Source organism: Aedes aegypti, chromosome 2 (genome assembly GCF_002204515.2).
Source record: "Aedes aegypti strain LVP_AGWG chromosome 2, AaegL5.0 Primary Assembly, whole genome shotgun sequence".
NCBI classification, from domain to species: Eukaryota; Metazoa; Arthropoda; class Insecta; order Diptera; family Culicidae; genus Aedes; species Aedes aegypti.
The window spans coordinates 167,964,779-168,208,571 of NC_035108.1; the positions used below are offsets into that span (position 1 = coordinate 167,964,779).

The 243,793-nt window shown below is 37.2% G+C and overlaps 2 protein-coding genes across 3 annotated transcripts; both read right to left on the minus strand.

Moving 5' to 3' along the window:
* Positions 1-115,147: 115,147 nt before the first annotated feature.
* On the minus strand, positions 115,148-207,226 carry LOC5574038. The gene is made up of 9 exons (XM_021843073.1): positions 206,763-207,226; positions 198,076-198,527; positions 187,353-187,643; positions 184,558-184,725; positions 175,236-175,387; positions 155,214-155,852; positions 141,818-142,029; positions 141,436-141,731; positions 115,148-115,885 (listed from the first exon to the last, which is right to left on the minus strand). Exons 1-9 carry the CDS (start codon positions 207,189-207,191, stop codon positions 115,534-115,536), a joined length of 2,991 nt encoding a protein of 996 aa, XP_021698765.1. The 5' UTR covers positions 207,192-207,226; the 3' UTR covers positions 115,148-115,533.
* Positions 207,227-218,478: 11,252 nt separating this feature from the next.
* LOC5574042 (cell death-inducing p53-target protein 1) lies at positions 218,479-243,384 on the minus strand. 2 transcript variants are annotated; one of them, XM_001661082.2, is made up of 3 exons: positions 242,931-243,384; positions 219,363-219,644; positions 218,479-219,295 (listed from the first exon to the last, which is right to left on the minus strand). In XM_001661082.2, exons 2-3 carry the CDS (start codon positions 219,641-219,643, stop codon positions 219,190-219,192), a joined length of 387 nt encoding a protein of 128 aa, XP_001661132.1. In that variant the 5' UTR covers position 219,644; positions 242,931-243,384; the 3' UTR covers positions 218,479-219,189. The 2 variants fall into 2 exon arrangements, with proteins under 2 accessions (XP_001661132.1, XP_021698766.1); XM_021843074.1 differs by lacking the exon at positions 242,931-243,384 and adding an exon at positions 236,386-236,400.
* Positions 243,385-243,793: the final 409 nt, after the last annotated feature.

Here is a 243,793-nt window from a genome sequence, read left to right on the forward strand (position 1 = left end):
GTGTTCATGTTTATATTTTTGGCTGATCAATAGAAGCAAAATGAGTTATCTGTGTAGTGGTGCTTAAATAATATAGCATTCAGAAATATACTACACAATTATAAACATTCGTATGAGAAGAATAATTTCAAACTATGAGCGCTCTTTTCTCAATGCCTACTAATTCCATATGGGACAGTTATGCTTTTATGGGCAGTTTACCTCTCACCTGAGTTCTATTCCAATATATCTTCCTAGTTAAGTACACGATGCAGATAGACCATTATGTTTATCCATCTCTCCATGTACAAAAAAAAGCTACAACACAATCGAAAGTAAACGATATCGATTGCTTTACTGGGATTTTCTGGTTTTCTTATCGCTTTACCAACCGGTTGTTCGGTTCTCTAGGAAACCATTTACGTTTGTCTCGACTCAACTCGAACTACAACTCCGATGGCCGCAATGCTACTGTGTGAACAATGAACAATGGAACTCCCAGCTTGGATCGGATTTACGGAATTGATAGTAAAGAACTTTATCGACCATTTTATTTCACTTTTTGCGGAAGATCGAATTTAAATTGAATTGCTGCGACAATTCAATCGCAGCGCACTCTGCTCTGCTTGGAGTCAGTGATAGAATGCGATGTGGCCAGGTTTTCGTCACACTGAGTTCTGGTTTCCTTAGTACCAACGTTTTGCTACAGTGCGTTGTTCAATACACTGAAATCAAATTTCATGGTATGTGATTCGATGGTACTAAGTATCCAGAATTATTTGTAGATTTACTGTCCAAATAAGTATTTCAAAGCTATAGCATCACAACAATTACAAAAAATAGACAGCTGTATTAGTAGCTAAAAAAACTGAAGTGTTCGATTTGACAGTTAACTTTAGATTATTCTAACAAATTAAACAAATTAAAAATTAAAGTTTTTTTTTTATTTCACATGCCAGCTTTTATGCCAAACACTGTCGAATGCTTTTTCTATGTCTAGAAGAGCAAGACCAGTAGAATCGCCTTCAGATTTGTTGGAACGGATCAAATTAGTTACACGTAAAAGATGATGAGTGGTTGAATGTCAATGTCGGAATCCAAACTGTTCATTGGCAAAAATTGAATTTTTGTTGATGTGGACCATCATTCTGTTCAAAATGACCTTTTCAAAAAGTTTACTGATTGAGAAAAGCAAGCTTATTGGACGATAGCTGGAAACTTCTTCAGGATATTGTCTGGTTTTAAAATTGGTACAACCTTGGCATTTTTCCATTTGTCAGGAAAATATGCCAAATGAAGACATTTGTTAAATACATCGACCAAGAATGAAAAGCTACTCTCTGAAAGTTTTTTGATGAAGATATCAAAAATTCTGTCATCGCTAGGGGCTTTCATAAATATATGGATGTTTTAAACTTCTTTCAAATTTCGACCACGCAAAAGTTGGGCTAACAAGTTCGAATTAATCTCGCATTTCTCTTTTCACGACTTAAAAATGGTAAAACATTGAGAATGCAGATATTTTGCCATAATTTCTTAAATCAGGACCACTTTGTGTTGGTTTGATTTATGATCGACACGTTGATGATGCTTTAATCAACTGAACTTTCCCACTCACTACACCAAATTCAGAGTCGAGACAAAGTCAACTTTCTGATGGTACAAAAATAGCTCCCCATTAAATCCGCCCCACCTCTCCCTCAGATGATTTATCGGTCGATCATTAATGGGGCGTACGAATCGGAAAGAAATAGACAGATTTTTCCTCTGCGACTCCCCTTTCATTCTATTCGCAACTCAACGCGCGAATGGAACGAGGGAGATATGTATGATAAACGTTCAAACCGTTCGAACGCATCTAGGCGGAGATGAAAAATGTGATTCCACCCGGAACAATAAGATTAGGGAAAACAATAAAATGATGATACTCGATCACCTTTTTTCGGGCTGGTATCAGCATCGGCGTGTTTCAAACTCGTCGGAGGTCAGAGTGTCATAAGGTAGATGTATTTTTTAAACTCATATGTTACCTAGTATTATTGAAAACATAAGATTTATTTGTAATAAAGTGCCACGGGCAAGTGGGACCTGATAAACGATAGTACAAACAAATTGTTCAATATAATTTTCAACGTCAATATTTTGCAAATCCAACAACAGTCACATTTTGACAACATATTTGATAGAATTTGAATCGAATAATTTCAAAATTAAGAAAACCTCAGAAGAAAGTTGTAAAATTAGCCATTAGACACAGTTACTTCGCTAAACTGGGCAAGTGAGACTTTAAGTCACCTGAAGAGATCAAAAATGGAATGAATGATTTACTTGGATTTTCCACAGTTCAAGAAACGATCATGAAAAAGAGAACCCAATCTGGCACTCGTCGGAAAAGGCTCTCTCAAGAATATTATTTAGTTCACTTTAACAAAAGTGATCTAAATAGTATTAAAGCTTTAGAAAAAGCAAAACTTGTGTTTGATGTTCGAGTGACATTGGAACATTTCCAGAACCCCATTCATTACCGTCGTTGCCAAAAGTGGAGTCATGGTACCAAAAGTTTTCGCATGGATGCTAAATGCATGATTTGTGGGGGTTCTTCTCGTGCTAAGGTCGTCTGTCCTGTGAAAGAAGATACTAAAAAGTTTAAATGCGCAAATTGTGGGGAAACCATAGTTTCAACTATTGGGATTGTCCTTCGCGTAGACGAATCGTTGAGGCAGGCAGATTAGCGGTAAAGTTTTTCGTTCCCGAAATTTCCCTGGAAGAACTCAAACAATGCTCATTTTTCAGTTAACGATCGCGTGCCTAAGAGTTGACCCATCAGGTGAATTATAATCATGCTCATTCACATTTCTTACGTCCGGTAGCCTATCTGTCAAGATAAGCAACACATATTAGAGTTTAAAGGTATTTGCTCGCCTTACTAGTGATCTTAGTATTTTATTTATTTCAAAAAAAAAGTCCGGTAGCCGTTCGAATCTTTTAATTTTGAATGGATCTACTGTTCTAATTGTTGCAAATCATATGGGAAACCCCTGCCGCTACAGTCAACTCCTATTTCGTCTCTTCATTAACGGATAATTCCAACAGAAAATCATCAGAAAATACACCTACTTTTAGTAAAATGCCTCTGATTTTGAATTTTTAACTGAACAATTCAATCAAAGGATTGATGCAATGTTTAAAACCACCACAATGGCTCAAGTAGTCCAAGTTGGAGGTTTTAAAAATCATGCCGTTCCTTCTGAATCAGTACAGATTTTTTTTTCTGTTCGGGATGAACCACTGCGACCAGTTTTCTTTGATCTTTTGTGGTATACCCGTGTCCTTTGTTTAGTGCATGTCGTTGTACTCCATTACTATTGAGAAATAATGAAGTAGTCGTTTTTTATACAAATATCATTCTCTATCATTTTGCATAGAGCCTCTTTAGAAAAAGATACCGCTATTTATACCTTTTGGAGAAAACAGTTTGTCATCATTGAACTCTCAAAAGCGCGCCTCAATCAGGTTCGGCCACTAAGCTGGTTGAATGATAAGGTTCAAAGTCGTTTTTTGAAACTGTGAACAGGTTTCATCGCATGAGACATTTAGATTCCTTGAAACAAAAAGCTTATTTTAGAATTTAAGAGGTCTGCTACTCCACTGATTCGGAATCGTTTCCCTCCTAGATATCGAATGATGAACTCTTGAACTCGGAAAGAAATTGTCTCATGAGTTGAACCCAACCTCAGATACTGATTGAGCCATTTTTCCACTTCGACCTCTTCATCATCTAGGACAAATAGGTGGGTCTTAGTGGCTATAAGTATTCACAAGAACAGATACAACAAGAGTACAATATGGTAGATCTTATTCCGTAACGCACCTCGAAAAGGTGATCTACCCGCGTTACGGGTTTTCAGTACAGATACTTGATGTCAAACAAATGAATAAGGTGTCATCTGATGGCTCCAAAACGCCCTCAAACTCGTTTCGTGTAACCTCTTCTGGGTCAGCTCTTCCCGATGTCCTCGAGATTGGGCTACTTCTTTTACCTGTCCGTCTCTATAAACCGACTGTCATGTATTGCGAAAAGTGTCAGCAGTTGGGCCACACCTCTGCGTATTGTTGCAACAAGCCTCGTTGCAGTAAGTGCGGAGTGCAATATGTGGATCCACGCATGCCCGATGTTTATAGAGCGGGAGCAGCATACCATTCGGTCTTCGCAGCAGCAATCGAAGCGGTCTTACGCAGAAATCCTGAAAAAGATTGCTCCGATTGCTGTTCCACCAGCTCAATCTATTGCTAACAATAACCTCTTTTCATCCTTGCCTATAGATGATCATGGCTCTGGCTCTGAAGATGGAGAAGAGTACACTGTTATTAACACAGGAACTAAGAGGAAGCGAGCCGTTGCAAAGCGGCTCAAGCAATCCCAGCAAGCTTCTCAAACTGTTTCCGATCTACAGGTTCTTCGGCCATCTCTGGAAAAATCAAGAAGAGATACAAACCGTACCAAGGTTCCACCTCCAGGTTTCAAATACACAGCTGGAGACTTTCCATCTCTTCCAGGACCATCTAAAACCCCAGATGTCTCAGTTTTCCGCTCAGATAACCAACGACAGTGTTGACCAGACTCATTTCCCCGAAATTCAAATTGTGAAGCCATGAACTGTTATAACTGTGCGTTGTATTCCTGGGATGAAGGGGGAGGTGGTTGGGATTGAGTGTTGCACATGGGATCCGACAGTTTCGATCTCGGTGGGCCGCAATTCAAGTTTCGGTGAAATGATTCGCACTCACTCACTCACTCATTTCATTTCACCGAAACTTGAATTGTGGCTCTCTGGGATCAAAATTGATCGATTTTGTGTGCAGTACTCAAGCTTAACCATCTGCTTTTCTATCTTAGGAGGATGATTGTAGTAGTTCGTGGCTTCGTAGTTCGGAAAATGTTATTTTCGGAGAAATGAGTCTGAACAACACTGATCAACGAGCTTGTTAACAGGGAAGTAGATATGAAAATGTCAATACTTCCGGAACAATGACACTTTCTGGGTTGGTGGATACCACCTTCAAAATGTTGAAAGTCTCACCCGCTATAAGAAATCTCATAAATATGATGCTTCCTTTGGTGAAACCTCTTCTGAAGCGACTGGCTTCAAACTGGCCGATTCTTGATTCTTTCATATCCTTCGATGGCTAATTTATCCAACGAGGTCGGGGATATGATCGAAGTACTACAGTAGAATTCTAGAAGTATTATAAGAACCGCTGTGACATATTTGCTTTTTGTGAAACATGGCTAAATTCTGATGAAGATGTCTCTTTCCACGATTTTAATATTATTCGCCTAGATCGAGGGGATGGTTATGCAGTGGCGTAGCTAGGGTTTACGGGGCCCGGTGCGGAGTCAAATTCGAGGGCCCTTCAAAATAGTAGTGTGTGCCAATTGACAAGTCAATCAATCAAAATACTAAGAGCTCATTTACAAATATCATATCGCTAAAGGGGGTGGGTGTCGCGATGATGTTATAGTTCATACAACATTTGAAAAACATTCTAACAAAAGGCGGTACGAAGGGTGGGTGTTAAAAATGACCATTTTTAGCGTTATGAAATTTGTGAATGAACCCTAATATATATCACAATACATCACATCAACATAAAGATTTGTGATTGAAAATAATGGACCTTGCATTCATGGATTGTTGAAGTCGTTTTTATGTCATTGAAGAGTAATATGCCGATAAGATCATTTCAAGGCTGATAGCGGCCAAGTGTCTTGAAAGACCTGAAAGGATGAGACCAAAAAGGAATTGAACGTTTCAATATGGATTCCTCAAGTAATCTGACCAGAAATCTCTCAAAGCGTGTTACCAAAAGTTTCTGTGGGATTTAATGATTTTCTTCATCAATTTCATCAGGATATACAGTCTCCCCACAGTTATGGATCAACTAAGCGTCATTTTTCAGATCAAAATATGATTAAAACACATGGAGACGCTGTACAAAACAAAATTACCTCCCTGGCACTGCATAATATAGTTGTTTTTGAGAATACACTTCAAAATACCCGGTAATTTACGAAAAAATGTCGTTTTTGATAGAAATTGCAAACGATGTCCACCCCACAGATGTGGATCAGTGGGAGAGGAGGATCCCTATTATGGATCAAATCGACTCATATTATGGATCAAAACACTATAACAGCAATTTATCTGCGAGGTAAACGAATGGTGTGCTAGTGAAAGCATACGTTTTGGCGTTTGTTTCGGAATCGCCTTATCTTTGATTCATTACTGTGGTATGAGTTTCAAAGCCCCACAATAATGAATCAACGCTTCTGGGAAAATGGTTGACAATTTACTTCCTACGGACGGAAAAAATATGCTTAAGCATATTACATTTGATTTCGATGCTGTACGGATTTATGGTTCACGTAGGTAAAATGTGTTCTGCGAAATCGCAACACTATTTGATGAGATATTCCCGTTTTAATCCAATTCTGATCCATATCTGTGTGCTATCCATAACTGTGGGGTGACTGTAATTCAGGTTTTTTGCTTAAAATTTCCTTCAGCAACTTATTAAAAGTTTTTTTTAAGAATACATTGAGTATTTCTTTCACAGGCTTCCCAAGTAATTCATGACTTTCTCTAGCTTGAGGAATTCAGCCAGTTTTTTTTTCAATGACACCCCCAGAATTTTGTTTCTAATGATTCTCCTTAAAATAAATATCCCAAAGAAGTCCTCAAAGCATTCTTGCAAGATTTCTCTAGGAATTTGTCCAAGAAGATGCCAAGGAATGTTTTCAGAAATTATTAGAGGGAATTCCATAATCCTGAAGTTTATTCTAAACGAAATCTTAAAGTTATAATTGATGAAATGTATGAGAAGTCTTTCAAAAACCTCCAGATTTCTTCTGGATTCTTGAGAAAGTCTTGGAGAAAAAATAATGACTTTCCTGAAAAAGTAATGAAATAGTATTTGGAAAGTCAAATTTTCTAGAGGAAATCGCTGCAAAATTTTGAGTGGAACTCTAAGAGGAATTACAGGAAAAATTAATGTAGCATTTTGTGATTTTAACAATACCTAAATGTGGAATGTACTTCAAATCATGAAATCTTTGAAAATCTCAATTTTTTGGAGAAATTTAATAAAAAATTTCTAATATATTTGTGTAATAATCCCTGAAAGGATTTATGTTGCTATTTCTGGGGTAATTTGTTGAGAAAGTTTTGAAAGGTTGGATCTGAAATCAACTGGAAATGTTTCTAAAAAAATGCCATGAGAGCTTTTCAAGGAATTCCTCTATGATTTCTCGATATCATTTTTACACGAATTTCTTCATTGTATTCTAGCATTTTTTGTTATTTTCTTGGAAAAATTTGCGTAGAAATATTTTCTAGATAACTTAGTGTAATATTTTAGGAAATCGGTACAAGAATTTCTTAAGGAACTTTTCTAGGAAATCCTTTAAGAATTTCTGGGAGGGTTTTGTTATTCCGTTATTAGACTTCTGGAGCAAATTTTGAAAGCATATGTTGAGAATTCATTGAATAGGCTATTCAATAAAAAACCTACAGGAAATTTCAAATTTGTGTTTCTTGTGTTTCTAAACTTTCATGAAAGATTTTCACAAATATTATTCGTTACAAACACGGAAGATAAAACGGAGTCTTAGACGAATGTGACAGTGAAAGAACTGTGACAGTCCGTGAACCCGTTCTCAAGCCATTTCGTGACATACAAACACCATTTCATTTTAGGTATATAGATTTTCAAGACCAATTCATGGGAGAACTACCAGAGAAATCTGTATAACAATTTTGGAAAAGATCCTTGAAGAAGTGTTCATACCTATTCCTGCAGAAAGTTCTGAAATAATCTCTGGAAGAATTCTTGAAGATGAAAATCTATGAGCTTGTGGAGTAAAAGTTTAGGAATATCCGGAACCTCAAAAATTTACATTAAGATCCATTGCAATTCAAAAAATAAAGTTCTTATAAAGATACTGTTTTGTGTAAAAAAGAGACTTTTATCAATATGCTTTGGTACTTTTCAAAAATATGAATGTTGAATAATATAAAATGTTGTGTACAATTATTCTTTTTGGCTTTTGGTTCAGGATATGGCTCATAATAAAGCCTGTCCACGATAAATTTCGGACACTGATGGCGGGTGTACCACAGAAAGTTCGAGAATTTTACAGAAAGAAGGATTAACATCCTTGTCAACTGTTTATTTTGTAGATATAACTCTTTTATTCTGAAATAAACTATTGTTTTTGTTGAATTATGAGTAACTTTTTTTTGCTGCAATTATTTGGGTGTCCGAAATTTAACGTGGACAGGCTTTAATATGTTCCCAAACCTTTCTGACCTCCTCAGGCTCAAGTTATAGAGGGCCCCTAATATTGGATGATTAATAGACCAATGTATTTTTGAATCCAAAACCACGAAGTTCTATTAAAAAATACTGTTCTTTAGCATTGACATACGCTACTTTTAACAATATACAAGATGATTTAGGGGCCCTTTCCCGTTACCGATTCAGGTCCTCTCAAAGCCTGATTTTCTTTGCCTCTATAAATTTTTGATTGCTAAAAATTTAATTTTGTATATATGAGAAATTTTTACCACAATTTCGGGGCCCCTAAGAACTCGGGGCCCGGTGCGGACCGCACCCACCGCACCCCCCTAGCTACGATACTGTGGTTATGGAGGAGTGCTCTTGGGGATCAACAAGCTCCATTCCTTCTATAGAATTGACTTCCCCTCGATGACTGGCACTGAAGTAGTGGCATGTCATATTACCATACGAAGCAAAAGTTTCAGCATATACATACCGTCTAATGCCAGAGTATCTCGCAGAGATCTTTTGTCCACAGGCTGCGCTATGCCAGCGCCATGGTTGATCCTAGGAGATTTTAATTCTCACGGTACAGCCTGGTGGTCACCAAAGGACGACAACCGTGCTATATTGATATATGACCTCTGTGACAACTTTAATTTGTAACTGGGGAAGCATCACGAATAAAACCTCCAGATCCTCCAAGCATGTTGGACCTCTCAATCTGCTCGAATTCACTATCATTGGATTGCACGTGGAAATTTATTCAGGATCCCCATGGTAGTGATCATCTGCCGATTAAAATCTCAATTACCAATAATTCGCGTCCAGTTCGTCAGATCAACCTCGCGTATGACCTCACCAAGCACATGGACTGGGAAAAATACGCTGAGATGATTGCCCTATTGGTACATGGCTCTTAAGGATAATCCTTCTTCGAACACATCCCACGGTAGTTGCTTCCCAGCATTCTGCAGTTCTACTATATGTTTTGATCTGACCATGAAGTAAGAAATCCATGGAATCCCAGATCCACTCCGTTCGGAGTATACACCACTATTTTTTTCAAACATATTCGGCCAAGTCAGCAGTGACAAAACGTTTCAGACCGACGGGTCAAAAACAAATGATTCCACTGGATTTGGTGTATTTAATGAATTTCATAGCGTCGCATTCAAACTTCAGAGTCCATGTTCCGTATTTGTCGCAGAATTAGCGGCAATACACTACGCATTAGAGCGAATTGCCTCTCTTCCCTCTGATCAACACTTCATTTTCACGGATAGCCTTAGCTCAATAGAGGCTATTCGTTCAATACGATCCACATTGAGTGCTCTATCGAATCACAATGTCACCTTGGTTTGGGTCCCTTCTCATTGCTCAATTCCGAGCAATGAGAAGGCGGACTCGCTCGCCAAGGTGGGTGCTATGGAAGGTGATATTTACGAACGGCGTATCACCTTCAATGATTTTTTACAATTGCTCGCCAGCAAGTCATGATCAGTTGGCAACAAACATGGGATGAAGGGAATTTGGGCAGGTGGTTACATTCTATTCTATTCTATTCTATTCTTTTACGTGTAACAAATTTGATCCGTTCCAATAAATCTGAAGGCTAAGGCTATTCTACTGGTCTTGCTCTTCTAGACATAGAAAAAGCATTCGACAGTTTTTGGCATTTTCCAGCATACATTATTGGATTAATTCAAATTTATCTGTCAAATCGTACACTTCAGGTTAATTATCAAAACTCCAGGTCCGAAAGATTTCCTGTAAGAGCTGGTGATCCTGAAGGCAGCATTTTGAGACCAATAGAGTTAGGTGGGGCAAAAGTTCGAGCTTAGTGGTATAATCAAAGTTTCCAGGCAAACAATAGCAGTTAAAACAAAACAAATACCATACACTCAACCTTTAACATATTGGCTATAATTTTGCTGAACAAACTTGTGTCCAAATATTTACCCATTTTTAGTTATAACAGTTTCAAAATTTATTGTCATAGTCGAACTTTTGCCCCACCGGTGGGGCAAGAGTTCGAATCTAGTGTGGGGCAAAAGTTCGCTGGCTTAAACACAATATATCGATCCTTTTATGACAGGCATACTTTACACCAGCCGTAAACTTAAGTTTGCCGAAAAATACACACTAAAATTTCATCAAAAAATTTGCCCAAAACCGGGTTAATTGTAATATACTCAAAAAAGCCGTTTTTTGCAAAACTAAGTGGAAACGTAAAATTTTGGTGACAGTTTTCACACGATCAGACAAATTTAACTAAATTTGAAGATAATATGTGGATTTTAGGCAATTTGAAAATTTTTCCGTGATTTTATACATGGGTCGAACTTTTGCCCGCTGATTCGAACTTTTGCCCCATTATGGGCCAAAAATTGTTTTCAAGCATTTATGCAAAACCTAATACATTTCAAAGCAACCTTATGATAGGCCTAGAAACGCCCTTACATAAAATATTGAAAAAGATTTTATCTTCAATTGGTTCCATGCTACGAAAGTTTGACCAAAAATCACAATATTCACGTCGAAAAAACAACAAGCCATAACTTTTCCAAATCTCAATCGATTTTTATGATATTTGGAGTTAAAGTCTCTTACTTGAATAGCATTCGAACCACAATGACATTTATAAGATTTGTTTTGAATTGAGCTAGAAATCTTAAAAAGAAACTCTTACCCCACTCGAACTTTTACCCCACTTTACTCTATTATACAATATTATCAAATCTGACGTACCGGAATTACCTCAGGGATGTCAAAAATCTTTGTTTGTGGATGACACAGGCCTCTCCGCCAAAGAAAGAAGCCTGCGTGTCATCTGTAGTAGATTGCAAAAAAGTTTGAATATTTTTCTTCATAATTGCAAAAATGGAAGATTTCTCCTAAGGCTTCCAAAGCTCAACTTATGATATTCCCACGTACACCAAAAGCTCTTTATTTGAAGCCTTCAAGTAGACATGTAGTCACGATGGGTGTCCGGCCATTTGGCCGAATTATGAACCAAAACAATCTAATTGCTACAACACTGATATGTAGGATTCAAAAGAGCGGCCCAATAACTGTGATGGGCTGGGACGTCATGTTTGTTGAGAATGATAAAATCGATTTGTCAATTCATGATGAAGTTGGGATCTCCACACATCGCGTAAAGACTGTTAGCTAATTATTGGTTCGTCTCTGGGTTACCAACGGTGTGCTGAAGTTGAAATTGTTTTCAATTATTTATTTAGAAATTTTTCCTTCTTCAAAACATAGGCTTTTTTTCGAGTTCTATTGGTTTCATTGACAATAATTTCGCTTATATATTAATTGAAAATGTTAGTCATCGGCAGTTCTTTTGGAATATACTGATATAACCATAATATGCATTACACATGCTTATGTTCTCATAGAATATGTTTCCTTCATTTAATAAAAGGCTGTTTTTTTCAAGAGAAATTTCTCATACTTATTGATAATTTCAGCTTATATTTTAATTGGGAATTTTGCCTTCTTTAAATCATCGGCAGTTATTTGTAGTTATACTGATTATTTGCATTACACTTGCTTATATTTTCATAAGAGATCGTTCCTTCTTTTGACCAGAGGCTAAGCTTTCAAGAGAAAAGTATTCCTCATAATTATTGGAATTAGGGTTTACATTCATAAACAAACTTATTCAAAACAGTACAAGATTTGGGGATGTCACTCTCTTTTAAAATTAAGATAGCAACGTGTGAATTGTACTTTAAACCGTGGTTTGCGTGAGGCAGTAAACAGAACGACTCGGTTTACACTCATTCAGAATAAGCCATAATTTCGTGTTGGCAAAAGCTGCATGTTAATGTTATTGCTAGATTCTTGAGAGATCGAAGCAAACCGATCCGGCAGAAGGACGAATAAGTCATAAACCATTTTAGTCACTGTTAAAACGCAATGCATACAATCTTTACTAGCAGCTATTACCGCTAGTTGAGAAGTGAATAGTTGCTTACATTTAGGATGCTCTTCATTTACCACTGACTGTTTCTAGTAGTGACACTGAAGAGCTAATTATTTGTATATCAATTCTTATTCTTTTTTAGAAATAAGCTGTTCTATGAAATTAAATTTTGTAAATTCATTACAAATGCATGCTAACAGTAGTTCACTATTGTTTCCATATTCGGCCAAATGGCATTCGGCCAAACGACCCTTTCGGCCAAGTGGCGTTCGGCCAAATGACACGGAGCCGTCACGATGACAGGGATTCCAATACATTGGTCAAATGAAGTTAAGTATCTAGGGGTAATGCTAGATAAAAATTAACTTTCAATAATCACATTGAGGGCATTCAAACCAAATGTAACAAATATATAAAATGTCTGTATCCAATCTCATATTGCCGCAATAAATGCGTTATATATCTAGGTTGAGTTAGTTTGAATTATTTGAAAGCGTTTCTTTCTCTTATAAGCAGGTGAAATCAACTCACCTGTAAAAATTCTGAACTGCTACGGCAAATGAAATGTAATATGTTGTTACCAAAAAGGTAATACAAGCTTAATTTAGTTTTACAAATTTAGCTTGATAGTGTTGCTTAACACAGAACACCTATGAAAATATAAGAAATGAATATAATGTTTGAAATGATACTCATAAGTTATAAAAAAGGGAAATCCCAACAATAGAAGTATTGGGTATAAACCTGAACGACATAGTTTGCTTCGCAGTCTAACTCAATTACTGACACTTGTTCCATTCTGTCTTTGTTTGAAGAGACTATTCGCTCGAAATTTGATGTCCAGCTCTAGCAAACCCAAAAGCGAACCTTCCCCTTTGGGAGGTAAAAGGTTGAACACAGCACCACTTCACAGATGCTGCTCTCCCAAAAATAATTTTCGCATAAATCACACATCCGAAGCTGTTTTATGGCCTTGCTACCTGCTGGTGGTGTGTTTTCCGAAATGAAACCATTTTCTTTCGGGGGTCAGTGGTGAAATTGGCGTTATTTTCTTTCCCGTCACTTCCCGCCACGTGGTGCCATAACTCATATTGGAAGGGTTCCTAACGTTTTGGGAGAAGTGTAGTTTGCCTAAGCAAATGCCACCAGCGCAGCGTTTGGAGGTGATTATTTTTCCATTTCAATTCCGTTTTTTCTCTGAGTTATATCCGTTACATCACGCGTGCGGGATCTACTTCCCATTATAATAAGATGATGTGTCAGGTATTCCTTTATGGCATGGCCCTTCTGGAATGAATGGGTTGGTTTACCGGAGAGGTAGAAACTATCTATTATCCCGTAGCCTTTGATCCTTAAGGTCTTTAATCATTTATCCATATATTCAAAGTAAATTTTAAAAATCTTCTATTCGCATGGCTGCAGGGAATGTAACCTCGAATGTCCTCTTTCTTCGTTGTTAAAGAATGGAACGTGGCAGCATACACTTACGACCATCCAATATGGAAAAATCAATTTATCGGATGTTTACTTTCAATTTCTACATATCCTTGGGTGGACACGCGCCGACCATTTTTCAAGAAAAGATCTTGACTAAGTACATCGAAGTAAGAGTTACGTCGAAAAGGCAAAAAAAACACGTCGTGGTTTGAATTTTTTTATTAGGTATTCATGCTATAACTAGATACTTGACATTGCAAATTTATAATCACCATCGAATTTTAGTACCCGTTTCGATGCCTATTTTGAACACAGGCTCAAAGTAACTTCAAAAGCACAAAATAGACATGAATAATAAACTATTGGTTGTACTGATAAATGAGGGCTTAGAAAATGCCTGAGATCCTAGGCAAATGCGCATTACAGAATGCACGCAATACAAAGCATCTCAAAGTCAATTTTACAGCATTTGTGTTGATTAAAAACAGATATGCACAGAAGAGCCCGATTTTATGTAACTTTATGTTTTTAAGAGAGTGATGACATGCATTATTATCGATGTTATGAAAAATATTTGTATTTACACAATAAGGAAACCTTCTGCGATATTGCAAATTGTATGCCGAGTTATAAAATTTTGAAACTCGCCATACTAAATGGAAAGTAGGGTAAAGTGGGAACGTTTTGACCGAATTTTGATTTCAGAGTTTCACATCCATAATCATCGGTAGATTGTAAATATTTCAACTGATATTCGTAGAAATACAAGAAATGATTCCACTTGCTTTATTAGCATTAGCATTATAATGAAAGTATTGCAGTTTGTGCAAATTTAATGAAATTATAATATAATATAATTATATAAATAAATTTCACATGAATAGAGAACAATATTTAGAACGATCGACGATCAATGATTATACTGCGGAACACTTGTTTGTCCCAAGCACCAAAATACCGCTCTGTAGTTAATTTAAGGTTGCTGAGTTTAATCGTGCAATTTAAAACAAATTGTTTGATAAATCACACTTGAAACTTCATTTAAACACCAACAAATCCAGTTGTTGTCGCACATAATAGCATCTGTGGTGGTCAGTATCGGTCCTGGTCGGACACATATTATGTGACATATGATTGTTATGAGACTGAGAAGACGATAACCATGTAAAAGTGCTATATGAACGTAACATTTATTCAACCGTTAGCTGTTACACATATTTTTCTGTATTATTGCTGAATTTATTGGAAACTTCTGATTGATCACCGGACACTTGACAATGATTAATGTATTGTATACTGTCTAACTTCTGATCAGTTACCATTTGTTTTTTAATACGATATGCTCGTATATTGGATTATGATTATTCTAAACTGTTCAATTAGGGAAAGTGTACCAGTTATGTCTATAGTGGTTCCCTATTTGGCCATACGTGTTTTCTCGAAGACTTTTACATTTTCAATATTTTTGAATGTGTTAACATCAAGATATATTTGATATTAAACTACCTAACCCTCTAATACCCAAATTTTCGTTTTCGATCTAAATATTATTTTTCGTTATCTAAAATCATTCTAAACACGGTTTGGGCAATGATTCATTTTTCTTCGCAAGTTTATGAATTTTGGTTTTTGATTTTTATTATTTTAATTTTGAACATCACTATCCTTCTCAATTTTTTTCTTAAAGCCTCTTCTGATAACTGATTTTTGACAATAATAAAAATTTGAGTTTTTACTATACTTTTAAAAATATGGTTTTTTAAATTTTTTTCTGGAATATTTTTTATTTTCCGTGTAACTAACGGAAAAACAGATTTGAAATTATTTCAATACCATCAGGCTCTTCCTCTGTGATAGGTTGATCGTAGAAAAATATAAAAGGTACGATTTTTTATAATACACGTTAAATGAATCCCAGGCATTTGTAGGTTATATCAGAATGCAATTTTTCAAACAATTTTCAATAATACAAAAAGTATCAAAAATCATAAAAAACTTTGCTTATATGCTTGTTTTGAGTCAAGGTTTAAGCCAAAAATAAAATCATTTTAATTTCCGAGCTACGAAAAAATACACAAAATTCCAAAGTGTACCCCGTCTAAAGGCGGGGTTGGGTATTAGAGGGTTAAGGTGAAGATGAATCGAAGCCAAAGTTCAAATTTTCAAGAGCATGGATCTGGAGAACCAAACATCCATTTAAGATGAAACCTTAATCGATTGGTTACTAGCTGGTGGTGACCAATCGATTAGGTTTTCAGCTCAAACGGATGTTTGGTTCTCCAGATCCGTGCTCTTGAAAATTTGAACTTTGGCTTCGATTCATCTTCACCTTAAACACACAGAATGATTTAAAATTTGAATATAATTAAATTATCACGTATGGCGAAATAGAGAACCATTATATCCATAATTGGTACATCTACCCTAATCTAAACCAGTTTTATCGTTTCTGACTGAAATTAGGCGTAAACGTCAGTGTTTTATATAACTTTGGTAACCTGTAGCTCAAAATTGTGACTTGCAGGAACATTTCTAAGAACGGTATTAGATTCAGCAACCCCAAATTTTCAAGAGACACATAATTTGAACTTTGAGATACGTAAACATGTGATTGTTGTTCCGCTGTGTCATTAGGCTAGAGAATTTCTAGGTTTAACGAAGAATATAGGTTTCATCTGAGACAAGAAAAATGTTGGCTGCCATTTTGAATTTTGTTAGATAAGTCGTTTTACACCATTGACTCACCGTTTGTTTTGAAATCAGCCTCGAAATTCAATAAGGACTGTTCATTTAAGAAAGTAGACACGTATTTTTTAATGCAAACTGTTTATTTTCGAACAAATTCATGAGTTCTCTGGAAATACATGGAAATCAAAGTAATCTCGACCAAATTCACATAAGTTTGAACATTTATTGAGCATTCCTGGATAATGCTCTGACTTTTCTCTTGATGCCTCCCATCGGGTTCTGCGCAACTTTGTTCGTAACTTTTCTTTGTGTTGCTTACCACATTTTCTTCAAAAAATCCATGGAACTTGCTTAACTTCCATCCTTCTTAAGATGTTGTTTGATTATTGCCCAATATTTCCAAATGGGGCGTAGTTATGGGCAATTCGGTAGAATCTGCCATGTTTCAACAAATTCGACTTGTTCCTTCTTGATCATCTCCAAAGTAGCTGAAGCATAGTAAGTCGATGTCAGGCCTGGCCAAAACAATGGAGGCTTGTTGTACTTTTGGTAGATGGGCAGAAGACGTTTTTAAATGCATTCAGTTCTGTAATTTTCGCCGTCGATTGAACCCGTTGTGAAAAATGTAGTACTTTTCATACCGCAGGAGCAAATTGCTTGCCATAAAAAAACTTTTTTCCCAATTTTTTCTGTTCGGATGTATTGCTCGTCGTCATAAGCATCTGTTTTTGATACAGTGTTGAAAAAATGGAATTTGGACACTTCGCGATTTAAGCCAAATCTCCGAACGGCAGCTTTTCTGAACACCATTTGTGCAGAATAAATCTGCGAGTTGCCATGTTAAACCGACCTATCGCTTGGAATTTACAACTGTTTGATGTCAACTTTCTTCTGCTGTCAAAATAAACACTTGACTACACACTGAAACAAAATTTGAATTTTTTTTCCTTGGAATTTTCACACCAAAATGTTAACAATCAGGTGTCCACTTTCTTTAATGAACAGTCCTTATGTTGAGTGCAAACAAGATGAAAAACACATTCTACTACTTAAAATCAAGATTGCGTCAAAATCCAAGATGGCCGCTAGATGTTTTTACCTAAATTAATGCTCTTATTTCACACTCGACTCGAAGAAAACACCGACGATTGAAATCATGTTTGTTTGCTGTACAAAACATGATGTTTTCATTGATTGCACTCGCCATATACGTCAAAATCGTAGAACATGATTTAGAAAATCGTTCATTTCATTGGGTAAATACCATTGGCGTAAATAGGGAGGGGCCAGGGGGGGCCTGGCCCCCCGAATCATGGACTTGGACCCCCCGAAAAAAAATGGAGAATAAATGACAATATAGTTTTCATGCACTTAACCGTGTTAAATGCATTTTGAATATAAATTTCTGGATGATCATTGTTTGACAGGCAATAGCAATATGTAATTTTAAAACGTCACATTGTGCCATACTATTTCCTTTTTGCCCTTTCCCGATATTAAAATTCATCGAAGCATATTTTAGGATTAACAGAACTAGCTTGATCCATTTGTAGAGGTATTATTAATTAGAAAACCAAAGTCTCTTCATATTTTTGAACAAGCTACGATATTTTGTGATCAATCGTTGTTACTGGAAAATGTTTGTGTATGAGAGTTATGGTAAAGTTTTACAAAAACAAGTTCTCAAAAATAAACAATGGTGCAGCAAGTGAACTTTATTCTGTATACATTTTTCGTGAACTTACGTATAGTAAGATAGTGGCGGATTCGTACAATAAACAACATCGAACTGTGTAAAGTCGTAGATGCCGCAACATTGTTTTTTTTTTCAATGTTAATTGACACCAATTTTCTGGAGTTTTTAAATCGAAACAATAATAAGAATATTTTACTAGTTGCTTTTGGATAACAAACGTAAGGTCTTGTTCATACTGAAGATTGTTTTTAGACACGCTTTTAATTCTTCTATAAGTGTTTATAATATGAACTTTTTTCAATTGTTTTTATTTTTCTTACGCAACATTTCTTGGCGTCTTACGTAGGTTATATGGACATTACATCAATTCTTTTCTTTGTCTTTGCTAACGAGATTTTTAACCTTGGGCTAGTTCATCTCGAGACCAACAGCTTTACTTCCCTTCCAAATGAAGTCGCCAAAATAACTTTTCCAAGCAACTTTAGGATTTAAAGTTTTAAACGATAACAAAAAAGGTATTATTCAATCTTTTGTTCAAATTTTGGTTTCGTGAGGTTTAGAGAAATGAATCGTTCACTACAGAAATGCTGAGCAATAATAATCCACATTTTCAAACTAGCAAGCGTTTTTATTTTTTCAAAGGCTTGGTTTTTTTAAGTGTCGGCTTCAAGAGGTTAGAATTTCATATTGATCTTGAACCTTAATTGAACTGATACATTTATATCTATATCTTGTTTTATAATTTTGCAAAAAATCTAGTTCAAATCGAATTGAAAAGGTAAATCCTGATTATAGTCTGCTTTTAAATACTTGTACGGCATCTTGGAAATATAAAACGAAAAAATGTATTTTAAATACGTTTACTATTTCTCCATAAAAGTGACATTTGGTATCTAAGAAAGTTGATCAATCGGTTTTGAACGATTTTTCGGTTTTTATCTACCTCTGAATAAAAATGCGCCACTATAATCGGTTCACAAATATGATCGAAACAAGCATTGTTAAGTTATCTAAATCCTTTACGATTTTTATCTCTCATAAGAAGGGGCCGCGGCCCCCCTCAAGTCTGATGGCTATTTACGCCCATGGTAAATACCATTGCTCACCTAGTTTTTGTAGCCTATCTTACTCGGTTTTTTCTCAGTTTCAGAATTCTAAACGAGCCGTGCACTAATGGTGAAAAAACGGTTTTTCTAACAAATTTCAAGATGGCAGCTAAATTTAAAATGGTCGCCTAATTTATTTTAATTTCAGATGAAAGCTATATCCTTTCTCTAAACTATGCCACTCAGTTTGCTATGTTTTCCAAGGGAAATATGAGACATATCACGTGAGGAAATACCTAAGATTTATCGAAAAAATGAGCTTTTTCGCAAACTGTTAAGCTAGCTGGCGTACGAGGGGTCAACCAATTTGAGAAAACTGAAAGGACCACTCTTTGGTTTTAGCATATACTAGTGATCAGTGACATTAAATTGGAATTATAAAGATGGGTGTCGATGGCGGCCTGGTTTCAGCGAAAATTGCTCTACATGTTTGTAAAAGTATAAGATTTCTTAAAACACGATTTTTTGCTGGAAGTAAAATTATGGTATTTCAGCAAATTTTATCATAAATGGGTAAATCACTAGAGTGTCAGAGATTAATGGAATATCAATGGTGGTTTTTAAGCTCTACCTTCAGTAGAATAGTAAAGGATACACACATATAATTTGTTCATAAAAAAATGTTACATGAAAAACTAGTTTAACTTTGAAGAACAACTTTCCTTATGAGTTTATGGAACAACTGTTTAGTTCTTCAACCAGAAGCATGTTGTTAGATCTTATATTATCAAAACATCGTAGAACAGTAGTTGAAAGTTGGACAGTAAACCGGTTACGATTTCATTTATAAATAAAAAAGATAAAGCATAAACAAGGTGTCTAATGACGATTGAGCCTCAAATAAAAGTGTTCAAGTTCCAAGTTTAGTCCGAACACCAACCAAACAAGACGCCACCTATGAACATTGAAAAGAACTAAAGAAATATTTCTGAAATTCAAATCTATTGCGTCTTAGAGAATTCACCAGAATTTCCATCGTATCTCCTACTAAATTGCACCGATGAGCTAATATTAAAATTCTCAAATTAGCCAATTAAAAGAAAACAGAAGATAGTACAACCTTTGTGTGCATTCAGGTGGAAATTGCGTTCTTCTAAATTAACTCAACACTTTTTTAAGTCTGGACTGCGATTGTACATTTATTATAGTGGATTGCGTCGAAGTGATAAGTGGCTTAAGTCGGAGTGGTTTTCAAAAGTGATTGAAGTTAACTGGTGTCCAGTTTTGACTTTCTAATTCAGTATTAAATTAAACTCGGAGTAAGTTTCGAGAGTTTTAGATAAATTTTAGTGCATTTTCTGTCTTTTTGTTGAATGTTTAGAACAATTAAATTTGTCGAGTTAAATTGAGATTCATTTCGAAAGTGCCTAATATTAAGTAAGTGTCGGTTAATAAGAATTCAGGTAAGCCTAATTACATTATTGAGTGAGCAAATAAGTTAGAATCCGCGTTGAATAGGCCCTCTTTGCCCAATCAACGTGGGTGGCTAATCTGTGCTAGTACCAATCGGAAGCCCTCCTTCGGATAAGGCTGGGACTACAATCGGCCGCCACCAAGAGGCTGTGAGTTTCCAAGAACACCACCGGTCACCGAATTGCTGTGCAACATCCGCTACCAACGTCTCGAAGTTCGTGTGACATTTCGCTCGTCAATAAGTCGTCCGGCGTTCCAAAGCTCTTTACTCCACTACAAGGGGACGCCTTTACTCCGTAATCGACACCGAAGCGCGAATTACATTTTGGCTCTACCGGTCGATGGAGTAAGTTTGACCCACAGCAATTGGTGAGTAAGAACGTGAAGACTTATCGTGACGTCACAGTTTAACATAGAAAACCTGTTCTGCATATTCGTTCGATGTTCATTTTCATTTGTATTTTAAATTAAAAAGGCACAACTGCGAAGAAAAACTTTATCAAAACTACAAAAATTTTATTTGTATTGAACATTTTTTTTAAGATGGTGAGAAGAAAATAAATTGACAGCAGTCGTATAATTTAATCTTTAACTCAGGAGTTATTGCAATTGATCATTAGCTCTTCACCGTCGTCTATGCATAATGCAATTCACACAAACTCGTAGGTGGTACACTCCTAGACTATTGCAAAATTGTCGGATAAAATGATGAAATATGTAATCTGTATATGTTATTTGGCGTTTTTATTGCTTCAGAACGGGTTAGACACATATTACGTAACTTTTTTTGAAAGGTTTTTTTTTTTTTGGAAATGTTGCTATCAAACTTAGCTGAAAGCACAAATTTTGTTTGTATTTGACCGAGTTTGATCAAAATGTGTATAGAGAGTGGTTGAATATATTTAAAATGCTATTTGTACCGTCACTGTGGGTAAAACCGACACCCTTGGATTTTTCATGTTTTGAGCAGATTTTCATGCAGTTTCCACCACATTCTATCTGTACATGTCAAATGTTGTGTTACGAATGACATAACAACTGACGCTACCAATAAACTGTCAAAATAAACAACAAAATCATATTGGATAACATAGAAGATGCGGTAGTTGCAATATTTCGTTGTCATGCTTTAACTATTTCGCATGTGAAATTTTCAAAATGTCATTATTTGTTTTGCGTCTACATCATCTTTTACTATTATTTCGTAGATACAACTTGAAAGAGAATGTAGTTTTAGGTTTTTTGACAGCTGAAAAAGCAATTGGAAAAAATGTATCCACTCGGGGTAAGATCGACACTTTCATTTGGGGTATAAACGACACATTTTTTGCCTTATAATCTAACTTCAAGTAATTTTTCTTGTCGGAAGACTTTCTCTGTAATCCATGTAAGTCTTGTTTTTTCGAAATCCTTGAACTTCACGGATGGCGAACAAGTTCATGACATGAAAAATGTGACACTATATGGCGGCAAACCGTCAATAAATTTTAAAATTTTTATTTCTAGTTACTAAGTTTATACTTATTGAATTAAATTTGAATAACATTTTGCGCATTAAAGATTGAAGAGCTAATAGATTTTGAAATGTTTCCATATAAGTTAATCTAATCATTCAAACCTTGAGGTTTGACTTTTTTTATTATCTGAAAATAATTACACTCTTCTGTTTTGTTAAATTAAACTGTATTTATTTTTAATCATTTGCCACAATCATCTTCGTAAACATGCTATAAACATAAATAAATCATATCCATGTGTATTTACAATACACGACGCGAGACTGGACACAACACTTATTGTTCTTACAAACATAAAAAGGAATTAAAATTGTAAAAACAATAAGTGTTGTGTCCAGTCTCGCGTCGTGTATTGTAAATGTACGATAGTTCTTACGTTAGCACAAACCAAGAATTATGAGTCCATGTGTATTCACTCGAAATTTATAATCATAGCATAGAACCTTTGAAATTTTCACATATAATTAGTGGATCTTTGTCCTCTGCTCAATAATGTACGTAATTTGTGTATAATCCTCTTAAGGAGGGGTCATAAAAGTAAAAAGTCATGTTAAAAGAATGCTTTTTAATATGTCATGCGATGGTGATGTTTACAACGTACAAATTCTACTCAAAGTGCATGTGTCGGTTTTAACCCAACAGGGTGTTGATCTTACCCGCACTCAGAATTGTTGCACCTAAAAATGATGAAATATCAATTTGATTTAAATCACTATATAACCCTAATATATCATCCAGCGATCTCAAGGATTGATACATATATGTGATTCTACAACAATTTTAGATTTGTTTAACAAGCGAAAGCATACAAATTTTATCAATAAGCTTAGGGTGTCGGTTTTACCCCGATTTCCCCTAAGATCTAGGATGTTTTTTGATGTGCAATATTCGAAATAGTGGTGACATGACGCGACAAGAGTTATTTTTCATGTTCAAAATCATCAAAATTATTGAATAGTATTTAAATTTCAACACAATTTTTTTCATCCTCTTGCTTGGTAAAAGTGTTGAACCATATAGTGCTTCAATTTGGGGAAATATTGCATTCCTAAAGTATAAATTTTGTTATTAATTTTATTGTTACATTTTTCAATTTTTGATTTCAGCTAATTTGACGTCATAAAGGTCTAAGAAATTTGAATTTAAGTTCAATTACATTTAAGGATCGTAACAATATAATACATGAGGTATATTTTAAAATGATAAAAGACATAAAAATCTCACAAAAGTTTTTGATAGTTTTGGCCGCCCCTTTATATGCAGCCCGATCATTTTGATTTGTATGAGGGTTCCTCCAACCCGTCCGTTACTAGAGTCAGAGATTTGGGACTTAGAGTAAGGTAGGGCAAAAGTTCGACCTTAGTTGTATAATCAAAGTTTCCAGGAAAACAATAGCAGTTAAAACAAAACAAATACCATACAGTGAACCTTCATTATATTGGCTATAATTTTGCTGAACATACTTGTGTCAAAATATTTACCCATTTTTAGTTATAACAGTTTCAAAATTGATTGTCTTATTCGAACTTTTGCCCCACCGGTGGGGCAAGAGTTCGAATCTAGTGTGGGGCAAAAGTTAGCTGGCTAAAACACAAAATATCGATCCTTTTATGACAGGCATACTTTACACCAGCCGTAAACTTAAGTTTGACTAAAAATACACACTAAATTTTCATCAAAAAATTGCCCAAAACCGGGTTAATTGTAATATTCTCAAAAATAGCAGTTTTTCGCAAAACTAAGTGGAATTGTAAAATTTTGGTGGCAATTTCCACACGATCAGACAAATTTCACTAAATTCGAAGATAATATGTGGATTTTAGGCAATTTGCAAATTTTTCCGTGATTTTATACATGGGTCGAACTTTTGCCCCGCTGATTCGAACTTTTGCCCCTCTATGGGCCGAAAATTGTTTCCAAGCATTTATGCAAAAACTAATACACCTCAAAGAAATCTTATGATAGGCCTAGAAACGCCCTTACATAAAATATTGAAAAAGATTTTATCTTCAATTGGTTCAATGCAAAGAAAGTTTGACCAAAAATTACAATATTCACGTCGACAAACAACAAATAGCCATAACTTTTCCAAATCTCAATCGATTCTTGTGATATTTGGGTTGAAAGTTTTTTTTTTTTTTTTTTTTTTTTTTTTTTTTTTTTTTTTTTTTTTTTTTTTTTTTTTTTTTTTTTTTTTTTTTTTTTTTTTTTTTTTTTTTTCAATTATTTTATTAGTATCATTCCAAACATTACATTCATTTCTTATATCTAGGTGTTCTGTGTTATTTGACAACACTATCATCCTAATTTGGTAAAACAAATTTAAGATTTAATTAACATTTTGTTAACAACATATTTCATTTCATTTGCCGTAGCAGTTCAGTTTTTTTTTACAGGTGAGTTGATTTCACCTGCTTATAAGAGAAAAAAAAAACGTTTTTAATATACTTAACCTAACTTAACCTAAACATATAACGCATTAATCGTGGCAATAGAAGATTGTAACGATTTTTGCCTGAAATTATTAATGATTGTATTTGACATTTGTTCCAATGTTTCAACATTGGATATTCTATGTAACTCATTGGTACTATACTAGGGAGGAAGCCTCAGAATCATTTTCAAAATTTTATTTTGAATTCTCTGCAGAGCTTTCTTCCTGGTATTACAACAGCTAGTCCATATTGGTACAGCATACAACATGGCTGGCTTGAAAATTTGTTTGAATATCAACAGCTTGTTCTTAAGACAAAGTTTTGATTTTCTATTAATAAGGGGATAGAGACATTTTACATATTTATTACATTTGGCTTGAATGCCCTCAATGTGATTTTTGAAAGTTAAATTCTTATCTAGCATGAGCCCTAGATACTTAACTTCATCTGACCAATTTATTGGAACCCCTCTCATCGTGACAACATGTCTACTTGAAGGTTTCAAATAAAGAGCTTTTGGTTTATGTGGGAATATTATTAGTTGAGTTTTGGAAGCATTAGGAGAAATCTTCCATTTTTGCAAGTATGAAGAAAAAATATCCAAACTTTTTTGCAATCGACTACAGATGACACGCAGGCTTCGTCCTTTGGCGGAGAGGCCTGTGTCATCCGCAAACAAAGATTTTTGACATCCCTGAGGTAGCTCAGGTATGTCAGATGTGAAAATATTGTATAATATTGGTCCCAAAATGCTGCCTTGAGGAACACCAGCTCTTACAGGAAGTCTTTCAGATCTGGAGTTCTGATAATTAACCTGAAGTGTACGATTTGACAGATAACTTTGAATTATTCTAACAATGTATGTTGGAAAATTAAAGTTGTTTAATTTTACAATCAAACCTTCATGCCAAACACTGTCGAATGCTTTTTCTATGTCTAGAAGAGCAAGACCAGTAGAATAGCCTTCAGATTTGTTGGAACGGATCAAATTTGTTACACGTAAAAGTTGATGAGTGGTCGAATGTCCATGGCGGAATCCGAACTGTTCATTGGCAAAAATTGAATTTTCGTTGATGTGGGCCATCATTCTGTTCAAAATAACCTTTTCAAAAAGTTTACTGATGGAGGAAAGCAAACTGATTGGACGATAGCTAGAAGCTTCTGCAGGATTTTTGTCTGGTTTTCAAATTGGGACAACCTTAGCATTTTTCCATTTGTCAGGAAAATATGCTAATTGAAAACATTTGTTAAATATATCAAATAAAAATGATAAGCTACTTTCTGGAAGTTTCTTGATGAGGATGTAGAAAATTCCATCATCGCCAGGAGCTTTCATGTTTTTGATTTTTTTAATAATAGTTCTCACTTCTTCCAAATCAGTCTCCCAGGCATTTTCGAAAACGTTCACTTGATTGAGAATATTTTCGAACTCCTGAGCAACTTCATTTTCAATTGGACTAGTAAGTCCTAAATTAAAATTGTGCGCACTTTCAAACTGCATAGCAAGTTTTTGAGCTTTTTCGCAATTAGTTAGTAATAATTTGTTTTCCTCTTTCAATGCCGGTATTGGCTTCTGAGGTTTTTTCAAGATTTTCGATAATTTCCAAAAGGGCTTAGAGCCAGGGTCCAATTGAGAAATTTTATTTTCAAAATTTTTGTTTCTTAATTGAGCAAAACGTTTCTTGATTACTTTCTGCAAATCCTGCCATATAATTTTCATAGCAGGATCGCGAGTGCGTTGAAATTGCCTTCTCCTCACGTTTTTAAGACGGATCAAGAGTTTAAGATCATCGTCTATAATCACGGATTCAAATTTTACTTCACATTTTGGAATTGCAATGCTCCGGGCTTCAACAATGGAATTTGTTAAAGTTTCAAGAGCATTGTCAATATCAAGTTTAGTTTCTAAAGAAATTTTAACATCAAGATTGGAGTCAACATACGTTTTATATATATTCCAGTCGGCTCGTAAATAATTGAAAGTGGAGCTGATAGGATTGAGAATCGCTTCTTGGGATATTTGAAATGTAACAGGGACATGATCAGAATCAAAATCAGCATGAGTAATCAGTTGGCTACAATGATGACTAGAGTCGGTTAAGACCAAGTCAATCGTAGATGGATTTCTAGAAGAGGAAAAACATGTGGGGCTATCAGGGTATTGAATTGAGAAATATCCTGAAGAGCACTCATCAAATAAAATTCTGCCGTTGGAATTACTTTGAGAATTATTCCATGACCGATGTTTGGCATTAAAGTCACCAATGACAAAAAATTTTGACTTATTGCGAGTCAATTTACGCAAGTCAGTTTGGAGCAAATTAACTTGCTGCCCAGAGCATTGAAAAGGCAAATAGGCAGCTATGAAAGTGTATTTACCAAACTGTGTTTCAACAGAAACACCTAAAGTTTCAAAAACTTTAGTTTCAAATGATGAAAACAGTTGATGTTTTATACGCCTATGAATGATGATTGCAACTCCCCCACATGCCCCATCAAGTCGATCATTACGATAAACAAAAAAGTTAGGATCTCTTTTGAGTTTAGATCCAGGTTTTAAATACGTTTCGGTAATAACTGCTATATGCACGTTATTAACCGTAAGAAAATTAAACAGCTCGTCCTCTTTACCATTCAGAGAACGAGCATTCCAATTTAAAATATTTAAATTATTATTTGGATCCATTAGAAAAACGTAATCCAATAACAATTTGATTTGTAAATGTTACACCTACTTGGACTGCTTCAGTCATAGTGGTGGCTTTGAACATTGCATCAATCATTAGATTCAATTGTTCAGTTAGAAAATTAAAATCAGAGGCAGACATGTCATGTGATTTCCCATTGGAATTTTCGGTAGACGAAGAAGCGGAGTTACCTGTGGCGGTAGGGTTTTTTCCATTTGATTTGAAACATGTAGAATGGGTACCCATGGATCGAACAGGGGAGGAGTTCGAATTTCCTGCTACGATATCTGCAAAGGATTTACCGTGGGTAGATACATTCGAAATAGAAAGATTCGAACGGCTACCCGACGGAATAAAATTAGTTTGTGAATGAGCATGATTCTGATCTTCCTGATGGGTATGATTCATGATCAAGCGATCGTTAACTGAAAAATGAGCATTGTTCGATACTCTACCAGGCAAATTCCGGAAACGACCGTTATCGTAACGGATATTATCTTTCATCTGCCTGGCACGAGCCTCAATGACCTTTTTGCGTGAAGGACAATTCCAAAAATTGGACTTATGGTTAGCCCCGCAATTACAACATATGAATTTAGTGGTATCTTCCTTCACTGGACAGACGCCTTTGGCGTGAGAAGAACCTCCGCAAATCATGCATTTAGCATCCATGCGACAATTTTTTGTACCATGACCCCACTTTTGGCACCGACGGCACTGAGTGGGGTTCTGGTAATTTCCTCCAGGTTTCTGGAAATGTTCCCATGTCACACGGAAATCAAACAAAAGTTTTGCTTTTTCTAAAGCTTTAATATTATTTAGTTCTTTTTTGTTAAAGTGAACTAAATAAAATTCTTGAGAAAGCCCTTTCCGAACAATGCCAGATTGGGTTCTCTTTTTCATAATGATTACTTGGACTGGGGAAAATCCAAGTAAATCATTTATTCCATTTTTGATCTCTTCAGGTGATTTATAGTCACTTGAGAGACCTTTCAAGACAACTTTGAACTAACGTTCAGTTTTGTCGTCATAAGTAAAAAATTTGTGCTTCTTCTCATCAAGATGTTTGAGAAGAAGCTCACGATCTTTAAGAGTTTCCGGCAACACGCGACAGTCTCCTTTCTTTGCGATTTGGAAGGAAACCTTGATTCCCCTAATGGAGTTCAAGATCTCCTGCCTAAATCCCCCAAATTCGGAACAACTGACCACGATAGGCGGCACTCTTTGCTTCCTCACTTGAATCAAAGAGCCTGGGCGAGAGGCTGCTTCGATTTGGTGTTCGGAAAATTTGTCTAGAGCATCGAACTGATTGCTCATTTCGATACAATTATTCATTTCACCCTTGGAAGAAAGTTCGCATTCCGGAGAAACGTCCTTTCTTCCATTCTTGCCACGTGTAGTGACAGTTTTAAAACCCACTTTTTTGGAAGGAAGTTGTGAATTCAGAGATTCACCCTTCCTTTTGTTTGTTGTTGATACCATGTTTAATTAATAAACGAAAGAAGACGTGACCTTCGAAAGGTTTTTTCCCAAGACGGTGTCCAAGAAGGATTACCACCGCTAGCTTTCGCCAACGGGTCCAACGAAAAATCGAAGGCACGGGTCCAAACAAGGATCGTAAAGGGATCAATAGTAGAAAAAATAGTACTGAAAAGTACTGTTTTAGTAGCACTGAAAAGTACTGTTTTTAATTTTAGCACTGAAAAGTACTGTTTTTGTAGCACTGAAAAGTACTGTTTTATTGCTTTAGGTAGTTTTTAAGAAAACTTCCAAGAGCAGAGAGAATTCGTGTACGCACAGCACGAAGGTACGATGCGCACTGATTGGGTTGAAAGTCTCTTACTTGAATAGCCTTTGAATCACCATGACATTTTTTTTTCCTTACCGATACAGTTCTATTTTTAACTAATCTATATTTACATCTGCTTTCACTCTCTTCTGCTCTTTTGCTCTCACTCCGAGCAGGTAGGAGAGTGCTCTGCTGTTGGTCCAATCGATTTCCATAAGCCATAGTCCATTGCTCTTGCGGTGGTTCGTTTTGCCGTGTTCCTGAGTCGTTTGAGGCTAGCTGCCTGCGAAGTGGGTCAATTTGTCTCAGTCACCATCTGATACTGACGGAGGATGGATGTGCTCCCCTATGCACGGTCCTCCGTGCGGCGTCTTCTGGTGGCTGGACGGGTTATTTTTTGGAGGGGCTGGAAATTGAATCCATGACCTTCCGCTTATGAAGCGAAAGCGTAACCTCAAGGCTATGGACCCCCCTTACACCATGACATTTATAAGATTTGTTTTAAATTGAGCTAGAAATCTTAAAAAGAAACTCTTACCCCACTCGAACTTTTGCCTCACTTTACTCTATCCTTGACTCTAAGACAGAATTCTTATCAACATCCTCCAACAGTCGAAAGCTGTTCTTGCCACGTCATAGCAAAAGCTGGGGAATGGGAAAGGATTATTGCTTTAACATCTACTTAAAAAATCAGAGGGGGTTGTGTACAAGACACGACCGCATGACGTTTACTACGCCATGTGATTTTTTGCATTTGAATTTTAGTCGATTTTCATAGTTGCAGCCTTCCTTTAGTTCAAACTCCAACATAATATCGTGACGGTCCCAACATTTTAGATTTTCAATTGACACCCAGTATATTGCCGTAAGACGTAGTTAACGTCAAAAAACTCATTATTCATTATTCTTCTTCTACTTCGCATTATACGTCCTCACTGGACGGAGCCTGCTTTTCAGCTTAGTGTTCTTATGAGCACTTCCACAGTTATTAACTGAGAGCTTTCTTTCCCAAAGTTGTCATTTTCGCATTCGTATATCGTGCGGCAGATACGATTATACTCTATGCCCAGAGAATTCAAGGAAATTTCCATTACGAAAAGATCCTAGACCGACCGGGAATCGAACCCAGACACCTTCAGCATGGCTTTGCTTTGTAGCCGTGGACGTTAACCACTCGGCTAAGGAAGGTCCCTAAAAGGCCATAGGATACGTTTGGTAGACGTTCTGGTACAAATCCTATGGATTTATGCAAAATGTTGTCCACAAATGAAAATTTAGTAAGACAATATAAAACATTCATTAAATAGCGGAATAAATTTCAATGTCTCAATCATGGCTAAATTGAGTTCGATTAGCGAGAAAGTATATTTATTTCGATGCCAAACATATTGACATTAGATGGTTAGTTTTAGTGTAAGATATTAGAATATTAGTATTAATTAGATTCCTTAGACACTGAACACTCTACGTGTAAATTAAAGCCGAATTCAACCAAACGAAATGCAAAATTATAGTCCAAGTGAAATACACATCCCATCGTTAAAAATACACATCAGCCTTCATAGTAGAATTATATTCTCCAAACTGCAGTGCAAAATATGTCACATCAAATGCCTAGACCAAAAGAGCAGTAAAGCTGTACAATGTCCTAAAAGAGATGTCAAGTGGAAGCGGTGGGGAGGAAATGTAAACTTTAAATTAGATTTAGGAGATGATTTTCGGTCTACGTTATTATCCGGGGGTTCGCCTGGTTCACATCTTCTGTCTCCTTCCTTAATGCAAATCTTCTCATCTCAGTGGTAGGCTTTTCTGGTAGAACTGAGCTTCCCATGCGATGGCAGTTAGTAAGGGTGGAGGTTTTGTTCATATGGTGACAAGCCGACCAACACCTTGTCCCCGTTAGAGGTAGCCCGAATGATATTCTACGCCAGAGAAAGATAGGGTCGACACTTCACATGCCTCCTATCCCAATCTAGGAGGGATCATTCGGAAGTAGCACCCGAACCCGAACAGAAGAAAATTACTGCGGAATATCAAACTAAGGTATTCCATTCCAGATAATTTTCAATATTCACCACCTGATTAAGAGCCCTGCATAAGTCTACTGAACAATATCTAATAAGATATAATACTAAAATATGATATGCATAGATAGGTGTGAGTTATTCGCTCCTGTTCGGGATGTTGTACACACTATTCTTACTTTAATGTTGACTTTAACCCCCCGTCATGGCCGAAGTGAGATAGCATCTATGAGATCTAGGCAGTTAGGGGTGTCGTTTGTGCTCCGGGAACGACGTTGGTATATCTATGGCTTGCGGTATGGGTGCTGAAAAGGTGGCTATCAAGTTGGAGTGCATACTACTGTGGGAGATTAGTGAGCTATATCGGTTCACAATTTGTTATTTAAATTTAGTCATAGCGGTTGGAGCAGCTCGTTAACACATTCCATGTTGACATGGGTAGTGGAGTTGCAATGGCCAAAATTTTCTAGCAAGGATACAGTTCGAATCACGGTTTCTCGACTTCCAGGGGCCTAAGGTATCTTCGTTCTCTTCACATGATGTGAAAAGTTGGTCAATCAGTAAAGAAAACTCTTAGTTAATAAACGTGGAAATATTTTTTTTAAACAGGGTAAATGATGGCTTCGGCACCCTGAGGGTATTTTCGGCAGCACTAACTTATCGTCCTTGTTTAAATTTATCTATGGAACAAGAGTTAACTTCAATATCAAAATATCAATCAAAATATCGATCCTTTTATGACAGGCATACTTTACACCAGCCGTAAACTTAAGTTTGACTAAAAATACACACTAAATTTTCATCAAAAAATTGCCCAAAACCGGGTTAATTGTAATATTCTCAAAAATAGCAGTTTTTCGCAAAACTAAGTGGAATTGTAAAATTTTGGTGGCAATTTCCACACGATCAGACAAATTTCACTAAATTCGAAGATAATATGTGGATTTTAGGCAATTTGCAAATTTTTCCGTGATTTTATACATGGGTCGAACTTTTGCCCCGCTGATTCGAACTTTTGCCCCTCTATGGGCCGAAAATTGTTTCCAAGCATTTATGCAAAAACTAATACACCTCAAAGAAATCTTATGATAGGCCTAGAAACGCCCTTACATAAAATATTGAAAAAGATTTTATCTTCAATTGGTTCAATGCAAAGAAAGTTTGACCAAAAATTACAATATTCACGTCGACAAACAACAAATAGCCATAACTTTTCCAAATCTCAATCGATTCTTGTGATATTTGGGTTGAAAGTTTTTTTTTTTTTTTTTTTTTTTTTTTTTTTTTTTTTTTTTTTTTTTTTTTTTTTTTTTTTTTTTTTTTTTTTCAATTATTTTATTAGTATCATTCCAAACATTACATTCATTTCTTATATCTAGGTGTTCTGTGTTATTTGACAACACTATCATCCTAATTTGGTAAAACAAATTTAAGATTTAATTAACATTTTGTTAACAACATATTTCATTTCATTTGCCGTAGCAGTTCAGTTTTTTTTTACAGGTGAGTTGATTTCACCTGCTTATAAGAGAAAAAAAAAACGTTTTTAATATACTTAACCTAACTTAACCTAAACATATAACGCATTAATCGTGGCAATAGAAGATTGTAACGATTTTTGCCTGAAATTATTAATGATTGTATTTGACATTTGTTCCAATGTTTCAACATTGGATATTCTATGTAACTCATTGGTACTATACTAGGGAGGAAGCCTCAGAATCATTTTCAAAATTTTATTTTGAATTCTCTGCAGAGCTTTCTTCCTGGTATTACAACAGCTAGTCCATATTGGTACAGCATACAACATGGCTGGCTTGAAAATTTGTTTGAATATCAACAGCTTGTTCTTAAGACAAAGTTTTGATTTTCTATTAATAAGGGGATAGAGACATTTTACATATTTATTACATTTGGCTTGAATGCCCTCAATGTGATTTTTGAAAGTTAAATTCTTATCTAGCATGAGCCCTAGATACTTAACTTCATCTGACCAATTTATTGGAACCCCTCTCATCGTGACAACATGTCTACTTGAAGGTTTCAAATAAAGAGCTTTTGGTTTATGTGGGAATATTATTAGTTGAGTTTTGGAAGCATTAGGAGAAATCTTCCATTTTTGCAAGTATGAAGAAAAAATATCCAAACTTTTTTGCAATCGACTACAGATGACACGCAGGCTTCGTCCTTTGGCGGAGAGGCCTGTGTCATCCGCAAACAAAGATTTTTGACATCCCTGAGGTAGCTCAGGTATGTCAGATGTGAAAATATTGTATAATATTGGTCCCAAAATGCTGCCTTGAGGAACACCAGCTCTTACAGGAAGTCTTTCAGATCTGGAGTTCTGATAATTAACCTGAAGTGTACGATTTGACAGATAACTTTGAATTATTCTAACAATGTATGTTGGAAAATTAAAGTTGTTTAATTTTACAATCAAACCTTCATGCCAAACACTGTCGAATGCTTTTTCTATGTCTAGAAGAGCAAGACCAGTAGAATAGCCTTCAGATTTGTTGGAACGGATCAAATTTGTTACACGTAAAAGTTGATGAGTGGTCGAATGTCCATGGCGGAATCCGAACTGTTCATTGGCAAAAATTGAATTTTCGTTGATGTGGGCCATCATTCTGTTCAAAATAACCTTTTCAAAAAGTTTACTGATGGAGGAAAGCAAACTGATTGGACGATAGCTAGAAGCTTCTGCAGGATTTTTGTCTGGTTTTCAAATTGGGACAACCTTAGCATTTTTCCATTTGTCAGGAAAATATGCTAATTGAAAACATTTGTTAAATATATCAAATAAAAATGATAAGCTACTTTCTGGAAGTTTCTTGATGAGGATGTAGAAAATTCCATCATCGCCAGGAGCTTTCATGTTTTTGATTTTTTTAATAATAGTTCTCACTTCTTCCAAATCAGTCTCCCAGGCATTTTCGAAAACGTTCACTTGATTGAGAATATTTTCGAACTCCTGAGCAACTTCATTTTCAATTGGACTAGTAAGTCCTAAATTAAAATTGTGCGCACTTTCAAACTGCATAGCAAGTTTTTGAGCTTTTTCGCAATTAGTTAGTAATAATTTGTTTTCCTCTTTCAATGCCGGTATTGGCTTCTGAGGTTTTTTCAAGATTTTCGATAATTTCCAAAAGGGCTTAGAGCCAGGGTCCAATTGAGAAATTTTATTTTCAAAATTTTTGTTTCTTAATTGAGCAAAACGTTTCTTGATTACTTTCTGCAAATCCTGCCATATAATTTTCATAGCAGGATCGCGAGTGCGTTGAAATTGCCTTCTCCTCACGTTTTTAAGACGGATCAAGAGTTTAAGATCATCGTCTATAATCACGGATTCAAATTTTACTTCACATTTTGGAATTGCAATGCTCCGGGCTTCAACAATGGAATTTGTTAAAGTTTCAAGAGCATTGTCAATATCAAGTTTAGTTTCTAAAGAAATTTTAACATCAAGATTGGAGTCAACATACGTTTTATATATATTCCAGTCGGCTCGTAAATAATTGAAAGTGGAGCTGATAGGATTGAGAATCGCTTCTTGGGATATTTGAAATGTAACAGGGACATGATCAGAATCAAAATCAGCATGAGTAATCAGTTGGCTACAATGATGACTAGAGTCGGTTAAGACCAAGTCAATCGTAGATGGATTTCTAGAAGAGGAAAAACATGTGGGGCTATCAGGGTATTGAATTGAGAAATATCCTGAAGAGCACTCATCAAATAAAATTCTGCCGTTGGAATTACTTTGAGAATTATTCCATGACCGATGTTTGGCATTAAAGTCACCAATGACAAAAAATTTTGACTTATTGCGAGTCAATTTACGCAAGTCAGTTTGGAGCAAATTAACTTGCTGCCCAGAGCATTGAAAAGGCAAATAGGCAGCTATGAAAGTGTATTTACCAAACTGTGTTTCAACAGAAACACCTAAAGTTTCAAAAACTTTAGTTTCAAATGATGAAAACAGTTGATGTTTTATACGCCTATGAATGATGATTGCAACTCCCCCACATGCCCCATCAAGTCGATCATTACGATAAACAAAAAAGTTAGGATCTCTTTTGAGTTTAGATCCAGGTTTTAAATACGTTTCGGTAATAACTGCTATATGCACGTTATTAACCGTAAGAAAATTAAACAGCTCGTCCTCTTTACCATTCAGAGAACGAGCATTCCAATTTAAAATATTTAAATTATTATTTGGATCCATTAGAAAAACGTAATCCAATAACAATTTGATTTGTAAATGTTACACCTACTTGGACTGCTTCAGTCATAGTGGTGGCTTTGAACATTGCATCAATCATTAGATTCAATTGTTCAGTTAGAAAATTAAAATCAGAGGCAGACATGTCATGTGATTTCCCATTGGAATTTTCGGTAGACGAAGAAGCGGAGTTACCTGTGGCGGTAGGGTTTTTTCCATTTGATTTGAAACATGTAGAATGGGTACCCATGGATCGAACAGGGGAGGAGTTCGAATTTCCTGCTACGATATCTGCAAAGGATTTACCGTGGGTAGATACATTCGAAATAGAAAGATTCGAACGGCTACCCGACGGAATAAAATTAGTTTGTGAATGAGCATGATTCTGATCTTCCTGATGGGTATGATTCATGATCAAGCGATCGTTAACTGAAAAATGAGCATTGTTCGATACTCTACCAGGCAAATTCCGGAAACGACCGTTATCGTAACGGATATTATCTTTCATCTGCCTGGCACGAGCCTCAATGACCTTTTTGCGTGAAGGACAATTCCAAAAATTGGACTTATGGTTAGCCCCGCAATTACAACATATGAATTTAGTGGTATCTTCCTTCACTGGACAGACGCCTTTGGCGTGAGAAGAACCTCCGCAAATCATGCATTTAGCATCCATGCGACAATTTTTTGTACCATGACCCCACTTTTGGCACCGACGGCACTGAGTGGGGTTCTGGTAATTTCCTCCAGGTTTCTGGAAATGTTCCCATGTCACACGGAAATCAAACAAAAGTTTTGCTTTTTCTAAAGCTTTAATATTATTTAGTTCTTTTTTGTTAAAGTGAACTAAATAAAATTCTTGAGAAAGCCCTTTCCGAACAATGCCAGATTGGGTTCTCTTTTTCATAATGATTACTTGGACTGGGGAAAATCCAAGTAAATCATTTATTCCATTTTTGATCTCTTCAGGTGATTTATAGTCACTTGAGAGACCTTTCAAGACAACTTTGAACTAACGTTCAGTTTTGTCGTCATAAGTAAAAAATTTGTGCTTCTTCTCATCAAGATGTTTGAGAAGAAGCTCACGATCTTTAAGAGTTTCCGGCAACACGCGACAGTCTCCTTTCTTTGCGATTTGGAAGGAAACCTTGATTCCCCTAATGGAGTTCAAGATCTCCTGCCTAAATCCCCCAAATTCGGAACAACTGACCACGATAGGCGGCACTCTTTGCTTCCTCACTTGAATCAAAGAGCCTGGGCGAGAGGCTGCTTCGATTTGGTGTTCGGAAAATTTGTCTAGAGCATCGAACTGATTGCTCATTTCGATACAATTATTCATTTCACCCTTGGAAGAAAGTTCGCATTCCGGAGAAACGTCCTTTCTTCCATTCTTGCCACGTGTAGTGACAGTTTTAAAACCCACTTTTTTGGAAGGAAGTTGTGAATTCAGAGATTCACCCTTCCTTTTGTTTGTTGTTGATACCATGTTTAATTAATAAACGAAAGAAGACGTGACCTTCGAAAGGTTTTTTCCCAAGACGGTGTCCAAGAAGGATTACCACCGCTAGCTTTCGCCAACGGGTCCAACGAAAAATCGAAGGCACGGGTCCAAACAAGGATCGTAAAGGGATCAATAGTAGAAAAAATAGTACTGAAAAGTACTGTTTTAGTAGCACTGAAAAGTACTGTTTTTAATTTTAGCACTGAAAAGTACTGTTTTTGTAGCACTGAAAAGTACTGTTTTATTGCTTTAGGTAGTTTTTAAGAAAACTTCCAAGAGCAGAGAGAATTCGTGTACGCACAGCACGAAGGTACGATGCGCACTGATTGGGTTGAAAGTCTCTTACTTGAATAGCCTTTGAATCACCATGACATTTTTTTTTCCTTACCGATACAGTTCTATTTTTAACTAATCTATATTTACATCTGCTTTCACTCTCTTCTGCTCTTTTGCTCTCACTCCGAGCAGGTAGGAGAGTGCTCTGCTGTTGGTCCAATCGATTTCCATAAGCCATAGTCCATTGCTCTTGCGGTGGTTCGTTTTGCCGTGTTCCTGAGTCGTTTGAGGCTAGCTGCCTGCGAAGTGGGTCAATTTGTCTCAGTCACCATCTGATACTGACGGAGGATGGATGTGCTCCCCTATGCACGGTCCTCCGTGCGGCGTCTTCTGGTGGCTGGACGGGTTATTTTTTGGAGGGGCTGGAAATTGAATCCATGACCTTCCGCTTATGAAGCGAAAGCGTAACCTCAAGGCTATGGACCCCCCTTACACCATGACATTTATAAGATTTGTTTTAAATTGAGCTAGAAATCTTAAAAAGAAACTCTTACCCCACTCGAACTTTTGCCTCACTTTACTCTATCCTTGACTCTAAGACAGAATTCTTATCAACATCCTCCAACAGTCGAAAGCTGTTCTTGCCACGTCATAGCAAAAGCTGGGGAATGGGAAAGGATTATTGCTTTAACATCTACTTAAAAAATCAGAGGGGGTTGTGTACAAGACACGACCGCATGACGTTTACTACGCCATGTGATTTTTTGCATTTGAATTTTAGTCGATTTTCATAGTTGCAGCCTTCCTTTAGTTCAAACTCCAACATAATATCGTGACGGTCCCAACATTTTAGATTTTCAATTGACACCCAGTATATTGCCGTAAGACGTAGTTAACGTCAAAAAACTCATTATTCATTATTCTTCTTCTACTTCGCATTATACGTCCTCACTGGACGGAGCCTGCTTTTCAGCTTAGTGTTCTTATGAGCACTTCCACAGTTATTAACTGAGAGCTTTCTTTCCCAAAGTTGTCATTTTCGCATTCGTATATCGTGCGGCAGATACGATTATACTCTATGCCCAGAGAATTCAAGGAAATTTCCATTACGAAAAGATCCTAGACCGACCGGGAATCGAACCCAGACACCTTCAGCATGGCTTTGCTTTGTAGCCGTGGACGTTAACCACTCGGCTAAGGAAGGTCCCTAAAAGGCCATAGGATACGTTTGGTAGACGTTCTGGTACAAATCCTATGGATTTATGCAAAATGTTGTCCACAAATGAAAATTTAGTAAGACAATATAAAACATTCATTAAATAGCGGAATAAATTTCAATGTCTCAATCATGGCTAAATTGAGTTCGATTAGCGAGAAAGTATATTTATTTCGATGCCAAACATATTGACATTAGATGGTTAGTTTTAGTGTAAGATATTAGAATATTAGTATTAATTAGATTCCTTAGACACTGAACACTCTACGTGTAAATTAAAGCCGAATTCAACCAAACGAAATGCAAAATTATAGTCCAAGTGAAATACACATCCCATCGTTAAAAATACACATCAGCCTTCATAGTAGAATTATATTCTCCAAACTGCAGTGCAAAATATGTCACATCAAATGCCTAGACCAAAAGAGCAGTAAAGCTGTACAATGTCCTAAAAGAGATGTCAAGTGGAAGCGGTGGGGAGGAAATGTAAACTTTAAATTAGATTTAGGAGATGATTTTCGGTCTACGTTATTATCCGGGGGTTCGCCTGGTTCACATCTTCTGTCTCCTTCCTTAATGCAAATCTTCTCATCTCAGTGGTAGGCTTTTCTGGTAGAACTGAGCTTCCCATGCGATGGCAGTTAGTAAGGGTGGAGGTTTTGTTCATATGGTGACAAGCCGACCAACACCTTGTCCCCGTTAGAGGTAGCCCGAATGATATTCTACGCCAGAGAAAGATAGGGTCGACACTTCACATGCCTCCTATCCCAATCTAGGAGGGATCATTCGGAAGTAGCACCCGAACCCGAACAGAAGAAAATTACTGCGGAATATCAAACTAAGGTATTCCATTCCAGATAATTTTCAATATTCACCACCTGATTAAGAGCCCTGCATAAGTCTACTGAACAATATCTAATAAGATATAATACTAAAATATGATATGCATAGATAGGTGTGAGTTATTCGCTCCTGTTCGGGATGTTGTACACACTATTCTTACTTTAATGTTGACTTTAACCCCCCGTCATGGCCGAAGTGAGATAGCATCTATGAGATCTAGGCAGTTAGGGGTGTCGTTTGTGCTCCGGGAACGACGTTGGTATATCTATGGCTTGCGGTATGGGTGCTGAAAAGGTGGCTATCAAGTTGGAGTGCATACTACTGTGGGAGATTAGTGAGCTATATCGGTTCACAATTTGTTATTTAAATTTAGTCATAGCGGTTGGAGCAGCTCGTTAACACATTCCATGTTGACATGGGTAGTGGAGTTGCAATGGCCAAAATTTTCTAGCAAGGATACAGTTCGAATCACGGTTTCTCGACTTCCAGGGGCCTAAGGTATCTTCGTTCTCTTCACATGATGTGAAAAGTTGGTCAATCAGTAAAGAAAACTCTTAGTTAATAAACGTGGAAATATTTTTTTTAAACAGGGTAAATGATGGCTTCGGCACCCTGAGGGTATTTTCGGCAGCACTAACTTATCGTCCTTGTTTAAATTTATCTATGGAACAAGAGTTAACTTCAATGTACTCAACATATTCCTTGAACTATAATCTTGCATGTAAATCACATCTTTCACAAAAATATTATATAGCATGGGTTTTATCATTAAATCAAATAAATGCTTACGAAATTATAGTCATTCTTGAGCTGACGAATAAAACAACACAAGAACAGCTTACAAAAATTCACCACTTTAAGAGGTCCAATTCTCAGCTCACATGCCAATTTTTTCACACAAGCTACGCACCGATCACTTATGCACTATTGAACTTTTGATTTGTATATAAAGCACTCGAAAATACTTAATTTTTATGCTTTAAATCACAAATTGAAATTAATGCACTTTGATTTCCTCGGCAATCAATTTTTATTACTGGACTAGGTTGCCAGAAAACCATATTCAATTGCGGTGTATTTATTATTCACGATTTAAATTCACCGAAAAATAGAACACAACTAATTAATTTATTGGAATTAGCCAACAAAGCATGCATTGGTAACAATTGAGCCTTTTAATACTTTCTTACTAGTAGATTGTAGGGCATAATCTTCAATATACTGAGAAACATATAAAATATACGTCTTTTAATAGTTCAGCTATTTTGGCAACACTCCTGTTGTTCTACAGGCAATCAAAGGATGATGTTTTTGTGTCAAGTCATAAGTGAATTGATTTGCAAAGGGCCTATTCTGATTTTCTCATACACTGAGAATAATAGGAACGCAAATCAATTTTACTGCCAAAGTTTGGATTTTGATCCGAATGGATCGAACAATATTCATAAACCAGAAAAAAATCGTTGAACATTGAAAACAAATGTGCAAGTACCGTCGTTGGGGGTGAGATTTGGCCAAAAATGCGTAAGTCCTCATTTATTTTTGAACAAATTTCGCAATTTGACTTGATGTGTTCGGCTAAAAAAAATAATATGTATTCTCATTGCAAAAATATATTTCACGGTAGCCTCAGGCAGGCATCAAAATTATCAGATAGACGATGATACTGTCATCTATCTGATAGACAACTGATACTACCAGTTCAGTCACATGATACAATCACTTCTTGTCCATCCTGATAGTATCACCACAGACAAACAGACGTAACACTGACGAAATTTCCATCGACCACTCATTTAACGATCATTTCAAATTCGCTATGTTACAAATCTCACAACCAGAGGTGCGCGCATCGTTTTTCTTTGCTGTTTGGGCACGTCAGGAGTAAATCATCAATGTTAACTTCCTTTTCCCAATCAACCTAGATAGCCGCGTAGTGTCGGTAGCAGTTGTTTCAACTGGCTAAGAATTAACACTACGGACTGCCTGTTCCGGTGGTAAAAGTCGCCCTCTACAGTATTATGCCCTTCCTGTGCTACCCGAAGCAATGGTGCAGGTGACCTTGTGTTTCTCCGAGATAATCTCAAGCCTGAGGCTAAATAAGGGTGGGATTATTAATACATTGTATTTTAGTTTAAATTTTCACCTCTATGGTTTCGCATTATGCGTTTTACGCAGTGTATTCTGGCCTTTGGTGACTTTTAAGAGATACCGATCTGGTTTTTGTTCGCTGCTGATCTTTTTCGTTCTGAGATTGGGGCATTTTTTTAAATTATCGGACAGGTTTGGGCCGGAGGTTCTCCGATTTGCATGAAATTTTCACCAGAGGTAGATCTCGTGGATACATGACCAAAAGTGAAATTCAAAAAAAATATAGTGGCCTATTTTCCCGGAAAACTCTACATGAATTTTCACGATTTCCCTATATACCTTAAACTTTAAAAATTCATATCTCCTGAACTATGCATCGTAGAACAAAAGTTTTTTAGTGAAATCGAAAGGAAATTTCCTCAGCGATCTATTAAAATATAAAAAGAAAAACATTTCCCAGAAAATTTTTCACCATGGAGAAAATTGTCGGAAAAATAGCGAAAAAACTATCGTCTGTATCATGAAAAAATTTCAAAAAAATATTTTTTGTTTCATCAATCCATACTCTAACTTTCGTCCATAGACGCCAAAGTGGTATCTTTTACCGTTTAGGCGACAGAACTGAAAAACCAATGACCACCCGCGCGCTTCCCATAGAAAAATGTGTTCTATTGTGGCCCTCATAACCGTGCGTTAACGGCGGCAGTAATTTACACGCATTGTAAGTGTAACGCAGTAAACCATCCTTCCCTTTCCAGTCAGAAGAAGCTTTTCGTCAATCGGAGCACTCTCCATTGGTCTGTTGGGTGTTTTGTATGTCCTTTATACGTAACCTTTACTATTGATACTAACAGTCTTTAATTGAAAACGATCCTAACATTTAATTATATTGCTAGTGATATAGGTAATAGATACTGACCCTCACTATCATATAGTTGCCAAGAAAAAGGGATAATTATGCAAACATAAAATGCTATTCGTAATTTACTTGCTTTTTCAAATTTTGTACAATTTATCGAATAATTAGATAATGAACTAAAAGCGCGCGAATAAATTTTCTATACAAAATGATATGTTTGATATAAATTCTGATTGTTGCTTGGAAGAATATATGTATATGTATATAATATCAATCAACCGTATAACATTCAAGGACGCCATCTATTGTTCCATTGTTGGCTGTTGTGGAATATTCCACTGCCAGTCAGCGTGCAGCCTCTACAGTTGGCGCCAACCCAACAGTGCGCCTAACTGTATTGAATGTTTTGTCAGTCCGCATTGTGCGCCAATTTACTTGTAAGAATGTATTTTCTCTCGTTTTCCCACCGAGTAGGCATGCTGCCTCTCAGTGGCAATAAATCTATTAAAGTGAAAGTGGTTCGTTTGATTTGTCGTCCGTTGTATCGTAAAAGACACAATGTAGGAAAGGCCGAAACAATATATTTGCAAGAGTGGATCTTGAGATTTGATCCTTCAAACGTTATCATAACGATTGATTGTAACAAGAACTTCCCGTGCGGCTCTCATAGAGGCTGTTAGCTTTAATACTAAATAACGTTGCTGATGAAAGGCACACAAAACACCCAACAGACCAATGAAGAGTGCTCCGATTGACGAAAAGCTTATTCTGACTGGAAAGGAAAGGATGGTTTACTGCGTTACACTTACAATGCGTGTAAATTACTGCCGCCGTTAACGCACGGTTATGAGGGCCACAATAGAACACATTTTTCTATGGGAAGCGCGCGGGTGGTCATTGGTTTTTCAGTTCTGTCGCCTAAACGGTAAAAGATACCACTTTGGCGTCTATGGACGAAAGTTAGAGTATGGATTGATGAAACAAAAAATATTTTTTTGAAATTTTTTCATGATACAGACGATAGTTTTTCTGCTATTTTTCCGACATTTTCTTCCATGGTGAAAAATTTTCTGAGAAATGTTTTTCTTTTTATATTTTTGATAGATTGCTGAGGAAATTTCCTTTCGATTTTACTAAAAAAATTTTGTTCTACGATGCATAGTTCAGGAGATATGAATTTTTAAAGTTTAAGGTATATTGGGAAATCGTGAAAATTTATCTAGAGTTTCCAGGGAAAATAGGCCACTATAATTTTTTTGAATTTCACTTTTGGTCATGTATCCACGAGCTCTACCTCTGGTGAAAATTTCATCCAAATCGGAGAACCTCCGGCCCAAATCGTCCGGTAATAAAAAAAAATCCCCATTGCGAAAAGCTTAAGGTGATTATAGAACGAAGCCACACCTCAAATTTTCAACAGCACAAGACTTGAGAACCAAACAGCGCTCCGCGTTGATAATCTATCCCAGTGGTCACCATCAGCAAGCAAGCATTTTGATTGGTTTTCAACGCGAACTGTTTACAGATTCTCCAGTCTTGTGCACCAGAAAATTCAAAGTTTGGCTTCGTTTTATAATCACCTTAATCCTGCCTAGTTTGGGTAGTGGCTACGGCTAGGATAGCTTAGTTAGATCAATCTCAAGCATAAAATGTCAGCAACGATTAATCTTTAACCTTATGTAAATGGTACAGCTCAAGTGGCGCTAGTTCAAAAACCTTACTTTTGTGAACTTTTATCTAGGTAACCTAGTGGACCCAGTTTTTGATACTTTCAGAAACATGAAATGGCATACTCGCGTGCCATGCCTCGTACATGCGTGCTCGTAAATAGCGCTGACGTCGCTACACTCATTTCTGAGTTAACAACCAGAGATGTATGTGCTGTCAAAATTGATATTTCTGTATGTGACCTCAACAGGAAATACGTCTTTCGTTTAGTGGTGTATTTACCACATGATGAACCATCCCCAATGGATGATTTCAAACGAGTTGTCGTTCACTGCCTATGAAAAGGCCTTCTGCTGATTGTGGGCAGTGATGCTGATATTCATCACATCATCTGGAGCAGCTCAGATATCAATTTGAGAAGCTCCAGTCTGATGGAATGCTTAAGTAGTTCAAATCTTGGATTACTTATTGTAGGAAATGGCCTACATCTCTATATGAACATAAGAATGTAGATTCGCAGACTTTGCATTTGTTATACTCCACAAACTGGGAATTGGTTGTGACCAAATTCCATGGATTTTCCCCGTCCATTGGAAATCCTAGTGATTTGGATGTTTCCACTTCCGGTGAATTAGGACACAATTGTCCTTGCTTCGAGTGATCTCATAATTGCTTGCCACTTTGCTCATAGGAAATGTTCCTCACAACTCCCTTCGCGAGACGAGTGGACGTCTGTACATTACTGAGCCATCCCAAAGGTGGCTAAGTATTTAACAAATCTGTCAAAGCATAATTGCAGTCGCTTGGTTACAACCTTGACTGGCCACTGCCGACTCAACTATCACATGGCAAATATTCAGTGTGTTGATACATTTGTGTGTGATAGTTGTGATTCCGATCATGGAACTTCTGATCGCCTGATATGTAACTGTCAAGATCTCGCGTAATTGCGATTCCAATTACTTGGTAAACACTTATTAAGTGAATCTGAATTCAGAAGCCTTAATCTTCGGGACATTCTGTTATTCTTAACCCGCTGTGGTAATGAGCTATAGGCTCTCTTTACGCTCATGCGTTTTGCAGTGCCCTTTTTAGGGCGCTGTTCGAACCCATTGTGGTATGGAGCTACATGCTCTCATTTCGCTTATGCGATTTTCCCTCTTCAGGTGCGCGCATCGTTTTTCTTTGCGTTTGACGTTTCACACTACCGCCATCTGCCGGTCTTGTTGCACGAAACACCTTTTCGTGCAACATGCTCACCAGATGATGATGGTGTAAGCTGGGCGATGGATTTTGAAGAAATTTGTTCTAAGTGTTACGTCTGTTTGTCTGTGGTATCACTGAGAGAATGGTTCCTATCAGAGATAGAGGATAGAGTAATAGTATCCCTATCCCAAAAAAATCTTATGATGATACTGTCAGCACAACATCTCTCAAATAACAATGAAAGAGGTTCTATCTTTATCAATTGATAAAAATAGAATAAAAATTGTTGGACGATGGGTATAGAAAATTAATTAAATTCCATATTTAGCAATCCAATGTGGCAGCTTCATGGGTGTAAGAATTATTGGAAACCCATGAAATATGAGTATTTTCGGAACGGGCACGATGAGGATATGACGAAAATCGATATCCGACGTTATTTTGAAATCCAAGATGGCGGCCTCCGGATTAGTAAAATCATTAAATACCCATGCAATATGGGCATTTTTGGAACGGGCGCGACGAGGGGATGACGAAAATCGATGCTCGACGCCATTTTGAAATCCAATATGGCGGCATCTGGTCAAGGAAAATTGTTGAAAACCCATGCAATATGGGTATTTTCGGAACGGGCGCGACGAGGGGATGATGAACATCGATATCCGACGCCATTTTGAAATCCAAGATGGCGGCAACAGGTCAAGGAAAATTGTTGGAAACCCATGCAATATGGGTATTTTCGGAAAGTGCGCGACGAGGGGATGACGAAAATCGATATCCAACGCCATTTTGAAATCCAAGATGGCGGCCTCCGGTTTGGTAGAATCATTGAAAACCAATGCAATATGGGTATTTTTGGGACGGGCACGACGAAGGGATGATGAAAATCGATGTTCGACGCAATTTTGAAATCAAAGATAACGGCCTTCGGATTAGTAAACTCATACCTCGATATAACGTAACCTCTTTATAACGTAACTCAATATAATATGAACAAAAACATGATTTATGAATGATTCATGATTTCCGTCATCCCTTCATCGTGCCTGTTCCAAAAATACCCATATTGAATGGGTTTCAATGATTTTACTAAACCGGAGGCTGCCATCTTGGATTTCAAAATGCTGTTCTCAGTGTAGTCTGTATTTTTCTGCATTGGCCCTTTCAACGAGTAGAACATAATGAATTACGTTCAATTTCAGGCATTGTCAACAAATACGAAAAGTTACCAATACATAACTTAGTTGTTGTACATTTTTGGATTGCCGAAGAGAACAATTTTTTTACCGACAATAGTTATTGCATTGACGATAAAAGAACAAGTGCCTCGTGACTTTGGTGAGGAAAAATAGACGATTTAGAGCACAAATAGTGTTTTGAGCATAATAATTAATAAATGAAGTGTGCTCAAGTATAGTTCAGGTGTCTCCTGTTAATTGTTGTGCTTGGTTGTATAATTGCCTTCCTAAAAGCTCAACTTCTTAGGTTACCGACAATACGTAAGTTCCCCTAAATAAATAAATAAATAAACAAATAAATCTCAACAGATCAACTGCGGCTGTCCCGTTGAAAGGATACATAATGCACAAGAACCGGATTCCTGCTAACTTTAATTGAGTTTTCAGAAAAGAAGAAAAGCAAAAATAGTAATAAAATTTGCTTAAAATCGTATTGGGGTATCACTTACAGGTTTATTTACATGCTTTGAACTGGAAATTCTTAGAACTACAGTCGCCTCTCCACATCTCGAAATCGAAGGGACCATCGAGATAGGGAGAGATCGAGACAAAGAACATCAATTTTATTAACACCAGATTGAAAATCACTCCGTTACTAGGAAACTAATAAACAAAAAAACTTCATTTCGAGTTTTCAAATTGTTCTAAATCACTTAAATTTGGTCTAGTAACCTTTGATAATGTTCATATCGACATATGGACAGAACATTAGGAACAAATAATCAACAAGAACACATCGAGATATGAAGATATCGATATATGGAGAGAGAAATCGTATGTAGAATGAAGGGACCGAAGCAGTCATCGACATATGGAGAGATATTGAAATGTAGAACATCGAGATGTGAAGAGTCGACTGTAATTTACTACATAGAATGTCAAATGTTTAAACGTTGGAGTAATTTTCAAACAAAACCATCAATATTTTAATCGTATCTTATTTCAAGCTTCTTGGTATTGGGTTGATAACGTGATGAATTTGTATTTTAATCATTTTTCTATGTCATTCAAACCAGTTTTATCAATCAACAACTACCATTGCCAAAGCAGTAGCACGGATTTCAAGGATTCATGCCTAAGCGCACTGGAAGCAATGCGGTATCAACAGCAGTTAGATTATTCAGAGTTTTTATTACGTTATCCAGTGATTTTGTTGTCTTGAGGTACTGCGCCAAGTGTTACCAAACATATATTCTGTCCACAGCCCATTTCTTTTATGTGCAATTCTGCATGTGCATCGAAAAGCATCCAAGTGCTTTCCAGTTCGAGGTCCGTTGTTTAGAAGAAGGCATCGTTATTTATGCATTAGTGCTAGGCAAACTATTGATTTTCTTTCCTGCAGCTGATACCTATCGGGGGAAGAGGTCCTCGTTGATACCGGGTGCCGTCCAAACATCCTCCGGAACGATCCAAGAAAAAAAAAAGCAACTGAGTAAAGTCACAAACAGACGTAACATTTAGAACACATTTGATTGAAATCAATTTCCCAGTTTGCACCGTCATCATCTGGTAAGCATGTTGCACAAAATACTGTTTCGTTCAACAAGACTTACTTAAACTAAAAGAAAAACTTTGCGCGCGCCTCTGGTTAATGTATAGAAATGATCGTTAAACGAGTGTTCAGTGAGAAATTTAATCTGTGTTACGTCTGGTTGTCTGTAGTAAACTGTTTACAGCCTGGCAGTGCAGAGAGGAAATGTAATTTTCCAACCAAGTTCAAGCCAGTGGGGCCAAAAGGCTGCTCGGGTGGACCGGAGAGAAAAGGCAAATATTTTTGCAATTTTCCCTGCTGCAATTGCAGGATGATTGCTTCCCGGCCAAACTCATATTTTCGGACTGACTTGACCGAGAACCGGTCGGTGCTGTTTCTTAAAGTTATGCTTGCGCTACATATTGATATAACCCACTCTTCAGCTATGCGAATATGCATGAATCGTATTGTTGAATGTTGCAGCCTTGATCGAATGGGCGAAATGGTCGTAAACAAGTTTGGATTTTTTATTCGAATGTTTCGCAATCACAACGCTGACCATCGATACCAATATTTGTTTTATGCAGATAAGAAACAAATTTCGGGCTGAACAATAACGAGAGCTGGTCTCATTGTGGAATGTCTAAGCGTATGCGATATGCAGTGTTTTATGTCCATACGAAAAACACAAAATTTTTATCATTTTTTTTTCTATCGGATTGATTTAAATTTATCGTGTAATTACAAACAAATAATATCTGAAATGAAAGTTTCAGTGCTATTTTGTATGCTTGGTGGATTAGATCACAGAAAAATGATAAATTATACTTTAAATTGTATGTAAACATCAATAGAACCAAAGTTTTATAAAACTTTGACGACCTGTAGCTCAAAATTATGACGTGCTGGAACATTTATAGAAATGACATCAGATTCAGCAACTCTAAATCTACTAGAGACACATAAGTTTATCCTTGAGACACGCAAAAATGTTATTTTTGTTACGCTGTGTAATGCGTTAAACAAAATAGAACTACCATGCCCACACAGTTACGGATCACCCACAGTGACGGATCACTTTGGCGTTCAACATCGGATAACTCGCTTAAAACATAAACATTGATGTAAAACATATTTTTCCCATGTTAAACTATTTGTCTTCTACCATTTGCAATGTTAAGCACAACATTCAACCGCTAAATAACTGCGTATTTGACAAATGTTTAGTTGGTACCACACAGCTATCATTATATGGTCGTTTTCTGTAAGAAGTGCCGTCAGCATTCATAAGCTCCCACAGGTGGTAAAATTCAAATGTTATAGCATAAAACATGCTCGTTCGCCTCTATTTAGTATGAATTCATCTTTGGAAAACATTTTTCTTGATTGTTGATTCTAAATACCGAATATTAGCACTTCTAACTAGTGATCCATAATATGGACCAGGAAATGATTGTTTACCACGGTTATGGATCACTTCCAAAGAATGTAGATTTCTGCCATTTTAAGCATTGGATTCGACAATTTTAGGCAATAGCACTAAGGATAAAACTAATAAAACATCAAGGTTTGCAAATTTCATTTTTTTTGCAGACAAAAATGGGTGGAAAACTTGATGTGGAGCGACAACAGTATATGTCTCAGTTACTGCAATGCAGTATCACAACAAAATGGCATTTTACCCTTGTTTCTAGCTCAAACACTGTTATTTTTGCGGGTAATATGTGACACATTGTTAACTTTCGCCAAATCATGCAATACAGATGCATTGAGTTGAAAATCTCTTGATTTTGCGCACTGATCCGTAATATGCCACAATTTGATCCATAATATGAAAATTGATCCATAATATGGTTTTCAGAAATCGATACAATTTTCAATTTTTATGCAATTTTATGTAAATATTACACTCAAAACAGTTAACTAACCGAAGTTACAATTTGAAACGATTCAATTCGTGCTTTTAAAATATAATTTTACGTTTTCCATATCGTTTTATTGAATTTTATTGGACTCCACACTATTTGATCCATAACTGTGGGGTCATGGTAGGGGAACTTACGTATTGTCGGCAGCCTAAGCAGTTGAACTTTTAGGAAGGCTATTATACACAACAACAAAGCACAAAAATTAACAGAAGACACCTGAACTACACTTGAGCACACTTAATTTATTAATTATTATGCACAAAACACTATTTTGTTCTCTAAATCGTCTATTTTTCCTCACCAAAGTCACGAGGCACTTGTTCTTTTATCGGCAATGCAATTACTATTGTCGGCAACAAAATTGTTCTCTTCGGCAATCCAAAAAAGTACAAAAACTAGGTTATGTATTGGTAACTTTTCGTATTTGTTGACAAAGCCTGAAATTGAACGTCACTCATTATGTTCTACTCGTAGAAAGGGCCAATGCAGAAAAATACGGACTACACTGAGAACAGCATTGCAGTTATAAATAGAATAGCTGAGAGTCATATTGAATACACAACGTAACTCTTCAACATCTAATCCAATTTCTCTCGCCGTTCCCTTACGGTACCTATCCATCTAGTATTCATTGCTTTCTTCTCCATGCTCCCTCTTACTTCGAGCAAAATGGACCGATATGCCGATAAACAAATTCACAATAGCTTTATTTATCGTTTTAGCATCACCCCACATCAAGGCGTCGATAGACGGAATCTATGACAAAAGGTCGAAAGAACAGAAGGTCGAAAGACAAAAGGTTGAAAGGACAAAAGGTCGAAGAACAAAAAAGGGGAGACAAAAGCTCGAAAATCATTTTTCAAAGAAGGAAAAAATTCCCACCAAGCAAATCATTTTCGTCCTTTTGTCCATAAACCCGATAGACGAGGAGAGTGCGCACGAGCCTATCGATCACAAGGTTCTTGGGTCGATTCCATGTAACAGGCTTCAAATTTATCCCTCTCATTTACCATTATCACGTCTATCTTTTGATACTATGGGTAGTGATAGGGATACTATCACTTCTTGAAAAATGAAGAATAGAAGATAGACTATATTATCTCTATCAATTGATAGACGGATGGAGATACTATCAGCATTTTTTATTACTGTTGGATCAAGCATATCTTTATCATCTATCTTTGGGTAAAAATATACTATTTGCAAAATTCTATAGCTATTCTTATCAAGTAAAATCATTGAAACCCATTCAATATGGGTATTTTTGGAATGGGCACGATGAGGGGATGACGGGAATCATGAATCATTCATAAATCATGTTTTTGCTCATGTTATATTGAGTTACGTTATAAAGAGGTTACGTTATATCGAGGTATGATTTTACTAATCCGGAGGCCATTATCTTGGATTTCAAAATGGCGTTAAACATCGATTTTCATCATCCCCTCGTCGCGCCCGTCCCGAAAATACCCATATTGCATGGGGTTAAACAATTTCTTGACCAGATGCCGCCATCTTGCATTTCAAAATGGCGTCGGATATCGATATCCCCTCGTCGTGCCCGTTCCGAAAATACCCATATTGCATGGGTTTTCAACAATTTTCCTTGACCAGATGCCGCCATCTTGGATTTCAAAATGGCGTCGGATATCGATGTTCATCATCCCCTCGTCGTGCCCGTTCCGAAAATACCCATATTGCATGGGGTTCAACAATTTTCCTTGACCAGATGCCGCCATCTTGGATTTCAAAATGGCGTCGAGCATCAATTTTCGTCATCCCCTCGTCGCGCCCGTTCCGAAAATACCCATATTGCATGGGTTTCCAACAATGAAGCCGCCACATTGGATTGCTATATATGGAATTTAGTTATTTTTCTATACCCATCGTCCAACAATTTTTATTCTATTTTTATCAATTGATAATCTATCATTGTTATTTGAGAGATGTTGTACTGATAGTATCATTATAAGATTTATTTGGGATAGGGATACTATCACTCTATCCTCTTTCTCTGATAGGAACCATTCTTTCATTGATACTATCAGGATGGACAAGAAGTGATAGTATCATCTGGCTGAACTGGTAGTATCAGTTGTCTATCAGATAGATGATAGTATCATCGGTCTATCTGATAATTTTGATGCCTGGCCGTGAAATATATTTTTGCAATGAAAATACATATATATATATATATTTTTTAAATTTGTTCAAAAATAAATGAGGACTTACGCATTTTTGTCCAAATCTCACCCCCAACGACGGTACTTGCACATTTGTTTTCAATGTTCCACTACTTTTCTCTGGTTTATGAATATTGTTCGATCCATTCGGATCAACTTTGCCAGTAGAATTGATTTGCGTTCCTATTATTCTCAGTGCATGAGAAAATCAGAATAGGCCCTTTGCAAATCAATTCACTTATGACTTGACACAAAAACATCATCCTCTGATTGCCTGTAGAACAACAGGAGTGTTGCCTAAATAGTTCAACTATTAAAAGACGTATCTTTTATATGTTTCTCAGTATATTGAAGATTATGCCCTACAATCTACTAATAAGAAAGTATTAAAAGGCTCAATTGTTACCAATGCATGCTTTGTTGGCTAATTCCAATAAATTAATTAGTTGTGTTCTATTTTTTTGGTGAATTTAAATCGTGAATAATAAATACACCGCAATTGAATACGGTTTTCTGGCAACCTAGTCCAGCAATAAAAATTGATTGCCGAGGAAATCAAAGTGCATTATTTTAGTTTGTGATTTAAAGCATAAAAATTAAGTATTTTCGAGTGCTTTATATACAAATCAAAAGTTCAATAGTGCATAAGTGATCGGTGCGTAGCTTTTGTGAAAAAAGTAGCATTGGAGCGGAGAATTGGACCTTTTAAAGTGGTGAGTTTTTGTAAGCTGTTCTTGTGTTGTTTTATTCGAGTAGTGCTTCGTGAAGCCCAAGCAGGACAGTTCGGTTTTGCGTCGTCCGATAGATTTAGCTCACAGTTTCGCGCATGTTTTCGTCGCCGGAGATTTTGTTTTTTCCTGTTTTGGAGCGTCTTGCTGGGTAGTGCTTCGTGAAGCCCAAGCAGGACAGTTCGGTTTTGCGTCGTCCAATAGATTTAGCTCACAGTTTCGCGCATGTTTTCGTCGCCGGAGATTTTTTTTTTCTTCTGTTTTGGAGCGTCTTGCTGGGTAGTGCTTCGTGAAGCCCAAGCAGGACCGTTTTTACATTCAGAAATGGAATAGTGAAAAGTGAAAAATGAAAAAGTGATTTGTTTGATTTGTGTCCTCAGTACTGTTGGTTTTTGGCCGCCCGAAGTTCACCGAACCATCCGGAAGTGACATGCAGCACATAAATTTAGAGAATCAATCCGGTGAGTTTGTTCCAGTATGATACTTTTTCTTTTGTGAGCCTTCCGGATCGTTTTTGTTCGCGTCGTGGAACATCTGATCGTTTCTTGAACGGAAAATGTTATTTTCGGAGTTTGATAATTATGTTCAGATTGCGCATTCTGTCCGGGCGGGTGTAACGCAACTAACAATCGGTTGTGGATGCTTTTTAACTGTTCGATGACCCTGGAGGGATCGATCCTGCTTTTCGTATAATTTTGAGCAGAAAAACCGACTGTGTCCTAGGGTGTTTAGTTCGAACGCGCTTCCTTTCGTTTTTCGATTATCTAAAAATACAGTACCACCCAGTACAGTTTTTCACACACAGCACAGTACAGTTTTTCAATAGGCGTGATTTTTTTTTTTTTTTTTTACGCGTATCGTTACACAATCCGATGACCCTGGAGGGATCGGTTTTGCTTTTTACTGGTTGTTGAGCAAAAATATTACTGCACAATCGACAAGCATTTCGCGAAATACTATTTATACTATAAATAAGCTATTGTTTTCTCTTTTGATTGCCGGCATTCAAAAGATTAATTTGAAAACGCTTAAACAACAAATATTTATGGTCTATCGCCAGCTTTCTAGGCGAATCCTGACAATATACCTTCCCCAACCTCCAACTCCGTAGCACTTATGAGGGTGTCGCTGAGTCGGTGGCCTCTCATTAAGTAAGTGCTACATCAACATTTCCTTCCCCTATCCCAAGTTACGGTAAAGATGGGCGTGGCCGGGAATAGCGATATTCATGCTTTTAGTATTCTTGTTTATGATTTGAACAAGGTATACTCCCCTGCCTTGTTCTTGAAAGTAGTCAGGATGAGATTATTAAAAAGAAACATGAATGTTGCTAGTATCCAATCTACGAAGTATACCGTAACTACGCTAACGCTAACGCTAACGCTAACGCTGTTCTTGTGTTGTTTTATTCGGCAGCTCACGAATGACGATAATTTCGTAAGCATTTATTTGATTTAATGATAAAACCCATGTTATATAATATTTGTGTGTAAGATGTGATTTACATGGAAGATTATAGTTCAAGGAATATGATGAGTACATTGAAGTTAACTCTTGTTCCATAGATAAATTTAAACAAGGACGATAAGTTAGTGTTGCCGAAAATACCCTCAGGGTGCCGAAGCCATCATTTACCCTATATCAGTGCGCATCGTACCTTCGTACTGTGCGTACAAAATTGTCTCTGCTCTTGGAAGTTTTTTAAAACTACCTAAAGCAATTAAACAGTACTTTTCAGTGCTACAAAAACAGTGCTTTTCAATGCTAAAATTAAAAACGGTAGGGTGTTTTATGTATTTTGGACAGTGCGTTACGTGTATATAATTTGGCCACTTCCATTTGATCTTGCCGTAAATGGCCAAATTATATATGCGTAACGGTCTGTCCAAATAACTTTGATCACCCTACTTTTCAGTGCTACTAAAACAGTACTTTTCAGTACTATTTTTTGTTGACGTTGGATAACATCTTTCGGCAACATATGAGGGTACAATTCAGAAAAACGAAAAATTGAGCATGTAACGAAAAATGGTCATGTTTTGACCGTTAATAACTCAGTCATTTATCGATAGATTTTCAATATTTATCCATGAATCGATTGGAAATTTATCTACGCGTCGAATCAAATGGAGTACACTATTGATTATTAGCAACAAACTATTGAAAAATTGTAAAACGTTGACCCCTTTCTTATCTATCCAATCACGTCTAAGAACATTCCGCTTCCCTCTATAAAAGCGCACCGCACCCTGCTTCTTCCCTTAGTCTTCTTTTTGCGGTCGGACTGTGAACCAGGGATGCCAAGTCAATTTTTCAAGATATTGAAGATTTTTTGTCTGGAAAAGTCTCCGCTTATGTTGTTTATGTAGAACCTTACAAATTATTTACAAAACCTTACAAATTCACTTCAAATTTTATCTGAATCTTTCAGATTTTTGGCCTCAAAAATCTAGAATATTCCAGACAAATCTGGAAGGTTGGCAAAGCTGCTCTGAACACGGTTGGGCGAGTCATTTTCGCTTTGCGTTTGCACCCGCGTCACAGTTCAATTTGTGTCGTCGGAAGAGGAAAACGCAAGGTTGTTTTGCGGCGGCGATTCGTTGAATTCGGTTTTATTCTGTTTTCGCTTTCGAGCTGGTAAGAGCTCCTCCAAACCTGCTCAGCTCCTCGCTACCAGAGGCCAGCTGTTGATCATCACGCGGCGGCAAATCCAGCGTCCAGAATATGAAATCGTTCAAGATTCCTGAATGGATTCGCGCTTCCAGAATTGGCCCTGCAGGAATCGGGGCGCAAAGGCAAGTACGAGATGGCTGAAGAAAATCGACCAAAGCCGCTTGTTGAAGCGCCCATCGTCATCCGCACCGCAAATCTCATCGGGCGACGAGGATTGCAACCAGTGCGTCGTCAAAATGTGTCCGTGTTACGTGAATTCAACAATTCAAAATATTTCTACCGTGAAGCGCAACATTACTAGCAATACTCACAGCAACAACAGAACTGTCGGTGAATTAAATAATAGTTTTGGTGAAATTATTAGTGATTTGTGGTAAACATTTTACCAAAATCAGTAAAATTCCACCAAAGTTTACAATCATTAGGCTGCTGCAAATCCAGTGTACGGTTTGTGAAATCGCTGGCTACGAGATGGCTGAAGAAAATCAACTCAAGCCGCTTGTTCAAGCGCCCATCGTAAACCTTATCGGGCGAGGAGGATTTCAACATGTTCGCTGGCGAAATGTGTCCGTGTTACTCGATTCTCACAGTTCAATCGGCCCTTTTCAGGGCCAACAAATGTGTACTACTTCCAATAAGGCGGGATTTAAAACTGTCACTAAACGTGGTAAGAATGGAAGAAAGGACGCTTCTCCGGAATGCGAACTTTTTTCCAAAGGTGAAATGAATAATAATGATAATTGTATCGAAATGAGCAATCAGTTCGATGCTTTAGACAAATTTTCCGAACACCAAATCGAAGCAGCCTCTAGCCCAGGCTCTTTGATACAAGTGAGGAAGCAAAGAGTGCCGCCTATCGTGGTCAGTTGTTCTGAATTTGGGGGATTTAGGCAGGAGATCTTGAACTCCAAAACTCCAAACTCTTGAAAACGCGACAGTCTCCTTTCTTTGCGATTTGGAAGGATTCCCTCCAAATCGCAAAGAAAGGAGACTGTCGCATTTTGCCGGAAACTCTTAAATATCGCGAACTTTTTCTCAAACATCTTGAAGAGAAGAAGCAAAAATTTTCTACCTATGACGACAAAACTGAACATTTGTTTAATGTCGTCTTGAAAGGTCTCTCAAGTGACTAGTCACCTGAGGCGATCAAAAATGGAATAAATGATTTACTTGGATTTTCCCCAGTCCAAGTAATCATTATGAAAAAGAGAACCCAATCTGACATTGTTCGGAAAGGGCTTTCTCAAGAATATTATTTAGTTAACTTTAACAAAAAAGAACTAAATAATATTAAAGCTTTAGAAATAGCAAAACTTATGTTCGATGTCCGTGTGACGTGGGAACATTTCCAGAAACCTGGAGGAAATTACAGGAACCCCACTCAGTGCCGTTGGTGCCAAAAGTGGGGTCATGGTACAAAAAATTGTCGCATGGATGCTAAATGCATGATTTGCGGAGGTTCTTCTCACGCTAAGGACGTCTGTCCAGTGGGAAAAGATACCACCAAGTTTATATGCTGTAATTGCGGGGCTAATCATAAGTCAAATTTTTGGAATTGCCCTTTACACAAAAGAGTCGTTGAGGCTCGTTCCAGGCAGATGAAAGATAATATCCGTTACGATAACGGTCGTTTCCGGAATCATACCCATCAGGAAGATCATAATCATGCTTATTCAGAAACTAATTTTAATCCATCGGGTAGCCGTTCGAATCTTTCAATTTCGAATGTATCTACCCACGGAAAATCCTTTGCCGATATCGTAGCAGGTAATTTGAACTCCTCCCCTATCCGTTCTATGAGTACTCATTCTACTTGTTTCAAATCAAATGGTAAAAACCCTATTACCACAGGTAACTCCTACTCCGCCACTTCGTCTATCGAACATTCTAATGGGAAATCATCAAATGTACTCACTTTAAGTGATATGTCTGCCTCTGATTTTAATTTTCTAACTGAATCTAATGATTGATGCAATGCTCAAAACCACCACTATGACTGAAGCAGTCTAAGTTGGTGTAAAATTTACAAATCAAATTGTTATTGGATTACGTTTTGCTAATGGATCCAAATAATAATTTAAACATTTTAAATTGGTATGCTCGTTCTCTGAATGGTAAAGAGGACGAACTGTTTCATTTTCTTACAGCTAATAACGTGCATATAGCAGTTATTACTGAAACGTATTTGAAACCTGGATTTAAACTCAAACGAGATCCTAACTTTTTGCTTTATCGTAATAATCGACTTGATGGGGCATGAATTGACTCGCACAAAGTCAAAATTTTTTGTCATTGGTGACTTTGATGCCAAACATCGGTCATGGAATAATTCTCAAAGTAATTCCAACGGCAGAATTTTTTTTGATGAGTGCTCTTCAGGGTATATCTCAATTCAATACCCTGATAGCCCTACATGTTTTTGCTCTTCTAGAAATCCATCTACGATTGATTTGGTCTTAACCGACTCTAGTCATCTTTGTAGCCAACTGATTACTCATGCTGATTTTGATTCTGATCATGTCCCTGTTACATTTCAAATATCCCATGAAGCGATTCGTAATCCTATCAGCTCCACTTTCAATTATTTTTTAGCCGGCTGGAATATATATGAAATGTATATTGACTCTTATCTCAATGTTAACATTTCATTACAAACTAAACTCGAAATTGACAATGCTCTTGAAACTTTAACAATTTCCATTGTTGAAGCCAGGAGCATTGCAATTCCAAAATGTGAAGTAATATTTGAATCCATGATTATAGACCAAGGATTATAGGCAATTTCAACGCACTCGCGATCATGCTATGAACATTATATGGCAGGATTTGCAGAAAGAAATCAAGAAACGTTTTGCACAATTAAAAAACAAAAATTTTAAAAGTAAAATTTCTCAATTGGACCCTGGCTCTAAGCCCTTTTGGAAATTATCTAAAATCATAAAAAAACCTCAGAAGCCAATACCGGCATTGAAAGAGAAAAACAAATTATTACTAACTAATTGCGAAAAAGCTCGAAAACTTGCTATGCAGTTTGAAAGTGCACACAATTTTAATATAGGGCTTACTAGTCCAATTGAAAATCAAGTTACTCAGGACTTCGAAAATATTCTCAATCAAGAGAACGTTTTCGAAAATGCCTGGGAGACTGATTTGGAAGAAGTGAGAACTATTATTAAAAAATTCAAAAATATGAAAGCTCCTGGCGATGATGGGATTTTCTACATCCTCATCAAGAAACTTCCAGAAAGTAGCTTATCATTTTTAGTTGATATATTCCATAAATGTTTTCAATTAGCATATTTTCCTGACAAATGAAAAAATGCTAAGGTTGTTCCAATTTTAAAACCAGACAAAAATCCTGCAGAAGCTTCTAGCTATCGTCCAATCAGTTTGCTTTCCTCCATCAGTAAACTTTTTGAAAAGGTTATTTTGAACAGAATGATGGTCGACATCAACGAAAATTCAATCAGTGCGCATCGTACCTTCGTGCTGTGCGTACACGAATTCTCTCTGCTCTTGGAAGTTTTCTTAAAAACTACCTAAAGCAATAAAACAGTACTTTTCAGTGCTACACAAACAGTACTTTTCAGTACTATTTTTTCTACTATTGATCCCTTTACGATCCTTGTTTGGACCCGTGCCTTCGATTTTTCGTTGGACCCGTTGGCGAAAGCTAGCGGTGGTAATCCTTCTTGGACACCGTCTAGGGAAAAAACCTCTCGAAGGTCACGTCTTTCTCGTTTATTAACTAAACATGGTATCAACAACTAACAAAAGGAAGGGTGAATCTCTGAATTCACTACTTCCTTCCAAAAAAGTGGGTTTTAAAACTGTCACTACACGTGGCAAGAATGGAAGAAAGGACGCTTCCCCGGAATGCGAACTTTCTTCCAAGGGTGAAATGAATAATTGTATTGAAATGAGCAATCAGTTCGATGCTCTAGACAAATTTTCCGAACACCAAATCGAAGCAGCCTCTAGCCCAGGCTCTTTGATTCAAGTGAGGAAGCAAAGAGTGCCGCCTATCGTGGTCAGTTGTTCCGAATTTGGGGGATTTAGTCAGGAGATCTTGAACTCCATTAGGGGAATCAAGGTTTCCTTCCAAATCGCAAAGAAAGGAGACTGTCGCGTTTTGCCGGAAACTCTTAAAGATCGCGAACTTCTTCTCAGATATCTTGAAGAGAAGAAGCACAAATTTTTTACTTATGACGACAAAACTGAACGTTTGTTCAAAGTCGTCTTGAAAGGTCTCTCAAGTGACTATAAGTCACCTGAAGAGATCAAAAATGGAATAAATGATTTACTTGGATTTTCCCCAGTCCAAGTAATCATTATGAAAAAGAGAACCCAATCTGGCATTGTTCGGAAAGGGCTTTCTCAAGAATATTATTTAGTTCACTTTAACAAAAAAGAACTAAATAATATTAAAGCTTTAGAAAAAGCTAAACTTATGTTCGATGTCCGTGTGACGTGGGAACATTTCCAGAAACCTGGAGGAAATTACCAGAACCCCACTCAGTGCCGTCGGTGCCTAAAGTGGGGTCATGGTACAAAAAATTGTCGCATGGATGCTAAATGCATGATTTGCGGAGGTTCTTCTCACGCTAAGGACGTCTGTCCAGTGAAGGAAGATACCACCAAATTCATATGCTGTAATTGCGGGGCTAACCATAAGTCCAATTTTTGGAATTGTCCTTCACGCAAAAGGGTCATTGAGGCTCGTGCCAGGCAGATGAAAGATAATATCCGTTACGATAACGGTCGTTTCCGGAATTTGCCTGGTAGAGTATCGAACAATGCTCATTTTTCAGTTAACGATCGCTTGATTAGGAATCATACCCACCAGGAAGATCATAATCATGCTCATTCACAAACAAATTTTAATCCGACGGGTAGCCGTTCGAATCTTTCAATTTCGAATGTATCTACCCACGGTAAATCCTTTGCCGATATCGTAGCAGGTAATTTGAACTCTTCCCCTGTTCGTTCCATGAGTACCCATTCTACTTGTTTCAAATCAAATGGAAAAAACCCTACCGCCACAGGTAACTCCTACCCCGCTTCTTCGTCTACCGAAAATTCCAATGGGAAATCACATGACATGTCTGCCTCTGATTTTAATTTTCTAACTGAACAATTGAATCTAATGATTGATGCAATGTTCAAAGCCACCACTATGACTGAAGCAGTCCAAGTAGGTGTAAAATTTACAAATAAAATTGTTATTGGTTTACGTTTTTCTAATGGATCCAAATAATAATTTAAATATTTTAAATTGGAATGCTCGTTCTCTGAATGGTAAAGAGGACGAGCTGTTTAATTTTCTTACAGCTAATAACGTGCATATAGCAGTTATTACCGAAACTTATTTAAAACCTGGATCCAAATTTAAAAAAGATCCTAACTTTTTTGTTTATCGTAATGATTGACTTGATGGGGCATGTGGGGGAGTTGCAATCATCATTCATAGGCGTATAAAACATCAACTGTTTTCGTCATTTGAAACTAAAGTTTTTGAAACTTTAGGTGTTTCTGTTGAAACACAGTTTGGTAAATATACTATCATAGCTGCCTATTTGCCTTTTCAATGCTCTGGACAGCAAGTTAATTGGCTTCAAACTGACTTGCGAAAATTAACTCGCAATAAGTCAAAAATTTTTGTCATTGGTGACTTTAATGCCAAACATCGGTCATGGAATAATTCTCAAAGTAATTCCAACGGCAGAATTTTATTTGATGAGTGCTCTTCAGGATATTTCTCTATTCAATACCCTGATAGCCCCACATGTTTTTCCTCTTCTAGAAATCCATCTACGATTGACTTGGTCTTAACCGACTCTAGTCATCTTTGTAGCCAATTAGTTACTCATGCTGATTTTGATTCTGATCATGTCCCTGTTACATTTCAAATATCGCATGAAGCGATTCTCAATCCTATCAGCTCCACTTTCAATTATATACGAGCCGACTGGAATATATATGAAACGTATGTTGACTCTAATCTTGATGTTAACATTTCTTTAGAAACTAAAATTGATATTGACAATGCTCTTGATACTTTAACAAATTCCATTGTTGAAGCCAGAAACATTGCAATTCCAAAATGTGAAGTAAAATTTGAATCCGTGATTATAGACGATGATCTTAAACTCTTGATCCGTCTTAAAAACGTGAGGAGAAGGCAATTTCAACGCACTCGTGATCCTGCTATGAAAATTATATGGCAGGATTTGCAGAAAGAAATCAAGAAACGTTTTGCAGATTTAAGAAACAAAAATTTTGAAAATAAAATTTCTCAATTGGACCTCGGCTCTAAGCCCTTTTGGAAATTATCTAAAATCTTGAAAAAACCTCAGAAGCCTATACCGGCATTGAAAGAGGAAAACAAATTATTACTAACTAATTGCGAAAAAGCTCAAAAACTTGCTATGCAGTTTGAAAGTGCGCACAATTTTAATTTAGGACTTACTAGTCCAATTGAAAATGAAGTTACTCAGGAGTTCGAAAATATTCTCAATCAAGAGAACGTTTTCGAAAATGCCTGGGAGACTGATTTGGAAGAAGTGAGAACTATTATTAAAAAATTCAAAAATATGAAAGCTCCTGGCGATGATGGAATTTTCTACATCCTCATCAAGAAACTTCCAGAAAGTAGCTTATCATTTTTAGTTGATATATTTAACAAATGTTTTCAATTAGCATATTTTCCTGACAAATGGAAAAATGCTAAGGTTGTTCCAATTTTAAAACCAGACAAAAATCCTGCAGAAGCTTCTAGCTATCGTCCAATCAGTTTGCTTTCCTCCATCAGTAAACTTTTTGAAAAGGTTATTTTGAACAGAATGATGGCCCACATCAACGAGAATTCAATTTTTGCCAATGAACAGTTCGGATTCCGCCATGGACATTCGACCACTCATCAACTTTTACGTGTAACAAATTTGATCCGTTCCAACAAATCTGAAGGCTACTCTACTGGTCTTGCTCTTCTAGACATAGCATTCGACAGTGTTTGGCATGAAGGTTTGATTGTAACATTGAAAAATTTTAATTTTCCAACATACATTGTTAGAATAATTCAAAGTTATCTGTCAAATCGTACACTTCAGGTTAATTATCAGAACTCCAGATCTGAAAGACTTCCTGTAAGATCTGGTGTTCCCCAAGGCAGCATTTTGGGACCAATATTATACAATATTTTCACATCTGACTTACCTGAGTTACCTCAGGGATGTCAAAAATCTTTGTTTGCGGATGACACAGGCCTCTCCGCCAAAGGACGAAGCCTGCGTGTCATCTGTAGTCGATTGCAAAAAAGTTTGGATATTTTTTCTTCATACTTGCAAAAATGGAAGATTTCTCCTAATGCTTCCAAAACTCAACTAATAATATTCCCACATAAACCAAAAGCTCTTTATTTGAAACCTTCAAGTAGACATGTTGTCACGATGAGAGGGGTTCCAATAAATTGGTCAGATGAAGTTAAGTATCTAGGGCTCATGCTAGATAAGAATTTAACTTTCAAAAATCACATTGAGGGCATTCAAGCCAAATGTAACAAATATGTAAAATGTCTCTATCCCCTTATTAATAGAAAATCAAAACTTTGTCTTAAGAACAAGCTTTTGATATTCAAACAAATTTTCAGGCCAGCCATGTTGTATGCTGTACCAATATGGACTAGCAGTTGTAATACCAGGAAGAAAGCTCTGCAGAGAATTCAAAATAAAATTTTGAAAATGATTCTGAGACTTCCTCCCTGGTATAGTACCAATGAGTTACATAGGATATCCAATGTTGAAACATTGGAACAAATGTCAAATAAAATAATCAATAATTTCAGGCAAAAATCGTTACAATCTTCTATTGCCACGATTAATGCGTTATATGTTTAGGTTAAGTTAGGTTAAGTATATTAAAAACTTTTTTTTTTTTTCTCTTATAAGCAGGTGAAATCAACTCACCTGTAAAAAATCTGAACTGCTACGGCAAATGAAATGTAATATGTTGTTAACAAAATGTTAATAAAATCTTAGATTTGTTTTACCAAATTAGGATGATAGTGTTGTCTAATAACACAGAACACCTAGATATAAGAAATAATGAATGTAATAAGTAGATGAAAAAACCGAATTTAGTACTATACCATTTAATTCCACTAGAGTTTGTATCCTTTGACAGATACGCGTATTTCGACCTCAACTGTAAGGCCGTCTTCAGTGTCGTGTACTAGACTCGACTTGAGTCTAGTACACGACACTGAAGACGGCCTTACAGTTGAGGTCGAAATACGCGTATCTGTCAAAGGATACAAACTCTAGTGGAATTAAATGGTATAGTACTAAATTCGGTTTTTTCATCTACTTATAGGTATTCTACTAAACAGCTCGAAGATTTATTATCAATGAATGTAATGTTTGGAATGATACTAATAAAGAAATTAAAAAAAAAAAAAAAAAAAAAAAAAAAAAAAAAAAAAAAAAAAAAAAAACGAAAATTTAGTTTTTGAAAATGAACAGTTCGGATTCCGCCATGGACATTCGACCACTCATCAACTTTTACGTGTAACAAATTTGACCCGTTCCAACAAATCTGAAGGCTATTCTACTGGTCTTGCTCTTCTAGACATAGAAAAAGCATTCGACAGTGTTTGGCATGAAGGTTTGATTGTAAAATTAAAAAACTTTAATTTTCCAACATACATTGTTAGAATAATTCAAAGTTATCTGTCAAATCGTACACTTCAGGTTAATTATCAGAACTCCAGATCTGAAAGACTTCCTGCAAAAGCTGGTGTTCTTCAAGGCAGCATTTTGAGACCAATATTATACAATATTTCCACATCTGTCTTACTTGAGCTACAGTCACCCCACTGTTTTGGATAGCACACAGATATGGATCAAAGTTGGCTTAAACGGAGAATATCTCGTCAAATGGTCGGCGTTAAGTCAGAGTGGACCAAGTGACATTTTAAATATTTTGAGACAAAAGGGGTTAAAGTCTAACGCTATGTAATTTTTGAACTCGTTTAAATTTTGATTCAATATTTCTACACGTCTTTGTGTTACTTTCAAACAATATGATGTGAAGTGATAATCATGAAAAATCATAATCCAAACCTCTAACAGATCGATTTTTTGATAGACTATGTGCACTTGGTCCACTCTGATTGAACTAAAAACCACCGTTCAGTGAGTTGGTTCACTCTGACTGAACAATTTCTTGGAAAATAACAATCATGTAATGCTTGCATGGTCAAATTGGGTGCATATCTTTAAAATAAATAGATTATCAAGACCCTTCGACACCAGGATCGTAAATTTTTAAATAATTCATATAGTAAATACCGAAATCAGTGGCATTACGTTAGCTTGAAAATTAACGTTTCGCAGGGTCAGAGCATTGAAGACCAGAAATATTCAAATATGCGTTCAGTCAGAGTGGACCAAGTGAAAATCTTGAGTACCGACCGAAATATGCTGGTCCAATAAGCGGGTCCTAGGACATGCCATACATACACCATAGAACTACCAAAAACTTCTATCGGACTCTGAAATCGACTCGAAAAATGCAATAATTAATCATTTTATTGCTTTTCAACACTTGGTCCGCTCTGTCTGCACAGAATTTGTTGCAATTTCTGACCACCCATCCGAATATGGTAAATGGTCAAAAATCAAAATTAAGTGCATCGAATTAAGTAATATTTATTAATTTCTATTGATGGATAAGTAGAAGAATGATTCGATGTCGAAAAATCTGACAAATCTCCTGAAATGTTTTACATTTCCTCGCATTTCTCAGCGCGCTGATCATTTTCGCTGTTATGGTAATAAGCACTTGGTCCACTCTGACTGCATACTTTTATTGATTTTTATTGATCATTCAAAGTAAATTTATTACATATCTCTTGCAGTTTACAGCATTCGTCAAATCTGACCAAAGTGTACCGTAGGTAAGGTAATTTCGCATCTAATGAGAGAATAAACCATTTTTTCCAAGTTTTGTACTTGGTCCCCTCTGACTTAACGGCGAGAGTTAATAGAGTTGCAATTACGCAGAACACATTTTATCTACGTGAACCATAAATCTGTACAGCATTGCAATCAATCATAACATCTTCTAGCATATTTTATTCGTCCGTATGAAATAAAATGTTATCCGTATCCATAGAATCGTTGATTCATAACTGTGGGGCTTTGAAACCCGTACCACAGTTGGTCGGGGTCCTGCTAAACCGCACCAAGTGCCATTTTTTCCCAAATTGAGTTTTTTACACCAGAGGACTCAAATAACCATAACCTTTCTACCATAAAAATATCGAGTCATTTGAATAGTCCCTTGTAATATTAGATCACAATTTTTCTCTGGAAGAACATGTAAAACTGTAATTTTGTTCAGCCAGAGTGAACCATAAACCAACTCACGTCATCAGAGGGAATTCGTTTTTCTAATATACAGCAAGATTTTTTCAATTTCCCTCTATATCCTTACGTTTTATCCATTCCAAGCAACTCATAGAAACAGAGGCCAGTGGAATTGGGCAGCAATTGACTATTTGAAATTAAATATTGTTTCGGCGCCGTTAATCTATTTGCTTTGAAATTTTATCCAGCCAAACCGCACCAAGTACTGTTTATCTGAAAATCACATTTTGACATGATGTAAAGACATTGACATGCAATAAATATTGACATTTGCTTGTTACATAATGTATTAATTAATTTACACAGGAGCCGTATCGAAATAAGGAATTAATTTCATGTGATACTGTATGAACAACTGAGGTGGACTTGGTGCGCTTTAGCTGTTCAGAAAATAGCGTTATTGCCATCAAACTCCGTCAGACAGAGTGCGCTTGACTTGTTCCAAGTTTATCATCCTTCATTCAAGAGGTGAAGATAACTTAGCGTTAGCATATTAGATTACCACTCAGAAGGCACAAGTTCAAATCCCGATGAAACTTTTGTTTTTGTAGAAATTCGATAGTAATGGAAATCAATCAACTTTTAGATTCTGTGGTTATTTTTATATACTGCAGAAGTGATGACCATTTCTGGTGTACACTTCACGCATTGAACTGCGAATTTGATCAGCAAAAGTGTATTAAATGGGAAGAACTTGGTGCGCTTTGGCAGAGCAAATTCATGGTTTTCTTCGATCATCACCATTTTGAAACACATCACTGTCGTTTTGTAAGAATCTATGTATGAACGCGTGAGGACCTTGATTCAATACATATTAATAAGTTCTATGAAAATGTATAACTCGCTTATTCAAAGATATATTATGGAAAGCGCAAGAGAGCCGTTGCATTAATTGTCCACATAGATGCACAACACATCAATATTTCCAGACCTTTGAATAACAACGAATCCTTCCCAATCATAGTACATACACATTTGAGACATGGATCTGAACATGCATGGTGATGATAAACATCATTTGTCTTCAATTTCACATGTGTTGTTGAAAACTACGAAACACATCCAACCAAACCGAACCAAGAACCATATTTTTCGATTTTTGTTCAGCCAGAGTGAACTGAGTGCTTCATATGTTCAAATAAAATCCAATTACATCGATAATTTATAATGATTTACTTTTATATTTAATCTCGGGTTACTAATTGGAAACTGGTCATCGCATGTAAGCGATAAAAAAATAAAATTAATCGTCTGCGATCAACTAGTACACGATGAGAATTCAAAGTCAAATATCTCAGAATAAAGTTTTTGGCACTTGGTGCGGTTTAGCAGAACCCCGACCAGTTATGAATCAACGATAAGACAATTCCGAAAGAAACGCCGAAACGTATACTTTCACTAACACACCATTCGTTTGCTTCACAGATAAATTGCTTTAATAGTGTTCTGATCCATAATATGAGTCGATTTGATCCATAATAAGGACCCTCCTGTTCCACTGATCCACATCTGTGGGATGGACAACGTTTGAAATTTCTATCCAAACTTTTTCGTAAATAACCGTGATTTTTTATGTGTGTTCTCGATAACAACTATATTCGGCATTGCCAGGCGGGTGATTTTGTTTTGTACAAGGTCACCATGATTTGTAATTATATTTTATTCTAAAAAACGACCCTTAGCTGATCCATAACTGTGGGGTGACTGTACCTCAGGGATGTCAAAAATCTTTGTTTGCGAGTGACACAGGCCTCTCCGCCAAAGGACGAAGCCTGCGTGTTTTCTGTAGTCGATATCAAAAAAGTTTGGATATTTTTTCTTCATACTTGTAAAAATGGAAGATTTCTCCTAATGCTTCCAAAACTCAATTAATAATATTCCCACATAAACCAAAAGCTCTTTATTTGAAACCTTCATGTTGTCTTTATTTGAAACCTGACATGTTGTCACGATGAGAGGGGTTCCAATAAATTGGTCAGATGAAGTTAAGTATCTAGGACTCATGCTAGATAGGAATTTAACTTTCAAAAATCACATTGGGGGCATTCAAGCCAAATGTAATAAATATGTAAAATGTCTCTATTCCCTTATTGATAGAAACTCAAAACTTTGTCTTAAGAACAAGCTTTTGATATTCTAACAAATTTTCAGGCCAGCCATGTTGTATGCTGTACCAATATGGACAGCTGTCGTAGTACCAGGAAAAAAGCTCTGCAGAGAATTGAATATAAAATTTTGAAAATTATTCTGAAGTTTCCTCCCTGGTATAGTACCAATGAGTTACATAGAATATCCAATGTTGAAACATTGGAACAAATGTCAAATAAAATCTTTAATAATTTCAGGCAAAAATCGTTGCAATCTTCCATTGCCACGATTAATGTGTTATATGTTTAGGTTAAGTAAGGTTAAGTAAATTGAAAATGTAATTTTTTTTTCTCTTATCTTCTGAAATCAACTCACCTGTAAAAAATCTGAACTGCTACGGCAAATGAAATGTAATATGTTGTTAACAAAGTGTTAATGAAATATTAAATTTGTTTTACCAAATTAGGATGATGGTGCTGTCTAATAACACAGAACACCTAGATATAAGAAATGAATGTAATGTTTGAAATGATACTAATAAAGAAATTAAACAAAAAAAAAATAGAACTATATTACCTACCTCTTACGATGTTTCCCTATGTAAAACAGTCTTAATTTGCATAAGTTAGAAAATAATTCAATTTATAATAATGCTTTTTTGCAATTTTTTTTAAATTTTATTTTTAATATCAATTTTTTATAAAATTTTGCCAAGTTTCGTTTTATTTTCTCGTTTTGAACGGTATTTGACAAAATCATTTGAAATATCGTATACCCTTAGAGATGTCATATTAATCCAGACACTCATCTCTCCTCTGTGTCTGTCCTTTCCAGTGAAAAGATACCGATGGGGTCTAGTGATTATCCTATGATGTGGAAAATTGAATGTTTGCCATCGATGAACTGTGACACGCTTTATTCAGGGTTCGATCAAAAACCCAAAGTGTCACAAATTCGGTGCCAACCCATTCAATAACTTGATTTGCAGCACGTTTTCTAAATTACATCCACTCCCGATAAATTAAACCTAGCCTAGTCCTTCGGGGAACGGTTGGCTCGACAACGACCCTTGAGCAGGAAATTAATTTTTGGAATCGTGTATTCCAGGCATTACCATCAATAGCTAACGTACCTATCGGATCATGATGCATGCGGTCTTCCCATTGGACATAAACAGCAACAAATAGCGGTTTCGACGGACGCATTTAGGGATACTTGGATAATGTAACTGGTCAAAAGAATTTCGAACCATTTTTCGCATTATTTATGGACAGTTGATGGCTGAGCACGTTTTATTTTTTTTGTACCAAGTGTCACTTACACACTTAAAATTGATTATAACTGGAAGTCATTTCAAATTTATAAAATTGACTATGGTATATGTATCGCATATTGCGTTTTATTTTCAGATCTGTGTATCTTAATGGCATAATAAACTTTTTGCTGTGATAAATCAATACGATGGCTGCTCAATAATAATTTCGCACTAACAAGAAATGCATTTTCTTGTTACGTAATATAATGTTTGCCCCCTTATATAACATGTGTAAAAACCGCTGATGTTCGTGAGTTCATTTTTTCTTTAAGGTTTTGCGTTACAAAAAATCTGTCATATTCAGCATTATATGTTGTCATCTAAAAATAACTTTAAATGTGTAATATGTAGAATATTGTATCAACATCTGAGCGTATTTCAAACATGACGTTTGGTCAGCTCGACTCGCCAAACAGCCCTTAGTGCAACGCGACGCAGCAATAGCAACACGGGACAGTCGTTGCACTTAATTTCCCGTTGTGTGTCATTTGTGAATGTACTAATGGAATTCAATTAATTCGGAAAGTTGAATTGTTTATGCTGACAAAGCGTATTTCAGCGTAGCCTGGCGAACATCAGCTTCAGCAACGATGGTGGTAGTACAGTACTGGACAGAATAAAGTACGCAGTGGCCGTTTTTCATACAAAATGGCAAACATGTTTTTGGAAACTGTCCATAGTAAATTCAGGCCTTACTACTTGGCAATTGTGTATGGAAAAATGACTAAAGCGTTCTTCATTTTCGTCTAGCACTGTATGGAGATCTACATTTTCGGTACGCCCTTTCCTCGATTGACGCATAGTGTGGCCCTGCAATGACAGAGGAAATAGGTAAATTAAATTTAAAGCGGCATGGGGCAGTCCGGAAGGCGTCATTCGTCAGTTCCGGAGGGGGGAGTTGGCGGTAAAAGAGAGCTTAATCGGGACAAGAATTGCAACCGAAGCCTGAGACAACCGAATTGCGTTTCGAATTGAAATGATCATCAAGTATTGAGTGAAGTGTACTGAATTGAAATTAATTATGGAGCGGCCATGGGAAATTGAGTTTATAATTATTTTTCACTATAATAAAAAACTGATGGCGAGATACTCTGGAGAGTTCAGATAAAATACGGGTCAAACTCGATCACACTGAACTTATGCGTGATCTAGAGCTGCGATAAAAGTTACATGATTGATTTGTCTCCATTGATCTTCTCTTAACTTAAAATCTTCCTTAACCTAGTGATAAAGCCCAACGTTCTTCGGAAAGTTCCTGTATTAGTTTCTCTGATTTTTGTAGGAGTTCCTTCAAAAAGTTTTGCAGTTTCTCCGAACGTTCCGGTTTCTATAGTAGGTCACCCACAAATTTATCTGATAGTTCTTTTGTAGACTCCCCCAGAAGTTCTTCTCAAAGATCCCCTTATTTGTTGCGGAAGTTTCATTAGAAGTTTCTCCAGGTGATCTTCCTGAAGTAAGTTTTGTTTTTGATCTGGAGAACTCTTCTGGAAGTTGCTGTTAAATTTATCCCGAAACTTCTTCCGGAATCTTCAACAAATTCTTTTAATTCTTCCAGCAAGTCATCTAGGAATTCTTCCAGAAGTTTCTCAAGGATTTCTCCTGGAAGTTCCTTCCAAAGTTTCACAGGAAGTTTGTCAAGAAAAGTTTCTCCAGAAGCTGTTCTAGGAGTTCTTATGGGAGTTTTCCTACGAGTTCCAATGGAAGTTCCTCTTGGAATACCGCCAGATGTTCCATCGGAAAATCGTCTGATTTTTGCAACGAAATACTTCGGAAGTTACACAGGAGTTCCTCCGGAAGTTCACTAAGGAGTTCCTCAGGAAGTTTCTTCTCCATGCGATACTCTGAAACTTTCGCTAGGAGTTCCTACAGGAAGATCCGTTTGTAGTTCCTTCAGAAGTTTCCTTAAAAGTTCATTCGAGAAGTTCTGCTAGGATTTCTTCCAGGAATTTCTTCAGTTCTGGAGTTTCACTAGAAATTCCTCCGCAAGTTCCCCAAAAATATTCCTCCGCAAAGCTTTATGAGAGTTTCTTTCTGTGGATCCTCTAGAAGCTCCTCCATAAGTTTTCCCATGAGTTACTCCACTACGAGTTCTTCAGAAAGTTCCTCTGAAAGCTCTTCTAGGAGTTCCTCCAGAAACTCCTGTACACATTTCCCCGATTTTTTTTCTCTGAGTTCTTCTGTATGTTCCTCTATGATTTCTTCCAGAAGTTGTTTCGAAAGTTCTTGTACGAGTTTCACCAGAAGTTTATCTGATTCTGGAGTTCTTCGGGAAGTTGATTTAGAGTGTCTTTTGGAATTTCGTCTAGGAGTTCCTCCGGAAGTTCTCCGCAAATTCTCTTAAGTATTCCTCCGCGATTTTCTCCAGGAGTTTCTTCGGAATAAGATCTCTTCCAGAAGTTCCGCAAGGATTCACTTTGAAAATTCCACTAGAAGTTTCTCCTGGATCTTTTCCGTGAGTTAATTCTGGAATTTCTCCTAAAAATCCCTCGTAGGTTCCTCCCGAAGCTTCTCTAAAGATTTCCTCAGGAATACCTCCCAAAGTTCTGGTAGAAGTTCCTTCGAAAATTCCTATTTATAACTTATAAGTTTCGCAACCTCCAGAAATTCCACTAGAAGTTTCTATAGAAGCGGATATCTTCTGAAGTTTCCTTAAGAATAGAATTCTTCTATAAGTTCCTCCTCAAGTTTTCCCAGCAATAGCAACGAATGTTTCGCTATGAGTTTCCTCGGAAGTTCCACTAAAAGTGCGTATGATAGCTGTGGATGTTTCTTCTGGAATTCCTTCGTAAGCTTCAGTAGCTCCAGAAGTTTCCCTTGAATTCTAATAGTAGTTCCACCAGAATTTCCCCCTAAAATAGCTTAGGAAACTTCTAAAGGATATCCTCTGAAAGTTCTTCGAGTAGTTTCTCCGGAATCGATCAAATTCGGTGTTTACTCTAGTTTAAAAGTCTGAATGATCAAAAATACTCTAAAACTGAAAAATTCATCAATTCAAAATCAATTTTCGGATTTTGTTTCGCAACCCCAACTCGTTTCGCCGAACTATTGTGTAATCAACCATGAAGTGTTGAAAGGTTTGCGACATTTTGTTAATTATCAAGCGTTTTAATCGAAAATGCATCCATGAACCATAAAGGTGTACATTTTGGGTGTGTTACTATGCTCACATTTCCAATATTTATTTTATTTTATTTTTTGCTTTCATCCCAACCGTTACCGATATGGTGGGTGGAGGGCAAAGTGCAATTCCTCGACACACAAGCCCACACACACATATACAGTACAGGCGCATTTATTTAATGGGTCCATTGATGCTGTAAAATCAATTTTTAAAATTTAACGCAACGCGGTCAGTCGCAGCCAATTTTCTCCATTTGCTGATTGTGTCGACAAATGCCGCCGGTTTTGCTGCCTGCCTTGTGTGACGCAGGAAATTATTATTGATTGTTTTTATTGCTGCCCTGAAGTTTCAATATTTTATGGGGACAATAAAAAGCCAAGTGTAAAAGTATGAAGCGTTCAATCGTTGTATTTCGGCCGCACTGGGAAAAGGGGCTTCGGAATTGACCAATGCGACCTTTTGCATAAACGTACGTTTTTTACTGTTGCTTTTTCACGTATACGGCAGAATGTGACGACATGTTAAGAATAGTACGAGGACGAGGCCATTTAAAAGCTCAGCATGGTTGTTTTCAACATAAAGATTTTCATGTTGTCACTGTCATCATCAGCCAAATTCCTGGATTTGTGAATGATTTACGTAAGTTGATCGAAAAAATATTCATTAAAACGATGGATACCATGCACGGCGAACGCGTGTCTTTATACTCATGTTGCAATCGAAAAAAAATCACTGTTCACTTGCGAGTATTAAATTTAGAGGATTTTATGGTAAACACTGACGTCACCAATGAAGGTAAGGCATACAAACTCATCTACAACACCAAAATCCGTCAAATATCTCACTTCTGCAGATGGGAACTCTGTGACGTTCGGTTCCTCATGTCAGCAATACAGTAAAAGGTTCATTTAACTTGATGAAACCTCGCCAAGAATTTTTCATCAATTCATTATGTTCATGGCCGCCTCTATCTACCTTGGGCTGTGATCCACAAATCCTTTCATTTCAATTGGTCAATCCACCTAGTTCGTTTTGCCTTCTTGTTCAGGTTTGAAACGAACTCCGGCAATTTCAACAATATGGCTGGAGCCATCTTCAGGATACTTAGCTAGCCATAGAGTTTGCGAGCTTGTGGTTCTTTCTTCGCCAGCACGTATCGTTCTCCTGCACAATGTCTCATTTCCATGGATGACTACCGGTCTTATTAGCGTTTTACTTTTATATGGTACATTTGGTTTGAGGGGAATATTTCTCAACCGCAGTATCTTGTGGAGCACCACAGTAGACACAACATCCTTAGATGATGCGGCATCGTATTGTTCAACTAACATGCATCACTTTTCTCGCTCTGTGCTTCAAGTAGTTATACACATCTATCACTGTTAGAATATTTTCCAAACAATATACCGTGTTGATACGAATTGTCCGGACGCTTTGAATCGCAGACACCGACCATATTTCATTCAACAACTATTATTTCTACAGCTCTTATGCATGGAATTTAGCCCAAAAACACCGCGGAAAAGACAACTGTCCGGCTTTCCAAGCGTCCGGCAATTCGAATCAGCACGGTATATGTCACAAATAAGTCAAACTGACCGGATATCATAGAAATCGTATCTCGATGTTAGGCCCAGGATTCCGCATGACTTTTATACAGTTGGGAATTCTGCAACCAGACTCCTGAGAAGGTAACTCAAGGATAGTGGAGATGCTGTACCACCGACGACCCACTGAAGCCAGCTCATTTTTATTCATAGTACACACTTAATTTAGAATGCCGATTCTCTGCTAATTTTAACCGAGATCCGCACAGCCGAGTAGTCAGCAAACAAATTTCCTGGTATTTCAGCAAATAAAAGCCGTGTATCAGTAAATCGTGCTTCGTTGCTAAGCAACCGGACAATTTGTTAGCTGAGTCTTGGTTAAAATCGGGAAACCGAGATTTGCACAGCCGAGCTCGTGAAAAAATCTAAGTGTGTAGGGTGCAAAAAAGCTTCAAAAGCCTGACCTGTTGTGTGTTGGCACGGTGTAGGATTCACTTAACCACTAAGACTAAAACATTCCCTATTGCTCTTTGCTTCGGTATCCCCCGGAACTACATCACACAACTTCATCGGGGGAGGTATGTCCTCATGTACTTCGTCAGTCTCAGCTTCTAATTGTTCGGCTAGTTCGCTGTCGTCAAAAACACAGCTCACTACGGCATTTCTACGGTGTCTCTGCGACTACTCGTTTTGCCCAATTGGCGGTAGAAAATCTCGCCGGTGCTTTGCACTGCTTTCTGTGCGACGAGGCATTCTACTCTTGGGCTGGCATCACGTCAGTGCCCTGTTGAACTTATACTGGACGCTCACGTCCACTTCGCTACTCTACGAAGACTCGTTCTCCACTGCTGCTATTTGAGCTCACCTGGTTGACCCGTTGGATGCCGAAGTTGGTCCAGCGATTCACTGGCGCCATGACGAACCAAAACTGATTAGTGACGATCGATACTACTTGACCTAGTCCCTGACGGTGGAGCTAGCCTAACCCGGCTACGTGTTTCTTCATGCTTTGATATTGGCCTGTTGGCGCTGCGACGACTCAAACCGGTGATACTTTACGTACTACTCAGAGTAGTCCCCGGTGATGGATCTATCCTACTCCGGCGGTGGAAGATCTCCCGAACCGATGCTATGCGGCCTGATGCTGAAGTCGGCCCTGCGATTCCGATAGTGGGAAGCTTCTGGTTCACGGGCGCCTGTGACGATCATTAGCCATAATGAATTAGTATCACTTCGGCGATAACGCACATTGCCTCAGACGATATAGTGCTTGAGGCCATATAGCCATGAGCCGGAACGTACTTACTCGCCAGCTTCTCTTGATTGCATTTAATTGTAAACGCTGCAGCCCAAACCGCGGTTCCGTTTCTCAATATGGGCGATTATACGGTCATCAGAAGACGCCTCGTACTGCTTTCAGGTCCTCCAATTGTTGGGCATTATCCTAGCTACAGTATTAGCTGCGTTTCGCAGGCTTAGTCTACGTGGCTGTTGAAGTTTAACCTGTCGTCGACCATTACTCCAAGGTACTGTAGGGATCACATCGGGGCCTTCCTTAGCCGAGTGATTAGAGTCCCCGGCTACAAAGCAAAGCCATGCTGAAGGTGTCTGGGTTCGATTCCCGGTCGGTCCAGGAACTTTTCGTAATGGAAATTTCCTTGACTTCCCTGGGCATAGAGTATCATCGTACTTGCCACACGATATACGAATGCGAAAATGGCATTTTCGCAAAGAAAGCTCTCAGTTAATATCTGTGGATGTAGGCAATCAAAATTTACGTATAACGAAATCACCTAGAGGCTTTGTATGTGCAACATTTCACTTATAAGATGTCGCGAAAAGGCGTTCTATGTACAACAGTGGAGGCGATATACGTGCATATATTATGTGATGAATAATAGCATACAATGCGAGTGAATTAATTTTCTACCGAAATAACGTGTAATATTATGCGACTTAACGTATGATAACAAATGTTGGTTTGACAGCTGCTACGGATTGATTCGACTTACTTTATACGAGTGTACGGGACGAAACAAAATGTGCAAATGAACTCAGAAAAAAGCCTTTTATGCGAGGAAACTCATCAATCTGACGATTTTATCTATTGTTTTTTGCGGGTTTGATGTGATTTGCATGATTAAACGAGTTATTACGTGATCTTTTTTGCGACTTCTGGTTGTCTGGGGAAGTGCTCAAAAGAACACTAAGCTGAGAAGCAGGCTCTGTCCCAGCGAGGACGTTATGCCAAGAAGAAGAAGACATCGATGAGATTGCGTGTCCGCCGACGTTGATCTCGAACTGCTGAACCGCCTTCCAGTTGCTGACCAGCACCACCTCCGTTTAACGATGAGCCAACTGCAGCTTGATTTCAGTTATCCTCGATTCAATGATGTCTTGCGATTCCGCCGTCAGCATCTTCGCCTCCTCCATAGTCTCGCCAGTTATCACAAGAACGACGTCATCTGCGAACCCAACGATCTCCACTACATTCGACTGTGTCAAGGTTAGCACTCCATCGTACATCACATTCCACAGTGTTGGACAAAGTTGGATCCCTGTGGAACTCCCGCCTTTACTTTGGTTGACATCCGTCCCGTAAACTAGTACCCGGCTCTGAAAGTAGCTTTGCAGAACTTTACACAGATATTCGGGGACCCGCATTCTGTGTAGGGCTGCGGTGATAGTCTAGCACTGTTGAACGCGTTCTTAACATTTATCGTTACCAGCTCAGCACAGTATCGATTGCCTCTCCTCTTCTGCGTGAACGCTTTCTTCGCGCACGCGTTAAATGTGCGAATAGCATGTCGAAGTCTTTTTACTGAATCCGAACTGCCTTTTCGACAATCCGTTCTCGCTTTCCGTGTAGATCGTCAGCCTGCCGAGGATGACCTTTTTCAGAAGTTTACCAAGAGTATCCAGCAAGCATATTAGTCTATATGAAGCGGGATCTCCTGACGTTTTCCCGGTTTTAGCAGCAACAGCAACTTCTGCATCTTCCATCTGTTTGGGAAGCAGCTTTCCGCTAGACACTTCTACAACGCTTTCCTAAATATATATGGGAATGCCAAGATTGCTGCCCTTAGCTTTACATTAGGGATACCATCTGACCCGGGAGCTTTGTTCAGCTTCAATCCCTTCGCAACCGTTATCAGCAAGGCAATAGAAACTTGGATATCGGCATTTTCTTCATCTACGTCATCGTACGATGTGGGCGCCCACGCGGTGGGAGAAATCCATGCATCTGAAGCATCTCTCCATCAAATTCGTCTCCCGAGGAATCAGTTTCAGTGGACAGATCCCACCTTGACCTTACCAGCCTCGGAGTTTTTTGGCTGCTGCGACTGGTAATCGGATCGTCGCTATTTGCATACCCCCTAAGCCGGATGGACTGCGGTCGTGAGTTGCCAAGTTCATTATTATTATTATAGCTTTATTAAGGAGATTTTCAGCCCTAGGGCGGTTCATCTCCGTACCAAGTTCATTGAGTTTTGAGTTTTTCTGCCTGATCAGTGCAGTTCAGCAATAAAAACCAACTGAGCATGAAAGTCCATTGATCAAAATGAATGATGTATTGAACTTACGGCCCAAGCGCCGCCGCCGAAACGCTTCATGTTAAAATAAGATGTAGGCTTCAGCGTTATGATATACAACAACTTAAAAAAAATCATACACAACACATTGTTGGGAGCAGAGTGGGGATTTGAAATTGGCCATTTTGGCGTTAATTAATAAATGAGAGCTGGCTTCAAAACATAATTATCACAGTTTGCAGCTCATATTTTTGTAGAAATATGGTCATTTGTGTGCTAAAGTCAGGATGGGATTCAACTGCATTGATGTCTTAGTTTGACATAGTTTTGTGGTCCGTAAGATTTAATATAGTGTAATTTCAAGCATATTGTTTATCGGTACAGTGAGTTTTCATGATCGCTAACTACCGTCTTACTAAGTATCACAGTTCGATCACAGCATAAGGTCGCTTTGATTGTTCAATGCTCATGCTCATCAAGCTCGCTCAGTTCTGCAATGCCTGGCAAAGAGCATATCACTTTTCTGAGTGCACCTGGTTCTCACCACGTTTTCATCCAGCTCCTTCAGCTCTGGATCCTCCCTCACTCACCTGAGAAGCGCCGCGTCACTTGCCTCAATCACAAGAGCATCGCCCTTGAACCTCTCACGAGGTGACCGTCGCTTTTTTTTCTTCTTCGGTTCCTTTCTCTTTCGACTCTTCTCCTTACGTGCTGCGTTCTTCTCCTTCTGGCTTTTTAGGGTGCGCCAATCACTGCCGTTATTCTGCTCGCTGGCGCGCTCATTGTCGCTTCGCTGTTTTATGGGATCTTCCTGTTCTCCTGGTGTATCCCTCGTTCTTTTTTCCGAGCGGGAGGTCGGATTGTTTCTAGGCGTCTCCTGTGAAGCGGCTGTTGCATTCACAGAAATGAATGCCTTTTCAGCTTTCTAAGCTCTAATCCGCAATTCCTTTTGTCCACATTCTGCGGCTGTAACGGGGGACTTGATGCTCGTCACCAGCTGCTTGATCCTGAGGTGGACATTATTTTTGGTCTTGACGAGCTCATAGAGTTCGTTGACCTTCCTCTTTACTTCCGACAACTCAGACTACTCATGCTGCCGGTCGTCTTGAATGGTGCTACTCCCCGACTGTGTGAACACTTGACTCAGGTAGCCTACATCCCGCAGGTTTCCCGGTGGCTTACTCGGTATGCTCCATCTGCTAATGCTGGCTGCTATCGTCTGTGGTGTCACTGGCGATCTCTGCATTTTTCCACTTTTTGCGAATACTATCGCGTCTCCGTTTCCTTCACTAGATTCTCCATTCAAATCGATTATTAGCTCCATTCGATTGGGTCCCCCTTCGAGCCGCTATCTTTACTCGTTGTATATAGTCGCCTCTCGTGATCCCATGATTGTCTATGCAAGCAGGGAGGCCATGCTAGGATTGACACAATCCTCCATGGGGGTTGTGTTCAGAGCCGGATCGGCGTAAGTCAGGAATGTTACATCTAGGCCTACTACTCACCGAGGTTGGTGACGTGTTTCGAACGTACATGAAGGCCTGCCATTGTTTTAGCAGGACGGAGGCAGTCTCCTCATAGTCCTATTCGCCGTTTCAAGTTGGTATCATCCTTCCTAACTCAGGAAACAGTTAGGAACTGCCAGCCCACGACTGTTAGTCGACGTATCCCATCTATGATTCGTGACCTGTCCGTTGTTCTACGTTGTGACCAAACAGTTAAAAATAATGAAGATTACACGTCATGTAAACTTCATTTATGCGATGTAAACATGACATCATGTAAATTTAAGTCTGAAATCATGTAAAAATGTGTTATATGTCATGTAATCACTCAGAATCCTGCTGGATTACATGACATAGAATTGAAGTTTACATGACATATCATGTAAATATCCATGATATTCCACGCTCCAATTATGTGCATTATATGTCTCAGAAATTTACACGTTTCGTTCGAACTGTGCAGTATACCATAATCCGAATTTTACTGGCATCCATTTTGATTTGCCGGTCGGCACTCCAGAGAGCCCCTAGTCAGATGGACCAGACGCTCGGCCACCTCCCGAACGAAGTGATAAAGGTGGTATTCCATACTGCTGTATGTACGAGTTTCGCTTGGAAATGGTAAGAATCCCAAGCTCCCACCTGGCGCCCCCTCACTCTAGCTGATGTCAGAATGACAACAGTGCCTAGGTTGCTCTACCAGCTAAGTACACAACCCTTAGCTGGCGGTCTTTGCCATCGTTAGACCCGTGGAAGCGTGAGGTAGGGGCTTGTGAGGACCAGAGCTATGTTGGACGCTCCTTCCTGGTTGTTGATTCACCATTTTGCAACCCTGATTGGTTGATGTATGAACGCATCACAGTAGAAATCATCTTTGTGATTTGCTTTCGACTGTAATTCACCAGTATTTTAACGGTTTTCGGCTCTTTCAGTCTAGATAAGCAGCTAAAACGCCTTTTTCATCTACTTTCCTACGTTTCGGTGTATATTTCACCTCCTTCTGGGATTTCTATAGTTATGTGTTGTAAAATAAATTTGTTTTAATTATGTTCAATATTCATAAGTGTTGTGTGTATCTTACAGAGGTTGCGTTTTGTTGTTGTGTATGTGTGCGTCTTGTCCGACATGCTGTCTACAGATTTTGATGATGGCATCCCACTACGGCTAATTTACTAGATAAAACCTCTGTAAGTTACACACAACACTTATGAATATTGAACATAATTAAAACAAATTTATTTTACAACACATTATTATAGAAATCCCAGAAGAAGGTGAAATATACACCGAAACGTAGGAAAGTAGATGAAAAAGGCGTTTTAGCTGTTTATCTAGACTGAAAGACTGGTACCGTGGTGGTGTCTAGAAACAAAAGCGGCGATTCGACGACGACGAAAGTGTCTGCGCTCCGTTGGATGTCTCCAGTAGCTTAATGGAACTGACTCGAAACATTGGCGAGCATCCAAGAAGCTAGAGCAGCGGTGAAAAAAGCAGTTAAAGCAAGCAAAGCAGCAATCGTGGATAATTTCATGGAGAAAATATCACCAAGCAGCACGACAGCTTAACTGTGGTATACGGTCAAAATTTTACCGACTTCGGTAATAAAATCTTAGTGTGTAGAGAAGTAAAACGTGACACGTTTAGATAAACCGATCGGGATAGCACAGCAGATCAACACGCACTAACACTTTGAGGATTGGCCACACTCGGCTAGCACACACTTTCCTACTTAAAAGGAAACAACAATAGATGTGAGACATCTGATACGTCAATGCAGAGTTTACGAAAAGGAAAGAAAGGGAAACGAGATATACATGACCAATCTCTGCATTAAAGAAAATACTATTAAAATTTTTTTGAGATTTTTCAATGAAACTGGACTATAAATGCTTTTGTGAAGAAACTTTGAGCTATAAACATGAACCGTAAACTTAAAATCTTACAGTTACACGAATTTGTTATTCTTGCATACAATGTCATAAATACACAATCAATCTTTCTGGACAATTGCGAAATTATAGTATATTATGTTTTTTTTATTATGCCAAATTTGAGCCATTTACCGAATTATGGTTTATGAAATTTAACTTCTTCTTCTTTCTTTTTCGGCATTGCGTCCCCACTGGGACAGAGCCTGCATCTCAGCTTAGTGTTCTTATGAGCACTTCCACAGTTATTAACTGAGAGCTTACTATGCCAATGACCATTTTTGCATGTGTATATCGTGTGGCAGGTACGAAGATACTCTATGCCCTGGGAAGTCGAGAAAATTTCCAACCCGAAAAGATCCTCGACCAGTGGGAATCGAACCCACGACCCTCAGCTTGGTCTTGCAGAATAGCTGCGCGTTTACAGCTACGGCTATATGGGCCCCACCAAAACTGAAATTTAACTTTACTTATACCAAATCAAAACTCAATCAAAAATTTAAATAACGTTTGAAACTGTATAATATCAAGTTTAAAATTGTTCAAATACGGTCTATTTATCATGACATGAAATAAATTAATTATTTATGAATTATTTACAAAAATTATTGTACTCAAATATTTTTTCTTTTTTTACAATGCTGTGATACTTGAAAACAGTGACGCTGGAAGTGGGTAGGACAGGTAGGACATGTACTACGCACGAAAATACCTGGGTAGGACAGTCAAAGCATTGTCCTACCCACGATTTAACAAAAAATAAAAGGAGGTCGGCAGAAAGCTTGAAAAAATAAATTAAACCATTTATTATCTGTCTTATCATGTATACAAACTCGAGCAGATATTGAAGATTTTTTTTTGCGGAATCAATCAAAAATTTCAAGCGAAATATTTGATTGAGTTTATGCTCGATGAAACATTTTTCAAGCATTTTCAATTTCTCTTGAAAACTTTTACGATTAGCCAGGTCACTTAGATGCAGAGAAAAATGACTACACAAATTTACATAATTTTTGCTGTTCATCTATTTGTTATTTAGAAATAAATGAGGAAATTAAAACAATATCACAGACAAACAGACGTAATACTCTAATTATTTTCATCGTACAGCAGAATAGCTCCCAATTCTAATATTTGGTAGTTGGCCGACGGGCCACTCGTGGCGTTCGCATCGCTTTTGTTAGAGTTTGACGTTTGCTCACTACCGCCACCTAGTTCACGGTTGGCAAAATGAAGTATTTTTAACATTGGGTGTAAATGTTCACGTGATAATGTTTTAAATTAGTAATTGTTCTAGCTGTTACGTCTGTTTGTCTGTGAAAATATCATTGGTTGTAAAAAAAAGACACTTACGCCGTCTTCAGCCATTTAGCTGCACAGACTGTAACTTAACACTAGACAACGGACAAGCATGCTCCAATGGCACAGCCGAGAAACATTCCTGACGAAAAGTTTCAATGGCTTCAGCGGGAATCGAACCCAAACCCCATGACATGATGCGCTCATTGCCTGACGACACTGACCACACGGCCACGAAGCCCACAAAAGGCAAGCAGTTTGATTTATTTTTGTCAAATTTGTTTAATGAAATTGATTGAAAAAGATTTTTGATATAAAAAAGACTGGTATTGGTAGTACCGTAAAACGGGGTAACTTTGATAATGCGGGTAACTTTGATAGTGAGTAACCCACCGCATACTAAATGAAATATCATAATTTCTGTTAATCAGTTAAGCAAAACGAATGCAAAACTAAAGAATATTAGTATGACACTTCATGTAAGAGTGGTTTTCATCTTAATCAAGAACATTTTAGGCTTTTTATATGAATTTAAAAAAAATACACAATTTTAGCATTTTCAAAACGCTTACAAACAATCTGTTCTACGATCACTATTTGATGTAGTTTTGAATAGTTGGCCACTTATCTTTGATAGCCTAGTTATCATAGAACTTGAATACGGTTTCAAATATCTTAGCGAAAAGCATATTCACAAACTGGGACCATTTTTGTAATCTAAGTCAGAAATTTCCATACAACGTTAAACGCCTAGAGGTATGCAATGCCCTACAAATGTTCGTTATTCATTCAATTTTGTTCGAATCATACTCCATTATCAAAGTTACCCCAAAACAGAAAATCAACTTTCGATTATATGAAAAATTATATATCCATTCAAAATGAATCTTTTGCCAATTTATCGACTGTAATCGATAGCTAGGATGCCAGTACTTGTTTTAAAAATATAAATTGTAAATAATTGAAACAGCATGCAAAAATATTCAAGTTTTCTTCGAAAAAACTATCAAAGTTACCCCGTTTTACGGTAGGTTTATTTTTAGAGACTTCGTCTCTGTTTTTTATGAAAATCTCTAAGAAGTTTCTACTTTCAATGAAAGGTCTTTGGAGTGCCTATTTTAACCAAAATGGTCTCTAAAGTCTCACTGTTTCCATATTCTGAATGCATTTAATCCTGATGCGAAATTGTACAGGCTCTAAAAAACTTTCAAAGACTATTACGGGTTCAACAGGCTCTCCAAGAATTTCGTCTCAGATTCTGAAAGGAAAAGCTTCAAGAATTTGATATTGATTATATGTAGAATACTTTCAGGATCTTCCACAGGGATCTCTCCAGAAATTTTTCTAGAGATTTCTCTACCATTTCTTCCAGGAATTCTTTCAGAGATTTTTCAAAAGATGCTGAGAAGAAATTCTGCGAAATTTGCTCTAAGAAATTCTTGAGATCTCCAAAGCTACTACCTCCAGTTATTTCCTCAGGTATTACTTTGATTTTTTTTTTCCAAAATAATCCCTTATCATCTAATCAAAAAAAAAATGTTACTTTAGAAAATCTGCCAAAGATTACTACAGAATTTATTCCGAGGTAATCCACAAAAGGTTTATTCCAGAGTGTTAATAAAAAGTTTAAGGGTTTTTTTTTCAAGAAACCCTGAAAGAATTCCTCCGTCTGTTCATGTATGTTCCTTCAAGAATCCATTCTCGTTTCCTCCTTGAAATCCAAACTTCTTTGAGAGGTTCTTTAAGCAAATCAATTTTTTTCTAGATATTTTTCAAGTGTTTCTCTTGCAGTTTTACCAAACATTTCTTAAAAAATTTCTCAAAAAAAGTTTATTCAAGTTTTCAAACAAGCTTTTCCAATAATTCATCCTTTAATTCCGAAAATTTCTGTCGAGCTTCTGTTCAATGTTTGTTGAGATTTTTTCTTAGAAATTCTGCGGAATACTATCCCGAAATTCGATTGATTTTTTTTTATCTTAGCAGTTTATCTAGGAAATCGTCTAATACTTTCTCAAGTGTCCAGGAGTTATTTAAGAGATCCTTGTTTATTAAGGATTACTTTAAAAGATACTCATGTTTTATCAGAGGCTAATCTAGGATAGTTTGAGAAAAACCACACGGATTTATTTTTCTGAATAATTTCCTTGGCAATCTCTAAGAAATACTGGAGGAATTTCTGTAGAAATCTTAGAAGGAATGTCTGGATCAATTGCTTAAGGTATCTTTAGAGAAGTCCTTAGATAAAATTATTTATAAATCCTGAAAAATAATTTTAAAAGTAATTCCTAGAAATTTCTGAAGAAGTTACTGATTGAATTTCAGAAGACGTTTGGACAGAGAATCTTGGAGGATGTCCCAGGGGAATCAATGGATGAATCACTGATTAAAATCTTGAAAAAGTTATGACTTTCTTAAAAGTTTTTGCAGGAATTTAGTGGATTTCTGAAAAAATCTTTTGAGAAATACCTTATTTGTTCAAAAATCCAAGTTGAATTCTTGAGGTATCCGTAACAAAATGCTTGGAGAAATTCCTTAAGGAATAATCTCTAATAGACTCCTCTAGAAATTTCCGGAGTAATATCTGAACATTTGAGCAAATACCTGATTAAATTTCTGATTTAAATCCCTCAGAAAATCATGAAAAACACCTACATTACTGCTTGTTGTAATATCACAAGCAATTCTAAAAAAAGTCTTAGATTTTAGAGAAATATCTGCTCTGATGCTATGAAATGTCAAACTCTTATCTTATGGCTCCTATTAAATTTATTTTGTTTTCTTGGTTCCTGTTTGGTCCCTTTACAGCTTCTTTCAGGTTACTTATACATACGCCTCTATTTTTCTGTTGGTTCAGTTGGTCTTCAAGGCCCGACTAAAAGATTATTTAGTCTTGTGGTAATAAAAATGAGGGTTTCGAAGCAAAGGGGTGCCAGTGACAAAATCCTAGTTTTGCGATAATTTACTTTGAAATTTTTTTCAGTAATTTTTCATTCTATACAAATTGTATGGATGTGAAGATAAGAAGCCAGTCTTCTAAAATATTATGTTACTTTTTCTGCTGATCGGAAAAGTCACCTAAAAATATCGTAAGAACGCTTGGAAACAGTAGAATTGCATCAACTCAACTCAAAACCGACCTAAATGTCACTAACACCGCTTTGCGTTTGAGGGGCCCAAATAGCCGTAGCGGTAAACGTGCAGCTATTCAGCAAGACCAAGCTGAGGGTCGTGGGTTCGAATCCCACCGGTCGAGGATCTTTTCGGGTTGAAAATTTTCTCGACTTCCCAGGGCATAGAGTATGGTACGAAGATATACGCATGCAAAAATGGTCATTGGCATAGTAAGCTCTCAGTTAATAACTGTGGAAGTGCTCATAAGAACACTAATCTGAGAAGCAGGCTCTGTCCCAGTGGGGACGTAACGCCAGAAAAAGAAAAGAACCGCTTTGCGTTTGAGCACCTCAAATATAGTAACATTCAATCCCAGACAACCAAAATGTGCGTATAACGAAATCACCTGGAGGCTTTGTATGTGCAAAATTTCACTCATAAGATGTCGCGAAAAGGACTTCTACGTACAAAAGTGGAGGCGATTCGCGTGCATATATTATGTGATAAATAATAACATACATTGCGAGTGTATATATATTCTACCGAACTAACCTGTGATCTTATGCGACTTAACTTATGATAACAAATGTTGATTTGACAGCTGCTACGAATTGATTCGACTTTGTACGAGTGTACGGGACGAAGCAAAATGTACAAATGAACTCAGAAAAAAAAGTGTTTTATGCGAGGAAGCTCATCAATCTGACGAGTTTATCCACGGTGTTTTGCGGGTTTGATGTAATTAGTACGAATAAACGAGTTACAACGTGAACTTTCATGCGATTTCTGGTTGTCTGGGATTTCCATCCCAGGGTTAAAATTTTTCTTAGCTTCACTGTGCACAAAAAATGGGGCCCTTCCTTAGCCGAGTGGTTAGAGTCCACGGCTACAAAACCATGCTGATGGTGTCTAGGTTCGATTCCCGGTCGATTCAGGATCTTTTCGTAAAGGAAATTGCCTTGACTTACCTGGACATAGAGTATCATCGTACCTGCCACACGATATACGAATGCGAGAATGGCAACTTTGGCAAAGAAAGCTCATAGTTAATAACTGTGGAAGTTCTCATAGGAACACTAAGCAGAGAAGTCCCAGTGAGGACGTAATGCCAAAAAGAAAAAGAAGAAGCACACGAAAAGAATTTCAACGTTTGTCCTACCCATGGTTTTGAACGTGGACGCGCCTCTGCTTGAAAATATTACCTTTTCTCTGCGCCCAACAGTACTCAGAGGTCAGCAGTAGTATAATTTTGGAGTGAAAATTTTAAATTTGTTTTTGATCTTGTTTGATTTCATAATTTCAAATAAACGCTGAATAACTTCACGCCAAGATTTTTTTTTGGGTTTAAAAATTATGAATAGATAATTTTCTCTAAATTAAAAAAAAAAACAATAAATGCAAATTTTCTTAAAAAGAAAACCAAAAAAAAAGTCATTTCTTATTTAATTACTTAACTGTCGCGTGACTGCATTGCTTTAAAAATCTCTGCAATATTTGTGAAAGAAGATCAGAAAACCAGTAAATATTATTGGCAACTAAAAAATGTGTCGAGCAGATTTTCAAAATAAACCCCCAAAACCTTTCTTTTCTGTATGGGCTTGCGTAAACTTGATGAACCATTCAAGCATACTGAGTATGAAAACTTTTATATTGAATTTCGATCAGCATCTGACGGACGTTTGTGATGATAATAAATTTCAAATTCATAAAGCCGAACTGAATCTAACGGTATAACATCAATTATTAGAATACATACTGCAGAGCTTACAATAAATGCCTCTGCAGTTTGATAAATATTGCTGATCAAACCATCCTTTGTCCTCAACAGGAGAATATCCCATCGCTTTACTGCGTCATGAACAAACCCCACATATGCAGTGATAATTAGAATGCTATTTATGAAGCTGGCCAGTTCCATGGCTGCACAGGACCTACTGACACACATGTGGGCCAAATGGGATATGTAGATTCTTAATAATACATGCTAAAATTGTACGACACTCTCCGAGGCTTTGGCGCTGTCGAAACAAATTTATATCTTTAAATGGCGCATTCATAGTGCTTCATCAATATTTACTTCTGCTTATCCATTCTCCCTCACTGCACTGCTTCTAGCAGTAAAACTAGGATGAGGTAACACCGGTACACACCTGTGACATTTTCGTGTGTAAATGTCTACAATGGATGCGGAGGTCTGGCTTTTCTCCATGTTGCTGCAGCAAAGCTTCCGGATCCGGCAGACTAGATAGTCACAGCAGTGTTATAGTAGGAACTCACCATTTGCTTCGGTCGTCGTTGGAGGAAGCACTACAATATGTGGGGCATTATGTACATAAGTCTTCGCGACGCATAAGCTCTTGCTCTATGGAAGTGCTTTTACGGTGCCATTGTATAAGCTGATAGTGTGTAAAAGCAACAGCAGAATGTCGTGCCCTTCAGGCCGATGAAGGCGAAAGGGCCATCGAAGTTGCTCATGTTCTGGAGAAGTGCTGGTATCGTGGGAACTTTTCTTGGTGGGAATGGCTATTCGGATGCCAGTCAAATTGGTGGTACCGGTCTGAAAAGAAAGCACTTTCAACATTTGAGGTACGTTCGTGGGGAGGGGCTGAGTTGGAGGTAATGATTTTATTTTTTTATTTTTAAATTCAACAACATGAAAACACTAATCACATTATTTACTCATGTATTTGGTGTTACATCAATAAATTTGATAAAATCTCATTAATAATCTTATTAATCTTATAAATACACAAAATTGACTCGATTCAAGGCAGTGTCACTCCAACTTCAATTTTGTCCCACACTTTCCAGATTCTTTTGCAACTTATCAAGCCACCTTGCTCACTGTGGTCCACACTTTCTTGTACCAACCGAATTCATGGGTACATCAATAATGCTGTAGTTGGAGAAACTGAGAAAATCTGCTCGTCTTGTACATCGTTTCTACGATCTGCTATCACCCAATAACGCGTTACTGAAACTTGTTCAACACTATGAAGCCAGTTCTCAGCTCATTTATGGTGAAACAGCTTTGGTAGAAGGTAGGGGGACCTGCGGTAAAATGCGTCACTTAAGGGAGATGAAGACATCTTGCACGAACAACCGCAAAATCCGCGTAAACACGATCCGCGTTGCATTCGCGAAACTACTAAAAACACCAACCTCGGAAAAGGTAGGGTTTCATTCCACTTTGTCGTAAGCGCTATTATATGTCGTATCAAACATAAAATGTTCCACTACAGCGGATATTCAAACTTATCTGCAACATAGATTAATTTTCTAAGTGTAATTTTGTGAAAGCTGTTATGGTTCGTACCCTTGTACATCAAAAATGCAATGAAATTACTGTGATAAATAACTTGGAAAGTCGAAACCCGGCAATCAAGCTCGAGAACCTGCAAACTATCGTCCAATTGCACTCATTTGGTGCCTTTCTTAGGTAGTAGAGCGAATGGTAATCACCGGCAGCACGCCTTTTGGCCCGGTTACGGTACTAATACCTACTTTGCGGCCATCGGCGAGGCTCTGCAGGAGGCAAAATCCTTGGATCACCATACCGAAATTGTTTCATTGGATATCTCAAAGGCTCGTTCAGGAAAAGTTAGCCTGCTGAGGCTTCACCGGCCACGTTCTGCACTTCGTAAAAAACTTTCTCACCAATCGGTTTTTTCAGGTGGTCATCGGAAATACCAAATACGATCCATTCAGTGAAGATAACGGCGTTTTGCAAGGATGCGTCATATCGGTGACTTTGTTCTTGATAATGATGAACGGCGTCTTCCAAGCCCTTCCAAATGGCGTCAAAATATTTGTCTACGCTGACGACATCGTAATTGTAGCATCTGGACCTACAATCGCGGCTACACGAAAGAAAGCCCAAGCTGCCGTCACCAGAGTAGCCAAGTGGGTTTCCTCCGTCGGCTTCACTATGTCGGCTTCTAAAAGTGTCCGATGCCATGTGTGCTTATCCGGGCACAAGGTTAGTGGGCTTCCGATCAACATCAACATTCAAGCCATCCCCGTCCGTAAAACGGCAAGAATCCTCAGTGTCACCATCGACCGAGGCCTGACCTTCAAGCCCACTATGAAGGATTCAGAGCCAACTACCGAAGTCGCCTAAATTGAATGAGATCTCTATCGAGACCTCATCACAGCAACAACAGGAATACCTGAATCATCGATAGTCGCCTGCTCTACAGATGGTAAATCACATATCTCGCTATGAACAACCTCATCGACGCGCTATCCCCGATCTACAACCGATATATTCCAATTGTCTAGGAGCTGCTCTCTTCCATTCCGGCCGACGCTGCATGTGTGGAAGCCGGACTCCTGATGTGGTGAGCGAGCCTGGCGTAGCTCTAATCTTAAATTGACAGAATAAAAAATAGCTTTAGAGCAGGAGACTCATAAATTCTGTTGCGAGAAACCGTTGTCGAGATTCTACGGAAAGACTACTCAGCACACCAGCGTCGTTACACTCATGAATCTTTTTTCAAACGAGGAGTTGGAATAGGTTTAAAAAAAATTAGAATCTAACAATCAGCCTCAGCCTCCCTGGACAGTGCTCAATCTTCTCCGACGAAGCAGCTGCTTTATATGCCGTCACTGCATCTACTACTAGCCCGATAGTTATTATCACTGGCTCAGCGAGCTACTTCACAGCGCTCCAATCTGAATCCCCTCATCACCCGTAGATCCAGGGGATAATAAAAAAAAAACTCCGTACAACGTCACCATAATGTGAGTCCCAGGACATAGCGGTGTTCTTGGTTATGCAACCGCAGACTTCCTAGCATGATCCGGCCCTTCTGGCCCTCGTTACAGCACTAAGGTGCCCCCTGCCGGTAATCGACGGTGGGTGAAATCAACCATACGCCAGACATGGTAGGCAGAGTGGCCGAATTCACGAGCGAAAAATCACTGCACTGATGCTTATTTGGTCAGTGAAGGACCAAAAAATAATTTCCCGGTTAAGAACCGGCCACACAAGGGTATCCCACTATAGGGTTCTAAAGCCCTGTCCCAATTTTAGTGCCAAACGGTTAAGTTTAGGCCAAAGACACACGTTAACTAATTTTTTTTTTAAATATTTTTCGTTTCTTTAAGTCCAAAAAGCATTTTTTATGTTTCTTTAGAATTTGTCACACCCCTTGCCTTAAGCTCAAATTTTGAGTGTATTTTGTTTTCCGTGTCCCTTCTGAAATGTCAGATAGAAACAACCCCAGTGTTAAAACTAAAAGCCCTGTGGTGTTTTTGTCGACTAAGCGAACGTCTAACAGGATCTCAAGTGTCAAGGTTCATTTATGGACCCAATTTTTAAATTTAAATTCAAATATGATATAGCCGTTATTTGAGCGGGAAAAATTGCTAAAGTAGTTACAGTAACATGTATTTTCGTGTTACTAAATAAAACCAAGATTTCACTAAACATTTTAGGATCCTATTGCGGAGGAAACCTGTTCCATCGGACATGTGAGATATGTGACACGGGTAACACAGTTGAGCATTTTATCTGCAAATGCCCAGCCCTTGATGGCCCCAGACAGATGTATGGGATTTCTGGTAACATTCGTGTAGCTCTGTAGGACGATCCCTCTATTATGTCGTTCATAAGAGACGCCGGATTACAATTTTAGATTTAGAGATAGCGTCCTTGAAAAATTTACGTAATGGTTATCTACTACACTAAAACCTCAATTTACGAAGTCCTTTTTTACGCTACTTCAATTTAAGTCACTTTTTTACGAAGTAAACTCAATTTAAGTCACTTTTTTACGCAGTGCGTGAATTGAGTTTTGACAATTTTGTGGGAAATCATTGACCTCCGGTTTGGGAAAACCGTTGAAAACCCATACAACCCAACCCAAATCGTTGGAAACCCATACAATATGGGTATTTTTGGAACGGCACGACGAGGGGATGACGAAAATCGATGTCCGACGCCATGTTGGAATCCAATATGGCGACCTCCGGTTTCAGAAAATCGTTTGAAATTCATGCAATATGGGTATTTTCGGAATGGCCACGACGAGGGGATGACGAAAATCGATGTCCGATGCCATTTTGAAATCCAAGATGGTGACCTCCGGTTGGATAAAATCGTTGGAAACCCATGAAATATGGGTATTTTTAGAACGGACACGACGAGGGGATGACGAAAATCGATGTCTGACGCAATTTTGGAATCCAAGATGGCGACCTACGTTTGGAGAATATTGTTGACGAAAATCGATGTCCGACGCCATTTTAAATTTAAATTCACCTAAACCTCAATCAACGAAGTCTGTTTTTACGCAAATTCAATAGACGTCACTTGTTTTACGAAGTAAATTCATGAACATCAGTACAGATCAGTACATTGATCCATTTGCTTATATTAAGGCGAAGTAGGCCGTCATTGAAATTTGTAGTGGGCATCGATGATTGTGGCCAAACCGTCTCACGATTGCGAATTAAAGAAAATCACTAGGTTTTGCACTGACATTGCTGAAAATGTATCAGCATATTTTCTATATGTAAGCTCAAGTAGTGATACTTTTATGAATCAATATTACTTGAGATGAATGAGTTTTATCACTTTGAAATTGCAGTCTGGAAAATCATCAAGGCTGCCAAACCGAATGACGGGCTACTAAGCCTTAAGAGTTTATATTTTATGCTATAAATAAGTATCATCAATGTACAACTACTTAAGTTTGTAGATACTCAGGTCTATATATCGTGGAGTCCTCGGAAGTACAAAAACATCGACACAACTCAAAACAACACTTCGTTTGCAAATATGGACAGTAAGAGGCCTTTGCAATATTGAGGAACTATCTATTGATGATTGGTTACGCTTGTATATCCCAATGCCCATATTCGATAGAGATTTTAGAGGACCAAGGACATCCGCACAAATTCATACAATAAACCGTTTACCCACAGAAATTGTAAGGGGCCTTTGGAGTATTTGAAAACTATCTTCTAATCACTTATTATGGCCGTAGATCCAAAGGCTTTTATTCAATGGAGTCCTTGGAGCACCATATATATCCGTATAAATCAATAAAATATTCCGTTGACTTAAATGAACGGTTTAGAGACTGTGCCATATTAAAAAACTAGCTAAAGACCATTGATCACGTTTGTAGATTCAAAGGCCTCTATTCAATGAAGTCTTTGATGGACCTAGGATATCGGTACAAATTATAACAATACTCATTTTACTGCTATATATAGATAAGGGCCTGTGCCATATAAAAAAGCATCTATTGATAATTGGTTACGCTTGTAGATCCTAAGACCTATATTCGATATAGATCTTGGAGCACCTAGGACATCCACACAAATTATTTCAATACACGGTTTACTCACTTGAATGGTTAGGGGCCTGTGGAGTATTTGAAAAGTAACCTCTAATCTCTTATTACGGACGTAGATCCCAAGGCCTATATTCAATGGAGTCCTTGGAGGACCTAGGTCATCCACACAAATTATAACAATACACCGTTTACTCACATGAATGGTTAGGGGCCTGTGGAGTAATTGAAAAGTAACCTCTAATATCTTATAACGGTCGTAGATCCCAAGGCCTATATTCAATGGAGTCCTTGGAGGACCTAGGACATCCGCACAAATTATAACAATGCACAGTTTACTCACATGAATGGTTAGGGGCCTGTGGAGTAAATGAAAAGTAACCTCTAATTTCTTATTACGGTCGTAGATCCCAAGGCCTATATTCAATGGAGTCCTTGGAGGACCTAGGACATTCACACTAATTATAACAATACACCGTTTACTCACATGAATGGTTAGGGGCTTGTGGAGTATTTGAAAACTAACCTCTAATCTCTTATTACGGTCGTAGATCCCAAGGCCTATATTTAATGGAGTCCTTGGAGGACCTAGGACATCCGCACAAATTATTATTATACACCGTTTACTCACATGAATGGTTAGGGGCCTGTGAAGTAAATGAAATGTAACCTCTAATCTCTTATTACGGTCGTAGATCCCAAGGCCTATATTCAATGGAGTCCTTGGAGGACCTAGGACATCGGCACAAATTATAAAAATACTCATGTTACTACTATGAATAGATAAGGGCCTGTGCCATACGAAAAAAAAACATCAAATGATCGCTAAATATGCCAGTACATTGCAGGTATATATTCCAGGAAGTTTTTGGATGAACTAGAACACATGTTGTACTCACTTAATTACCAAAACTTGGATCTAACACTACAAACGCTTCTTAAAAGTATAACAATCTTCTAGGGTCCAGTATTGTGAGACATTCTTCTACATAGAAATGATAAATTGGCAAAACCTCGTTTTACGAACTGAGCTCCCTCGTTTTACGCACTGATTCAATTTAAGCACCAACTCAATTTGAGCACCCCCGATCTAGTTCGTAAATTGAGGTTCCAGTGTATCTGTTGTAGTCCCGTGATATACATGTTTTGTAGTAGTTTTAAACTTGTCGGATCTTTTTGTCCGTTCTGAGCGTTGGTCACATATGAAATTGGTATATATTGTGCGTCTAGCTATTCGTTGTTTTAATTCGTGCTAACTTAAAAACTCTGTAACAACTCTGTGTTCTTAAGTTACAAGACTTTTGTAGTTTTTTTTCCTCAGGCTGGCCCTTCAGGCTGGTTCTGTTTTTGTTTAACCTGACTGGGGATAAACCTGCCTACGGTAGAAAATCCCTTCAATTTAAAGTAATTCAATTCAATTAAAAGCAGGAGTAATCGTCTTGGAGAGGGATATCGTCGGACTTCGGTTGAAGAGATAGACAGCGGTTAGGACATCTTCGGACCACATCTCCTTTGGAACGCTTGCATCGATCGACATTGTACGTACCTGTTCAACTTAAGTTCGGTTGAACTGTTCCGAAACGCCATTTTGTTGTGGCATATAAGCTACCGTTGGTTCAATTTGAATGCCCTTTCTGCAATGAAAATCTTATTACACGTTGGAACCATACCCACGTCCTTGCACTGTTAATCTTGAATTTTTCAAGCCAAACTTTGCCGTTGCCATGGCCTCGTACTCTTGAAATTTGCTTAAGAGTTCAGACTTCCACAGCATCTCATACAGCACCGCGAAATAAGTATGGTCATCAATTAAGCGCACGGAATATCTTGATCCATCCGATGCTGGAAGATCGATGGGATCGCACACTACTGAGTGAATCCTTTCCAATGGCCTGGTTGGTCGATCACGAGTACCGTTGAAAAGGTCGCGACTTTGTTTCCCATGGACGCAGGCATCGCCGAAATTCAGCTTTTCTCCTCGAAAGTCAGCAAAAGTCACCATGCTGTTTATTCCCTTCGCTTTCATTCCATGATCGGTTAAATGTCCAAGCCGTCGATGCCATAATTCGTCCGTCATAGATTTACTCAAGTTTGCGGTTGGTCCTTTCAGGTCGACCTCCAGTTCATATAGTCCGCCGCTGAGGTAGGCGGTTGCTATGGTTTCTCCATATTTCTTCAATAAAGCTACCTTACCGACAAAGCTTACCTGTACTCCGACCATGACGAGCTTAAAAAGACACCTACACGTTAACGATTTGGCCTTTGAAGGAAGCACCACACTAGACAACGAACTAGCATGCAACGCCCAGTGGCACAGTCGGACAACATTCCTCACGAAAAGTTTTCCAGCCTGAAGCGGGAATCGAACCCACACTTCTGGGCTCGATGCGACTAAATGCTTGGTAACACCAACCGCACGGTCACGAAGCCCACACAGCTACGTTAGCTTCACCGGCGGTCCAGGTCTTATGCTGGCAGTCCATATTGAAATGGTCGCACTGGCCACACTTATGGAACTTGAAGGGTTTCTTGGTGTTATCACCGAAGAAATACGCTCCTTTAGTTTCACCACCTTGGTTATTTCGTTCTTAACGCTTCATGTTTTCGGTCAGCAAACGTTGCGGCACGACTTCGATCTTCAGATCTTTTTTCTGGAACGTTTTCCAGAGCGGTTACCAGTGGGTCGTAGGAATCGGGCAACGTTTGAAACATGCGGTCTTATCGGTTCACCTTTCTTTAGCTTCAACCGGTTGAGCTACTCCTGATCAGGTGTATCATCTATCCAATAGACTTGGTTGCGAACGTCGCTTCTAGGGCTTCCCACATATCTTTGGTCGACGACTTCTCACAGATGACTTCCAAACATTCGTTGGCCAGGAAACTTACATCGAGTGCCTTATGATCCACCTTAAGGTGCGATCTCCATCAGGTTATTCAAAACGCCGAGCGAATCCAAATGCATCTTCACTCTGAAGTTCCAATGTTGGAAATCAGGTCCGCCTTTAAGGCCCAAGTAAAAATGGTGCAAAAGTCAGAACGGAAAAAGCGGTTTTCTTCTTTTGAAACAATAAATTAATGGAAATAAAAACACACAGCTCTTTTATTTGCCAAATAAAAAGGCTGTTTGTTTTTATTTTCATTAAGGTAAAGATAAATCGAAGCCAAACCTCAATTTTTCAGGAGCACGGATCTAGAGAACCAAACATCCGTTTGAGCTGAAAACTTAATCGATTGGTCACTCGCTGGTGGTGACCAATCGATTAAGTTTTCACCTCAAACGGGTGTTCGGTTCTCCAGATCCGTGCTCTTGAAAATTTGAGATTTGGCTTCGATTCATCTTCACCTTAATTTGTTGTTTTCAAAGGAGAAAACTGCTTTTTCAGTTCTGAATTTTGTGCCATTTTGTCTTGCGCCTTAAGGCCTTTTGGTGCGTCATCACAAAATGGCTTCTTCTAAAATCATTAACATACTGTTATGATAGTATTGGTATTTGCAGCATCGATGAAATATAACTGCTCATCACCTGATTTTATGGAGAATTTATACAAAGAAAAATGCTTCAGGCGGTATTTCAATATTTAATCAACACCATCAGATACAGCACTATCAGTTTAGCGACAATGTACATGCGATTTATATTCTCACAAAAAATCTCCGATCTTATGCCGCATTTCATTGCCTCACACAACTATACTTGTAAATAAAAGGTGCTTACCTTTTCCAATTCTGCAGCAAGCATTTGTGTTTTGGATTTCATATTGCGTTCACTACACTTCCACTAAACAAATCTTTCATTCACTTTCCTTGAATAACACATTTCAAACGGGAATCAAATATTTATAGTTTTATTAACCGCAACACTCAAAACTATTGTGGCGGTGGTTTTCATTTGCTGCGAATCGACGTCACCGTCGCACACTGAGACATGCCTGTGTTTATAGTTTTGAATATCCAACTTTACTTCTGTTGTATTAATTTTCAGTGCGGAAAGGTTGGCCAAACCATCGAAACTTGAAACTCATTCGCGACTACGAAGCTGCTGATGTTTTCTTCGGTTTTCTGTGAGATTAACAATGAGAGAGATATTTTTGCTTTTTTTCACGCACACGATGACAGTTCCTTACGAGGTTTTCCGTTGGTGCGAGTGCTTTGTGGAATCTCTTTTTGCTTCGTAGTCGTGAATACGTTGTTTGTTTTTCGATTCTCTAAACTTACAGAAACCATCTCTACGAAGCATAAAATCATACCAAGAGTTTATCAATTTGGATCACCCAAAATAATTGAAAAGCTCCACAGTGCGATGCGTCGGGACGCGTCTATCGTGTGTGCACAATCATAGCGATAGTTGAGTACAGTGATTTCAGAGTTGCTATCTGTAAATTCATAGCATTCAATGTAGATTTATCACAAAAATCATTAACATTTTATTAAATCAGTGATCTTGTGTGTGTGTGTATACAATCCACCTCCCACTGACCGGCAGTGCTTTTATGGAAGAAAATTGTATGCATTTTTTTATTGATACCCTTCGATATCTTCATATCTGCAGACAATTTTAGCCCAGGAGATGAAAGGTGATAGCTCTACTGAAATTCCAACGACCCATTTCAAGAATGGCAGTAAATACACACACATTCTGAGGTCATTTTCATATACAGTAAGCCCCGCATGAAAACACCCAGATATCAAATGGATATCTGAAATATTTTTTTGCAATTTCTCATCGTAATAGGCTGTTTTTCATCACGCCGACCCGTCATGGAATGGCCTTCTTTCCCGCATTGTCGTATGAGTCTATTACCTAACTGATAAGCGTTTGGTAATGACTCATTACGCAACGCATTTGAGTTGCGTAATGGTTCATTACACAACGCTTTTCAGTAACGTAATGCAGCACATGTGATTTATATAAATATCGTTCTTATGTAGATAAACGGAGAGGTCTATTAAGTTTTGTTCAGGATTTGTGTAATTATCATGACTAGTACTGGGAGATGTGGAATATTTTCCGCTCCTACCTCTTCTGCTCAGGTGGAAATTCCATCACTTTTCCCTCCGATATTTACACTGGACTCAGAACAGACGATCTTGCAGCCGAGGTACATGGAGGGTGTCTCTTCAGAACAGAAATGTCTACCCCAGAATCTGGCAGTAGAGACGCAGACGATCAACGAGAGCAGTGTTCTGTGTAATCTGCTGGTGACGGTGATAGCTTCAGAAATTTCATATCAGAGTTCTCCGGTAGGAGACCAGACAGGGCCACTTCCGCTGCCGACTCGGAATCGCTCATTGTTTGGAATAATGCGATCTGAACGATGGTTTGAAAAATTGTGACAATTGCTCAGAACAACCTACTATGATCAGATTTTTTTGAACATGGCTACGGACGGCCATCTGCAGATTAACGAAAAATAATTGAAACATTATTCCTCAAGTAACCTTTCATGAAATTGCAAAAAATGTTGTACGCAACTCGGTGCAGAACTCGATTTTTACAGCACTCGTCGTAATTATCCAACTCGGCAAGCCTCGTTGGATAAACGTACGACTCGTGCTGTAAAAATCTTCATTCTGCACCTTGTTGCGTAAACTACTATTACACTTCCCGAATCGCAAATTAAATTTTCGACCCTGGCACGTATTTAGTTTCATATGGAAATAGGTAGATAAATAATAATAAAGAATGATTTTACCAGGATGTAATGCTATTTCTTCCGTTGCAACACTGTGCTTACCGCAAAATACAATACACTTTTTCACTACACTACGCACGTAACATGATCGATTCTGACCGCATCACCCGCCCCCGCAGGAGCAAGCGTCGGATCACACACTACTAAATAAACCCGCGAATCACGCCACTCTTCTCCCCCCCACTGCACTGCGCGCGACACACGATTAATCCTGCTTGACCGCTTCACCCGCCCCCGCAGGAGCAAGCGTCACGGTCAAAGGATCACACACTACTCATTTTATTAAATCAGTGATCTTGTGATGAAAAACTATTTGCAAAATGATAAGTTTTCATAATATGCAGCAAATGTTCCGAAAACAAGCATATAACAATTGGTAGAAAAATCTGTCACCAACCACCTGGCAACACCGTCATCTCTTGCAAACATAAACCGTTCCGGTGTATAACAAAAATATGCGATAAATCCAATAAAAAACAGACAAATTCCGTTGCCATTCATTAAATTATAATGTTTTCTTTTAATATGTACGATTGAAGAGTAGATTTTGATTTCTAATTTTCGTCAATCTACTAAATTTCACACGTGTTTACAAAAATATATGCTTAACACAAATGATGTAATGACTATTACATCAATGATGATTCTAATGATTCTTTTAGTTACACCCCGCTTTACCTGAAACTGTTTAGGTTTAAGTTTAAGAAAACACGTTAGTCGAGGTTTGAGTTTGGAATAATATAATACAATGAGAAGTACATAGAGTAGGCCACGGTGTACTTTATTAAGAAGGTGATATATTCCGAAAACTGACAGCTACTTGACGACGTTATTCCTATCCACCTCGAACAAATTTGTGAAAAATCTAGTGGCCCGGATGGTATATGGTACGATAGGAGTGACGTCACATGTTCATAATCAAATTCGAGGTTTACACCAGTAAAGAGCCTGCCTTGTTAATTTTAATGCCGTGGTGTAGGCTACTACGACTGGATTAACGGTTGCATTCAAGGTATCTAGAAAGGAGGTAGTCCAATATATCACGTTCTCCATTCCGCCATTTCGAAATGCTAAGTGACAGCTGGCGAGTTTGTTTTAGTTGTTTGGATATCAGAAGCATGGCGTGACAAAGTAGGTATAGAATGTTTTTTTTTGGCATATGAGTACCTGAATTTGCTCAACTGTGTAATGCATTGATAGCAGAATGAATAAAAACATTAACTCGTCGCATACAACTGTCACCGTCAGATGGCAACACCGTGGTACATCTTTCATCGGTGGACTGTCGGTGGTGGGGAGCTATTCTGAATTTCCACAATACGATAATACAATAACACAAACAATTCTCATCAAACTTTTCAAGTTTGTAATCAACTTTCCTGCGATTCAAAACACCGGAATACTATATTCAAGACGAAAATTTGATTCGTGACAAAAAAGCTCATCAGTGCTGGAGAAAATGTTCACTTCCCTGTATTTATGTTTGTTAGAGTAAACATCCCCATAGAAACGGTAGAGTAAAAACAGTATACACAAACACGCCAGCTAGCCAAATCGCCAGCTGTCACTTCCACCTTCCCCGCAGTTAACCACACCGCGCATCCACTGACTGCTTAGAACGGTAAACCTTAAGGTGAAACATCTCGGAATCCAAAGATGGCCGGCACAATGGCTGGCTTCTCCCTCTACTCACGTTTTTGAAGGCACAAAACTGGAGAAATAGTTGGCAAACGTTCCTGATCTTCTTATTTTAAGCTTTCTGCTAGTGCACAAAGCCAAAATAAAAAGTTCACTGTCGTTGGATGCTTTCTTCGCGAGATTTGTGCCTTTGAAGTTTCAGTGCAATCTTAAGAGTTGATTCCAAACTGTGTCACCTTAAATTAAACCATTAAAAATCCTAGGTTGCATAAGGTTGCTTCGTCTTCAGAAAAGCGTTCGAATTACCACATGCGTACATCAAAGTTCAATCAGGGGCCCTATGTTATGGAATGCAATGTGCGATGACGTACTGAGGCTGCCCTTTTCGACATGGTTAACATGGTTGGCTTCACTGACGACATCAGTGGTTTTTGGCGAACCGATGGAAGAAGTAGAGTTGACTGCAGGGCACTCTATCTCCATGTATGATGAATGGATGAGGTATAGTAAACTAGGACTGGCCCATAAACAACCGCAAGTTTGACCAACGGACGCTCATCTTCGCTAGTCACTTTGAATATTCCCTTAAAAGGGCATCTACGACTATAGCTATAGACACTTACTTTCGCAAAGAAAAATCGCCAGAGGTCGTTCATTGTCCTCTATAAAACATCAGAGCATCGGATTGCTTTGCAGTCTTCTACAATGTTGATCATCTTAAAACACCTATCGAGATCTGTGCTGCTGTCCAAAAAGTTGACAGTTGCGGTTGTAGAGAGGCGACTGTACCTATATTTATAGGCATAAAATATTAGTAACATGGACCAGGGATTTGAAGTACCGTATGACTTGCACCACAACACGTACTCCGACTCCGCACGCCTCTGGCATATTGACCAGCTTAGTCGACGAAACCATGTGCCGACGACAAAAGTTTGCCTGCTCATAACGTAAGGGATAAAAGTTTAAAAGCTACTAATTCTTCCTCTTCGCAAAATCCCTACCCACTCTTGCTCCATCACGACCGGAGTCTGAAGATCTTGCAGGGCTCAGCTTGGGCTTCATTCGCTCTTGCTGCCATCGAGCGATGGCATTCTATTTGCATTTTGCTGCTCTTCCATACATATGACACACCGTAAGCTGAGGCGCCCAAGATAGTACGCGAGAATCGTTAATATTTTATAACGCTAAATGGAGAAAAAATGAAACTTTCCCATCCATTTCGCTGGTGCCAGGCTGCTCGTGTTACAGGCGACGAGCGAGCACACTTGTGGAGACATGTCTGGACCGCACAATTTCGTGATAATGAAAAATAGCCAAAAGATTGCTGGGAAAGTTGTTTGATTGTGATAAAACGCTTTAAAAATGATGCAAATAATTGAAATCCTCGCATGTCCTTTAAACAAATTATGAAAACTAGAAATGTTTGACATTTTTTAAATTTTCCTCATTAGTATTATTCCAAACAATACATCGATGTATTATGTTTAGGTATTTTAGCAACACAATCATCCTAAAACTTGAATAAGCTATTTTCAGCATTCAAATAGATATAATATTAATAATAAATTGAGCTATTGTTAACATTATACAACGTTTGTTCAAATGTTTCAACATCGGAAAATCATCGTGACATCTTGCATGTCTTGAAAGTTTCAAATAAAGAGCTTTTGATTTATGTGGAATATTATAAGTTGAGTTTTGGAAGCATTAGGAGAAATCTTCCATTTTTTCAAAAATGAAGAAATAATATCCAAACTTATTTGCAATCTACTACAGATGACACGCAGGTTACGTCCTTTGGCGGAAAGGCCTATGCCAACCGAATGACTGCTTGGGACTAACAGACACTCTCAGTGTATAAGTGCTGGTGATATTCTATTTTTAGGCAACGAGGGCGCCTGCTTCGTCAGAATGCAGACCAATGTGGGGAAGGGGGAGGAAATGATGTTACACTTATTCTGGGCCCACTGTAGACCGTGGAGTCCGACTACATCTACGCCAGTTCATGCGGAAGTGTATGGATTGTGGGGAAAGGCATGTCAGAGAGGTTTGCTTTTGTGGTTAGCAGACTGTCTATGTATCAGGCGTAAGGAAAGGCATGCGCGTGGAAGAATGAAAGCGTTAGGGAAACGGTTTCTTGTCCTCTGGTTCTAACGTTTGCTATAAACGAATAGTTTGAAGCAAATTAATAATGGAAGATAGAAACAAGTGAGAGATATACAACTACAAAGTACGAGGACAGGGACGGGCCTGGGATTGAACCCATGACATTCTGCATATGGAGCAGAATCGGTAGCCATTAGACCACCAACCCCGTCACTCTCGAAGGAAAAGAAAACCTACTGAAAAACGAGAAACCTTTCCAAAGGAATCTGCCGGAGGAACTTTCTGAAGCAACATCCCGAAGGAAATTTCAAAGGAACATCGTTTGATAACTGTTGGAGGGATTTCACGGATAAACTACCAGAAAGAACTTCCTGAGAAACTACCTTGAAGAACTTCTGAATGGAACTACCAGGACGAAGTTTTCCGAGGAAAATCTAAAGGTGGAAGATTTTAGAAGAAACTTCCGGAGCTGTAATACTTTTCCGAATATGAAATTTATTAAGAATAAGAAGAAGTTGAAACATAATATCAGCTGTCAAATAATATTACCATAATATCTAGTGTGAACGGGTTTCGTGATACAGTTGTATCACGTAGCTTGTATCATGATACAACTCCTTAGTCTGAACAATCCAAGGGCACATGTATTGCCAATATGGATCATGGCAACAGAAACGATAATTTGCGTTTGCGGCGTGCGCCTTATGAAACCGACTCCTCGTTGTTTCTCTCGAAAATTGACGTGACACCGAATCAGATGTCCATCGGATGGTTGTCCATTCTCTTCGAATCGAACGTATCGACATCGTCAAACTGACAACGAGTTGGAAGGAACGCAGGGCGCATGTTTGTCTTTTAAGGTTGTGTTAGATCGAGAATATAGAGCTTTTGCACTGGACTCATCCACTTGACCGAGTAATATTAAATTCAGAGAATTCGTCAAAATACAGTAATGCATGACCTTAATGAGTAAAATATGTGCGATGATGATACACTGTTTGTGGAATTTGATTTGTGACTTGTATTTCATTCTGTTGTTCATGTTTTATTTTTTACTGAAATTTTGTTGAAAAGAAACGTTTGTAATTGTTGTATAATAAGTAGTTTTAAGATATTTAATAAGACTATTAAGAGTCAGTTGGATTAAACAAATAAATATTAAATACAAACATACAATGTTCTGTAGTTTTCATAGTTTTCTTTTACATTCAATATAAAACGCTTTCAGATGCCGTAAAAAAAAACACTGATTTTTTATACGAATATTTGTTCTTAGTTGATCGGCAATTGGTACACCGATTCTATATAGAAGACCAAACACTGAAAACTTTAGCCCAATCGAGAAACATCGATACAACATAGGGTTGCGGCTCTCGCAAAGTAGCTATTAAATCAAGAAACAATATTTCGGAAGTAGAATTATTGATACATTTTGCCGTCATGATATTGTAATAGAATTGTACATTACCAAATGCACATATCGAGTTGCATTCACTGCGACCGACCGGATGCAAACAGGCCAACCTTATCCGGTTCCACAGCCGTAATTCAAATTTAATCACTGCAGTCAGGGAGCAAGAAAAATCATAAATTGCCGAGTGCCACCCACGACGCAAACCGCAGAGGCAGAACGAGCCACCACCAGAAACCGAGCGGTTCGCCGATACAAGACGCGACTTCAGAAGCTAAATTTATGAATAGATATGCAAATTAATGCTTGTACTACACACCAAACAGCGCCCACCAGCCTGCAACTATAACGGTGTCTAGTTGTTTGCTCTCGGTGCCCAACTTAGAGTGCGCACTACTGCTTCAGGCAACGGTAGTGATAGTGCACTAGAGGTGGTAACAGTTGGTTGCGATGTTAGCAACACTTGTTCCGCGAGCATCAATTTCAAGAGCCCTTGTCGGAATATAGGGCCCACGTGGAATGCATACAAGGATATATTTTGTTGCTTGCTTGGCAAGGTTGTTGCAAATTCTTTTGATGGTGTATCAGATTCAACATGCTGCTATCGCCATGTTGAAAAAATGTGATGAGCAGAACTGGCGAAAGGTCATCATATATGACTTTCTACAATTGATCGAGATTCTCTTGAAATGCATCAAGAGCTAAACGAAAATCATCTCCTATTTCCGGATGGAGTTGCTATCATCATTCATAGGCATATGAAACATCATCTTTTTTCGTCATTTGAGACAAAAGTTTTTGAAACTTTGGATGTTTCTGTTGAAAGACAGCTTGCTAAATATACTTTCATAGCTGCCTATTTGCCTTTTCAATGCACAATCAGTCAACATTCATTGCCATCGGTGACTTTAATGCAAAACTTCGTTCATGGAATAATCCACTAAGCAATTCCAATAGCAGAATTTATTTAAGAATGCTCTTCAGGATATTTTTCAATTCAATACCCTGATAGCACTACGGGTTTTTCCTGATCTAGAAACCATTCTGCGATTGATTTGGTCTCAACCTACTCAAGTCACATTTGTAGCCAATTGGGCTACTGCTTCTGCTTCATAAGCAGAACGTCATGGGTTCAATCGCAGGCTCGTCCCTTTCCTCGTACTTAGTAGTTCTATCGTTCACTTGTTTCTATTTTTATTTATTAATCTATCACACTCAAACTATTCGTTCATAGCGTTTTCTCAAACCAGAGATAGACAAAAACCGTCTCTTTACGCTACAATTCTTCCATCATTATAGCGCGCCTTTCCTTACGTTTGATACATCGGCAGTCTGTTAACCAAAAAGCAAGCCTCTCTGCCATGAAATTACTACCTATACACCTTCCAGCATGAACTGGCGTAGATGCAAGGGTTTATCCGGTCCACTGTAAGTTAGTTTTAAATGCATCATCAATACCTCCCCTTTCCCCTCACTATTTAGCATTCTGACGTGACAGGCGCCATTATTTCCTAAATATAGAAGATCACCAGCACTTATACACTGAAGGTGTCTGATAGTCCCAGGCAGTCATCTGATTAGTTCCTTGTGTAAGTGCAACTGATCTGGATTTACTGGAGTAGCAACCAGGGGACTGTCACGGCTGTCATCCTGCATATATTTCGGCTCTTCCTCATATCGTTTTGGTACCGTAAAATCGGGTGTAATTGATCTGACGGGGTTGGTGGTCTAATGGCTACCGCTTCTGCTTCATATGCAGAAGGTCATGGGTTCATTCCCAGGCCCGTCCCTTTCCTCGTACTTTGTAGTTGTATATCTCTCACTTGCTTCTATCTTCCATTCTAAATATATCACACTCAAACTATTCGTTCATAGCAAACGCTAGAACCAGAGACGGACAAGAAACCGTTTCCCTAACGCTTCCTACGCGCACGCCTTTCTTACGCCTGATACATAGGGGGACACGGGGCAGTATGGACACCCTAAGGAATTTGCCTATTTTGACTGTAAAAACATAAATATTATACTGTTTTTTATGTGCAGTCTGCTTTTTAATGTTCTTGAGCATTTGTTAAACATGGTTACATAATCAGGAAAAAATATATTTTGTTTTCAAAAAAAGGTTTAAGAAAAGCTTATATTTGGTAGTCGCCATCAAGCTAGCGGGGCAAAGTGGACACCCCCATGGGGCAGTATGGACACCTCAATGTTTATAGGAAAATTGTGCTGCGATCGTTCTCAAAACCTCGGATAATGAAGTACATATTCAGGAAACCATAGTGACAGGTCACTGTGCCACTGAAAATATGATTAAAATCAATTTACGACATTTTTCGTAGAGATGCTTTCAATATTGCCTCCAGGTTTGTTTTAATCAAGAATTGACGATTTTAAATCGATTTGTGGTTCCACATCATAATTATTGCATTGAATGCTAAATATTTTTGGATAATTTTGTGTTTGAAGTTATATTTCTTCCTCTTCAACTACTTCCACTTCAACCAGCTCTACTTTGCCACCCGGTGTCCATATTGCCCCAACAGTATAAGAAATTTCCATATAAGTATTTCAATGTCTTAAAGCACCAGAAAAAAATCTACTATATTTTTGAATATAGCATAAATAATTGAAGATTCAATCAAGAGCTACATTATCGGTCAACTTGCAGTCATTTGCTTCTGAAACCTTATTTAGTGAGGTGTGAATATTATAATTTTCGAACCAAATAAAATCATGCTCAATTTTTCGATTTAAAATCAATATTTTGAACATTTTTTCTGAAATTTTAGTGGATAGTTTACTCTTCCGATAGGCAACTGAAATATTGTTTGCATTGAAAGTGTAAAAGTATTCGCCTATGCAAAGATACAGGGGGTGTCCATTCTGCCCCGGGTGTCCATACTGCCCCCGGTACCCCTAGGCAGTCTGCTAACCACAAAAGCAAACCTATCTGCCATGCCTTTCCCCCAATCCATACACTCCCGCATGAACTGACGTGGATGCAGTGGAATATACGGTTTATGTGGGAGTCAGTTCAATGCATCATCAATTCCTCCCCCTTCCCCTCATTGGTCTGCATTCTGACGTGGCAGGTGCCATTGTTGCCTAAAAATAGAAGATCACCAGCACTTATACACTGAGGATGCCTGTTAGTCCCAAGCAGTCATTCGGTTGGTTCCTTGTGTAAGTGCAGCTGATCTGGCGATACTGGAGTGCATCCACGGGCGGCCAATCAAGCTCAAGCTCAAGCTCAAGCTCAAGCTCAAGCTCAAGTAAAATCGGGTGTAATTGATCAGAAGGGTGAAATTGATCATCGTATCACACGATTTTATTTATTCGTAATGGAGCACAAATATCAAAGTAAGTTGCAGTAAATGAACGTTGCTTGTCGTAAGTATTGTCGAATTGTGTGTTGTAAAGTTTTTTGCGTCAAAGAATGTTTATTACTATGAAATAAACGTAAAATTTCAAAATCATGCACGGTGCAGTATTGACAAACACCTATGAACTTCTATTTATAAGCAAGGATTTGAACATGGTATAAACCTGAAAGTTTGTGAGGATGCATGAGATATATCCCCAAACCAGATTTCATCATTAAAACTCGTACCAATTTGCTCATATGGTTGAAATAATTGAATATCTGTTACATATCATTGAATTCTTTAGGAAATTGCATACATTTAAGCATTTTCCGCGTAATTCTTGAATTCAACTATTTGTTATTTCTATAAATATTGCATTATTAAGAATTTTACAAGCATATTCGGATTCAGGGAGCTCAAATTTATCATGTAGAGTTGTTTTGAAAACTATCAATAATGGCATTGACAAGTGATCAATTTCACCCCGAAATGAGATCCTCTGATTTTTTATTTTAGAGGTATTTGTTAACACTAAAATGACATTTGTTAGAAAATTTCGTTACATAAGTCGATGAGGCTCACCTTCGTACTTTGTGACAAATTCTCTAATTTGGTGAGACTGTCGTTCTAAGTAATTGCAAAAGAAACGCTTCTATTTCAGAGACGTGTCGTGTGAAGTGCCCTGAGGATAGGTAGGCTAGATGATCCTCTGAGACACGATATTTATGTTGGGCTTGGCAGGCTGGCCACTGCCATTATTCTAAACTAAACTCAATGAAGCTTTAGGTTGTGACTTATGAAGGTAGGGTAGGTTACCGCATAAACTCAAACTCAATAATGCATTTTCTTACATCTATTGTACCTGGCTAACTAATATGTTCATACAATGATCGTCTGCATCGGTGGGGGCATGGCGCGCTGTCGTTACCGTGACGAACCTTCACACCGAATAAGCTGCAACGGCCTTACCAACTCCGTCTCTCTGTTTTGTCGCACGACTCCTTGGACGTGTATCATGTATCATGGACTAGATGCACTGGTAGTGCAACAAGATGCAGAAATGTTGCATGCAGGATGTCACACGCATGCGGGGAAGATGTTACACGACTCTATGCTACCATGCGTTGAAGCCTCTTACCGTCCCTTCGTCGGTGCTGCTCGTGAAGCCAATGTAGTGGAGATGTGGTATCGCTATGGCCAGTATGGACCCTAGAACCGTATGCGAGATTTTGCAATGCAAACAAAAGGCCCTCTGGTGTAGAAGGCCTTCTTGTATATGTCGCCGATGGTCCCTTTTATGCAATACGTTTCACAATTTAGCGTGAAGGTGCTACTGATTTTACATAGAAGATGTGAAATGTACTGGATCTTCCAAGGTCTAGCTTGGCGTCCCACGTGCATGCACTGAAACTTTTCAGGAAGCGTGTCGATTGCGAATTCTATGGAAGTTATCGATCGTTAGAGACGGGTCGCAATATCGCTTTCATGCAACATTCACTTATTTTTCGGCCATGAGCACTTGACGAGGCAAAATCGAACCACACTCTTGCTTTCACTGAGGCCAATCTCGAATTTTGTAACAACTTGTTATCCTGCATTTAGTTGTTTGGCATTGTGAACATTATAGAAAAGAGACTAGAAGAACCGTGAAAAATGATCAATTTCACCCGAAATTACGGTACCCATTTTCTGGTCGGTTTGCCCCTGGGAGGGAGAAACCAATACAAAATTTATGAGCCGAGATTTTGCTGTAACGAACTGTCACTGTTATCTTATAGAGTGGACAAACATGATAAAAGCGCGTAATTCATCAAAACATATATTTGCTTTTCATCATAGTTGACAATAATCGGTTGAAAATCAATTCATAAATATCCAAAAGCAATGCCACGATAGCACCTTTTTATTTTAATTGAATATAAAGTATTGAAACACGCATATTTTTACTCTTTTCCAATAAAAATTAAAAAAAAAAAATGCACAAATAACTTTGGCCGTTTTCTCATGTTTGTCCAGAAAGATCGAAGGTGCATATCAAAATAAAACCAGCGATTTTCCTCAAGCCTGCCTTGATTGTCGTTGGTGATCTGGAATAATCTTACAGTTTGGAATAGTGTTGTTTCATTTTTCGTGTGTAGTGCCTCCCTCCCAGGTTTGCCCTAACCTTGCTCCTGATTTTCGAGTATACGGCTCATACGCTGCTAGTGCTAGATTCTGGCAATTACACATTTCGCATTGAATCGTCGTGTTTGATGACGCTTTTCATTAGTTAATGATTTTGTTTTATGTTTAACGCATCAGCGAGGTATTATTGATGTATCCTACCCATAAAAACATAGGTTTCGTCCCTTCCAAAATAATCAAAACAAGGACACTGGACGCCATGTTGAATTGATATTGGGTTGGTAAATATTAGCTCATGCCATCCCCCTGGTAGCAACCTAGTTGCGGAAGTAGGCGGACAATCTAGTTCAATCTCAAGCTCTGTATATTATCTATGACGACTGAAATTGCGAGCCGCAAAGTTAACTTGGCTGCCAAAACGAATGACGGGCTACTAAGCCCTAATAAAAGAAACTCTTTCGAGCCCACACAACCACCAAATTGATGAAATCTGATAAGCCTCTGAAACGTCAGTCTTGTAAAGTGTTTCGAGCGATGAAGTTGCGCTGGAATTGCTCTTGTTATAATTCAGCTGATCGAGCCGTTAGCTTTGAATATGCCGGTTCTTCCCTCCGGACGCTACACTCAGTAGCCTGACCACTTAGAAAGATGGCGTCTTCGGCAAAGTGGTTCAGTACCTACAGGGATATTGCTTTTGTAGTCAAGAGATTGGATATATTGGCACAAGTTTGCATGCAATATTGATTTTACAGATTTCTCAGGGACACAAAGAACGAGGTGCATGGATTGATATAATTTATGTCAGATAAACTTCATTCATGATTTTTTTGGAAATAACTATAAATACAGGGGATAGGCAAAATTTTGCCTAAATTTAAGTGCCTATAACTTTATGAAAAATTGATGAAATTCGATGCATCCAGAAGCAGTCGACGGCAAATTTGGTCTAGTTTCAGGAATTAACTTGGCCATGAATATTGGCCACCGGCCACCGGAGATATGCCGGATTTTCCGAGATCATGTGAAAATGGCAATTTTTGTGTCGCTTGTATTTTTGTGCAATGTAAAATTGTTCAGATGTTTAAAATTTTTCTAGAAACAAGAACTAATAGGAAGTTGAATGCCGGTGGACGCATTAAGATTTGTTGAAAATCTCCAGAAAAATGACCATTTCCAAAAAACTGGTTGCGGAAAATTTGGTCAGTCATGTTAGTATTACCAATCATGTAAATATTATTCGGAGCTATATCCAAGTGGCATCAATCTTCAAAATGATGCTTCCAGCAGCATATTCAGAACCATTAGATGCACTGAACACTCTATAGTAGGTTCCAGGTGCCCTGAGGAAAGTGGCCAATTAGGAACATATCTGGAATCATATCAATATGGGCATCAAACTTCAATATTTTCAAAGACGATGCTTCTGGAAGCATTTTTAGCATCATCGGCTGCCATGACTATTCTAATGTAGGTTCCAGGTGCCCCGAGGGATGTGTCCAATTTGAAACTTGGCCGGAAACACATCAATATGGGTATAAAACAACAAGGCTTTTGAAGGTGATTTTTCTGGAAGCATTTACAGAGGAACTTATTTCTATGACCACTGTATTGTAGGTTACATGTGTCCTGATGAATGCTCCAGAAACTACTCAAGAATTACTTCCAGGAATGCTCACGGCTATTTGTCCCTTAACATATACAGGGTTCGCTGTGAGAAACCATTCATTCATTTCATTTCAAACCATTGATTCTTTCAGAAATGCTATAAAGAATTGCCTTCATTTGTGTTTCTAACGGTGCAAGAAGTTTCTTTTAGTAATTGTTACAGTTAGTTTCCCAGGATTTTCACTTTAGATATTCTCAATCATTCTTCTCATGAGCCAGAACTTTTGAGGGTCATGCACAAACCATGTCACGCTTTACTAGGTAAAAGAATATTATGAAAACCCATATCGTGCCTTCTATCCACCATAAGAATAAGTATTGAGTTGAGATGATTGAGTTCGCATGTATATTGTATACAGATAACACATAATTTATTGTTTAAGCTTTCTGCTACAGTTACCTCTTTCTTACTCGATATTCCGTATCTCGATATCGAGTAAGAGAACCATAGTAAAAGTTGGTATTCATGCCTACTGCGATGGTCCCTTGGATCGCAGTTACACTGGTTTTGTGTTCTGTAACTTGTTGCCTACCTAACTCCATGGTCCCTTCAATATCGAGTAAGGGAGAGTTGACTGTGTTTTTTTTTAGTTGAATCGTGGATAGGACAATCCTTTGACTGTCCTACCCAGGTATTTTTGTGCGGAGTACATGTTCCACCTGTCCTACCCACTTCCCGCGCCACTGTACGTTATCATGTCTTCATACTCATCATATGTTATGGGGATGCACGTAATAGGAGTGCGCGTTATAGGAATGCGTTAAATAGGAGACTCGACTGTAGTTCATATTAAATACATTGATCCTCATCATTCACCCCTTTCACTTGGTAATCATTTTTGAAATCTACTCCACCCCATTCAACATAGTCTTCCCTTGGAAATTACAAGACGAGGATATCAGGACATCCGGATTTATTTATCAACGAGCCAGATTTCAGCCACCATTTGTTATGCATGGCTCTTGCTCTGCTCCTCCGATTCATCGATCCATCAGTCAACAATCAGAAAACCACTGGTTCACAAATATAAAAACAGGATGAATATGACCTCGTTATCTCAAGTACAGCTCGGTGGCTCCAGAGCCATTATTGTTATGCCATGCCACCCCGACGCACAGTGGCTGAAAACTAAACAAAATCTCAAATACTTTTCCTATATCTTAAATACTTCAACTCAGAAAAAGCCAAGTTCCCAACTCAATTGGAAGACAATTTAGCCGTCGGGAATTTTTAAAAGTAAGGATATGTAGTAATTAAAGTAATCTTATAGCACTATAATTTTCCATGCGTGCTAATATCGTGCTATTATACCGCTGACAGGTCCTATATTGACCGTATAAAAGCATGATGAGACCAAAAAGATGAATTGGCAGTATAGAGGTTATTTGGGATTTGGGAACTGTCCTTCAATTTTTATTAGGACCTATTCACAAATTTCATAACGGTTAAAGGGATGGGTATCCTTTAAATGTTGCAGCTCATACAAAATTTTTAGGGTATTCATACAAAAAGTCTATTGAAAGCGGGTATCAAAAATAGCCGTTTTGACGTTATAAATTCTTGAACGAGTCCATACCAACAAGTTGGCCCGGCAAACGTTGTATTGCATAGAAGTAGGTCATGAAAAAATCCCTTAGAAAATGTTTCTCATTTTTCTTTTTTTCCGGTTGATTTTCACGGATTTTTGAACTCACAAACACATCGCATCCCTTGATGAATTCAAAAGAGAAAGAATTTCTTGAATCCGTTGACCCGTTCTTAACCAATTTCGTGACATACTAACACCATTACATTTTTATTTATATAGATAGCAAAATTGTCACCTCTATTTGCTATAAGTTTACCAACTATGAGCAGATGATCGGTTTACTTCAATAAAGGCTTTGATTGAAATGATCATTTTTTCGGCCAATATTGACATATTTCAAGATATTGTCCGACTTTTGCATGAAAATCTCGCCACTGTGCGACGCAGCATCCAATTTTGGAATCGTTCTTTCCATGGTATCGCAGTGCTTGTGCATATCCCTTCGCTACGTTCGGGAGTTCGTCATTGATATTCGAAACATTTATTGATACAACACAACAACAGTGTGCTCACTCGAGCCCCATTGTCATATTTTACCATTGAGAGCTCAATAAATTCGGCTGTTTTTCCCCACCGTCATTGCACTGCAGCATTGGGGCACCCAATCAATTCCCCTTCTACGTGGTCCAGATTCTTCCTCCAATGGCGGCCAATGTTGATGTTTTGAGTCGGAACAATTTCCGCGGAATGTTCACAGATGGGAAATAAATTCATAGATTAATTTCCACCGTATTATATATTCTGTGCTTCACAGCAGACCTTGATTTTCAATTCAGTAAAATGAAAGGGGACGCATTTTCGGGTGCCAGTTGGAATCAACATTATCGTTAGTATTATCATTAGGTTTATTGTTGCCACGTAGCAACCTGGTGGGGAAATTATAGTTAATCGGTTGACATTGCTCGACAGAAAGCGTTTTCATTGGTTGCCCGAAAATCATGTCATTCCGTGTGTTAATTCTCATGCGCGTGAGAAATAAAAATATATAGAAAGTTCAACATATTCAGTACATATCCATTCTACTGAATGCGGTAGCTACTATAAGCAAAAGGAAAGGTCTATCTCTGAATTCACAATTTCATATAAAAAACTGGAATTTGCTAACTATGAAAAAAATAAACCATATCTGGAATTCATCGGAAAGGGATTTCTCAAGAATATTATTAAGTGCATTTTAACAAAAGTGATCTAAACAATATTAAGCTTTACAAAAAGCAAGACTTATTTCCGATGTCCTTGTGATACGGGAACATTTCCAGAAACCTGGAGAAAGTTCTTGTTTAATTCATTATGATTCGTGGTTTACGACTAACCAGCCGAGTGGAAGTTTAACAACTACAGAAAAACTAAACATTTCATAAATTTTAAATTTAAGATGAAGATGAATCGAAGCCAAAGTTCAAATTTTCAAGAGCACGGATCTGGAGAACCAAACATCCGTTAAAGCTGAAAACTTAATCGATTGGTCACTAGCTGGTGGAGACCAATCGATTAGGTTTTCAGCTCAAACGGGTGTTTGGTTCTCCAGATCCGTGCTCTTGAAAATTTGAACTTTGGCTTCGATTCATCTTCACCTTAAATGGACAAATTAATGTGAAATGAAGAACTTTTCCAGAACCCCACTCAGTGCCGTCGGTGCCAAAAGTGAGGTTATGGTACCAAACATAGCTGCATGGATGCTAAAAGCATAATTTGCGGGGTTTCTTCTTACGCTTAGGACGTCTGTCATGTGAAAAACATACCAAAAAGTTTATATGCGCAAATTGTGGGGGCAACCATAAGTCTAACTATTGGGATTGCTCTTCGCGTAAACGAATCGTTGAAGCTTGTACCAGTCAGTGGGGGCCTCCCTTAGCCGAGTGGTTAGAGTCCGCGGCTACAAATCAAAGCCATGTTGAAGGTGTGTACGATTCCCGGTCGGTCCAGGATCTTTTCGTAATGGAAATTTCCCTGACTTCCCTGGGCATAGAGTATTATCGTACCTGCCACACGATATACGAATACGAAAATGCTACTTTTGCAATAAAAGCTCTCAGTTAATAACTGCGAAAGTGCTCATTAAACACTTAGCTGAGAAGCAGGTTCTGTCACATTGAGAACGTAATTCCAGGAAAAAGAACTCGCCTTGACAAAAGGGTTGTGGTTTTCGCGAACCGACTCGTAAGATAAAACGTGACATCTCACCACAATTAGCATCTATGTAATATCTGCTAATGGCAAGTATCACATCGAATAAACAAGATTATGCTGGATCATCTTGCTTTCTGTAAAAAAAACCTAATCCATTTTGCTTCAGCAAGCCAACTCCTATATCAAATTTTCTGCAAATTGCTACCCTTCCATCGCAGTTTGGCGGTTTGGTGGATGACAAACTGTCATCTGGCTTGAGAGCTGAGCTGAGTCATTCGGTTTACATCTCAAATCAACTCTGGAAGCCAGTCGCGGCTACATCGCCGGATAACGGCATCACCAAACTCATATCGTATATGAACGCGTGATGCTGACATTGCACGTTTGCTCTCTGCCAACCAATTGGTTGAACTTATTCGGTAAGAAGCAAGTGCTCTCGGAGCTGTCGTATCACCTGTCATGGTCGTTCGGTTGATTTCCAGGGACATGATTTCACTTTACATGAAAGGAAAATAGGTGGGTACACAACTCCAAGCATACAAAACGCAACGTTCTAGGAGCTGATTTGATTGAGACACGGTGACACACAAAGCAGGCAATCGTAATCGTGTTAACCGCAAAATATTTGCCCAAAGCAATTAGGGGTTTGCGTGATTGAGGTGCTCTGATTATATTGTGAAATGGATACTTCGGAGTTGTATCCATGATTCTAGCTAAATTTCTGGTGAAATTTATTCTATCATATTTTGCATACTCATTTATCAAGATGCTCATTAGCTATGCATTGCATTTTCCTATTCTACCCGGAAAACTCAAAACTCTCTTCCAGAAGTGATCCAGATTGGTCAGGTTAATTCAAAACAATATGAAATGTTTTTTTTTTTTAATTTATTTATAAGTATCTTTTCAAACATTTAATTTATTTCTTATATCTAGGTGTTTTGTGTTAGGCAACACTATCATTCTAATTTTGTAATACTAAATTAAGCTTCTATCAATATTTTGTTTACAACATTTCAATTGTTTTAGCAGCTATGATTTTTTTACGGTTGAGTTAATTTCACCTACTTAAAACTTACTTTACCTAACTTATAACCTTAATATATAGAGCATTTTTTTCAAGACGAGCCAACCACCGCCTGAAAGTCTCGATAATAAAAGCTGTAAATTTAGATTTGAGCACAATCACCAGTATTTAATCTAAACTCATGGATGCACTGCAGCATTTTCTCTTTACTGACATGAAGCACAAACACCATACAGCATAATAGGACATTTCTCGGAGTAAATTGAACTTACATGCGGCTGAAACACTCTCGAATACATTTTCATTATGTTAAACGAAATCTGCGGCAAAGGTTTGCAGGTTTACATTTTTCGACCAATGCTCTGTAGATTACAGCATCATCGCCCAAACGAACCACAACAATGTACAATATCTCCTCTCGGCAATCGAACTCAACCAACCGAAATCAATTCAATCAACATAGGGATAAACCAAGTCATGATCCCAGAGCTGCTGTCCCTGTAGTGGTGGCTTTTGCTGCTGCGGAAAATTCCCGACATTGAATTGACGATGATGATGATGCTGCTGGTGTCTCGATGGCCAGCCGTTTTTCGCCAGTCGCAACTGATGATGCAGTATCTCAATCAGCAGTAAGCCAATGGACACGAGCGCCCCGGCCAGCAGCAAGATAAACGCCGAATAAACACTATCCAGGCCAACAATCAGATCCGTCGGTGCCATTTTGCGCACACATTTTGGCTTCGGTTCCTGCCAAACGTGTCTCTGGTGGTCCATTATGCCGGCTTCGTTCAGGCGTCGTAATCTGAAATTTTAGATCGTTCCGTGGTCAAACATGTACGTTTCGGTATTGATTGTGGAAGAAAGGGGTGGCTCCGGTGGTACCACATGTGCCGAAAAGCGAATGAACCACAATCATGTGTAGATAAAAAAATAACAATAAAGTGATCATAGAGCATTTTTAGATTGAAAAGTAAATTCACACAAATATTTTATTCACGGTTAAAAATAAAAAACATATTGTTATTTGAAAATAGTGATAGTTTGTAAAAATTTCAACACTTGTATGCATCTTACTACCAAATTTCATAAGATTTGGTCAACAAAAACCTCCCATGATAAAAATAGCAAACAGCTGATTCTTACGAGTAAGCATAATTTAACAATAATGATTGACATTGCTTATTGTCACGGAAACTTATACTGCCCCTCTTTGCACAACAGTCCCATGTTGGAAAACGACAAACTGAGAAAAAGACGATTGAAATGTGGAAACAATTTCGCTCCATTTTGAGTCTCTATTTGGCCTAAAATGGGTTATATTTCTACATATCATTTTTTGTTGAGTACACAAACAAACCTTATAACTTTCTTACACAAAAACATTAGCGAGACTGTTATGCGATTATATACAATATAATATACTGTAGTAACTAAAACTCACAGAGCCACGAAAACGCTTCTGTTCGCCTCAAAATCCGTGTACAAACCCGAGTTATACCAATATATTTGCATACCAGTCCCATCATGTTCGTCGGCTCGTTCGACAGCTACTAAAACACTCATTGTTATTAAAACACTGGCTGTGTCGTTTGCTTTTTATGTTCTTTAGCCGTAAAAAATAGTTACTGTAGTACAGTCAACTCTCCATAACTCGATGTTTAGGCGACTATCGAGTTAGGGAAATATCGTGTTAAAGAACACACAAACAGGGCAGCTTTGGTTCAAGGGGCCATCGAGGTATCCATGAAAACCCACATTTACTACACATTCTATAACTCGATATCGAATTACGGATAGTTCACTGTATGTCCATGGATGAATCACCAGATAAAAAAAATCATCGGTTTGAATGATTTCTCAAACCATATTCATGATGTGAAATGCGCTTACAGTCATGAGAGACCCAGAAGATCATTTTTTGGATAATGCAGGAATGGAATCCGTTGGAAATGATTCTAGATGTTCCAGAATAACTGATTCAGGGCAAAACTTGCTAATCTATGCTAATGCTAATCAGGCAACTTCTGTGAACCTTGGCCGTAGATCTAAAATGGCTCGTGGGATGATGCCGTGTCAAAGTCTTTCTGTATTTTCCCAATAAGCAGATGAAGAAGACGATAATCGCTGATGGTTTTTATATGAAAATCTTGCTTTCGCGTTGAAAAGTTTTTATTTTCCACACTTAGAAGCAAGTACTCCTTGAGGCAATTTTACCAAGTATCGTAAAACACAAAAATAAGTTTTAGTTCAATATTCTTGAGCACCAGCAAAGAATCATTTGAAGTAGGTATAAAACATTTGAATGCAAAAATGTATAATGAACTTTATTTAATTTAATTTTTTGTTCCTCATTTATTTTCATCCCCCTCGTAAGTATCACCCAAATGATTACGGACATAAAAGAAGATTATTATTTGTACAAGCCTTATCTAAAATGAAAATCTTTGCATAGTAGACCTGAGGGGCCTTTTTATGTTTTTAAAAAAAGAACGCGGACTCGTTGACGGTCCAAACAGAAGTGAGAAATAATTTTATTTCAATTAAAATGAAAATGTAAAATACAAATTAAGCAGCAGCTCGGCGTTGACAACAGCGCATAGTGGTACCGCCCATAGGTCATAAAGCAAAAAACAAAATGTCTTGTAAGTTACTTCTTTACCTTTTCATGGCTCAATTATGATCTCAAGATTGTAAAAACATAAACATTAATGGTATTCCTGTATAATATTCATAGTAGGGCTATGAATGATGGAGTGTATTTTTCATGTGTTAAAAATACGTTGAAAATTGAGTGATTTCAGCACTTTGTTTATTGTCTTCGCAAACCAAAATCAATTGACTTTCAATCAGATTAGATTACAGAACCATAGTATAGATGTATATCTATCACTTCCGATACATTTTAAAATGTTATGTGACATCTAAGAGTCAGTATTGATGTGAGTAATGAGGATAGAAATATACTCACTTGGTAACTACATCACTTTTTTTGAAATACGTTTTTGAATATGTTCTTAATCACATTTAATCAAACTTCTGCCATCACATGACCATATTTGAGTAGGAAAATGAACATGTGAAGGTTCTAGCTGCAAATATTTGCAAATAAGTTAGCAGGGTGCCTTCAAAGTTGTTAGTTTTTACCATTGAAGGTCATGAAAAATATATTCATAGAATTTATTGCATACCAGTATAATTGTAGCTAACTGGAATTAATGCACAAAATAATAAAATTTTCACTACTAATACTTCAGTTCACTATGAATACACTTGCAACAATGTACTTTGATTTGATGAGTAGTTTAAGTGAGGGCGCTGAGACAATAAAATCTTTATATATAGGTAATGATACAACAGCCATTCTAATATATGACATAACTTCCCAAAGTGTGGGAGGAATAAAAATGTTATTTATTTTGTACATTAAAACAAGATCTTCAACGAAATTCCATTATCTATAGATCCAGCGCTAAAAAAATAAAATTTTGAGAATAAAAAGTATATTAAGAAGCAACAATATATAAACAAATAATTCATTAATTATTTCTTAGTTGAAAGTATTTGAAACATAAAGTTAATTACATTAGGTGACATGTTCGTGATTTGGTTTTGGTAGAAATTTGATGTGAAATTGGCCTTATCAATTAATAAATATTTCAAGTATTTATTTGGTATATACATCTCTGGCACTCAGAAAGGTGTTCAATAGTTTTTTATATCCACATACTAAAAAGTAGGCTTTTGAGGCTGTGAAGCAACTCTGAGCTGGGAATCTTCTCAAGTTGGAAAAAATAATCCTGATATATTGCTTTCAATGTATAGATTGCATGGTCCATTCAACATATTAAATACTTTAGTTAATTTTGGACACGGAAGGATAGATAATTGCAAAGTCGGTTTTATGCACATACAATCATTCATATAACAGAGCCTTCGCATTATGATCTCCGCATCCTAATCAGAATTTTTGAAGTAATATGAACTACGAAATCAACCTCGACGAAGTCTTAACAGTCAAAATAATTAATTTGGCAATTTCTCATGGTATTTGCCACCGGATATTGAGTAAAATGATTTATGACCGCTTCGTAGAACAAATGGAACCACCGTGCAGCGTAGGTTCCACACGGGTTAATTGCAGCCACTAATTAAAAAAAATCGAAACAACGTGACGTTTACAATGCCGTAAGCAAGTGTATTTTAAATATAGTTAAACCTCTATGAGTCGATATCTTAAGGGATTCTACCCCATTACCCCGAATGCCATTTCCCAGAATGCCACCACCCCGAATTCCATTACCCCCAATGTACCATTACCCCGAATTCCATCACCCCGAATGCTTTTTCCCCGAATTTACAATTATCTTCACATGATGATATTGATGACATTTCCCCATGATATTGGAATTCGGGGTAATGTCATTCGGGGTGATGGATCATTCGGGGTTTTGGAAATCGGGGTAATGGCGTTCGGGTTAATGGCATTCGGGGTAATGGGATTCGGGGTGATGGATCATTCGGGGTTTTGGAATTCGGGGTAATGGCGTTCGGGTTAATGGCATTCGGGGTAATGGGATTCGGGGTAATGGGGTAGAATCATCTTAAGGGACCATCGACTCATGTAAACATCGAGTAATGGAACATAAATGCTTTGGAAAGCTGTTTGAGCAAATTATAATAGTTACCATGGAATTTTGTTTCTAGTATGGTTCCATGAGTCGATATTAACACATAGAACATCGACTCATGGATGTTTCACTGTATAATTGATTTCTCTTTACTTCGCTACACATCAGTGAATAACTAGTAGTACCGAGAGACCGAATGTACTACTAGAAGTGGTACCAATTCTGAGCCCGACCACTATGTCTTTATACGGACTTTTATGTGACTGTTATGCGAATATTTTCAAGATGGGACAACACAAGTGGCGTTTGTTTTTGCACAAGTTAGGAACAAAGGCTACTTTTTTAGCAGTTTTTAAAGAGCTTCTGACAATGTTGAGTTGATTTATGTAAAAAACGTAAATCGGTCAAAAGTCGACATGGGACTGTTATGCGAATATGAGCAGTATATCTCATATAAGTTTACAAACAGAATGTGGGAACCTCTCCTCTGGGTTATTGAATGCCAACCAAGGACAAAAATGCACGTTTCTACTCGTCAGACAAATGCATGCACTGGTATTCAGTAAGGCCACAATGAAAACCCCATTTAATCTACCTAGCGGAGAATGTACCATTCTTGTGTTTTAATTATTCCACGTTTGATAGTTTTGTTATTCAACTAGTATCAAATCATTTCATTTATTTAGTTGAAAGGATAGAATCCGTCGTGAATCCTTTCGCTTTCAATGATTATTTAAGACAGTGGGCAATATGAATAAAAAACGTTGCACTCTGCTACATGTAGCATCTACTCAAAAACAAAATCCACAAAGTTTACTACACTTTTGGTATGAATAAAAAACTTTTCGAACATGTAGTACTTACTACTTTCGAACATGAGCAGTGACTGAAGCTGCACGTTAATAAATTTCCATTTAGTGTGCAGAGTGATTCTGCACGTAAAGAACAATCTATTCGGAGTGACGCTTAAAATTAATACAATCATACATATGAAGAAAATGCATGGAATCTAATCGATTACGCGACAATTTGTACAAATTCATGAAGGTGCTGTAGTTGGACAAGATTTGTAGTGTAATTTTGCGGTTGGTCTGGTTTTCTCTTTATGTCTATGATTTTATGATGATACCATCAAAGAATTTTCTGGGTGGTTTTCGGTCTTCGCTAACGCCAGTGGTTGATGATTTTTTTTAATATAAGCTTAACATCTATGAAGAGATCTTTAGATAACAGCTATTAAATTAGGAATCACATATTTTCTAGCACCAGTAGTACTGAGATTCTGGTGAAATTGCGGTAGAATTTCGATGCATGTTCAATTTCGGAAGTTCTAAGTGTTTCTGTGATAATTCTCGTTATTTTGGTGGGGTTTCTGATAGTATCCTTGGAATTTCTAGAACTTAGAATGTAGAGATTTTTATGGGAATTGTAGTGATTCCTTTGGTAGTCGTTAGAATTCAATGAGGATCTTCCTAAAATACCAGGTTTCCCTTTAAAATTATTAAAATTCTTATCGATTTCACAAAAAATCCTATTGAAATCTATAAAATATTTACCGATATTCAAAAGGCTTTGCTTTGAAATTCCAACGGAACTGGAGATCAACAGAATCTTAAAGGTTTTTACAATCATTACAAAGATTGATTTTCAGAATTCCAAATATTCACACAATAATTCGCAGGAATCCCACCGCAATCTCAGAGATTCTTACAGAAATACGTCTCAAAGATACCCACAGAACTCCAAGAGATTAATATCCGGAATCCCATTCCCACCCTAATTCTAGAGTTGTTACCAGATTCCTAATATTTTCGCAATATTCCTAGAATGGTATTTAAGCTTCCAGAATTATCATAAAAATCCGACATCCCTATCGGAATCCCAAAGTTCCTACAGGGATTCCGGAATTCCAAAGGAAATCTGAGAATCTGAGATGTCAGAATTTACACGTAAAATTCAGAATTACATTATAAATATCTGAATTCCTACCGACACCCTAAGATTCCTAGAAAATAACATAATTATCGTAATTCCAGAATTCACATGGATATTACAAATTGCTACTGCCGGTAATCTAACTGGAATCTCAGGATTAGCGGGGTGAAGGTTTTCGTAACCTCAGAATTCCTAAGCAAAACTTAAAATACCTTCCGAAATATCAAAACTCATATCGTTTTCCCATGATTTTTACTCAAAAGTAAATTATTCCATTCAATTCCGCAATCTAAAAGCATGTGTAGCAACCTCTGAAGCTAACTACCAGTAGCTATGTAGTAAATTCTACCAACGCGTTGTATGTAGTAGGTTCGAAAGGTGTAGAAAGGAAAATGACACAAACATGTTCCACTCGTGTTCCACATGTAGCGTTCACTACCCAGAATGTAGTAAACTCAACTTTACAGCATTTTATTCATACCACCCAGTGTTAAGTCGTACACTCCCATGCATAAGTTTGGGTTCACCACCTAAAAAACATACAAAAGTGTTCTGTTCATATCTCTGTGATTACACGTCCAATTGAAACTCTCTAAGTCGCATTCGAAAGGCAAAGAGTTTTTCTTACTTCGTATGTTTTTTTTTTCCAAAAAACATTTTTTGAACTTTGTATACTAAATTTTCACTTAAAGTTGTGACATTTTTCAAAAAACACACTGAAAAATCATATCAAATTTCCTCAGCATTGGGTAGACCAAAATTTTAAATCAAAGTGTCATTAGAATCGTTATCTTATATTCTTTGAAGATACCCCACAAAATTTTGGCGGAAAAATCTGAAAAGTATCCAAAATCAATGAAACAGTCATTCAAGTCATCGTGCAAAAGTTTGGGTTCACCCCTCAGTATGGTGTATCGTGCAAAAGTTTGGGTTCACCTGAACTTAGGCGGCATCCACAAATTACGTAACGCTCTAGGGGGAGGGGGGGAGTAGGCTCAAGCGTTACGGTCCATACAAAAATTTGAAATTTTTCATACAAAAAGCGTTACGGAGGGGGGGGAGGGGGTCAAAAATTTCAAATTTTAGCGTTACGTAATAAATGGATGCCGCCTTACTTAAATCTTTGAAATCTCAAAACAAACATGTACGCACCATTTTTTGCGCTTAACAAAGATTTAAACTATTAAAATTGGTTGAAAAATGGCAGAGATATTTACAAAAATGATGTGCGTGCGGCTCAGGTGAACCCAAACTTTTGCACGATGACTTGACTGACTGTTTCATTGATTTTTAATACTTTCCAGATTTTTCCGACAAAATTTCGTGAGGTCTCCGTAAAGAATATAAGATTACGATTCTAATGACACTTTGATTTAAAATTTTGGTCGACCCAATGCTGAGGAAATTCAATATGATTTTTGAAAAATGTCACAACTTTATGTAAAAATTTAGTATACAAAGTTCAAAGAATGTTTTTGGAAAAATACATACGAAGTAAGGATAACTCCTTGCCTTTCAAATGCGGCTTAAAGAGTTTCAATTGGACGTGTAATCACAGAGATATGGACAGAACACTTTTGTATGTTTTTGAGGGGGTGAACCCAAACTTTTGCACGGGAGTGTATATATTATTGTTCATTGCAACTTACCTGTATCGTCAATGTTCACAGGATGAGTAAATCGAAATATGTTGCAGAAGGAAGTTAGTTTTCGCAAAAAAACAATTGAAATTTGTAAAATCTGGTATTATTTGTTTACGCATAAATAACAAATCTCGCCAATACAATGTACATGTGTACTTACCATTACAAATACACTCAAGAATTACGAATACAAATTTTCTCTATTTTAAAACTCTCCTGCGCTGAAAAATGATTCGCCACCTGGAGAACAAATTTTTGTTTCAATGTAGGGTGTGGCCCACTTTTTTTTTTTTTTTTTTTTATTTTCTTTATTAGTATCATTCCAAACATTACATTCATTTCTTATATCTAGGTGTTCTGTGTTATTAGACAACACTATCATCCTAATTTGGTAAAACAAATTTAAGATTTTTTTAACATTTTGTTAACAACATATAACATTTCATTTGCCGTAGCAGTTCAGATTTTTTACAGGTGAGTTGATTTCACCTGCTTATAAGAGAAAAAAAACGCTTTAAATATACTTAACCTAACTTAACCTAAACATATAACGCATTAATCGTGGCAATAGAAGATTGTCACGATTTTTGCCTGAAATTATTTATTATTTTATTTGACATTTGTTCCAATGTTTCAACATTGGATATTCTATGTAACTCATTGGTACTATACCAGGGAGGAAGCCTCAGAATCATTTTCAAAATTTTATTTTGAATTCTCTGCAGAGCTTTCTTTCTGGTATTACAACAGCTAGTCCATATTGGTACAGCATACAACATGGCTGGCCTGAAAATTTGTTTGAATATCAAAAGCTTGTTCTTAAGACAAAGTTTTGATTTACTATTAATAAGGGGATAAAGACATTTTACATATTTATTACATTTGGCTTGAATGCCCTCAATGTGATTTTTGAAAGTTAAATTCTTATCAAGCATGAGCCCTAGATACTTAACTTCATCTGACCAATTTATTGGAACCCCTCTCATCGTGACAACATGTCTACTTGAAGGTTTCAAATAAAGAGCTTTTGGTTTATGTGGGAATATTATTAGTTGAGTTTTGGAAGCATTAGGAGAAATCTTCCATTTTTGCAAGTATGAAGAAAAAATATCCAAACTTTTTTGCAATCGACTACAGATGACACGCAGGCTTCGACCTTTGGCGGAGAGGCCTGTGTCATCCGCAAACAAAGATTTTTGACATCCCTGAGGTAACTCAGGTAAGTCAGATGTGAAAATATTGTATAATATTGGTCCCAAAATGCTGCCTTGGGGAACACCAGCTCTCACAGGAAGTCTTTCAGATCTGGAGTTCTGATAATTAACCTGAAGTGTACGATTTGACAGATAACTTTGAATTATTCTAACAATGTATGGTGGAAAATTAAAGTTTTTCAATTTTACAATCAAACCTTCATGCCAAACACTGTCGAATGCTTTTTCTATGTCTAGAAGAGCAAGACCAGTAGAGTAGCCTTCAGATTTGTTGGAACGGATCAAATTTGTTACACGTAAAAGTTGATGAGTGGTCGAATGTCCATGGCGGAATCCGAACTGTTCATTGGCAAAAATTGAATTTTCGTTGATGTGGGCCATCATTCTGTTCAAAATAACCTTTTCAAAAAGTTTACTGATGGAGGAAAGCAAACTGATTGGACGATAGCTAGAAGCTTCTGCAGGATTTTTGTCTGGTTTTAAAATTGGAACAACCTTAGCATTTTTCCATTTGTCAGGAAAATATGCTAATTGAAAACATTTGTTAAATATATCAATTAGAAATGATAAGCTACTTTCTGGAAGTTTCTTGATGAGGATGTAGAAAATTCCATCATCGCCAGGAGCTTTCATATTTTTGAATTTTTTAATAATAGTTCTCACTTCATCCAAATCAGTCTCCCAGGCATTTTCGAAAACGTTCTCTTGATTGAGAATATTTTCGAACTCCTGAGTAACTTCATTTTCAATTGGACTAGTAAGCCCTACATTAAAATTATGCGCACTTTCAAACTGCATAGCAAGTTTTTGAGCTTTTTCGCAATTAGTTAGTAATAATTTGTTTTCCTCTTTCAATGCCGGTATAGGCTTCTGAGGTTTTTTCAAGATTTTAGATAATTTCCAAAAGGGCTTAGAGCCAGGGTCCAATTGAGAAATTTTATTTTCAAAATTTTTGTTTCTTAATTGAGCAAAACGCTTTTTGATTTCTTTCTGCAAATTCTGCCATATAATTTTCATAGCAGGATCGCGAGTGCGTTGAAATTGCCTTCTCCTCACGTTTTAAGACGGATCAAGAGTTTAAGATCATCGTCTATAATCACGGATTCAAACTTTACTTCACATTTTGGAATTGCAATGCTTCTGGCTTAAACAATGGAATTTGTTAAAGTTTCAAGAGCATTGTCAATATCAAGTTTAGTTTCTAAAGAAATGTTAACATCAAGATTAGAGTCAACATACGTTTCATATATATTCCAGTCGGCTCGTAAATAATTGAAAGTGGAGCTGATAGGATTTAGAATCGCTTCTGTGGATATTTGAAATGTAACAGGGACATGATCAGAATCAAAATCAGCATGAGTAACTAATTGGCTACAAAGATGACTAGAGTCGGTTAAGACCAAATCAATCGTAGACGGATTTCTAGAAGAGGAAAAACATGTAGGGCTATCAGGGTATTGAATTGAGAAATATCCTGAAGAGCACTCATCAAATAAAATTCTGCCGTTGGAATTACTTTGAGAATTATTCCATGACCGATGTTTGGCATTAAAGTCACCAATGACAAAAAATTTTGACTTATTGCGAGTCAATTTACGCAAGTCAGTTTGGAGCAAATTAACTTGCTGTCCAGAGCATTGAAAAGGCAAATAGGCAGCTATGAAAGTATATTTACCAAACTGTGTTTCAACAGAAACACCTAAAGTTTCAAAAACTTTAGTTTCAAATGATGAAAACAGTTGATGTTTTATACGCCTATGAATGATGATTGCAACTCCCCCGCATGCCCCATCAAGTCGATCATTACGATAAACAAAAAAGTTAGGATCTTTTTTGAGTTTAGATCCAGGTTTTAAATACGTTTCGGTAATAACTGCTATATGCACGTTATTAACCGTAAGAAAATTAAACAGCTCGTCCTCTTTACCATTCAGAGAACGAGCATTCCAATTTAAAATATTTAAATTATTATTTGGATCCATTAGAAAAACGTAATCCAATAACAATTTGATTTGTAAATTTTACACCTACTTGGACTGCTTCAGTCATAGTGGTGGCTTTGAACATTGCATCAATCATTAGATTCAATTGTTCAGTTAGAAAATTAAAATCAGAGGCTGGCATGTCATGTGATTTCCCATTAGAATTTCCGGTAGACGAAGAAGCGGAATTACCTGTGGCGGTAGGGTTTTTTCCATTTGATTTGAAACAAGTAGAATGGGTACCCATGGATCGAACAGGGGAGGAGTTCAAATTTCCTGCTACGATATCGGCAAAGGATTTACCGTGGGTAGATACATTCGAAATTGAAAGATTCGAACGGCTACCCGATGGATTAAAATTAGTTTGTGAATGAGCATGATTATGATCTTCCTGATGGGTATGATTCATGATCAAGCGATCGTTAACTGAAAAATGAGCATTGTTCGATACTCTACCAGGCAAATTCCGGAAACGACCGTTATCGTAACGGATATTATCTTTCATCTGCCTGGCACGAGCCTCAATGACCCTTTTGCGTGAAGGACAATTCCAAAAATTGGACTTATGGTTAGCCCCGCAATTACAGCATATGAATTTGGTGGTATCTTCCTTCACTGGACAGACGTCCTTAGCGTGAGAAGAACCTCCGCAAATCATGCATTTAGCATCCATGCGACAATTTTTTGTACCATGACCCCACTTTTGGCACCGACGGCACTGAGTGGGGTTCTGGTAATTTCCTCCAGGTTTCTGGAAATGTTCACACGGACATCGAACATAAGTTTAGCCTTTTCTAAGGCTTTGATATTATTTAGTTCTTTTTTGTTAAAGTGAACTAAATAATATTCTTGAGAAAGCCCTTTCCGAACAATGCCAGATTGGGTTCTCTTTTTCATAATGATTACTTGGACTGGGGAAAATCCAAGTAAATCATTTATTTCATTTTTGATCTCTTCAGGTGACTTATAGTCACTTGAGAGACCTTTCAAGACGACTTTGAACAAACGTTCAGTTTTGTCGTCATAAGTAAAAAATTTGTGCTTCTTCTCTTCAAGATGTCTGAGAAGAAGTTCACGATCTTTAAGAGTTTCTGGCAAAACGCGACAGTCTCCTTTCTTTGCGATTTGGAAGGAAACCTTGATTCCCCTAATGAAGTTCAAGATCTCCTGCCTAAATCCCGCAAATTCGGAACAACTGACCACGATAGGCGGCACTCTTTGCTTCCTCACTTGAATCAAAGAGCCTGGGCTAGAGGCTGCTTCGATTTGGTGTTCGGAAAATTTGTCTAGAGCATCGAACTGATTGCTCATTTCGATACAATTATTCATTTCACCCTTGGAAGAAACTTCGCATTCCGGGGAAGCGTCCTTTCTTCCATTTTTGCCACGTGTAGTGACAGTTTTAAAACCCACTTTTTTGGAAGGAAGTAGTGAATTCAGAGATTCACCCTTCCTTTTGTTAGTTGTTGATACCATGTTTAGTTAATAAACGAAAGAAGACGTGACCTTCGAGAGGTTTTTTCCCGAGACGGTGTCCAAGAAGGATTACCACCGCTAGCTTTCGCCAACGGGTCCAACGAAAAATCGAAGGCACGGGTCCAAACAAGGATCGTAAAGGGATCAATAGTAGAAAAATAGTACTGAAAAGTACTGTTTTAGTAGCACTGAAAAGTACCGTTTTTAATTTTAGCACTGAAAAGTACTGTTTATGTAGCACTGAAAAGTACTGATTTATTGCTTTAGGTAGTTTTTAAGAAAACTTCCAAGAGCAGAGAGAATTCGTGTACGCACAGCACGAAGGTACGATGCGCACTGGAGGGTGTGGCCCACATATAATTTTAACTTATAACGACTTTAGTGGTCGAATTTAGAATCTGAACCGTCCTTGTGTGCTCTATAACAATAATAACATCACATGCAGTGGCGTAGCTAGGGTTTTTAGGACCCGATGCGGTGTTAGATTCAGGGGAATTAGAATTATGACTAAAGTGATGGAATTTATGTTGATATGTTGTTGTAATAGTTTAATGGCAAAAATGTAAATTAATGAGTCTACAGTTCTTCTATTTCTTCTTGTTCAGAAACACAATATTTTACTGAAAATTATCGACAGGACTTCCAGTGAATTGGCACGGAGTTGGAAATATTAGTTGGCCAAGTAGAGCTGGAAAGCAAAGACTCATTACAGCTTTAATTCTGTATTCTAAGAAAGTTTGAACATTTCCTCAATTATTTAATTCTTGATAAAAGAAATGCCTTTAATATAGATAAATTTACCGAAGGTTTGCTTAAAACATATCACCAAATGAACTCCAATTGTTTCATCGGAAGTTCATTCTGTGATTTTCACGAACTTTCTAAGGATTTCGTTTTAGGCTTTTGAAAATTCAACGTAGATTTTTTCTAAGGGTAACCAGAGGTTCTATCATGAATTCCTTCAAAGATTTTTTCAGAAAATGTTCAAAAAAAAAACATAAATGCTCAACTGCCCTTGTACGCCTACTTGTCCCATGCTCTATACAGGGGAACATGGTCCAATACGCACTGATAAGGTAAAATGGCTCGACTTATTGGATCATTCTCAGAACGATTCAGTTTGTGTTCTTTGACAAACGATACAAAAATATGTTTACTCAATAGTTGACGGTAAAAGCCTTGGACATGAACTCATAGATTTTCCTCTAATTTCTCAGTGAAATGCAATATTTTTTCACTTTTTATCTAGGTCGTAAGCTTTGCCGATGATTTTATAAATGAATAAACGTTTCCATGCTAAATAGCATTCTAACCTATCCATTAGGTAATTTTTACCCCATCCACCCCCATTTTTCAACCAATTTTTCGACACGATTTAAAACCGTAAAAATTAGGGTGGGTATAGTAGTTTAGGCATCAAGTTGCAGAATGATGATTTTTACAGCACGAGTCGTACATTTATAATTACGATGAGTGCTGTTTAAATCGAGTTCTGCAACGATTTGTGTACAACATTTTTTTTTGCAATTTCATAGAAGATCACTTGAGGGTATCAGAAATCGTTTCGGAAAGCATTCACCATTGTTTAACAATTTCTGAAAAAAAGTTGTGATGATATCAATGGTTCAATTGCTGCGACTTGATGTGTCAGTGAATCATTGTTTCAGTGAATCAGTGATACACTGACACGAAACAATGTTGTGTAATGATTTATGATGCAACTCAAAACAGTTGCGTAATAAGAAAGTGTTGCGTAATGGATCATTACAGCACTGGTTTCAGTTGCGTTATGACTATTACCGCTCTCTAGGACAGAACGTGACAGCTCAACTAAGACTACCCCGTTGTTTTTCAGTCGATAACCTTGACGATACAAAAGCCAGTGCTGCCAGTATTCGTTTAAAGCAAATCTTGTGAACAAATTCAGATATCAAGAGTCATAATTTGGTTGTTTCTTATACTGCCCATAACTGCAAAACAGTCACATTCGACATTTTTGACAATTTGGAATTAATACCATGGAGAGTCATCAAATGATAAATACTTTTGATCAACTTAATGAAATCTGTGAGATTGTTCTAGAAAATTCGAAAAAAAAAATACCAAGTTGTTTTGTCTCATTGGTAATAATAACCGCATAGCAGTCACATTGAGATTTCAAATGAGTCTCATAAAGTAATGACGATGAAATTTCTATCAGAATTATTTTCTGACAATTCACCTAGTATGCGATATGAGTTGTACAAAATATCAGCCTCAAATAAGCACTTTTGAGTTACTGGTAATTTTTAGAAATTTTAGTGTCCTCCCATACGACCATAAAACGCACACTTGGTATTCCATTTATTCAATGCCTACTATTTTCGAATGTTACAGATATGCAGTTATGGTTTATATTCAAAACAGGCGATATTTTTAATGAAAATTGATATAATTTCCATTGTTTTGCTCTCAATTCAGTATTTTTATTTATTTTAGTATTGTAAAATCACACGTGGTACACTTAACATTTAATATGACAACACGGCCTGGCTAGAAACAAAGTGCCCTGTTGCAATCTACCTCAACGATGAGCCAAAATAAGAAGTGGTCTTTTTTGACAGGCAATCGGTTTCATTTTTGTACTTTGACCTGACACGTCTTGTCTTAGACCGCTCTGTATAATTCATTGCAGGAAAGTAGGCCGTTTCGTGACATATTGGCGGAATTGAAAACAGCCTATTACGATGAGAAATTGTAAAAATGTCTGTAACATTACCGCGGGGTTGACGTAGGGCTACTATGGACACAACTTCAATCAATTCTGGGTCAGACCCTAATAACAGTGCGGTAGCTTTTTGTAGATGATAGGATGTTTGATGATAGATGATAGGTGCTGTGATTGTGAGTATTAAATTACGTTATGGTTTTAAGGGAGATCTGTCATTTGGTTTGGAAGCTTTTTCAGAGTTTCGGATTTTAAAGTAAAATACTTCAACAAATCAGTAATGGTTGTGTACAAGACATGACCGCATGACATTAACAACGCCATGTGATTTGTTGCATTTAAATGTATGTCAATTGTTATAATTGCAACCTTCCTTTAGTTATAATTCAGAATGTTATAGTTTGTAAATTTTAGAACAAAGTGGAGCTCTCCGCTCGGAGAAGTGCCCCAGTCATCGATATCGTCACCGCCACCGTAAATTTAAATAAGCCGTATTGTCAATTTTTCTTATTCTACTTGACATTACGTCCTCACTGGGACAGAGCCTGTTTCTCAGCTTAGTGTTCAATAAGAACTTCCACAGTTATTAACTGAGAGCTTGCTTTGCCATAGTTAACATTTTCGCTTTCGTACATCGTGTGGCAGGTACCATGAGACTCTATGCCCAGGAAAGTCAAGGAAATTCCAATTACGAAAAGATCCTGGACCGACCGGGAATCGAACTCAGACACTCTCAGCATGGCTTAGCTTGGTAGCCGCGGACTCTAACCACTCGGCTAAGGAAGGTACCAATCGGCAATTGTGAATTGTTCATAACAAATGAGATATTGTATGATACTACGAGAAGAACTAAGAGATCATATCAAGTATGTGGTATACACATTAGGAAATATTACACAAACAACTCTTTAGAACACATTGGTTGGCCCTGAAAAAGGCTGATCAAATTGTTTAATTCGAATAAAACGGACGCATTTTGACGGAACATTTGTGGGAATCCTCGTCGCTCGATGAAGTTTGCGGTGGCGGTGGCGATGACGATGGGCGCTTCAACAAGCGTCTGCGGCTGATTTTCTTCAGTTAACTCGTAAAAGCTTGCGTTAGCAAACCGATTCCTTCAGGGCCAATTCTGGAAGCACAAGTCAACTCAGAAATTTTGAGCGATCACACAAACCGGGGGCTGGATTCGCAGCAGCTTGATGATCAAGAGCTCTGTGGCACAGGTAGCGAGGAGCTGAGCAGGTCTACCAGCCGAAAGCGGACCTCTTACCAGCTCGAAAGCGAAATTTGAATGATACCGAATTCAACGAGGGAGGTATGCTATATAACCTTAAGAATATAATAATAAGAATATAATAGCAGATGATGCTCTTCTTTTTCGTATTCTTCGATTTCTGATCTGGGAAATAGGCTATATGAAACTGATGTCTTGGAAAGGGATGTACAAGATGAGCATTATGCTGTTATTGCACAGACATCTATGTCCTTCGCTATCGATGTCCGTGCCTGAAAAACACGGCCGGTCAGAGCAAGCCGACCAATTGCCAGCTGAGATGCGATCCAAGTGGAGAATGAAAAGCCAATGACGTCAACGTTTCTCTAGCACCCCTATTTATAATTTTTTTCGTTGAAATCAACGTTCTCTTTTAAAACAGTCATTAAACTATTTGGACAGGTATGTGGGATTCAATATATAAACGACATGAACCTTTGATGCCTTGTCTTTCGATTGAGGTGCTAATCAAGAAATTTAGTTAAGCCAGCAAAAACTTATAAACGTTTGAAATATTTCATGCCAACGTAGCGCTTTTGGTTTTGAAATTCCAATTTCACTCCTGTATGGAGAAGAAAGACGTAGTCCTACGTTAAAAAAACACCCGGTTCTAGTGTTTATTCGAATAGTTAAGCGTATGAACCATGTTTCAATGATAGGAACGTGGTGTTTACGTCAATTCATCCATATTTATTTATTTATTTATTTATTTACCAATATTTATCCATCTGACTTCAAGGTCTTAATGAATGAACTAATAACAAAGAATTTTAAAAATGGACGAGCGAGTAATCTTGTTTTTAAAATGCACAGTTGTTTCAGCGAACTCAAAGAGATCATCAACCACAGTGAATGAGCGAATCATCGACGATACTAGTTCATTATATCCAAACGTAGTTCGGTGAAAGCAGCCCGAATATCTAGCTTGGAAAGCAGCCGTGGACAATCAATTTCATTATTCAGAAGTTTAGCTACAAACATCGCCTGTTGAATTTTACGCCTTTTCTCAAGGGTGTTGAGTAGCTTGCACCGAGCAGGATATGCAGGAAGATTCAGTGGATCACGCCAGGGTAGATGACGCAGGGCCATCCGAATGAACCTTCTTTGGGCACGTTCGATCCTCAATGTCCAGGAAACATCATTTGACGTCCAACAATGGAAGCAGTTTCGAGAATTGGCCGTACCAGCGCGCAGTATAGTGATTTCGAACAGTACGGGTCTGTGAAATCTTTGGATATATTCGATATGAAGCCCAGCTGTCGATTTGCCTTGGCTATTATTGACGCATAGTGATTGTTGAAGGTCAATTTCGAGTTCAACGTCACTCCTAAATCTATCACTTCATCAACCCTGCGAAGTCTGGATCCATTCATCCTAGAGTCGAACAAAAGTGGTCGTTTCGAGGAATGTCATTACAGAGCACTTTGGAATGCTGACAATTAACTTGATCAGTTGGCACCAGTTAAAAAACTTGTCTATCAGATTTTGTAGACGATGGCAGACTTCAACTGATCGAATCACCAAATAAATTTTCATGTCGTCAGCATAGATGATTTTGCAGTCCACACCTAATGTTGAAGCGACGTCAATGAAAAACAGTGTGAACAATAGGGGACCCAAATTGCTTCCTTGGGGTACACCCGACGAATTACAGAATGGGAATCGAATTTAACACGTAGCTGCCTTCCGATCAAATAATACCCGACTAAGGGTACATAACAAAATTATATCAGCATATGTTATTATGTTATAAGGGTTTTTTAGAACATAGGTTGTTACAATTTTGATGCAGGATGTTGTTAAAATAACTAAAATTATAACAAAAAGTGTATGAATAGTAACAAAAACATAACAAAATGTGTTTTAATTCTATCAAAAACATATCAATCCAAATTATAATGTTTGATACAAAGTATCAAACTTATAATACTGTTCGATATGCGATAATATTGTATATTATTGACAAGCATAACTATCTATTTATTTTGTTATAAAATTGTTAAAAATGAACAAAAAAATATCTTTAAGGGAAATAAAACACATTTTGTTATATTTCTGTTTTATTATGTTCTATGGATAACAGAGCCTAACAAAATTATATCATAATATGATATGCATATCATATTCTGATAAAATTGTATTATATTTTTGTTACAAGCCTCTAGTAGGGTAGGCAAGCCATGATGCGAGTTTATTAGTCGCACCAAGGCGAATAAGCTTTGACAATAGCATAATATGATCGATTCGGTCAAAAGCCGCCTTCAAGTCGGTGTAGATCACATCAACCTGTGCTTTCTCCTCCACAGCAGTTATACACTACCCGTCGTAAATACGGACTCACTAAAATAAGCATTGCAACACTTTCTGAACAACTTTGCTGAAGACGCAAAATTTCGATTAAATCTGGATGGAACTGGAAAACTCGAACTTTCTTTCTCTTGTGGATTAAAAGATAGAACTAGTTTGAAATACTTAATTTTGCATGCTCACTAGCGCCACCTAGCGGCAAAATCTCGAATCAAACCGTTTGTCTTCCGGATGTCCTTGGCCTTTTGAACAACTTTGCCGAAGACTCGAACTTTCTATCTCTTGTGAATCACAAGCTAGAACTTATTTGATATACTCAATTTTACATGCTTACTACCGCCACCTAGCGGCAAAATCGTGAACCAAACTTCTTGTCTTCCGGATGTTCATGACCTTCTGAACAACTTTGCCGAAGACCCGAACTTTCTATCTCTTGTGAATCACAAGCTAGAACTAGTTTAAAATGCTCAATTTATATGCTCACTACCGCCACCTAGCGGCAATATCGCGAACCAAACTGCCTGTCTTCCGGATTTCCTTGATCCCCTGAACAACTTTGCTGAAGATCCGAACTTTCTATCTCTTGTGAATCACTACCGCCACCTAGTGGCAAAATCGTGAACCAAACTGCTTGTCTTCCGGATGTCGATGACCTTCTGAACAACTTTGCCGAAGTCCCGAACTTTCTATCTCTTGTGAATCACAAGCTAGAACTAGTTTAAAATGCTCAATTTTATATGCTCACTACCGCCACCTAGCGGCAATATCGCGAACCAAACTGCCTGTCTTCCGGATTTCCTTGATCCCCTGAACAACTTTGCTGAAGATCGCTCCTTTGCAAGTCGTAAGGATCAAGTTTCACCCCTGTGCAGATACCCCGTTTGACGGTAGCAATGTGAATTTACCTGTTTTTGAGATGATGCTAAACTTTTTGGGGTGATTCAATATTCAGCTGAGTGTTGCAATACTTATTTTAGTGAGTCCGTATTTATGACGGGTAGTGTACATGTATAAGTAAAGCAAAACAGATTCGTAGTGACAGATCTTCCAGGCATAAAACCATGCTGATCGAGTGAAACGTAGTGCTTCGACTGACTAAGAATGACTTCACTGACGTTAATTTCGAACAGCTTCGATACTGCTGACAAGCTTGTAAGTCCTCTGTAATTTCTAACATTTTTTCTATCTCCAGCCTTGAAGACGGGAAACATGTACGAATGTTTCCAAATGGTCGGAAACATACCTTCATTGAGAGACCGAGTGAAAATTTTCGAAAGCGGATCAGTCAGAACAGCAGCACAGCGACTGAGCAATACTGATGGAACGCCATCGGGTCCGGGGGGCAATGAGCTCTTCAATTTTCTGGCAGCAGTGATAACCATTGCAGGAGTTACTTCCGAAGTCGTCAGTCTAAGGAAATCCAGCGGGACCTCCGAGGAAGCACTCTAAGCTTCCACCGTGGAACTAGCAGTATGATCGAAAACAGAAGCTAAAAAGTTCGCAAAAAGCTCACAACACTCAGCAGAGGAGCTTGCCTTCACATGATCATATACCATATTTCTAGGGATGGCCGGATCTTTTCTTTTGCTGTTCACGAATTTCCAAAAACTTTTCGGATTCAAACGAAGATAAGCTTGCACTCTCAACACGTAAACTTTGTACAGCGATGCATTCAAACTACGGTACGCATTACTGGCTCGTTGGAACTTCAACTTACTGTACGCAGTTTGCTCATTTCGATATTAACGTTGACACGCATTCTTCTCACGTTTCAATTTTCGAAGCAGTGACGTACTCCAGGCAGGTGAAATCGGACGTCTTCGGTGAGGAACGTTATTTTTTAGCCATTGTTGAATGACGAAACAGTAGTTTGAAGCCATATCATCGACGCCTCGGCAAGCATTTAGGCATCTCCAGTCAAAAGTAGAAAAATAATCCAGAAGTGCGTCGTAGTCAATCCTACTAAAATCAAGAGTTTTTTTTTAAGAAAAATAGAGAAGTTGTTTATGTAGATCTTTATACATCTTACGGACGGCTATTAAGAAAGCTCTCTTAGTAAAATAAAGTGAAATAAAAATTCGTGTTTCAGTTTGGGTAAACACTGAAAATTATTTTAATTTTTTGAAAAATATTTAAATTTTTTTTATCGATACTATACACATTCTATACTTAGGGACCTTCCTTAGCCGAGTGGTTAGAGTCCGCGGTTACAAAGCAAAGCCATGCTGAAGGTGTCTGGGTTCGATTCCGGGTCGGTCAAGGATCTTTTCGTAATGGAAATTTCCTTGACTTCCCTGGGCATAGAGTATCATCGTACCTGCCACATGATATACGAATGCAAAAATGGCAATTTGGCAGAGAAAGCTCTCAGTTAATAACTGTGGAAGTGCTCATAAGAACACTAAGCTGAGAAGCAGCCTCTGTCCCAGTGAGGACGTAATTTCAAGAAGAAGTAGAAGAATCCCGGGCCTAAAACAAAGATAGTTTTAACAAATTGTTCAGCATATAATCACACTATTCGAAAAAAAAAATTTTTTTTTTGATGGATCAGGGACGCGTTTATATGGTTCTTGAAGTGCAAGAAAAGTGTAGATAGAAGCCGTTTGCAAATGATTTGCAGCACCCTTGGATTATTTTTTGATAAAGTTTGAAAATTTGGCATTTTTAATCACAAAAAGTGTAATAAGCAATATATCAATATATTTTGAAATTCAATTATTCAACCATTGAATTTGTCAAATCAATATTTTTTAGCACTGGATGTCTTCAGGGAAACGTGCACCATTTCAGAAGAATATTGGCATCAATTTTATATATGAATTTGTATTGTTAACGATCATTAAGCAAGTATGTGAGAATCTGCACAATATAAATACTACTTTTTTTCTACTTCACACATCTGGTTCATTATATAATAATTATTATAGGTTCAAGAAGACGCTTGATTTGGATTTGATTCTTTGCTCCATTAGATAAAGCAATGAGCAATGCGATCCAGTAACATTTCATTTCAACAAGGATTCTTCTTCTTCTTTCTGCCGTTACGTCACAACTGGGACAAAGCCGGCTTCTCAGATTAGTGTTCTTATGAGCACTTTAACAGTTATTAACTGAGAGCTTTCTTTGCCGATGTACCATTTTTGCATGTGAATATCGTGTGGCAGGTACGAAGATACTCTATGCCCTGAGAATCGAGAAAATTTCCTTTACGAAAAGATCCTCGACCAGCGGGATTCGAACCCACGACCCTCAGCATGGTCATGCTGAATAGCTGCGCGTTTACCGCTACGGCTATCTGGGCCCCTTCAAGAAGGATATGACTACGGAAAATTAATGTGTCTGATATGTTTATATGGGCTGGTTGGTCTAATAAACTCGTAGCAGTAATACAAAATTAGGTTGGACACTGATATGTAAGTGGTCTTACATGAGCTAGTCGGTTTATTAAGAGCCGATGGCGAAGTCTGTGAAAAATGTGACCATATTATTATTTGCGATTTTCAAAGATTTTGATAGGTACTCATTAGGAATAGACTACCTTTCGTGAGGTCCGTTTGTTATCAGAATATCCCTAGAAATTACAGACTAACGTACAATAGCATCCAATAATTCAGTAATAAACATTTTCACATTTGTTGTGACACCACTTGACAGCCACTCAGGCAGGCATGAGCTCTTTTTGATTCAGTTTGTCTACAATACTAATCATTTGTGAAAACTGATTTAGTGGTAACATGGCTGCTTCTTACTTGTAAGATTAAAAATGCCTGGTTAAACCATTTCCAATTTTTTTTTTGATTCTACATTTTCGGCAATTTTAATCAAACATTCAAATGGAGCGTTAGTTTCTTGTTCAATGGGATGTTTTCTTCAAATGGTTTTAGTTGTAAGCATATTGGAAACATAAAGAAGTCGACCATTAAAATTAATTTTAAACTCGTTTCCAATATGAGGCCAAACGTGTCCATTTATGAACCCCCATTCCCATATCCTCTAAACGAGTAACAATGCTTTTCGATTAAGTGAAGAAACAATTTATCAATACATTTATGATAAACAATTTTGCGAAACTTCACGTAATGTGTGTTTTTCTTTTTTTAAACAGAAAGACATACAAAAACAAGTGTTCTACTCATTAGATTATATCGCAATTATTTGTGAAATTTATTCTAAATCTCAATACTGAAAGTTTGATTAAAATAGCCGAAAAATATGTGAAATGTAGAACCAAAAATTAAAAAAAATATCGGAAATAAGTTGACCAGAAATTGTTTCATCTTACAAGTAAGAAGCAGACATGTTGCCACTAAATCACTTTTCACAAATGATTAGTATTGTGCAGAAACAGAATCAAAAAGAGCTCATGCCTGCCTGAGCGGCTTTCGCAAAAATGTGACAATGCTGATTACTAAATTATTTGTTGCTTTTTTCTGTTATTCTGTGATTTTTCTAGGGTTATTCTGATGAAAATGAATCTCATGATAAGTGAACTATTCTTAATGAATACCTATCCACATATTTGGAAATCGCTAATAACAATGTTATCACATTTTTTTTACAGATATCGTCTCCTGATAAACCAGCTAGCGCATGTCAGATACTTACATGTCAGTATCCAACCTATATAAATTTTGTATTTCTGCTGAGAGTTTATTAGACCAACCAGCCCATATAAAAATAACAGAAACATCAATTTTCCGTAGTCGCATCCTTGTTGAAATCAAATGTTACTGAATTGCATTGCTCGTTGCTTTATCTAATGGAGCAAATAGTCAAATCCTAATCAAGCGTCTTCTTAAACCTACAATTATTATTATATTATGAACCAGATCTGAAAAATAGGAAAAAAGCAGTATTTATATGGTGCACAACCTCACATGCTTGTTTAATGATCGTTAACATTCCAAATTTATACACAAAATTGATGCCAATATTCTTCTGAAATGGTGCACGTTTCCCTGAAATCATCCAGTGCTAAAAAATATTGATTTGACAAATTCAATGGTTGAATAATTGAATTTCAAAAGATATGGTTACTTTGCTTATTACACTTTTTGTGATTAAAAATGTCAAATTTTCAAACTTTATCAAAAAATAATCCAAGGGTGCTGCAAATCATTTGCAAACGGCCTCTTCCTACACTTTTCTTACACTTCAAGAACCATATAAAAGCGTCCCTAATCCATCCAAAAACATTTTTTGCCGAACAGTGTTATCAAATGTCAATATTTTTCAAATCCAGCTACACGGTCACCTTTTGGCAACATGTTTGCTGGTGTGTGCATGTATTTGACCGAATAATTTTGAAATTGTGAAAACCTCTCTTTCTCTTGAACAATTACGAATTTGCGATTGATCTTTTTTGATGAAAATCATTTGTTTGAATGTTTTAATGCTACGCAGTAGGAAAAAGCTTGAAACGTATCGGAAAAGTTTCGATTGTGGTGCTTGCTTTGCTAGGTCCCACTTACCCCAGGTATAGGCAGGTATAAACATATTTCGGGGTTAACATAAAAAAATTCATATGAAATGAAAACAAAATACCTGTTGATCGTAAGCGGTTTATGATAATACTTAAAACTATGGCTCACTGATGGTAATTCTTTTTATAACACTATTACTTTATTGCGAGCTAATGCAAGACGTGACACACGCACAATTTATCATGCGAGTTGAAAAAGGCGCTAGTTTGAAAACTGTTACATGGAGCACATAGTAATGAAAATAACAATATATTTTGCACTAAATACATTCCTTATGATTGTATCTTTAACATTCTAGAAAAATACCTGCTTGTAAAACATTTTTGGACTTAGCTATGACGGTAGGTCACTCTTGCCCCGGGGTATCTTATGTATGTATTTTTGGAGTGAACGCATAGCCTTTCGGTACACCTTGCTGCGCTAGAGTAAGTCCAAAACGGAAGAAAAGGATGCAAATCGAGGCGTGCAAAATCAACCAAACACACAGAAGTCGGCACTTGTAGATCGATACGTGAGCAGACCATACGAGCCTAGTGCCAGTGTCAGTGCAGTCTAGCAATGTTTGCTGATATGTGGAAAAGTTTATTGAAACAATGATTGAAATCGAGCATAAAAATCGAATGACATCCCACACTGGGGATTCTTCGCATTCGGCTCCGATTAGGATAGGAAAATGTGTGGTGAGGATTTTGTGGTAGAAATATATATGAATAGGAAGCTTGTTTCGTAAAATGGAGTTAATCTGATAATATTCCACTTGTTGTTTCTGGTAAACTTTGCACACAAGGGGAAAAAATGGTGCAAGATGTAAAATAAAAAATATGAAGAGCTATCATTTACTTGAAAAACGATTTCTTATAGGAAACTAAGAGTATCAAGAACAAAATTATTACATGAACAGAAAGAAAGTTTTTTTTTGATAAATTATACAAGAAAAAAAATGAAAAAGGGAAATTAAATGTTTACAGATATCGATGGTTAATTAGATAGTTAGATAGTCTCGTGCAAAAGTTATGGTTTGACTTCTAAAAAACATACACAATTGTTATAACTCTGTTATAAAACATGATGAACCATTCCTTACCGATGATGTTTATCTGAGGCAGCTCAGAAATTAAATTGAGAGGCTTCAGTCTGATGTAATACTTAAAAAGTACAGACCTTACATAATAAAAGAAAAAAAAAAAAATGATGTACGCGACTTGTTGCAGGACTTGATTTTAACAGAACTCGTCGTAATTATTCAACTCAGCAAGCCTTTTTCAATAAATTTTCGATTCGTGCTGTAAAAATCTGAATAGGCTGTTTTTCATCATGTCAAGCTGTCACGAAATGGCCTACTTTCTTGCACTGAATTATGCAGTGTTGTAATAGCAATACGTAGTAATAGTCAGTGTAGTAATAGTTATATTGCGTAATGAATTACTACCCAACCATTTTCAAAAAATTGCTAAATAATATTGCAAAATGTACATACAATTAGAGATTTTATTCCGAACTTTTTTTTTATGATACTAGAATTCATGCGGATGTATCTGATCCTAAAATACCTGCCGTATTGAGAAATTCCTTAATATTATATTTTTACTGGACTAAAATATTGCTACGTTTTGCACTGATATACTAACTGAAAAATTGCATAAGGGCATAAAACTACACACGTGAGCGCCGAACGGATACGCGGCAGAAAAAAGAAATACCCACCCGTACGTTATGACATCTCGGTAGGGTGAATTTTTCTGCACGATTGCCACCATCCACTGGGCCGACTTGGGAAACATGTCGATTTCGGCCAATTCGCAAACTTCCCGTTCACTAAACGTTTCCCGTATGATTTTGTAGCCGGCCGAAACGGCCACGTGAAACGCGTACCCCCCGGCCTTCACCAAAGCTAATCCATCAGCTGCATTTAGGAAATGCGATTCGTTCTGGCCGGTTTTCGGGTTGTAGAAGCTCACCCGGGTGCGATACAGTTCAAGAGAATCCTCGTCGGTGGTTCGCTGTCGAATAGACGATGATAGGATAAATAACAGCGACCAAGGAGTATTATGCTTTGGAACCGTATCGTCGGATAACAGACACTTACCACGAAGTAATCCCGACTGTACGGAATATCTTCGATACCCAGGGTGAGTTTGCTGTCGATAAGGTTTCGTATTGTTCGGATGTTTTTAGGGGGTACCATGAGAAGCGATCCGACGATAGTTGCCGAGTAGTATTGGAACATCAGATAGCCGAAGATCAAGATGAACATTGATGTACATTTTCCAGACGGCAGATGGGGTATCTCCGAGAGTCCTGGGGAAATGTAGAAGTCATTGATTTGTGTTGCAGGGTTGCCACATATACAGGTTTATCTGTATATTACATTTTTTTTAATTATTTTGTGACCAAGAATCTGTATATACAGATAACAGTTTTTTATTGAAAAAAAAAAAATGCATAATAGATGTATAAAGAATATTATAGATGTGTAAACATAGTTTTGTCAAAACTATACAGATTTATATATATTTTTGAGCAAAAATGAATATATACTTTTTTGAAATCCTTAAAGTTTAAACTGAGATGTGACAATTGTAAGCGAAAGCTGGCGGTGGTAATCCTTCTTGGACACCATCTTATAAAAAAACCTCTTATGAGGGCACTTCTTCTTTCGTTTATTTACTGAACATGGTTGCAACCACCATGGAAAGGTGAATCTTCGAAGTCACAACTTCCTTCCAAAAAAGTGGGTTTAAAACTGTCATTATTAGATTTGGCAAAAATGCACGACGTTTCTCTGGAATCGCCTCTCCGCCAAAGGACGAAGCCTGCGTGTCATCTGTAGTATCAACTTATAATATTCCCACAAAAAAGTTCTTTATTTGAAACCTTCAAGTAGACATGTTGTCACGATGGTAGGGGTTCTAATAAATTGGTCAGTTATAACAAGAATAAGTGTTGTGTAATGAGTCATTATACCACTGAAATCAAATTTTACGGCATTACATAATTCAGTGCAGGAAAGTAGACCGTTTCACGACAATTAGGCGTGATAAAAAATCATGTCCATCATATTATGGAAAATATTACTAAAGTAGCTTCAAGTGCTCCTAGAAGTATCGGTTCAAAAACTATCAATATCACATCTTTTCACCATTGCTTTAACTTTGAACGATAAAAGAACAACCTAAACCCATTCAATGAACTGTTCACCCATTCAAACTGAAAGTTTCGATCGTTCCGGAACAGCTTAAATTCTTACCACATCGTTCGATAAATTCCTTACTTCCAATTCAATTTCCATTTGTTTGCCAACGTTCGTTCCATATTTTGTTTCTGTGTCGATTCGCTTCTCCGAGACCAAAAACCAACCAACCAACCAGTTGCCGGTATCGAAGGAAAATAATGCGAAAGAGATCACTTCTAGCGCCAACCGGAACCGGAAATCTACTTTTCCGAATCTTACTTCTGTTGCAGTTTGCCTTTTGCAGCCGAACTACTCAATCGCCAACTGCCGAAAAGATTGCTACTGCAACTGATTGCGTCTTACCGGCGAGAGAGAGAAGTACCCCGCACACACAAAGGAGGAAGTTTTTGCGAACAATTTTCGACAATTGAGTTGGGTGAAAGTTTAAATAGTTGCTTTGGAATTGGAGTTACTTCGGAAGGAAATACAGTGCGGGTAATTTGGAAAGTTAATGGCGAGGTTGATTGGTTTGTGTTTCAATCGGAATCGGTTCAGATTTGTGCTATGAAGAGAAAGATTTTTACTTCATTGGTTTAACCACATGGCTTTTCTAACAAATCTTTAGCTGCAAAGAGTTCAAAAAGTTGAATAAAAACTCCAAACAGTGATATTTATTATTTAATATCGCTTGTGTCACTGAAACTGTAGGAACACATATGCCTATAGTAGCACTATATTGATAATTTCGTTTTCTTTTAAGCACTAGCTTCACGACGCAGGTAAAACACAAGTTAAAAAAATGTTTTTACAAACTTTTTTTGGTTTTTCTTCTAAATAATGGATTGAATGTTTTCGATTTATGGAAATAAGATCCTAATTCTTCAATCAATTATTATTTTTAATATAAAATAGTTTCTCTTAGTAGTTCTATTATAGTTTCATTAAATCTACTAAAGGTGAAAGACAGCTTATTTTTTAGGCAAACCTATTAATGGAAATCTTTTTTGAAGTTCGTGTTTCATTTGTAACGCTCCGTACTGTTTCTAAGTAAACGGCTTACGCGCCACCGTCAAAAAAAGGACCGTTACTCCGAATGAGACTGCCTTCTCAGGGCAGGTCTTTCAGTTCTGCAGAAACGAAAGTTCACTCTGAACCCAAACGTCATAGGCAATCAACCAAATTCACCAAAGAACGAAATTTTAATCTAAAAATGACGCGAAACAAAAATACCCTCAATGATTCATCAGGCAAGAAATTGTCTTGCTAAAAGAAACATAAACCAGTCTAATATCAAATTCTACTTTATTGCATGACGCGATGAGAATGGAATGCTAAACTAAACAAGACGTATTTAATTTTAATCGCTAGTTAAGACCGTAAATCTTAAAATATGTTAACAAAATTTATCGAGTGTGTTTAACTCTACTACTCGACCATTAATTTGAATTTATTTCATTCATTTAAACCTATTTCCCTAGGGTGACGTAACGCTTCCTTAATTGCTTAATCTAATAAAAAACACAAGTGGGCAAAAATGTTCTGGTCTGACCTTAATTTTTCTTGGGTCCCACGTAGGATGTCTCGCGAAGTTCGTCCACGTGTTCGTCCTTCAAAACCGAAATTGCTTGCATCCAACTCAGTGGTTGTCACCGACGAGTTGCCGGCGTTGAGCTCTAACCCTTTCTCACCGTCCTCACGTGTCTCGCGCGCTGGTGTATGAGCCGGGGTAAACGTCCCCTTGATGCGTGGAGTGACGGCCATTGAATGTAGTGTGGCCTACACCTTGCGACTTATCGACTAGCGAAGACACGGCGGTGACATCCGGTGGTTGCAAGACGGTTGCTTAAGACGACTGGCAGATTGATAAGCCGTATAAACTTCAGTTGATCAACGGTGGGAGTCCACTGGTTACACAGAATCACGACGCAGCTCGAACTAGGGCCTAAGCTCCAAACCACATTCTACTCCGAACTATGCGCAACTCTTTTGGACAAATCTCCACACCGGCCTAAGTGCCCACGTTGCTTGGGTACGCTTGTCCTAGACAGCGTGTTACAATTTCACGTAATTGCTCACATTTTTAATTGAAATATAGGCTTACCTGAATTCTTTCAGTTGGAAAATTCACAAATAATTTCAAATTATTTTCAAATATTTCCTCGACAAATTTAGTCGCTAAAGGAAAACACAAATTATTTTGGAAAATTTACACCAATCAATGCACGGACACTTACTTAATCGCACGAAAGTTTTCGCATTCTAGTTTGTCGCCCTTCTTGTAGATGGGGCATATGATCACTTGCTTTCACTCCTCCAGACAGGCGGCCAACCTCTCCGAGCCCACTTTACACTATGGGCGATTTCCATACAGACTGGCGGCCAAAAATATTTTTTTCCATCTCATGTCGTACTTATGAGTTTTATGATACAAATTTGATGTTTTATTTTCAAAAACAAGTTTTCGAGACTAGCTTTTGAATAGGGCCTATAGCGAAATATTAAACTTTGTTACTTATAATGCATATAAGCCATTTATGCGATTAACGTCGTGCAAACCATTATAAATATTGAAACTTACATAGAAATGATATTAGGAATGATTTAGCGAAATTCAGTTATTTTTTAAATTAGTTTTTAGCTGTTTTCAATAGAATATGGTTAAAAATATTGGAGAAATTCAAAAAGCCTTAAATTAAAGCCTCGGAACTGAATTTAAGCCTGGGGCAACTTGGGACAAAAAAGTACTCGATGTGTTAACTATAAGCTTATTCGATTTTTTTAACCGCTTTATAAAAAAAAAACATCATAAAGCCACTATTTTGAAGCTTTTATTTATTTTTTTATTGCTTCTAGGAAGCCTTTCTTGTAAGCTTTTAAATGGTGTAAAAACATTTTACGTAAGTATTATAGAAAAAAAAAGTTATATTCATTTGAGTAAACCATAGTTTTTGTTAGTAAAAATAAGTTTTTCTCCATACGCTCAACTTTGGCACCTCATATTTGAGTGTGCAATGCAAATCATGCCCTAATATTTTGGGGATTTCTTAGCAAACATGTTTACAATGAAATGGCGAACAAGAATTGAAATTTGGGGCACATCACTTTTTTGATTATTGGCCATCTGATAAGCCATAGTGCTTTAATGAGTTCAGCTCAACCACCATCCTTTCCAGCTGCCTTGTTGTTCTTGAGCTGGTTAATGGCATCCTTAACTTCACTCAATGTGGGAACAGATTGGTTTCCTTCACCCGCCGTGCTGACGTAGTCACTTCCTCCGATGTTGTGAACCTCTGCACCTGTGTTCTCCGTGCCATTCAGGTGTTCATCATAGTGATGCTTCCACCTTTCAATAACCTCACGTCTATCCGTGATACTTCCATCGCTATCGTTTTGTCGGGCTCCACATCGCATCGCTCCACGTTTTGTCGCGTTCCTTACTACAGCATTGTAGCCCGCGCTGCATCCTTTTCCTCCAAAACCCGCCTTCTTCGTCGAACCAATCGTTACATGGAGGACATGTTTCCACGTACCCGAGGATGCTTTTGGCTGCGTTGTTGATGGCGAATCTATGACATTTGGTCGAAAGACATTTGGTCGAATGACATTTAGTCGAAAGACGTTTGGTCGAAAGTACATTTGGTCGAACGGACATTTCGTCGAATGGACATTTGGTCGAAAAGGTTGAGTTGCAACGGAAAGAATATGATATTTGGTAGAACGGATATTTCGTGGAAAGGATAGTACTCGAATATAAATAGCATGGAAACAAAGATCTACGTTTAGTCTTACTACCGTCGAGAGTAGCATTTTGTCGGTAATACAAGAGTTATTGCCAAATTGAAAAAGTATTAGCCAAAATACCAACAATCTATATGCGATTAGCAAAATTTTGATATTCAATTTGATGGGAGCTCTTCCAACATATTGATCAAATTGCGTTTTTGATGTTTCATGCTGCTTTGTTGTTCAGGCATGTTCTGAGATTCGAGATAAGCTGATCTTAAATGGCAACAAGCCGACTTTTGTCTACTCAGTTAACTCGTCTTCCCTTACCTGATACAAATAATTAGCACAATTTTGATTTTTAATAATCCAAAGCTTCTACTGCAAACTCTGTTATTCATCAAAGGTCGTCAACACTTCCAGCAAAACCATACATTTGCTTAAGGATTATTATTAAGCTGGAAGTCACAATAAGTCAATTGGCCATAAGTAGAGTTCCTGACACCTAACATTCACTTCGCCATTAAGGTTCCCTGACTAGAGGCTTGTAACAAAAATATTATAAAATTTTATCAGAATATGATATGCATATCATATTATGATATGATTTTGTTAGGCTCCGCTATCCATAGAACATAATAAAGCAGAAATATAACATAACGTGTTTTATTTCCCTTTAAGATATTTTTTTGTTCATTTTTAACAACTTTATAACAAAATAAATAGAAAGTTTTGCATTTCAATAATATGCAATATTATTGTATATCGAACAGTATTATAATTTTGATACTTTGTATCAAACATTATAACTTGGTTTGATATGTTTTTGATTGAATTAAAACACATTTTGTTATGTTTATGTTACTGTTCATACACTTTTTGTTATAATTTTAGTTATTTTAACAACATCCTGCATCAAGTTTGTAACAACCTATGTTCGAAAAAAACTTATAACATAATAACATATGCTGATATAATTTTGTTATGTACCCTTAGTCGGGTCTCCTTAAAGCAAATATTTCCTGCCGTTTTAATTCTGATTTACGCATTCAAAAATCTTACCCACGTCCGTGAGCTGCAACACCCGGATCTCAAAGAATGCTTTCATCACATGAGCCGATCGTCAATACGAAGAACGATGACATTTCAAAAGAATAATAAATGAAGAAAACATTTTGTTCTCATCGTTGAGTTATTTTATTAATTTGTTGAGCAGTTTTTCAAAGAATGATGATATTTTTTTAGAATAAAAAAGCAGTCAGTACAAAAAACTACTAAAAAGTTCATGATTATTTTATTGAAATCCTATATTTTGGCATAACTTCAAATTACAAATAAAATATGTATGAAATTTAAAAATAAGACTACATAAACTGTCCCATTTTTAATTCAGCAACAGTTAATGATTCGGTTTTTCAAAAGAATACGTTATCTCATCAACTTTGCAAAGCTTAGATTACTATAATCAATTTTACCAAATTATCTTTCAATAAACCACTTCAAAATAAGCTTTCAACCAAATTTGCATTCAACTAAACATCATTCGACCAAAATAAATGTTCTAAAGCCATTCGACCAAACGTTCATTCAACCAAATGTCCTTTCGACGAAATGTCATTCGGCCAAACGTCATTCGACCAAATGTCATTCGATGAAATGTCCTAAAGCCGTTGATGGCTGCTTTTATGATGCTCCAGCATCCTCATGAGGGGCTGTTGGGCCAGCCGCGCTAGGTGATACCGAGGCGGGCGTCGATACCGCACATTGTTGATGACGGGTAGTTTTGGGCGCAGTTTCGCCATCACTAGATCAGAGTCAATATTAGCACCACATAACATCGTTTATATCGGAGAAGTGCCGTCCATCGATCAAAAGGTGGTCGATTTGTGATTCCGTATGCTGTGGTGATCTCCAGGTGTACCGATACGGGAGGCTGAGCTGAAAGTAGGTGCTACGAATGGCCATGTTCTTGGAGGTGCCAAAATCTATCAGTCGTAGGCCGTTCTCGTTCGTCAGCCGATGGGCGCTGAACTTTCCAATCATCGGTCTGAACTCCTCCTTCTGGCCAACTAGAGCTTTCAAATCATCGTGTCTTTTGCAGCGCTCGTACACGTGTTCGCGCTGCTCGTAAAATGCGTCCTTGTCTTCATCAGACGAAAAACAAAAAGCAAAGCAAAAACGCTCACAACCGTTTGTCTGTACTGTTGCGGATAAGGATCAAGGATGGAAATCTAGTGATCACGATAAAACAAATGATGCATCGTGGTTGTTCTTTGTCATGCGATCATAGCAACAACGATAAACCCGTAGTCGTCAAGCCATCACAACAAAATTCGCTCCACGAAAAATGAATCGCTCGGCATGTGTGCTAACGATCAATTGTTCGCAAACCGAATTCATAAATTTTGGAAGATTTTCACGCTTTCACTCTGCGATATTACTTCTAGCATACCATTTTTGATCCTAAAGTCAATCGTGCATGGAATGTGAGAAAGTTTATCCGTGAATTTTAAACTGATTCGCATGAATCGCAACTTGTTACAATATCCGACAAATTAGCGCGCGTGGTGAGGTGTTGAAAAAATGTTGCTGCAAGAGCGATGGCCCTCTTGGACCGTTCAAATACCGTGTTGTTTGTCGTTAGAGCTGATTTTTTTCCATCCTTGATAAGGATACAATCAAAAGCAAAATTGTCATGACAATCACAGAGCGCAACATTGTTGCAACCTTTTCAACTCGCGATTAATCAGTTATTTTAAACACAAAACCAAATTTGTTTTATGGATGTTGTTCGATAATGTGTCAATGTTTACCAACACGGAGAAAGTTCTCGAAAATTGCAATGCGAAGCCCAGAAAATCGTTGCGCACGTGGTGATCGATCATTGTCATATTCTGTTCAAGTGATGATAAGCTGATATTACGGAACGAAATTGTTGCAACAAGAATAGGAGATGCCAATGTCTTTGTTGCTGCGTGTAAGGTGACAATTGATTCACTGGGAAACGCTATAGTACAGGAAAGCTTAGGAAAGTTTATTATGTATCCGGAAAATTAAAAAAAAATATATTGCTATTGTGAATTTTGTGTAAAATAAATCATCTAGGGTAGGTGTACCAGTTATGGACATAATGGTTCCCTATTTCGCCATACGTGATAATTAGATTATTTTCAATTTTTCAATCATTCTGTGTGTTTTAGCATTTTGATATCAAATAAATCTATATGTTAAAACATTCAAAAATATTCAAAATGTGAAAGTTTTCAAGAAAACACATATGGCCAAATAGGGAACCACTATAGCCATAACTGGTACACTTTCCCTATATAAAATACTGAAAAGTCGTTCATACCCCAGTAGCACACATGTTATAATTGAGCATTATCAACTGATATATGACTAAAACTGGTCATATATAGTCTTCAAATACTCTATTATAACATCTGTGTTGCTTGGGTAATAGATGATGAGTTTGAATTTTGACTGAATCGTTTTCGATTAAGTCATAAATTCAAAATGTTCCAGTCGAAATCAAGATCATATTCATCGATACTTGCATAAATAGCAAAATGTATATTTATATTATTTTCAATTTGTCTGCAGATATTTCGTTGTTGAAGAAATAAGCAAATTGATTAACAATTTTATTTAATTGTGTAGAAATTTTCTATTTATTGTAAGAAATATCGTGCTTTTAAATACTCAATTCGATTTTCGTAACGGTAAAAGAACAAAGGATTGTCTAGCGATTGCTTTAATCAGATATTCAACTAGTCTTTGCGGGCAAGGAACTATTGTTATCAGAAAAGCACATAAGCTTCACTCTCGCTCAACTAACAACACCCAGAATTAGCTATATGAGTCTTTTATAAGGATCATGTCTTAGTCCCTGTACTTATAATTTTTACTATTCAACAATTTGGAAGAACTATGCACGCTTAGACAACTCGCAGATATTGCTAAAGTCTCTGTTAATAGCCCACGAAATCTGGCAAAGACCATAACAAAATTATCTTGATAATCTATCCACTTGAGCTAGTAATTGTTTTTGAATTCAGTAGATTTTGGTCAAATTTACGATTAATTTTAAGTTCTTAGTAAAAATTGCAATGTTTTAACAAAACCATGAAACTATTAATTTATAATTTTACAAATATGGCTGAAATAGAGAAGAGTACAGTAGATTATGGAAATATCAAATTTCCGGTACAATTTCAGATGTGTTTAATATAATAATAGATTCAGTAACCTGATAGTAAGATCAAGATAATGTATGAAAAACTGAGTCTTTTCAAGACCATTCAAGAACATAAACCACAGTAATTTTGACAGTAGCTTTCCAGAAAGCTGTGAAAGTTTGCTGTATATTATCCCGAGAAGAGTTTTAAGCTTTCTGATATATGATGATTTTTTTTTCCGTACAAAGTGGGCCGAAGGGTCTCAGATTTTCATGAAACTTTTTCCACAGGCAGGGCTCATCAATATATGAATAAAAAAAAAATAGAAAAATTCAGGGTCGCTTATTTTCCCGAAAAACTCAGTTGGAATTTTTTTGTTTTCCCCTGACGCTACTTACTTTGAAAAATCATAACTCAAGAACGAAGCATCGTAGAAACAAATTTTTTTTTTTATGAAAATGAAAGCAAATTTTCTCAGGAATAAAAAATAATACTAGGGTAGGTGTACCAGTTTTGGCCATAGTGGTTCCCTATTTCGCCATACGTGATAATTTAAATCTCTCAACATTTTGAAAAGTTTTTTTGTGTTTTAGCAGTAAGATATATGATATATCTTGATGTTAAAACATTCAAAATGATTAAAAATGTGAAAGCTATCCGAATTTCGCATATGGCCAAATAGGGAACCATTGTGTCCATAACTGGTACACTTTCCCTAATTGGAAACAGTTTTCCACAAAATTTTCCACTGTTGAGCAAATTCATGAAAAAAAGCCGTAAAAAACTTTCAAAAATATATTTTTGAGAAGGTAATTTCATAAGCTTTAATCGCTGAAATTTTTAAAATGTATTTTTTTTTTCGTTTTTGAGTTATGGCCAATTTTGTGGAAAATGACGATATAGGGAAAGTGTACCAGTTATGGCCATAGTGGTTCCCTATTTGGTCATACGAAAAATCTCGATAACTTTCACATTTTAAATCTTTTTGAATATTTAAATATCAAGATATATCTTATATCTTACTACTACAACACACAAAATCTTTCAAAATGTGAAAACATCCAAATAATCCCGTATGGCGAAATAGGGAATCACTATGTCCATAACTGGTACACCTACCCTAAGCCTTTCTTTGAAAATCCATATTTCATTCGAAGCATCGGAAAAACAAAGATTTTTTATCAAAGCAATTGCAAATTTTCTAAAACATCTGGAAAAAAGATATGGGATTGGTTTCAATGAAGTATAAGTCGGAAGGGTTGATATTTTTCGTGAAAAATTACACCGCTAAGAAAAACTGGAAAAACCTGTTTCTGCCTCAATTTTGTCATTACACTGAAAAGGGATTCTTTCTTTTCTATGGAACAAATAGGATTATTATTGTTATTATTATTATTTTATTTTATTTATTCAATTATTCAGTATATGACTTACATTTCTGCTTAATCATTATCATGCACTTCATGCAGATTTTCATCTTTTCCGTAATCCACCGAACTCCATTCGAATGAAACTTGGTCATGAGACCATGGCTAATCGAGCGTAAATGTGTCCTTACTGATTTGTGGCTGTCCAGTCCGAAGGGGTTACAGCATAGCGAATAGTATTCGTAGTATTGAACTTTGTCCATTTCAACAGCTTCGGTAATAACGAGTAATATACAGCTGACAACACTTGCACCTTCTCACTGCTCTTTGTTAGTTTTTTGGTAAACTTATGATTCTCAAGCCATTTCAACGCTTCAAACCAGAATTGGTAAATACCTAATTGCCATGTTGTCTACCCATTGATTCAACTGTCAATTTTGTAGTTACCTAACAGGTAGCTGGAAAAAATGCCTACATTATTGAAGAAATCTTTGTTTCTATGCTGTTTCGTTCTTAAGTAGTTTTGTTAATAAACTTTTAAATTTGAAAATAAGCTTTATAAACTTATAAATGTATAAATTTGTAAACAGCTCATCTTGGCAATATTTGATCATGTTTTAGGAACGAAAACTGAAATCTTACACGAGTTGGAACATTTTTCCAAGATTTTCTTTACGAATTTTCTCAACGGTGGAAAATTTTGTGGAAAACTTTTTCCAGTTAACATTTTTTTCTATTCCTGTGAGGAAGTCTGTAGTGGGACTGATATGCGGTTACTTTTCATTATGGGACAATTTGACTTGCTGTTTTTTCCTATTTTTTCCGAACAAATCATATTATTTCATTAGTGCAGCTGAAAGAGCATTGGAAGAGATGTTCAAAACTGAACTCAACTCAATTTGGACGAAAATGCAGATGGGACTGACTTGCGATTCACGGCAGTATGAATTTTCAAAGAAAAGGCTCAAAATGGCACATTTGCACATTATTTTTACAAAATTGGCCATAACTCAAAAACGAAAAAAAAACTACCATTTCAAAAGTTTCAGCGATTTAAGCTTATGAAATTACCTCCTCAAAAATATTTGGTTGAAAATATTTCACGAGTTGGAGCATAGTTTTTCCGGTTTTCTTTACGAATTTTCCCAACGGTGGAAAATTTTGTGGAAAACTTTTTCCAGTTATTTTTTTTTATTCCTGAGAAAATTTGCTTTCATTTTCATAAAAAAAAAACTTTGTTCCTATGATGCTTCGTTCTTGAGTTATGATTTTTCAAAGTAAGTAGTGTCAGGGGAAAACAAAAAAATTCCAACTGAGTTTTCCGGGAAAATAGGCGACCCTGAATTTTTCTCATTTTTTTTTATTCATATATTGATGAGCACTGCCTGTGGAAAAAGTTTCATGAAAATCTGAGACCTTTCAGCCCAAACCCGTACGGAAATAATAAAAAATCCCCATAAGCTTAATGGTTTTCATTAACGAAATGTCAACAACGTTTGGTAACGACTACCCCTCACGGCCGAAGGCGACTATCTTTTGAAGAATTAATACATCCAGAAACTTTCTCCGTAGAAATCAGAAACAAGAAATAAAAAAATACATTAATAACGTTACTTTTATCAATAGTCAACGAATTCGAATTTTATCTACAAGTTGAAACGTAGTTGATTGCAATGTAATTATTTTAGACAAATTCAATCAAAATAAACAATACTTTGGAATTTAAAAAGAATAAAAGTGTTTTAATTGAGATATCTAAATTGAAAAATTTAAATAAAAAATCGTATAGACTTTGCTAGTAACTGTAAAATATCGTTATCTTAAATCAAAATATCTCTGTTAGAAATCGTATCCGATTTGTATTTTTAATTTAAAAACATTATTGTAAAAAAATTAATGAATTGTGTTTCACTTTTTCTCCTTTGCAACCTTGGCAAACAAACCCGGGCTTGCCCACCACTATAAAAGCTATTCCCAGCTCACGTGTGTTGCCGCAGCTCTGGTAGATGGTAAGGTTACCTCTAAACGTTCGCACCTCCGAACCTGTCCAGCACACCTCCTGCAACGCTACGATGCCGTAACCGCGGGTTTTCAGTACATCGGAGAGTATGGGAGTACTTCCGAAAATGTTGAGAGATTTGTAGTTCCACGTACCGCGTTTCCAATCGCTAGTTCATTTCCGTCGCTGTGGTCTTTGCCGATTGTTCTGGTTCGTATTCTCTCGTAAACGTTCCTGTGCTGGTGTATTTGTACGATTGGCTTTAGGGCCTGACACCAACACCCTAGATTTCTGAGGACCATTCCCCCTAAATGATCGAAGGGCCACAGTGCGCAGTTTACCTCAGAGTCCATCTCTGGCACTCGGACAATGATCAGCCGCCCCTGACATGGGGAACAAACGCTGTTGTGAGCCGCTCCCAACATTAAGGTTTGCAGAAGCAAAAGCAATCCCCCCCTTCCCTGTCAGCATACGACCAGAGTTCCCACTGGGGTTGGTTACTCGATCTTCCCTAAGCTTGCTCGTACCACGAGGCGATAGGGATAGGAGTTGCCGGGCAAGAGGCCAAGGACCATGCAAACGGGTCTATTTTATTACTGTAGGTTCGCGAGGTATCAATGGTACACCATGCCATTTACCGTAGCACCTGACAATATCGACATTATTACAAACTTTCTTCTGCACATAAAAACTAATTTCTTTCGTAAATTTAGAGCAAAACTAAGCAAACAGGCTTGTAAACTTGCAGGCAAGTTGAATGAGATCGATAAGTAATGCATTTTCAACAATTAGTATTTCACAAACCAGACGTGCTTTAACTCTTTTGTAAACCACAATATTGTAATTTGTTTCATTGGGTAATTTATAAGACTTTTGGGCCTTCAGTGCCTGTAATATGAGTCAAACATCATCATTTTTTGTTTTACACATTAATAAAAGACAACTGAATAGATTTGTATGTGCATAATATGTACTGCATATATCATGCACATACAAACCTTCATACTCTTTCAGCATAACTACACATAAATCTGCATATTTACCTTGCTGACAGACACCTCCGAGGAAAAGCAAAATGCTTTTCGAAAATTTTTCCGCTTTATAATTGCTGTTCGCGGAATTGCTTTTGCGTGCATCCTGTTTGACACCGACGACATCCACGCGATTGTCGCTGTCTTTATCGTTGTTATTGCTGTTGTTGAATGGATGCCGCTGAAAAAGCTGTATTCTTTGTTGCAACTGGAAGCCTCGTCTAATGCCAGCACCAGTTTCCGCCTTTACCGGTTTGATGTTGATGTTTTCGCTACTGTTATTTGCGCACGCTGCTGCCGAAGCTTTCCGCTGTAGTTGACGTTCACTGAAAAGATGCCTCCGGCTCAATGTTTTCCACCGTTGACGATTTCTGTGCTCAAGAAGTCGATGGAGGTGACGATGATGATGATGATGGCGAGGATCATCGTCGTTATTTTTATTTGTGTCATTAAAAAGTACATTTTCCTTTGTGTTATCACTCCATTGCTGTCGCCGATGGTGCTGCAGTTCTTGTGACTCGGGAAGCCGCCTTCCGATACTGGGGCCATTGAGATGGAAACTATCTCCGTAATAACTTTCGTCATCTTCAATTTTCAAAGAGCCGAACTTGTTAGCAGCGTGTATCGAACTTTTTCCTCTGCGAACAAAGCCTACGGGGGCGGAAAAAGAAGAAAGGAAATGACTCGTTGGGAATCAGAAAGGAATTGCATTCCATGATTGAGTTTACCATACTAATGTGGGAAATTCAAAACTGTTTCAGTTTAGAAATGCGTAGTAAACCATTTTAATACAGGTAAATAAAAATATTTTTGATTATCCTTAGTACTACTTATTTAACAAAATTATCGGTTTATTTCTCCTCCTCTCCTTATAGGTGCAGTCAATTTTCCAAAACTCGATATTCCATGTCTCGATATCGAGTTTTAAAACCATAGCAATAGAGTGAGGGGGAACAAAAGTTTTACCTTAGTAGTATAATTAATATGTTAAGAAACACTATAACAGATGAAAAGTTATAAATACCACACAGTGGAATTTTAACATATTGGCTTGAATGTTGCTGGGAAGCCGTGTGTAAAAATATTTACACGTTTTTAGTTATAGGGGATACAAGTAGACCAAAATCGTATGTATGTATGGGTCGAAAATTGGTGTTCTTCCCCTAACACAATTTTAAAATTTATTGTCTTCAAAGAAAAATTTCTCCCCCACAAGTGGGACAACAGTTCGAATCAAGTGAGGGCCAAAAGATCATTGACTGAAGCATGACGTATTGATATTTTTATGCCAAGAATACTTTTTACTAAACGTAGAATTATGTTTGCCCAAAATTCATTTATTTAGTCAACATCTAAATAGATAACACTGAATCAACAATTGCACGTCACAATACTCGGTTCGTGGCAACATCCCTCCATCCTCGCCAAATCGATGCTCATTTGATCCGCCCGCCTAGCTCGCTACGCTCCACGCCTTATTGTACCAACCGGATCCGAAGTGCACACCATCTTTGCAGGGTTGCTATACGGCATTCTTGCAACAAGCCCTGCCCATCGTATCCTTCCAGCTTTGGCCACCTTCTGGATACTGGGTTCGCCGTAGAGTTGGGCGAGCTAGTGGTTCATCCTTCGCCGCCACACACCGTTTTCCTGCACACCGCCAAAAATCGTCCTAAGCACCGACGTCCTTGCAAGTCCTCCTCGAGCATCGTCCACGTTCCATGCCCATAGAGGACTACCGACTTTATGAGCATTTTGTACATGGTACATTTGGTGCGGGTGTGATTTTTTTTTCGACCGCAGCTTCTTGTGGAGGCCATAGTAGGCCCGATTTCCACTGATGATGCGCCTCCGTATTTCACGGCTTACGTTATTGTCAGCCATATGCAAGGATCCAAGGTAGGCAAACTCGTCAACTATCTCGAATGTATTCCCGTCTATTGCCGGGTAAATGGCTGGGCATGGCGTACCATTGGTACCTCGCGTACCTGCAGGAATAAAATATACCCCTTTGTGCGGTCCTTAGCCTCTTGCCCAGCAACTCCTATCCCTACCTTCTCGTGGTACTGGCCGGGGTACGAGTACCCTTGGGGAAGATCGGGTAACTAACCCCCGGTGGACACTTTGGTCGTATGCTGACAGGGAAGGCGGGGTTTGCTTTTGCCTTTGCTTTTGCAAACCTGGAGCGTCTGTACTCCATGTTAGGAGCGGCTCACAACAGCGTCTGTTCCCCATGTCAGGGGCGGCTGATCATCGTCCGAGTGCCAGAGAAGGACTCTGAGCTAAACTGCGCACTATGGCCTTCCGAACATTTAGGGGGAATGGTTCTCCGGAAATCTAGGGGATTGGTGTCAGGCCCTGCAAGCAAATCGTAAAAACACATCAGCACAGGAACGTCAACGAGAGAATAGGGACCGGAACAATCGGCAAAGACCACAGCGGCGAAAAAGGACTAGCGATTGGAAATTCGGTACGTGGAACTGCAAATCTCTCAACTTCATTGGAAGTACTCGCATACTCTCCGATGTCCTGAAGACCCGCGGTTCCACATCCCCATGGGTACTTGGAACCTAATATAGAGTGATCATGACATCCAATGGTTCTGGAAATGGTTTCCAAAGCATCACCTTCAAAAATATTAAAATTTGATGCCCATATCGATGTTGTACAGCACATGTTCCTAATTGGCCACGTCCCCCAGGGCACCGGGAACCTACTATAGATTGGTCAGAGCATCGAATGGTTCTGAATATTTTCCCGGAAGCATCATCTTGAAGTTTGATGCTCACTTGGATATAGGGAGACTTACGGCTTCGGCACCATTCGGCTATTATCGGCAACCAAATTTCAAACGCCGAATAATCAGTATTTTTCTATCAAAACACATCAATGAAAACATTCAGATGATTCTATGTTCTGCCCGCTTCCTGCTGATGAGATTTACGAGACTGAACAAGCAATACCGCCAGAGATGTCATCAATTCAAATGAACACGCCTCAAAATAAGACTGATTTGGAGCTGCCGAAGAGATTCACCAGCAGCTCTTATGGGAAAGTTGCCGAAGAGAATGAGGTTGCCGACAATAGTCACACTGACAAGAGATGTTCGAAGCGTTGTAAAAACGTATCCAAAGGCATTTTGACAAGTCTGTCGGTGTGAATCGATATAGAATTGAGCAACGCATAAATGTAAACAGATAAACACTGAATTTCTCTGCTGATGTCCAAGAAAATAACAAAAGAAGCGCGGCGTCGGCTTAGACTGCCGAGAATACGTAAGTTCCCCTAGTTTCGGTTGATATATACATTATTGGAAATACAAACGTGAATGATGATATTTTCCGAGACAAGTTTCACGGAAATGGCCATATCTCGGAAGATTTACAACGAATCTAAATGCGTCCACCTACATTAAATCATCAATTGGATATAGTTTCTTGGAAAAATCTTAACATCTATAGAATGTCACACAGCACAAAATAACAAGCGACAGTAATAAAATGTGATTTGGACATGACCTTCGAATGTTTCCAGATGCATTCAATTTCATCTATTTTACGAAAAGTTATAAGCATTTGAGTTTGAGCAAAATTTTTCCTATCTCAAACATTTTGCCTTTCCCTTGTATTTCAGAAACAAATAAGAATTTCTGGAAATGTTTCCATAGAATACTTGGAGGAGTTCTTAGTGGTTAGTCAAAACGATTTTTTTTAGAAGTGTGTTGTGAGAAATTCTTTCTGAAATTGTTTTAGAAATTCTCGGCTGTAATCAAAGAAACTTCTAGAAAAAAAAATTGAGACGCATAATAATCTAATCTGAAAAAAATCTTATGATGAAGACTCGATTGAGAAATTCGAGTTACTCCCAAGAACGATTTATGGAATTAATTATAAGAATGGTTATTGAAGAACATTTGAAGAAATTGCTTGAACTACTTAAAAAAGTACAGTATTGGACAAACCATTTGCAACTTTTTTCGATTTTCCATACAAAATTACCAACTTTGGTAAGCTATATCTAAGTTATTTATGGATCGATTCAAATGAAATTTTCACAAAACATCAGATATAACTTGAATTTTAACATATATTTTTCAAGGTTTATGGACAAAAGGTCGAATGGACTAAAGGTCGAAAATGATTTTCGACCTTTTGTCCCCTCTTTTTTGTTCTTCAACCATTTGTCCTTTCGACCTTTTGTCTTTCGATCTTTTGTCATAGATTCATTTTTCAATATTTTTTCCAATCACGAGTTTATAAGTAATAACGGTTTAACTAAAGTGTAATTTTCGACGAAAAATTCGAAACTATTTATCTCAAAATTTGAAAAACTGTCCAGCAAACTTTTTCATCTCGTTGAAATCTACAACTTTGCTGAAGATACCATGAAGCTATTCCTTCAATATGTTTAGTAATGTAATTTATAAAAAGTTAACAAAAAAATCACTTTAGTCAAACCGTTTCTCCTTTTGAACTTGTGATTGGAAAAATCTCTCAAAAATATACGTTGAAATTCAAGTTATGTCTGATGTTCTGCCAACATTTCAAATCAAATTGGTCTATAAATAACCGAGATATAGCTTACCAAAGTTGGTCATTTTGTATGGAAAATCGAAAAAGTTGCAAATGTTTTGTCCAATACTGTATATATAATACAAAAAGGAATCCCATATAGATCTTCTGGCGAATATGTGGAGTTATCTCTTATCGGATTCATTGGAAAATTTTCGAGTAATTACTAGATTGATTTATTTCAAGATAACTCAACAGATACTTGGCGAAAAATCCATTGCGAACTGTTAATGAAGTGTTCAAAGGATTTTGTGTAAAGTTTTCGACAGAAATTTGATTTTCAACCAGAGTTATTCAAAAAGTTTATCATGGCGCAATTTTACGTAAACATGATTTCTGAAGATCATTTTTTTTTAAATTAAAAAATATAAATATTTATGTATGTAGCAAGCCAGTATGGGACGATTGTCCATGAATGATCGATATGATGGTTAAATTCATTTTCGCTTTTTTCAACGTCAATCGGACAAGAAAATTTTCCCGGGAAGCTCACGAAACTGATAAGAGCGACAATGGAAGGTGTGCAAAATTGTGTGAAGGTTTCAGGCGAATATTCCAGTTCGTTTGGATCCCACCGGGGACTACGAGAAGGTGATGGACTTTCGTGCCTGTTATTCAATATTGCGCTAGAAGGTGTTATGCGGAGAGCCGGGCTTAACAGCCGGGGTACGATTTTTACGAGATCCAGTCAATTTGTTTGCTTCGCGGATGATATGGACATCGTCGGCAGAACATTTGAAAAGGTGGCAGACCTGTACACCCGCCTGAAACGCGAGGCAGCAAAAGTTGGACTGGTGGTGAATGCGGCCAAGACAAAGTACATGCTAGCTGGTGGGGCCGAGCGCGACAGGGCTCGCCTAGGTAGCAGTGTTACGATAGACGGGGATACGTTCGAGGTGGTCGACGAGTTCGTCTACCTTGGATCCTTGCTGACGGCTGACAATAACGTTAGCCGTGAAATACGGAGGCGCATCATCAGTGGAAGTCGGGCCTACTATGGCCTCCAGAAAAAGCTGCGGTCAAAAAAGATTCACGCCCGCACCAAATGTACCATGTACAAAACGCTCATAAGGCCGGTAGTCCTCTACGGGCATGGAACGTGGACGATGCTCGACGAGGACCTGCAAGCACTTGGAGTCTTCGAACGTCGGGTGCTTAGGACGATCTTCGGCGGTGTGCAGGAGAACGGTGTGTGGCGGCGAAGGATGAACCACGAGCTCGCCCAACTCTACGGCGAACCCAGTATCCAGAAGGTGGCCAAAGCTGGGAGGATACGATGGGCAGGGCATGTTGCAAGAATGCCGGACAGCAACCCTGCAAAGATGGTATTCGCTTCGGATCCGGTTGGTACAAGAAGGCGTGGAGCGCAGCGAGCTAGGTGGGCGGACCAAGTGCGTATCGATTTGGCGAGCGTGGGGCAGAACCGAGGATGGGAAGATGCGGCCACGAACCGAGTATTGTGGCGTGAAATTGTTGATTCAGTGTTATCTGTGTAGATGTTAACTAAATAAATGAATGAACGGACAAGAAAATGCGTACACGCTATCAGTTCTGTTTGTAAAGATAGTTTTGTTACCATTGCACTGCTTTGAAGACAATTGCATTGGTCTATTGGATTATGCTGTTACTAATCTATTGGTCATTATGCTGTTATAATTGTGAAAAACCTCATAGAACACTAAGCTGAAAAGCAGGTTCTGTCCCAATAGAGACGAAAAGCCAGAAAGCAAATTTCAAATGGTTGTTTTACATACGTTGTTATGAAAGCAATATAAATTTCAATACTGAGTAAAAGCAAAGGAGAGGAAGGCAACTGTTAACCATGTCTGTGCATTTTTTGTCCTAGAGCAGGCCCAGATAACCGTAGCGTAAAACGCGCAGCTATTCAGCAAGATCAACTTGAGGGTCGAGGGTTCGAACCCCACCAAGAACACAAAACTGAGAAGCAGGCATTGTCCCAGTTGGGACGTAACGCCTGCAAGAAAAAGTATAATCTTTAAGATTTTGACCCTTTTTTGTACTATGTTTATTTCTAAAAGTTTCACTATTTAAAACATTTAATTTAAAATGCATTTGTTGAAATATTACAAATTATAAAATTTCTTAAAAACAGTTGCAATAGACCTCCCGATCAATTATGTTGACACTCTCAGTGTACATATAAGTCCTGGTGACCATCTATGTTTAGGTAACAATGGTGCCTGCCACGGTAGAATACAGACTCATGGGGGAGGGGTGATGTTGCATTTGAAACTGGACCACAATATACCGAATATACCCCTAAGTCGACGCCAGTTCATGTAGGAAGGTGATTTCAGGCTGCTTATGTATTAGGGTTTATTCACTAATTTCATAACGCCAAAAATAGTTTTTTTAAACATCCACCCACCCCCTCATAAAAATGCGTAAGAATATTTTCCGAATTTTGTATGATGTGTAACATCTTGAAGACACCTACCCACCCCCTTCAGCGTTATGAAATATGTGAATGGACACTTAGGCACAAGGCAAAGTGTGCTATTATGATGGAAGAATAAAAGTGGAGGTGCCAATAAAATAACTTTCATAGAAATAGCCAGTGAAATGAAATTGGAATGAAAAACAACTTGTTATCTAAAAAAAAGCTTATCTTTCAATGAATATTTTGTTGTGCTTATTATCAAATGAAATATGTTGAATAAAATAGTCAATCGTTAAAACCAGAATAATTTTACATTTTTTACAAATCGATACAATGTTTTCGCATTCTTCCATCAAGAACATGTACCAATATGTTTCCCGACAGATCTTATAGATGAAAAGACGCTGTATGTTTGAATGCAAAACGGTAGCACTATGTGTACCGGCAATCGAGTTAAGTGAGAATGAAATTGTGTTCTAGGAAGTTTTGCCAGGTCGCAAGCATACGCCAATACTTCCTAGAACAACAAGGCTTAAAAACAGTTAGAAAGTAATTTCATGCATTTTGACGATTGTTATTCTTGCGTAGAGTATTTGTCATAATGACGAATGTTAATTGCTATTGAATTCTTTATCTTCAAAAGAAATGTTCTATTTAAAATAATTTTGACGTCAATCAAACACACTATGACTCGATATACTTTCGCGTAAATGTTTGAGCCTCTCCCGCGCAACTGCACCACTTCCTAGGAGTTGGGGTGGTAAGTGTTGTGCTTTTGTACCATTATATGCTTCCCGCATAGCCAGAGTGCTGATGTAACGAGACTTTTTTTATCAGCCTCTTTGCCGACGTCAATCCCCACATCGAAGCCTGCTGCTGCAGTATCAATCCAACTACCCACTAGGTACATAGGTATGCATCACCATTGCCACTGTTCGGCGTCGTCATTAATGTCGAAAAGTTTTGATTTATTTCCTCCTTCGCAGTTTAAGGAGTGAAAATGTTTTTAACATGTATTCTGGTGAATTTCAATATGATGACAACGTATTCCTCTATTCACAAAGTTGTTTTGATATAGTTTACAAAGGTGGATTTCACAAATATTGGTTGCTGCACACTCGATGTTTTAACAAGTCTAAATTGGGGGCCCAGATAGCCGTAGCGGTAAACGCGCAGCTATTCAGCAAGACCAAGCTGAGGGTCGTGGGTTCGAATCCCACGGTCGAGGATCTTTTCGGGTTGGAAATTTTCTCGACTTCCCAGAGCATAGAGTATCTTCGTACCTGCCACACAATATACGCATGCAAAAATGGTTATCGGCATAGTAAGAAGAAGAGGAGAGAAGAATACCTGACAAAATTGTCATTTTGTTTTGTGTCACAGGAAGATTACGAACAAGGATCAGAAGAACTAAGTAACATACATCAACAAGCAAAGCTAATTCCAGGAACACAGAAATTCCATTGCTTTGTACCCATTTCCGAAAACAAAATCGCAGCAAAACTGTATTCAACTGATGAGGCAGTAAGCTATTATAATGTTTGAAGAAAAGTAAAAACATAATCAAATAAGTTGAAATTTATTATCTGTTCTATACCAATATATATTAAAACAAATAAAAATATTAAAATTGTGTACAATAATCGTGAGAATAAATAAATAAGGTTAAGAAGTTTAAAGGCGTTTTTCCTTCTTCCCCTCCTTAACATCATTCATATAATCATCTTCCATCGTAACACCACAGACAAACAGAAGTAACACCTAGAACATTTTTCGCAAAATTCTCTCGACCACAAATACTACCACCATCTAGTGAGCAACAGGTGGCGGTAGTGTGAAATGTCAAACACGAAGGAAAGCGACGCGCGCGCCTCTAGTTGTGAACTTGACAACTGTTGTATTTTAAACTGATCGTTAAATTCGTGGGCGATGGAAATTTATCCAGTGTTACGTCTGTCTGTCTGTGGTAATACTTATATTAATTCTCAACAATATTCCAACAATCATCCTATATCTTTCGAACAGTTCATCCAACCGTCTAAATGTCAAAGAAAAAGTAGATGGGATATTAATGTGGGAAGAGATTAACGTAACATTGTTGATGGAGCATGTGGAATAATGTAAGAAACGGGCGTATTTTCTTAAGTTTTATGCTATTAATATAATTCAATCCCAAATATCTTGAAGCGGTTACTTATAGGAAGATCATTGATATTAGAATTTTGAATTGTTTTTGGATAAAATATCATATTGCAGCATCAAAACGCCTTTTCTATTACCAGAAATTGAATTTTCAGAAATACACCAAAAGTTGCCCTTAGAAAAACTTTTTTATTTTAAATTGCACCATGTTGAAACTGCCCTTAAAACATGGGATATTAACGTGGAAAGAGATAAACGTAACATTGTTGGTGGAGCATCTGGAGTTATGAAACGGGCGTATCTTCTTAAGTTTTATGATATTAATATAATTAAATCCTAAATATCTAGAAAACGGCTAGTTTTAGGAAGATCATTGCTATTAGCATTTTGAATTGTTTTTGGATGAAGAATCATATTACAACATCAAAACGTCTTTTCTACGGCCAGAAACTGAATTTTCAGAAATGCACCAAAAGTTGCTCTTAGAAAAACTTTTTTATTTTAGATTGCACCATGTTGAAATTGTGCTTAAAACATCTGGTTTTACATTGAAATTTTACAGAAAAAATTTGGAAAAAATCGAAGTGTCCTATTTTTGCAATTTGTGTTTTAAGGTTTAATATCGATTTTTTCATGAAAATAAAAGTTTTTTTTTTGTGTATATTTTTTTACAAAGCCTATTTGATTGTCTACCATCCCTCCTCAGACACTATTTCTCTATGACAAACGGTTTCCGAGGTACATTTTTTTTAAATGGTGGTGCCAAAAATACATACGCCCTTATCAGAAGTTACTCTCGATTCTAAACGATCCCCAATTATATGAGATAATTTTCGTCTCATATACTTAATACATCGCAGTTTCATCCAAATCGGAATGGTACATGTCAGATTTCAGCATTTTATAGACGATTTCGCGTGGAACCGCTCAAATCCGAGTCACGGTAGTGCGACATATGAGAAATGAGATTGATTGTAGTCATTAGAACACAATGTGAATTTGTGGACCGTTTCGGAACACCATTGTCGGTTCCACCAGGACTTTTTTGGGATATTTCCGTTTCATGGTCAAAACACGCCATACCCTTTTAAAGTAAACTGAGAGTGGTTTCGAAAAAATCTAAAAGAAATTGATGAAATGGCAGCTATTTGAAAATGCCGTGTCGATGGTCGGAGACGTAAAGGTTAACAACAATACATTTGAACCAGGGTTGTTAACGTTGATTAACTATCAAGGACGTTTCGTCGATTCTTTGACGTTGATTGTATTGATAAACGAATTTTTCGTTGACTCGTTTAAAGTAGTTGATTATCGATAACGTTAACGTATCTCGTGGATTTTACGTTAACGGCTTTGTTATGTTTTTCGTTTACTGTATAGTAATAAAGTATTATGATACATAATTTAGGTGTCTATTATGTAAATCGAACAGATTCATGTGACTCGCCTGTAGTAACTGTCGATCAATCTAATCATGCATATTTCAAATATCACCGGTCGACTGTCATAGTAATCGAATCACATAGAGTGACAACTGTCGAAAAACTCGAGTGGCCGATCAGTATCGAGGAAATATTTTGGTCGACAATGGCTCCAGTCGATTCATTTTAGTTGACCCTACTTACAAATTTAGGGCCCATAAATGAATACCAAATCGAGGTATTCCGTACCAGATAATTTCCAATACTTACAACCCGAATGAGGTATGAATGAGCCCTGCATAAGAGGTAAAATACCTCAAACAATACCTCCTGCATATTCTACAAATATCAAGCTGATAATTATATCAGGTATTACAATACCTAAATACTTGATGGATTTTTGTATAAAAGTGATTTTTTTCAATAATAGTTCAATACTTCCAGCAGCCTTCAATACCTATCGCATACGAAATGAAGTATGTTTAATTGTTTTAAACATTTTTTTTTTCAAATACCATTATAATACCGAAATGAGGTATTAACAACTGAACAATACCTAATCATGGTGTGGAGATAGATACTTGATAATCCTAAATAAGCATAACTTTCAAGATATCAATATGAGAGGTGAAAAATATTTGGTAATGGTAAAGAATTAAAATTGATATTTAAGCCATTCGCAGTTTAGGCCCTTTGCTGAACTAACTCATTGGGCTGCGTACTGTGCTTGAGGATTCGCAACGTTGTTTGAATTTGAATGATTTGAATTTGTGTAGACTTTTCGAGTCTCGGAAACTAACTGTCATTCTCTCAACGACTAGAAAGAGACAGAGTGAATGTGAGCAAGAGAGCTGATCGGAAATCCGACTAAGCAGCAATTGATGTAACAAAGCTCTCGTCAGTTTATCGGATATAGTCACGAGCAACAGACGTGTTGCAAAACGTAGTTGAGGACGCTTGTTGTCCTTTTGCATATCGGTCGGATACGACATGGTGCAGCCGGTAGCTGAACCGAAGTGTGCATTCCTAAGCGAGAAAATTAAAAAGAAAATTGGACACGAAATTTGAAGATAAAAAAAAAATATTTGTCGAGAAAGAGATAAATGAAGCCAAAAAATAAATGGGGCTTGAAACCAAAAAAAAAATCAAGTAGAAGTAGAAACAAATTGAGCAAAAAAGTGGAGCTCGGCATGAGACAAAAAAATAAATGAAACCTGAAAAATGAGGCCAAAAAACGAAATTGAATTAAATGGAGCAAAAAAAAATGGGGCTCAAAATATGCGAAAGAAAATGAGAGATGGATAAAATAAAATGGCTATCGATATGGAATTGATAAAAAAAATAAATGAATGGAATGAGATAAAAAAGAAATGATTCTTCAGATATAAAAAAAACAGAAATTGGTCAAATCAACGAGTTTGAATCGGAAAATAATCAATATGGAAGAAAACATGAGATGAAGTGTTAATTTGATGAGATTGAAAGTGCCTATTTGATCGTTGAATAAATGGAGCTACAGAACATAGTATTGGAACAAAACTGCCGAATACTACATTAACAAAACTTTGAAATGAAATTTGTTGGACCATAGCAAACTCTAAATGTGGTACGTATACTGAATATGAAGAAAGTTTTATGCAATTCAATAATAGTTGTTTGTCATTTGGGTATGTAGCTTGAGATTTCTTGTTGTTCGTGATGAAGAATTAAGATGGTATTTAATTTCAGAAACATCAGTTGCGATCTTAACTGTGTCCTCCCTGGTCTATGGAGCTTTGCTTAAACTCATGTTGGTTGATGTTGATCCTAGATTAGTTTAGTTTGAAGATTTGAGTTTGTACATTTATTTCGTGATGTTAATAATAGTGATCGTAACATGTTGAGTACTAGACATTTTACAGAATTCGAATAGGTACGGCGTTTGTGGCATGCAATATGTGATTGTCACGAATTTGGGCATGAGCAAAAATGGTGTTAAAATGTTGAGTGACTTGGAATGTGAAAAAAAGTCGAACCTGCTTTGTTTGGTAGTGGTTGTGAGAAGAAATTGAAATTCTATGCGATATCTTAGTATTGTCGTAAAGGAACGAAGGTGCCGTAAATATTCGTTAGTAGTATGCTGATGATTTTTAGTTGATCAGGTGAGAAAATAATCAAATTTTTGTCTACTAGTGCAGTACCACAAAATAATACAACGGTGATTCGCTCATTGGAGCTCCGCTACATTAAATGACTCGATGGTTGGATGTTCGCTGATAGAAAAAAATTCAACTGAAAAGCACTCGGATGTCAAAAGTACAAGTCAAACTAATTATGACGTCTGAGCACCGCCGCATTGAAGAATCCATTGATAGAACAAATGTACATGTATATGTGCGTTTCGATGACTGATTTGTAAAAAAAAAAGTGCAAATAATATATTTTTCTCAGTATCGAGTCAGATAATTTAAAGATGCTGTATACTGAAATATTGATCAGCAATTTTATATTAAGCTAATGAAATAATTGAGAATCACATAGATCTCTGCGTATTTATGAATTATTGATTAATTCTTTGGAATTTAGACAAATTGGAAATGTTGAAGTACATCCGAAGATTTCTAAAATATGTCTAAACTGATAGAAGTTACAGATAATTTATTGATTATTTCAGATTTCTTAGTAAGTTCTTTGAATTCCTGAAAGAATATTAATTCTTAAAAAAAACAGTGTATAAGGTTTTTTTTCTATCTTTATTAACGAGATATTTAGCCCTGGGCTAGTTCATCTCGGGACCAACGGCTTTACTTCCCTTCCGAAGGAAGTCGTCACTACTGAAATTTTTAGTGACTATCTCGGGGATGGGATTCGATCCCAGGTCCTCGGCGTGAGAGGCGTGTGTTCTAACCCCTACACCAGGTTCGTCCTCCATGTATAAGGTGATATAAGAATTAAAGAGAACTCTAGGAATTTTTAAGATAATTGTAAAATTGTGTTTGAGTAATTTGGAATTCTAAGAGAACGTGTAAATTTATTTAGAATGTTGATCATAACGAGACATTTCAAGAATAATTCTGAACAAATTGAGGGTCACGGATAATTATAAGGTTATTTCTGAATTGAACCTTATGAAATTCTTGTAGAATGACTAAACAAATTTGGAATGAAGATGGATAACGAGAGATTTCTAGATTGATCCTGAACTAATTGAGGGAGAAAACTCTATGATTATTTCTGAATTTTGAAATTCTTGGTGAATATTTTGGAGTTTTCAGAGAAATTCTGGGCAATTGGAATGTTGAAGGATAATCGAAAATTCCAAGAATAGTTCTGAACAGATTGAGGTTCATAGAGTTTTGAAATTCTTGGAGAATGTTTGGACTTATTTGGCATGTTGACTGGTAACGAGAAATTCGTATATTGATTATTGACTAACGAGAGAACTCTAAGATTATTATTGAATTTTGGGTGAACACTTTGGAATTTTGAGACAATGTCTGAACAAATTAGGAATGTTGAAATATAACGATAAATTTCTAGAATACATTTGAATTATTTGAAAATTGTAGGAATCTCTGAAAGTAATTATGAATTATTGACGAATGCTTTGAAATCGTGAGAGAATGTCGGAATATATTTAGAATGCTCAAAGATTAAAAAACTATCTAGACTATTTCTAAGCTGAGGACTACAGAAATCTCTATGAGAATTTATGTTGGTAAACACTCTGAAATTCTTAAAGAATGTCTGAGATAGGGAATGTTGATGAAAAAGATTTTTTAGCATATTTCTGCACTTATTGAGGATCACAAAGAACTCTGGGATTATTTCTGAATTGTTGTTTAATTCCTTAGGAACACTGAGAAAATAGAAGACTACTAAGATTTTTTTTTTTCAAATTGTTATGGAATACTTTCAGAATCTGAGAAGGATAACGAAAAAATCCTAAAAAAAATCTTAGTTAATTGAGCAGAGATCTGTGAGAATGTTTCTGAATTGTTGTTGAATAATTTAGAATTCTGAGAGAATGTCTGAATAAAATTGGAATATTGAAGGATAGCCAGAAATTCTTAAAATATTTTTGAGCTTAATGGTGGTCACAGGGAGCTATAAGATTACTTCTGAATTATTAGTGAATATTTTGGAATTATTGGAGAATGTTTGGACAAATTTGGTATATTGACGTATAACGAGATTACTATGTTGTTCCTGAACTTATGAATGATTTCAAATAACTAGAAGATCACATTTGAATTTGCAAGAATATTTTTGAATTGTTGGTGAATACATTAGAATTCTGAAAATAACTTAAATGTAGCAGATTTACGAGAACAAATAAAGCATCATACATTGATCTCTGAAGATATGTATTAGTTGTTTGTGAATACATTGGAATGTTGGTAGAATATCCGAATAAATTTGAAATGTAAAAGAATAACCAACCAGACATTACTAAAATATCTGAATTCATTGAAGGTCACAGAAAGCTACACGATTATTGCTGAATTGTTGGTATATAGTTTGGTGTTCTGAGATAATGTCTGAATAAATTGTGAATATTGAATTCTACTAGGAACCCTTAGAATATTTCTCAACCATTTGAGGATCATAGAAATTCCTTAGAGTATATACGTTTTTTTTGAAAAACTTTAAAATTGTCAGAGATTTTATGGATAAATTGAGAATGTTAAATTAGTCTAAGAATTATATCTGAATTATTAATCAATACTTTGGAATTCTGAAAAAAAAAATGTCTGAAAAAATATGTTATGTTGTTGAATATTTCTTTACTTATTGAGGGTCACGGAGAATTATAAAGGAATTATTTGTGAATGTTTTGAAATTCTTGGAGTATGCCTAGACAAATTTGGAATGAGATTACTTTGTTTATTCTGAACTTATTGAGAATCACAGAGCTCTGAGATTATTTTTGAATCTGCAAGATCTTTTTGATGTGTAAACCAATTTTAAATGTAGAGATAATGTGTAAACCAATTTTTATTGTAGAAGGATAACGAGAAAATTATGGGTTATATCTCTTAACAAATTGATCATCACCGAGATCTCTGAGAATATTTCTGAGTTGTTGGGTATTGGAATACTGAGTGAAAATCCGAATAAATTTACGGTGCTTCGATGCTTAAAAAAAGCTTTATGTTTTTTATTCTAGATAGTACAAGTTGGCCTTAAGACCAATGCAATACATACACTTTCAACAAAAAATATTTTACATCGCCACTGCATTTTGCAGCGAAAATCACAAAAGCTCAAAATGAGATATATCTCTAATAAGTGCATGAAATGAAATAATATCTCTAATAAGTAATATTCTTAAAAAAAAACTTCACGCATGTTTTCACTGAAAATAAATGTTCAAATTAGGCGGGTTTCCATTATTTGTTAGTTTTTATTTTACAATTTGAGGTAATAAGTTTATTACCAATTCAGCAATTCAACATTTAAATTAAAGTAAATACGCAAAAACTGGCACTGAAGTTTAAGCGAAACGAGAAGATTATTTTTCGTGGATCATCGACACTAAAATAAATTATCCAATTTCGGAATTTTCTATGATTGTCATATCAATTCACCAGAGTTAACCAATTTGGCGGCGTTTTGAGGAGTTTCAAGTCATAAGCTTTTTGATTGATATATGTGTTCCAAAGCTATGGTGATACACTAAATCTTCTTGTACCTAATTAACATGCCAAAATTCGCTGCAATGTCTGGATCGTCATTCAATGTAAAAAAAAAGTTTACAATGTTATATCAGTTATTACACCAAAAAAATAATAATAGGAAAGCTTACGTATTTTAGACCGTTTTGTTCTTCGTTGTGGTTTTATTCGACTTAATCTTCTGAAATTTGGCAGTAAGAATCGCTTATCTGCTAACAGTATTGGTGTAAATTTCAAGCCAAGTAGCTTTTTAGAAAACCACTAATTACGAAGAGAACAAAGCTGTCGACAATACAACAAGTCACCTTATGTAATAATTGATGCAAATCAATTCATAGTCTTCTTTGAACTAAAGGGTAGTATTCGAAAGTTTCGTTAAAATCAATATTCCACTTTCACAGACATTTTTATTAGAAGAGTAGAGGTGAGAGAGATTGTGGAGATAGATACTTGATAATCCTAAATAAGCATAACTTTCAAGATATCAATATGAGAGGTGAAAAATATTTGGTAATGGTAAAGAATTAAAATTGATATTTAAGCCATTCGCAGTTTAGGCCCTTTGCTGAACTAACTCATTGGGCTGCGTACTGTGCTTGAGGATTCGCAACGTTGTTTGAATTTGAATGATTTGAATTTGTGTAGACTTTTCGAGTCTCGGAAACTAACTGTCATTCTCTCAACGACTAGAAAGAGACAGAGTGAATGTGAGCAAGAGAGCTGATCGGAAATCCGACTAAGCAGCAATTGATGTAACAAAGCTCTCGTCAGTTTATCGGATATAGTCACGAGCAACAGACGTGTTGCAAAACGTAGTTGAGGACGCTTGTTGTCCTTTTGCATATCGGTCGGATACGACACATGGTATGATACCAAAATATGGTATGCATAAGTTATTGCGAGTTATTCTTTCCTCCTCGGGATCGACACTGATCTGTCACTCGAGTTTTTGTCACTCTCCAAAACTGCAGCGTCCATTTTTTTTAATTTGGAAGTCTGTTGATATTTGTCAACACGTATGTACGAATCTATGACAAAAGGTCAAAAAACAAAAGGTCGAAGGGACAAAAGGCCGAAGAACAAAACAGAAGGAACAAAAGGTTGAAAATATATTTTTACAGAAGGAAAAATTTCTCACCAAGCAAATCATTTTCGACCTTTTGTACACAAATCGTATGTATTGTACTGGATAGTAAATATACAAATTTTTCGATTTTTTATACAAAATTGTCAACAATGAAGTATTACATCGGAGTTACAAACTGAACCGATTTAACTGAAATTTTCACAGGTTTTTAGACTTAGTTTTGAGTGATTTTTCCAACAACACGTTCAAACGATTTGAATAAAGTGATTTTGTTGACAAATTTTTATAATAGGGTATTATTTCGTTCTTAAACGCTAACAGTTGGCACCAGCGGCAAAAAGTACATATAACAACCTTTCGAACATTCAGCTTCTTTCACTGGCCGCCGAGCGACGACACTGTTGTTTGTATTCTTCCCACTGATCGCGCTACGCTGGCTTTTCAAATTTCTCAAACTTTCAACACAAGCGCATGGAAGAATGGTAGTTGGAGAGCTGTCAAAACGTATGGAAAATAATGAAAAACGCAAATTACTTGCAATTAGGAAACTGGATCAAAAAAGTAGTGATTAGAAATCAAGTGTAAATTGAATACAGAACTTTTTGTGTTTATATGATCTTCCGTGGTGCATTCTTTGCTTCAGGGTTTCGTTTTTACTACCACTGAAAAAGAGCCATCTATTGCCTTTTCAATTTTGAATATCGCCCTATTGACGTAACTAAAAACTCAAAAATATAGTATAGCTTTGAGGTGTCTTAAGCAAAGCGGATTATGCATTGAAATCCTAAAGAGATGGACTTCTGACGCCATTTGCTGGATAGATTACCTTATAAAAACAGAAAGACGGATACAGAGATCTATTCAGTTCTACAAGACGATTGTTGTGGAATCGATGTGGATATAATAGGAAAACAGTTTCATCACTAAATCAAAACAAAGTTGCACTCGCTCTGCGAGCCTTTGTATACATGAGATGGATGGATATGGTTTATGAAGAGGGGCTGCGTGAGCTGTTGGGATTTAATTCTAAACTTGTGACCTGTCAGTTATTGGGTCACTAAGTGGCTCGGTAGCTTAGTTGATAAAGCACCCGTCTAGTATACGGAAGTCGTGGGTTTGAATCCCAGCTGGGTACGTAGTAGCTGCGTAATTTTACTCATAATTTATCCATCTTTGTAACGTGTTATGACTCTATTACTTAATTGAGCCTAAAGCAGTTTATCGCTACTACAAATGCAGACATTGAATTTTCTGTGGATTTTTTTTCAATGCATCCCTCTTGTTTAAATCAGGTCAATCTAATACAAGCCACATGAAACGAAACTTCGTCAAATCAGTAAAACTTGCACATTTGCACATGCATCTAGCTTGCGGGTATTTTATAAATGCATAAACTCTGCATTATTCCAGCATTCATAACTTTTCCCCTGCACTTCATCTTGATTTTGATGAGAATGCCCTGGGAATGAAATATTTCTCCCACGGAACAACAATAAAAGAAACTTTCCTTTTTCGAATAAATTTCTTACCAAACGGATCCCGCCACTGCACTGCCTGTGTCAGACATAGGTAGATGGGGGCATATTGGGGTAAGGCAGTCGGTCCGTTTACAGTCAAAGGAAAAAAAAAATAAATGAATAAATCGTTTTTTAAGCCTGCTTAATATCTAAGTTTCCGTAATTTCTGGTGAAATTGATAATTTTCTACGGTTTTTCAGAAATGTTTTCTGCAATGTTCTTCTTCTTGGCAATACGTCCTCACTGGGACACACAGTTAGTAACTGAGAGTTTTCTTTGCAAAGTTGCCATTTTTGCATTCGTATATCGTTTGGCAGGTACGATGATACTCTATGTCCAGGGAAATCAAGGAAATTTCCATTACGAAAAGATCCTGGATCGACTGAGAATCGAACCCAGACTCCTTCAGCATGGCTGTGCTTTGTAGCCGCGGACTCTAACCACTCGGTAAAGGAATTCCGAAAATTGTTGTTCCTACTAGTTCTTTATTTCGAATTACATATTAAGAATTTTCCGTTACTGATTTCACCCTGACTTCCCCTGCTTATGCTTCCGAGCCATTTCTACCAACGGTTCCGTTCTGGGGGATGGAGATTATAAAAACCAAACTATAGATGATGGTTCTGCACCGTTTTGTGCACCACAGTAGAGATATAGACCGAAATCTTCTCCGTAGAAAGGTACATGGAGTAACCAGCATCTGAGATGGCGCTCCAAGGGAAAATAGGGAAGAAATAAAAATTTATATGTATCAAAAGAATCATTCACGTTCTGCAGACGTGAAGATGTGAGGCGCGTTCTCTACATTTTTCTGCTGAGGTCTACAATATGGCACTTGCAAGGGAAGCGGATTCCATGGAGAAGATAGCACATTCCTGGTAGGAGAAGAATAAAAACCCCAAAATAGGAGCAGAAAAATAACTCGTTACAAAAGAGGAACTTTTTTTCTCTAGCTGTTTCCAAAGATTGTCCATTTCTGTTAGAAACTCACACGATTGCTCTCGTTTTGAGTTGAAGAAGATTTTCTTCATCAATCATCATGGCAGGAAAAGGATGGACGGAAAAGTAGTGAAAAGTTTATTTTTTCCCAGCTTTTCTTCTGCTAAATCAATGTGTGCCTCCGACTCACTCACACATGAAGACAGCAAAGTGAGCAGAAATTGGCTGCAGCTTCAAATCCTGCACTTGAATGGAAGCGTACGAATTATGTTATCTATTTATGGCCGTTTTTCTCTTACCTGAATCCTCAAAGTAGAAACTGGTGAACAGGACCACGACTAGAATTGCGCCACAAGCCACCATCATGTACCAGATCGTGGTTTCGAAAGGTAGCAGGAACGGGTTTCGCATCGTTTGCTGCCGTCTTGGATGTCGAAAAATGAAGCATGGCCTGTAAGAAAGAGTAGGTAATCCATTCATCAATGACAGGATTAGTTGCCGATTATCTTTAAGTAATAATACGGAAAGGATGTTTACTTAAGGATAACTTTTTTTAATGGAAGCCATATAGATGATATACATGCATCCTTCAAATTCAATTCATCTTAATAAAAATATAGACATTTACTTTCTTGATACATGATGGGCTACCATTCGCTACGTTAAATTTATGTGAAAAGGACAATCCTTCTCCTTTGGATTCGGTCCAGTACCAATCGCTACTAATGTTGAGCTTCCTAAAGTTCTCCATAATTTCAAAAGGAAAACGTGTAAATTACATGCCTGAAGCCTCGGCTAGGTATATTGCTTTAGTAGTTTACGCAACAAGTTGCAGAAACTTGATTTTTACAGCACGAGTCGTACATTTATCTAAGGAGGCTTGCCGAGCGGAATAATTACGACGAGTGCTGTAGAAATTGAGTTCTGCAACGAGTTCGTACAACATTTCTTTTTTTAATTTCTCAAAAAAAAAAAACACTTGAGGACATCAGAAATCATATCGGGTTTCCTTCATAATCATATTGCGATTTTCTGATTTTTTTTTTACAATTGCGTTATGAAAAGGTGTTGCGTAACGAGTCAGTACGCAACTAACATCAGTTGGGTTATGACTCTTACGATGCTAAATAATTCAGTGCAGGATAGTAGAGCGTTTCATGATGAAAACCAGCCTATTACGATGAGAAATTGCAAAACATATGTTTTGCGGGAAAAGTCATTACGCAACTGGAACCAGTCATTACGCAACTGTTTTCAGTTGCGAAATGAATCGAAACACAAAAATATTTCAGAAATTGTCAAATAATGGCGAATGCATTCCGATATAATTTCTGATACCCTCTAGTGGTCTTCCACGAAAGCACGAGTCGTAAATTTATCCTACGAGGCTTGCCAAGTAGGATAAATTCGAAGAGTTTTGCAATTTTGTACAAGACCACTTGAGGGTATCTGAAATTTTATCGCAATGCAGTCATCATTATTTTACAATTTCTTAAAAATAATTGTGTAATGATTCATATGCAACTTAAAAAAATGCGTAATGAGAAAGCGTTTCGTAATGAATAATTACAGCACTGGTTTCAGTTGCATAATGACTATTCCCGCACTGCATACTTCAGTGCAGGAAAGTAGGTCCTTGCATGACAGATTGGCGAGATGAAAAACATCCTATTACGATGAGAAATTGCAAAAAACGTAGAGCTTAACTCGTTGCAGAACTCCATTTTTACAGCACTCGTCATAATTATCCTACTCGGCAAGGTCTGCCACCATTTTAAATGTTCGGCTAACAATGTGCATTTCATCCATGAAGCAAACAAATTGACTGGATCTCATGAAAATGGTACCCCGGCTGTTAAGCCCGTCTCTCCGCATAATACCTTCCAGCGCGATATTGAACAACAGGCACGAAAGTCCATCACCTTATCGTAGTCCCGGAGGGATTCAAACGAACTGGAATGTGCGCCTGAGCTCGTGAGCCTCCCGGAAAAGCTGTTCTCGTCCATGATTTTCCGTAGCTTTACGCGGTCAATACTATCGTATGCCGCCTTGATATCGATGAGGTGATGCGTTGGGACCTAGTATTCACGACATTTTTGGAGGATTTGCCGTACAGTAAAGATCTGGTCCGTTGTCGATCGGCCGTCAACGAAGCTGGCTTGATAACTTCCCACGAACTCGTTTACTACAGGTGACAGACGATGGAAGATTATAGGGGATCATACTTTGTAAGCCGCATTTAGAATGGTGATGGCCCCAAAATTCTCACAATCTAACTTGTCGCCTTTCTTGTAGATAGTGCATATTACCCCTTCCTTCTACTCCTCCGGTATCTGTTCTGTTCCCCTGATTGTGCCTATCAGCCGGTGCAGACAAATGGTTAGCCTTTTCGGGCACATCTTTATGAGTTCAGCTCCGATACCATCCTTACTAGCAGCTTTATTGTTCTTGAGCTGGTGAATAGCATCCTTAACCTCCCTCAAACTGGGGGCAGGTTGGTTTACAGTTGTTGTGTCTCTATCCGTTGTATACCGACGTTGTTCTTGCTCTATCTTTGGATGCAAATTTGAAGTGTTTGTTGCATCGCTTAAAATTGTTTCTTGCGTCTGTATTTAATCGGTGTACTTTGTAATCATTCGAAACGGATCAAACAAGAATATTGTTACGGAAAGAATATAATCTCGTGTTATACCAATTATTTTTACTAAGGAGTGCTTCGTGAAGCCCAAGCAGGACATTCCGGTTTTGCGTCGTCCGACAGATTTTGCTCACGGTTTCGCGCGTGATTTCGTCTCCGAAGAATTTTTTTTTGTTTTGGAGCGTCTTGCTGGGTAGGTATTTGGGAAGGCACAAGCAAGACGGTTTGTTTTCGGGACGCCAAGAAGTTTTGCTGTTAGTGTCAGTTTTGTGTTCAGTCGAGGATGGATAACCAACTGGTGAGTTCGTTTCATGCTTGTGATAACACATAATTTCTTGAAAGCGTAACTTTTAAGTAATATTAAAACAAACTTTGTATGGTTCGTCACTATAAGTGTCGGCATTATGCTTTTTTCTTAAACAATTTCAATATACATATATTTTTCTCTTTTTGACATTATTAAAAATTATCATTTGAATTGTTCGACATTGTGAATGTTGACGTATTTTTTAAAACTTCTACCATACCGAGACAAAATGCACAGTAATACTCAATGTTATTTAAAACAAACTATGTATAGTTCGTCACTACAAGTGTCGGCATTATTCCTGTTTCATTTAATTTAAAATACCGTTTTGATTCATATTACGGACACTTAAGGCTTTAATGAAGTATAACTCAACATAGAGCAGACAAAACAAATCAATCTGTATGATTTTTCAGCGTTATCGAGCGTCGGAAACCCTTAACTTCCGAATGGTTGGTAAAAAAATACGCCTCCGCAACTTGAATAATTTTAAATAAATCGAAATGTGTGGCCTTTCTATGATTCTTATCCCGGACGCTTCCTCACTTTTGCCTCATATTCCGGACACTTAGATTCGAATTCCGGACAGCTCATGGAAATCATCAATAGAAAAGTTAAATCATCAATTGAAGCCGTCAAGCCACGAAAGAGACGTCTAAGGCAGTTGGACATTATAAGTTTGCATAGATTTTTATGGAAAAAGCTTATTAAAAGGAGCCTCGAAAATGAGAAGTTAAAAACGGCAAAAATTGAAACATTTCGTGTGAAATATTTCCCATACAAAGTAGAGTGTCCAGAATTTGAAGCTGTCCGTAATATGATTCAAAACGGTATATACATGTAATTTTCAGTTTTCGTCATTATTAAAAACATGTTTTGAATTGTTCAACATTATAGATGTTGACGTATTTTTTAAAGTAGTTATGTTGAAGGTGTTGTGGCGAAAGTGAAGTATTGGAAGCCCAAACGTAATTAATTGCTGAAATGGCATCATAGTCCAGAAATAACTGTGGGGATTCTAAGAGGAAGTGTTATTGCTAGAAAGCAGAAATCGTTTATGGATTTACCTAATAAGGATATGCGGGATCAAAATCCGTACACCTATGAAATGAATCTAAACCCTTCCACTTCATATAAAACGCCTTCTATTTGTATGAAGTGTACCGATTTTGAACCTGCATGGATTTAGGCCCCCCTCTGTAATTTCTTTCAGATTATAAAAGCAATTGCTGGAATTATATCAAACGGACATTTTAAAATATTAAATTAGTGTTAAACTTGCATATAATCACAGCTCATACATCCAACCGAGATATTTTCACGGTTCCGCAGTTCATTCTATTGTAATATCATCAGTTACACCCTCCCACCTGGTTAACTCACCCCACCTTACATTCTTCTGTGTTCTTTGTTCTTTCTCTCATTCTTCTTTGCTCTTTGTTCCATTCTACTAGCATAGGAATCCTCCCCAGCTATTCACATGCTTATTCGGGTTCATAGTAACCTATTCAAGGGCCAAAAATCGCATGCATAAAATATATTTCGCCAAATATCATCTAAAGGAGTGGAGATATCGTAATTTTGAGGTGATTTTTTGCCCTTAAGGGTTTTCAGAGTTCACTAAAATGGGAATACTGCACTTACGTCCTTTGCGCCCCCTCTAAACCTTCACCAAAAATTCTCATTTTTGCACAGGATGTTATTTTAGGACCGATGATCATTTTCCACTTTGTAAATCCTGGCTACGGAAGATTTAGGGCACCCTAGTGTACAGGTCTGCCACCTTTTTTTTCTCGTGAGTTTCCCGGGAAAGCTGTTCTCGTCCATGATTTTCCATAGCTCTACGCGGTCGAAACTGTTGTATGCCGCCTTGAAATCGATGAAAAGGTGATGCGTTGGGACCTGGTATTCACGACATGTTTGGAGGATTTGCCGTACAGTAAAGATCTGGTCCGTTGTCGATCGGCCGTCAACGAAGTCGGCTTGATAGCTTCCCACGAACTCGTTTACTACATCCGAGAGTTAAAATTTTGAACTTCGTTGAGAAGTTTTGTCATCACTTAAATTATTGCGCTGAATTTTATTGTGCTGTTCACACCAAATCGAACAGCACACTTTGAAAGTTTGACGGCAAAGTGCAATCTTGCGAACTGATAGCATTTTGACAAAAACAAATGTCATGAAAACCAATTTTGCCTTTGTCTTTCTCTGTTTTGTTTTAGTGTTAGATCTTCCCCCAGTACCGAAGGGTGAGCAAGGTTGCCAGTTATGTGATCTTTTTCATTATTTCCTTCGAAAAAGTTTGTTTTTGGATGAATTTGCGAAATAATTACCGCCTTCGAGCAAGAAAATAGGTGTGATCAACGAAGTTCACCGAAAATCTATATTTCAAGGCAACTTGCAATAAACAGCACATGTGATGGAGCGCATGAGATCGCAATGAGACACATCTCAAAAAAAAAAATGAGGCGCACCAAAAGAGGTCTCAGAATATACAACGCTCCCGTGCGCCTGCAAGAAATGTGGCTCCTGCACATAAGACTACAACACGTGTAGAGTACCGTAATCCGGGGTAACATTGATCATTTTTTTAATATTTCTTAAATATTTCGTTTGAAAATGCAAATGTTGCAAATTTTATATTTTCAAAACAAGTACTGCCACCCACAGCTCGTGCCTATATACTGCTTTTTCTTTTTTGAAAGATTTAAGCATGTTTAAAAAAATGTTTTAAGTGATTTTTTGATTTTGCTGATATGGGGTAACATTGATCACCTATGTAAACAACGTTTGGTAATGTTGAAAATGTCGTTACTTACTTAAATCATGACCCCCGAAGCCGAATATAAAGACCAAACGCTTACAAGTAATTTAGTTTTTGAATTTTTTTAAAATTAAGAACACCTCGAAAAGCGGAATACGCCTAAAGGTAGGCAATTTCCTAAGGAAATTCTGTATTCTTTACAGTAACTCGTTAATGTTACCTAATTGAGCATACTTATGAAAGTTTTGACAACTGAATCGTTTTCAGCGATGCCATTTTTAGTAAGAATTGCATTTTTCTTGCTCATATCGTTTGCAGAACTTGTGTGAGATATGAATCTTCGGTAGTATCATCCTTACCCATTGAAATCATTGTTTCGAAAAGTTGACAAATTTACGCATCAATTAAACGCAATTTTCACAAAAATCTTCACTTTCATTAGCTAATGAACATGAGAAAGAGAATCACCATTCATGATTTGGAAATGTTCCATCAATGAATGATGATACGAACTATTTACGAGATGAGTCATTCCGATCAATGTTACCCCGCTGATCAATGATACCCCGGATTACGGTAGCGGAATTTGGGGCAAGCGTGCCACCTAAATTGTTCTCTAACTTTGTCTAAAACTTACAAAACCTACCAATTTATCCTTATTGTGTTAGTTTCGCATCTTTTCTTAAGCATTGTGCCATTTTAAAGGAAAATAACTTCAAAAAGTTTTAGTTTTAGAGCTTCTCAAATATCATCTAAAATAACCAATTTTTCAACACTATGGGGCAAGTCTTCTTCTTTCTGGCATTACGTCCCCACTGGGACAGAGCCTGCTTCTCAGCTTAGTGTTCTTATGAGCACTTCCACAGTTATTAACTGAGAGCTTACTGTGCCAATGACCATTTTTGCATGTGTATATCGTGTGGCAGGTACGAAGATACACTATGCCCTGGGAAGTCGAGAAAATTTCCAACCCGAAAAGATCCTCGACCGGTGGGATTCGAACCCACGACCCTCAGCTTGGTCTTGCTGAATAGCTGCGCGTTTACCGCTACGGCTATCTGGGCCCCTATGGGGCAAGTGTGCCACCTATATGGGGCAAGAAGGCCACCGAATGAAAATCGCATATATTTCTAATTCTAATGAAATTTTCTTTATTTCCTATAAATACTACTTACAAAGCAGAGGCTAATAGACAATTTAAGAAATATTTTCAAGTTTACCGTCATAAGGGGCTGCTTTATAACAAGGTTCATCACATGTGGTACTCTCTACTAGTCTATACCAATAACTAAAATGGTTATTTTTGTCTTCATTCAATACGATATATGTATTACCCTTAGAGTAAGGTGGGGCAAAAGTTCGACCTTAGTGGTATAATCAAAGTTTCCAGGAAAACAATAGCAGTTAAAACAAAACAAATACCATACAGTGAACCTTCAACATATTGGCTATAATTTTGCTGAACAAACTTGTATCAAAATATTTACCCATTTTTAGTTATAACAATTTCAAAATCGATTGTCTTATTCGAACTTTTGCCCCACCGGTGGGGCAAGAGTTCGAATCTAGTGTGGGGCAAAAGTTCGCTGGCTAAAACACAAAATATCGATCCATTTATGACAGGCATACTTTACACCAGCCGTAAACTTAAGTTTGACGAAAAATACACACTAAATTTTCATCGAAAAATTGCCCAAAACGGGGTTTATTGTAATACGCTCAAAAATAGCAGTTTTTCGCAAAACTAAGTGGAAATGTAAAATTTTGGTGAAAATTTTCACACGATCAGACTAATTTAACTAAATTTGAAGATAATATGTGGATTTTAGGCAATTTGCAAATTTTTCCGTGAGTTTATACATGGGTCGAACTTTTGCCCCGCTGATTCGAACTTTTGCCCCACTATGGGCCAAAAATTGTTTTCAAGCATTTATGCAAAAACTAATACATCTCAAAGCAACCTTATGATAGGCCTTGAAACGCCCTTACATAAAATATTGAAAAAGATTTTATCTTCAATTGGTTCCATGCAACGAAATTTTGACCAAAAATTACAATATTCACGCCGAAAAACAACAAAAAGCCATAACTTTTCCAAATCTCAATCGATTTTTATGATATTTGGATTGAAAGTCTCTTACTTGAATAGCATTCGAACCACCATGACATTTATAAGATTTGTTTTAAATTGAGCTAGAAATCTTAAAAAGAAACTCTTACCCCACTCGAACTTTTGCCCCACTTCACTCTATATTACGACGGATATGTAAAATATGACACTAGATCAGCACTAAATAATGGTAAAATCGTTATGCATTTAAGTAAAACAGTACTTAATACGCCAAAAAACATGTTATTATTGAATGTTTGGAGAAAAAGTCACTTTAGGCGCAAAAATATCCGCTATTCCCCTACTATACTTCAGAAACCACTACTGGGGCCTGATTTTGGTTTATTATTATGATTTTGTTGATGATGTTTACATTTTCATAAAATTCACTCCAACAATCTTCGTTTACCATATAGGTGGCACACTTGCCCAACAAGTATAGATTTCAACCAAAATGGATTTCGTATGTAAAACTATATACTTTTTTCATTCAATTGCCACAATAACTTACGCATTTGAGTAGTTTCACGATGTGCAGTACGTTAGAAAAATCTGGTAATAATTTACCTTTCACCATGCTATTTAAAAACAACGAAATCTCATGAGAATCTACTCAAATTTGGTTGTTTTTACAAAAGTAATTTTGATCATTGTATTGTGAACTATGAGGAAACATATTGTTAAGCTCAAAGATAAAATATATTTTGTAGTTTTTTATAAAAAGCAGGGGTGGCACACTTGCCCCAAAGTCCGCTAACTGTGATAGTACCAGGCATTTAGCCGCATCGTGTTAAGGAGCGTGGGTTGGATTCCCACTACAGGCCGGAAAAACTTTTTGCGAGGAATGTCTTCCGACTGTGCCACTGGGCGTTGAATGCTAGTCCATTATCTAGTGCGGTGCTTCCTTCAAAGGACAAATTGTCCGCTGGAAGCTTTAACGTGTAGGTGTCAGAATGCGTTGCATTGTTATTCAATACACGAAATACTCAAGTAAACTTGTTTGATGTTTCAGAGAAGCTTTAGTTAGAAAGAATAAACAAATCTTAATGAATAAAGAGAACACCCGATACCGTGAAATGTCAAAAAAGTGTACTAGCAATTTCATTTACTATCGTTCTTACTAGACCCAATCTCACCCCCATCTTTAATGTTTTAGACACCGTACCGAAAAAAATGAAATTTTTGTGGAAAAATCAAATAGATTCCGGAAAATACGTGTGATATGTAAAGAAAAGACCTTCAACCTTCTACTATTATAACGATAGAGGTTAAATAACATGCGTGATACTTTGCACAGGAGAAATTTAATGTTGTTAATTTTGTCCAGTTTCAACATACAAATTTGTAGATATATTAAACAAAAATTACTTTTTCCTAATATGTGTATTGTGATTAATTCTGTGTAATAATATGTTTCCTAACATATGAATTATAAATTTTAGTAATATCAGAGTTATTAGCTGAAATATTTCAGAAAACATGTTTTTCCGTTTTGACCCAATCTCACCCCCCAGACCCATTGTCACCCCCATCGACGGTACAGAAGATCCTGATACCGAATTTTCTGAAACTTCGTAGTCAGAAACACTTTGAATATATACTAAGAAAAACTATAGTTCAGAATTATTGATAGGAAAGGGGAGGTGGGACAAAACTACGCTTCGCTCCTGTGGTAAATAATTGAGGGGGTGAAAGGGTTTTGCCCCTCAAAGTTGGCGCCTACAGACGTCTCTCATTGAATGGTGAAATTCATAATTTTCTTTCTTCGTCGTTCAATAACTCCCCTCGAACCGGGCTCTTACCTTTCGATGAACGAACGAGTCGTGTAACTGACCACCCGGTGCCGCTCCTGTCGGAAGAACATTGGTGACCCTCCGAGATCGACTTCCCGTCTGGCCAATGCACCAATCATCCCATCGAAAGTGCCATTCCGCAGATAGCCCCAGCTTTTGGTCCGTCTCATAATGAACCTATACGGCGGGGGAGAAAATAGGAAAATGAAATCGGTTCATATGTATTTGATGGTATATTTTATTAGTATCAATTTTGTGCCGGCACTACTGTGAGCTGTCCATTGTCGTCGTCCATTGGCCCGGTACATTGATAGGGTTACCTTCTGGTTATGTTTGGAAATTAGTAATAACATACGTAAATCAGTTATTACTGAAACATATTTGCAATCTGGATCCAAACTCAAAAGAGATCGAAACTATTTTGCTCATCGTAATGATCGCCTGCAGGGATTGAATCCTGAGAACATCGAAAGAATCGGGGCTCTCGTTCGCTCCTCTTATTTACCAAACTTGTACAACTTGCGACACATTTCCGATCATAGACCACTATAATAGTGCATTACGGATGGGATTTTTTCCTTTGCTTGCTTTGATCGTGCTTCAAAGTCAATTGAGAACTCATTCTGCAATGCCTGGTCGCCTGGATGGATCATGTGTTGCTATTATCATTCATAGACGAATAAAACACCAACTTTTTCGTCATTTGAAACCAAAGTTTTTGCAACTTCAGGTGTTTCTTTTAAAACATAGCTTGGTAAATATCCTGTCATGCCTGCCTATTTGCTTTTCCAATGCTCTGGGCAGCAAATTAATTTGCTCCAAATTGACTCGCAATAAGTCAAAAAAATTGTCATTGATAACTTTAATGCCAAACATTGCTCATAGAATAATCAGCAAAATAATTCCAACGGCAGAGTTTTATTTGATGAGTTCTTTTCAGGATATTTCTCAATTCAATAGGTACCCTGATAGTCCTACTTGTCTTTCCTTTTCTAGAAACACTACTACGACACTACTGGTATGGTCTTAACCAACTCTAGTTACCTTTGTATCCAACTGATTACTTACGCTGATTTTGATTCTGATCATGTCCCTGTTACATTTCAAATATTCCATGAAGTGATTCTCAATCCTATCAGCTCCACTTTCATTTATTTTTGAGTCGACTTGAATATATATGATACACATAACCATAGTAATCTTGACGTTAACATATCTCCTCAAACAAAACTTGATATAGACAATGCTCTTGAAACTTTAACATATTCTATTGTTGAAGCCAGGAGCATTGAAATACCGAAATGGGAAGTAAAAATTGAATCCGTGATTATACACGCTGATCTTAAACTCTTGATCCGTCTTTAAAACGGAGGAGAAGGCAATACCAACGCACTCGAGATCCTGCTATGGAAATTATATGGCAGGTTCAGCAAAAAGAAATAAAAATAAACTTTTTACTCAACAAAATGATATTTGAAAATGCCCTGTAAAAATTTTTAACTGCTACGGAAAATGAAATCTAATGATAGTAACAAAATGTTTGGAAAAGCTTAATTCTATCTTAAGAATCTGTATCGGTTTTGATCATAAGTCATCTCGTTTTGAAGAACGTTTATCCTCATTATTCTTCTTCTTGGCATTAACGTCCTCACTGGGACAGAGCCTGCTTCTCAGCTTATGAGCACTTCCACAGTTATTAACTGAGAGCTTTATTTGCCAAAGTTGCCATTTTCGCATTCGTATATCGTGTGGTAAGTACGATGATACTCTATGGCCAGGGAAGTCAAGGAAATTTCCATTTCGAAAAGATCCTAGACCGACGAATCGAACCCAGACACCTTCAGCATGGCTTTGCTTTATAGCCGTGGACTCTAACCATTCAGCTAAGGAAGGTCCCTATGAGGCGTTCAGCCTCATGTTTGCTTCATAATTTGTTTTACTGGGAGCCCAAAATAAGATTTATAATGCTGTTTATTGGTGTAAACTACAAAAAATTTCGCCATGAAAATTGGAAAATATTCTTAAAACAAATCAGACGCTTCAAATTAAATTCAAAATTTGAACATGTCCTCTTAATGCACAACGTTTGGTAACGCTATCCACCGATAATAGATTGGGAGCCGTAGTGAAAGGATGAGAAAAATTGGGACACAGGTTTTTCCACCCTCTGCGGCTGGATATTTTGTATCGATGGAAGCCAAACAGCGTTGAAAGAGCAAAAAGAAAAAAAAACGGCACAGCTGCCGGCGAATGTCATGATGATCACACATTCAAGTCATCATTATCGTCATAATCATCATCAATCATGTGTGAAAGATGAATGTGCTGGGGCCGTAGCCGTACGGCGTACAGGGACTCGGCGAGGGCCCCATAAATAACTTTATGAAAGGTGGAAAAGTTAATGCTTTTTGTTATATAGCTTAATTTGTACTACAGCTGAAGGAGTTATGGTGCCACTGGGGTGCTGTTGGCGATGGCAACTAGCTATAACTTATAGCTAATCTCTTTAATAGAATTGAAGAAACAAATATTGGAAAAAAGACAAAATGTTGGCTATACATAAGACTCAGTGGCGTATTTAGAAAAACATAATTTATGGGAGGTGGGTGGTTGGTTGTTTAATAGATTTTTTCATTGATAGCACCATAAAATCAGGTAGCATTGACATATAAGAGTGGGTAAAGAGGGGTAGGGGTTAACTCATAACCCTTTTTCTTTGATGTGCCACTGATACGGCCATTGCAAATCAATTTCCTTTTCTTGTCCCAGTGCTCTTCTTCGTCTTGGGTGTAACAGGCGCTTACCTAAAATTGAAATAATCCTTCAAGTAGCTCATCAGCCCAAAGTTGTACCGGTGCACCGAGTCCAGGTGGGTGTTTTTCGGCGTCGACAGGTAAACTTCAAACGGCTCGCGTGGCTTCTGCGTCACAACGGTCATTATCTTCAGCCTAAGCCCATTCATGTCCCTGCGGCGTACGACGGTGCTCTCCCGGAAACGCACGTAAAGCAACCCGTTTCCGTCACGGTGCTGATCCGCGGTATAATTTCCCATGGCGGTTACGTTCAGACGGCCTCCACTGATGAAGCCCGGATTCCTGGAAGCGGCATCGTAACGATAAAATGATCGCAAATCTAATTAGCTATCATTTACGGAGTATGGGAGCTTGGGCGTGCGTGCGTGTCATTGAAATTCTAACTGCCTGTGCTCTAGGGCATCTGAATTGTTGCAGTGAGTGACATGGATTTTTGGACAATTTTCGTGGGATGACTTCTTGAGCATGATTATTTGTGCCAATCAATCTTCGAAATCATGAATGAACATTTTTTTTAGAAATTGGTGGAAACGATGAATTAATAACAAACTCTTTTGCTTACTCAGCAGAAAGTCAAGCGTTTAATCGCACGTTTAAGGCCTGTATTCGCCTGGGTACAACTAGATTGGAGTGTATTGTTTACTTGTGCAAAATTTCATAACAATCGGTTCAGTGATTATTGACATGGCATCGTAACAAGAAAAAAAATCGCCGGATAATTTTGCACGCCCTCATGGAAAATCCGACTGCGAGCATGAGATGGATGTGAAGACAACTGAGAATCTTCCATACAACTGTCTCTCGAATGGTACAATATTTTAAGGAGTCCCAGACGACCGAACGACGGGCTGGAAGTGGAAGAAAATCAAAGACAGCTGACCCTGTGAAGGCCCGGAAGGTGTTGGATTACTTCTAGCGTAATCCGAGCCTTTCTATTCGCAACGTGGCTCTGAAGGCCAAGTGTTCCGCCTGGTTCGTTCAGCAAACCATGAAACGGGCAGGGCTTCGTGTATTTAAGGTCCGGAAGGCACCGAACCGGCGTAATCAACAAAACACGATGGCCAAATACCGCGCAAGGAAGCTGTATCGAGAGTGGTTAACGATTCCGAAATGTGTGGTTATGGATGACGAATCCTACATCAAGGCAGACGCAAAGCAGATACCGGAAAGACATTAGGCTAAAACAAATGGACAAATTCGCCAAAAAATACTTGTTCTGGCAAGCCATATGCCAATGTGGTAAGGTTTCATTCTACTTCGTCGTAAGCGCTATTATTAGTCGTATCAAACTTAAAATTTTCCACTACGGGGAATATTCAAACTTACCTGCAACATAGATTCATTTTCCAAGTGTAATTTTGTAAAAGCTGTCATTGTATGTACACTTGTACATCAAAAATGCAATAAAACTACTGTATTTCGTTAAACAGCTTCACTTGAATTATTCACTTTTCACTTTTTCACCGAAATGAATCAAAATGAATTGTGTTCATGTGTTTGGGCTGAATTTTGATGACGAACAATGAATTTCAAAGTAAATTAGTATATTACATCATGCTGAAGGAATGGAGGAAGATGCCCGTATATTTACATATTTAGTAAAACATTTTATAATAGCGTTGATATGTTGTGTTTCGACCACTCACTTTATCACAGTGAGCCGTAAGTTGGAGACGGATCTGGAAACTTATTGCGACAGAAATGAAAACGATACGACGGATTGAGAATACGGCAAGATACATTTTCTTTGCATTATTTCCAGAAAGAGATCAAGATTTATCAAAATCTTATTGTACAATGCTAAAGCCGTTTTGAGAAAGAATTGTTTGGCATCGGTTTGAATCAGTATCATTCACTGCAATACTGGGAAAATTGCAGTTCTCACTAATCAATGCTTAATACGATGGATACTAGCACATCACCCTAAACTGAGTAAACCGTACATTACAATGGGTACCATCAACAGCGAAATTTACCGCACCTAGTACCTCCAGAAGCGTCGGATCTGGCACCATTACGCGCGGTCGACGTTGGATTGGTACAGAGACAATAACGTTGTTTTTGTACAAAAAACCGCCAAGCCCCCAAATTCACAAGAAATTCGTCCGGTGGAAAGATCCTGGACTGTAATGAAGGCCAAAGTTCGAAAATCGTCCAAGGTGTTTAAAAACGAGCATTAATCGAAGAAAGCAAGAGGTTGGCTCCACCAATGCACAAAATGGATGGTCTTAGAGGAATGGTGCTGGCTTTCAGCGGAGGAAAGAACATTGAATAAAGTTTTTAAAGCTCATTCCCTGAAAGTTTCAAGAAAATCCGCGTCAAAATAAATTTTTGGCGAACACTTTTGTCTGGTGCATTTTTTTCGAGTACAGGCCTTATTAGGTATTCAAAAAGCATGAATGTTGAACAAACATATTCTTTGGCAATTACATTACAAATAACAAAATTAAACTTCCTGAGTTGTCTTTGTAGGATGAAGAGGTACCGTGTAGGAACGAAACCCGTAAACTTGATTGAAACTTCATTATTTTTACCATTAAAATTCTTATTACAGCAACTTGTTGTTTATGCTAATCCAATATGAGTAGGCCGTGATTTGTAAATTGTAAAAAACAAAATGTGATCGCTTGTCATTGTTACGATTGATTTGCGTGCCTTCTAAGTGACATGCTAAAAAGAGTGAACATAGTTTCCAACATATTAATTGTGAAATTTGCACCCTTTTTTCACTAACTGTTGATCACGATGTCTCCATTAAGTAGGTTTTTATAACCCCGATGGAGTAAATGCAGTTTATGAACAGTACAATAGCTGTTTGAAGATTATTGTGCTGTACCAATTTTGATTTCCAATTCCAATTTGAATCTTTACCTTAACATATTTCATCACTTTTTAGTCGAAACAAATGCAACGCTAATGATTCAAAAAATGGCGTTGAAGTAAAGCACAGTTCTGCGAATGCTCTTGGTATCTTGAAAATCATCGTCAAAAATGCGTAATAAACTAGTACGCACGGGAGTTCAAACAATTTTCACAACGGGTTAGAAAACCGGAATTGTGCATTAGAACTTTCAAGTGACAGCAGTAGGATCCCTAATAGGTGGAAAGCATGTATTTTTAATTTGGTAATTCTGGTGGCATCCGCTCGTATAAGGATTTACATACAGGTAATTTCTTACCTTGGCAGCCTGGCAATAACTCATAAAAAGGAATCCATCTTCAAAAAAGAAACTCCATCTCGTGGCTCAGAAGTTTTTTGAAATTCCACCCAAAGTTGATAAACATTAGAACAAAGTTTAATGCGCGAAGAAGAAGAGATAAGTGAATCGGAACGTGAACTTAGGCAAAGTGATGGGTGAAGGAAGAACTAAGGAAGCTAGCGGAACGTGAAAGTAAACAACTGGAGCGTGTGGTAGAAGAGCAAAAGAAATAAGATCAACATAAAAAAAGATGGATGTATAGTGTAGGAAGTCTGCAGAATGTGAAAAGAAAAAGGCAGTGCGTGATCAAGAAGCGTAAATGAGAATAGCCGAACGGGAAGAGAAAAAGATGTTGAGTGAGGTAGAAAAGCAAAGAAAATCAGTGAAACGTGCGAAGGGGAAGATGATGCAGGAAGATAAAAGAAGCAGGGATAACAGAAAAAGGAAATGAGTCAGTAAAATACAGCAGTTCATTTGTACAAGTTGAGGTTTTCTTTAGAACTTGAATTATATTAATGCTTGAATTAGTGTTCTCCCATTATCAATAAATTTGAAAAAGAAATTATACTGTAAGTATGTTGTTCTTATTTCATTACCAATATTTAAGGGTATGCGATATGAGTATTTTCAATGGCGATACGAAACGAAACGATTTGCGGAATTTTCAAAACTAGTCGTAGCGAAACGAAACGAATAATTGAAATGTTCCGTTAAAACCGATACGAAATTCAAATCCTCACGAAATGTTTCGAAACGAAACGGAATTTTTCTGTATATACCGCGAAATTTTTTTGCGTAAAGATTATTTTTTTGATACAAACAAATAGAGTGACTTCTTATAGTTTTTACAGCTACTTTCAATTCGGCAGGTAGGGAGGGTAACCTTTTTATGGTTGGGTGACAAAACGTCGAAAGACAAAATGTCGAAAGCCAAAACGTCGAATGCCAAAACGTCGAAAGGACAAAACGTCGAAGGGACAAAACGTCGAAAGGACAAAACGTCGAAAGGACAAAACGTCGAAAATCAAAATGTCGAATGCCAAAAGGTCGAAAAAATAAAACTTCGACAGGACGTCGAAAGAAAAAAAAAGGGAGTATTTGTAACAAACCAGGTCGACGATCTTGATTCGATCAATATGAAATATGTAAAAAAAAATCGATAAAACTATAGCTTCCAATCTAAATACTTAGCAAAGAACTTTGAACAGTTAAAACATTGAAAAACGTAGCCTTTTCAAATGTTATCTCTGTGATACGGTATTTTTCCGCTGGAATTAGTAAAGATAATAATAAAATGTAATTGAAAGTAGTTGAAATTTTTCGAAATTGCATTAGATTGATTGTATTATTTTCAGGTTTTTAAACAAATATTGGGGTCTCATACACAAAGTGCTAGTTTCAGTATAACATTGAAAGATGGTTGCGAAAGCCATGTTTTGAAGAAAAAAAAAATCAAAAAATCGCATAGTTCGTACTCCTTTGTGTTTTCACGATAAAACTATAAACATTTATGCGTAGGAAATGTCAATGTATGTATAGAAGTCAATTCACTAGCACAAATTTCGAACTGGCTGGATATCCTGGTACAGAATATCGGTTTCCCTTAGCAAATAGATAAATCGATGCAATTGTACTTTTTTGATAAACGAATGAATATTTTAATAAGAATAAAGAATTTACTAAAACTCAAAACCCCAGTTGAAAATTTTATGAAATAAAGTTTGTTGAAAGAATGAGTGTATTTTAAAAGAATAAATAATACACTATTAATCAACAGAAATCTTAACCAGCAGCAAATCCTTTGCTGCATGGATTTTGAGAAATTTTTAACCTGCATAATCTTTACAAATTTAATGTGCAATATTTAAGTTTATTAAGGTAAATAGATCTTACTGTTTAAAAAAAAATAGGATGTAACGAAACGGTTACACCCCAACTGTACGTAATTGCTGATATTCACACGTTCTGATGCATAGTGCTTTAGTGGAAATAGGTTTTGTTCACCCATGAGAAGTAGCCAAAATGAATAATGCGCTAAGGAGATTTTTTTCATCTGTTGTTGTTAGTCCAGCGATACTCTTTCTCATCACTTCAGCTATGATACTTCTTTCTCATCACTTTTCATCACATATGAATGTTGCCATACCTCTTTGAATATTTCTTCATTATGACATTCATCACCTTCATTACAACTGGGTAGGCTTGAATGAACCTAGCTTGTTTTTTTATATAAAATATTATACGGATCTTCCTCGTTTAAGGTGAAAATCAATCGAAGGCAGACCAGACCGTGGTTTGTCGTATAATGCTGTTACCAATTTATATTGCGAATTCAATTAGGCATGAAAACATCATGGATCGCATCACCAACCAACCATTAGTGACTCCCAGATTTTAACCTTACCCCACTAACCGAATATCCTTTCCATGACAACATTGAATATGCAGAGGGTTCTTCGGTCTCTAGTAACAATAATAGTTGTCTTCCTAACAATCCTTCCCTTCCCCGATGGCTGTAAAGACGAGGCCGGCGCCGTTATTGACTTTCAAAATTTAAACTATCGATATGTGCACATAGAGAATCCCAAGCCCCATTCATAAAATCTCTGTTCAACTTCGATTGTTCTGGTCAATCATGGATATATCGTATGTGTTCATGCTCATGCTCATGTTTTAAGGTTCTCGAAATTTCGCGAAATACCGTTTTATTCCGTTTGTTTTCAATTTTCCGCGAAAATATTTTTACAATTTGGCGAAACGAAACGAAATCGTAAAATAAAAATTTCGCGTGTATGAATTCCGTGAAATTCCGCGGAATTTCGTTTCGAAGCGTGTTTGACGGAATCATTCGGTATTTCGCATACCCTTACCAATATTATTCACTATTAGCTGAAAAGATTCTATGACATTACCGCGAATGCCATTACCCTGAATTCCATACACCCGAATGACCCATTACCCCGAATTACAATATCACGGGGCAATGTAAATAATGGTAATTGTACGCTCGGGGAAACATCATTCGGGGCAATGGTACATTATGGGTAGTGGCATTCGGGGTAATCGGGTAGAAACAGGTAGAAAAATAACTTCTGAAATTATACAACACCGATGATGGTCATTTTATTTTTACTTTTATAGTTGGAATCTTTTAATATTTCAAATTTGATCCGTCACTTCAGTTGTGCCCAGATTAAATGAAAACTGACAATTCCAACATTCTGTAATATATTGCAAACACATCAAATCATTAGAAACGCAGGAACAAAAACTCTGTTAACAGATACAAACTATAGTGGAATAAAATGGTATAGTACTAAATTCGGTTTTTTCATCTACTTAAACTATTTTTGTTTTCAAATTTCGGTTGCATAAGGTACATTTATGAATTTCAACCCGATGTCTAGTAGCGTATTTGCATAAGGGTTCGCTATGTTTATCGACAGTACATTTGCCTGAGTGCATGTCAGCTAATATTTTTCAATTACTTTTTCAAATCGACTTTAGTAAATTTCAAACGGAGAAAATTAATTTAAAATAATGTATTCTACAACTGTTAAAGAAAAAATCGCTTTTTCAACATTATTGCACCGTTTTTGTGCCAGAGTAAAATCGACTCAAATAATATATTGTTTTTATTCGTGGCTAAGTCACTTCGTCTCCATATAACAGAATGGTGAAAGTAGTTTAAAGGTTTCGGGAATCTGCCCTACTTCGTTTTTTGATTCCGGGAATCGAACGTTCTAAAAGTGAAAACCGAGTAGGTTCAGAAAAAATAAGTAGATCATTGATTAAATGTTTTGAATTTTGTGCAATACGATGAATCGATAATTATTATGATAGTAATATAATGTAATTAGAATGTAAGTTCGATTACCATTCAAAGATAAGGCTGTTTGAATAATTTTTCATGCTTTTTTGCTGGTTGACAAACACAAACTCTAGTGGAGAATTTTCAATAATATGACGAATAAAAAAAACAAGACATAACGAGAAAACCTGTAAAACAGTGATATTTTTGATCCTCAATATCTTCATAGGTACAAAAAATCATAAGGTTAAACTTAGGCAACATAGAACAACACTAAATGAAACGGTAAAATTTCAGGAAGGTATGTTTTGGTGTTTTGAGTTATTCAGCCATTCCATGAAAAACCGATCTAGTGGGTCACATAATTCCGTGAAAAGTTGCTATTTTGTTCCTTATGCAAAATAAGGATACACGTGTTTTTGGGTTTTTTGATTAGGGTGACCATTTCCGAAATAAGGTGACCAGAAAAATCGCGATTTTGCAAAATTTTTATTTTTTAAAAATTTATACTTTTGAACCACTTGACCGATTTTCAATCTTTTTGGACGAAATGGAAGCTAAAAATTTTGGTTATTCAGGAAAAATATAAAATTTCAAATAAACAAGTATATTCTACATGAACAAATCAGAGGGGGTTGTGTACAAGACACGACCGCATGACGTTAACTAAGCCAAGTGATTTTCTGCATTTGAATTTAAGTCGATTGTCATAGTTGCAGCCTTCCTTTAGTTCAAACTCTAACATAATATCGTAACGGACGCAACATTTTAGATTTTCAATTGACACCCAGTATATTGCCGTAAGACGTAGTTAACGTCAAAAGAAGAATGAGCAAAGAAACAGAAATCGGTCTGCTTTTATAGTGCACTTGCCAACCCAAAAGAATCGTGGGTTGGGTTGCGTAAGAAAGGGGTCAACATTTTCCCAGTTTTCGACAGTCAATCGTCGAAAATCAAAAGTTCTCTCCATTTCAGCAAAATGTTGTATACATATCCGACCAATTGGTGGGAAAATATCGAAAATCTACCGATAAATGGCTGAGTTAATTTTATTCAAAATCTTACATGATTTCGTGACGGTCGCAATATTTTAGATTTCAATTGACACCCAGTATATTGCCATAAGACGTAGTTAACGTCAAAAAAAAAAAAATAATTTGCGTTTTTCGTGTTTCGAAGGCCTCGGGACCAAAGGGGCTATTGCTGTTCTCATTTTTTCTTAAAAGTTCTGAAAATTTTACGTTCAATGTCAAATTTTCAGCAATGTATGCTTTTTAGTTTTTGGGATATATCTTTTTGAAAATAAAAAATCAGTTATTTTCCATTGGCACACACTGTAGGTCTCAGCGCATTAGATTTTTTATTTAAAAAAAAATCATAACTTTTGAACAGCGTAACCGATTTTGAATCATTTTCATGGAATGAAAGCTATAAATTTCAACTTTTCAGACAAAATTTAAAACAGAAAAATCTGAAAAAAAAAATTCATGATAAAATGTAAAAATTCCAAGTTTATTTTTAGAAATTGTAATCTATTTTAAAGTAAAAATAAAATATTTTTTCAAAGTTTTATATGTTTTTTTTGAAAAGTTAAAATCTTTAGCTTTCATTTTGTTCAAAAAGATTGAAAATCGGTCGAACGGTTCAAAAGCAATAATTTTTTTTAAAATAAAAATTGTGTAGAATCGCGATTTTTCTGGCCACCATTTTTCGGATATGATCACTAATCAAAAAATCCAAAAACACTTGTATCCTTATTCCGGATAAGGAACAAAATAGCAAATTTTATTCAGATTCAAGAAAAATTTGAAAACATTTGGTAAAATCTCTAATTTATGAACTAGCAACAAAGTGCTCTGTTGCAATCCAACTAAACGATGAGAAAGTAAGCCTTTGCCAAAACGACCAATGGTAAGTGGTATTTTTTGAAAGGCGGTCTCGGTTTTGTACTTTGACCTGACACGTCTTGTTTTAGATTTGAACTTATTTTAGTAATAATTCGAAAATAGTAGGCTGTATAATTTGGGCATCTTCGAGAAGATTCTTTATTTTCTCAAACGGCTTGTGGCGCCACCTAAGCCGACGGTTTTCAAACTATCCGTAAATGTCGGTAGATAATCCTCATTGTTACAAAAAAAACTTAATCAATCATACCAAATGTCTGAAATGCTTCGTTACCCAGTTAGTTTGCGGCCCATAATGCATTGCTGTTCTGTTGAACATACAAGGCTACGGTGGTGCTATCTATGCGTTGAGTAGTGACCATTTTAATTATTTTTGTGGGCTGATATTTTGAGGCATTTGAGGCTGATATTTTGTACAACTCATATCGCATACTAGGTGAATTGTCAGAAAATAATTCTGATAGAAATTTAATTGCTATCACATTACGAGGCTCATATATGATCTCAATGTGACTGTTATGCGATTATAATAACCAATGTGACAAATAACCTTGGTATTTTTTTTTTCGAATAGGCAGTATAGTTCAACTAAAAATCAGGCTTTTAACAAAGGGCCCAGATAGCCGTAGCGGTAAACGCGCAGCTATTCAGCAAGACCAAGCTGAGGGTCGTGGGTTCGAATCCCACCGGTCCCACCGTAACGCCAGAGAAGAAGAAGAAGAACAAAGATCTTATAAGAAAGCATACAAAAGATTTATCAACATTCAACATAGGATTTATTCCTAAGATCCACCCTGGCAGTACATAGATTTTCACTAACGAGACGTCAGCAACATCACAAGATATAATTTTGCCTCTCAGATTTTTTTTTTCTAAAGTTTGTGCGAATTCCTCCAAGAGTTTCAATGAAATCGCTATAAAAATTTCACTAAAAATTCTTTAAGATATCTCCAAACATTCATTCATAAAATCCAAAAGTTTCTTAAAAACACAAGAAATGGCATGGATTGGCTCAATAGTTTTAGCAAAGCACAAATTAAAAAGTTTACAGCGTTATGTACTGCCCATAACTGCAAAACAGTCACATTCGACATTTTTGACAAAATGGAGTTAATACCATGGAGAGTCATCAAATGATAAATACTTTCGATCAACTTACTGAAATCTGTGAGATTGTTCTAGAAAATTCGAAAAAAATACCAAGTTGTTTTGTCTCATTGTTAATTATAACCGCATAACAGTCACATTGAGATTATAAATGAGCCTCGTAATGTGATAGCAATGAAATTTCTATCAGAATTATTTTCTTACAATTTACCTAGTATGCGATATGAGTTGTACGAAATATCGACCTCAAATAAGCACTTTTGAGTTCCTGTCAATTTTTAGAAATTTTTGTTTCCTCCCATACTGCCATAAAATGCACACTTGATATTCCATTTACTCAATGCCTACTTTTGTCGAATGTTACAAATATGCAGTTATGGGCAGTGTAGATGTCTAAGATTGCACCTTCGAGATTTGTTTACATATATTTTTCAGAAATTTCTTTACCCTATCAAACTTGGTTGGGCCATGAAGTCCATACTTTTAAATGAAGTGCCTGTATCGAACTAATGAAATTTTTCAACCTTTCGCCATTGCGGCTTTTCATATTTTGACCTTCTTGTTCTAACCACCATTTATCCTTTCGATTTTTTTTCTCTTACTGCTTTTCCCTTAACCATGCAAAAGCTAAGCTAAGCGAGCGTTTTCCTAGAAGCTATACCCAAGCATGAACATTTTGTTTACTCTTTTACCATATATCGAACAGCGCAAAGTCCCGATGGGATGCATCTCCTGCCAATGCTTTTACCAACGTAATTTCCGCGTTGATACTGATGTTCATTGTTTCGAACCGACCAAAAATTTCATCAACTACATCGCCATCAACCGGACCAGTATCGTAATAATCACCAACAGCATCATCGTCATCGCCAGGCCGCTCTTGGTCCCGATTGGCTGCTGCAGTCAAGCCATAATGTTCACCGGGCGGATTGGAAGGTTTTGTAAAATTTGCCAATGGGTGGCAGCCTGGGCCGTGTTCTGCGCTGCGATATCGGTACTCGTTGGTCCATCTTTCCGGGTCTGATGCGGCCACTGCTATCGTTCTGGCAAATGCGTTGGCGGTGCCGATGGAGCTGTCGACGTTTGGTTTTTTATCAATTATTAACCAGTGAAACGAACCATTTAAAAGCTCATACCGGGAAGCCTGTAAGTAACGATGAACAGATTAAGTGAGTCTATGGTATCGTAAATTTGGTAAGCTAATGTCAGTAAATAAATTTCTAATAAAATTGATCAACGTATAAAGTCATGTTTATAAATGACCCATTTTTTACAGAAAGCACACAAACGCAAACAAAAATTCGTTCATAAAATCAAGAAAATCTTTGGTAAAATTAAGGGAATTCAGCAGACTTTGGGGCAAGTGTGTCACCCCTGCTTTTTATAAGAACTTAAAAATATATTTTATCTTTGTGCAATATATTCCGTTATAATTCACACTACAATGATCAAAAAATGATGAAAATTGGTCTACTTTTCACGCATTTACATCGATTTTTATATAAACAACTGAATTTCAGTGGATTTTTATAAGATTTCGTTGCTTCTAAATAACCACGTTAAGGTGAAGGTGAACCGAAGCCAAAGTTCAAATTTTCAAGAGCACGGATCTGGAGAACCAAACATCTGTTTGAACTGAAAACCTAATCGATTGGTCACCACCAGCTAGTGACCAATCGATTAAGTTTTCAGCTTAAACGGATGTTTGGTTCTCCAGATCCGTGCTCTTGAAAATTTGAATATTGGCTTCGATTCATCTTCACCTTAAAAGGTAGATTATTACCAGATTTTTCTAACGTACTGTACATCGTGAAACTAATCAAAAGTGTAAGTTATTATGTCATTTGAACGAAAAAAGAATTTAGTTTTACACTGCAAAGTTCAAAGAATGTTTTTGGAAAAATACATGCGAAGTAAGAATAACTCTTTGCCTTTCGAATGCGGCTTAAAGAGTTTCAATTGGACGTGTAATCACAGAGCTATGGACAGAACACTTTTGTATGTTTTTAAGGGGGTGAACCCAAACTTTTGCACGATGACTTGACTGACTGTTTCATTGATTTTGAATACTTTTCAGATTTTTCCGCCAAAATTTCATGGGGTCTCTTCAAAGAATATAAGATTACGATTCTAATGACACTTTGATTTACAATTTTGGTCGATCCAATGCTGAGAAAATTAGATATGATTTTTCAGTGTGTGTTTTGAAAAATGTAACAACTTTAGGTACAACTTTAGTATACACAATTTAAAAAATGTATTTCGAAAAATACATACGAAGTAAGAATAACTCTTTGCCTTTCGAATGCGGCTTAAGGAGTTTTAATTGGACGTGTAATCACAGAGCTATGGACAGAACACTTTTGTATGTTTTTTAGGGGGTGCACCCAAACTTTTGCACGGGAGTGTACATATGAAATCCAGTTTGGTTGAAATATATACTTATTGAGGCAAGTGTGCCACCTATTTGGTAAACGAAAAATGTTGGATTTAAATTTATAGAAATGTAAACATAATCAAAAAACCATAAAAATAAACCAAAATAAGACACCATTTGAGACTTCTAAAGTTTAGTAGGAGAATAGCTGACATTTTTAATCTTAAGTGATTTTTCTCTCCAAATATTCAATAATAACTTGTTTTCCGGCGTGTTAAGTACTGTTTTACTTACCTACATCAAGATTTTACCGTTCTTTAGTGCTGATCTAGTGTAGTATTAAGTATATCCATCGTAAAATATGGTAATGCATATATCGTATTGAATGGATACAAAAATAATTATTTTAGTTGTACGAATTGACTAGTAGAGAGTTCCTTATGTGTTGGACTTTGATATAAAGCATCCCCCTATGACGGTAAACTACATTGACAGTAGCAATATTTTTTTAATTTTCAATAAGACTCTGCTTTGTAAGTGATATTAGTAGTTAATAAAGAACATTTCATTACAAGTACAATTACATGTTTATTCAGTGGCCGTCTTGCCCCACAGTGTTGAAAAATGAGTTATTTTGAATGATATTTTAGATGCTCCAAAATTAAAACTTTTCAAAGTTATTTTCTTTTTAAATTGCACAGTGCTTATGAAAAGTTGCGAAACGAACATCATGAAGCTAAATTGGTAGGTTTTATGTGTTTGTTCATATTCTGCTCCTGGCCCAGTGTGCAATGCAGTGATAGATTTTGATAATTATTTCATTAAATTTGAACGAAAAAAACTGTTTTCAGTTTTCGTTGATTGCTGATGATTGAATGATGTTTTTTTTTTATTAACAGGGTAAAACATTGTGTAAGTCATACTAAATCGTTTATCTTAAATATTTCATCAAGTTGTGTAAACTTCCATTGGAACATTTCAGGATGATCAAATTCATGTGTGTAAATTGTCAATATTTTGTTTTCTAAGAACGAAAGCGGAAAATGCTTTTCATTATTACGATACTCAGCTGGACGCAAATCAAACTTCAAAAAGTTACTGATTCACATAGCCAATGAAAACCTGTATTTTAATCTGGAATTCGCGACTACGAAGCAAAAAGAGAATCCATAAAGCACTCGCACCAACGAAAAACCTCGTTAGGAATTGTCATCGTGTGCATGGAAAAAAGCAAAAAATATATTTCTACTTATTTTTCTCACAGAAAACCGAAGAAAACATCAGCAGCTTCGTAGTCGCGAATAATGTGTTCTGGTGTTGGCAGGATTGAATATCTCATTCTTGGGCGAGGACTTTCACAATCAGTTCATAGGCATTGGTAAAGGGAGTTCTGTTTGATCCTTCGACCTTGACGCTTGCTCCTACGGGGGCGGGTGATGAGGGCAGGATCAATCGCGTGGCACGGTGGAATAGTGTCGCGGGTCGCGGAACGCGTTAGTAGTGTTTGACCCTTTGATCTTGTCGCTTGCTCCTATGGGGGCGAGTGATTAAGTTCGGCGTTCAATGCGTTTAGGCGCATTCATTTCAAATTATATATATATCGTGTACCAAAACGAATCCATCCCCCATATCCAAACTCCCAGTGTTTACTTGTGGAAGTGCAAAGGACTCCTCGGCTTCGATAAAGCAAGTAACACGTCAACATTTCCCTCCCATCCCGAATTGACCTGCATTCGGACGCCGTTATTGTTTGTTATAATAATGAGAGCTCCAGTACTTACATATTGAGGATGCTACAGATCCCGAGTAGCGTCTATTGGTTCCCTGTGTAAGTACAGCTGTTTTTGCAATAACGGAGTAGAATCTGCGGGCGGTCAATCATGCTCATGCTCATGCAGTTCATTGGCTGTGACGGAAGTAGCCGTGACTTTTACTTTTATATAAGATATAATTTTAAATTTGTTTCAATTGTGATCTTAAGCCAAATACCCCCGCCCCTTTAAATGGCCACTTGGTTTATGGACCTTTCCGAATTGAAAAAAGGAAAAAAAAACTGACTCCAGTGGTCTGGGGTAATTTCAAATTAAACTTAAAAAATCTTCTTTTCATACCATGCAAGACACCTGTAATCCTTTCAAGGAAATACTGATTAAACAGCGAAACAAAAATTACATTTTTTCGTGTCTCAAGGATTAAACTATGTGTCTCTAGTAGATAAGAGGTTGCTGTATCTGATGCCGTTTTCAGAAATGTTCTAGCACCTCACAATTTTTAGCCAAAGTTGTATAAAACACTGTTTTAATTGATGTTTATACGAAATGTAAAGTATGATATGTCAAACTTTTGAGTGATCTAAGCCACCAAACATGTAAAATAGGACTTCAACTTTCATTTGAGATAAAATTTGGTTGAACTTGTAATATAGATTAAATCGAATTTTTCAACATGTTTGCAGTCTCCATACAAAATTCTACGTTTTTCTTATATGGAAAAATACAATACTTTTCAAAATAATCAAAAAACAGTTTTTGAGCATCGAAAGTATTATGAACATTGGTGATAATAATTGTTATACACATGAAGTTTAAATTCTGCGGCAAATTAAGCGAATAAAGAGCCATACAATCTGGCAAACTTGCAAGTTGCAAGTTGCGATTTGGCTAAAATAGTCAAATTTGGAATTTTCAACAATGAATATCTCAAAAACTAGACGTGCTATGATATTTTTGAAAACGGCAGTGGATGCAGCATGCCTTAATTTAGTGAATTGCGGTATTATGGTGCTTGAGACAAAAACGTGTTCCGCAGTGTTATCTTTTCACCCCACATGACGTATTTTCGTTATTTTTCGATGATCCGGAAGTAGCTGGAGATGCACTAATTTGAGCTGTTATATATGCGTTCCGGGTCATTTCGCTGAATGCCATTTGGCCGAATGTCGTTTGGCCGAAACTGAAAACAATAGTGAGCTACACACAGCAAAACATTCTCAAATTTACATGACACGTAATTTTTTATGATAATTATGTAAAAGGAGTTGCAACTTAACATTCAACGATAACTAATGTAAACTGTCTCATTGCATTCAAAAATGCTTGCAATCTTGTGTAAAACAGAAACAATTCGTGATCTTACATCCTTCTTTTTTCTGTCGTTACGTCCCAACTGGGACAAAGCCTGCTTCTCAGATAAGTGTTCTTATGAGCACTTTTACAGTTGAGCAATTCTCGCTGAAACCAGGCCGCCATCGGCACCCATCGTTAGAATTCCAAATTTATGTCTCTGATCGCTAGCTTTCGATAAAACTTAAGGGTGGTCCTTTTTGTTTTCTCAAATTGGTGGACCCCTCGTACGCCAGCTAGCTAAACAGTTTGCAAAAAAGCCCATTTTTTGATAAATCTTGGGTATTTCTTCACGTGATATGTCTCATATTTCCCTTGGAACACATACCAAACTTAATGGCATCGTATAGAGAAAGGATATAGCTTTCATTTGAAGTTAAAAAAAATCCGGCGGCCATTTTGAATTTGGCCACCATCTTGAATTTTGTTAGAAAAATCGTTTTTTCACCATTAGCGCACCGCTCGTTTTGAATTCTGAGATCACCATCAGAAAGCTGAGGAAAAATTGCGTAAGATAGGCTACAGAAACTAGGTGTGCAATGGTATTTACCCTATGAAATGAACGATTTTCTAAAACATGTTTCACGATTTTGACGTATATGGCGAGTGCAATCAATGCAAACATCATTTTTGGTACAACAAAGATACAAGTTTTCAATAGTTGGTGTATTTTTCGAGTCAGATGAAGAATAGGAGTATTATTTTGAGTGAAAAAATCTGGCGGCCATCTTGGATTTTGACGCCATCTTGGTTTTAAGTAGTAGAATGAGTTTTCACCTTGATAACACTCAACATGTTGAATTTTAATGCCACCGTTACACTTACTATTATTCTTGTTCTTCTTTTTCCTGACGTTACGTCCCTACTAGAATAGAGCCAGCCCCTAAGCTTCAAAAATAAATTAACAAGTAGAATTTTTGAACGCTTATTTGCCACCTGAATGATTGTTCTGCATACCTGCGAGTTGAAAAATAGCATTAATTCTTTCATTTATTTGGTCTAAAACCATTGATAGAAATGAACAATCTGTTGAACAGCTAAAATAAGATAAGAAATAAAGAATCTGTTTGTTTTTTAACGGAGATCTTTAATTAATTAAACATGAAGAGCGCTGAGATGGTAAAAAATCATTCTACTGCTAAAAACTAAGATGGCGTCGAAATCCAAGACGGCCACCAGATTTTCCAAACTCAAAATGATTCACCTGAGTTTCGGCATTACGTCCACATTAGAACAAAGCCTGCTTCTCACCTTTCAATTTCGCTATTTTTCACATGCATGTTGGGTGTTAGTAAAAACAATACTTTATGATTCAGAAAATCAAGGATTTTTTTTGCTTAAAAATTTAAGATTTCCCTTCTAAATTAATGCACTTTTGGAAATGTTTTACGTTAAAACCTGAGAGAGACTCGCGAAGAGGAAAAATATCAACGTCATATGCAGCCCAGATTCCCCTCTCACGAAACGTCAAATGCAGCCCACCGTTTTTATGGCTGAAAAAGTGAAAAGTATTGTGTACAAAGTAAACTGTTATTAAAAACCTCAGTCGGTGGAGCAGTTTTTTCCAAAGTTGCTGATAAATCTAAGCAGAAGATTAATTATTTCTAATGTCTGCTACGTTTGCTGCCATGAAATTTCACTCAAACGGCTATTTATGATTCAATGTGATGCAAACTCAATCATTTTTTGCTGAGAGGTTCATGTGAGGATTTGAACAGCATGCGCATAATTGGTATAAACACAAAGTGGAATAAGAAAAAAACTCAGCAATCACAGAAAAAGAAGACCGTCTTCGCGAGTCTCGTCTCAGGTTAAAACTACAGATATTACCACAAAACTTACTAATGTCCCAACGCACAATTTATAAACTTCATTCGATGACAAAAAAAGCATATGGTAAAAAAAAATTGTTTATTTCAATCAATGTTTTTGGACGGTTTTTATTCATTAAATTTATTTATTCATAATAACTGAATTCAAAGATATGTCGAAGAAATATTCTGTTATTAAAAAACGTATTATAAAAGAAAATTCCTATTTAATAACCTGTATTCATAACTAATAAAGCTGAGTATCAGGCTCGGTTCCACTAGGGATGTAACGTCAGGAAAATGAAGAATAATAAGAAGAAGAGTATACGTAACCTTGTTTTTATTGGTAACCTCTAAATTCGACATGCTGAGTGCTATCAAGGTGAAAAATTCATTCTACTAGTCAAAATCAAGATGGCGTCAAAATCCAAGATGGCCGCCAGATTTTTTCACTCAAAATAATACTCCTATTCTTCATCTGACTCGAAAAATACACCAACTATTGAAAACTTGTATCTTTGTTGTACAAAAAATGATGTTTGCATTGATTGCACTCGCCATATACGTCAAAATCGTGGAACATGTTTTAGAAAATCGTTCATTTCATAGGGTAAATACCATTGCACACCTAGTTTCTGTAGCCTATCTTACGCAATTTTTCCTCAGCTTTCTGATGGTGATCTCAGAATTCAAAACGAGCGGTGCGCTAATGGTGAAAAAACGATTTTTCTAACAAAATTCAAGATGGCGGCCAAATTCAAAATGGCCGCCGGATTTTTTTTAACTTCAAATGAAAGCTATATCCTTTTTCTATACGATGCCATTAAGTTTGGTATGTGTTCCAAGGGAAATATGAGACATATCACGTGAAGAAATACCCAAGATTTATAAAAAAATGGGCTTTTTTGCAAACTGTTTAGCTAGCTGGCGTACGAGGGGTCCACCAATTTGAGAAAACAAAAAGGACCACCCTTAAGTTTTATCGAAAGCTAGCGATCAATGTCATAAAATTGGAATTCTAACGATGGGTGCCGATGGCGGCCTGGTTTCAGCGAGAATTGCTCAGTTATTAACTGATAGCTTTCTTTGCCGATTGACCAATTTTGCATGCGTATATCGTGTGGCAGGTGCGAAGATACTCTATGCCCTGGGAATCGAGAAAATTTCCTTGTACGAAAAGATCCTCGACCAGCGGGATTCGAACCCACGACCCACAGCATGGTCATGCAGAACAGCTGCGCGTTTACCGCTACGGCTATCTGGGCCCCGTATCTTACATCCAACATTCGCCAATATTGCAAGCTTTCTTGCATCTCGAAAGTGAGATTGCAAACAAGAATGCTCGGTTTACATGATTCTACGCTGAATATTCTGTCTATACGATTATTACGATTGAATTATTTACGGTTGAATTTTCAGCGAGAAAATCATGTAAACCGAGTCGTTTTGCATGCAACATTCTTCGAGAGAAGACGTTCTGCGTTCAATAATAAAGATTTTGGTAACAATGTTGTATATAATAGATGTGTATATAGGTTTCATCATTGAATAATAAGCATAAGCATAAGCATTGACGATCGTACAATTCGTGGTTGCAACTCCGTGTTTGACCAGAATAATCGAAGTTGCATAAAGAACCAAGAGATGTAGCTTGCGAGTAGCTTTCCATCCTCAATGTATACTTTCTAGAAATCCAAACATTAAAAAGTCAATAACGGCGCCGGCCAAGTCCTTACGGTCATCGAGAAAGGGAAGGTATGATAATGTGACATCCATTGTTACTAGAGACCGATTTCACCTCTGCATCTATATGGTTGTCACGGGAAGGAGTTTTGTTAGTGGGGAGGAATCATAGCTGCATGATCAGGATTCACCTTGGTAAGTGACGACAAAAGCTCTCTATAGCAACGTTTTTGAAAGTGTTTTAATGTTTTAACCATCCTCTTAAACTACTTTTCTCTATTACGACGGTCCCTTGCATTTTTTTTATAACAAGTTTTGACTGTATTATTTAATTTGATTTAATATTATTATTTTCTTAAGCTTATTATTTAAAAGCCAGAAATTACCTGATGTAGAACCACGTTCGAGTTAGCACACTCCAAATCCAAAAGAACAAATTGATGGTACGATATCATATTTCGCATGAGCGTTGCGTACTTCAACCCATCCAGATCATTTCCAGCATTGGCAAATTCATCTCCTGTGGCAGCATAACCGTCGATGTTAATCGCTCGGAGGCTAATGTTTCCCTCCATTAATCGTTTTGTCACATCGTAAAACGCGAATGGCCTCTCAGTGCACGTAAAAACTATGCCAAACTTCAATCGTTTATAGTCGACGATAAAGTCGAATATCAATTTCATCACATTTCGCTCGTAATCGTTATTGGTCTCGGCGGCGCTATCGACACAACCCGTCATAATCACTACCAGAGAGATGTACAGCACTATTTGCCGGGGTACTTTCGTCATAGGGCTTGTTTTGTCGCTGGTCATCGATGATGGGAGAAAAACCACAACTGACCTGTAAATTGCACCGTAACCGATTGGCGGATGAGTGGAAGCGTATGCTAGCGTATTTATGGTCCATTCAAAATACTGAAATATTAAAAGCGACCAATTATGGGAAATGAATCTGCAGGGTAAACGATATATGGACACTTTTATTATATGATTGACAGCTCAATGTTTCATTTAAGTTGTTTTCGTTTAAATGGAATTATTTCAAGCTTGCGTCAAAACTGGGGAACTTTAAAACACTTTTACTCTTGAAATGGATTTTACATTGAATTTGTGTAGTGGGCTTCTTAAACCTTTTGGTGAAGTCTGCAGCTGTAAAGCACTTCTTCTTCTTTCTGGCGCTACGTCCCAGGACAAAGCCTGCTTCTCAGATTAGTGTTCTTATGAGCACTTCCACAGTTATTAACTGAGAGCTTTCTTTGCCGATTGACCATTTTTGCATGTGTATTGCTGTGTGCGTTTGAAATGCAAATATCAAATGCGGGAACACCAAACGCGGTAAGATCTTTAGCAAGGAATGCGAAGTCAAAAATTGGTTTTCTTTGCTAGGTTGGCGGTGATATGGATCATGGTTTCTAAGTATCCTTTGGCTACTTTGTTTTACCGCATTTGAAGCACAGTTGGACTGGATTTGCACGTCAAACGCAAACAGCAATACCGTTTTGATTCATATTACGGACAGCTTTTAATTCCGGACACTCCGCTTTATATGGGAAACATTTCACACGAAATATTTCAATTTTTGCCGTTCAAAAGTTCGCACTTTCGAAGCTTGTTTTAATAAGCATTTTCCATAAATATCTATGAAAATTTACAATGTCGAACTGCCTTAGACGTCTGTTTAGTGGTTTGGCGATTTCAATCGATTATTTGACTTCTCTATTCATGATTTTCATGAGCTGTCCGGAATTAAAATCAAAGTGTCCGGAAATCAAAGCAACAGTAAGGAAGCGTCCGGAATAAGAATCATGGGCCCACCACACTTAAACAGTTTCGCCGAGAACCCAACAGCTGATATCTCGGTAATAATTTGACGATTCTCGGTAAAACTTTTACCGAGATCTCGGTAAACGTTTACCGAATCTCAGTAACGTTCGCCGAGATCTCGGCAAAAAATTCGGATTGCCGAAATCTCGGTAAAATAAGTACCGAGATTCGGCGTTAAAATTTACCGAGCTCTCAGCTGTTGGGTTCTCGGCGAAAAGTTTTACTGAGGTCAGTGAAATAATTTAAGTGTGACACATTTCCATTTATTTAAAATTATTAATGTTGCGGAATCAAAATCTTCACCCACCATTCGAAAGCTAAGGGTTTTCAAGGGTCGATAACGCGGAGGAATCATACAAACTGATTTATTTCATATGCTTTTTGATGAGTAACACTTCACTGAGGCCTTAAGTGTCCGTAATATGAATCAAAACGGTATATCGTGTGGCAGGTACGAACATACTCTATGCCCTGGGAATCGAGAAAACTTCCTTGACGAAAAGATGCTCGACCAGCGGGATTCGATCCCACGACCCTCAGCATAGTCATGCTGAATAGCTGCGCGTTTACCGCTACGGCTATCTGGGCCCAGTCATGCTGAATATATCTGGCTTCAATTCACGGACCGCACAGGATCACAGGATCAAACTGCGGCCCTCCAGAAGGTTTTGTTTGGCCCGCGAATTGTTTTTCAAGATATTATATGGCCCGCATGTAGCGATATAACAAACACCCGTAAAACATTAACTCGAAAGACATCAGCCCGAATGATAAATACCTGAACGACATTTACCCGAATGAGGTCTCCAGTGACAATCATTTTGGATCCGCTATGATCTTATTTGATGTTTGGTTTTCTAGACCTTGGTAATAACCACAGTTGGGAAATTTTTTTGAAATTCACTTCACAGTAGCCAAGCAATGCAAATAACCGCCAAAGATGCCAGTGAAGCTCACTGGCAAAAAGCCTTGTAAGTAGCGAAGCACTCGTTGCTAAGAGGAACCCGAAATTACTAATAAGCATAAGCATTGATGACCGCACGATTCGTAGTTACTATTCCGTGATTGACTAGAATAATCGTAGTTGCACAAGGAGCCAAGAGATGTAGCTTGGGAGTAGTTTTCCATCTTCAATGTACACTTTCGGGACCTCCTAACATTAAAAAAATCAATAACTGTGCCGGCCACGTCCTTACGGTTATCGAGAAAGAGAAGGAATGTTAGTGTGACATCCATTGTTACTAGAGACCGAGATCACCTCTGCATCTCAATGGTTGTCATGGGAAGGAGTTTCGTTATTGGGGAGAGATTATAGCTACATAATCAGGATTCACATTGGTAAGTGATGCGATTCATGCAACCTCATTCAAAACCTATCAGTACTCAAAAAACAACGTGAACATACGGTAAGTCGATATTTTTAGCGTTGAAATATTAAAAGTTTATTTTTTATAATGAAAAAAATCAGGTAATAAGAAAGATATGGGGCTTTTTAATGCTAATGTACAAAAATTTACTTCGACATTTACAGCGAAAAACTGTTCATATTTTGTTAAAGCATTTCATTTAGGTAATATTCTCACCGTTGTCATGATAAAAATAATTTTCGTAATGTGCAATATCATTTAAAATAAAAGCATGAAACGAGCTCACCAAATTGATCATCCATCCTTGATTGAGCAGCTATAGTTTTAATCGGCGATTTTTAAATTATTCGAAATTTGAAAAACTGGAAAATAATTGGATTTTGAGAAAGTAATCAGGAATTTTACCAGCTGTCAATTAAAAGTGTTGAAACAATCAATTTATCAATTCCGGTACTGGTAGCAGGTTTCTTTTTAGAAATTCGGTTTTTATTTTGATAGGATAGGATCTTTCTTTTTACTATATCACAATTCTTCCTTATCTTGTTTGCAGTGAATTCTGATGCAAAATTCAGTAAGTTCCAGAGTAACCTTTTGAGACTATTACGAGCCTATTCAACTGATTCTTTAAAAATAATCATCTTAAATTTATCGAGGAAAAGCCTCAGTAATCCTAGTGGCTTTCCAGAGATTCTAGATTAAATCGTTCAATACGTTCAGATACTTCTACAGGTATCTCCCCAAAAATTCTTCCAGAGATACCTCTATCAATTCCTCCAGATATTCTTCCAGCGATTTTCAAAGAATATCTTAAAAAATTTCTCCAAAAGTTGCCCTTTGAAATTTCCGAGCATTTCAACAAGGCTATCTTCAGTAATTTTCTCAGGTATTAATTTGATTTTATTTTTTTCAAACGCTATCCCAGGACTTCCTCCAGATATTTTTCCACGAATTCTTCAACTAAATTTTCCTGTAGTTACTCTAAGAGATCTTCCAAAGATTTTTACAAAATTTCTTCCAATGAAACCCGCATAGATTCATTTTCGAGTTTTTTTTTAAATAAAAATACATGTCCAGGCTTTTTGTTTCAAGAAAATCGACAAGAATGTCTACGTCATTTCATGCATGTTAACATGTTAACTCCAAAAATTCCTCGAAAGGTTATTCAAGAAAATCTTATAAGAAATTTTCAAAGAGTTCCGGAAACTTAACTTTGTGTTTCATTACTGAGTTCCTCTAGGTGTTTCTAGGAATTTCTCCAGAATTTCACCCAAGAATTACTACTGTTGTTCTTTCAAACATTTCTAACAATAAATCCCATAGAATCCTCTAAAGTGTATTTAGAATTCCATACAAGTTAATTCTGCAACATTTTTTTTGTGATTTTGTGATCCTCCGATTACTCCTACGCATTTTATAAGGGATTCCGATGTTATTCAAGGAGAGAATTCAGAAAATTCTGCAGAATATTATCCAGAGTTTCAATTGATTCGTTTTTTTTCCAATCATACTAACAATTGAACTAGAAAATAAAGTTTCCTCAAGGGTCTATGAGTTCTTCTAGTAATCACTTATTCATCAAGGTACAAATGCCTGCAAAAATTCTTGAAAGAATACTTGAACAAATCTTCCATGAGACATTTCAAAGACGTACTGTAGGAACTCTTTAAAAAATGTCCGAGTATTTCCTGAAGACATCCTTAGAGATATTCCTAGTTAAAATCTTGAAGAAGCTCTGGACGACATTTTTTTTTAAATCTTTGGAGATATTTCTGGTTAAATTTTTGAAGAAGTTTTAAAAGGGAGTCTTGAAGGATATCCTATACAAATCGATAGAAGAACCACCGGATAAAATGCTGGAGGACATTTGGCTTTCTTGAATTATATCTGATGATCTCTTGATTAATTTATGTAGCTATATTTAGCAAAAACCAGGTTGTATTGTTGAGTTTTCTAAAACAAATTTCATTGATAAATTCCTTGAAATAATTTTCGAAATAATCACGTGTTATTCCTGTTTGGCCTATTTTGTCTCATTTTCAGGCAAAAAATCAGCAAACAATTCATTATATATCAGAAATACAAGATTTAAATGTTATACAAGTCGGACTGGAATATACAAGTGTTTGATTAACTATGGTTTGAATTATCCGTGATGCTATTTTCCGGATAGAAATTAATAAATCATCCGAGGATTCAAAAGTTTTATGGTTTGTTTGTGTTTCAGATGGGAATAATATATAAAACAAATTATGTTTGTATCATTAACACGATGCAATGAAGTGATTATATTTTAAATATTTTTTTATAGATTATATGATTATAATGTTATGAATATATTTTAGAAAACAGCGTAAAGTTTATTGTAAAATATAGTCACAAACATTAGCCGTTTTCCGCCCGGGCGGGCAGAAATTAATCAGATTTTGTTTTGTCTTTTTTCATCCATCTGAAATTAGAGTATTTTTTGAACCTGGAATTATTTTGTAAAACCTGGAAATATCAGGGAATTTCATATCTGTAGACGAGTAGACACCCTGTTGTTGTTTTAACTACCAACCAGTCCAAATTATAACACATTTTGTTTGAAAAAACGCACTAACTGAGTAACCAAATTTATTACCACTCTGTTGTAATCCACTGCAGTGGACTGGTTGGGTAGGATCAAAGTCTTAAAATCCCGACGCCCAGAGAGGCAGCCACACACACCTGGGACCTAATATTACATATGACGTGAATTTCATGCTGAACAAAATACTCGATGTAAAACATAAAATGACGTAATTTGAAACACGTCATTTTTTTCTTGTCGGAAAATTACGTCACATGTAACTAAAATTTACGTCATTTAAATTGCTTCAATATGTTGGGCACATAGGGTGCAGAGCTACTTGGGCACTTCCATGGTTCACTTTGGCATGGGGGGTTTTGCTCAACCGAATTGTCTGAAACTTTGCATTTAGCTAAAATCATTTAAAACTAAAATTTGTCAACGTGAAGAATATTCTGTCTTGGAAAATAAACCCAAAAAATGAAAGACAAAAAGCAGCTTTATTCTTAAATAACTTAAATAAAGAAAATAGTTTGTATAACTTCAAAAAACAAAGAAGGGAAATGCGATGGAATCATAAAACGGCCATAAAAAACACTTTGGAAAGTAATTTTCTGTAGACAAAAATAGATTTGAGCGGTTAGTTTTTAAAAGTAAAGAAAAACTGTAAGAATATATGGAAATATGAAGAAAATAAATAATAATATGACATAAAAAAAACCCACTGCCGAAGTGAATCAAAAGTGCCAAGAATAGTATCCGGCTCCCTATGACGTAAATTTCGTTCATTTTTTTTTCTAAGTGTGTATCAACAAATAGGCCGGGAACAACGACTTTACGGTCCATCCGAAGGAAGACGTGATCTGGGAGTTTAAGTCTTAGAAAATTTCGACGGCATCGACGGGAATTGATACCCGACCGAAAGGCGGCGAAAGGCAATCGCGCTTAACAGTATACCAACGACGCTGCTTCGAAAGAAGTCCAAAAACATCGTGAAGCAGCCTAGTATAAAAGTTAAGATTTGCTCAACTGCATACTCAAAAGAACATCTCATGTTTAAAAGAAGGTGAAATTTAATAATCCAAATTAATTACTGTACAGTGTTACACTGTACAGTACACCAAGCGTAATTTAATTTTCTGAAAAATGGTACAACGACAGCTGCCATTCCAGCTTTAACTATACGTAACGTATACGTTAAATTCAAAAACTAAGCATATGTAATTCAAGCTCATTCTTTTTTTTTTTGATGAAATTGTACACAGCGATCTGGTCTGGTGTTTGTGTTCTACCACACTCAAATACAAGAACTTGCTTATGATGCTGTATTGAAATCAATTATACTATATGCTTGGATCTCGATCAAAACGATACCTCTCCAGCGATATGCTTAACCTCAGATGTGTGACATTACGTTGCTGATGTTTTTGTCATCAGCCTCGAATGCACACTTTGTGACAACGAGCCTTATTTGAAGGATTTTCTTGTGCTTCACATTGACTTCCTTGGTCTAAAAATCATGATGAAAATTTTCCACTTCTTCCAGTAAACTGAGTAAACTTTACTTGTCTTAGATCCCGATCAGTGGATTACAACAGAATCATATCACAGTTATATCAAAATTTGTTACAAATAACAAATTTTATTTTATTTCTGTTAGAAGAACTTTGAGTTGATGGAGAAAATAATAATATAATAAAAATAAAATCAGCAATAATAACAAAAGCTGTTTCAAATTTGTTTCAATTAAAAACCACAACCATTACACAATTTGTTATAAAAAAAATCTGGGGCAAATAAATTAAAAAATTTGGTTATTATTCTGTAATGGAAAATAAAAAAATTAGTCATATTTTTGTTTGATTTGAAACGTAATAACACAGACAAACAGACGTAACACTGATGAAATTTCCATCGACCACTCATTTAACGATCATTTCAAATTCGCTATGTTACAAATCTCACAACCAGAGGCGCGCGCATCTTTTTTCTTCGCGTTTGACGTTTCACACTACCGCCATCTGCCGGTCTTGTTGCACGAAACATCTTTTCGTGCAACATGCTCACTAGATGATGGTAGTGTAAACTGGGCGATGGATTTAGAAGAAATTTGTTCTAAGTGATACGTCTGTTTGTCTGCGGTAATAAGTTATATTTTTGTTTAAATTATAATTTGTTTAAGTTTGGTAAATTGTGTTATAATTTTTGTTATTTTAACTACCAACCAGCCAGAATTATAACATATTTTGTTAGAAAAAAAGCGCTACCTGAGTACTTCGTGAATATGGGAATCTGGGGCAATATGCACCCTTGCGGCAAAGCGACCCACGATGTTGTTTTAGGGTATTTGCGAAGTGATTGGGAAGGATCATCAAGAGCTGGTAGTTGGGATCCTCAACATACAAAGCAAATTGAAAATAAATGTGTCAGGTGCATTGTATCCCAGATACACTGAAACAAGCTTTGTGGTAAAAACTACCATTTTAGGGGTTACTATCAACAGAACAGCACCAACGATTTTCAACTGAAGTTAACTGAAATTAACTGTTAGTTGTACTATTAGCTAGTTCATTTAACCATAGTAAATGGTGAACATGACTAGCCAGTAATTGTAATATTCAAGTAATTATATACAATTTATACCATGTTGTAGTAAATGTTAGAATGGATGTTTCTATGGAAACACTACAACATAGTCAATAGCTTTCTTGATAGTATTTTCATGGTAAAATAAAATAATCGCGATGATTTATGTTTTTTTTTTCGTTATTTTTCCCAGGTAATCACCAAGCACTAAAATAAGCCGCACGAAAGACTGCTTACAGCATTTGACTTGCTTGCTGCCTCATGGAAGCAGTTTGATTGCATAGCTGTCATGAATCAGAAGAAGTAATGCTAGTCAAAATCTCCCTGTTGTTAATAAGCATTTCAACTGCGTGGGCAACTTTTATATCCAAGCAATCCAAATGCTGTTTACTTGCTATTCCAATGCAATGAAAGAATAGTGCAGATTTTGTGTTACTCGCTTGACTTCACTTGTTGTCCCTCTCATACTCCCGTGCAAACATTGCAAACATGATCTCCGTGACGAAAATCAGGCAGTAATATTTTTCAATGAAGCAATAATATCATGCTTCATTGAACGACGCGCGATAGATTCAACAGCTGATTTTATTGAAGTGAATGATGCAAATGATTTAGATTTTATATTCCAGATTTATCAGACATTGGTATGATTGTTTCACATAAGAAATTTCCGCAACGTATCTGCTCGTTGGTAGCTAATTGGGTGAACTTTTGAGCAGAACGTACCTTATGTAGGATATGAAATCAGAGCCTGGAACAACATCAGCTTTAGCCGAGCTTGCAGCGTGGAGCCTCACCATCGAAAATCACCAGATCATCAGTTTGAATCGCAAAAACCTAATGGAAGGCAAAAATGATTCGCACACCACAACAGACGAAAGACGAGGGGAGATGAAATATATTTTTGTTTTGTTTTGTTCCTCCTGGAGGCGTTACGTATTTTGACAGCGACAATCAACATTTCTGAAGGTGCAGCATTGGAGTAGCACGTTATTTCGCCAAAACCTGCTCTGAAGCAGCACTACCAGCAGCTATACGATTTAGGAGCATTAAATGATTTGCCTTGAAGGCGCATATAATGCTGAACGAGTACTGTTTTAGGTGCGGGCTGGTTACTTGGGTTGTTACAAACATCATGCTCTCGAAGCACTTGTCTGAATCAGTTTACGTTTCAGTGATACGACTGCCGATGAAGTTGCCACGTTATTTACTGGAACTTAGTAACTACAGCTTCTGCGTCGCCTGCGAGTCCGAACCGGCATCTAAAATAAACAACACAACAGAAGAAAAGTAATCTAAAAATGTAAAAATAAGACAATTTTTAGCCTTACCATCGATTAATTCGATATCCTCCGGATTAGTGATAATCAGCTCCACCAACTTCACCTCACAATCTTCTTTGTTATCCATTTTCGCAAGAATTTCCACAATTTTCATAGGTGTTGAAAAATGTCCGCACTGTTTTACGCCATTTGCGGCAATGAATGATAAAATGGCGGCTCGTGCGTAACAAAACACTCAGACAAATTACCACCTTGCTACAGTTGATTTGACTGTCAAGCCACTTCCCGGATAAAAAATACAATACAAAAACAATATAACGTATTGGAACAGTACCATTCAATATATTGGAAATACAATACAGTATATTGTGGAATGACAATACAATTAATGAACAGTTCACTGTATGGTATATGAGATTTTTGCAATATAATGTATGGGTGGTTAAGTATCGTAACAATACAAATCTAAATATTTTCTCATACATACATTTTGAAAATACAATACAATATATTGTTCATGTATTGTCTTGATTAGCAATTCGTGTATTGTTGTATAATACAAAAACAATTCAACGAACTGTATTTCAATTAGTGGTGAAACGTATAGAATTTGTATTTTGTATGGATTGTCCCCCAACTTACCGGATATTCGTGCCAAAAGTAGCAAAATAATTTTAACTTTATATAAGTAAAGATGTTTATCACGGTTGCATTCGTCCTTACAGCTAATGTCAAGTGACTTCTAAAAACCTACTTATTTTTACTTTTTGAATATTTTTCACCCAACATTTCTTGCTTTCTGAACTTGTTTTGTTTACTTCTTTCAGCAAAGCTACATAGAAAAAAGCAAGAGTTGTTTTACGCGAAAATAAGAATTTGACCAAAATTGTAAGGTATAAAACCAATTAAAAACAATACAGTGTTCTGTTACAATTTATTATATTGTTTTTGAATTGTATATCCAAACAAGAATAATGTTGCTTCGACATTCAATTACAACATGCTGCATTGTATGGGATCACACACAAATTACGTCACGCTCCAAGGGGGGGGGAGGGGGTCAAGCCACGCGTGACAAGCCTTACAAAATTTTCGGAGGACTAATACAAAAAGTGTGACAAATGGGGGGAGGGGGTCAAAAAAGTTGAGATTTAGCGTGACATAATTTGTGTACCATCCCTATCCAATACGTTATTTTGTACATTAATGTTTATTCCATTCACTGAATGATACGTTTTTATCCGGGTTCGGTTGAATTTTGTTGGTCACACATTCTTGATTGTACTGTGAATATGGTAAAATTTACAACAACGAACACTCAAGCAATGGTGCATGCTCAAATTTAAAACCAATGTAGCTGTTTAAACTATAAAATGTTGTCAAATTCCATGTTTGTTTTGACTGCAGTTTGTCGTTTGTTTTAACATATTTAGATGACAATAAACATTCTCAAAACAATTAAATTGCAGTTACTTTCACTGATTTTATGGTATTTCCAACGACAACCATGCGATGTAAATTTAACTACTCAAGCAACGTTCGGCTTACAATTCAATTCATTTCAGTGTGTGCTTCAGAAGAGGGTGCGAGTACTGATAGTATGGCGCAAAAAGTGATATACACGAAAAAAGGCTTTAATATATTAAGAGTGTATAGCCAGGACACACATCTGATCTAGATATTGATTTAAAACTTCAAAGTGTCAACTATAGGTGGCGCCACTGGTTTCAACATTTCACACATAGGTTAAATCCTACCTGTGGGACAAATATTGCCATTTCGTCAAATATCATATTGACCCAGTGCATTAGACAAATGTTTTATGATGAAAATTATCGTTCTCATTACAGGTTGAACCCAATCAAAATACATACTATATCATATTTACGCTAGCGGAGCCCATGAACAATGAACAATTGCGTTTTAAATCATTGTGTGAATTGTACAGACTGAGAAGTATTTCCTGTCAGCAGTGAGAAGTTTGTATGACATCAACATTCAAAGGGTTTATTCATAAATTTCATAACGCCAAAAATGGACAATTTAGACACCCATCCATCCCCTCGTAACGCATTGTGTATGAACATTTTTCGAATTTTGTATAAGCTGTAACATCTTAAGGACACCCACCCACCCCCTTCAGCGTTATGAAATTTGTGAATGGGCCCATATAGCTTTTGGTTGAATAAATACAAATTAAACATTTCTCATTTTTTCTCAAATACACATATGAGAGTTAACATTAGCATTTCACCAAATAGCCTTTTTCGCATTTCTAAATTAGCACAAAGATGTGACCAGAGCAGCTCCCGTGTAGTAAAGTGGCCAAGTCCTAGAACTGATCTCATGTAGAATACAGCATTCTTAAAGGCAACGGTTCTGCATTATTTAACAGTGTATTTATTGAAGCCTCGTAGCTCGTGCGTCGTGCAGTACCAATATCTTGCATTACTAGCTGGACAAATTTCGGTTCATAGTGAAACAACTCAATATCTACATTAAAATTATTTTTGGTTTATTGTAATGTGACTGTTCTCGAACACTTTAACAATTACACAACTACGATTATCAATGTTAAGTGTATATTCTTAAAAACCATCAAGTTGATTAAAAAAATGTTTCAAGCAGTTCTATTTTAGATTGATGTGATGCTGTTGTATTTACCAAATTGGAGTCCCGTCCATGATAAAACCATTAGTCTGAAGTTAAAATCTCATCAAGGGTGATTTAAAGCATATGGGTTTGTATCGGCAACCGATGCTGCTCAAATGTAGTGTTTCACAAATAAAATTTTGATTACGCCTCGAGAAATATAAGGATCATTACATGAATTAAGCTCATTTTAGGCCCTAAATCGAAAGCTACTTGAAAATGTACATACCATCGAGGGTAGCTACAGTCACATGCACTGCACTATTTTTGAAGCATAACGAAAACGTAATGTGTCGAATTTTCAAAATAACTTACGATCATAACGGCAACGGTTTCAGATATTCGTTACTAATATTATTCCTATCGTTCCATTGCATGTTAAGTGATGTTTCCACAATTACATCCTATCGTTCTGGCTAATGCGACATGGTATCTGTTACAAATATTTGTTATAGTGGTTTCCATTTGCTTAAGACATTTACTGTGAACCATGTAGCATTGAAGAAATGTGGCAGAGATTCGATCAGTGTTCGAAGCTGAATGTTCGTCGCTTATCGTCGATGTCGTCCAAGATAGGCCTTACAGTTAGGACAAGTGTGATGTACGTCCATACACTCATCGATACAGCATGGAATAAGACAGCATCCTAGCCAGCAGCTGAAACGAAAAATGATGAGGTTCTAAAGACTGTTTCATTTCTAAGAATATCATTCAATCTACTCACCCAAACAGAGCAATCAGAAATCCGGAAACGTAAGCAATGAGACCAGGGGAAGTAGTCGTCTGCGAGTTGATCTCGGCATGGCAACTGGGACAGATCATGTGCGTTGAGGCTGGTCCAACTGGGACTACGGTTGTGATGATGGTTGGGCCACCGCTTTGCTGCGGCATGTTGGGCGTAAAGGGACTTGCCGGAGGAACACCTCCAACGGCTTGTGCGTAACTGGGCGGGGCCGATTGTGGAGGCACCGCGAAACCGTACGATGGCGGAGCTTGTTTACTCATGCTGAAAGAGAGGAGATGGAAGGAATTGATGATGATTTTGGTCGACTTTGGTGAAGGAGATGCGAAGTAAGCAGGCTGGGAAAAGCAGGGCACCTCTGATTGATAATCGTGTGAACGCTTGTGCACTAGATTTTTTCCAAGATCTTAAATATACAAATAAAATACACATACAGGTCGGACTCGATTATCCGGAGTCGAATAATCGAGTCCGACCTGCATACAGTCATATTTCGAACACTCAAATTTGTAGTGGTGATTTTGATGAAATATTTCACTGAAATATGTGACCAAAACTGCCATTATCATAGATAACAGACGACCAAGTCCGAATACAAATACTGTGTAAGACAATTAACGGTTATTTTAAATGGCAACACAAGTAGCAACATCGGATTGTGCTATATTTGCCAGAAAACCATTCGCCAGAAAACTATACACCAGAAAGTACCATATGCCAGAAAACCATTCGTCAAAAAGTACCATTTCCCAGAATCCCCTATTTTTTATTTTTTTTTTATCAGAAAAATCAAGTTATCAATTGTAGGAGGAATAACCGAGCCAGAGCGTTAAAAAAATGTGAGATTATTCGCATTTCCTTTTACCACGATCTGTTCTTTATGAGAATATTCAATATCACAGAATTTCTCATACAACTACCATGTTATTTTGGGTTTATTGGGGTTGTGCTACTTTCTCCCAAAATATCAGTACCCCGAATGTCATTTCCCCAAGCAGCCAGTTCTGAAAATGCCAGTTCCCTAAATATCCCGTTTTTTCGTGTGGATTTATTAATGTTTTATGACATGAGTGCTGTAGTAGCTAGAGGCGACATTTAACGATGCTAGAAGATGATATTTTGTAAGTCAGCTCTTAGTTGTTTTCAAAACCTTTTGGAGGCAAAATATAAAATCAAAATTTGTGGCTGCAAAACCAGCTTCATTGCTGCATATAACACCGCATTGAAACTGCTTGTAGTGGTTGAATGACACTTATTTGTAACGGCAATGATAAAAGATTGATATAAGAAATCTTGTTGCCACAAAAGCTGCTTTTAAACTGATTGACTTGAAATTGTATCTTGAGAACTTACATTATCTTTTACTCTTAGATCAGTTTTGGGCTCTCAAGATGCGATTACACCATTAGCATTGCGAATTTATTAATCACTTCACCAACAAAATGATAATCTACGTTGCGTAAATACTCAAAAACACTTAATGCTCATGGAAAAATACAAAACTAAAACCCATTTTCATTGACTTTGCGTATATTCTTCACAACAACACGCTCAAACTGTCAAACTTCGTTGAATGCGTATTTATGATGACAAACCAGCATTTGTCGATCATAACTATCAATTATGGTTCCGCCATATCAATTTCACTCCGGTTGGCACAATTTAACTATTTTCGAATCGAATTATCTTCATTAATTTGATCAAAAGATGCGATGGTATGATGTTTGAATTGATGAAGTATAATTTAAAGCACAATTACTGCCCAAACAAACCAAGAACTGCTGAATGTATTTAATTCATCACTTGGCGATTTATTTAAGCAAATGCTAAATAACTAGAAATATAGCACATTCAGAAGGGGTACACGCAATTTTGCTTCTTTTTCATCACATTTCACAGTAAATCTCACTGGGGACGCGATGAAGACAAAAGTACCTTGACCGTGGTTTTATGGGCGTTTATTTATAGCACCCTGGGAGTAATTCGTAAAACTAAAATTGTTATTTGGGATATTTAAATGGAGAAAAATTCAAGATTATTGCTATTTTCAATACAAAACAAATAATAATATATATAGAGAAAATCCTACCAGTGTTTTCCAAAATAAGTGTTCAGTCAATTATTATTTCCTATCTCTTAGCTTTCGCAAGGATGTGGCCACGACAATTTTCGACTGCCAGAAGATGCGTCAATTTCGTCTAAGAGGCAGATTTGTCCCAAATCTTTGTTTATGGTAACGGACGGGAACCCTCATACAGCCGTCTAGGACTGTACCACAATTGTTTACCATATAAACTTAGTGACATAAGTAAGTAAACAAATACTATTTTTCCATAGCCCATGTTTGGAGATCTGGATCTCAGCTTTGGTAGTCCGAATTTGATAAAATTTGGAGGACGAACTACAAATAATCTCAAATTTTGTACATACTGAGATCATTCAATTTCAGACCTTTTCCAAAGAGTTTCAGAGGGTTGTTCAAACATAAAAGTAACTAATAGATTTTTCGATTTTATCGAAAAGCGGTAAGTTGGTTGGTGTGGTATTCTGCAAGTTTGTGTAACTTTTGAAACTGAACAACTTTGCCGAACAATCCAACCAACCTATCATTTTTGAACTAAATTAAAAAATCTCTTGGTTACTTACTTTTTCCTTTGAACAAACGTCTGAAACTCTTTGGAAAATGTCCAAAATTTAATAATATCAGTATACATATTACCTCAGGTTATTTGTAGTTCGCCATCTAAATTTAACCCAATTCGGACTACCAGAAGGTAAGATACAGATCTCCAAACTTGGGCATTTTGTATGGGAAAACAGCCTTCAGTTTCTAACTTTTGTCACTGACTGTTTTAATGTACGATATATCGGAAGGAAATATCGATATAACCGATAAATCGAATAGAAAATATCGATACCAAAATATCGAATATCGAAAGCAAAATATCGATATTCCGATGTATCGGAATTATCGGAACGTCCCTAATATTATCAACTTAATGCTCTTGAAGATGTGAATAGATGCACAAATCGACTATTGTGATGGTCATCATTGGATTTTGGGATGGCGAATGGTTTTCTGGCGAATGGTTTTCTGGCAAATATCGCACAATCGCAACATCGTGGTGACCACAGCATAAAAATTAACAAAGCAGGCTCTTTACTGATGTAAATTTCAAGTTTCATTGTAAACATGTGACGTCACTCCTATCGTACCATATGCCTTCCGGACCACTAGATCATTTTTTTCGCAAATTTGTTCGAGCTAGATAGGAATGACGTCGTCAAGTAGCTGTCAGTTTTCGGAATATGAGCCTCTGTACGTGCCTTAAATTCTTTTGTTCTCATGACTTTTACTGTGCGCCGTGTTTTGGTGCTGTTTCGCTCTTTCTCATTGGCAACTTGAAAACAGGGCGCACAGTAAAAGTCAAAAGTTTTATAGCATGCATAGGCTCATATTACCTTCTAAATATAGTACACCGTGGTGCTGATCAAGATTTATTGAAGGGAGGTTCAGTAATATAAGCAGTCAGTGGGTGCGTGGTGAGGTCAGCTACAGGGGAGGTGGAAGTGACAGCTGGCGAGTATGTTTGCATGTATCGTTTCTATGGAATTGTTTACACAGAAAATAAATCCTACTGGTAGCGTAAAAATTTGCTTTTTCTCCTGTATTTCTGAGTAACGTCTACCTTCTTCGTGTGTTTTTATAGGATGTAAAATGCAAGTGTTGTATTGATTCAAGTGAGGAGAAGCTACTTGGATGCTAAAATTCTACTATGACATGGTGAATTAAAAAGACGAACGAAACGAGATGAAGTGTTGCTGTGAAAAATGTCTGGAGGTACGTCTTGAGTTAGCATCTTCAAACCAAAAAGAACTCGCTAGCTGTCACCTGGTATTTCAAAATGGAGAATTCAACATTCTGACATACTGAACTGTCTGCTTTCTAGATACTTTGGTGGTGATATCAGAAACCATAGTTCCACCATATGAGTAAATGTGGTTTAAGGAGTGAAGTGAAAAAATCGGCCCAAAGAGTTGTAATGATTCTGTAGTTTGAGGTCAGTAAACCCAGTTCAGATGTATTCATTTGCAAAGTTATTCTTTTTATTTCTCTTCATTTAAACTGTTCGAAATTTAAATCAAGGTATACGAACGTAATCCGAGATAAAATGAGCACAGTACGCGGAATTTGAAAGCAAAATGTTGTTCCATATTTTTTGCGTAAAAAAAATAAAATCATTTTTTATTAGGACCCGCAATTAAGTTTATTGCCCATTGCACGGTGACATCATCAGAAAATCGCTCTTTTTCCCTCCTTTGGAAAATCTGAAAACAACGGTGCCAGTACCTGTCAAAGTTGACAGGTACTGGCACCATTGTTTTCAAGTTTTGTTGAAGAGCGAAAGAGAGAGAATTTCGCCGTGAAATGCCTAATAGTCACAGCTTAATAGCATGTAGCGATTGTCCCACATTTCCTCGAAAAACATTTTCGTTTTCCCGAATAAACCATTTTCCCCGAAAATATAGTAATGTATGGTACATACTAAAAGTTAATAATGATTCTTTAAAATTTATTGACATGATTTCGCAGAGATACATTATTCGTCCATCCAAACGTTCTCATATCAAATGTCCTTTAAGCCAGACTTTTTTATTGTTTTCTCAGTGTGATATAAAGACTATACACTGAAACAAGTATTGAAGTAATGAGAACCATGAACAAGTTTTTATATTTACTAATCCAATCACGATTGAGCAATCAAGAACGCTTTTCATTTGCGTTTTGTTTCCTCTTAATCCAACCGCTTCGATAGCCGAGCGGTAAGCGTTCGCGCTTGACAATCGCGAGATCCTCGGTTCGATTCTGGCCTGCTGCAAGTTTTTAACCATTATATAGTAATTTTTACTGTCGAAATGGTGCCATGGTAAAATTGAATGCACCAAATATTTGAAATAAATGCAAATTTAGTCTGCACAAATCAAGTGGCGTTGTGTATTTAATTTACCCTCTAATATAGTAATTTCAACTGCAACGCTGTTCTCAGTGTAGTAAGTCTATTGTGCGTTAGTACGTTATGCTAGAGATAGAATCTTCTGTGACTTGCCCTTCATAGATTGAACCTCCAGAGTTTTTCTTCTAGATATACAAAAGCGTCACCATGCTTGTTCATTAATTTTCTGATAAACAAAATCTGTTTTCATTATATGTTTTGATGAGAAACATTTTTTAGGTCATCTAGCCGGAAAAGTCAAATATTGTACGCATGTCAGTAATAAGTAATAGAAATACTAATGATCCCTACGTAGATAGGTAAAAATAGCATATATTTTACATTGAAATCTTTTAAAATGTTGGATCAAAATGTAAGAATCTCTTTTACTATTAAACTTGAAGGAATATCATATAATTAACAATGAGAAATATGATCAAATTTCAGTAGCTCTGTTATTTTTATTAGTTTATTTACTTATGAAGAACATCCTATAACCAAAGAAGGAAAAATTCTGTCCGATTAAATAAGCAGCTGCAATCAAAATACATATTGACACAACAAACATCCAAAGAGCTGTCTACAATTTAAAGAAGGCTTCTATCTTTTGAATTATCAATTTTGTTGATACCAATGATTATTGAAGCACAAATTACTAGTGCGGAGAAAGTGAAATTTTGTGGTCTGGATTTCGGCCTCCAGTAGTCCAATTGATCTGAAATTTTCACCACATGACAGAAATAACATAAATTTCTCTCAGCTTAAAATTTTCAATATATTTTTAAACAACTTTTGATTAGAAATCTGCGGTTTTGTGATAAGTGGCAAAAAATTGTTTTGGAAACATTTTGAAAACGATCTGTTTTTTTTTCTGAAAAGCGTTATCCAACAAACTTGTGTGCCTTTTCAAATTGCACAATTTTGCAGAAGCGTATATTGTTCAAAATGTTTTCAATTAAATTCAATCCAATTTTATCATTTTTGTCAAAATTTAAGATTTATGGTAACTCAAAAGCTTGATCATGAATAGCTCTGAATTACCAACTTTGCATTTTTGAAGTTACCTCCAAGCTGCGGTCAGGTCAACCAGACTTCCAGAAGCCGAATTCTATTTTGCATGAAAAAACTAGACCATTTTGTATGAAAAAAAAGGGCAAATCCATACTTTTTCCATCCAGTACTGTATCTCAGCTGTCGTTTTACGAGTTGGAACGATAATAAAATTTACTGAATTTAGTCTGCTATATCGGTAATAAAATTAAATCTGGGAAATTTTTTTTTGGGAAAAGCTTTCGGAGGAATGGGTTTCGGGAACAAATCCTTTAGGAAAACTTCATTCGGGGAAATGGTTTCCGGGGAAATGTCAGACAATAACATGTAGCAAGCAATCGAAATATTTACCATATTTTAGCTGTCTTACACAAGATGCGTTTAGAGTCACAGTAAGCCTTAAGTGTTCTGAATATAAGACAAAATGGTATACTTCCGTCCAAAAACTTGGAATAACCCTCAAAAATATACACATTTTAATTGTCCATATCATTCCGGTTATTCCCGAGCAGAAGAAAATAACTACTGAATATCAAATTGAGGTATTCCATACCAGATAATTTCCAATACTTACAACCTGAATGAGGTATGAATGAGCCCTGCATAAGAGGTAAAATACCTCAAATAATACCTTCTGAATATTCTACAAATACCATGCTGATAATAAGATCAGGTAATGTAATACCTAAATAATACTTGATAGATTTTCATATAATAGTGAAATTTGTCAATAGCAGTTCAATACTTCCAGTTGTCCTCAATAGCTATCGAATACCAAAATGAAGTATTTTTATTTGTTTTAAACATTTTTTTTCAAATACCATTTGAATACCAAAATGAGGTTTTGATAACTGAACAATATCTAATTGTGGTATGATACCAAAATATGGTATGCATAAGTTACTGCGAGTTATTCTTTCCTCCTCGGGTTCCAGAGCAGAAGAAAATAACTACTGAATACCAAATTGAGGTATTCCATACCAGATAATTTCCAATACTTACAACCTTAATAAGGTATGAATGAGCCCAGCATAAGAGGTAAAATACCTCAAATAATACCTTTTTCATATTCTACAAATACCAAGCTGATACTTAGATCAGGTATTGTAATACCTAAATAATACATGATGGATTTTCATATAAAAGTGATTATTTTTTTAATAATAGTTCAATACCTCCAGCAGTCCTCAATACCTATCGAATACCAAAATGAAGTATTTTTAATTGTTTGAAACATTTTCTTCAAATACCATTATGATACCAAAATGAAGTATTAACAAAGGAACAACACCTATTTATGGTATGATACCAAAATATGGTATTCATAAGTTATTGCGAGTTATTCTTTTCTCCTCGGATTCTAATTTCTATAAAACTCTACATGGCTCAAAGACTGGATTTTTTTTGCAAAATATCAAAAGCTCTAATCCAAAGATCTGTCAATGCGACTTAATGCAAAAATAGCCTATATACGAGAGCAGATTATTTTTCGTTTAAAATGTTTAAGGCTCTTACGCAAAAAAAAATTGCTCATAGCACATGTAGCTCAAATGAACAACACATCTTTAAAAGAAAATATTTGTGGCAAAACTTTTCAACGGTTCAATATAAATTCTAATTTTGAAAGTATACATCAAAAACACCGTCTATTATCGAGAGAAGGGAAAATTTGTGATTGAAATAATATTTTTACTAGCATATCTCGGAAGTAGATCACGCGTTTGCCCCAAAAAAATATATTGAATATTGGCAGGTTCTTAAGTAATTATCATTCTAACAAAACGTCTGGCAAGAATTGATAAAACAGCAAAGTATAAAAATGGTAAACATTAAGTTTTACTACTTATAATAAAATTTAAAACAGTTTTAACAAAAAGAAAAGCCTATTTTTAAAAGAAGGCAAAATTTATGATAAAACCAGGCAAAAATATAAAAAAATATAAATAAAATTTAAAATAAAAAAAATTTATATATAAATAAAATAGAAGAATGGACGCCAAAAATTATTGCGGCATAATAAAACGACTAGACATAAAAAATTGCGTTCAGAATCATCGAAGTGATTGTGTTACTTTTCCCCGAATGACTGGTTTCCCCGAAAAGTGGTGACGAGAAAAAACGATAAACAGTCAAAAGAAAGAAGTATTCTGTCATTCTCGGCTATACACATGTTGACAAAAATGCTGAGCACGGTAAAACTCGAAAGAACTGCCAATTAAATATATAAGAGTGCATATTAGATGGTCAGTTCGTTCACCACCATAAAATGTATAAAGTTACGACAATTATGAGTGCTAAAGTCGGGGAAGCGGGATATTCGGAGAACTGGCATTCGGGGAATTGGCGTTTGGGGAAAAAATAGCACAACCTGAAGTAACTGCAGTAATCGATTTCTCTTTTCGCTGATAATTTGAGCAGATCAATGTTATCGATTGCCGCCTTTTTGTCAATTGGAAACATAAAAAAAATAGAGTAACTTAAAAGTAGATGGAGTACTGTATTCCTTTCAATTCCGCTCCTAAATGCTTATCTTCGACAGATACGCGTATTTCGACTACCACTTGCAGTCTTCTTCATTCTTCATTCGTATCCACTGGATACGAGTAACTGACACTGAAGAAGACTGCAAGTGGTAGTCGAAATACGCGTATCTGTCAAAGATAAGCATTTAGGAGCGGAATTAAAAGGTATACGGTATTCCATCTACTTTTAAGTTTCTCTATCGAGATTCTGCTCAGAGGATTCGAACATTAATTAAAGAAATAAAAAATACTTAAATAATAAAGCTCCAAAGAACAGTCTATGCATTAAAGAAGCATAAATTTATTCAAATTTTAAATTAACAGTTTTCAAACCTATAATTATGATTACGTCATATTTAGAAAAAAAAAATGAACAATCAAAAAAAGGGTATATTTGTGCTAAATATATAAAAAATGCGAAAATTCGTTTCAATAGCGAAACTTAAAAGAAGAATTAACATTCAAAAGAAGTGTAAATTCTGGGTAAATAATAAAATACTATTGGCAATAACTTTCCTAATATGCTTAAATTTGTTCAAGAGCGAATGATTGTTGAATAAAGTGTCATTTTGTATAAATTAACTCCAAAACAAGCCTTATGTCATCAGAAAGATTCAGTAGAAACGTAAAAACGAAAAATTGAGAAATTCTTGGTTTCAGACTCATTATGCCAAACGACTATAATGCCAAATGACCTACCACCGTTTCTGCTATTTCTGCATCATTAATGCTTCTAAGCTTTATGCGTATAGGCATTAAATAAGCACTATACTGGTTATTTACTCTCACATAGGGCATGTTTCAATGATATTCATGTTTAGTCCAAAATTCTATGGCAAAATCTAGAATGTCTTGAAAAGAAAACTGCGATCTGTCAAACTTGGGTACCTTTAGCAGTACCAAGAGAGTCCAAGGGGACCAAATGCAGTACTAGAAGTAGTATCCAATCTGAACCCGAGTGGGACGGATCTGATCAAAATGTCGCAATCGTCGCACTACAGCAAAAAACGCCAAAAGTAATAAATATAATACAGAGAAGTGCTTCGATCCAATAGGGCGATATTCAAAACTGAAAAGGCAATAGATGGCTTTTTTTCAGTGGTAGTAAAAACGATATCCTGAAGCAAAGAAAGCACTACGGAAGATGAACTAAACACAAAAAGTTATGTACTCACTTTACACTTGATTTCTAATCATTATTTTTTTGATCCAGTTTCCTAATTACAAGCAATTTACATTTTTTGATATTTTCCATACGTTTTGACAGTTCTCCTACTACCATTCTTCCATGCGCTTGTGTTGAAAGTTTGAGAAATTTGAGAATCCAGCGTAGCGCGATCAGTGAGTGGAATACAAACATTAGTAGGTTGTTGTTGTCTAATGGAATGCATTGAACTTTAAGGTACGACATAAGGAAAAGGTCAAACATCATGAATACATAAATATTATGTAAATCACAGAAATGATTCTACGATTCTAAAGTAAAGACTGTATACTCCGAATCAATTTCCTGAAGACATAATATGTTGTTATAAATCATCTGTACAGGTGTTAAATAATGTTGAGCCAAAAATAAGACTCAAAACTATCAGTACACGGTACCAAATATTTGGCTGGGATCTGACAACAGTCCAAACATTTTTTTGTATACGCAAGCAGAATTTCTCTAGTGTCGAACAAATGTCTGGACTGTCGAAAGAACAGAAGGTCGAAAAACAAAAGGATGAAGAACGAAAAAGAAGGTACAAAGATTCGAAAATATTTTTCAAAGAAGGAACAAATTTCCAAATAGCAAATTATGTTTGACCTTTTGTCTTTCGACCTTTTGACGTTTTGTCTTTCGATCTTTTGTCCAAAAACCTGCTCAGATATGTACACTGAAGCAAAAATACGTACAAATTACATAAGAAAATGTTTGTAATTTGATCTCTTGACTGGTCTTTTCTTCTTCATAAGATTCTTATGGAACGCAAAACGTTCGATATTTAAATGTACCTAATTCTTAACGTTATCATTACAAATCTTATGAATATCTTTCTTTTCTTCAAATTTAAAAGATTTTACAAATTCATAATGGTTCTAAAGATTTCCATAATAAATATCTATGAAGGATATAAGTATTTTCTGATATAATATCAATTCGTATTTTGATCGCAATAATGACTGGAAGTTCATAAGTTTTTCCTGTTAGTCTCATTAGCTGTATATTGTCTTTATTCTATTTGAAATTCGTAGTGATATTTTTTAAAGGAATGTCACATATTATGTTACGAAACATTGTCTTACACACGCTTATGAATCTCTGCTGTTACGAAAATAGTATTTCATTAGATTGTCTTATGAAAGCCAATAATTCATGCGTATGGAATTATATCTGTTTGAACTATGAGTTTTATGATTCATAAGTCATTAGTTTTTTTTAACTTATAAGCTTCTAGAATTGTTACACGAAATAGTTCATTCTTTGATTATTACTTTGTTAAACAGGTTGGTCAGAAAATAAGCAAGCTTTGTTTCATTCAAAGACAGCACAGGTACGGCTCATCCAGGACACATTCAGTCCCACGTGTGAGTAAGCATTCCATTAAGGTATCGATTTTCGCAAACAGCATTTTGTTTTCCCACTTTTCCTTGATTAGCTCAGTTTGACTGAGCAAGCAAGTGACCTTCGCGTGGGCAAGCTCGTAGATTACACACATATGAGTGTGACGACACGTTTGACCAGCCGCTCCCTCCCACTACTTTGTGTTTGATGTCGCGTTTACGAGCCGTCAATTGACTGACATATGCGACATCTAGTGGTCGCGTGAGTAATTTTATCCTCAGCTCACTCCCCTATATTTTGACGAATGAAGGTAATCTCAATGCACAGATTCTCATTGCTTTTGAGTCTGTAGCTATAGACAAACAGACGTAACACTGAAGAAGTTCCCATCGACTGCTCATTTACCGATCATTCCCTAGAGGTGAGCACATCAGTTTCCATCGTGTTTGAAATTTCACATTACCGCTATCTGCAGGTCTTGTGACACAACACAGTATTTCATGAAATATGCTCACCAGATGATGATCGTGTAAACTCTGCAATGTATTTAAATTAAATGTGTCCTATATATTTTGTCTATTTGTCTGTGCAGTAGCTGTTCTTAATTAGAGCTGTACTCATCGGATACAGATCGTCATAATGCACGGTATTTTTAGACATAACCACCACCCTTCCACCCAAATAGTTCACCCAATCATCTACGCGTGCCGACGCATGAATTTCAAGATCACTTGAGTTGTGAAATTTTCTGGCCTTTCCCAGTTTGATGGCGTCGAGCCGCGTTGCGTTGTTTTATCCTACTGAATGGAGAAGAAATAAATATTGAACCGACAGACAACGGCTTGCAGCGGCTGAGGACTGATTAATTGGAGCCGGAAATCTCCAGCTGAAAAACAATTGGGAAGAATCGAAATGTTTTTTATGATTATATATAAATATATACTGGAATTTGAGAAAATAATACAATAAAGAGTATCCTTCTGTTGAAAAACAGCTTAACAAATTATGAAATCTTGAACACAGAAATATTTGGAATCGTCATTAGACTGAATATATAAATTATTATATTACTATCTAGAATAGAAACATTCTTATCTGGTGTGAATGCACTCTGATTAGAATCCCTAATTGTTGATAGATGAGTGATTATTTGTCGAATTTGCATCATGCGAAGAGCGGATTCTCGAAAGAATCAAACTGTATTGTCCGAGGAATCAATTTTCTTATCGGTTATAGCAGCCACTGTGATCAGCATTCGTTGGACCTTTCAAACCGAAACGATGACGTCTAATCAACAGATAAGGAATGTCCACTGCCTTACAATAAATGTACACAGATTTGTTCACACTAGTGTATGAGTCATACTCGTACTACAAGAAGAGCTGACTGCAAGTTTTGAAGCGTTGCTGTTAATTGAAAATATTCTCGATTATACGAAAATTGGAAGGTAAACTTGGTGTAATAAATGTTGCTGAGCAAATATTTCAGATAATGGCTCAAATTTATAATAATTATCAACTCATTCATCCAGTCGAAAGATTGAAGTCACGCTAGGGGAAAAGCACTAATTTTCGACCTACAAGAACTCTGTGACTATTTTTTGATTTTCATACAAAGTTGGCCAAAATCGTATGAATGTGTCGAAAAATAGTACTTTTCCCCTATAATAACATGTTTTTTTATACTTTCGCTTTTGAATCGCCCCCTGATATGCAATTTCACTGTTGGGAAATAAGTACTAAGTTAAAAAAACAATTTCACCCAGGTTTTAGCATCAGTGAACTGAAATATAAAATCTTATACCATATTGCTTTATTTCTCATCTCTTTCGGGACAAATTAGCAGAATTGTACTTGACTTATTTTTTTCAACGATTCGTTCAAGGATGGATGTACACATACTCTCCGTCTATTCATCCAATTAACCAATAAGTTAATATACACCTCATGAAGAGTACATTTTGAATCGTTACCACCTACCTAGCAAGAGCAGTTTGGTCATAAAGAATAATGTAGGAAAATCAAAATTCTGGAAAAACTCGTGAATATCCGGAATATGCAAGATACACGTTTTTTCATGTTCATTAAACTCTTTCCGTTTCAATATTGGTACAATTTTAAGAACATATTTTTTTATAATTTTTTTGCGAGTAAGAACTGAGAGTTGGTTGAATACGGCGCTTAAAGAAATCGCTGTAGCTTTCAATGGCTGCTAGCTTTGCGAAATATTCGCCTAGAGTCATGGCTACTTGTGGAGAATCCTGTAGTAATAGAAGTTACATAGGATAAATTAAAATAACAGAAACATCGACGTTCTTATGCAAGAGCGCCCATTGCTAGTCATCGGTGTGTGAGTTAAATGTTGAATTCTCATCACCAACACATTGAACGAAAGGAACAACGACGTCGAAGGCGTCGAAGATTTCATACTTTCATATTGCTTAAAAAACAACCGAGAGTTAGTGAATCAGGCGATCATTCTGGATCGAACTACCGTTCTGCGCGGACGTGTTTTTCAAAGTTCAAAGTTTTTCTTTCCTTTCGTGTGCGAAGTGCACCTTTTCGCGATTTCGCACCCCGTGGCTGTTCCCGGCGCTAACCTACCTCCTTGAGGTGGCTAGCCAAAAAGCTTCTCTGCAAGCAACAGCAGATCCACCGCGGCCCATAGCATCTGCGATGGATCGCAACCGTAAGCAGAAAGCGCATTCCGCCTCGATCCCTGCCCCGCTGGCCAACAACGGGCAGACAAGCGCGCCGAAACGCGCAAGGAATGCGGATGCCAACCCGGCGGCGTACAACAGGTTGCTGGCAAACAACCAGTTTGCCTCGCTGCCTGTGGACCAAGTACCCCAGAGGGCGAAGGTTGCCCTCCTGTTCACGGTGGCGAAGGACATCGCGGCACTGCGGGCTAGCGGCTCACCAAGTCAAGCCGCTGTTCAAGCTGTGCCACACCGGCACAAAGATCATGTGTGCTTCTGGCCCCGATTACGAGAAGGCCGGCAAGCTACTGAAGGAATTTTACACCTACGATGCCCCCGGTAGCAAGCCGTTGAAGGTTCTCATCCGAGGGCTGCCGAAATACACCCCGGAGGCAATCATCGACGAGATAAAACTGGCTGGACTGAAGCCGACGAATGAGTTCCCCATCCGGCGAGTACAAGGAGGAGGGCATCGGGACCAGCTCTACCTGGCCCACCTGGAGAAGGTTTCCATCACCATGGCGAGTCTGACGAAGGTGGTTGAATGGGAGCGCTACCGCCCGAAGAAGAGAGACGTGACGCAGTGCGGTGACTGCCTCGTGTTTGGTCACGGGACGAGGAACTACCACATGAAGCCCCGCTGTGGCAAATGTGCAGGCGCGCACGCAACGACGACATGCCAGCCGATGGAGGGTATCGAACCGAAGTGCGTTAACTGCGGCTCCAACCAGAAGGGCAGCAACCATAATTGCCCCAAAAGAGCGGAGTTCCTGGCGATCCGCTAGCAAGCATCCGCCAAGAAGCAGGGATGGCAACGCCAGAGCCAACCACGATTGCTCTGCAACATCGCCCAACCGGTCCTTCATCAGGACCTCAGCTCGGACCACTACCCGGTAGTGGCCGAAGTTGGTTCACTGGTCAACCGTCATCGGGTCACCCGGCGCAACTACCACCGTGTCGACTGGGGTAGATTTCAGCGGTGTGTCGACGCCAACATCGGATACGAGGCTCCTCTGGCGACCGTTGAAGATATCGACCGGCAACTACAGAGCGTCGAAGAGGCCATCTCCATGGCCCGAGAGCAACACGTACCATCATCTGGTCAGGTGAGCAACCCTTTCTATCGATCGTGTTACCAAAGATCACATTCGTTTACGCAACTCCACCAAACCAACGTATCAACTGTCTGCCTACGTTTAAAAGCGAAGTTAATCGCATATCCAAAATTAACAAGGCCAGAACGGTTGACCTTAGGAACGAAGACTTTTCATAAAAGATCCATTCTCTCTCAGATTGTGCTAGGCCATTCTGGAAGATGACCAAAATTCTCAAACCCAGATCAATTCCACCGTTGATCCCATTCGACAACACCGACTCTAAGGATCGCCTGATAACTCCTGCGGAGAAGGCTTGAGCAATTGAATGTTCAGTTCCATCAACATCTGGCACTGATTTTCAATCAGTGCCTCCGACTTAGCTACTTCCCCTCGTCATGGAAGCCAGCAAAAGTCATCCCCATCAGGAAACCTGGGAAGAATCCTTCTTTCTCCAAAAGCTATCGCCCCATCAGCCTTCTCTCAGGGTTATCAAAGCTTTTTGAAAAAGTGATCAACAGACGGCTGCTTTCGGCAGCCGATCAAAATAACATCTTACTCGAGAAACAGTTTAGCTATCGACGCGGTCGTTCAACCGTGCACCAACTGACTCGAGTAACCAACATTCTCAGGCGGAACAAGTCCCTCGCCAAATCCTCTGCCATGGCCATCGATGTTGAAAAAGCATTCGACAACGTGTGGCATGACGGCCTGGTGTTCAAACTGTACCGATACAATCTTCTCACCTATCTGGTGAAAATCATCTAAAACTATCTGTTTGACAGGACGTTCAGGGTTTCTCTCAATGGAGTCAACTCAGACCCTCTCAACATCCCCGCAGGTGTTCCACAGGGTAGTATTTTAGATCCCCTACTATACAACCTGTTCACCTCGGACATGCCTCAGCTCCCTGAAGGAGGCTCTCTATCGCTGTTCGCTGACGACACCTCAGTCGTCTATACAGCGGCAGATACACGAGAGCGTTAACATCTTTTCTCCAGAGAGGCCTGAAAGTCTTGTCATATTATTTGAACAGCTGAAAGATCCGTATCAACGCGACGAAGACCCAGGTTCCCCTATTCCAAATTCCCCAAACTTGTTCCGGCTGAGGATTGTAAAATCACCCTCGGTGGATCAACGGTGGAATGCTCCGATGTGGCCGACTACTTTGGTTCAACGTTAGACAGCAAGCTTCTCTTCAGACAGCAGGTTGACAAAACGGTCACCCAAAGCAACATCTTGCTAAAAGCATTAGGTATATCCACTGATCAACCGGGAGTCAACTCTGTCTTTGAAGAACAAGCTTGCTGTTTACAAACAGGTCATCAAATATGGCGTACCAATCTGGGAGAGTTGCGCCAAAACCCACCATCTGAGGCTCCAGAGGACCCAGAATAAGTTCCTCCGAATGATCCTCAACAGTCCCCCGAGAATGAGGACAAACCAGGTCTACCGTCTGGCCGAGATGAAAATACTAGAGGAGCGCTTTGGTGACTCGATCGATAGGTTCAGGGCTTGTTGCCACCAATCTGGCCAGCATGTCATTCGGGACCTCGTTCTCCCCTAGGTTATCAAATTGTTATTAGTGTTAATAGTAGTAGTTGGGTTATCAAATTTTAATTTTAAATAAACAGAGCCCATGAGGGCAAGCTAAACTAGGGTCAAACCAAACAATTCAACCTGTCCAAAACACACTCACTGCAATCAAAGCTGAAGGACCCCTCGGGGTCAAACTCTCACTCTGTAAAATATGTTTGTACAAATACCAAATGAAAGAAAGAATAAATATGAATTTAATCGGAAAAATCCTCGTGAGCCATTCGTAAATCAAACGGCGCAGTAGAAGCATCGGAGCCGCAGCACAGTGGGACGAAACTGAAAATTGACGGTCAAAACCTCTTAGAGGCGTTTAAACTCATAGGTGTCTTCGGGACATTGTTTTGAATTAGCATCCCGAGTAATAATAAAAAATAATTTTTAAATAAGACTAAACAGAGCACCCGAGCAAAAAATATTTTCTTGAAAAAAAAAAATTTTAGGGCGATCATTGCTTCAACAAAGTTTTAGATCTTTTTTATTTTCAACAACTTTGCTGAACATACTTGATATTTTTGACTTTGTTTTCACGGTTAAATTTTTAAATTTAACCTATTTTACCATAAATATCAGTTTTTCGACCATTTCTATGCTCAATGTGCAATTTATGAACATGGCATGTTATACAACATTTTATATGTTACAAAAATGCACAACTTTGCTCAGTATATCAAAACTGTAACAACATCACATCAAAAGATATAATGAAATTATGGTAAAATTTATATAATTTTGACCATTTTTCTATGCACGTTTCTCCTGAATCGGCACTTTTCGGCAGCCATACTTAGTATACTTTTAAGCCTCATTATATCAGCTAAAGCCCCATGGCAAAAGAATGATCGGGTCTCACAGGGCACATTGATTTCGACCATTTTTTTGAAAAGCATGGAATTTTATTTTGACATCAAATAGTTTTTTGACCTTTTGTGTGCTCACAGTGCAATAAATAAACTTGTGATGTTCTGTTATTTTTTGTATCACAAAAGTCAATAACTGTGTCGAATGCATCTGTATAAGCTGACGAGCTGTAAAAACGTTGCATCGAAAAACATAATGGTTTAATTAAAATATATACTATTTTTTAGAATTATCTTGGTAGAATTCTCATGTATCAGCCATTTCGAGCATAAGTTAACTTTTGCTGGCACAATAACCTAATGGTTGAAAAATGAGAGGAATTGGGTGTAACAGGTGAAATTATGTTTCACTGTATATAATTATTATTTGCTTTTTGTCATAAAATACATATTATTATTTGTTCTTAAAATTTTCACGTGTTCATGCCCGAAGCCGAATTATCGTCGGCTACTACGATTTGATGCTAAAATTGAGCAGTTTTAGTATAACAAAGGTATTGAATACATAGTATTCCAAATTTATTGATTGTGCATACAAAAGGTCAAAAAACTATTTGAGATCGAAATTCCATGCTCGTCAAAATGGTCGAAATCAATGTGCCCTGTGAGACCTGATCATTCTTTTGCCATGGGGCTTTAGCTGATATAATGAGGCATCAAAGTATACTAAAAAAATATATGTTTTGCTCGGGTGCTCTGTTTAGTCTAATTTAAAAATTTTAATTTTATTATTATTCGGGATGCTAATTCAAAACAATGTCCCGAAGACACCTATGAGCTAAAACGCCTCTAAGAGGTTTTGACCATCAATTTTCAGTTTCGTCCCACTGTGCGCAGCAAGTCCACAAGAGGCAAACACCCCCTGGAGTGAGATCCACCTGAGACCACCTGACGGACAGCCAGCCAACAGCGGGACGCGAAAAACATCGCTTGCGTGTGAGCAAGCGAAGGCGCGGAAAGCGAAACACGCGCTTTTCGAGAAGCCAGATACGAGCGGTGTGAGTAGTATTCATACTACAAATAGCTTTTCCAGATCTATTAGTTTTTTTATGAACTTTTTAAATTATAACTAGCATAAAGAGTTATTGAGTTATGGTTTTCACTAAAAGAGTCATCGGAGTTCTCCTCGGAAAAATATTGCAAACAAAAAAAAATTCCCAACAGCGCAGCAAGGGTCGAATTATCCCCTAATCTACCAAACCGGTGCGGCATGATGGAGCACGTGAAACGAGCACGCAGCGGCGATGAGGACATGGAACCTACTCGCATCCGCGAGTTCACGACAGGGTGTAAATATAATTTCTCAACAAACTATGAATGGTTCGTCACTGTGAGTGTTCTTCTTATTCTTCTTGGCATTAACGTCCCCACTGGGAAAGAGCCAGCTTCTCAGCTTAGTGTTCTTATGAGCACTTCCACAGTTATTAACCGAGAACTTTTTTTTGTCTAAGTTGCCATTTTCGCATTCGTATACGTATCAGCATGCTTTATAGCCGCGGACTCTAACCACTTGGCTATGGAATGCCCCACATGGTAGTGTCTCCAATTTATAAATAATTTTTGTTTGACATTTTTTTTTTCAAAACAACCCCATTCTTTGTACTTTTATGTTTGCAAATACAGTCATCTCTCCCTTACTCGATATTGAAGGGACCATAGGTTTAGGGAGGTATCGAGTTACAGAACACAAAAGCAGTGCAACTGCGTTCCAAGGGACCATCGAGTTAGCCATGAAAACCAACTTTTACTATGGTTCTCTAACTCGATATCGAGATACGGAATATCGAGTAAGGGAGAGTTAACTGTAAATAATATTTGTCACTCGTTGTCACAGCGATTAGAGTTTATATTGCTATCTCCCTTCGTCTTGCGTGTGCATATGCTGAATTTGAATTTTATAATTGACACAGAGACCGAGTCCCGAGGTGACAGAATAACGAATGGTTGCGGCAGGAGAGTGGAAGAGGGGAGTGGTGCCACGCAACGGTGATCTGAGTAAATTTACAACTTTGGTATTGCAAAATATGTTCATCAATGAAAAAACCTGAAGGTCGTAGACACCAAAGTCAATTTGGACAAATTGAGATGTAAGATTGTGAAAAATAATAGAATCGTTCTGGTGGGCTTCGATCCCTCGACTCCCAATACGCTGGACTGGGCGCGTTAACCAACTACGCCACAGAACGGGTAACGATTCTGCAGCGCAATCGGCCAACCTGAAACCAAAGTCCGTCACGATCCCATTTTCTCCTTCACAACCCTACATCTCCTTCGGCTCTCTGAGATGCCCAATTCGACTCTCCTAAGCGTGCCTACGAACAACAGTGAGAGATTTTATTTTTAGCGTCGCACTGTTGCCTTGTTTGTGCCACACTACTCATAAGCCAACGTTGGCTCAATGAGATGGTTTTCGATAGCCGGTTTTTTTCAGTTTTTCTTAGCGGTGTAATTTTTCATGAAAAATATCATCCATTCCGACTTATACTTCATTAAAACCAATCCCATATCTTTTTTTCAGATCTTTTAGAAAATTTGCAATTGCTTCGATAAAAATATGGTAATTTTCCACAAAATTGGCCATTACTCAAAAACGAAAAAAAGTACATTTCAAAAATTGCAGCGATTAAAGCTTATGAAATTATCTTTTTTTTTTTTTTATTATTAAGGCACTCCGTGCTCGTGGCCACTACACGGTAAAAAATAAGCACCATGCTATCAATAGTTCTGCACTTGGATTTGCACTACTGTTGAATCTTGGCAAAATCAAGGTAACATCACTTGAATTCAACGTTGCATGTTTTGATTTGAAATTAAAAAAAAGTTAAAATAAACATTTCCGCCTGACCCAGATTTGAACCACCAATCTTCCGAGTGCAAGCCTAGTGTCTTACCTCGACACCAACTCGCATCTGTTGAAAGGGGTTGAATTGATCTCAATCACTTTCTACAACGAGCTGTCAATGATTGCTTTCATATAATAGACACGATGTTCAAAATCAACGACTTTTCACTTCAGAGTCTAGTTCTAGAGACAATAGAGCAAATCCAAAGTTAGAACTCTTCAAATCATGGTGATTGGTGTTTTGAATTGAGTCAAGTGATCAATCTATTCAATCGAACGTGCTGATTTTTTACCGTGTACTGTGCCGAAATCAGTTGATCTGTAGCTTCTTTATCAATACAGATCTATTTTTAACTTATCTATATTTACATCAACTTTCACTCTCTCCTACTCTTTCACTCTCACACCGAGCAGGTAGGAGAGAGCTCTGCTGTTAGTGAGACTAGCTGCCTGCGAAGAGGGTCAGTTTGTCTCAGTCACCATCTGATACTGACGGAGGATGAATGTGCTCCCCAAAGCACGCTCCTCCGTGCGGTGTCTTCTGGTGGCTGGACGGGTTTTTTTGTGGAGGGGCTGGGAATTGAATCCATGACCTTCCGCTTATGAAGCGAAAGCGTAAATGAAATTATCTTCTCAAGAATATTTTTTTGAAAATTTTCCACGATTTGAAGCATAGTTTTTCCGGCTTTTCTTTACGAATTTTCTCAACGGTGAAAAATTTTGTGGAAAACTTTCTCCAGTTAATATTTTTTTTATTCCTGAAAAAAATTGCTTTCATTTTCATAAAAAAAAACTTTGTTTCTACGATGCTTCGTTCTTGAGTTAGGGATGGTACATAAATTATGTCACGCTAAATTTCAACTTTTTCGACGCCTCCCCCCCCCCCTTGGTCACACTTTTTGTATGAGTCCTCCGAAAATGTTGTAAGTCTTGTCACGCTTGCCTCGACCCCCTCCCCCCCTTGGAGCGTGACGTAATTTGTGCATGACCCCTTATGATTTTTCAAAGTAAGTAGTGTCAGAGGAAAACAAATAAAAATCCAACTGAGTTTTCCGGGAAAATAAGCGACCCTGAATTTTTCTCAATTTTTTTTTTATTCATATATTGATGAGACCTGCTTGTGGAAAAAGCTTCATAAAAATCTGAGACCCTTCGGCCCACTTTGTACGGAAATAAAAAAAAAATCCCCAGTATAAACATTGTCATTGTTTTTATTTTTTTTTTTCAGGCTTATTAGAACAATGTGTTATTATGCATTTAATATTATTCATTTTTGATTCGACGATTCTAGGTCAAATCATCGAGTTTTTGCATGATTCATGAGTTGAGTGCCAGCCGGAGTCAAGGGTTGAAGTAAACGTAACATCCTTGAAGATGGGTTCTTCTATCCCAACAGTTGTAATGGATTTGACGCGCTCTTCTTATAACAAACAATCGCGTGGAAAACCTGACAGGTATTGCAAATTTCATTATGCTTTCCGTTGGATTATATTATTGGAAGGAGAATCTCTTATTAGCGCGGGTTTCGCGTAAGTGTTTCTGCTTACGGGTCCGCCACACCCCATTTTAGCCCTTCATACAATGGTATGTTGAATTCAGATTGATAATGAAATTTGACTGTACTGTTGAGTGGAACCGCATGCAAAGCAAGACTCAAGCTAGAATGGTGGCTACCTGCATACATACATACATAAAAAAAAACTTTGAATGGTTTGACATTATAAAACTTACAAAAGGTTCTTTTTATTAAATAAAAATTGAATAGTTCGCCACAGTAAGTGTCGGCATACGATTGTTCTGTGATGATCCAGCCAATCGAAGTTTTTCTTTTCATATGAGTAAAATATGATAACACATGCTTTCGTCCTGACAGCTGTAGGAATGTTGCGTTTAGCTATTTGTTCAACAAATTTTGAATGGTTCGTCACTTCAAGTGTCGACATTATTTTCTTCTGGATGGAATTTTTTAATCAATTGAAAATATTATATAAAGGCATGTTTATATCTCACAAATAATTGTTTATCATGGTCTAATTGCTTATCAAAGTGAATCCTGCAACCCAACGATCCTCCCCCATTAACAAACATCCCTCCCAGTAACCTTTGTGGAGCTGCAGAGATAAATACGGTCTCCAAATAGCAAAGGTTATACTAGCATTTCTTCCCCAATCCCACCTGACTGCAAAGACGTGATCAGCGTTATTGACCCTGTATGAATAGAGGCACTGAATTATACACACTGAAGAAGATTATGGCCAATCCCAGCCGAACTTCTAGTTGATTCTTTGTGCATCTTCACTAACTTCGGTCAATCACGGAATAGCAACCATTGATAGGGTAGATATACCAATAGTGGAGGTACTAAGCTCGATTGAACTTCATTTAACCGCCTAAATTCAAGAAGCCCAATTAATGTACATGTTAATATTGTAGCGGGAAGTAACGACCATTGACTTAATGAGAAAAATGATTTTATCGCAGTAATCCACGGCATGTCAGTGAAAAATAATACCTCGACTGTTCCTTTAGTTGCGGTATATTCTTAATTTGTGTTCCTATAGTTGCGGTATCCGTTGTTTTCTTATGGAATCCTCCACTATAGGAACACTTTACCGCAACTATTGGTACAAGTAAGAAAAGCTTTAGCAGTTTTGGTGATATTTTATCAGTTTCAAAGCAATTTGAACACTCTTTTCAACTGTTCCGTGTATCAACAAGCCAATAAGTCGATTGGCAGTGTCGGTTATGTGACTAATGTAATAAAATCAGTGAAAACGGCACTACCGCAACTATAGGAACACCCACAACTAAGGGAACACTTACCCTATGTGTAGTCAGTCTATGCTAAGCTAAGCGTTTAAAAATGCCACTTTAGTAAACAGTCACAATTATCTATTTTTTATTCAATCAAGTGGCTCACAAAATGCAAAATTGTTGGTCCTAATATAAAAAGAAAAACCTTTCAAAAACCATCTTCACAGAATATCATACTGTGCATTACCTTTCATACCGATATCAATTGGTAAGGTAATGAATACCGCCTCGCACATTGTGCAATAACCAGATGTTTTGTGGCAATTCTAGCTTCTCAATCCAAACGATGCCAGCTTATTTGTTCGTAATCGTTCTCACCCACTCGCATAAACATCGATCCCTCATCAAACAAAAACGCAGTACAAGAAGCCGCAGAGGAAAATTATTGCACACACATAAACATTGTTGACGTAATTTTTCATTTTGCGAAGCTCAAAAAGACTTGCAATTTCTCCACCTTCCCTCAAATGGTGTCACATTCGTCAGGGAAACCTTATTTCATGACTCTAAATGATGAATTAATCACTCCACTCACTTGATATTTATGAATGTGCTGCCACGACCTTAGAAGCACCTGATTTCAAATGTCCAATTCTCCTGGATGGTTAAGGTTTTGGCTGTAAAAATGCTATTCTACTCGTTGAATGTTTCCTTTTCACGTCAAATCTGCGATTTCCCTCCGGGGATTCCCACGGTCGTCAATTTCACTGTGCACGATTAATTCAACCACTTCCACTCCACTAAACAAGTGTTGCTGTTGATTTGTAAACGAAATTTTTTTCACGACTTTAATTTGGCGTTTTTCTGTTTATTCGTTGACGCGTTTGTGTATGACTTCATCTGATTGTATTTTTAGCCTGTCTGTCTCACGACCTCAACAACTCTAGCGCCGCCAGTGAATGGTTCTAGGCGCATTCGGGTAGGTAGAATATTATTTCCTGTCTGTTTTTGGTTGCTTCTTTTCTTACCAACATATATCGTTGATACGAAATTTGCAAACTTTGCAGCTGTCAGCCTTGCTGTCAGCTGTCTGACGGATGGAGTGGTCGCTTCTACGTAGTGGAAACGAAATTTATTTATCGTTTGATTTGTTTCTAGCTGTCACAGATAGATGGCCGGCAGCTTGTGCACGCTAAGCTTGGTTGATCTGAGTGAATGCAGTGAAAATAAAACATTTATTTGATTTTTATGATGCACGACTATTTTTTAGGTGCACGTCTTACTTTTAGGAACAGCTAGCTGTGGCTAGCCACACAATTAATAGACAATAATATGCAGAAACCTATCAATGACAAATAAAAAATGATGGTTCTCCATGATTTTTTATTCTTAAGGCTGGTTTGCTACTGACAACCATCGCCTATCTCGATGCGTGGAGAATTTCTTCCAAGAAATGGT

Excerpts from the sequence above, each read along its gene's own strand:
- LOC5574042 (XM_001661082.2), bottom strand. The coding sequence starts at position 219,643 with ATGAGTAAACAAGCTCCGCCATCGTACGGTTTCGCGGTGCCTCCACAA. Across the intron at positions 219,296-219,362 it reads TTTCTGATTGCTCTGTTTGG|CTGCTGGCTAGGATGCTGTC; the intron begins GTGAGTAGATTG and ends TTTTCGTTTCAG.
- LOC5574038 (XM_021843073.1), bottom strand. The coding sequence starts at position 207,191 with ATGACCAGCGACAAAACAAGCCCTATGACGAAAGTACCCCGGCAAATA. Across the intron at positions 184,726-187,352 it reads AAGGATTATTTCAATTTTAG|GTTCATTATGAGACGGACCA; the intron begins GTAAGCGCCTGT and ends CCCGCCGTATAG. Across the intron at positions 142,030-155,213 it reads CGGAGGTGTCTGTCAGCAAG|GACTCTCGGAGATACCCCAT; the intron begins GTAAATATGCAG and ends ACATTTCCCCAG.